Below are 206444 nucleotides of genomic sequence, written 5' to 3'. Positions count from 1 at the left end.
AAAAAAAAAAAAAAAAAAAAAGATCCTACACGATCCCATCCCACAATCTTGTCTCTATCACGCTCCCCCTGCCCTTTCTGGTCCGGCCCCACTGGGCTCCTTGCTGTTCACTAAGCATCCCAAGCACATGCCTCTCCTCAGGGTCTTTGCACTTATCACTTATTCTGCCTGGAATGCTCTTCTTCCAGACATCTTACAGGCGGATCATCTTACAGGACCACTCAGGGGTCAACCAAAAAAAGATATCACCTTGGAGAGGAAGGGCCATCCAGCCTGAATGAGGAATCCTACTCTTGTGGATTGAAGCGTCCCTCTCCACCCTACCAAAAAAATATATTCAAGTCCTAACTCTAGATCCGGTGAATGGGACCTTATTTGGAAATAGTGTCTTTGCAGATGTTGAGATGAGGTCATACTAGACCTAAAGGGGTCCAGGCCAATGACAGCTGCCCCCATGAGAAGAGGAATCAACACACATGCACTCGGGAAGAAGGTCACATGAAGACAGAGGCAGAGATGTGAATGACACAGCCATAGGCCACAGAGGGCCAAGGGTCTCCAGGAGCCACTGGAAGCTGGGAGAGTCAAGGAAGGGTTTCCTCCTAGAGCCTTCAGAGAGAGCATGGCTCTGACATCTTGATTCAAACTCTTAGCCTCTAGAACCATGAGAGAATAAATGTGTATTGTTTAAAGCCATTCAATTTGTGGTAATTTGTTACAGCAGCCACTGGAAACTAATACACACCCGCAGACACACACACACCCACCCCAAGTCATGCGAAACTCCATTCTACTTTTAACAATGACAGTAGCCTTTTGACTTCCTTTGGTCCCTGGTCTTTAACGGCCTCTGAAGTCATCCTGGCTATTTCCTGGCAAGCCTCATGAGGGTATGCTCTGTATCTGCCTCATTCACCGCTGAATCCCCAGCATCTTGGAAAGTACCCGGCACACGGTAGATCCCTAAAAATATTGATGAAGATACATTAAATGATCGAGGGGGCATCTAAGAGGAGATGGAAATTGGGCTGGGCCTTCAAGAAAAATGTGAAGGAAAGGAGAGAAACCCAGATAGGAAGCCTCGCTCGAGCACAGCCAAAGAGAAGGACCAAGAGTGCCTGTGAGGAGGAGTGATAGCACAGGCAAAGGCTGGCATGGAAAGCAGCAATTTTACTGGAGGTCAGAGCCCTGGAGTGTCAGGGGAAAGAAACACCCAGCTGGGCTTCAGCCACCCAGAGAAGCTCTGAGAAAAGGAGCCCTGGATAGTCCATTGTGATAGAGAGCCAGAGGGAGGGGATGGGGGCTGCTAGGAGTCATTGCACGGTGCAGAAAGTCAAGCAGGAAGGGAAGAGACTCCTGTGACTCCAGACTTTGTGGCGGGCTGGCTCCTTTAGGGGGCTGGGGCCTTCCTCTCCAGCTCGTCTTGGCTGAATAGTCCTGCTGCAAGAAGCAGTAAAGACTGGACCTATGGAGCCCTTAAAAGCCAAGCTTTTGGCATCAGCCGGGCCTAGGGCTGCCCCACAAAATGCCTTGACCACTCCCCGTGTTCTCTAAAAGGAGGGTCCTATTCTATACCAACCTCTCAGGGTTTTTGGGGTGTGTGTGAAAATCCAATGAGATAATATCTGTAAAGTGGCTGGCCTTAGGGTACATGTCCAATAGGGAAAAGATGATCACCCTATTGTTATTATTATTCAGCATTACAGTCAGGGAGCAACCGGGGTGTAGGGTTGAATCCTAGCTCCACCACTCGCTAGGGCTGTGACCCTGGTGAGTGACTCTATCTCCCTGTGCAAAATGGGGAGGACTGGAGAGAGGATGCTTGAGGTGGCACATGAAAGCCCTTGGCATGGTGCCTGACACACGGCTGACACTCAGTGAGTGGTGGCTGCTGTCATTGTCATTGTCGTTTGTGGCTTGTTGCTGTTATTGGGGGCTTATTTATTCCAGACAACAAGAGGAATGTGAGTACCTGTTGGATGGCCCAGGAGAAATCCTACTGAGGTCACTGGCTCCAGCTGGGAAAATGTGGTAGACAAAAGGTCGCTATCATTGTTAAAAGGAAGCAGAAGACAGCGAGACACAATGAGAGTGCGGGCCTGCAGCTTGTCCGAATGCTGTGGTCTTAACAAGCCACAGAACTTCTCCTGTGCTGCACTCATTCATAACTTATTCATTCATCCATCCATTTAACCAAAAGAATTACTGAGCGCCTACTAAGTGCTAGGCATTCTCCTAGCACTGAGGGTACCGTGGTGACCAAGGCAGGTGTGGTTTCTGGTTGCTGGAGTTCAAATCTGTTGGAGGACACGGACAAATAGACAATTATCATCAGTGTGATTAGTACCAGGATGCAGGCAGCACAGGACAGAGGCCAGCAGAGCCCAGAGGAGGCCTCCCATCCAGGCTGGGCAGTCAGAGATTCTCAAATTCCTGTTTTAGCAAAGGAACAAAAACAGGAACCTGGCTGGCCACGGTGGCTCATGCCTGTAAACTCAGCACTTTGGGAGGCCAAGGTGGGAGTATTACTTGAGCCCAGGAATTCAAGACCAGCCTGGGAATCATAGCAAGATCCCATCTCTACAAACAATTTAAAAAGTTAGCCAAGTACTGCGGGGCACACCTCCAGTCCCAGCTACCCAGTAGGCTGAGGTGGGAAGATTGCTTGAGCCTGGGAGGTCAAGGATACAGTGAGCCATGATCGCACCACTGCACTCCATCCTGGGCAACAGAGTGAGACCCTATCTCAAAAATAAAAAAATAGAAACTTGACTGGCTTCTTCCAGTCAGCAAGTCTAAATAATCAGTCATTTACATATTAAGTGTGAGCTATCCAACGAGAAAACCGTGAGAAAGTATTTAGTAATTGGATTTAGACATTGGGTTTTTTTGGGGGGGGCTGAGGTAAATGTTGAAATAATAAATTATACAATAGTAATGACAGCAATTATTTTTTGAATGGGTACCTTAGGATTATAATGTTTATTAAAGGACTGAGAACTTCCATAGATTATTTGCTGTTTGCCCTGCTTCCTACCACCCTCCAAAGACTTCTACTGCCTGGGACCCTCCCCAAAATTCAGCAAATAAATAGTTAAAACCTGGCCCAGCAGAGAAGTGTCTAGGGACCCTGCTCCTATGGTTCTGATTGGTTTATACCCGGTTATTACATTTATTAAATATTATTCTGGGTAATATCAATATCACTCATAACATGGGGAAACTGAGGCACAACTGAAGTAACACACACAAGTGGCCAAGATTCAAACCTCTGATTCAGACCTCAAGCTGTTAACCTCTTGGATAGCAGCAATGTTACCTGGGTCCCAGTGGAGACTCACAGAAATAGGGGACCCGATCCCTGTCCTCAGGGGGCTTGTAATCAAGCCAAAGAAAGTTCTTAATAAAGCTAGTCAGGGGAGTGTCTGGTGAACTTGTGATTCTCTCTGGAGTCTGAGAAGAGAGGCTTGCAAGCTGGAGGGGCTTCCTGGATGAAGGGCCATATGGGTAGCAAGGGAAAGACTAGCCAGGAGGAGGGGTGCCTGGGAGGGGCTCTCAGTACAGAAAGCCGCGTGGGCTTTGGAGCTGCCACACTGGCTGGCTGGGGACTTTCTTCTACTAAGAGTGGGAGTCTCGTGCTTTTATTTCCCTGAGGGAAATCAACCAAGGAGCCCTCACTAACGCACAAATCAGCTGCTGCCTCAGTTTCCCCATCTCTAGCAATAAGACTTATACCCTCCACATCCCCCCATATGTCTCTTTCCCTTCCAGCATATGTCAGGGAACAACGTGGTATTGGGGAAAGATCCCAGAACCAGGATCTGGTCCCACCTCGGTCACCTCATCTGTCAAATGGTAAAAAAAAAGTATGATGTTAGTGAGTTTCAGAGACAGCAGAGCAAGTCAAGAGCCTGGGTTCAAATTAGGGCCCTACCACTTTCTTCTTGGGTAACACTTGGCCCATTGCCACACATCTCTGTGCCCCACCCCTCCTCCAGGAAGGATACCATGATTGCAGTACTTATCATCTACAGTGCTATAACAATTAAAAGGCTTAATGCTTGAAGAGCACTTAGCCCCTTGTCCTACTCCAGTCAATGCTCACTTTATGTTTGCTGTCACCATCTGGGGCAGGAACTGAGCACTCACTGTGTGCCAGGCACTGTGCTCCTTATCTGCTATGTGACCTTGGGCAAAGCTGGGTCTCGCCATCCTTAACTGTCAGACAACACCATTCGGTGTGTGTGCTGCATGCTAAGCACAGAGCTGAGTGTTTTACATGCATCATTTCATACAATGCTCTCGACAATCCGATGAAGTTGATACTATCATTATTCCTTTTTTGCAAATGAGAAAATTGAGGCTTCACAAGCCAAGATCTTAACCCTATCTGTGTCATTGTAAAGTTCCAGTAAGTTTAAAAGTACTTTGGAAAGTAGAAAGTACTGCATCTCTTCAAAGAATGTTTACTGTCAAATCCAGTGTCTCCACAGCATCAGTTATTGTTTTGCGTTTTTAATATGACAGGATTTGCAGCTAATGTTTATGGAGCATTGACTATGAGCAAGACACCATTTTCGTGCCTTATCTGTTTTACCTCATTGAGTCTCATAACAACCCTGGAAGAGAGGCATAATTATTGGCTCTATTTTACAGATGAGAAAAGTGTGGCACAGAGAAGTTAAGTCACTTGCCCAAGATCACACAGTTGTGATGTGGCCAAGCAGAAATTCTAATGCAAGCAGAAGGCAGGGAGTCTGGGTTTGGGAGAGAACAAAGCTCACCCTGGATTTGTTTATTCCTGAAATAGTTTCCATCATCTCACTTCAGATAAAACAGAGCACACCTCTTTCAGATCTTCAGTTTTTCGCAGGACCAATGCTGCTTTCTGTGCAGAAACTTTGGAATTTTTTTAAATGCAAATATTTCTCTTCTCCATTTAATGACCCCACCCATCTGCATGCCCACTGTTGTCTGTGTCTGAGTCTAAGGGGGGATTAGGCTCTCCCTCAAGAGACCACTGCGCAGGGCATAGTGGGAGCATTTGGATCAGCCTGTGTCAAGCCAACTGTCTCTGATGCCTGGAATTGCATTCTATGTGCCCATTGCCTTGGCAGACCAAGTGTGGTTTGCCTGGAACAATCTGGTGCCCTTGTCTCCCACATGTACACACACACATACACACACACACAGGCGTGCACACACTGGCGTGCACACACCCACAATCCGTGCACGCATGAACATGGGCTGGGGAGGATAGCTATTGAACATGCACACACAAAATACACACACTTTGAAACCTTCGCAGAACTAGTTCACACACCTGGGGCACAGAGTTAGCAGCCTCCATAAAATTCGAGGCTTGTGTTAGATCACACAGTAAAACAGAAGCCCAGTTTCTCATCCAAGTTCTTTCTCTCTCTCTGTTTCCAAATAGAGCTAAATTTGGCATTAGGCTGACCTCCACCCCCATCATCAGAACATCAAACACCCGGTTTCAGTATTTGTGACAGTAAAAACCCTTTCCCGCCCTTAATATATCTGTCATCTGTCTGAGAGCATTGCTCTTCAGATGATGCGATATCAGTAAAAAATTTTTTGCCATTATGTCATAGGCTTGACCACTAGCAGAGGACAGGATAAACCGGTACCCGTTCAAACGTTCAAAGTCCTGGCCGGGTCTTGCTTTCAAAAGCGCAGCTCAGCTAAAAATATGTGTCATTGAGGTCTGCTGTGGCAAAGCACACCGTTTACCTAACCCAAGGCATTTGGCTTCAATCTAGTTTAAAAAGAAAGAAAGAAAGAAAGAAAAAGCCTCTCAGGTTTATTTACTGAAATTGTCATTTCTTCTCCCCCATCCCCCGAACTTTAATCAGCCACGCAAAGCACAAAACCTACATTCAACTCTGATTTTATGACACGAGGCTAACTCCTCCTCCGCGAATTTATTTCACTTAACTTTCAAAGCCCTTCCCACTTGGCAGCCAGGCCGCGCAGCCCCCAACGCAGTGCTCCCCTCTGAAAAACACAACGCTTTGCCCATTTCCACTTTTAAAGACCGATTCATTATTGTGGATCCAACGTCCCTCCGCAATCCCGACCAGATGGGACACTTTCATATCTTATGCTCCTTATAGTCAACCCCCTCCCACAAGATCCAAGTGGTGTGATACCAGGACTAAATCCAAGAGAAGGGGGAAAGAAGCAGAAACAGGGAAAGTACAGTGTAATCAGATCCCCAAACAAACTGATGGTACATTGCACTTTAAAGGAGTAGCTGGAGGACTCTATCCAGCAGGCACATCAAAAAAGGGGAAGAAAATGGTTTAAATGTCCCAGAGCATCCGCTGCTGCTGTCACTGTTAGAAAGCAAAGTCTTCCTTACTATACTTGCTGTATAGTAAAATGCCAAGCCTGTTCTCTTAAAAGAAAAAAAAAGTAATAATAATAATAATAATAATAATAATAATACTGCAGCGTTATGGCATTTGCTGTCAAAAGCCGAGTGCTGAAACGGTTAAACAGCCAGCGGTTAGTAGCGAGAATCCCTCCCGGTGTCCCGTGGAGGGGAAAATCCTCCCGACAGACTGGCCTAGGGAATCCCGGCCCGGGACACTTCCCTGCCCCCGCGCAAAGTTGTCCAAAGTCGCCTTCCCAAGTGTCCCTTCCCTGGCCGGGGCGCGGGCGCCCCTCCGCGGGCCACGCTACCTGTGCGCCCAGGGCGAGCGGGGTCCCCAGGCCTCCCGCGCCGACCTCTGCCCGGAGCTGAAAGTGCTGCCCGGGACGGGAGCAGCAGGAAAGGACCGGGAGGAGCGAGCGGAAAAGGCTGGAAGGGATCGAGAATCAGTTACCTTGGTCCACAGACCCCATGATGCGGAGGGGATGGCAGTGCCCCAGTCTGAACGCAGCCTCTCTCTGCATCTGGAGGGGACGGGGACTTGGCGCGTGTTTGGAAAGGGGGGTCTGTTTGTATCGACCAGCAGCCGAGGGGGCGCCGTCTTCTCTACCGCTTGCCCGCGGGGCAGCCCTTGTCGAGGAGCCTCGGAGCGACCCGGGAGCTGCGCGCCTCCCGGCTCCCGGCTCAGCGGAGTCGGCGCGGCTCCGCGATCGGGCTTACTCCAGAGGCAACGCGACTTCCTTCCCCGCGCTCCGTGTTTATAGGCTTTCAATGCAGTAAAATAACGGGATTCCCTCACTGTTTCCTCCTGTTTATCCAGCGCCATGGAAACCACTGGATCCCGTCCATCTCCAAAACTAAGGGCTTTCCTGCAAACTTCACACTCAGGAATCCATGACGTCGCCTCCTCCGCGGCCAGCCAGCTCCGTGGCTCCTTCGGCCGCCAGCACAAGTCCCTGATTGTTCGGGAGAAAAGTCTGGGAGAGGGAGCGAAGCGGGCGACGGCGAGAAGAAGGGGGTGGGGGTGTGCGAGTGTCCAAGTCAGCCCTGCAGGAGCTCCAGGAGGCTGTTTGCAAGGAGTGCCCCAGCCACCGCCTTCCCTGGCCCATGGCAGCTTTTCATAAATCAAGCCCGAGACTCCCAAGCCCCCCATTTGCCAAGCGGGCGCCTCTTGGAGAAAGCTGCCCAGGGTTCAAACCAACACCCCAGGTTGTCCAAGCTCCTGGACGTTCGCCCAGGGGCCCTTCCCAGTCCCTCACGGCCTCTGGCTGCCCAGATTTTTGTGTGTTCAGGGATGGTGGGGAGGAGGAAGAGGAGAAGGAGGAGGAAGGAAAAGAAATAAATAACGGTGCCTCGTGTCAACTCTCCAACTTCGAGAATTTTTTTTCAAAGAGTTTATTTTTAGATTCATTTAGAAAATCCAAGGTTTCCAGTGATGCTCAGAGGCTCCAGAAATAATGAAATGGCCAAAGAGAAGCTGAAACCAAGCAACCCATGTGTTTACACATGCTCTGAATAAACAGGAAAATAAAGAGAAAGGATATCATGAACTTTGCACAGTGTCCAGAAGAAAGTCCCTGCGATGCCACGCATGGTTCACAGTAATAGGCCACGAGACCCCCAGAAGGTCCGTGGGGAGGGGGAGAGGGAGAGGCGCAGCGGTCAAGATGCCTTTTCTGGACTTGGACTAGGTCTGCGTCTTCACCTGCCTGCAGGGTGGGAAATTCTGAGCCCAAAGATAAAGCTGGCTTTGAAAATGGACTTCAGATACTGTTGTGAGCTCTGATAAAATTGTGGATAGCAACCAAGGCTGGTGACTCATCACATACACACCCCCCCCCCCCCTGCATGCTCTCACAGAGAGACTTGAACTTAAAGAGGCATTGAGAAGCAGCTGGCTCTATCCGTGGGACCACTCTGTTTTCCAACACTGGCCCACAATAGCCTCACTGGGCAGCTCGCAGACATAACCACTCCTGCTGGAGACAGATGCTGGCCCATAGAGACCAGCTGGAACTGGGCCTGAGAAAGCCCCACCCCCAGCCCCGCCCAGGGGACTCTCTTCAAGCCTGCCTCAACCAGGGTGGCCTCCCGCAGGACAGTCTAAGTAATGCTGTTTCCCCAGAGAGCAGCCATTATCTGTCCACCTACTGTGTGCCAAGGAATTCAAGGTAAGGAAGTCTCATTGACTCTCGAGTAACTCAAAAGTCATGGCGCCACCAAATTTCTTGCAACCACCCTGCAAGGAGGGGATCCTCTCCCCCACTTTCTGAAAGGGAAACTGAGGCACATAGAAGGCAGGTGGCTTGCCTGTTGATTTACTTGGCAAATTCTGGGGTGCAGCCTTTAAGGGCGTAGAGAGGATTCTTTTCAGTGGAGCCTATTGAGGAAGACTCATTCCCTGAGGCCTCTTTCTCCAACCATCTGAAGCAAGAACAGGGAGACCAAGCGTCCTGGTTTGCCTGGGATTGAGGGGGCTCCTAGAATGTAAGACTTTCAGTTTTAAAGCTGAGAAGGTTCCAAGCAACTTGGGACAGGTTGGTCATCCCAGGCATGAATGAAACTCAACTTCCTTTTGCCACTATCCAGACACCAAGGAAGCCTGCTAACCATTATCTTCTGCAGACAGTTACTACACTTAGTAACACTACGAACAGCAACCCCTCACTCAGTACCTACTAGATGCCGGGCCCTGAGCTAGAGTCATCTATAAATTCCCACTTAAAATCCCACTGCAAAGTAACAGACTAAAGATGAAAGGGGTTAGCCCTGTGCCATCCAATATGGCAGCCACTAGCCACATGTGGCTATTAAAATGTTAAATAATTAACAAATAAAATGTAGGTGTCAGTTCTTCAGTTGCACAAGCCATATGTCAAATGCTCAAAAGCCCACATGTGGCTGGTGGCTACCAAATTGGACAGCACAGAACAGAACATTTCCATCACCATAGAATGTCGTCTTGGGCAGTAGTGGGTTAGACAACCTGAGAGGCCATTTAAAACTCAAGCTCTATAGTCAGATGCTTGGCTTTGCCATGTGGCATCACTTACCCCAGTCTGTAAAATGGGGCACTAGGAGTACCCTCCTAAACACTTGCCGTAAGGATTCAATGACTTTCTTTCATTGAAGTGCTAAGAACACTAAAGTATATAACAAATCCTAAAAGTATTTTTTTAAAAAGAAAACCTTCCCACAGTCAAGGAATGAGTAGTGATTAAGCCAGGAATAGGATTATTGGACTCGGCATTCATACCCTTCCTCTCCAGGCCTCCCTACAACTGCCATGTCCAGAGCACCAGACAAGCTCGGCAAGGTCTGTTTCCTTTCACCCTTCCGTTGAGCTGGATGCTGTAAGCCCCATTTACAGATGAGCAAACTGAGGCTCTACGAGTTGATGTGCACACAGCCAGTAAATGGACGGCCCAGAGTTGAACCCAGCTCTGTTTGGCAACAAAGCCTGTGTTCTTGGCACCGTATCCCCTGCCTCCCAGAACCCTCCCTTGGTGCCGAGGTTTTAGAGGCCAGAAGCGAGAAAGGAAACAAGCTTGCTGGGCCCTCCTCTGGCGGACTCATTATCAGGGATAAATTTAGACTCAGTCCCACCCAACTCAGGCCTCTGAGGCGATTCCCCAACTCCACAGGTGCGCAGAGCTGCTGAGCGGGGGATGTCTTTTGGAACTCAACAGAGTCAGCATTAGCCACATTTTTATGGAGCCCACTCTTTGTCACGGTTAAGCGTTTTTCCCTTTTAAAGCACATTTATACTACAAGGGCTGGAGCCGGGGCAGTTGCAGCTGAGTCACCTAATTTGCCCTTCTGGGCTGCAGCTTTTCGGCTTCTTAGTTTAGCCGTTCTTTGGTTCCTCAGACAATTTCTTTCCTCTCCCAGTGCCAGGGCAAGAAATATTTTGTCCTTTTGAACTGAACCACCCACTGTTTTTCACTTCTCTCGAGCACTCTCCCTTTTTTAAGGGATCCTCCAAGGGGGGTGGGTGGGGAGCTTCCGCCCACTAAATTATCCACGAAAACTCCCCAAAATAGAGGCTCTCAGCTGGGGTGGGAATGCACCAGCAAGTAAGGAAAAAGCAAAAGAGAAACCAAATCAAAGCAAATAGAAGGCGTCCAGGTGGCCGTAGGGGGAATGGTCCAGGGAGGCTGCAGAGACATCTGGGTTGGGGGAGACCTTGAATCACCGGGGAAACCTTTTATTAGATTCTCTTCCCTCCGACAGCCTCATAAATCAGAAACACAGGTATTTCTGCTGAGACACCACTTAAGTGATGCTGTCCCAAACAACTGATTCAACACCAGGGTTATTTAAAAGGACTAGGGCAGCTTAGGTGAGGGCCCTTCTCTGCATCGCTCAAGTGTCATCTCCGTGCCAATCGGTCCCCTTGACTGTCAACCCCTTCCTGGCTGAAATGTAGATGGCAGTTGAGAATTGCTCTAGATTTCTACATGTCTCAAACATCGAAGGTAGGACCAACGCAGGTGTCTGAAAGGTTTATTGACCTACCTAGAATAACAATGAACATTTATAGAGCAATTGCTATGTGGTAGGCATTAACTTGTTTAATCCTGCCGACAACTTTATGATGATCATTTTCCAGAGGAGAAAACTGCAGCACAGAGAGGTTGTGCAGCTTTCCTAAGGTTGCACAGCCAGTAAGTGGCAGAGGTGGGATTGGAACCCCAGCCACCTGGCTCTCGGGTGTTTTCTCAATTGCTCTGAGAAGCTCCCTATCAAATATCTCGTTGCCAGGCTTATTCCATGGGCATGGCTCAGGCTAAGTGGTGGGGATGGGGTGAGGACACAATTAGAAGTCATAGTCCTTGCCTTCTACTTGGTTGACAAGGGCACCGCAAGGCCGAACGAGCAGGAGTGATCAACAGCAGCAACAGGAACATGGGCTGGAAATGCTGGAGGTATTCACGGAGGGTGCTCAGTGCAGCCTGGTGAGCTCTGACCAGGGGTCTCCACCTTCCCAGCTGCCTCAGCCGGGAACCTGGTGGTTGCCATTCCTGAACGTCCTCCCCTTTCATTGCCACATCTTACAGATAGATCTGCCAGTTCTGAACATCTTCCCTCAGAAAAATCTCTCAAATTCACTCGTGGCCATTAAAATTTTAAATAATTGCAGGATGTGATGACTCACACCTGTAATCCCAGCACTTTGGGAGGCTGAGCCAGGAGGATCAATTGAGTTCAGGAGTTCGAGACTAGACTGGCCAACAAGGTGAAACCCCGTCACTACCAAAAATACAACAATTAGCAGGGCATGGTGGTGGGCACCTGTAATCCCAGCTACTTGGATGACTGAGGCAGGAGAATCACTTGAACCTGGGAGGCGGAGGTTGCAGTGAGCTGAGATTGCGTCACTGCACTCCAACATGAGTGACAGAGTGAGACTCTGTCTCAAAATATTTAAAAATAAAAATAAAATGAAATGTTAAATAATTAACAATTAAATAAAATGTGTCAGTTCTTCAGTTGCACAAGCCGTATGTCAAGTGCTCAAAAGCACACGTGGCTGGTGGCTACCAAATTGGACAACACAGAACAGAACATTTCCATCACCGTGGAAAGTTCTCTTGGGCATCCCTGGGTTAGACAACTTGAGAGGCCAGTTTCTCAGAGCAATTAAGAAAACACTTGAGAGGCAAGTGGCTGAGGTTCCAATCTCTGCCACTTACCGGCTGTGCAACCTTGGGAAAGTTGCACAACGTCTCTGTGCTGCAGTTGCCTCCTCTATAAAATGATCATCCTAAGATTGTTGGGAGGGTTTAATGAGTTAATGCCTACCACATAGCAAGTGCTCTATAAATGTCCATTGTTATTCTAGGTAGGTCACTTCTCTTCCTCTCCACAATACCAGCATTGCCAGGACCCCCATCAACCTCTCTCCTGGTGACTCTTCGGCCTCTTCGCCTCTGCTTCTCTCCTGTTCCTTCCCTGAGATCTATTCGTTCCTGCACAACCAATGTGATATTTTCTCAGCTTGAGAATCTAAAGGGGACATGTGACCATGTCATCCTCCACTGAATCACAATTACCTTGCGGGTAAAGTTCAAAATCCCTTATGTGACCAATGACCTATAAAATCTAACCCACCTTCTCCAGTCTCACCACCGTTCACCTCCTACACCCTTCAACTCCACACCCCTGCCTACTGAAACACTCAGCACCCCACCTGCCACGAATTCTCCCTGTTCTTCCTCACTTCCAGGCTTTCTACCAGGCTGTTCTCTCCCTCCTCCCACCCTCAAGCTCCTCTCTGTGCTTGGGTAATTCTAGTGGCCTCCCAGTCTCGCCTTGGATAACATTTCTTAGGGAGAAGTCTCAGCTTCCTCATCTATGAAATGGAGCTACATCTACTTCTTACAGAGTGATATGGTTTGGCTGTGTCCCCACCCAAGTCTCATCTTGATTTCCTACGTGTTGTGGGAGAGACCTGGTGGGAGATAATTGAACCAAGGGGGCAGGTCTTTCCCGTGCTGTTCTCATGACAATGAATAAATGTCATGAGATCTGACAGTATTATAAGGAGGAGTTTTCCTGCCCAATCTCTCTCTCTGCCCACTGCCATCCATGTAAGACGTGACTTGCTCCTCCTTGCCTTCCACCATGATTATGAGGCTTCCCCAGCCACATGGAACTGTAAGTCCAATTAAACCTCTGTCTTTTGTACATTGCCCAGTCTTGGGTATGTCTTTATCAGCAGCAAGAAAATGGACTAATACAGGGAGACATGAGCATCTGAGAGGCCAACGTATCTAATGAAGCACTAAGCACAGTGCCCAGTACACAGTAGGTGCTCAATAACCGTAGCTACAGTTACTATCATCTTGCCACTACAAATACCTGTCATGCTTTATCACCCAGCTCAACCAAATATACCATTTCAGAAGTGCCCCATCCCTCTTAGAATAAAATTCAATTCCTCACCAAGGCTGATGTAGCCAGCCTCTAGAAGATCCTAGTGGCACCCACCTTGGTGTTCCTGCTCCTGGGCCACCCCCTCCTAAATGGGCAACACAAGGCTACTGCAGAAATGAGATGTGTGACTTCCAAGTCTAGGTCATAAAAAGTGTGTGACTTCTGCACTGCTGTCTTGGATCACCCACCTTGGGGGAAGCTGGCTGCCGTGTTGTGAGGACACATAGGCAACCCTTTGGAGAGGCCCATGTAGTAAGAAACTGAGGCCTCCTGCCCACAGCCAGCATCTCAGTCAACCCTTTAGATGACTGCAGCCACAGCCAATGGCTTGACTCAGGAAAAACCCTGAACCACCCAACTAATTTGTTCCTGAGCCACAGAAACTCTGAGATGATAAGTACTTGCTTGTTTAAGCCACCATGTTCATGGGGAAGCAACAGAAAATGAATGCAACGGCCTTTGAGGTCCGGCCCTACCCACCTGTCTGGTGTACTCTCCATGAGTAGACACCTGCTGGCTTTTGTGCTTCCTTCCCTTTGGCCTGGGACCCTTTGTCCCTAGATGTCTATGGCTGGCTTCTTCCATCTTCTCAGCCTCAGTTTAAATGCCATCCTGTCAATGCATTCTTCCATGACCCTCACCTCTGAAATAGGTTCCTCTGCCCTGAAGTTCAACCCCACCCCACAAATCTCAGTCCCAACGCCCTGTCATATTTTTATAGCATTTATCACTTACCACAAATAAATTACATATTCATTTGTGTATTCTATGTCTCCTTTGCCTCCCAACTAAAATATCAACTCTAAGAAGGCAGGAACTTTGTTTTAATCCCTGCTGTGTCCTCAGCACCTAGAATGATGCCTGGCATACGGTCGGACCTCAAAAATGTTTGTTGAGTGAATAACACAATATGAAATTGTCTCATCTGTTTGTTTACTTGGTTATGACTCATCTCCCCACTAGACTAGGAAAATAGGGGCATGTCTGTCTTACTCGGGACTTGGCATGGTGTCTGGAACGGGTGGTACTCAGTCAATTATCCTATCTAGCATCTGTGACAGACACAGGGACTAACTCTGTCTGTTGGGTCTCACAACAACTCTCTAAGATGAAGGCCACTATTATCCCCATTTTGCAGGAGGGGCAGGGGAAACTGAGGCACAGAGGCCCAAGGTCAGCAAATAGTAAGCAACCGAGTGTGAATGTGGAGAGTGGTAGCCTAGCTCCAGAGCCAGACTCCTAGGTCCTGTCTATGTTTGGTGAATGAATGAACGACAGGCACAACCATGATGGTCTGGCCACCTGCTCAGCCCGCTGGGGAGAACCCTCACTCCGTCACGTGGCCGAGGAGGTGGGTGAGGTGCTCAGCTGGGGTTGGCAGAGGAGAAGGAACGGGGCGGTGGCTGGCAGCTGGGGAGGCCTTCCCCATCTCCTAGCGATGGAAAGGTTCACCTCATCCGGAAAGAACTCCCAGTTCCATGGTTGTGGCAGGGAGTGAGGTGTCTCCCCGGCCTGGTTCGTTTCAAAATACATTGTCTTGCTTTTAATAGCCTCCCTGATCAGCTCTTGGAGGTTCTCATGACTGACTGTTCCCAAAATAATACCCGGCGCCGCTTTTTCCAACTCAGAAGTGCTGAATCTTGCTACCTCCCAATCAGTTGCTGGCTGCTGCAAAGAACTGTGGTAATCCCAGGGTCCCCCAAGACAGAATGTAACCCAACAGGGAGGTTTCTGAGGCATTTGGAGAGAACCCCGATGTTCCTCGGCAGCTCACAGGACTGCTGACAGCAAGTTTCCAGGGACGGCCTGCCCATCCACGGGGCTCCCTCGCTGCTCCCAGCTGCTGAACTGAGATGTGACAGTGGCCAGTGGCAGCCCTAGGAACGCCCCAGCCCTCAGAGATGGAGAAGATTTTCCTAGAAGCTGGAGAGCTGACGTGGAGTGAGAGGGAATTGGCTTCTGGCCCTAGAGGCTGCGATTAGCTTGGCTTGTGTTTCTCCCTCTGTGGGTAGAAGAAGGGGGGTGGTATCTCCTTTGCAGTTTTTTGAGAGTGAACCTTGAAATATCAAGCATCTCTCCTGTGAAAGGAAAGGACTGAAGTACCTATAGCTAGACTTTCTTTCTTATATTTAAAAAAAATCAGATGGGCTATCTTCTTCCTTTGTGTATTCATTCAATAGACATTGTCATGTACCTAAAATATTCTAAGCACTTGGGATGCAGCTGTGAGCAAAACAGATGCAGGTGCTGCCCTATAAGGCTTCCAGTCTAGCAGGGAGACTGAGAGGAAACACACAAATACAGACAACGCAGTTGAGTGGTGTCATGTGCCAAGAAAAACACATAAAGGAGAGCAGGAAGATATGGAGGGCTGGGGAAAGGAGCCCATTTTAGTCAGGGTGGTCTGGAAGGCTTCAGAGAAGAGGTGACACTGAGGAGAACTGAATGGCTTAAGGGAGCTGGCCATGCAGACAGCTGGGAAAATGCATTGCAAGCTGCGAGAATAGCACGTGCAAAGGCCCTGAGGCAGTATCCTGTAAAATAGGGAGCCTGCCGTCACCAGAAATATTCATTTTTTTCATGCATTTGACAAGTTTTCTGGGCACCTGCCATGTGGCCCTGAACTTGATGCTGAGGATACAGAGAGAAAACAAGACAGAAATTAATGTCTTCAGGGAGTTCATGCAGTCGGGCTGAGAGAGGTCGACAGTACAAAACAGTGGGCAAGTGCAAGGATGGAGGAGGCTTGGGAGCTGGGAAACATGTGGGAGGGCGCAAAACCTGGTCATGTTGGGGTGCTAGGGTAGGCCTTCAAGAGCAGTGACATCTAAACAGAATCAATCCATAATCATAGTCACTAAATTTATTGAGTATTCACATTGCACTTTGTCCTATTCCAAGTGCTTGACATGTGTATTAGTCTGTTTTTATGCTGCTAATAAAGACATACCCAAGCCTGGGTAATTTATAAAGGAAAGAGGTTTAATTGACCTCATACTTTCACGTGGCTGGGAGGCCTCAGGAAACTTACAATCATGGCAGAAGGGGAAGCAAACATGTCCTTCTTCATATGGCAGCAGCAAGGAGAAGTACCGAGGAAAAGGGGGAAAAGCCCCTTGTAAAACCATCAGATCTCGTGAGAACTCACTATCACGAGAACAGCATGAGGGTAACCACTTCCATGATTCAATTACCTCCCACTGGATCCCTCCCATGACACGTGGGGATTATGGAAACTACAATTCAAGGTGAGATTTGGGTGGGGACACAGCCAAACCATATCAACATGTATTAACTTGTCTAATCCTCCTAGCCTTTGAAAGTTCAAATATTTCCCCTTTTCACAGATGACAAAAGAGGCCAAATGACTTGCCCTAGGCCACACAGTGGAAGAGCTGAAAATCAAACCTTTAAAGAGGTGGGACATATTCTCCACTTTCCCTTCTCTCCTTCCTGCTAAAATAGGGATTTGATGGTAAGAACTTGAGCAGCCATCATGGGCCATGAGGTAGAAGCTGTGTTAAGGGAGACAGAACTGACAGATAGAAGGAGTTCAGGTCCCTAAAGACCAGGGAGCCTCCATAGCAACCCTAGATATCCAACCACATTCTTCTTGAAGGAGAAATAAATATCTAACTTATTTAAGCCATCGCTATCTAGGGATCTTTAGTACAACAGCTAAACCTGTGCCCTAACCAATATGGATTTTAAGAGTAATGAAGAACCACCGAATATGGAAACTCTGAGTGACACGATCAGATACGCACTTTAGAAAGATGGCCATAGCTGAAGTTAAGAGTCAGGCTCGGCCGGGCACAGTGGCTCACGCCTGTAATCCCAGCACTTTGGGAGGCCGAGGCGGGCAGATCTTGAGGTCAGGGGTTTGAGACCAGCCTGGCCAACATGGTGAAACCCCATCTCTACTAAAAATACAAAAATCAGCCAAGTGTGGTGGCCGGCGTCTGTAATTCCAGCTACTAGGGAGGCTGAGGCAGGAGAATCACTTGAACCCGGAAGGCAGAGGTTGTGGTGAGCCTAGACTGTGCCATTGCACTCCAGCCTGGGGGACAGAGCAAGACTCCATCTCAAAAAAAAAAAAAAAAAAATGTTGGGCTCCAGGGCCAGCTGGTCTCTGTTCAGATCCCAGTTCTGCTTCTCCCTAGCTGGGTGGCCTTTGGCAGGTTACTTAACTTCTCTGTTTCTGGGATTTCTCATGGACAAAATGAAAGTAATATTACCCATTGGAGAGCTATTGTGAGGATTAAATGAGTTAGCACATGGAATGGTGCTTAAAATAGCACCTGGCACATACTAAGAACCTTAGGCTCTGTGGATGCCTGGGACCACAGCAAGCCCAGAAATATGTCTAAGGGGCTCCAAGCCTTCATTTGTACTCAGAGGAAACAGGCCATGAGGGAGAACACGTGGATGGAGCAGTGACCCAGGAATAAAGCCAACGGGCCCTGGGGAGCTGTATCCAGAGTGGGACATAAGCTGGTATTAGGCCATGTTGCAGAAAGCCACCTCAGCACAGTCCAGCCCAGGAAGCCGTGCCTGGGAGCCCCACATGGAAACGGGGCGGTTGCTCTGCCAGGAGAAGCGTGCTGCACTTTCCCCCGCCGTGGGCTCCCTGGAAGATAAGAAACCCAAGCTTCCTGAGGATATGCTCTGAACCCTCCCGCTGGCTCCTCTGGGCTTGTCAAAATATTTCTTTGTGGAGCCATCCCTGTTTTTCCATTAATAAAAGTATTTTTGGGCTCCCAGCAACAATGAGTGAGTGTTACAAAAGAGGTTGGGCTTTCCAAGGTAAACAGAGCTCATCCCCAACCTCAGTCGGCGGCTCTGGGCCACGGAGCAGGGGAGTGGTTGTTCTTATTCTGGAGCTCTCTGTGTTCTGAGCCCTGATTGGGCACAGGGAGAGCAGGTTCTAGGATGGCCTGCCCTGTCCACAGCAGAGGGCCCTGCTAGTGCTCTTCAGGGTCCCCTGGGCTTGCATTGCCAGGGCATGCTGCATCCATCTTCCCTCCAGTTGCTCAGTCAGTCAACACACATCCGTTGAGGTCCTGCTCTAGGCCCAGCACCACACAGAAAAGATACAGTCTCAACCCTGGAGGAACCTTGCAGGGCAACAGATGTGGAAGCAGGGGAACCCACAGGTGCCATGGTAGATATCTGTCTGGAGACAAGCCAGGGCAGTGGGGAGAGAAGCACCTAGTGCAGCAGTGATCACTATGGGCTCTGAGTTGAAACTGGGATCTACCGCTTACAGGCCATGGGACTGTAGGCAAGTGACTCAACCTTTCAGGGAGCGAGTCTCATCTGCAAAGTGGCAATACTAAGTAAGTTAATACAAGAAACATGCTTAGAAGAAAACTGTACACGGTGCAGAAGTGTTAGCTATTAAATCATTGTCAAGAAATCAATATTTGTTGAATGAATGAATGAATGAATGAATGAATGAATCCATGAGGAAGTAGGTGGATGGATGGATGAATGGATGCAGTCAATGTGTCAGTAACTGTATTAGTAATCTCTTGCTGCATAATACATCAGTCTAAAACTTAGTGTCTTGATGCAATGATAAACATGTATTATCTCTCATTATTTCAATGAGTCAGAAATTCAAGAGCTGCTTAGTTGGGCTCTGGGTTCTTCATTGTATTGAAGTCAAGATGTCAGCCAGATGTCAGCCAGGGCTGCAGTCATCTGAAGGTTGAACTGGCGCTGAAGAATCCACTTCCAAAGTGGCTCCCTTTCATGGCTGTCAAGTTAGTGCCCGCTATAGGCAGGAGGCTTCAGTTCCTCCCCATGTGGGCCTCTCCTCAGGGCCGCTTGAGTGTGCTAACAACATGGCAGCTGGCTGCTCCCAGAGTGAGTGAGTGAAGAGAAAGGGAAGCAGCAGAACCAGAAGCTGTGACCAATCGTCAGTTTTACCACATCCTATTCCTTAGACGCAAGTCATTAAGTCCAGCCCACATTCAAAGGCAAAGGAATTGGCCTTTACCTTTGCCCTTTGAACAGTGGAATGTCAAAAAAAACTTATACAAGTGTAGTTTAATCATGACAGTGACCAAATAGATCGCAAAGGCCTCAAATACTAGCTTCCCCAGACCAAAGGAGTACGCACTATAGGAATTCATTTATTCAAAACTTTGGAACAGTCCAAATCAATTTGTAAGAGAGCAGTCAAGTCAATCGTTGGTTAGGTGGGGGAAGGAGATCAACTGCAAAAGGCAATGGAGATGTTCTGTATTCTGACTGGGACAATGGTCAAAACTGATTGAGCTGTACCTTTAAAATATACATTTCGTTGCATGTGAACTGTAATTTATTAAAGTTGAGTTTTAAAAATACCAGCTTCCTGGCCAGGCACGGTGGCTCACATCTGTAATCCCAGCACTTTGGGAGGCCGAGGTGGGTGGATCACGAGGTCAGGAGATCGAGACCATCCTGGCTAACACGGTGAAACCCTGTCTCTACTAAAAATACAAAAAAAAAAAAAAAAAACCCAGCTTCCTGACTTCGAGTCAACCATTCCTATAATTTCTTTAGTCTAGATCAGAGATTGACAAATTTTTACCAGACCTGGTCCATTGCCTGTTTCTGTAAATAAAGTTTTATTGAAACACAACCACCCACATTTATTTACAGATTGTCTATGGCTGTTTTCACACTATAATGACAGAGTGACACAATTGAGTAGAGCATATGGCCTGCAAAGCTGAAAATATTTACTATCTGGGTCTTTTACAAAAAAAAGTTTGCTGCCCGGGCGCAGTGGCTCATGCCTGTAATCCCAGCACTTTGGGAGGCCGAGGTGGGTGGATCGTGGATCACGAGGTCAGGAGATTAAGACCATCATGGCCAACATGGTGAAACCCCATCTCTACTAAAAATACAAAAATTAGCCGGGCGTGGTGGCATGCACCTGCAGTCCCAGCTACTCAGGAGGCTAAGGCAGGAGAATTGCTTGAACCCGGGAGGCGGAGGTTACAGTGAGCCAAGATCATGCCACTGCACTCCAGCCTGGGTGACAGAGTGAGACTCTGTTTAAAAAAAAAAAAAAGTTTGCTGACCCCAGCTCTAGAGGGAAAACTAGGAGTTTAATGCTACTTTAGATGCATCCATTTTCAGGGCCAAATGTATGCCAGTTTGTCAATCTTTTTACCCTAAAACTGTAACAGCCCTCAGCTCATGTGTGTGCATAGCAACTTCTCCCAATACCAGACAGATGTGAGAAGAGCCAAGTTCTCCCGGAAGATCCCATGACTTGTCTGCAATTGGGAACTGTTTGACATTTCCTTAGAAGTGCTTTCTACAGCCCACTCTTTAGTGTCTGGGACCCCTGCCTGAGCCAGTGAATCAAGAACTTGGCCCACAGAGCAGGAGACACGGGCAGCACTTTTGGGGGAGTGTCTACATTCCATTAATTATGTTTATCTACATTCAATTTCTTTTCCTTCTTCCCTTTCTTCTTTCCTTCTTTTTTTCTTTCCTTCTGCAAAGACACATGTCGGTCCACCAGGTTGGCTATGTGGGTCAGATTCTCTCAAAGTGATTCTGTTTCATGGTGTTGACTCAGTCTGTAGTCAGGCTGGCAGGGTAAAATTGCATCTCAATCAGCTTTAAGAACAAAACTTAAAAACCAAAATGGGAACTACAAATGAAAGGCTGCAGGGAGGGCAGCTGCCTGCCACTAGCGTCTCCCCTTAAAGCTAAAAAGAGCATGAAACAGCAGAAGACCGTCTCAGGGGTTCAGTCCCGCAAGACCCGAAACCCAGACTGGGGAGGAGGGGTCTGGGGATGAGCCTGCTAGGGGGATCCACCCTGCAGGAAGGCCCCTGTCAACAGCCACTGTCTTTGCCCCACCCCTTTCCCCTTCTTCTGGAAAGAGTGCCCCAAGTTTTACTTCGGGGCCAGATCTTCTGACTCTCAGCTTGTGCAGTTGGAGAGGGGCTGACTCTCTCAGCTCTTGGGATGGGCACGTGGCCCACGTCCTCCTAATCGGCTTCAGGGTGATGGGATCAGGTCAATGAGAACCGGCCCCAGGACTGTAGTTTGAACCGCTAGGAAACCAAATCTGTCTCACACAAACGTTCTCTCTCTTTCCTGCTGAGATGTAAGGATGTAGACCTGCAATTAATTACTCTCCACCTGCTTGGTGCACTGCACTCTACACCGCAAGATGTTAGAGAATGTAACCCACACAGGAGAAGATCGAGCCAGGAGATGGAAAGAGATTAGGTGCTGCTGACGACATTTGAGCCCCGAATCCAGCCATCCCTGAAGTTAGAGGAAATTCCATATAGCTTCTCACATATATAAAAACATTTCTTCCTCACTTAAGTCATTTTGAATTGGATATTCTGTCACTTGCAACATCTCCTATTTCATCCACAGGAGTTTGAGATCTAGAGACCTGGAAAACCGGAGCCGCAACTGCCAGTTGCTGGTAGTAACCACTTTACTGCCATGAAGAAAGCCAGGCTGAGGGCAAGGCCAACGCAGAAAGGAGCAAACCAAGGGAAATGCAGAGAAATAGAACCAGAGCCTTGATCATGCAATTCCTGAAACCCACTTTCCCCCTAAAGTTCCCGAGAGTCAGGAGATACAGTTCCCTAAGGTTAAAGCCAGTTCGAGTCAGGTTTTGCATTACTTGTGGCCAAAAGAGTCTCAAGTGACACATTCGGTCTTCTTCCATGTAACACAGAGATAATCACAGTTATCTCAAATAGTGGCTCTAAGGAATAGAGACCAGATGTGCAAGGCTCCTGCCCAGAGCCTATCAGACAGAGCAGAGGCTCCACAGATGCATTCCCTCTGCTTCTCTGACTTATTTTCTCCCCACTCCTCATTGCTGGTCCTGTGTAGGGCAGGCTGAGGGCCATGTCATTGCTGATTCAGGCCGGGTAGGACAAGACCTCAAGGTACAGTGGTCACTGGTCCCACAGATGGGATCAAGTGCGACACCTCCTTTCTGCAAAGACAGGGCAGTCCAGGGGCAACCACAGCTAGGGCTTCATCCAGTCCTCCCAGTACTGTATGTCAGTTGACTCCCCTTCCGGTAACACAGTGCCCCCATTTGTCTGTGGCAGTCCACTCCTTCCTACCTCTGTACACTTGGAGGGGGCTTCATCCCAGTTTAAAGTTGAGTCATGTGACCAAGGTGTAAGCCAATCAGCCTATCACATTTCCCCTGACCATGGTGATTGGTTCAAGGAGGAACACGTGACCCAGGCAGAGCCAGTGTTACCCAGGAGTCTCTACTGGGCTCTGGATAGAAGCTCTGTCTTTCCTGCTGGGAATGCAGGGGGAAAAAGAACGTGGCTGTCCGAAGCAGGAGAGGGCAGTTAGGGGAGAGTGAGTACAGCAGAGGTGAAACCAAACCCTATCCACATTGTTTGAACTCCTGAATCCAACCAAGCCTGGGGTCCACCCTGCAACTTTGCAATAAGAAATTCCTTTTCATTACTTAGACCAGTTGGTGAGGTTGCTAAGTTTAGCAAATAAAAATCCAGGCTTTGGGTTAAATTTGAATTTCAGATGAACAACAATATTTTAGTATATGTGTGCCCCATGCAACATTTGGGACCTACTTACGCTAAAAAAATTATTCATTGTTTAGCTGAAATTCAAATTTAACTGGGTATCCTGTGTTGTATGCAGCGACCCTACTAGTTCGGGCCAGCTTTCTGATTCTTTGAACGCAAGAGAGTCTGAACTGAGGCCCAGTCCCATCCCCTTCAACAAGGGCACAGAAGCGCTACTACACCTGCCGCGCTTCACAGAACAGGACCTCCCACTGCCCAACCACAGGAGTTAGTCTCGGCCACTCCAACAGCCTCCTTTGTACCTCATTTCTCCTGCTAGCAAGGGTGCTACTCATGGCAGTAAAGAACCGTGGCCACAACTCCTACTGGGGGTGCCTACTGTGTGTCAAGGGCTAACCTGTACCCCTTCACCTCCTCCCCACAGCGCGATTCTAAGAAGTCAAACCACAGTCCTCATCTCATAGATGAGTAAAGCAGCTCAGAGGCTCTGTGACCCACCCAGGGTCCCACAGCTAGGAAGAGGTAGAGCTGTGTTTGATACCAAGCCTGGGTTCTAGGAATGACACTTCCAAGCCGGAGGGGATAGGGAAGGAGCTGCCTCTCCAGGGAAGGAGGATCCTTCCAAGGAAGCCCTGTAGCCGCCCTCTGGATAGAGGCAGGAGGCCTGGGGAGGTCTGAGTCACTGTGTGGCTAGAGAGCAGGGGTGCTGGGATCAGCAGAAAACCGAGCAGACTCTCTCCCTTAGGGATTGAAAAGGAGTAGGCCCAGAGAAAGGGGAAGGACATTGACCAAGCCATCCTCAGATAGCCTGGGGAGCAGAGGAAGCCGGCAGCTGGCGGGTCACCTGGGGGCAGGTGCCCCACCTCCTGCTTCTCACCTCCTTGGCCTTTCTGAGGCCCCTCTCCTGAAGGCCTGCTCACTTTCAACTTCTGTTCTGCTATTTTGCTTTTTTTAAAAAAAGTTCCTTTGTTGTTACCACTTAAAACAATAAATAAATAAAGCAAACCAACAAAGCAGACATCTGGAAAGCTTTGTGGAAAATGGCATCTCGTTCAGAGGACCCGCCCTCCGTGGAGTCAGAACACAAGTGCCCATGGGACTCACGACTGGCCCCCCAATGCTCTCAGAGGAGAGGTGAGACCCCCTCACCGTTCTCCTACCAAATCCCTGTCTTCCCCTGAGGTCACGTCCTTCCCAAAACACCACCACCTCCATGGGCATGGCTCTCGGCTCCCATTCTACACCCCGACCAGGCTCGTGAGCCTCCCTGCCTTGTGCCCAGCACATCCCTGACTCTACTCCATCATTTTCTCTCCCGCTTAGGTCTCTCTGTTTCATTCTGGCAGTCATGCCCCATCTCAGACTTATATCTCATTTCCGACCCATCACCAAAGCCTCTGTTCCCCTCACTTCACCTCTTCTCCTTCCACTCCACCTGACCCTTCACCCCACCATTGCTAAAGTATCTTCTCAAAGTACAGCTCAGATCATAATGCCAATTTCCCCTGCTCAGCAACCTTCTAGGCCAACGAAGTGGCTCACGCCTATAATCCCAGCACTTTGGGAGGCTGAGGTGAGTGGGTCACTTGAGGTCAAGAGTTCAAAAGCAGCCAACATGGTGAAACCTCAGCTCTACTAAAAATATAAAAATTAGCTGAAGCGTGGTGGTGCACACCTGTGGTCCTGATTACTCGGGAGGCTGAGGCAGGAGAATCACTTGAACCTGGGAGGTGGAGGTTCCAGTGAGCCGAGATCGCGCCACTGTACTCCAGCCTGGGCAACAGAGTGATACTCTGTCTCAAAAAACAAAACAAAACACAAAACACCTATGGCTTCCTAGTGTCTCCTGAAATAAATACCAGCAGCTCCTCACTGTGATGTTAAACCTTCCTGCAATGGATGTCTTTTGTTTTTGTTTTTCCAGTGTTCCTGTTTTCTTCTTTTGGTAACTCCACCCTTAGTGGTTTTCTTGAGGGTCAGGGAATCACACGTCCCTAACTTTGAGTCCAAGTGTTTTAGGTTCTGCCCACAATCGCAGGTCCAGGAGGAGGTTGTGTGACCCAGGCTGGGCCAATGCGTGTGCAACATTTCCCTGAACAAGGAGTTGGTTCAGGGTTGGCCACATGACCCAGGTCAGGCCAACCACAGCCAACCCTAGGTCCTTGGCTGGAATGGAGAAAGAGGGGCTCTCTCTGTGTTGGTGTCACCAGGCTGAGAAGATACAGGTTAGGAGCTGATGAGGGCCATCAAGCCACCACAAGGGGAAGTCAAGGGGAAGCAAAACTGTAAGACCAAGAAAGAACTGGTATTTAAAACATCTTTAAGTTCCTGCATACAGCTGTGCCTGAAGCCAGTCGGCCCACCCTATGTTTTTTTAGGTTTAAACTAGTTTGAGATGAGTTTCTGTCACAGACAGCCAAAGGCTTTGTACTTAATATAGTCTCCAATCATGGGTTCCGACTTCCTCTTCTAGCTTTACTCTATTTTCCTACGTTCATCAGTGCTTCTGAGAAAATGATCTCTTGAACGGCCAGTGAAACATATCCCACATCTCAGCTTCTGTGCCTTTGGTCCTGCTGCTTCCTTGACCTGAAATACCCTCTTCATATCGCTGCTTTACAAAGCTCTAATCCTCCTTTAAGGCCTTTCTCAAGCTGGTCTCTGCCATGAGAATGTCATCGTTGTCATTTTCTTACTTTCTGTCCCCATAACGCTCTCCAAGAACTTACCGTCTTTCCTTGAATCCTGATCATTTGTGTATCTCCTTTTCCTTGTCAGAGTTAGGGACTCAGATGATAAGGAGACATTATTGTTCAGCTCTTCCTAAGCACCACGCATGCATGGAACAGACACTCAGCAAAAGCGTATTTGTGCTCGTGGCCAGCCTGGCGAAGCATCCCCGGACTCACTCACCTGAGACCTTAATTTTGGGACAGATGTTCTGCCTGCCTGCTTCACATTCATTATCCCATCTTTTCATACCAGTACCCCAATTTTCCTTTGAAGGACCACTCCATCTCCATCCTCATTTTTTTTCCATCTCCCTTTCCTGGTATCCATCCTCATTCTTAAGACTTAGGTAGAGCCCTTCCCTCCCTCTCTCTGGCTCCACAGACGCCGTGTGACCCAGACCTGGCCAACCAGGGCATTGCACACTCCTTGCAAACCCCAGTGATTGTCTCAGGTTTGGACATGTGATCAAGGCCAGAGATTCAAACAAAGAACTTTTGCTAGAACCACTGAGAAGGAAACACTCTGTTGAATGGGATCAGAAACCTAGGGGGATGTGAGCCTGGGTTGCTGGAGCCACGGGGAAGAGAGGTTCTGCCTGAGGAAGAAAGCAAACATAAAGCAAAACAGAGCCAGGACCTCCAGCCAGATGCTTCGTATCATTTGCATCCTAGATCCAGCCATGTCTGAAGCCAGTCGTACTCTGTACTTTTTAGATACATAAGCGAATAAATTCCTAATGGGTTGGGCTTCTGTCACCTGCAACCACGAGTCTCAACTGATACAAGTTCCAAGTCTTCTCCCCATCCTTATTCCTAATCCAGAGCACATCAGGTGGTCTTCAGTTAGTGATCAGCTGACTAAGGGCAGAGCTTATTCTCTGCCTTGTCACTGATCCTTTTCCCTCCACTACACACCCCAACTCTTACTCTAGCTAAGACCTACCCATCCTTCCAGTCTCCACTTAACTGTTACTCCCAGAAAGATCTTTCCTGACACTCCCAGAAAAAAAAAAAATTGGTCTCCCCCTAACACCTGAGCCTCAAAACACCCCAGGTTTTCTTTCTCACAGTTGATGATTCTATAATTGTTGGAGAGATTACGTTTTGTATATCTGCCTCCTCCCAAACCTACAAGCTTCACCAACCATGCATAGTCTCATTTGCTACTAAATTTTCAGGGCACAGCACAGAGCCTGACAGAGTAGGTGCTCAGTAAATGGCTACTGAATTAATAAATGTACTGACACAACTCAGGAATCAAAGAATATGTCTCCCAGGTTTCTCAACTTGAATAAAGAGGGTGGAACCATGTCTCTTACTAGTACCTGGTCCATTGATGGAGGGTTCCAGGAGAACCAGCTTTGGGAGGGCTTGAAGAGAAACTGCCTCTTTGTGCAACTCCACAGAGGTATTAGCTTATTGAACTTGATCAGAAAGCCCAACAAAACTTGCGATTCATTACGGGAGACCTTAGCCACGCCCTGAAGCAAATGTCAAATTTCACACATTTAATGAACTCCATACTTGAAATATGTGGCCTGTAAAATCTGATTTACACTGCTGTTAAAATCCTCGGTGCCTAAAAAGGAATGTGAAAAGTATGTATTTGTGCTAAGAGAAGGGGCTTTTTTTTTTTTCCAAGACATTAATTCACTCCAAGGCATATAAACGTTCCCTAAAGCATCATTTCAATTGCAATATTTCTTTCAGCACCTCAAATTTAGTTACCAACTTTTAAGAAGAGGGGCTGTGTTAGGTTACACACGAATGGAAAAGTGCCACCATGTAATTGTCAATTCTTTGGAAGGTAAGCTGAGTTGACAGCTGAGCTGGGGACAGCCCCGAAACAGGCAGAGCAGAGCTTACCTGGCACTATAATTAAGACCTGCCTTAAGTCAACACCAACGCGGCCACGGTGCCTGGCAAGATGAATTTCTTTTTTCAATTCAGCCACAACCTTATTTATTGGATGCTAACACCTGGTGTTTCTTTCGTCTGGAAGTTCGTGGCTTGCTTTGGCACATTTTAGGTTCGGTACTGCGGGGTGGCTGAGCTACCTGACGGGGTGACAGGGGGCCTCCCTCTGAGGTGATCCATGGAGCAGAGGCAACACAAACCAACTTCCAACGACACAGTCTAGACCGAAAAGGACACCCTGACCCTCGTTTTCAAGCTTTACTGGCTCGGAGAATTCTGTCCACAGAACCTGCTATCCTTGAGAGCGAAAAGCATAGCCGATCATGAGTGCTCTGCGCACGGTCATCCCATCCCTCTTGCTTCCAGAAAACTAGGGCTTGACTCTGATTGGTCTTTACCCATTCCCTTCTCGCCAGTGATTGATCTAAGCGTGGGCGTGTATCCAGTGTTGACCAATGAGATGTGAGAGAATTTCCAGGACACTCTTTCAAAGCTGATCAAAAGAGACAGCCTAGAAGAGAGCGTCCTCATTTTTCTAAAGTTCCACTGGAGATGCTGAGAGTTACCCTGGTGTGGAACTCAGTGCCTGCACTGGACAAAGTAGAAACTGAAGCTTATAGAGAAGTGATAGCCTTGACCAGAGCGAGTCCAGTGGCAACGCCAACATTATTACTGTAGTGGCCATGTGTTACTCTTTGACCACCAAGCATCTAAGTCACCCTTTCTCCTGGGGAAAACAAAAACAATATATCCGGGGAAATTACTTCTTCCTCATGGCAGGCAGTCTTGGAGGAACTGTCAATCAAAATACCCTGCCATGTAACCCAGACTTGGCCCATCAGATTCTCACATGAGGATGTTGACCTCATGTGACCTCATGTTGACCTTGAGTGATGCAAGATGGAACTGATATGGTGGGGGTGGCTGGATAAAAAACCTGCAGGTGATAAAACAGGCTGCAGGGACCTGGTTGTACGGCATATTAGCTCCTGCTACCTCTCCTCTCCGGCATGTCCTCACTCTTGTTGTTCAGAGCCAAAGCTCCAGTTTGTGAGCCACTCCACATCCTGGCAATACATTTCCCCTCCCCGTTTCTTGGCTGAACTTTGCCAGTTCTAATTTTTGTTGTGTGCAACCACAGATCTGTAACCAATATGGAACAATAAGTTTATTGTGACCATGCCAGGCACATCACATACATCACATTTATTTTTCTTTCACAATATCAATTATGGAGTGGGCACACAGGCATACAGACACATACCCATTTTACAGATGAAGAATCTCAGGGTCAGACTGCAACATTTGCCCAGCATTTCATAGTTAATAAATTGCCAACCCTGGAATTTAACAGTATCTTGTTTTGCTTATCTGTGAGATGAGTTTAATTCCACTTAGCCTGCAAGGTTATAGTGAGGATACAAGAAAATACAGGTCCAAGTGCCTGGTGCACACTCTCATTTGGAACTTCCATGGCTCTCAGAAGTGTCTTTTTTTGAGAGGCTTTTCCTAGGCCCATGGGAGATTCTCTCAGGAGTTCTAAGAGCTTCCTCATGGATTGACTCACCAAAAGCCCCATCCCTGAACTTGGAGAAAGAAACCAGTCATACTTGGGGTAACAATGTGGTCTGGAGTATGAACCATATCACTGATGTCTCTGGCTATGGGAATCCATGATCCCAGGATCTGGACTCTCTCAACATGACATACAGTAGGCCCGCTCTGCATACTTATCTCCGAAGGTCAGAGGGTAGCTGGCTGCCTGGCATGGTGGGGACAGACTCAGGGTACACAGAAGCCTTCCTACTAGGCAAGAATACCCATTTCCTGCCACTCTTCAGCACTGGTTGCCATTGCTCTTCTTCCTGTTCCCGAAAACTCTGAACCTTTCCTGCCACAGGGCATTTGCACATGCTGTTTTCTCTGCCTGGAACACTGCTCCGTGCATCAATGAATCCTGGATCCTCTCATCTTTCAGATTTCAGCTCAAAAGCCAACTCCTCAAGGACGCCCTCCCTGACCACCAAGTCTAAAAATAGCCTCACATACCCTCCCCACTCCCAACCCCCAACCTCTACCCGATTGGTCTCCCGGATGGCATCCTGACTTAACTTTACGATAATGCTCATCACTGTGCAATGAATTACCATATTTCTTTATTCATTTCACATCTGCTGAACACTCACCATAGGCCATCTTTTTCTAGGCATTCAGAATAGCAAATAAGTCAAAGTCCCTGTCCTCACAGAACTTACATTTTAGTGATCAAGACTGAGGCCAAGCGCCTGAGGACAAGTAGAGCAAGCAAGGGACTAGGAAGTGACAAGGCTACACGTCCAATGGGAGGAGGTCAAGGAAACCTCTTTAAGAAGGGACAACTAAACGACGACCTGCAGGAGGCCTGTTTATTTCTCCACTGCCTAATACAGACACTCCACTCCGTAAGAAAGCAGGAGCCATGAACATCCAGATCATCACATCCCCAGTGCCTGGAAGCTGCCTAGCGTCCAGTAGGTGCTCAATAAATACGCATGCAATGGCTGTCTACTGGTGCTTCCAGACAGCGTGGGGCTCCTCCTGTCCCCCAGGATGACAACATCTCCACAGTGACTCATGGTTCGAGGCCTCTGCCCCATTCTGAGGTTGGCTCTGCTCTTAATTAGAAGGTGGGAACAGCCACAATGACAGCAGTTAGGGAATGTGGCAATTCCCTGGGAAGTGCTATGTCAGGGATGGAGGTGAGGATGGCCCTTGGGAATGATGGGATTCAGATAAATGGAGCATTCATTTGTCATCTGCATTGGCATTTCTCAACCTCCTGTGACATGCCGTAAAAGAATGCAGCTTGCTGAAGAGAACAGAGGCTGTTGCTTTCACCAGGAGGCTTGAAGTTGAATTGGATTATAGCTTAAAAGAGGCAGCTGCCTCTAAGTCTGCAGACCTGAGCACCAATCCTGGCTCCACCTCTTACAAATTGTGTGACTTTGAACAAGTCACCACAGCTCTTAAATCCTCATCTATAGAAAAGACAATGAAGGCTGGGGTGAGGTGACTCATGCCTGTAATCCCAGCACTTTGGGAGGCCAAGGCGGACGGATCACCAGGTCAGGAGATCGAGACCGTCCTGGCCAACATAGTGAAACCCCATTTCTACTAAAAATACAAAAATTATCTGTGCGTGGTGGCACATGCCTGTAGTCCCAGCTACTTGGGAGGTTGAGGCAGGAGAATTGCTTGAACCCAGGAGGCGAAGGTAGCAGTGAGCCGAGATCATACTACTGCACTCCAGCCTGGGCGACAGAGCAAGACTCTGTTTCAAAAAAAAAAAAAAGGAAGAAAAGATAATGAAAATATCCCTCTTTGAAATGATTCTATAGGTAAAGCATTTTGCCTATAGCCATAGTTGCTGTTGAACCAAGACTCCACAAACCAGACTATGAAATGATTTGATGCAAATTAAAACCACAATGACGTAACACAAGACACCCACCAGAAAGGCTAAAATTAAAAATATTAACAATAATGACAATGAAAAGGCAAGCTATAAGTAAGGCAGGAGAATTTGCAAATCACTTATCCAACAACATATATAGTCAGAATATATTTTTAAAAATTCTCAAAACTCAAAAGTAAGAAAACAATCTAATTATTACAAATGAGCAAAAGACGTGAACATTTCACCAAAGAAGAAAAGTGGATGTGGATGACAAAGAAGCACATGAAAAGATGTTCAATATTATCAACTGTTAGGGAAATGATATTTAAAACCATGGTGAGATACCACTGCATATCTATTAGAATGGCTAGATCAAATACTGACAATGCTAAGCGCAGACAAGGATGTAGAACTGGAACTCTCATACGAATGCAAAAATGGTACAGCTACTCTGGAAAATGGTTTGGCAGGGTTTTAACACCTTTACTGAGATATAAGTTACATACCACAAAATTCACTCATCTAAACTGTATAATTCAATGGTTTTTAGTAAATTTACAGAATTGTGCACCCCCAAAAGAAACTGCCACTGTTTTCCAAAGCAAGCAAACCATTTTACATTCCCACCAGCAGTGCATGAAGGTTCTGATTTTTCCACATCCCCTCCAACACTGACTATATCCTTTTAATTATAACCATCCTATTAAGGATAAAGTAGTATCTCACTTTGAATCTGTTGGCAGTTTCTCATAAAGTGAATCAGACACTTTCTCCATGATCCCAGTAGGGGTCTCATGGGTGCAAACCTATGCAAAATTGTATCACTATGCATTTAATATTAGCCTACTAGATACACTTTGCTGTATGTATTCTAAACTTATATTTTTTTATACTTAAAAAGACAACAGGAGAAGAAAAACTAAGAGATTCAGGGAAAATTAAGATGGATGAAATAAGGAATGCAAAAAGAGAAAGGAAGAATGAAATAAAAAGAAATAATGTGTCTGGCCAGAGAGTGCCTAGTAAGACCACAACTACCACTCTCACAAGAGGGTGAGTTCACGCCTCGTACCTGTTCACGCACCTCCCGCACCCATTTAACCTTAAGTGTATGGGGGCCGGGTGCAGTGGCTCGTGCCCTAATTCCAGCACTTTGGGAGGCCAAGGTGGGTGGATCCCTTGAGGCCAGGAGTTCCAGAACAGCCTGGCCAACATGGCGAAACCCTATCTCTACTAAAAAATGCAAAAAGAAATTAGCAGTGTGTGGTGGCAAGCACCTGTAATCACAGCTACATGGGAGGCTGAGGCACAAGAATCACCTGAACCTGGGAAGGAGAGGTTGCAGTGAGCCGAGATAGCACCACTGCACTCCAGCCAGGGTGACAGAGTGAGACTCCGTATACAAAAATTTTTAAAAAGTGTGTGGTAAGTAAATGAAGTAATTTAAGGTGAAGGTTCTTTATAATCCCACGTCTCTCCGCTGTCTAGTGTAGAAACTGCTGTTTGCCCACCTCCTTTCCCCTCATGCCTCAGAAACAAAACCTCGCTTTTCATCAGCGTTCTCATTAAACAGCTACATTTCCCAGCCTCTTTGCAAGCCAGGTGTGGTCATGAGATCATTTGCCCAAGATGTCAGCACAAGTAATGTGTGGGAACTCTGGGAAGTTTCCCTCAAAGGACAGGGCCCCCTCTCTTTGCTCCTTCCTGCTGCCCGGACTTCAGGCATGAAGGCGGGACCTCCAGCAGCCACCCTGGATAAGGAGGATAAGGGCAGCAGCCTTAGGACGGGACAGTGCAGAGCTGAAGAAGCCTTGGTTTCCAGTGACAATCCAGGCCAGCATACCTCTCCTGGACCTCCTAACCCCAGCCTTCTTTGATGTGAGACAGAAAATATTTTATATCTTATTTAAACTATGTCATTTGAGAGTTTTCTGCTATAACAGATGTTTTTTCTCATAGGTACATCCTCTGTCAAAATTCAACCACAAAATTCGATCATTTTAGGTGCTATGTGGGCCCGGTTCAACCTCACCCTCTCTCGGTGTTGTTTTTCTCATCTACAAGATGGAGATAATGACACCTGCCCCACGGAATTGTGAGGTCGAAGTGGGAAAGTACTTTGCAGCTGTAAAAAGTCATGAAAAGGAAATAGTCATTTTGTTTAGTCAGGTTCCTGAATCTTCCAGAATGTACTTTTTTTTTTTTTGAGACGGAGTCTCGCTCTGTTGCCCAGGCTGGAGTGCAGTGGCCTGATCTTGACTCACTGCAACCTCCGCCTCCTGGGTTCAAGCGATTCCCCTGCCTCCACCTCCTGAGTAGCTGGGACTACAGGCATGCGCCACCACACTTGGCTAATTTTTTGTATTTTAGTAGAGACAGGGTTTCACCATGTTGGCCAGGATGGTCTCGTGAGCTCGTGATCCGCCTGCCTTGCGCTCCCGGCTCGGCCTCCCAAAGTGCTGGGATTACAGATGTGAGACACTGCGCTCGGCCCAGAATCCACTCTTAAAACTCAAGAACTTAGTGCCAATGAACTGTACACTTAAAAAATAGTTGAAATGCTGGGCACAGTGACTCACGTCTGTAATCCCAGCACTTTGGGAGACCGAAGCAAGCAGATCACCTGAGGTCAGGAGTTCGAGACCAGCCTGGCCGACATGGTAAAACCCCAACTCTACTAAAAGTACAAAAATTAGCCAGGTATGGTGGCGCATGCCTGTAGTCCCAGCTACTTGGGAGACTGAGGCAGGAGAATCACTTGAACCCAGGAGGTGGAGGTTGCAGTGAGCCAGGATCGCACCACTACACTCCAGCCTGAGTGACACAGCAAGACTCTGTCTCAAAAACCAAAACAAACAAAGAAACAAAAAATAGTTGAAACGGCCTGTAATCCTAGCACTTTAGGAGGCCAGGGCGAGAGGATCACTTGAGGTCAGGAGTTCAACACCAGCCTAGGCAACATAGCAAGACCCCATCTCTCCAAAAAAAAAATTTTTTTTTAATTAGCCAGGCACAGTGGCTTGGGCCTGTAGTCCCAGTTACTCGGGGTCCTAAGGCAGGAAGATTGCTTAAGTCCAGGAGTTCAAGGTTACAGTGAGCTATGATTGTGCCACTTTACTCCAGCCTGGGCAACAGAGTGAGATCCCATCACACACACACACAAAGGCTTAAAATAATAAATCGCATGCTATGTATATTTTACCAGAATTATTTTAAAAACCAACTCAAACGTCACAAAGGTTTACTGAGCCCTAACCGTGGACCAGACACCTGACTTGCTAAGGATAAGCCAGTTCCTCTCAAGCTGCTTCTCTGGATCCTATAAGAGCAGAGCCAGTAGTGAAGCACCCCCTCCCCCTCAATTCTCTCCTGCCTTGTGGTTTTTTTAAATTGAATTTTAAGTTCTGTGATACATGTGCAGGATGTGCAAGTTTGTTTCATAAGTAAACATGTGTCATGGTGGTTTGCTGCACCTATCAACCCATCACCTAGGTATTAAGCCCTACATACATTAGCTATCAATTTTTTTAACACAAGTAAATTCTGCTTTCTATTCCATTAGTGAATTTGTTTTACTGTAAAAAGAGAAGTTTTTAATGATTGGCCAATTCTACGACTTTCATTCTGCCTTCCAGATCCCTCAGTAAATGGATTCTTGAGGAGTCCCTTTGCCTTCTCCTTTGTCTGTATGTACCCTTCCCCATGAGGGGTACATTCTCCAGTCAGGGATGCCCAGGCCAGCCCAGCATACTGGAGGCAGATTCACCTCCAACTAAGAACTACAGCTGGGGCCACAGGACTCGGGGCACATTTGCAAATCCATGAAAGGTGCACAGTAAGATTCAAGGTCAAGGCCGGGCGTGGTGGCTCACACCTGTCATCCCAGCACTTTGGGAGGCCGAGGCAGGTGCATCACCTGAGGTCAGGAGTTTGAGACCAGCCTGGCCAACATGGTGAAACCTCATCTCTACTAAAAATACAAAAATTAGCCAGATATGGTGGTGCATACCTGTAGTTCCACCTACTCGGGAGGCTGAAGCACAAGAATTGCTTAAACCCAGGAGGCAGAGGTTGGAGTGGGCCAAGATCTCGCTACTGCACTCCAGCCTGGGCACCTGGACTACAGTGTGAGACTGTCTAAAAAAAAAAAAAGAGATTCAAGGTTGGATATTGCCTCAGCCACCAAACGTGGAAATCTTCTAAGAACTCTAGCCAACCTGGTGACTGCCGTGTTTGTAGGTAATAGTAGCATAAACCCATTCTGATGAAGGGCTTTTGAGCTTGGTGGAGACCAGGCCTCCCTCCATCAGCAGCAGCCTCGAGTGACAATGACGGCTACTGTTTCTGTATCTGCACTGCCTCCAGTGCCATCAGCCTCATGGCTGATCCTCACAAACGGGGTTCCTGCTCCCAAAAACAGGCAAGGAATGGAAGCTCGGAATTTAAGGAATTGGCCCCATCTCACTCACTAGTAAGTGGGGGAACTGGTGTTCAAACCAAGTCTGTGTCCGTCCCAGCTAGGTCCAGGCCACATTGTCCCCAACTTCAGCACAGCCCCCTGAAATGGCTCTGATTCATTTCCACTCCCAGCCCACTCAGGGCCCAAAAGAAAGGTGGTGCTTTCTCTTGGGGTCTTCCCCAAGAGTGAGCAGGCCATTTTAGAGCAAAAGCTTCCACGTCTGCATAAGCCTGGCTCTCAGATTTTTTTCTGGCCTGATTTTCACTAATTCTGGTGGTGATGAGCTGCCTAATAAAATTATGCTAAGTTATGTGCATAAAGAGTAGCATCTTAAACTCTTAATTATTGGCCGCATCTTTGAAGAATTCCTGTGCAATTTCCAAGGTAATCAACTCACCTCTTTCTTTGGGCCTGATTAGCTGTTCGGGCCAATTTAAACCCCCATCCCCAGCCCCTCTCGAATCAGCGGGGTTCTGGATGTTGTTAGCTACTCCAATTGCCTTTTTAAAAATCTGTTTCATATAAAAGGACAAATGAGAATGAATATTTGGCCATCTTTAAGACACTAACTACATTCTTTTCCACAGCCTGTTCTCGTTATTCTTTCTTTCTTCGGGAGGAATTTGAACACAGCCTGGGCTCCCGCAGTTCATGACTGCAAAAGGCTTCGTCTTCGAAATTTGACCCAAGTGGGCATATTTGGGAAATGTGGCAGCTTCGAAGAACATGAGCCAGTTAAGTTTTCTCTACCTGTTCTTTTCGCACTCACCTCCCAGTTCTAGGCAGTTGGTTTATGCAGCCTGCTTTCCAGGACTCTCGAAGGAACAGGCACCTCTGCCAAAAGCACCCCAGGCTACAGGGTTTAACAGAGACCCTTCGTATTATTCGCTGGAAAAGCAAGAGGAAACTTCATCCAAGGACTGGCTTCTTCTCTCCTTTATTTACTAGTGTGGTTATGTTGCAGAACCACTGGGCATGGGAGTGGGTTGGTTCCAATGGAAAGGGTTTCACCTGAGCCTCCTCGGACATTGACGCAGAAATAAGAACACGTGGGAAAGGGTCGGTGAGGCGGGGTAGAAGAGAGGGAGTGAAAGGAGCCCTCAGATGTGGTTCAGTGTAGAGGGCTAACTTCAATAACGCTTGCTCGTTCTGCATCGGACTCCTTAGTCTGAATGCCAAGGTCTACAGGCCCTATCTCCCTGACCTCATCTCCTCCATGCCCCGACCCCTCAGTCTCAGCACTCCAGCACTGTGCCCCTGCAACATGCCCAGCCTTTCCTACCCCAGGGCCTTTGCACCCACTGTGACCAGAATGTCACTTCCCCAGATCTCTCTGAATGACGCTCTGACTTCGCAAACTTGCCCAGGGTCCGGTGGCCCCAGCCATTGTTCAGAGTTGGAAATGAACCTCCCTCCAGTATGCTGGGCTGGCCTGGGCATCCCTGACTATAGAACATACCCCTCGTGGGGCAGGGTACATACAGCCCAAGGAGAAAGCAAAAGGACTCCTCAAGAATCCATTTACTGGCCGGGCACGGTGGCTCATGCCTGTAATTCCAGCATTTTCGGAAGCCAAGGCGGGCAGATCACTTGAGGTCAGGAGTTTGAGACCAGCCTGGCCAACATGGTGAAACCCCGCCTCTACTAAAAATACCCAAATTAGCCAAGCGTGGTGGCAGGTGCCTGTAATCCCAGCTACTCGGGAGGTTGAGGCAGAATTGCTTGAACCTGGGAGGCAGAGGTTACAGTAAGCCGAGATCGTGCCACTGCACTCCAGCCTGGGCAACAGAGCAAGACTCCATCTCAGAAAAAAAAAAAAAAGAAGAAGAAGAATCCATTTACTTGGGGATCTGGAAGAATATAAGTAATAGAATTGGCCAATCATTAAAACCTTTTTTTACATTAAAACAAATCCATTAATAGAATAGAAAGCAGAATGTCCTTGATATAAAAAATACGTAAATAAACCACAAGGCATGAGAGAATTGAGGGGGAGAGTGTGGCTGGTGCCCATGTGGATGGGTGGGGGGCTTCACTACCAGCTTCTGCTCTTACAGGGTCCAGAGGTACACAGCACCCTCCTTCTCATCCTGCAGCCCTCTGATCCAGTCAGCCCGTCTCTGAACTCCCAGCACTTTCCCCACTTTCTTACCTGGTTGTCATCCTCTACCTAACCCTCAGGCTGCTTTATCTTAGGAAACTTTCTCTCCACCTGATGTTAGTCTTTATCTGTTTATTATCTTTCACGCACACACACACAGAGTGTAATCACTATGAGGGCAGACACTATGCTTGTCTTGTTCTCTGCCACACCTCCAGCCCCTATATGCCTAACACATAGGAAGTGCTCAGTAAATATTTGATCAATGAAGGAATAAAAATGTCAGCATATTCCACACATCTCCTACCCACTCCCTGACACTTTTTCCCATTTCTTCTGGACTCTGCAATCTTTCTCAAACAAAATTAAAAAAAACGTCTTGGGCTTATCTGGACCTGACCTGATCAAAGAAAAAAAAAATGTATTTCTTTTAAATCTCTTGAAAACAAACAGCTCAGGCTTAGAACACCAAGTTCTTAATGTGAGCAAACAGAACCTGCTGGCTGAATTCTACGAAATGAGCCCTGGCTTGGTATCAAGCATAGGTTGTGGGGCTGATGACTTCACGTGTGACTCAGTTACCCCAAATTTTAGGGGGAATCCATTTCAAAATCAAAACCTCAACATGGAAAGTGGAGGGTGGCTTTGTTTGGGCACTCCTGCAAGAACGCAGGCTTTCTGAAAAGATGCTATGTTGTAGATAACTCATCCACAAAAGGGGGGCAGGAAGGATGGGGAGAAACCCCAGGATTGGGTGTATTTCTCGGCTAAGGCTTTGGATGCAAACTGATCTGGGAATGCGTGATCCTCCAAAAATCCACCAGCCCCCAAAGTGCTTGAGTTACCCCTCCGACCACAGCCACATGGAAAATGAAATTAAATCCCACGGAAAGATTTGACTTTTTTAACATTATGCAATGTTTGGGTGAAAAAAGGGGGGTGGGGGGAGGGATATCAGAAAAAAAACTCATCTTTTTCCCAGAGTTTAGCAGAGCTATTTCTAGCTTTTAATGATACATTTCACCATCACTTCATGGGTAGTTTTGAGAGGCGCGAAGGCGGGACCCGTTCTGTTATGTAACCCATTTAAAGTAGGAAATTAGCAAGTCCTGAATGAATTCTGTCACTGTGCTCCCACTTCTGGAAAATTTGGAGCGACTACAGTTCTATTTTGAGGTGAGCAAATCCATCATTTATAGACCTCCTCACAAATACCGCAGGGCTTCTTCATGTCACCCTGAAAAGTTTCATAACAAAAACACTAAAAGTACTTGGGGTGTTGGTACATTTCGTCTCAAAACCTTAGTAGCCTGAACAGTGAATTGGCAAAGATTCCTACTTGCCAGTTATTCAAAAATGCAAATATCCAAGAGCAAATAAATATTCATCTCTCACATCCTCCCCCCTCCTTTTTTTTTTTTTTTTTCTTTTTTTTTTTTTTAACTAAGTCCAGCAAAATATTCTGGTCAACAAGATGAAAAGAAATGTCTGTTTTTCACGGGGCCTCTGGCCATGAAATAAATTCTGAAGCTATGAAAGCACCGTCTTGAAACTCTGGGCAGTTGGGCACGTGGGGTCCGGCTGGTTGTGGAAAACAGGAAACAGCAATGTTTTTCAGTCCTCAAGTTCCCCCTAGCGGCTCGGCGGAGGAGTGTCCGTCCGCACATGGACGGAATTTCACCGCAGGCAAATGCAGAGGCCTAAGGTTGTGCAGGGCTAGCACACGTTCAAGGAAAAGCATGGTCGGTCCCTACCTTTCACAGCACATACCTTCCTTTTGCCGCTGTCATGAGAAAACACAACTAAGTTACAATTATCTTTCTAGTCCATTTACTGAGGATGGCCCTTTCCATTGAGAACCAAAAAGAGGGAACCAGCAGCTCACACTGCAGAGAGCTACTAATTATACCATTCGGTCTAGTATTTGGTATAGTAGTCGGAGGCATAACTTGCTTCCTGAGACATACCAGCTTATACCTCTGGGCCCTTTTACAAATACAAATGGTACAGCTGACATGTGCCGATTAAATTAGGGTTTCTCTGGCTGGGCACGGGGGCTCATGCCTGTAATCCCAGCACTTTGGGAGGCCACGGCGGGTGGATCACCTGAGACCGGGAGTTCCGGACTAGCCTGGCCAACATGGTGAAACCCCGTCTCTGCTAAAGATACAAAAATCAACCGGGCGTGGTGGCAGGAGCCTGTAGTCCCAGCTACTCAAAAGGCTGACGCAGGAGAATTGCCTGAACCTGGGAGGCGGAGGTTGCAGTGAGCCGAGATCGCACCACTGCACTCCAGCCTGGGTAACAAACAGAGTAAGACCCCATCTCAAAAACAAAAAACAAAAAACAAAAAACAGGGTTTCTCAATATTTGCACTTTTGACACTTTGGGCTCTGTTGTGGGGACCACCGGTGAATCATAGGGTGTGCAGCAGCATCCCTTGCCTGTAGCACTCCACGGGGCACAGGTGACAAAAATCACCCGATTGAAATCACTGGATTTCAACTACTTCCTACACAACAGCCTTTTTTTTTTTTTTTTTTTTTTTGAGCCAGAGTCTTGCTCTGTCGCCCAGGCAGGAGTGCAGTGGCACAGTCACGACTCACTGCAGCCTCAACCTCCGCGGCTCAGGTGATTGCTCCACCTCAGCTTCCCAAGTCGCTGGGACCAGAGGCTGAATGAAGTCAGTACACCCAATTCGTTTTCTTGTATTTTTTTGTACATGAGTTTCACCACGTTATCCAGGCTGGTATCAAATTCCAGGCTCAAGCAATCCTCCTGCCTTGGTCTCCCAAAGCTGGGATTACAGGTGTGAGCCACTGCGCCCAGCCTTAAATTTTTTTTTTGCCTAAAACTTAACTGTTACTAAATGTTCCATCCCTTGATTAAAAAAAAAAAAAAAGATTCCAGAGTCATTAAGGTCCGTGTATAGAAATACAATATGAAGCTTATGGTTTTCATCTTATTTTCCATTTATATCTATCACCTTTTGAAATTCTGACATGTCTGGGATGGACAATAGTACAGAATAATAAATAACATGCATTGATTTGTGTGTGGTTTTTTTTGCCAAAATCAAAATAATTTTTTGAACTGGAAAGAGTTTTCTTTACATTTCATGTACCATGAAATAAAGAGAAAATAGGAGCATTATAATAAAAAGTCCTCATTTTGACACCAGAATTCATGTTTCTGTACAAATTAGAATAATCCCCCAAGGCAGAACGCACACAAGCTTTATTGGGCAACAGCAACGAGCCGCGCTGGCAAACAATGAAAGTAGAGTCGCTCAGAAACACGAAAGATCGTATGTGTGTCATCACAGCATCGAGAATTTAAATCATCTGGAAGTTCCTGCTAAATTAAAGCATACTGTGCCAGAGCTCCCCTCTAATCAAAAAATGCTGTCCTGGTGAAAATTTGCAACGAGGATTACAGAGACAGAGATCAACTAATGAGGAAATCACGGACTCTTACATGAGTTTACAGTTAACCCCACTGCAACAAAATAATAAATTAGCCATAATTTGTTTTTTTGCAAATACCATGCCCCCCACCTGACCCCACAAACACAACAGTCACTGACAGGGCCCAGCTATGTTAACAGACTGTGCCTCAAACCATGCTGTGGCGGAGAAGACGGATTCACGGGTAATGCCGCTTTGGCCTGAGAAGATGCGTCAGAGCTCCAGGTGGAGGGGTGCTCACGCTGCAGGATGCTTTGCAGTTCCATTCAAAAACATAATCTATTTTTCTCCAAGAAGAACTGGACATAACTCATGGGAATATTTTAAGTATATATAAACAGCAAAAAAGCTGTACATTAAAAAAGGGGGGAGAAATAAAATCTGTTGTATTTACAAAGCTCTTTGTATATTTTTTTAAACGAAAACAAAGCTGGGAGTTATAGAATTTTAATGCAATGAAAACCAAACAATTCTTCAAAAAACTTTACATGATATTCTCTCGCTGTCTCTTTCACACACACACACGCACACACACCCCACACACTTCAAACATACAGAAAAGGTTAAAGATAAAAATAGGTGATAGGTGTTTAAGTAGGATGGAGAAGAATGTACACGTCCCATTTGCAATTTTGGCAAAGATTTAAAATGCTGCCCTAAAGGCACGCAAGCATGCCCAGCCCACTCCAGTAAAAACAAGACAAAGTATAAAAAGAAAATTCTGGCGGGGGCTGGGGGAGGCATTAGCATATCGATTTCCAATGAGCACAAAATTCAAAATACATTAAAAAGTAGCATGGCATACATTTTCAGCAGAGAAGAAACTGAGGAAATGTTCATAAAGAGACAATGGTTTTTAAGGTTTACTGTCACGAAAAAAAAAAAAGTTTCACTCCAGGGGAGCGGAACTGGGATGGAAATTTTACCAAGCTAGTTCCAGCACGTGGCCTTTTGGCCCCAGGGGCTGGAAACGGGAGGTCTGCTCCAACTTTAAGATGCTCCCTGGGATGCCTTCCAAGCAGCTGGAGTTAGTGCCACCTGTCTCACCTGGCACCACAGGCAACACACATGTGCACATGCATGCTTTCAAAATGAGGATCAAAACTGTCCCATATAAGAAATTACTCAAGATGGAAAAACTAGTCTGGTGATTTTCTTAGAGGAAAAAAAAAAAGGAGACAAAAAGGAAGGAGGTGGAAAAAAAAGAAACCAAATAGATCCTGCTGCCCCGTCACACAACCATCACCAAAAGACATATGAACAATAAAAAAAAAAAATAACAGAAGTTCTTACTCTGGCAGAAATAGCTAGTGCTGTCAGAGGGCGCAGGGAGCTGTGAGTTTTGCTTTCAGGAAAAGTGTTCAAACAGTGCTGACTGTGTACCTCGAGGCCCTCTGACCTCAAATTAAATTGGCTGTCAAAGACTTAAGGCCCATGGAGCTCCCAGGTGAGAGTGTCGATGGCGCTTTATGTAAGTTCTTTCCAGATTGATGAACCAAGAAAAAGGTCAACTGAATCCTTATGCTTAAGGTTTACAAACTCAGGAGAGTTTCTTGTACAGTAACTCTAGTTTCTTGTTTGCTTACTTCTTTGTCTTCCCCACCACAACTAAGATAACCTCCGAGAAGTGCCCAAGCACCCCTGGGGTTCTCTGCTGGGCTTACAGTCTGATTCGTGCAGGTAAAGATCATGTACTCTCACCGGACTGAATCCTCCTGTCTTTGTGTCTCCAGCGTTTGAGAAGCATGGTGTGGGCATTCCTAGATGCTCAGGGACCGTCCAGTGAATGGTGTCAGCCAGCTGCCCGCGGATGGGATGGGCCAACCACGTGGTAGTTTGCACTTGAGTTCTGGTCCTTCTCACCCTTGACTGCCTCCGCCCCAGTGCGGCTGAGACAACAGAGTAAAAAGGTTTGTGGAGAACACTGACGAGTACCTTTCACTTCCAGCTATGGCTTCTTCAGCCCCTCCTGGAAGCATTCTCCCTTGAAGATGTCAACCAGTATCTTAAGTGTTGGCTTTAACAGTCAACTTGTGCACCTCAATCAAGATTGAGAATAGAAGGAAAAGGCCAGGGAGACCATCTTTATTCTGCTTCTGCTGGAAACCTCTAAAACCTCCTGATGAGGCTCCCACATGCCCTGCCTGCAGGATCCAGCATCCCGAATCTCCGAGCAAAGCCAGGTACAGAGTTTCCAAAGTGTTGACAGAACTATCTTAAGACTTCCCAGCGTTACAGAGCCAGGTTCAGGGTCTGCAGACTCTAAACGGGACTATCTTAAGACTTCCCAGCGTTACAGACTGACTTCCAAGAAAACAGAGGCTTCAAAACTTCCAACACAACTTTCTCCTCCACCTTTGAAAACAGAAACTCTCTCAATGAAGATGTCAGATTTGCTCAATCTTTCTGAAATTTTTGGACAAAGATCCTATCCTTAACTATTCATTCAATACATCTTTTCTGCCGACCTTTTCCCTCTGGCAAAAATGGCTGAATCAGATAGGGGAAAATACTGCAAAACTGCAGAATCCTAAGACAAAATAGATGTGGTGTCAACAGCCAATTTATCAGTACCTGCAACGTAAAACATAAAGTCATTCTAGAACGTTTTAAAAGGACAACACAAAATACAAAAGCTTATCAAGAGTGCTCCAAAGGCAAGGGACTATCTGATCCTCATGTCTCCAGGTCTCCAAGAGCAGGAGTTAGTAGGCGTCAGACACCAGGCTGTAACGCACATCTCTGAAGCACACAGAAGTAGCGCCAGGCGGAGGGTTTGAAGGATATGTACTCATCAAGAAGTAAACGCAAATCCAAGATTTCAACCACACTTGGCTCTTGAAGATCCACCAACTTAACCCTTATGGCATGCATATGTGGCTTCTGCAAGAAGTGACTTGAAAACCCAAGAATGCCTTGCTCTACCACGGCCAGCGACTGCAAACCCCCCTCCTCCTCTGAAACAAACCACAGCTTTATAAGAAACATGCACGCATGTAGTCCATCCTGGTAGGGGAGAAATCTTTACCACTGGCTGCCTTTCAGCAAGTTCCCCTTGAAATCTGCCAGCAGTGGAACAGATCCCAGATCCCAAAGCTGCAGCCTGGGCGTCCTCCCACCGGGGGTTCCTTGTTCTGAAAGCTGCCACCAATGAATGGCAGGCCGGCAAGATGCCTCCGCCTTTGTGGGGTCATCCTCCATTGTGCCTCCTAACAGGAAACAGGCTTCTATGGAAGAGAAGAGTCCCAGCCCCCTGACCTTTCCGCTTTGGTCTTGGAGGATCTGAGTCACATCTGCCATGTTGTCTAAAGAATTAGTTGAGTCTCTTATCATACTGTCGACACATTTAGGGGCCATGCAGTGGCACGTTTCCGGCTAAAACAACTCTGCTGAAAACGTTTGAGGCCGTTCTCAGACAGCCACTGGCTTTGTAATTGTTACCAGGTCCCAATAAAGCGGGATCACACCTCTGAAAGTCTTTTACGAGGTGGCAGGTGAAGTCAACTCACACACTATGGTTGCTGAATCAGATCAAGGATAACAGACTGGATTTAGGACACTCTCTCTCCCTCTCCTCTCATTTACTGGTTACGATCCCAGGAATCCAGTGTAACTTGGGTAAGCAGGGCTGGCTGGAGATGATACTGAGCATTTCCGAATGGAGGTGATCGTGTGGATAAGTTTTTACCAAATGTCATTGTCTTTTCCTCCCAAACTCACACCAAGAGCTTTCTATTTTTCTGACACCTCTTTGTAAGAGCAAGAAAGACATAAAGAATACATACACATTAGGACTGTTAGAAAAAAAAACAAAAAACAAAAAACACAAGCCTTCTACAACCTTCAGCTACACAGAAACTTTTATCACGTGACGACAAAATTCAAGTCATAAGGAAGCTCGCACAGTGACCCACATAAACCTCCCAGCTGAGCCACCAGCTTTAACATATTCACATTCACTCAGACATGAAGAACGAGGGGTTCAGACAGGCCCAGATGGGTCTCTTTCAGGACCTTCCCTCCCGTTGATGCAGTGTTAGGGCTCCGTTTAGGCGCAGAGCCTCTTCCCATTAAAACTGCACGTGTTAGCAATTACTGCAAAATCCACAGGTGGCGGTTAATAGAAATGGAACTTGAGCTCTGTCCATCAGGGAAGCGCCGAGACCAGGGCCCCCTCCAGCGAGCACACGGCCTACGATGTGAGCTTTGAGTAGCTGGGGGGAGAGAACCGTCTTCGCAGGTACTTGAGGACATAGAGAGGGAGGCAGCTGACCAGAGTGATGACGGAGACTTTCCACAAGAACGACAAGGTGGCGATGAAGTACACATCTGCAAGCAAACGGGAAGACAGCAGTGAGCAGGCAGGAATGTTCCAGAAGGCACGTGCGGTCCAGAAACAGGTGTCACAGCTATCAAAGGGAAAGTCATCTCCTATTACAAACACACAGCCTCCTGACATTGGCCCTCTCCTTCCATGGACTGTAAGGGAAGGTACCGTGGCTGAGAGCACACAGCGCCGCCAGCTTGATATTCCTCGCTCTCTCTTCTGTAGCTTCCTGATAGTGAAATGCTACTTTCAACACCCAGGAGAAGAAAACTATGGGGGCCACTAGATGCAGTGGCTCATGCCTTAATCCCAGCACTTTGGGAGGCCAAGGTGGGCAGAAGACTTGAACCCAGGAGTTTGAGATCAGCCTGGGCAACATAGCAAAACCCTGTCTCTACAAAAAATACAAAAATTAGCCAGGCATGGTGGTGCACGCCTATGGTCCCAGCTACTCGGGAGGCTGAGGTAGGAGGATCATTTGAGCCCGGGGAGCTCGAGATGACAGCAAGCCAAGATTGCACCACTGCACTCCACCCTGGGCAACAGAGTAAGACACTGTCTCAAAAAAAAAAAAAAGAAAAAAAAGAAGGAAAGAAAATTACAGGGGAAGAAAACTCAGAGATGCTTTTGATTTGGTATTGTCTAACAGTTGGAGAGTCTTTCTTCCTAAGGCCCAGCCACTGGCGAGCGGAAAGTGACATTCAAATGCACCTTCTGCTTCTAGTGATGGTCGCAGAAAGCCATGGGATAAATCTGGGTCATGGTGCAAAGTGGGCTCAGACCCGCTTGTCAGACACAGGCTTAGGCTGAGCCTCAGGGACTCTGATGGAACGTGTGGGGTGGGCGCGCAGGGGTACTGCCTTTCCTGCTGCAGGATTATAAACCTGGTTATGAAGTTTTCTTAAGAGAGGAGTGACAGCTTGTGGCTTTCAATATAGCAGAAGCCAGAGTAAGCCCCTTCCCCACTTTTTGAGCACAGGATGCTGAAATGCAGCTGGTACTGAGGCAGCACCTACTAAGTGCCAGGCCCAAGGCTCAACCTACCCTGTGGTTTTCCTACACCTCTGACCCGGCTCTGTGGTGTGTCCCTATCAAAAACAAGTTGAGATTCCTGAGCAGGGGCCACATCTCTGTGACCACCTCAGGCCCAAGCCTTTGAGCACACAGTAGGTCTCACAAAACGCTGTCTAGAGACTAGTGACAAGGGTGAAACTGCTTTAAAACTCCACTTTTTACAGCGATGCTCCTTTAGTTCTTGGAGCGTGCAGTAAATGCTCACAAATCCTTTCTAGAAACTGGTGCCGCAACTGTGAAACCTTTGCTTGTCAGGGGATGGTTCTTTTACCTTTACTAAAACCTTCAGGACCTTTGGAAGCTGTCAGAAGAGCCATGATCAAAGATGCTTCCAGGGTAAGGTCGAGTTTCTCTGCCTTTTTCTCGTTATTGCCCCTTAAGGAAGCTTTTTAGACTTCTTTTCTTTCCTAATCAACCAGCTCCATGAAATGTTAATGTCACAGGTATACTGTGTATCTGTTTATAATATTACAGATACATCTCCTTTATATGTAAAGGATTAGGGTTTGTTCACACCCCACCAAAGACCAATGTTTGTTCCCCAGGTGGTGGGGACCACATCACCCCCACTGAGAAGGCCTGGGGCAAAGGAGCAAGGGATGGGCCATTGCTGGCCCCTGCAGGCTTCCCACGGAGGATGGGGCGTGAGAGGGTTGTTGTAACTGAAAGTTTCCCCCAGAGAGAGTCTATCTGCAATCTTGAACACACATGAGCTTCTTTAGCAGAGAAGCAGCCTCAGGGCCCTGCTCCCTCAGTTGATAAAGGAGAAACAGTATCACTCTGAGGGTTTTTTGTTTAAGTGACACAGACAGAAACTTAAATGCTTCTACTGAAGAGGAAAGAGGTGTAAAGAGGGCTGTCTGCTGCACCAGCTAGACTTTCAGGATGACCCCTGGCCCCGAGGTTCCAAAGCCATAGCGGCTTGAGTTTGCCCTGCGCAGGGGAAACCAAGATTAGAGTTCAGAATCTATCCACAGCACAATACAGAAAATGCTGGGTCATCTGAACTGTGCCTGTGTTCCAAGTTTATGACACTGAACTAGAAACAGGTTTCTAGACAGGAATTAAAGCCTGTGTCAGCACCCGATGGGGTCCGTAGCACAGCATGGGGTCATCTGGATGGTCCTGCAGGGACTTGTGGCTCAATCAATTGGGAAGAAATTAACTGATATGGCAAAGCAAATGAGGTCAGCATGGAAGGGTGATGAAACCAGGCTTGTCCATCCAGAGACAGTGGCTGACACTGGACAAGCCCAAGAGTACCTGGAATCATTACTGAGGTCAGAGAAATCTGCCGCCACCCCACCTTAGGATGGGCCGACACTCCCCCATCTCTACATTCCCATAACTTTATTTATTTAGAAATGGAGTCTTACTCTGTCACCCAGGCTGGAGGGCAGTGGTGCGATCTCAGCTCACTGCAACCTTCGCCTCCTGGGTTCAGGCAATTCTCCTGCCTCAGCCAACCAAGTAGCTGGGACTACAGGTGTGTGCCACCACGCCTGGCTGATTTTTGTATTTTTAGTAGAGATGGGGTTTCACCATTGTTGGCCAGACCAGTCTCGAACTCCTGACCTCGTGATCTGGCCCGCCTCAGCCTCCCAAAGTGCTGGGATTACAGGTGTGAGCCACTGTGCCCGGCCTCCAAAACATTTTTTATTTGGGGTCTGCCTGGGCATCTAGCACCTCACCTCATTTTTCTCTTGGTAAATTTGATCACATCTGATACTCCTGTGCTCACAGATTCATTAATGTGTGTTTATCATGTGTTCCCAACGAGAACAGCAGCTCCCTGGAGAGCCCGTCCACCTCATCTGCCACCATAATCCTGGCACACAGCAGGGACTCCCACGTCTACGGAACTGGCGAGTACCTTCAGCACTTGGTTTGCTGTGCGGAGCAGTAGATTTTATTCTGAGATCCATGGAGTCCCTAAGGAGCTCTATCAGGACACAGCAGCAAGGCAGGGCTGTACAGGCAAGGTTGTGGGGCTCGGCACCTCCCAGCACTGCCACTTTGCCATCACAAGTCCCCTTTTATCAGTTTCGTAGATTGGACTTCAGATTAAGATTTCAGGAGAACAAAAAGGTTTTGTGGTCCAAAAAAGGCGACAGAGCAAGACTCCGACTCAAAAAAAAGAAAAAGAAAAAGAAAAACACTGTCTACTGCAATCACACCCTGTCCTCAATTTCACACCCTGAAGCACAACTACACCTGTCCCCAGGGAACACCTGTAAGAAAACGCGGATGGCTGAGCAGAAGGACAGCTGGAGCAAGAGCCCAGGCCGAGCGCTGGGAGCCCCCTTCCCTCATACGGCAGTGAGACCTCTGGGCCAGATTCACTGGGGGTGACTGACGGGGCTTAAGCATTCAGGGGTCTTACCGATGAACTCGTGTAAGAACACCAGGGAGGCGATGTAGCAGGCCAGGCTGAGCAGCTCGGCCACTGTCATGAGCCAGTGCCAGGTCTGGATGGTCAGCGCCACCATGAGCAGCTCGGTGAGGATCAGCGAGGTGAAGGAGATGGCCACGATGTGCACGAACTCCGACTCAAACAGCAGCAGCGCGCCGTACATGATGGTGCTCCCTGCAAACGCCAGAGAAGGATGTTCCCCTCGCCCCTCCCCGCAAAAGCTGCGCCCTGCTCACTCACACCTGGTTCCTTTCCGCGTTTTTCATTTAGACATGAAAAGTATCACTTGTTACATGAGGTTAATGACTGGTGCATTATGCAGGTCTGATCCTATAGTTTTCTGATTTTTCCTCTTTGACTTTGTAGGATAAATAATCTATAACTACAAAGTGAGAACAAGGGAGAAAAAAGGAAGTAAGGCAGGGAGGGAGAGAATAACTGTCCAGAGTTGATGAAAGAAATAGAAAGTTAAATATAATATTTAAAATGAGTGAGCCACGGCCAGCTGCAGTAGCTCACGCCTGGAATCCCCACACTGGGAGGCCAAGGTGGGCAGATTGCTTGAGCTCAGGAGTTTGAGACCGGCTTGGGCAACATGGTGAAACCCCATCTTTACAGAGAATATAAAAATTAGCCAGGTGTGGTGGCATGCACCTGTAGTCCCAGCTACTTAGGAGGCTGAGGTGGGAAGATCACTTGAGCCTGGGAGGTGGAGGTTACAGTGAGCCGAGATTGTACCATTGCACTCCAGCCTGGGTGACAGAGTGAGACCCTGTCTCAAAACATTAAATAAATAAATAAATAAACAAACAAACAAATAAATAAAATGATGTGGTGACTCACACCTGTAATCAGAACTTTGGGAGGCTGAGGCGGGTGGATCACTTGAGGCCAGGAGTTCAAGACCAGACTGGCCATCATGGCAAAACCCTGTCTCTACTAAAAATACAAAAATTAGCTGGGTATGGAAGTGCATGCCCGTAGTCCCAGCTACTCAAGAGGCTAAGGCACGAGAACTGCTTGAACCTGGGAGGTGGAAGTTGCAGTGAGCCAAGATCGTGCCACTGCACTCCAGCCTGGGTGATAGAGCAAGACTCTGTTTCAAAAAAAAAAGAATAAACCCCAATAGGTGACATGAACAGTAAATTTATTTAAAAAAAAAAAACCCAGGGCCAGGCGCAGTGGCTCATGCCTGTAATCCCAACACTTTGGGAGGCCGAGACGGGTGGATCACGAGGTCAGGAGTTCGAGACCAGCCTGGCCAATATGGTGAAACCCCATCTCTACTAAAAATACAAAAATTAGGTGGGTGCGGTGGTGGGCACCTGTAATACCAGCTATTCGGGAGGCTGAGGCAGGAGAATTGCTTGAAACCATAAGGCGGAGGCTGCAATGAGCCGAAATCATGCCACTACACTCCAGCCTGGACAAAAGAGCAAAACTCTCTCTCTCAAAAAAAAAAAATAATAAACCCCAAATATACATGTTTACTTGTAAGTTATATATATGTACCTGTCCAGATATATAGAAATATTAGGACCATTTCACAAACATATGCACTACAAAACATACATAAAAATGGAAATACTAAAAAAGAATGAGGATTCCGGGCACAGTGGTTCATGCCTGTAATCCCAACACTTTGTGAGGTTGAGGCAAGAGAACTGCTTGATGCCAGGAGTTTTGAGTTCAGCCTGTGCAACACAGTGAGACCTCAAGTCTCTACAAAAAATACAAACATTAGCCAGGTGTGGTGGTGCACACCTGTAGTCTATGATGCTGAACTAGAAACAGGTTTCTAGATAGGAATTAAAGCCCGTGTCAGCACCCGATGGGGTCCACAGCACAGCATGAGGTCATCTTGCTGGACCTGCAGGGACTCTTGGCTCACAGTCAATTGGGAAGAAATGAACTGATTTGGCAACTGATTTGGTGGTGGTGCACACCTGTGATCCCAGACTCAGAAGGCTGAGGTGGGGGGATCACCTGAGTCTGGGGAGGTCGAGGCTACAGTGAGCCGTGATTGCTCCACTGCACTCCAGCCTGGGCAACAGAGTGAGACCCTCCGTCGCCCAGGGTCTCACTCTGTTTCTATATATTACATAAAATATATTTTGTAAGTATATAAAATCTATTATGTGCACTACAAAACATACATAAAAATAGAAATACCAAAGAAAGAGGATTCTGGGCACGGTGGCTTTGCCCTGTGTCTCAAAAATATATAAATAAATATATATATATTTTTATATATATGTAAATGTAAAAGAGTTAGAAAAAATAAACACAAACAGAAGTTTTGCTATTCTCTTCTTATATCCCAATAGGTCATCTTACAAAGCCTCTGTAGTCTGGGAGACTCCCTTTGGAGGCCACTGAAGTAAACACGTTTTTCCAAAACTATGACTTGATCTGACTCTCAGAAAAGGTTTCAGAACATCCCAGAAAGCAACCACCTTTTGCCTCGTGGGTAGAGCAGCCCCACAGGCTTTGACTACTGTCCGCTGCCTTCCTCTGGCTTCACTACCTCATTTCTCAGACAGCACCACTGCGCATGTTTGATGTTCAAGTCCTTATACAGGGTGATCAGTGTCTCCCCTGGGTCATGCTGCCACCCTCCTTCCTGCTTCTTCTACAGGCAAGAAGGGGACACCCTTGAGTCAGTGCCAGAGCACAAGACAAACAGGTGTCTCCACTCATCCTTACCTTGATAGATGCTAATCAAAACCCATATTAAGAATGTCTTGTAGGACAATGGTCGTCCCTAAATGAGAGACAGAGAAAGGTTAGAGCTGGTTTCGTAGGGGGCTCACGCAGCATCAGTATTCACGTTATTCTCCCGCTAACTAGACAAGGTAACCCATCTGTCTTCACCAAAAAAGTGGCTCACACACATTTGAACACATTGGAGGAATTAGTTCTTTAAAAAAAGAATTGGCCAGGCGCGGTGGCTCACATCTGTAATCCCAGCACTTTGGAAGGCTGACGCAAGTGGATCATTTGAGGTCAGGAGTTCGAGACCAGCCTGGCCAACATGGTGAAACGCCCTCTTTACTAAAAATACAAAAATTAGTCATGGTAGTGCACGCCCGTAATCCCAGCAACTCAGGAGGCTGAAGCAGGAGAATCGCTTGAACCCAGGAAGTGGAGGTTGCAGTGAGCTGAGACTGAGCCACTACACTCCAGTCTGTGTGACAGAGACTTAGTCTCAAAAAAAAAAAAAAAAAATTAACATTAAATGGGAATAAATCTTCCCTTGGGTAAAAAACCCTTGAAGACAAATAAAATTATGCACATGCCTACACACACACCATCACACACACACGTTTTGGAAGTGTACACAAGAACATCTCTGGGAGCAAACGTAAGTCGCAGCTGCAAAGCAGAACTGTCAGGGGCTTTTTCGAAGTTGTGAGTTGGCTTGTTTTCAGTTTATCTATTACTGTACTCTTTCACGTTCTTTATAATAGTGCATATATTACCGCTTTAAGAAAAAACGTAAACTCCCACACCTTCCCCCCAAAAGTAAGAAAGCTACCAGTTCAAGTGTGTTCAAATCAGAAATGGAGGGTCTGTGCGAAATAAATTAAAAGGAAAAAAGCAGGGAGGGAAGGAAGGAAGAGAAAAGGAAAGGAGGAAGGAGGAAGGGGGGACTGAGAAGCTAACAGAACCTTTAGAAGATCCTTGTAGAGCTCAGGATACAGCATGGCAACTTCCGACTTGACATCTTTGTCCAGGACCAGAGAAAACACAGGAAACATGGTGTAAATTGTGGAGTACCTGGGAGAGAAAACCGCCATAGGTAAGACCTGGCCGACACCATCAGAGCTATGTGCTATGCCAGCCTCCGGCGCCCAAGTCCCATCCATGCCTCTAACAACTGTTTACTGCTTGTCTATTATGCTCCAGAGCTGGCTGTAAGCACCAGAAACCTAAGAGGAAAAATGGACAAAAATGTCTGCCCTCAAGAGCTTTCATCCTGGTCAGTGAGTCAATAAACAAATAAATTAGGTAAACTCTATGTGTGTTAGAGATAAGTGCTACAGAGAAAAATATAATGGGGTAGAGGAAATAAGGTGTGTGTGTGTGTCTGTGTGTAGGGGGGTGATGGCACAATTTTAGAGGCTGAGGAACAGAACATTTGAGTGAACACCCACAAGAGGTGAGGGCCAGCCAAGCCAGTCCCAGGAGGATGAGCTTTCCAGGGAGAAGGAACCACCAGTGCAAAGGCACTGAGGTGGGAGTGGCTGTCATGTCTGAAGAACAGCCAGAAGGCCAGTGGGGCTGGGGCTGGGGCTGAGGGCGACAGAAGAGGAAATGAGGACCCATGGGGAAGATGGGACCAGGCCATGGAAGGTCGCACAGAGCACAGCTCAAGGAACCCCTGACTCTATTCTGTTATGTTCCTGTACTCTTCCAGAACCCGACAAAAGACAGGCCGCTTTTCCAGTTAGAAGCAGGCAGCATTCCAGTGCCTCCTCTCAGCTGAACTCATCGGCCAACACAGTAGGACGGAGAGCGGACTCTGTGAGACTCTCCAGAGCACGGCTGGGCTTCCGGCGCCCTCCGTCTCCTCCTAACCAGGAGTGGCCTCAGCTGCATGTATCTGTATCTAGGGCACTCGGTAACCAAACTCCACCTACCTGGGTGATTCAGAGACTGAGCACATTCTCTGAAAAGGTCAGAAGGATCCGCCTGAAGTTCCAGGTCAGTAATGGGAGTGGGTTTGCGGGCTGCAAAGGCTCAAGTGACACCATCTCTGTCACTGTGGCACAGCAGTCAAGCTCTGTTGCTTGCACGTCCCCGAGGCAATGGACTCGGGCCCTCCTTGGAGCTCCAAGGACGGGACTTCCACGGGGCTCGGTTCAGGCCAGGAGGGCATTTTTCAGATCCCCCTTCCCTTTTTATTAAGACCCCAGTGAAATCACCAAGTCTGCAAACCTTCTGCCTTGCTCTCCTCAATCAACTGATAACCCTGGAGTATTTTTTCAAGACCAGGTATAAATGGCAAAGTGCAACACACCACATACATCTCCAACTCCACTTCCTCCATCTGGTTAAGGGCTCAACAGCTCAAAACCTGGTTAATTCAAGGAGGTTCTAAAGCATGGTGCTGGGCCTGCATTCGCTGGGGCTGGGAACCAATGTGGCTTAGGAACCCAAGAATTTTCCCACCATGTTTCTTCTCTCTGCTGTGGCATTTGAAGAAGGTTTTGTAAACAATTAATTCCCTGGCAGGATTTCCTTACCCAATGATGAGGAATCCTTGATAGAGAGGGACGGAGGCAAAGTAAAACACGGAGGAAAAGACAGCCTGTGCCAAGGAGAAAGGAGGATGTCACCAAAAGTCATGACAAAATCCCTTACCTTTACAGAATAAAAATAACGCCTGATACTTACATAGCACTCACCCTCGCCGACGCTGCTATAAGGTACTTTACATGGATTTGCTCATTTCATTCTCACAACATCAACAACAACCCTATGAAGTAGGTACGATTCTCGTCATCCCCATTATGCAAAGCAGAAAGTGGGGCACAGAGAGGGTACGTGGCTTGCTCAAGCCCACACAGCTCCTAAGCAGCAAATCCAGGAATCACTCCCGGGTAGGGTGATGGATTACAGCTCCAGGGTCTACTCAGCCCACTGTGAACATTCACTGAGTTCCAGGACCCAGGAATGCTTTGCACGTGAGCACAGCTGATCTCCAGAGCGGCCACACGATCAAGTCCTACTATCACCCACGCTTTACAGAAGGGGAGGCTGAGCAGGTGAACTGTAGGACTCAAGCCCAGCTGTGGCCCCAGAGCGCACACTTCTAAACAGCTCGGAATCCCCACCTCTGCAGGCACGCATGCTGCTAACCACGCTGCCGGAGATACGGAAACGCATACGGAAAAAGAGCCTCTGAAGTGTCTACGGGGGCTGGGATGGCAGAGAAGGCTTCACTTCTTATATTACATGTTTCAGTATTTGGGGAAATTTTTGAAAAGAACACATGGTGACAGATTATTTTTGCAATTAGACAGAAGCAATGAAGATATTTACAAACCCTCATGGAAATGTCTGCTTCCTGCTTTGGAAAATATTAGCTGCTGGTAATGATGAATAGGCTGAGGAGGACCCATGGGGAAGATGGGACCAGGCCATGAAAGGTCGCACAGAGCACAGCTCAAGGAACCCCTGACTATATTCTGTCATGTTCTTGTACCCTTCCAGAATCAGGCTTGAAGCTCTGTTAGCTCCGTCTCTGGACCTCTATGGGCTAACAGAGGAAACATGGTCTCCAAGCTGCTACCTATTCATATAAAGCTGAAGGAAGGCCAGAGACAAATGCTGCCTGAAAGCTTTTAGAAAGCAGAAGAAAGCAAGGCAGAGATATCCTAGTAATTTGAAATAGCATCAGACCAGGGCTAGCTCCCCAGAGCACCTTCAATGGACACAGAGAGAAAGCATGTGAGAAACACGTGCTTTCTCGGCACAGAGCTCAGAGCGCAGGTGCTCCTGAGCGCCATGGTCACGGGAAGTCACGGTTTGCCCTGGCTGCGCCGGAAAAGCCACTTTTCTGGTGACTTTTCACCCAGGCTGGGCTGCTGCATAGGAAGGACGGTTGTAAAAATATCAAGAATCTGGTGTTTATTTTCCAAACCAGTATCAGGAGCCCCCTCCTCTAAAAGAGTCATCCTAACCACACAGTCTTCATCTCGATGATAGCACTTTGGGAAAAATAAAAACACGGTGGTCTCTGGCAGACCCACGTCCTGGTGCAATTCTAACTGGGACTTGCTCTTGGCCATTTTCAGCACAGTGGACAGGGGTTAAAGGCATTTTCTTTAGCACAAAGAACAATGCCTCATCCTGGAATTCTTTTTCTATATCAATGTTAACGGTAACATCCAGTTTTTGAAGAAGTCAGCTCATCCCGGCCAGCTTTTGTGTATGTGTCCAAGGAGGGGCTGATTAATCTCCCAATGATTAAAACCACAGCATTATCCTGTTCAATTGGCGAGTTAACATAAAAGTACAGATGTGGTCTGGTGAACTACAGCAGCTGTTTGGGTTTAGATCATTTTGATGAAAGTCACTTTAAGGCTCCCCTACTCACAAATGCAATAGATATTTAAAACATAAAATCACCCCCAAAAAACTGGGGTGTTGCCAGTGGATGGTGAATTCTCACATACCTAAAGCAGCACTACCTGGTGTTTGAAAGGCACACTGCCTTTCAAGTATGATTAAACAAATTAAAATATCACCTGATGTTTACATATTACCTTGTTTCACTTCTACTAGTCATGGTAAGGATGCCTTAGCACTGATGTCTTAAAAACCTCTCTGTTTTTCACAGTGGCCCTGCCCAAGGGCAAGGAGGGTCTCATCATCCCCATTTTCCAGGTGGGAAGACTGAGGCCTAGAGTGGTAAAGTTATTTGCTCAAGGTCTCACAGATCCCTAGTGGTATGACCAGAAGGAGACGTGAGTTCCAGGATCTACTGCGCCTATGTTCTCACCACTCAACTGGGAGCACTTTCACCTCAATGCCCAAAAAGGAAGATCAATCAACAGCTTTGCAACACCAAAAATATTTTCTTTCCCTCCTTTGGCCTCCTTTCTACTCCACACTTAATTGCTACAGACTGACGGCAAATTTTGTTGTTGGTGGTTTTGAGATGGAGTCTCACTCTGTTGCCCAGGCTGGAGTGCAGTGGCGCGACCTCAGCTCACTGCAACCTCCACTTCCCAGGTTCAAGTGATTCTCATGCCTTAGCCTCCCAAGTAGCTGGGATTATAGGAGCGTGCCACCACATACAGCTAATTTTTGTATTTTTAGTGGAGACAGGGTTTCACCATGTTGACCAGGCGGGTCTCAAACTCCTGGCCTGAAGTGATCCACCCACCTCGGCCTCCCAAAGTGCTGGGATTACAGGCGTGAGCCACTGTGCCTGTCCTATGATGACATATTTTGAAGGAGTTTGTGAGACAGAAGGTGGGAAAACATATACTCTAGCATCCTTTTATGAAAAAGCAAGAGGGGAGCAAGGTATTAACTTCCAAGGGTATTCGTGATCATAATAACCACACTCAGTTCCCCGACTGGGCTCTGCCGGGAGACAGAACCGTGATGCCAAGGCAACCTCAGTGCCAGGTGTCATGCTGACCCCTGCAAGTGGACACAGTCCCAGGCCCTCCATGACGAGTGTATCAAGAAGGATACTCAGATTGTGACTGCAGGCTTTGAGGTCCACCTGCCTGAGCTGACTGAATCCCTGCGGGACACTTCAAATTTATCATCCATACTCAGCCTCAGCCTCCCCATCCGTAAAATGGGCTCAGGCTATTGTGAGGCTTATGTGAGACACTGCATTGCGAACACTTAGCCTGATGCCTAGGGCACAGGAAGCACATAAGCAAAGTAAGTTCTTCTTCTTTAGTGGTTGTTCTCTGATGGCCCTTACCTCTGCAAAAGGTGAAAATCTGGGGGCTGAATAGTCATTCAGCATTTAACTCTGCATCTTTCACTCCAGGAAACAAATTATAACAACCTATCCACAATTAAAATAACTCATGTACATTCCACTTGCCCCATGCCAGGTACTGGACGTCACCACTGCTAACACATACACACCCACACCACATGGCAGGAATGACCAGCACCGCTTAACAGGGGAGGAATCTTGAGTACCAAGAAGTTCAGGGACTGGCTCAAGGCCTATCAGCTGGAATGTAGCCAGGTAGGGGATTTAAACTGGCGAGGTGGGGGTGACAGCTCCAAAGCATAGTCTAATTCCCAGGCTTTTTCCATGATAATCACATAGCCATATGCACCTGTGCAGAGGGACCAGCTGTCCACTTACCTACATGGTACAGCCACATGTACATGTGCACAGAAGCCAGCGGTCCACTCACCTGCATGGTGCTGATACACAGGCTCCTGTGAATCACGAACTGGCTGAGGGCAGCTGACCGCTTGTAGCTGTTCCGGCCGTGCACCATAAGCAACCGGCCAAGATGCTTAAATTGAGTGATGGAGAAGTCTGCAGCCAATGAAGCCTGTTTTCCTTCCTAAAATCCAATAAAATGAGGCACCGTCAGAAGCACAAGAGGTCAGGGCAAACACATTTTCTTTAATTGAAAAAGCAAGACATTGTAAGGAGATCTCTGAAGAACTTCAAGAAAGAAATTCTTTGGTTTCAAGCTAAACGCAGTTGGTGGTCAAAGTCTAAATTTAATTTTAAAAGGGGAATTTATTTAAATAAAAACCATTCTGAATCGATATAGTTATAATTTGGAGGTCAACTGGATCTAATATTAGGCCTTGGGAGTTCAGCCCACCCCATAAGTAACAAAGAATCATTTAAAGATAGATATTTTAAAACATTTAGTTCCCTTAAGAGCTAATTAAACATGAGGCGAAAACCCGGAGCTACTAAAAATGTTAGACAGGATATTCCTGAATATACAGCTCTGCACACTCACAGAAGTGGGAATAACTTGCAGTGCAACCACATAATGGAATTCTCCCATTTTGTATTTTTTGTTATTTTTTCTTGAGACTGGGTCCCACTCTGTCACCCAGGCTGGAGTGCAGTGGTGTGATCTCGGCTTACTGCAACTTCTGCCTCCCAGGTTCAAGCCATCCTCCCACCTCAGCCTCCCGAGCAGCTGGGAGCACAGACACGCACCACCACACCTGACTAATTTTGTTATTTTTCGTAGAGATGGGGTTTCTCCATGTTGCCGAGGTTGGTCTCAAACTCCTGAGCTCAAGCCATCTGCCCACCTCAGCCTCTCAAAGTGCTGGGATTCCAGGCATGGGCAGCTGCACCTGGCCAAATTCTCTCATTTTAAAAGGCGGTGACAGCCAACATTAAAGGGACAGAAGGAGATGACAGCCTCTGGATGTGACGTAACAGGAAGAACACGAATTCCCCTTGTGCAGCGCTCATGCCAAGGCAGAATCGGAACCGAATCAATCTGATGGGCTCAAGGACTGCGTGCCATGAGACACTCTACAACTGTCCTGGAAGCTTCAAAAATACCACTGACATGAAAAACAAAACACCCTCCAACGAAAAGAAAGAGAGAAAAGTGTTCTACAACAAAGAAGATCAGAAACACGAGGACATGCTAATAAATGCGATTTGCAATCCTTCCTGGAGCTTTTATTATTTAAGTTATGAAGACACTTAGAGGACAGATGGGGGAATTTGAGCATGAATATTATATAGTCCATTATATCAATGTTACATGGAGTTGAGCATGAATATTATATAGTACCATTATGTCAATGTTACACGGGGTTGAGCATGAATATTATATAGTACCATTGTATCAATGTTACACGGGGTTGAGCATGAATATTATATAGTACCATTGTATCAATGTTACACGGGGNTTACATGGGGTTGAGCATGAATATTATATAGTACCATTGTATCAATGTTACACGGGGCAAGGGGGGTTATGATGTTACTTTCTTTGTGTGGGAGAATGTCCTTGTTCTAAAGAGATCCAGCTGAAATATTTAGGGGTAACATTACATGCAATTTACTTTCTACTGATTCAAAGAAAGAGAATGTGGCAAATAGTAACAATTGGCCAAAGTGAAGGGTAGATGGATGCTCACTGTTCTATTTCAACTTTTCCATTGTTCTATTTCAACTTTTGACATTTTTCAAAATAAAAAGGTAGAGTCAGAGTAAGAAGTGATGGCTCTGTATGCTCTCACGTAGGAACAAATCCATGATGTAACAGATTTAAGCAAGCTGCATAACAAAATGTACTGTGTTTTCACTTAAAAAAAATACATGAAAATTATATATATATGTATACATGTATAAGATATGTGTATAGATAGCAAATATACACACACTCATAACCAGTAATATACACATAGAAAAAATGTTGGGAGAAAAACCAGTGTTACTCATTTGATGCAGTTACCTAAAAGACGCGTTTTACTTTCAGATTCTTTATGTTATGTATTTTTTTGAGACAGAGTCTCACTCTGTCACCCAGAGTGCAGTGGCACAATCTCCCTCACTGCAACCTCCGCCTTACAGGTTCAAGCAATTCTCCTGCCTCAGTCTCCTGAGTAGCTAGAATTACAAGAACCCACTACCATGTCTGGCTAATTTTTGTATTTTTAGTAGAGATGGGGTCTCACCATGTTGGCCAGGCTGCTCTTGAACTCCTGACCTCAAGTGATATGCCCACCTTGGCCTCCCAATGTGCTGGGATTACAGGTGTGAGCCACCAAGCCTGGCTTAGATTCTTTTCATTTTTTATAGTGAGCAGTATTACTTTTATATCCCAAGAAACAAAGGAATCAGAATATGATTTTTAATAGAAGGGAAAATGCTTTAAGTTTTATAAGAACTGGTAGAGAATTCCATTAAACTCAAACATGCTTCTTAAAAACTGTATTCAGGAAATCTACACAGACTTCTGATATATCTCATTCAAAAATCATTTCATTCCGCAACTTCAAATCATCGTCATCTTGCTGAGAACCAGAGAACCAGAGAACCAGAAAGGGTGGGAAAGTGGGGGGAAAAAAGCCGTAAGGGTCAGCCAAAGTCATGAAGTTATGCAACAGTCTGGACAGGGGAGCATCCCTCCTGCTCCTTCCGGGCCTTGGCACTCCGGTACTTCACACACACTTCTTTTCCTTTTTTTTGAGATGGAGTTTTGTTCTTTCACCCAGGCACGAGGGCAGTAGCTCAATCTCGGCTCACTGCAACCTCCACCTCCCGGGTTCAAGTGATTCTCTGGCCTCAGCCTCCTGAGTAGCTGGGATTAGAGGCACCTGCCACCAAGCCTGGCTAATTTTTGTATTTTTAGTAGAGACAGGGTTTCACCATGTTGGCCAGGCTGGTCTTGAACTCCTGAGCTCAAGTGATCCTCCTGCCCCAGCCTCCCCAACTGCTGGGATTACAGGCCTGAGCCACCACTTCCAGCCCTTCACACACAGTCCTAACAAACTCGGTGACCCATCTTCTTGCCTCTTGTCATTTAGAGGTCACAAATTGGGGCTGAGTAAACTATAAGAGGCAAGTGCACAATTGGCAAGGAGAAAAAGACAGAAATAATATTTTATAACACACCAGCTTTTAAAAATTGTAGCTGCCAAGGCCTTTCGGTGAGAAGTGAAGCAAGCGACATTCTTCCATTGCGCGCCCAAGAGACCAGCACAGAGCAGGATAACTAAGACTTTTACTGACAGTGCTGAGTGTCCCAGGGAAGTCTGAATTACACTTACCATACCCTAAAGATATGGAGAAATGCTTCTTTTTTTTTTGAGACGGAGTCTCGCTCTGTTGCCCAGGCTGGAGTGCAATGGCACGATCTCGGCTCACGGCAACCCCTGCCTCCTGGGTTCAAGCAATTCTCCTACCTCAGCCTCCCAAGTTGCTGTGATTACAGGCACCCACCACCATGTCCAGCTAATTTTTGTATTTTCAGTAGAGACAAAGTTTCTCCAGGTTGGCCAGGCTGGCCTCAAACTCCTGACCTCAAGGGATCCACTCGCCTTAGCCTCCCAAAGTGCTGGGATTACCGGCGTGAGCCACCACGCCTGGCCTAGAAACACTTTCTCTTTTTTTTTAAATTTAGGTCTGGGCAAACAAAAAGCCAACATTCGTCTGTCTGTACGATGTAGCAATACAGACCTCTATCTTCCCAGTGACATGAGGTAATTGTGACACATGGTTCCTTATGTTTTATCATTCTTTATCTGGAATTTCCAGAAGCCTTAAAGCTCTGTCTTTGAGGGAAAAAGAACCAAGAAACTATAGCAAGTGGAGCCCAGCAGAGGGAAACACTCTCACCTTTCCCTCCACTCCCACGCCGCAGTCAGATTCCTGAATCATGCTGACGTCATTGCCTCCGTCCCCTGCGAGCCACAGACCAGAGAGAAAAGAGGTTTCATTCTTCCCTTAAACAAGAACGCATGCTTGTCTTTACCGCAGTCTCGTCTGTCACAGAGCGCTCGCTGAGTGCCTGGCCTGCCCTGTCCATACCATCTCTCCAACCCCTTGCACTACCAAGATCCTGTTTCACAGGCAGAGTGGCTCAATGTCAGAGAGCCCAGCGACTTGCAGAGGGTCCCGGCACTGAGCAGCGGCAGTGGGACTGTGTCCACATAGGACAGGAATGACCACTTGTCCTCCTCGGAGGCCGGGATACCCCAGGATTACCATCGGCGGCAACTCGCAGTGCTCTTATTGGACACTTTCCACACGGCGTGGCAAGCACATTTTAAAGGTGATCCTTTTTAGGCTGGGCACAGTGGCCCATGACTGTAATCTCAGTATTTTGGGAGGCCAAGGTGGGGAGATCACCTGAGGTCAGGAGTTCGAGACCAGCCTGGCCAACATGGAGAAACCCCGTCTCTACTAAAAATACAAAAATTAGCCACATGTGGTGGCACGTGCCTGTAGTCCCAGCTACTTAGGAGGCTGGGGCAGGAGAATCACTTGAACCCAGGAGGTGGAGGTTGCAACCAGCTGAGATTGTGTCACTGCACTCCAGCTAGGCGACAGAGCATGACTCCGTCTCCAAAAAAAAAAAAGTGACCCCTTTGAGTCCTCGTGACACCATTTGAGGAAGCCACAATTATTATTCCCATTCTACCACGAGCAAATGGAGGCTCAGACGGGTGAAAGAAGCCATCTGGGGCACCCACTGGGAAAAGCCAGTGGAAAGATTTGAACCCAGATCCAACCCCACAGTGTGTGGTCTCCACCCACTGGAAGGCTGCACTCTTCAGCCACTGGCAAAGGAGTAGAGGCCTGGCACACGCTTATCTGCTCTCCAGGGGAAATATTAAAAATAATAACAAAAAGAGCCGAAGTCTGCGAGGCGGAGAAAAATCATGACCTGAACAAAGGGGCTGGGGAATGTGAAGAACGAGCAACAGTGTCCAAACATCCTTAGGGTAAGGGAGCCTGGTGCACAGGCAGGCCAGGGCCAGCGGCACAGCCTGAGCCGCGCCTACCTACGGCACAGGTGAGCTTGCCCGTGCGCTCCTGAAGCAGGCGCACAATCTGGGCCTTCTGGGTGGGGGCACAGCGGCAGCAGACTACGGCCGGGCACTGGCAGGCCAGCTCCATGAACTCGTACTCATAGTACTTGAGGCAAACCTGCAGGGTGGAGGGAGAGGTGGTGCATTGGTGGAGGTCACTGCCCAGCCTGCAGTGCCCCTGCCGAAGCCGGATAAGCCCCAGGCTGCCGGGAGGACTGGCTCTCAGGGGTCCCCAAGCTCACCTCCAGGGAGTCTCCCGAGATGACCAGGGCGCAATCGTGCTTCCTGCGGAAGGCGTTCAACTCGAGGTGAGCCTCCCCGCGGTTGGTCACCTGGAAGGGAACAGAGATGGAGAAGGAGGCATTGCTCTCCGGAGATGATAAAACAATAAACAGTGGCTTCCTGGAGCCAGCATGAAGACAACGGCCACCCCAGCCAAGGGTCCCTCCCCTCCCCTGCCACCAGAGGCAGCAACAAATGGAATCCTATTGGTTACGACTCTGCAGGAACCAAGAGAGCCCATGTGCCAACCTCCACCTACAAATTCCCCCAGGACTAAAAATGCCTGTACTGGTCGAGCGCAGTGGCTCATGCCTGTAATCCCAGCACTTTGGGAGGCTGAGGCAAGCGGATCACTTGAAGGCAGGAGTTTGAGACCAGCCTTGCCAACATGGTGAAACCCACTCTCCGCTAAAAATAGAAAATTAGCCAGGCGTGGTGGCGGGTGCCTGTAATTCCAGCTACTTGGGAGGCTGAGGCAGGAGAATCACTTGAACCCAGGAGGCGGAGGCTGCAGTGAGCCGAGATCGTGTCACTGCACTGGCAGCCTGGGCAACAGAGCAAGACTCATCTTTAAAAAAAATTTAAAAAGCCTGTACTTTCACTATAAGCCGGGTATTGGACAACACACCCTGTGGAGTGCGTAGTCCACAGCTCTATGAGGTGCCAAAAGAAGACAGCTCTATTTTGCACCTAAGGAAACTGAAGCACGGTGACATTTGCTAGCCTGACTAAAGGCACATGGCTAGTATGCTATAGTACAGGTATGCAGAGCCAGGCACCTAGCAGGGCCCGGGCCACTTTTCTGTAAAGGACCAGATGTTAACTATTGTAGGCTTTGAGGACCACACGGTCTCCATCACAACCACTCAGCTCTGCCGTTGTAATCCAAAAGCAGTCGTGCACCATACGCAAACGAGTGGATCTGTCTACACTCCAATAAAACAAAATACCTGCTGTTGAGAAAAACAGGTGGCTAGCACATAGGTCATTAGTTTGCAATCCCTCAATTCTAGAACAGACAGTCAATTCTCATTATTTATAGTAGCTACGTTTTCTAAAGTCACTGTGAACACTGAAATAGCAAATACTAAACCATCCCCTCTAGGGGAAATACAGGGTTAGGTTTTTGCCCCTGGTCACGATATCTTCATAAATTTATAACCTTATTTTATGTGTGTTTCTATTTAAAGACACCTTGATTCATTAACATTGAACTCACAGTCACCAGCGCTGTAACTCATGCCTGAAGGAAGCTCATCTAGCACATGCATTTTCTCCATAAGTCACATCAACAGCCTTCCTGCACTTAAGAACATGAGCCAGCAAAGAAGCGCTGTGCCGGGGCCATTTTAAATGACAAACTGCCAACGAAAAGCACAGAAATGCGAAAAACCCGATTCTTAAATGGACTGCAAAAAGGACACCTGTTCACCACGAGGCTGAAAAAAGGAGGCAGTGCATGGCCTTGTTCAACCTCAGGTGGGAATGTGCGTCTCAGGCAGCTAAAATTTTAAGCCACTCTAGGCCGAGTGTGGTGGCTCACACCTGTAATCCCAGCACTTTGGGAGGCCGAGGTGGGATGATCACCTGAGGTCAGGGGTTTGAGACCAGCCTAGCCAGCATGGTAAAACCCCGTCTCTACCAAAAAGACAAAAATGAGCCAGGTGTGGTGGCAGGCGCCTGTAATCCCAGCTACTTGGGAGGCTGAGGCAGGAGAATTGCTTGAACCCGGGAGGCGGAGGTTGCAGTGAGCCGAGATCGCACCACTGCACTCCAGCCTGGGCAATAAGAGCAAGGCCCCATCTCCAAAAAAAAAAAAAAAAAAAGATTTAAGCCACTCTACATATAACCGTGAAAGCATCAAGAGTACTGATTCGGAGGTCACAGACAGATTTTGGGAGGAGGAGAATTCACCAAGAATTTGTGAATGACGAGAACTGCCTACACCCGCCTCTACACAACACTATGGGATTCCAAAAATCCCTGGATTTTTTTAGGCTTCTGTGTGCTGTGGACCAAAGGCAGGGGTGAGGGGGAGACCCCCAAAGATCTAGAGACCCTCCAGTTGTTTGCCATCGTGGCTCTGATTTCAGTGGGATTACTATATCCTGCCCCAAAGAGGACCCAGTCCCCCCACCTCCCCAGTGCAATAAAGCCTAGAACAGTCCTCACTGGAAGCAGTTCCTGACGTGTGCATTGTCTTGGTCAATGCCTGCCACAAGGGCAGGCGATTTCTCATTTGCCCATGCAATGCACCTCCTTCAAAAGGCTCCTCAATGGTCTTAAATGCTTCCCCGCTCAGGAGGGCAGACAGACCAGTAACTGTGGCCTGGAATTTCTTTCTTATCCAAGGACTTGACTTTCAGGGGTTCAGTGAAATCCCAGGAATCCCATGCATAATTTCATGTGTATGAGTGGATCTGCATCTTTCAGGGGGAGTGCCTGACTTTCACCAGCTTCTCAAAGGGACCACGACCCCCTAAAAGGTTAACAGCACGGCATTAGCACAGGACTAGAAGGAGGTGCGCCTAAACCACTCCTGGAAGGAACTCTCCAGCCGGCACCTGGGTCATTAATCATCCCACCCAAGGCAACCGTGGTTGACGCTCCCCACCCTAGGTGACTCACGTGCTGCCCCTCCCTTCTCAAGGGGCCCACTCGAGGTTATAGGACAAATCGAACATCACCCCCCACGTGGCCCTAACACAGAGGACACTTTACCAGCCGAAAAACGTGGATGTCTTGGTTTCTGGTCACCAGATGCGCATTCTTCGCTGTGCATGTGGCCGTCTCCAGCTTGTCCCCTGTCAGCATCCAAACCTGAAATCATGGCATGACAGAGGTCCTGTCTGTTAGTTTTCGAGGCCGGCCTGTCATCTGCAACAGATGAGTTTCCAAGAACATGGAGCTGAACTTGGTATGTTCCGTTTACCTCCTGCCGACTCATGCTGTCCCCAACACAACACAGCAAGCGCCCTGGCTGAAGGGCTGTGGGACTCCGAGCAACCACTGCTGGTAGCGGCAAAAACTGGCAGATGCTTCTAGAAAGGGCCGTTTGGCCACACACTACAGGAGGTACTATGAAGCTCAGTCCTTGGACCACATAATTCCCCTTCTGAGGATTTTTCTTAAAGTGATAAATATCCTAAAAGAAGGGAAAGGCTGCATGGGTGAGGGGGCACTTCGGTGTCCTAAGGAAACACTCACTTTTGATGCTGTGGACTTTCTATGTAGCTGGATGAGCAAGACAGACCCTTCTGGGGTTTAACTCAGCTTATAAAATGCTGACCGTAAATGAGTCAGGTTCTCCCACATCATGTATTAGCTCACACTGCATTTCTCTGCTGTGGGTTCAGAGAGGGTAGATGACTTGCCCCAAACCACACAGCTACCTCTTGTCCTAACCAGGCCCAGAATCCGGGTCTTCAGAGTCCTCATGGAATGTGCTTCCTGCTCTGTGATTTTACCTCATTACCCCTTTTGTTCTCCTTGCTCCCAGCTGGGAGCAGTCTTGGGGCTACCGGTCAAAGAAAATCTGGATAGCAGGAAAAGTACAGGAAAGAAGATCACGACACATGTCTCCCGAGTGTCCACTACGCGCCCAGCACCCACGCTGAGCTCCCTGTCACCTTCATGACGGCTTCTGGAGGCTGGAAATGGAAGCGCTAAGAGGTTCAATCATTTGCCAAGGGTCACAGAAGTAAAGGGAGAGGTAGGATGGGAACCCAGGCAGTGAGACGGGCAGAGGGAAGGCACCGGGCACCTCTCAGGGCTGAGCCTCTTGGGCCCTCTCCCCTGGCTAGGTCTGTTTTCCCTCAATATCCCGCCTGTCCTAAAAACAATATTCTTTTTGGTGAGCCTCGTTTAGTCGTAGTTCTCAGGGTTTGATGTAAGAGAACAAACACCGGGGAAGGAATTAGGAAGCTCAAGTTCCAGAAAGGCATGAAAAGAATGACCAGGTGCATGACGTGACTAATGTCCCATGCTGGGATGATGGGAAGGTGGTACAGAAAGGGCCCGAGACCCCAGCTCCAGTCGCAGCTCTGCTGCTTCCCAATGTGAGAACCTGGGGGAACAGAGATGCCTCACTCAGCCTCGGTTTCTACATCCATACAAGGGGCTGAGGTAGAAAATATTCTGTGCAGCTGGCTGGGCACGGTGGCTCATGCCTGTAATCCTAGCACTTTGGGAGGCCGAGGCAGGTGAATCACCTAAGGTCAGGAGTTCGAGACCAGCCTGACCAACATGGTGAAACCCCACCTCTACTAAATATACAAAATTATCCAGGCTTGGTGGCACCTATCTATAATCCCAGCTACTTGAGAGGCTGAGGCAGGAGAATCTCTTGAACCTGGGAGGTGGAAGTTGCAGTGAGCCGAGATTACACCACCACACTCCAACCTGGGAGACAGAGCGAAACTCTATCTCAAAAAGAAAAAAAAAAAGAAAAAAGAAAATTTCCTGTGCAAGGTTGTATCTTAGACTTTAATTACCAACCAACCTGCCCCATCCCAGGCACTCCCCTCCCCTTCTCATCTAACAGGAAACTAGAAAGAGAAGTCACATGCATGCACACCCTGTGAATAAAATATCTCGTCCTGGGATAACAGTTTTGAGAAGGAGAAAAACTCCAAGACAAAGATGGAAGCAGAAAATGGAAACTCCAGAAGTCTTAGGAATGGCCAAGGCCCAACTGCAGACCCCACAATGGAGCAGAAATGGGCCAGACTTCTGGAAGCAAGGTCCCGTTGGTGATTTCCTTATGACGAACCAGGCCTGTGAGCCGAATGCACGCGACAGAATTGTGTTTACAAGGAAACAGGCCACGCAGGGGTGGGAGTCCCCAGTGGGCCCGAATGTTGCCTGGCGTCTAACCTGTCCTCCTCCCAAGGCCCTGCTGAAAGGATGGGCCCCAGGATGCAGCAGAGAGCCACATTTGAGTGGAGGCCGGTGGCAGGCACACATTTCCAGGAGCTCCAGGCCAAGAAGTTTGTTTGTTTACACCACCCTTGGTCCACTGAGGACCAGGTCCTCACGCGCCCTCTGCTGGCCTCTCCAGATTCAACTCCGAGTATTTTTTTTTTTGGCCCCAAACGGTAGAGTGCAAAATGCTAATATGACAGTGTGATGGCACTGGCGGTCACTCTGCTGGGTGGTCACTCACTCACTCGGCCACACAGCAGACAGACTGGCATGCTGCCACTCAACTGGAATTTAATCAGCAGCCGTGCACGCCGGATGCTGCATGGCCCTGAGCACCAGGGAGCCCAGTGGAGTCAGGGGAGTCATCGGTACAGTAAAGGCAAACGCTACAGAAGACGCCTTCCAAAATCAGGGCTGGAGGGCCAGGTACAGTGGCTCACACCTGTAATCCTAGCACTTCGGAGGCCGAGATGGACAGATCACCAGAGGTCAGGAGTTCAAGATCAGCCTGGCCAACATGGTGACACCCTCTATCTACAAAAATATAAAAATTATCCGGGCGTGGTGGTACGTGCCTGTAATCCCAGCTACTAGGGAAGCTGAGGCACAAGAATTGCTTGAATCCAGGAGGCAGAGGTTGCAGTTAACCAAGATCGTGCCACTGCACTCCAGCCTGGGCGACAGAGCAAGACTCCGTCTCAAAAAAAAAAAAAAAAAATCAGGGTTGGAGGGGCAGAAACAGCGGCTGTGGCCCATTGCAGATAAGGCACTCCTGGTCTCCTCTGCTGCTCCTCCCGCCCTTTCCCTCTCTGATCTCCCTGCACTGCTAAGGGATAACTGGCATCGCTCCGGAGTGCCCTTCCCTGCGGCCAGCCCACCCTACCTTGATGCCAGCATTCCTCAGGGTCTCCAGCGTGGGCCGCACGTCTGCCTGCAGCTGGTCCTCCACACCCGTCAGACACAGTAGTTCCATCTCCATCTCCAGGCTTTCGATCACCGTGGCCACTTTGAGGGAGCGGTCGTGCACACTCAGCTTGGCCTGGACGTAGCGGGCCTGGGACACATCGGCAGATGCAGTCACTGCTTAGGGCGAGGAGAGGCCAGGCTAATGGCCAGTGCCAAGAGTGCAAGGGCCGCGCCCGATCCCCGCCACACAAGGTGGGGACCCCAGCAGGTGAGCTGCACCCCACTGGGGTGACACAGGCTTCCGGCTTCCTCACAAGTCCTCCATGTAGACGCTGCACAGACCTGAGGCCCACCCTACACACTACACTTACCTGCTGGGAGACTTTCAGCAAGTCACTTAACCTCTCTGAGCCATGGCCACGAAATGGCAATAACAGCACCAACCTCACTGGATTGTCTCAGGGACGGGCACAGCCAAGATCTCAAAAAAACAGTAAGTTCTCCCATACACAACATGCACTTTGTAAACCAAACTGTGAGTCACCAGGTTTTCTAAAGACCAAGTCGAGTTTCTGAAGACCATCAACTCAAACTTCCGCTTCTTGTCTTTATCATGTTAGCAAAAACCTGGAGGAAAACCAGTCATCTCCTAACAGGCCTGCTCAAAGCACTTGCTTTTAAAATTAAAAGGCAGGTAGCATTTATCAGGGCTAGAACGCTTGTTAAATAATGGCTTACAAAGAACTCAAATACATTAGAGAGACCCAGGCAGTTTCTCCGTGTGGAGCAGGGCAGGGCCCCAGGAAGCATGTCCCACCTCCCTCCCTTGCATTCCTGCCCGCTGGCTTTAGGCCAGGCACCAGAGACACGCAGTGAACAAGACAAGGACCTTCCCCTCAGGAAACACACAATCTATGGGATGGGATGACAATAAATAAGTCAATAATCTGGTTCAACCCCAACATTTTTACAGCTTAAAGAAATTAGGGAGGTCAGGTGTGGTGGCTCACGCCTGTAATCCCAGCACTCTGGAAGGCCAAGGTGGGCAGATCACCTGGGGTCAGGAGTTTGAGACCAGCCTGGCCAACATGGCAAAACCCTGTTTCTACTAAAAATACAAAAATCAGCCAGGCGTGGTAGCACATGTCTGTAATCCCAACTACTTGGGGGGTTGAGGGAGGAGAATCACTTGAACCTGGGAGGCAGAGGTTGCAGTGAGCAGAGATCATGCCATTGGTACTACAGTTTGGGCAACAAGAGTAAAACTCTGTCTCAAAAACAAAAAACAAAAACAAAAAAAAAAGGAAAGAAAGAAAAAGAAATTAGGGAGCCGAACCAGGTGCGGTAGCTCACACTTGTAATCCCAGCTACAAGGAGGTTGAGGCAGGAGGATGGCTTGAGGCCAGGAGTTTGAGACCAGCCTGGGCGGCATAGCGAGACCCCCGTCTCAAAATAAATGTGCAAAAAAAGAGAGAAAAGAAATTAGGGCTCAAAGAGAATGATTTATGCCACATTTTCCTGAAGGCATACCATGTGCCAAGGATTATTTTTAACTATCAAGGATACAAGAATAAACCAGGTCAGGCACAGTGGCTCATGCCTATAATCCCTGCATTTTGGGAGGCCCAGGCGGGTGGATCACCTGAGGTCAGGAGTTCGAGAACAGCCTGGCCAACATGGTAAAACCCTGTCTCTACTAAAAATACAAAAATTAGCTGGGCATGCTGGTGGGCACCTGTAATCCCAGCTACTTGGGAGGCTGAGGCAGAAGGATCCCTTGAACCTGGGAGGTGGAAGTTGCAGTGAGCCAAGATTACACCACTGCACTCCAGCCTGGGCAACAAGAGTGAAACTCTGTCTCAAAAAAAAAAAAAAAAAAAAAGAAGAAGAAAAAAAACAAACCAAACTTGTAAAGTCCCTGCCCCCAAAAATATTTTATTCTGGAAAGAAGATGGATAAGATCAGTGTTAAATGTGTGTGTGTGTGTGTGTGTGTGTGTGTGTGTGTATGAACAGTGTCAAGATTATATTTTTCTGGCCTCTCCAGATTCAACTCCTAGACATATTTTTTGGCCCCAAATGGTAGCACACAATGATAGTGACAAGTGCAATGAAGAAAGTGAAATGGTGTGATGGATGGAAAGTGAGCGGCCGGGCGCGGTGGCTCAAGCCTGTAATCCCAGCACTTTGGGAGGCCGAGACGGGTGGATCACGAGGTCAGGAGATCGAGACCATCCTGGCTAACACGGTGAAACCCCGTCTCTACTAAAAAATCCAAAAATTAGCCGGGCGAGGTGGCGGGCGCCTGTAGTCCCAGCTACTTGGGAGGCTGAGGCAGGAGAATGGTGTGAACCCGGGAGGCGAAGCTTGCAGTGAGCCAAGATCGCGCCACTGCACTCCAGCCTGGGCGACAGAGTGAGACTCCGTCTCAAAAAAAAAAAAAAAAAAAAAAGACAGTGAGAAGGAGCCTCACCCAGGTGGTCCAGCAAGACTTCTTGGAGGACATGGCTTTTGAACTGAGACCCAAAAGAAGCAAGGGAATGGGCCATGGGGCTCTGTGGGTGAAGAGAGTTCCAGGCAGACAGAACAGCAAGTACAAAGGCCCTGCAACAACAGTGAACCCAGCGTGCCCAGCAACGACATCAGAATGGCGCGCACAGAATGAGGGAGGGTGGAAGGAGTGACTGGGAGGCAGGCATGGCTACAAAGGCAATGGAAAGGTTCCAAAACAACTTACTTCGAAGTCCTGATACTGCTCCTCCGCGAGAGACTTCTTTGCCACCACAAGCACCCGCAGCCCTTCTCGGGCCATGTTGCCACACTGAAAAATAGAGCACGGTCAGAGTGGGAGTGGTGCCGAGAGCTCCTGACTTCACTGGGAGGAGGAGGTTGCAGTGAGGAACCACTGCCCAAGTGGACGTGCCCCTCCCACAGGGACAGGGAAAATGGCAAATCAGAAAGTTGCTTTCCCCTACAGCAATCCTCCCTGGACCAAACCTTCTACAGGGGAGGTTGCAGAGAGGCAGCCGGTGGGCCAAACACAGCCCACACACAGATTGTCTTTGACTAGCACATGTATGTTTCCAGAGTCAACGTTCTATGGTCTCACACACTAATCTGGATTGCTGAATGGGTGGGAAAACTGAGCATCTGACAAAACCAGGTGCATTTTCCCAAATCACCACAATCAATGATGGCTGAGGAGCGGTGGCCTCCGCGTGTTCCCAGGACGCGGAGGTGTCAAGTGAAGAACACTTCACGTTTTACACGCAAAGTGCAACTCTGCTCAAAATCACAACCTGCTTGTTCATTTGCATTCACTGCCAGGCCCCTGTAGACGTTTGAGTTTGCAACCCTCAAGCTGAGAATCTAATGCAAAATGTAAATTCCCCACCTAGAGCTAAGAGATGGGACAAAAGTGGCCTGAAAAGCCTGAGCACTGCTTCCCTCCTGCTGCTGGCCAACTGTCCATGTCACAAACCGGGTTGGGCAGCCCCTGATGGGGCCCCCACAGACCCCATCTCCTGGAACTCACATTCTGTTATAATTGCCCACGCTTTGAGTGTGTGTTGGCCCTAGTGACTTGTCCCTAACAAACAGGATGGGCGAGAGTGAGGGGATGTCACATCTGAGATCAGGTTAATAAAGATAGTGACTTCCATCTTGTTTGCCCTCTCTTGTTCCTTAACCTGCTCTCTTTGATGACGCCAGTTGCCAGTCTATGAGTGGCCCTATGGGAGAGGCCCACCTGCAAGGATAGAGAGCAGCCTCTGGCCAACAGTCGGCAAGAACCTGAGACCCTCAGTTCAACAGTCCAAAAGGAGCTGAATGCAGCCCACAACCACTGAGCTTGCTCACAAGTGGATCCTGCCCCAGTCAAGTCTTGAGATGAGACCACAGCCCCAGCCAACATCTGAATTACAGCCAGTGGGAGGCCCTGAAGCAGAGGATGCAGTTCAGCCACACCAGGATCCCCGACCGACAGAAACCATTATATATCAATTGGGTGCTGCTTTAAACAGCTACATTTCAGGGTGGTTTGTTACACAGCCACCAATAACAAATACAGAGACCCACCTTACCACGCAAGGGGCTGCCTCTGCAGAACATGCTTCCAAGGCCTGGTCTAACTTCCTGCGTCACACTTACCTCTTCCTCCAACCAGTCGTTATACTGCACAATGCCAGCCATGACCACATCTGCTCCCTTCATGTAAAACGTAATTTCTCCAGTTGATTCATCCTAGAGAGGGAGGCCGGAAGGAATGAGAAACTGAAAGGAACACCCTCTTTCGGCTGCAAACCTGCTTCCCATGACAGACGGTATATAAAGTGCACTTAACAGACACCAATGCTTTTTCACTTGGCTGAAGATGAAAAGCAAGAAGGGGCTTCGTTTAGGGGCAAAGGCTACAGAAAGTAAAAGGAAAACTCGAAGCATTTGGAAGATTATTCAATGATGAAAGCAAGATCAAATGGATTTAAGACCTTTGTTTTGAAAGTTATTACTATTTCAACTGGAATAAACTCGCATGCTATGATTTTAGATTTACACTTGGAACTGCAGATATCATCAAACTGTGGTCCACCAAAAGAACAGGGAAGATAAGGACTAGAACAGGGAGTCTCCACCTCGTCACTGTACACATTTGGGGCGGGAGAAGTCTTTGCTCTGCGGGGCCCCTCCTGTGCACTGTACAATGTTGAGCAGCCCTGGCCCCTACGCACCAGATGCCAGTCATACTCTCCATGGTGACAACCAGAATGTCTCCAGACTTTAGCAAACGTCTCCTGGGGGCAAACTGGCTGTCTCAGCTGAGAATAATTCCAGATCCCTAAGTCTGAGGACCTGCCTAGAGATCCAGTTACCCAGAGTTTCAGTTCACCCTGACCAGATTTTCTGGGTAGTGGGTAGCACCATGGCACAGGCATCAAATGCTTGGGCCAAGTACCAGTTCCTAGTTGTGCGCAGCTGGACAAGCTACTCCTCTTCCCTAAACCTCAGTTTTCTCATCTGTAAAACAGAAATCAAGCATGTAGCACAGAGACTGATGCACAAAAAGGGCCCCTCAGTGGTATAACTGCTGCTGGGATGAGAGTGACTTCCCAAGTCCCCCAGCCATACTGTACATAGACAGCAAGGCTCAGCCCAGTACTCTCAACAGGGCAATGTGGCCCTCCAGAAGACATGTGGCAATGTCTGGAGACACTCTAGGTGTCAACGCAGGCGATGTCCTACTAGCATCTGACGGGTGGAGGTCGGGGTGCTGCTCACCCTCCTGCATCACACAGGACGCCCCCAACCACCACCAGGAATTCCTCCAACCCTAAAAGTCAACAGTGCTGAGACTGAGAAGTCCTGGCTTTGAGGAACGATGGCGCAGCCACAGATCCTTCCCCCATTTCCCCCCAATGATTTGCGTCGCTGGGAGGTGGGAGGCAGCAAAGACAGGCAGGAAAATTCAGCGTGGCCATCAATACCTTGTGCCTAAATTTTGCTACTCCAGGAAGCCCAGAATAAATGCCTGTAAAGTCTTCACTGAATATGGAACCACGGAGACAAAAGTGACTGCATCTCAAGCCTGGTGTGGTGGCTCACACCTGTAATCCCAGCACTTTGGGAGGCTTAGGTGGGTGGATCACCTGAGGTCAGGAGTTCGAGACCAGCCTGGCCAACATGGTGAGACCCTGTCTCTACTAAAAATACAAAATTAGCTGGGCGTGGTAGTGCATGCCTGTAATCCCAGCTACTCAGGAGGCAAGGCTGGAGAATCACTTAAACCTGGGAGGCGGAGGTTGCAGTGAGCTGAGATTGCACCATTGCACTCCAACCTGGGCAACAAGAGTGAAACTCCATCTCAAAAAAAAAAAGTGACTGCATCTCAGATGCAAATGCGCCATGCTGGTTTCTGATTAGCCCAGTCCCGTGAACACCCCCGATTCCTACTTAATTCACCGTCCTTCATGTAAGAACATGTCAACCTTGATGTTATCACACAAATTACAGGTGATGACACACACAGCCTTCTTGCCTCTCCTGGAAGGTGCCTGCAATTGTCCTGCTGGGGCACACGGACTCTTTCCCTGTGGTATAAGCCCTGGGTCTAGGGAGTAACAGTGTGGAGATGCACCCATTTTGCTGCCACCCAAAACTACACTTCTGTTCAGCTCCCCCAAAAACCACGCTTCTATCTGTAAGTTTCCCCAATAAAACACCCTTTAACAACAAACTGGATTTGTCTGCCTTGTTCTTTGGTTTCAGGCTCCTTCGGGGGCCACTTTGCCTATACAGCCCTTTCATGGAACAGAAATACCCAAAATCAGATTAGTGGTAGAGTTTCCTCTTTTATTATAACTTTCAAATGCCCCTTAATCACCGACAATCTTTTAGAACAACATGCTGACTCATAAAAGCACCCCCAGGCCAAGACAGGCACCCGCGTTGAAAAGCATTCAACTGCACACTTTATCTTTGATAGTCTGCAGCTATGCCTGCTCTTGACGCAGGCCAAAGAGAGCTGTGGGGTCTGCACATTAAAGCATCAGAGGTTTTATTTTTTCCTTCCCCCCCCACAACCAAAGGGTGCTCAACAACATGGCTGTAGGAAATGATGCTCCCAGCCCAGCTTCCTCACTATGAAAAGGGCTCGAGCGAGTTCAGAAGTTCTGTCCAATATAAATACCGCATCGACGATCTCCTCCCATGAGTCACTTCCTCCCACGGAGTTCATCACAAGTTTACTTCGTTCTCATATTATGGCAAGATTACGCCATAAATTTACAGAGATCGGCCGGCTGTGTGGCATTGTTTGGGGGCCTCATCTTTTCCCACTGTGGTCGGCATCTGGCACCTGCTCAAAGGCCTCTTTTAGTCCAGCAGTGACAGTGCTATGATGATCTACAGCCACGATCCAAACCCGTGGCTCCACATGGGAAGGGGGAGAAGGCATCGGAACATCTTGTACGCCACGAAAACAAAACAGGGACACAACCTTCCTGCAAAAAGACAGCACACGAGTCCTTCTCCAACCTTGCCTGATTTCTTAAGAGACAAAGATTCACACAAGGAAATGGCCTTGTTTTGTGGGTGCAAGAAGGTGCCATCTTGCACTGTGCGTGTGCTCACACGTATTTTAAAAAGAGACCGGGGAGACCCAAATTGGGGCTGTCCACAGTCACTAAACCAAGTTGAGAGAAGTTTTCTTTTTTTTTCTTATTCTTATTTTTTTCTTTTTATTTTTTTGAGACAAGGTCTTGCTGTGTTGCCCAGGCTAGAGTGCAACAGCACAATCATGGCTCACTACCACCTCAACCTCCTGGACTCAAGTGACCTCAACCTGGACCTCCTGACCTCAACTTTCCTAGCAGTTAGGACTACAGGCATGCACCACCATGCCCAGCTAATTGTTTTGCTTTTTGCAATGATGCCCAGGCTGGATGGAAACTCCTGGGCTCAAGTGATCCTCCTGCCTTGGCCTCCCAAAGTATTACAGGCAAGAGCCACCGTGCCAAGCCTAGGAGAAGTTTTATAACTGAACTAAAACTTCCTCACACCACGTACTTGGACAGTCATTTGCATACAGCATTTGCGTTATATGAACACATCACAATAGGGTTTCTCAGGCCCTTCCTCGTGGTGGGGGCTGTCCTGTGCATTGCAGGATGCTGGGCGGCATCCCTGCTCTCAACCTATGAGATGCCAGCAGCACTCCCAGCCTCTGGTTGTGACAACCACAAATGCTGCCAGACACTCTCGAATGCCCCCAGGATGAGAATCACCACGTTAGAGGAGTGTGGTGAGGTTTGTGCCAAGGGGAGAACTAGTCCAAAAGCCCCAGAGGCCCAGTTCCACCCACCCAACCAAAGATAAAGAGATAGGTCAGAAAATGAGAAAAAATCGCAAAATAATACTTATTTCATTAAAGACAACCTCACCAAGATGGACATTGACAGCACTATTTTTAGTAGTCAAAACTGAGAAACAGGCTAGGCGCAGTGGCTCACACCTGCAATTCCAGCACTTTGGAAGGCCGAGGCTGGTGGATCTACCTGAGGTCAGGAGTTCGAGAGCAGCCTGCCCAACATGGTGAAACCCCGTCTCTACTAAAAAATGCAAAAATCAGCCAGGGGTGGTGGCGCACAACTGTAATCCCAGCTACTCAGGAGGCTGAGGCAGGAGAATCACTTGAACACACAGGAGGCAGAGGTTGCAGTGAGCCAAGATTGCGCCACTGCACTCCAGGCTGGATGACAGAGTGAGACTCCGTCTCAAAAAAAAAAACAACTGAAATGAGACACAGCCTAAGCAGCCAAAAAATAAGTTAATGAATGAAATAGTGGCATATTCTTTCAACAGAACATTACATGTGCATTAAAAATCATTAAAATCAGATTTTAATAGTATGAGAAAATTCTCATTGTATACATAGTTCAATGAGGGAGGAAGTTTAGGAAGCCTTCTATGGAGTTCAGCGCCAATTGTATCAAAATGTGTGTGGATATTTACACTCGGATATGCTTAGAAAAGAGACTGAAAGGAAAAGGTAAAAGGTCTTTTGGGGGGTGAAAATGGAGATGAATTGGTCAGGCACGGTGGCTCATGCCTGTAATCCCAGTACTTAGGGAGGTTGAAGCCGAAGGACTGCTTGAGGCCAGAAGTTTGAGACCAGTCTGTGCAACACAGAGAGACTTTGGCTCTACAAAAAAATTTAAACATGAGCTGGGCATGGCAGTGCATACCTGCAGTCCCAGCTACTTAAGAGGCAGAGGCAGGAGGATCCCTTGAGTCTAGGAGGTCAAGGCTGCAATGAGTCATGTCCATACCACTGCACTCCAGCCTAGGTAACAGAGTGAGACTCTGTCTCGAGGAAGAGAGAAGAAAAAAAGGGAGGGAGAAAAAGAAAGAAAAGAAAAGAAAAGAAAAGAAAAGAAAAGAAAGAGGAAGGAAGGAAGGAAGGAAGGAAGGAAGGAAGGAAGGAAGGAAGGAAGGAAGGAAGGAAGGAAGGAAGGAAGGAAGGAAAGAAGGAAGGAAGGAAGTAAGGAAGGAGAAAGAAAGAAAGAAAGAAAAGAAAGAAAAAGAAAGAAAAGAAAGAAAGAAAAAGAAAGAAGGAAAGAAAGATGGAAAGAAAGAAGGAAGGAAAGAAAGGTGGAAAGAAAGAAAGAAGGAAGGAAGGAAAGAGAAGGAAAGAGAGAAAGAAAGAAAGAAAGAGAAAGAGAGAGAGAAGGAAGGAAGGAAGAAAGGAAGGAAAGAAAGAAAGAAAAGGGGAAGGGGAAGGGAAGGAAAGGAAAAAAGAAAAGAAAAGGGAAAGAGGGAGAGGGAGAGACAGAAAGAGGAAGGAAGGAAGGAAGGGAGGGAGGGAGGGCGGGCGGGCAGGCAGGCGGGCAGTTTTGATCCCCCTCTTTACCTGTAATTTTTTGTTCTAAATGCCTTAACTGTGAATGTTTTTCAATAACCTGGGAAGGGGGGCATGCCAGGTTAAATCGAAAATAGATTTGCCCATCTGACAGCATCACAGACTGTCAAGCACAGAGTCCCTGTTCTTCCTGCTGGAAGACACATGAGCCACATCTCAAAAAAATGTAACACGTCCTTCATAACTAGATGAAGAGTGGCATATGCCATTCAGTTATTCTAGAATGGCTGATATTAGGGACTGTTCAATGATGACTCAACCTTCAAATGACCTTAGCAGAGCCCACGGCCCTAGATCTTGACAAAATTCAGGCTGGAACAAAATTAAAGTAATTCCATAGGAGATAATGACACTCATTCCCCAGGAAACACCCCACCCACAGGATTTATGCTGCTGCTTCCAGACCACAGATGTTCTTGACATCAGATGCACACTCAAGATACAGTTTAGAAGCCAGGGATCCAGCCAGGTGTGGACCAGTGGGAAAAGCAGCAGCTGTGTGGGAGAGAAAGCTCCGTCTCCACCCAAGAGTTGCCAAGGACACAGGTCCTACAGAGTCTGAAAGAACCTATTGGCCTCTGGACATAAAAATCCCCTAACGTAGGGCCAAACATGATGGCTCACTCCTGTAATCCCAGCACTTTGGGAGGCCGAGGAGGGTGGATCACCTGAGGTCGAGAGTTTGAGACCAGCCTGGCTAACATGGAGAAACTCCACCTCTACTAAAAACACAAAATTAGCCAGGCATGGTGGCACAGGCCTGTAATCCCAGCTACTCGGGAGGCTGGGGCAGGAGAATCGCTTGAATCCAGGAAGCAGAGGTTGCAGAGAGCTGAGATCATGCCATTGCACTCCAGTCTGGGCAACAAAAACGAAACTCCGTCTCAAAAACAAACAAAAAAAAGCCGGGCGCAGTGGCTCACGCCTGTAATCCCAGCACTTTGGGAGGCTGAGGCGGGCGGATCACAAGGTCAGGAGATCGAGACCATCCTGGCTAACACGGTGAAACCCCGTCTCTACTAAAAATACAAAAAACTAGCCGGGCGCGGTAGCGGGCGCCTGTAGTCCCAGCTACTCGGGAGGCTGAGGCAGGAGAATGGCGTGAACCTGGGAGGCAGAGCTTGCAGTGAGCCGAGATCGCGCCATTGCACTCCAGCCAGGGGGACAGAGCGAGACTCCGTCTCAAAACAAACAAACAACAACAAAAAAAACACCCTAACGTGTGATGTTTCAAGCACATTCATGGTGTGTGTCTCTGGTTCCTCAACACAAGAGCTCACTGCCACCTCCTCCAAAAGCCTTGAAAGTGGCTTGCAACGACCCACACCTCCTGGTACTCATGCCGTGCATCAGCCACCCCCCTGGAATGGGGCTGGACCCAGTGACTTGCTTCTGATAACGGCATGAGGCTGACGGGAGGGGAGGTCACCTCTGAGAGTGGGTGACAGAACACTGTGGCTTCCATCTCATTCACTCTTACCTGCCCACTCTGATGAGGCAGCTGACGGGGAGCTGACTACAGGGAGGCCCACATGGGAAGGCACTGAGGGTGGCCTCTGGCCAACAGCCAGGAAAGAACTAAGGCCCTCAGTCCAACAACCCACCCAGAGCCGAACTCTGCCAACAACACTGACGTCTGTATGTGGATCCTACCACCATAGACTCTTAGATGCCTTAAGCCCAGGCTGTGAGAGACCCTGAGCCAGAGGACCTAGCCAAGCCTGCCACAGAAACTGTCCTGGCCACAGAAACTATCAGTTAGCAAATAGAAAATAGAGCCCCCAGTTAGGTGTGGTGGCTCATGCCCGTAATCCCAGCACTTTGGGAGGCCGAGACGGGAGGATCATTTGAGCCCAGGAGTTTGAGATCAGCCTGGGCAATATGGTGAGACCCCATCTTCACCAAAATCATAAGAATTAGCAGAGCATGGTGGTGTGCACCTGTAGTCCCAGCTACTTGGGAGGCTGAGGCAGGAAGGTTGCTTGAGCCTGGGAAGTTGAGGCTGCAGTGAGTCGTGATTATGCCACAGAAAGAAAGAAAAAGAGAAGAGAAGAGAGAAAAGAAGGAAAGAAATGGAGGGGAGGAGGAAGGAAGGAAGCAAGGAAGGAAGGAAGGGAGGGAAGGAGGGGGCGAGGGGAGAAGGAGAGAGAACAAGGGGAGGGGAGAGGAGGGGGGAAGAAGGGAGGAGAGGGGAGGGGAAAAGAGGGGAGGGGAGGGGAGAGGGGAAAGAGGAGGGGAGGAACTTCCTTATTCCAGGGAAATACATTTTCTGGAGTGAGGGAATGCATTTCCCTGTAAGAAAGACCCCAGCGGATGTCTAAGAACATAAATAATACTGACCCCATATACATTATGTTTTTTCCTACACATACATACTTATGATAAAGTTTAATTTATGAATTAGGCACAGTAAGAAATTGACAATAACTTATAACAAAATAGAACACTTATAATGTGCTGTAATAAAAGTAAATAAGGCTTGCTTGAACACAAGCACTGCAATACCATAACAGCCAATCTGAAGGTTCCTGAGTGTCTAGCAAGCAGGCAGGTAGATGGCGTGAGTACACTAGACAGAGATGATTCATGACCAGGAGGATGGAGTAGGATGGCATGAAATTCATCACACTACTCACAATGACACACAACTTAAAACTTATTATTTCTGGAACTTTCCATTTCATATTTTTAGACTATAGTTGACCATGGGTAACTGAACCTGCAGGCAAGTGGGGATTATCATATTGCTGTTTTAAGCCACTAAATATGGGGTAATCTGTTATGAAGCAACACGTAGTTAATATCCTACCCTAACATTACTGTGGGTCCTTTGTGAACTTTTCAATGTCCCTCTCGTCACACCCCAGCCCTAACCTCTAAGTCCTGGGGTAGAGAGCTGGGAGCTGGAAGCCAGGCAGCCTGGAGTGAGTTCCAGCCCCCCCAATTCCAGCTGTGTGAACTGGGATAGGTTTCCCAGCCCCCTCAATTCCAGCTGTGTAAACTGGGACAGGTTTCCCAGCCCCTCAATTCCAGCTGTGTAAACTGGGACAGGTTTCCCAGCCCCCCAATTCCAGCTGTGTGAACTGGGACAGGTTTCCCAGCCCCCTCAATTCCAGCTGTGTGAACTGGGACGGTTTCTGAGCCTCCTTCCACTTCAATTTTCTCCTCTGCCAAACATCAGTCCTAATGGCACCTACCTCACATGACGTATTAAATGAGTTACTTTATGCAAATCACTTAGAACAGCCTCTGGCACACAATAAGCCCCATTTAAATGTTACCTGAGCAGGGTAATCCCAACACTTTGGGAGGCCAAGGTGGACAGATCGCTTGAGGTCAGCAGTTCCAGACAAGCCTTGCCAACATGGCAAAACCCCGTGTCTACTAATAATACAAAAAATTAGCCAGGCCTGGTGGCGCATGCCTGTATCCCAGCTACTCGGGAGGCTGAGGCAAGAGAATTGCTTGAACCTGGGAGGCGGAGGTTGCAGTGAGCTGAGATGGTACCGCTGTACTCCAGCCTGGGTGACAGAGTGAAACTGTGTCTCAAAAAATAAATAGTTACCTGTCATTCCTGTCATTCTTCTTACTACTGCTGCTGTTAGTGGCTATTACCATTTCTACTACTACCCCAGAGGTGCCCATGGCACTAAAGCTACACAGTAAATGATCAAGGAGAAGAGTGGTGAAAAGCTAGGAAGGCGAGAAAAAGATTTGAGTTTTTTATTTTAAGTATCTTATTTGATAACTTCCCTAACATCAAAAAAAAAAAAAAAAAAAAAAAAGACAACTAGCAATCACTGCTGAATCCTGCTCACGTCGGCACTAACTGTGAGTCTACCGTGTGCCAGGCAGGAAAGCTAGGCACCGGAGACATGGGAGGACCAAAAGGATCCTGGTCCCTGTTCTCACCTGCAAGGAGAAAAGACAGGTAGTGACAAGCAAATCCGCAGGAAATCAAGAATTTCAGTGTGACGAATGCTATGGAAGAAGGAGGAGATGCTAGAAGAGGTGGTCAGAAGTCAAGGAACCTATAAGGCTGAAGGAGAAGTTGACAAGCCAAGCCTTAGCTGAAAATACTCCACCAGCAGGCAGGGGGCAGGGCCACGTGCCCAACAATCTACGTTACCAATTTCTACCTCTCCTAATGCACTCGATTTTTTTTTTATTTCCGTAGGTTTTTGGGGAACACATGGTGTTTGGTTATATAAGTTTTTAAATGGTGATATGTGAGATTTTCATGCACCCATCACCTGAGCAGTATATACTGAACCCAACTTGTAGTTTTTTATCACTCACCTTCCTCCCACCCTTTCAGCCCCCCTGACTCCCCAAGTCCATCGTATTATTCTTATGCCTCTGCATCCTCATAACTTAGCTCCCTCTTATAAGTGACAACATATGACATTTGGCTTTCCACTCCTGAGTTACTTCACTTAGATATTATCCAGTTTGCTGCGAATGCCACTAATTCATTCCTTTTTATGGCAGAGTAGCATTTCATCATATTCATATACATATATATGATATATATATATACACACACACATATATATATATCTCACAGTTTCTTTATTCACTTGTTGACTGATGAGTATTTGGGCTGGTTCCGTATTTTTGCAATTGCAAATTGTGCTGCTATGAAAATGCATGTGCAAGGATCTCTTTCCTCCATGAGGCATGAAACACTTAGGTAGATCAGGGTAGAGAGGATTCCCATTTGTCAAGAAAAAAAAAAAAGAAAAGAAAAAAGTCCAGAAAAGATGAAAGAGCCTTACTCCAAAGATTCTTAAGATTTGAAGCAGAGTTTTCTCCAACCAAGCTAAATAATGTGAAGAACCACCCCGTTCCAAAATAGGTGTGGGATTGAACCAAGTAATTGGTATTTTTAAAGTTCCCTTGGAAAAATCAGATGATCATGCAGGCTTCAGAACCACCAGACCAAGTGGCATATGAATACCAGATTTTCCATGCTCCCCAGGATGGAAAGTGTGGTCTCCATGGGTAAAGAGAGAAAATAGAGGGATGGGCACAGTGGCTCGCACCCGTAATTCCAGCACTTTGGGAGTCCCAGGCAGGAGAATCACTTGAGGCCAGGAGTTTGAGACCAGCCCGAGCAACACAGTGAAACCCTGTTATCTATTAAAAAATGAGTCAGCCATGGTTTTGCAAGCCTGTAGTCCTAGCTACTCGGGAGGCTAAGGTGGGAGGATTCTTATGAATAAATTCTTTTAGTAAGAATTTAAAAATTAAAACATTTTAAAAGAGCAAATAGAAAAACAACATATCAAATCAAATCAGACTCTTCAGATTGGCAAAATTTTTTAACGCGCCCGGCCACAAGGTATTCTTTTGGAGTGATGAAAATGTTTTGAAACATGAGGGCAGTGGTGGCTGAGCAACACTGTGAATGGACAAAATGCCACTGAATTTTTCACTTTAAAATGATGATATTATGTGAATTTGATTATGTGAATTTCACCTCAATAAAAAAATCCATATTTAATACTAAACAAAAGAGAATGAGCGATGTATTACCAAGAAATCCCCAATGGATGTTCTCTTTAACTTTCCTCCGGAACCAGGGACACCATAACCTGATCAGAGTTACAGGGTGTGTCCAATCAATGAACTAATTTCCTTTCTGCTTAGAGAATGATATTCCCTGGTTAGTCTGGGTGACAGATACCACAGTAAAGAGGGTTAGAAAGAATGTCAACCCACATGCAGCACACCTGGGGTTCTTAACCACTTTAAGCCATGAATAAAAACGACTCACCCGCACGATGATGCCCATACGTTTGCTTTCGTAGGTGAAAGGGAAGATCTGCAGGATGGTGAAGTTCAGGATCTGGTCGCCAGGGGTCCTCAGCTGCATGGAAGACTGGTCTCGGCCCACCAGGGTTAAGCCCACACTTTCAGTCCACTGTACCAGGGCCACCTAAACATAACACATGATCGCAGGTCAGATGCACAGCCGAGAATCCGGGTGCACAGGCTGTGCCGTGAACACAAAGGCGGAAGGGGGCTCAGAGACAGGGGAATGACAGCAGTCACTGCCCTTGGGGATGCCGAGTGCTAGCCCATGACAGTGTCTGTTCCTCTGGGTCTGTGAGGGCTCTCACACTGAAAGCTGCCCCTCTATAAGGCACAATTCATCTTTTCTAGGTTCAAAGCAGGCTGCACACCAGAGGCATGGCGGAAAGAGATGGCACAGGATTGACAGTGATTGCAACCGGGCGCAGTAGCTCAGGCCTGGAATCCCAGCACTTTGGGACGCTGAGACGGGCAGATCACCTGAGGTCAGGAGTTCCAGACCAGCCTGGCCAATATGGTGAAACCCTGTCTCTACTAAAAATACAAAAATTAGCCAAGCGTGGTGGCACGTGCCTGTAATCCCAGCTACTCAGGAGGCTGAGGCAGGAGAATCGCTTGAACCCAAGAGGCAGAGATGCAGTGAGCTGAGATCATGCCATCGCACTCCAGCCTGGTTGACACAGTGAGACTCTGTCCCCGTCCCCTCTCCCCCCGAAAAAAAGAGTGATTGGCACAATTATGGATCACTCCTGGAAGACTCTGCAACAAGTTAAACCACAAAAAAGGGAAGAGAATGCTGACTGACACAGCCCTTCACCTTCAGACTCTCCTTTCAGTCTCATGCACTGCACTGGGGGAGCGTCTTCAGTGGTTCTCAACTGGGCGACTCTGTCCCCCAGGGGACCTGCGGCGACATCTGGGGGAATTTGTACTTGTCACAACTGGAAGGAGGTAATGCTGGTATCCAGTGGTCAGAGGCCAGAGATGCTACAAAACATCCCGTAATGCACAGGACAGAACCCACCAGAGAATGATCTGGCCCCAAATGTCAACAGTGCTGAGGTGGAGAATACAGGTCACACAGAAGAGGAAACCGAGGCTCAGAGCAGTTAATGAAGTGCCCCAGGTGACAGCGCTGGCATGTGGTAAAGCTAGGCTAGGCTAGCACCTAGATCCTCCTGGTGCAAAGTTCCACAGCACACACTCTTCCCTTTCAGGAGGCACCATGCAGGTGTCGAGTCAGAACCTTCTCATGGCCTCAGTCAGATGTGCTCAGCTTAAGGTCAAAGGCATGACGGTTGCAAACTCCAAGACAGGGGCCAGAGTGGTGATGCAAATAGCGAAGAGGGCTGAGTGGGGGCTGTGGCAAGCAGGAGCCAGCCCCAACCAAAGGGGCTGCTGCCACTATACACACAGGTGACGGTTACTGCCCTGCAGGGACGAGGGCCAGGGTGGATGGAGCTTCCAGTTTCTCAAGAAAAAACAGAAATCTAGACTTCTCCTCAAGACGGCCTAACTGTACGCAACTGGCCAGGTGCTGTGACTCACACTTTTAATCCCAGCACTTGGGGAGGTTGACACAGGAGGATCACTTGAGCCCAGGAGGTTGAGACAAGCCCACGTAACACAGGCAGACCCCATGTCTAAAAACATTTTTTTTTAATTATTAGGGTGGTGGCTCATGCCTGTAATCCCAGAACTTTGGGAAGCTGAGGCAGGCAGATCACCTGAGGTCAGGAGTTCGAGACCAGCCTCGCCAACATGGTGAAATCTAGTCTCTACTAAAAATACAAAAATTGGCCGGGGGTGATGGCATGTGCCTATAATCCCAGCTACTCAGGAGGCTGAGGGAGGAGAATCTCTTGAACCTGGAAGGTAGACGTTGCAGTGAGTAAAGATCGCACTACCGCACTCCAGCCTGGGCAACACAGCGAGACTGTATCTCAAAAAAAAATTATTATTAGGGTGCGGCAGTGCATGCCTGTCGTTCCAGTTACTCAAGAGGTTGAGGTGGAAGGGTCATGATCCTGGGAGGTGGAGGCTACAGTGAGCCATAATGGTGCAAGAGTAAGACCCTGTCTCAAAGAAGTAATAATAAAATAAATGTAAGCAACGAATTCTCATGTTCTAAAAGCTCATGAAGAAAACATGTCTGCGGATGGATCTAGCCTAGGGTCTCCAGGAATTAAAATGAAATAGAGTGGGAAAGGGAAGAAAATATGGGGAAAGAGGAGAGGCAGGGAGGAGCCGGAGACCCCGCCCCTGCTTGCCCTTCACCCCTGCTGCCACAGGAGGGTGGCCCTGATGGGCATGGGGAAGCATGAACAGTATGAAGGGCCTGCACGTGCCTGCCGAGCTGGATGACAGGCTCATCATGCTTACTCCCGGGACAGTAGAGGCCTAGTGAGCTGCTCTTGGCTGGCAGCTGTGACAGGCTGGGAAAGGATCTGCTCCTAGGTCTAGCTGACCTCAGTAAGAGGCGCAAGGGACAGTAGTACCATCCCAGTTCATCAGATGCCCCTTCTTGAATCACAGGAGCCTAAGTCAGGGTGTGTGCACATCAGTACATCTTCAGTGGGGGGCCACCCCAACCTGCTATCACCCATTAGAAAGTTGACAGGAGGTGTGGCAGACAGAATAATGGCTCCCAAAGAAGCCCACGTCCTAATCCCCGGAACCTGAGAATGTGACCTGACATGGCAAAAGGAACTTTGCAGATGGGATTCAGCGTAAGGACCTTAATAGGCGGAGCTTATCCCAGACCATCCAGGTAGACCTGATAAGTCACAGGAGTAAAAGGGAACTGCTCCTGGTTACAACCAGAGAGAGACTCACGAACAGAAGAGTCAGAGAGACATGATCATGCAGACTTTGAGAATGAAGGAAGGGGCCATACACCAAAGAATGTGGGCAGCATCAAGGGGCTAGAAAAGGCAAAGCAACAGATTCTCCCCTAGAGCCTCAGCAGCAATGCAGCAATGGTCATCAAGCGACCTTGATCCTGTCTCGGTGAGACCCCCATCCCATGTCCACCCCTGATCTATAGAACTGTAAGAAAATCTATTTGTTTCATTTTAAAACAGATGCTGGCCAGTGCGGTGGCTCACGGCTGTAATCACAGCACTTTGGGAGGTTGAAGCAGGTGGATCATTTGAGGTCAGGAGTTCGAGACCAATCTGGCCAGCATGGTGAAATCCCATCTCTATTAAAATTACACAAATTAGGTGGACGTGGTGGCAGGCACCTGTAATCCCAGCTATCTCGGAAGCTGACACAGGAGAATTGCTTGAACCCCAGAGGTGGTGGTTGCAATGAGCCGAGATCGCACCACTGCACTCTAGCCTGGGCGACACAGTGAGACTCCATCACGAAAACAAAACAAAACAAACAAAACAAAAAACAGATGCACAATAATCTGGTACAGCAATAACAGGAAAGGAATACAGGAGGGCTTCCCATTTCAATGCCAAACAAGCTGTCACTTTATTCCCAACCAAGTCCAAAGGTACAGTGTCTACAAAAAACCAAGAAAGCAAAGGAAGGCCCTCCCACTTTCCTCTCATAAAGCTTAATCTTTAGAGGGAGAAGGGGAGGCAGCTTTGAGGAGGGAGTTGACAGGGGCTGTGGGTAGGTGATAGGGAGAGGGGTACTCGGGAGGCATCACCTCCACTGGAGGTGTCTGGTTATCTTTTTGTTTGTTTGTTTTTTTGAGATGGAGTTTCACTCTTGTCGCCTAGGCTGGAGTGCAATGGCGCGACCTCGGCTCACTACAACCTCTGCCTCCCGGGTTCAAGTGATTCTCCTGCCTCAGCCTCCCTAGTAGCTGGAATTATAGGCGCCTGCCACCACACCCAGCTAATTTTTTGTATTTTTTTTTAGTAGGACGGGTGTTTCACTATGTTGGCCAGGCTGGTCTCGAACTCCTGACCTCAGGTGATTCACCCACCTCAGCCTCCCAAAAGTGCTGAGATTACAGGCGTGAGCCACGGCGCCCGGCTCTATGTTTGGTTATCTTCAAGCCTAGTGGTAGGTAAGTCTAACTTTCTGCATGCCTTAAATAGTTCATGGTAATTGCTTTTTCACTGAGGATGGTGGAAGGTAAAGAGTCCATTTTCAGGGAATCCTGTAGCAGCCCAGCTGCCTCCTGTATGTCTGTTTAATCAGGATTCCTGCTGGGCGCAGTTGCTCACACCTATAATCCCAGCACTTTGGCAGGCTGAGGTGGGAAGATCGTTTGAGCCCAGGAGTTCAAGACCAGCCTGGGAAGAAGACCTCGTCTTTACAAAGATTAAAAAATTAGCCAAGGATGGTGGCACGCACCTGTAGTCCCAGCTACTGGAGAGGCTAAGATGGGAAGATTGATTGAGCCTGGGAGGCAGAGGCTACAGTAAGCTGAGACCATGCCACTGCACTCAAACCTGAGTGACAGAGTGAGACTCTGTCTCAAAAAAAAAAAAAAAAAAAAAACCCCTGGGGCTCCTCTCGAGTTCCCGTTCCTTTTACCAAGAGAGCTCTGCAGAAGCCACAAGGCAAAGGTATGCAGCTGTCCACCCCCAGTCCTTTCATTCTCTGGAACCCCTGGATGTCATCTTGGCTGACCTGCTATACCCTGAAGAAGAAATTAAGCTGGAGCTCAAAACTGGGGTTCCAGTCCCTGCTCTGCCCCCAGCACCCACAGGCCTCCACAAAATAAAGATCTTGAAGCAGATGACGATTTCTCATTTCTGCTCCAGCTCTGAAAATGTATCTTTATGCATCCTTAGTCTACTATGCTCAGATACCGAATTCAGTTTCTGTTGCTTCTATTAACTAAATTTACATTAGCAAGAAATTATTTTTCAACACTCTACCTTATTTAAGTTCAAGCCTAATGAGTCAGCCAGCACTAACTAGCTTTGAGCTTTGACCGGTGGAAGAAACTATCATACTGACCTCTAACTGTCAAAGAAAGGACCAATCAAGTAGCGGGTTTTTCTGTTTTTCTGTGTGTGTTTTTTTAGTTTTAGTCTTTGGCTACTGGTCTGCCTAAGTCTTTGAAAACTCATTCACTTAGTTATTTGTTTAATTCAATGGCTGTGCTATAGACAATGTTTATGTCCTGTAAAATTCATATGTTGAAACCTAATCCCCAATGTGATAGCAGTTGGAGATGGGGCCTTTGGGAGGTGATTAAGTCATGGGGGTGGGGTTCCTCATGAGTGGATGAGTACCTTTGTAAAAGAAACCCCAGAGAGCTCCCTCGCTCCTTCTGCCACGAGAAGTGAAAAGAGGGCCTTTTATCAGCCAGGAAACAGGCCCGCACTAGACACCAAATCTGCCAGTATGCTGACACAGGACTTCCCAGCCTCCAGGACCAGGAGAAATAACTTCTGTTGTTTACAAGATACCCAGTTGATGGTATTTTGTTGTAGCAGGCCAAACGGACTAAGATGCGCTAACTTTCAATACAGCCCTGTTTCGTCGGCTAATAATTGTCTTCCAAAGTTTAAAATTAACAAATCAGTAATGATTCGCATATATAAAATCATACCAGCCAGGCGCAGTAGCTCATGTCTGTAATCCCAGCACTATGGGAGGCCGAGGCAGGAGGATCACCTGAGGTCAGGAGTTCAAGACCAGCCTGGTCAACATAGTGAAACCCCATCTCTATAAAAATACAAAAATTAGCCAGGCATGATGGCGGGTGCCTTTAATCCCAGCTACTTGGGATGCTGAGGCAGGAGAATTGCTTGAACCCGGGAGGCAGAGGTTGCAGAGAGCAGAGACTGCACCACTGCATTCCATCCTGGGCGACAGAGAAAGACTGTCTCAAAAACAAAACAAAACAAAACAAGAACGTTCTCAGTCTCTTTGGGAGCTGATTCCAACAGGATCTGAGCCCTGCAGGAGTCCTTCCTTCTCCCCTTCCACTCTCCTCCATTTAGCTTAAATCAGTGTTAATGTAAAGCTACTTGCTAACAGAACACATAACATCCTCCAGAGTCCTACTCAGGCAAGACCAGTTTAGAAGTGAGGTACTCACCAACACCTCTCAATTGTGGGCCAGACAAACATCTGGGGAGTGAGCTGAGCTAACTGCATTCCCTCCCAAAATAAAGTGATATACAACAAGGTTACTTAACATTCTGGCAGTTCCGGGCTTCTGTTCAAAGAAATCACCCCTTATCACACAAGATAGAGGATTTCAGGGGCATGGGTCTCACTGCTGTTAAGAGCCTGAGTTAGGGTCTCAATAACTGCAGGTCAGGCCAGCAGCAGAAAACGCAGCCTCGTTAAGGTGGATGAATGAACAGATAAATTAGACGCGAACTAGATAAAATGCTGGAAAGGTAGAAAGGGCGGGAAGGGGATCTTGTCTCAGGAGTCTGTTGTGTTTTCTGCTTTGGGTGAAAAGAAATCAAAGGGGCAGGGCCCACACCTTTCCCTTCCTCAAATGCCCATCTGAGGAACTCATGCCAGAAACCATCCGTGAAAGGGCTTTTTCATCATTTCTTGGTCAGCAATAAACCACCTGTGACAAGTTTTTAAAGTTTTCTCTTTGTACCTGGGATGCTGTGCTTGGGAAATAAGCCAGATCACGCTCAGTAGCCTTGAATTCTTGTCACAAGCAGGATACACACCAATCATCAGAGCACGTACAATACGAGGCGGGAATGCGACATCTGATAAAAGGGGTTATTTGGTGGCATTCAGTAAGATAAATACTCAAGCTCACAAAGAGTCACCGGTCAGCCCTAATCCAGCCTTTCAAAATTATAAATCTATCCAAAGACACACGGTTTTCTTCACTCAATAAGAAAATACATTCAAATGCACCAGACAGTGGTTGCAGATTCAAATGACGACAGGGGTTGGGAGAGGAGCAGACAGGAGTAGGGCAGAGCCATGTGGGGGTCAGAAGAAAACTGAGGTAGCAGCTGCCCAGCCTGGCCAACCATTGCCAGGTAGAAGTTGGGCCCACTATTTCCAGACCTGATCTTTCTTGAGAAAAGCTAATTTTTATATAAAATCAAGTGATTTTTAAATACTGCTTCAATTTTTTTTTTTTTTTTAACACAGCATGAAACAAACAAAAGACAGCCCGCCAGGAATCTGCGGAAGAGACAGTTGCATGAAAGGTCACTTCTTGCTGGACGCAGTGGCTCATGCCTGGAATCCCAACACCTTGGGAGGCTGAGGTGGGTGGATCACCTGAGGTCTGGAGTTCAAGACGAGCCTGGCCAACATAGTGAAAATCCATCTCTACTAAAAAAAGTACAAAACATTAGCTGGGCGTGGTGGTGGGCGCCTGTAATCCCAGCTACTCAGGAGGCTGAGGCAGTGGAATTGCTTGAACCCGGGAGGCGGAGGTTGCAGTGAGCTGAGATCATACTACCGCACTCCAGCCTGGGCAACAGAGCAAGACTCTGTCTCAAATAAATAAATAAATAGTCACTTTTTGATCCAAATGTCTTATACTTGAAACTGAACTTCCTATCACTTGACTCTGATAAAAATAAATACTTAAGAAGAAAGAACAGCATCATCTTCCTAAAATGTGATCATTAAGAAATGACTATTTATGGGCCGGGCACGGTGGCTCACGCCTGTAATCCCAGCACTTTGTGGGGCCAAGGAGGGATCACTTGAGGTCAGGAGTTCAAGACCAGCCTGTGCAACATGGTGAAACTCCGTCTCTACTAAAAATACAAAAAAGTAGCCAGGCATGGTGGCACACGCCTGTAATGCCAGCTACTGGGGAGGCTGAGACAGAAGACTCACTTAAAGCCGGGAGGCGGAGGTTGCAATGAGCTGAGATTGTGGCACGGCACTCCAGCCTGGGCAACAGAGTGAGACTTCACCTCAAAACAAACAAATAAATAAACTAAAAATACAAAATTATCCGTGCATGGTGGCGTGTGCCTCTAGTCCCAGCTACCCTGGAGGTTGAGGCAGGAGAATCGCTGGAACCCAGGAGGTGGAGGTTGCAGCGAGCCAAGATTGCGCCACTGCACTCCAGCCTGGGTGACAGAGCAAGACTCTGCCTCAAAAAAGAAAAAGGAAAAGAAAAAAAAGTAATGACTATTTATTAACTCCATTCTGAGCCAACACTAATACCACACGGTACAGAGCTTTTGCCTCGATGGCCCAGGGATAAGCTAACACCAAGGGAGGCACATCTGACAGTTTCCTACAGTGTCTGTACAACACTGTCCAGCCCTGCTCAAACAGCCCCCACTGTCTTCCTCTGAACAACCACAGTCCTTCGGTGGTTAATCAATAACACGGATGGAGGAGGTCCTCTACAGTTCCTGACCTCTGTCCTTTGACCTTACCCCTTGGGTCCAAGGTCATGGCAACGTGGTGGTAAAACTCCAGCACCCTCCTAAATCTTTCTGCTTCACACTCCGAGCTCATTTGGGTACACATCTGAATGCTGTCATTGTCTGGACCTGAGGCTGAGGCTCAGACTATGCCCAGGCATTGAGGGGAACTGCATACATCTTATGGTTCACCAAGAATGTGCTCATAAAAAAACAAACCAACCGACCTCGTAGCTGCAGAAGGACCACAAGATTGCCTGCCCTCTCCGGCGCCATGTACTTGAGCTCCCTGGCAGTTTTTACACTCACATTCAGCAACAAGGTCAAGACGACGCAAAAGGAGACAACTAGGACCTTTCACACACATGGTCACAGATGTGCAGAGAGAATATGGAAGGCAACACATCATGGCATGATTTACGATAACCAAAAGTGGGAAACCTCCTAAATGGTAAGCTTGGGAGACAGAACAAACAATCTGTGGTGTACGTAGGCAGAAGAATATTGTATAGCCATTAAAAATCCTCTTATTGGCCCAGTGCAGTGCTTAAGCCTATAATCCCAGCACTCTGGGAGGCTGAGGCAGGACAACTGCTTGAGTTCTGGAGTTTAAGATTGGCCTGGGCAACATAGCAAGACCCCCATTGCTACAATAAAATACAAAAATTATCCAGGTCTGGTGGCATGCGCCTCTCATCCCAGCTACTTGGGAGGCTGAGGCGAGAGGACTGCTTGAGGCCAGGAGGTCGAGGCTTCAATGAGCCAAGATTGCACCACTATATTCCAGCCTGGGCAATACAGCAAGATCCTATCTCAGAAAAATAAGTAAAACACACTAAAAAAGAAACAAATTCTGTCACTTGCAGCAACATGGATGGAACTGGAAGTTGTTACGTGAAACATGCTCATTTTAATTTTCCTTTCTAAGGGATGAATCCGAATGAGGTTGGCAGTAAAGGCAAGATACTCAGAAGGTAGGCTGTCAGGGTCTGGTAGAAAAAGGCTTATTTTCACCAAACTCGGAAGCTTCCCCAGATGAGAAAAGAGGGAAGCATTTTGCAGATGTAGATGTAGGCTGAGGTGGGTGGGTCACAAGGTCAGGAGTTTGAGACCAGCCCGGCCAATATGGTGAAATCCCATCTATACTAAAAATACAAAAATTAGCTGGGTATGGTGGCATGCACCTGTAGTCCCAGCTGCTCGGGAGGCCAAGGCAGGAGAATCACTTGAACCCAGGAGGGGGAGGTTGCAGTGAGCCAAGATCACGCCACTGCACTCCAGCCTGGGTGACAGAGCGAGAATCCGTCCCAAAAAATATATATATACATATTTTTTTTTTTAATGAAGGGTGCGGGTCATTCTAATACACGCAAATAATTATCTCTGCAAGGATACTCAGATATTAATAACAGTGGGTGCCTCACAGGAAGAAGCCTGGGAGAATGGAAGTCAGGGAAGGAGAGAGACGGGCTTCTCACTCTGTGCCACGAGCATGTGCTAGCCACGCAGATACTCTGCATGTTACCTCACGCTGCTGATGCATTGCTCTGGAATTATTCAGCTATTCAACGCAGGGTGAAATACGGCAAGCAGCTTTCATTCGTACACACACATGTGCATCCATGTGCACACACATACTCATACGGTACATGGGCAAATACATCACACACACACACACACACACATATGCCTGCACACAAGCATAAGTCCAAAGAAATGTGAAAGTCATATGACTTTCTTTTAGTTTATTTTTTTGAGACAGTCTCGCCCTGTTGCCCAGGCTCAAGTGCAGTGGTGCAATCTCAGAAAGCCATGTGACTTTCTAAAGGACGTTACTTAATTCACCCTCCTTCCTGTTCAATTATGCATACTACAGCATGATTCTGTACTGGTCCTCTCTCTCTCTCTCTCTATATATATATATACACACACACACAAAGTAAATATTATTTTATATATTATGTCAATATTTATTTAAATTATATTTGTTTACATTATATATTTATATAATATAGTTTACATAATATATATTTGTTTACATAACATATATTTATATAATATGTAAACATTTACATATTATATAAATATAAATGTGCATGTCTTACATATTATATAAATACACATAAAATAAAATAAAAATATATATATATTTAAATATGCATGTATTTAGAAGGAGTCTGAGAAAATCTATACCAGAACATAAACAGTAGTAGTTAAAGCCAGGTGGTAAAAATCACAAGTTATTTTTTATCTTCTTTTTGATTCTATAATTCCTCCCTTTTCTGTAGTGAAGACATTAGTACTTGTGATTTTAAAAGCTTTTTTGGCCAGGCGTGGTGGCTGACACTTACAATCCTAGCACTTTGGGAGGCCAAGGTGGGTGGATCATTTGAGGTTAGGAGTTCGAGACCAGCCTGGCCAACATGGTGAAACCCTGTCTCTACTAAAAATACAAAAATTAGTCAGGCATGGTGGTGGGTGCCTGTAGTCCCAGCTACTCAGGAGGCTGAGGCAGGAGAATGGTTTGAACCCGGGAGGTGGAGATTGTGGTGAGCCAAGATCACACCACTGCACTCCAGCCTGGATGACAGAGTGAGACTGTCTCAAAAGCACCCGGCCAAAAAAAAAAAATTTTTTTTAATATGAAAGAGAATTCATGGAAAAGACAAGTGAATGAGCCATGGACAGAGCTGATCCTAGCTGCTTGCAGGACAGCACCTCCTGGCTCACACCAAGAAACAAAGGCTTGGAAAGTTGCATTATCACCATGGCCCCCACTCCCACTCTCCACCACCCCCCACCCCCGACACCCCACTCTCAACGCTGTGGAACATCCTGGAAATGGTGGGATGTTGTCAGGGCCGAGGCCGGCTGGCTCCAGCATCTGAGCAGTGCTCCTCCGGGTCCGACTGTATCCATTTCATTTCCCTGGTGAGTTACTGTACGGTGGCAGGGAGGGCCCAGCGCCCCCAGGCTGTAATCAATAGCTGAATAAAGACACTTCAAGGTTCCCAAACTGGAATGTACACAGGAAACCAATTTAGGAAATCCTGCTTTCTGTTACAGGAAATGAATCCTACGCCAACTGGTAGAAATTACTCCAGCAGCTCCCAAGTAAAATGCATACTGGTTTCTATACATCTTCCATAAACTGACCTTGCCTAGACTAGCAATGTTTTATTGATATTGAATTTCAAAGGCATGATTCTAGAGCCAGCCAAGTCTATGTGGAATCCTACAGGGACTTGGAAACAGTACGACTTTCTGAAAGATTTCACTTGAACTAGATTTAGCCTCCTTTGAGCCTCATGAGGCATTTAGATAAACCTATTTGTATTTGGCAGTAGTTTAGAAGGCTGATCAGGAAGACATTAACAACGACTATATCTTTAGTAAGATTATGGGTTACTTTTTACTTTTCTGATAATGCATTCAAGTGTTCTGCTATAGCCATAAAATAACTATGCAATGCAAAATCATAAAAGTTGTTAAAAAACAAACAAAAAACACACATACACGCAACGCCGGGCGCAAGGGCTCACGCCTGTAATCCCAGCACTTTATGAGGCCAAGGCGGGCGGATCATGAGGTCAGGAAATCGAGACCATCCTGGCTAAAACAGTTAAACCCCATCTCTACTAAAAATACAAAAAAATTAGCCGGGCGAGGTGGCGGGCGCCTGTAGTCCCAGCTACTGGGGAGACTGAGGCAGGAGAATGGCATGAACCTGGAAGGCGGAGCTTGCAGTGAGCTGAGATTGCACCACTGCAGTCCAGACTTGGCGACAGAGCAAGTCTCCGTATCAAAAAAAAAAAAAACCACACACACACAGCAAAAAGGTAACACTAGCCTCTGAAGACACCAAAGACCAAAGGAAAAGTAGTTCTTTTTTTAATCTCAATCATGATTCAGAATCTTAGAAAAACAAGACCAATCTGAATTCAAGTGCAATTCATCCACAGAAGAGATAAAGTACCATGAGAAAAAGGGGCCGAGAAGCACAAAGCATTCCATGACACATTTACCCTCACGGAAAAATCTTGGCACAGCCCTAAAACAAATACATCCAAGTCCAGTGGGAACAGAGGAGCGGGCGACAGGCGTTAAAGCCTCCAGAGATGCCGACATGAGCATCAGGGGTCTCGGGCAGGACTTGCTTCTCAGACCATCAGCATCTGGAGCTTGCTCAAATTTGAATTCTGCCAGGCACAGTGGTTACGCCTGTAATCCCAGTACTTTAGGAGGCCAAGGCAGGTAGATCGCTTAAGGTCAGGAGTTTGAGACCAGCCTGGCCAACATGGTGAAAACCCTGTCTCTACTAAAAATACAAAAATTAGCCAGGAATGGTGGCGCATGTCTGTAATCCCAGCTATTTTGGGAAGTTGAGGTACAAGAATCGTTTGAACCCAGAAGGTGGAGGCTGCAGTGAGCCGAGATCACACCACTGCACTCCAACCTGGGTGACAGAGCAAGAAAAAAAAAAAAAAGTCTTGGCACGGTGGCTCATGCCTGTATTCCTAGCACTTCGGGAGGCCGAAGGATCACTGAGGTCAGGAGCTCAAATAAAATAAAATAAATTTGAATTCCATCAAATACCCACAGGTTACTGGTTCCCAGTCCATAGCTACCAAAAATATGGCCCTCTCTGACATCGTTATCCCATAGTATCATTCCCAAAGGGAAAAACAGACTAAACCTGCCAAGCCACAGAAAGAAGAAATGATGACAAACCTGGTCACTTACTACGGCACATGTCCAAGTAGATTAGGACAATCACCCAAACCTACCCTCCCTCCCCCTCTGTCTTTCTGCACACAATTCCCACCTCAGAAGCTGGCCAGGGGGTGCAACATTTTTCACTCCTAAAAAGCCTGGTTCAAATGTCAACAGCCACAGATGAACTGGGTTTGATAGCTTGAGCTGTTCCACAAACACCCTGCAGACTGGAAGGAGGAGTCTCCCAGGTGACAAATCCCGCCACCTAAAAAAGGGAGAAAGCAGCACCGGGACAGGGAAGGTGACACTCAAGTGTTATTTCATTTGTGAACTTTGGAAAAGATTTTCACTGTGCCATCCCCCAACTGCCGGGAACCGCAGGCTCACCGATACTTGCAAATTAGTCCGGAACTTTAGGAGCCCCATTCTTCCTAAAATGAATTTAAAAAATAATTGGGATTCCTCCCGATGTTGGTAGAAGAGTTAAATGGTTAAAAAAAAAAAAATTCTGGGAAGCACTCTGGCCATAGTTACCATGAGCCTTACACTCATTTAAAGCCGGGCATGGTGGCGCATGCCTGTAGTCCTGACTACTCAGGAGGCTGAGGTGGGAGGATGGCTCGTACCCAGGAGTTCAAGGCTGCAGTGAGCCACGATTGCACCTGTCAAGAGCCGCTGTACTACTCCAGCCTCGGCAACATAGTGAGACCCCATCTCTAAAAAAAAAATACTCAGCCGGGCGCGGTGGCTCAAGCCTGTAATCTCAGCACTTTGGGAGGCCGAGACGGGCTGATCACGAGGTCAGGAGATCGAGACCATCCTGGCTAACACTATGAAATCCCATCTCTACTAAAAAAAAATACAAAAAAACTAGCTGGGCGAGGTGGCAGGCGCCTGTAGTCCCAGCTACTTGCGAGGCTGAGGCAGGAGAATGGCGTAAACCCGGGAGGCGGAGCTTGCAGTGAGCTGAGATCCGGCCACTGTACTCCAGCCTGGGTGACAGAGCGAGACTCCGCCTCAAAAAAAAAAAAAAAAATTCATTCATTTTGACCCACAAGATATATGACTGCCTACTCAGGGCCTCACAACTGTGGGGGTTCCATGGCACAGATCTGGAGGCACAGCAAGCCTAAGTAACTGCCCAAGTGTGGAGCTGGATCCCAGGAGTGAGTCACACGCTATATACTGTGTCACACAAGCCTCCTCCCCAGGGTCCTGGGGCTGCTGTCTTGTTCAGCACTGTCCTCGCAGTGCTAGTCTACTCAAAAGTATCTCTTGAATTCACAAACCCAATCACGCCACTTCTAGAATTAGAAGGTTTAAGGATGTTCGTTGCAAAATACTTATAAATATCGTTGCTAAAAATTAGGAATAACCTAAGTTCCTACAATATGAGAAGTTTCAATTATGAGAATAGTTAAGATATTATAATGGGCACATGCACAGGTAGCAATTCTTAAAGAATGTTTTTAATAATATTCAAGATGGTTGGAAACAGAAATGATAAAATAGTAAGTGAAAAAAGGAGGATACAAACTATACCTATAGGAAAATTCACATTTTAAAAAGTAAATTAAGATATTGAAAGGTGGCCAGGTGCTGCGGCTCACGCCTAAAATCCCAGCACTCTGAGAGACGGAGCCGGGAAGATCGTGCCACTGCACTCCAGCCTGGGCGACAGAGCAAAACAAAAACAAACAAACAAACAAACAACACCTCAACAAAAAGACAAATAGACCAAGTAAAAATGGGTAAAGGATATGGATAGACATTTTTCCAAAGAAGATATATAAATGGCCAATAAGTACATGAAAAGATGTTCAACATTAGGAGCCATCAGGAAAACACAAATCAAAACCACAATGAGATACCGCTCCACACTGACTAGGACGTCCAGAATCCAAAGAACTGACAGTAACAAGTATTGACCAAGATGTGGAGAAATGGAAACTGTCATACGTTGCTGGTAGATACATAAAACGGTGCAGCCACTTTTAGAAAACAGATCCTCAAAAGGTTAACTATAGAGTCACCATAGGACGCTGCCAACCCACTTCTAGGCATATACCCAAGAGAAACAGAAATCTACACCCACTCAAATACTTGTACACAATTGTTCATAGCAGTATTATCCACAATAGACAAAAAAAAAAACCCAAACATGCATTAATTGATGAACGGATAAATAAAATGTAATATAGCCATAAACAGATTATTATTCAGTTATAAAAAGGAATGAAGCATTGATGCATGAATATGCACGGATGAATCTTGAAAACATTACACTAAGTAAAAGAGGCCGATCACAAAAGGCCACCTATTGTATGGTTCCAGTTATTTGGAGTGTCTGTCACAGGCAAATCTATAGAGATAGAAAGTAGATTAGTGGGTGCTTTAGGGCTGGAGGAATGAGGAAGAGAAGGGGGTACAGCAGGAAAGTGGGTACAGAATTTCCTTTGTGGTGATAAAAATACCCTAATTTGATTGTGATGATGGTTGTAAAAAAAAAAAAAAAAAAAATCCCCAAATATACTAACTATACTAAGAAGACATACTGACCAACACAGTGGCTCACGCCTATAATCCCAACACTTTGGGAGGCCAAGGCAAGTGGATCAACTGAGGTCAGGAGTTCGAGACCAGCCTGGCCAACATGGTGAAACCCCACCTCTATTAAAAATACAAAAAATTAGCCAGGTGAGGTGGTGGGTGCCTGTAATCCCAGCTACTCAGGAGGCTGAGGCAGGAGAATCGCTCGAACCGCGGAGGCAGAGGTTGCAGTGGGCCGAGATCATGCCACTGCACTCCAGTCTGGGCAACAGAGTGAAACTGTATCCGGGGAAAAAAAAATAAAATAAAAAAGTCATACTTTAAATGGGTAGATTGTAAGGAATGTGTTTATCTTAATTAAGATCTTAATTATTTACATCTTTTTTAAAGAATGTGGTTTAAATGGGACCTTGTGCCCCTGTTATGCTGGCCTTCTGAGTTACAAAACAAAATCTCTAACTTTCCTAATTCAGGCTATACCTCAAGTCCAAGGCTATTCTTTTTAGAGGAAGAGCAATTCTTTCTTGTATTTGAAAATGTGTCTCCCAGCAGCCCCGCACCATCCTGGCTCCTGTCTGCCCTGACACATGGTTTCCTTAGAAAATGCCTAATTCCAGCACAGAGAAAACAAGCAGGGCCTCCCCAGGCCTTGCCACACCTGCCCAGATTTACCTCATCCGGGCTGGATGCCTGGTACACGCGGCAGGAGTCTTCGTACTGCTTCTCGGCCTCAGCCTGGTCGGTCACACCGTTGGACTCGTACACAGGAGTCACGTTGTGGCAGAGCGCGATGGCCTTCACGGCTTCGTGCACGCGGCTACTCATGGTCCGCCGGACTTTGGTGGTGAGCGTCGGGCCCTTCTGAGCAGGTGGGTCCTGGGATTGCTACAGGAAGGAGAAATGAATAAAGAAGATGACCAGAGGCAGGAATGATTTGGAGAGTGTGGAAGAACAGCCGTGCAGCTATTGCTTTTCTTCTACTGTTCCAACACACAGAACTCTTAGGTATATCTACGATGATATTGCAAATAAATGGCATGCAATTTTCAGGGTTTGTCATTTATGCTTGGCAAAAAAAATAAAAAATAAAAATAAAAAATAAACAGAGGAAAAAATTACAATTTAATGAACGAAAATGATTCTACCTGCAGACTGAGTGAATCTATCTTCCCTGGGGTGGTGTCAGGGGCTTTTTATTTAATTTATTTTTTTCTTTTTGAGACAGTCTCACTCTGTTGCCCAAGATGGAGTGCAGTGGCACGATCTTGGCTCACTGCAAGCTCCACCTCCCGGGTTCATGCCATTCTCCTGCCTCAGCCTCCCCAGTAGCTGGGAATACAGGCGCCCACCACCACGCCCGGCTAATTTTTTCTATTTTTAGTAGAGATGGGGTTTCACTGTGTTAGCCAGGATGGTCTCGATCTCTGGTGTCAGGGGCTTCTGACAGAATGAGGACCCCACTGCACTGAAAGGGATCCCGGTAGTTCAGAGCAGGGCTTCCCCACTTGGGTACACCTATGTTGGGGGACATTATAGGGTGTTCAGCAGCATCCCTGTCCTCCAGTCACCAGATGCGCTGGCTGCCAGCAGCACTCCCCTAGTTGTGACAAGAGATGTCACCAAATGTCCACTGGAGGCCAAAATCATCCTCGGCTTAGAACCACTGTTTAAGCTCACAATCTTCTTGGTTTACAACAGAAGGCAACAACCTCATCGGGTACCCTATGCAAGTAACAACCATCAACAACAAGCAACCCAGGGCAGTCCAGCGAGGCGTCAGCAATAGCCGGAGGAAACCTTGGCTGGATGGGACTCACTGCAAAATGGCACCTGGCCCTCCACTGAAGCCAGACTTTCAGGAGTAATGGTAACTGTGCTCAAGTTTTGCCTTGCAGGCTGACTTTAGACCCCGGCTCTTGCCTGAGAGGCAGCTCCATGGCACACACTGGCCTTCTCCATCCCTTCCTTTACAACTGGCAACACAGCTCAGCCTCTGAAGGGCCAGGAATGGGTTAAGTCCTGGAAAAATGGTTTTGAGCAACATGGTAAAAAGAGCACTGAAGGGTAACCAAACCTGAGCCTTATTCTTGGATGGGTGGTAAGCAGCTAGGAGACCTGCAGCAAGCGATGCCTGTTCTCTGAGCGTTTCCTGTCAATGAGAGGAGTGAGCTAGAGGTGGTTTTCAATCCATGCTCCACACTGAGCCCCAGGAATCCTGAGAAACCCACTCAGCACCACCAACTGCAGCAGGATGGGAAACGCCATCTGCAGCTCCGTTCCTGTGCCACACATCAGGTGCCACCTATGTTTTCTTTATTTTTGAGATATGAGTCTCACTCTGTCACCCAGGCTGGAGTGCAGTGGCGTGATCTCAGCTCACTGCAATCTCCCCCTACTGGGTTCAAGTGATTCTCCTGCCTCAGCCTCCCGAGTAGCTGACATTACAGGCACCCGCCACCAAGCCCTGCTAACTTTTGTATTTTCAGTAGAGACGGGGTTTCACCATGTTGGCCAGGCTGGTCTCAAACTCCTGACCTCAAGCGATCCGCCCACCTCAGCCTCCCGAAGTGCTGGGATTACAGGTGTGAGCTACCGTGCCTGGCCCCTACCTAGGCTTCCTTTGAAGAAAGGGTTCTACTGCTTTAGAATATAATGAAAATTAAGATTACTGCGGGGGGCGGGTAAGGAAAGGCACTTAACAATCTACGGCTCATTGTTCAACACAAGCCAAATGCCCTCGCATCTGATCAACACCTGCCTGCGTCTCCAGCTGTTCCTCATGTCATCTTCCTCCTGTTCCCTCCACTCCAGCCATGCTGGCCTTTCTGTTCTTTGGGCACTGCCAAGCTTCTTCCTGCCTGAAGGCCTCTGCCCTGGCCATGCCCTCTGCCTGGAACCCCATCCCCCAGCTCACTGCAGGGCTGGCTTGCTCAGTCTCATCATTCAGGCCTCAATTCAACTTTACCTCCTCAAAGAGGCTCTCCCTGGGCCCCCCAGTTCATGGCACTCCACTTGCCTTCCCATTGCAAGTCACGTTTCAGCAACACCGTGTGTTACTCTCTTCATTGTCTGAATTGGCCTATTTACCTGACGGTTCCCTCTCACTAGACCACAGAAACAGAAGGCTCACCTGAGTGAGTTACTCATCACTGTATTCTAGTACCCAGGGCTCTGTCTGGCATGCAACAGATATTTGCTGAACAATTAAATTAATAACTTAATATTCCCAAGGTGGTGGTGGGGAGTCCTCAATTGACATGAATTTTTTTTTCATTTTCAAGAAGAAACAACTATGAAATCAACATCAGTTTCAGATTTTACATCACAGATTTAGACAAACCTACAACAGTCTTATTGAATCCACAGCTAACTGAATCATGGAGGCTAGAAATGTGTATGGAGTTACCAGATTCTACATTCTATTAAAAACATACTCATCTAACGGGAGAGAAGTGATCGGATCCTTTAAAATGAGTCGCACTTTACACCCATGACACCCGATTGCCCAAAATAGAGAACAGATGGGTTACAAGAAACAAGAAAATGACTTTCATTTAATTTTTTAATACTATTTTTAGTAGTAGCATTAGACTCCTCAGGTAATTAGACAATTACTAAATTATTCTGGTCACTGTGGGGACACAGTGCTCTGGCTTCCTGCTCTGTTAACCTCTGGTGTCAGCAGCACACGAGTTTCACTTCCAGGCCAAAGGGCACTGCATGGTAACAATAATTAGAGTAATGAATCAGAACTCCGGTTTAAATGAATCATTATTTGCCGAGTGCTTTTAATTATAAAGAATTTAACTCTAAAATTATAAAGAAAAGATTTACAAAAAGGTTCTCTATTGGAGAGACTAAATCGATAACTTTTTTTTTTTCAATTCTGTAATTTACGTTCTAGCCACGAACATGTGTCTTCATTTCTGTCCGCATTCCTCAGCACCTGGACCAAATCGTTATTTAACATTAGGTGCAATAACAAGACCTTTGACAAAGTAATTACTGTGGTTGGCAAGTTTCAGTAACCACGGGTTTAAATGAAAAGCTGTACTGAGGGCATCCTTCATGAACTTCTGGATTTTGTAAAGCAATCTGATTTCATGTCTACAAAAGTCAAACGCTTCCACTAATATTTCAAACATGGGATAACACAGAGCCACGGGATTTTGTATTCCAGGTGAAACAACTCCCAAGCGAGGCAAAAAGAGACCCACAGACGGTCAGAGGTTCACAAAGGCCTCACTTGTGGCTCAGGGGACCATCTGACAATGAATGAACTGGAAGACAACTATGATAGCCTGACCAACATCACAGGCCACAGGTTCAATGCCTCCACCCACGTATCTTTATTTCTCGCTTAAATTAATACTTTCCCACCTTTCCTACTAAAATGTTCCAGGAAGGAGAGGAAATAGTCATTGGTGCTGAAACTGCTTCTTTTAATTGTCAAATAAAGTCTTATTTGCACACCAAACGGTCACGCACATACATCCTTAAGGCACTGAAACTGACCAGGGGCTGTGTTTGGGTGATGCCTGTCTTAGGTCCGGTCTTCAAACATCCTCACATTCCCCATATGGAAGAGTTTCACATTGTACAGTGTTTATCTCTAACCTCCTCCCCATAGGCCCTTTAACCTACACACATTTCTTCTTACTTAAAAAATACCAGGGGAAAACAAAAACAGATGTGGCATCCACAGAGGCAGGTTATGACTCTTTCTGCCCTGGGGAAAAACCACTGGTCCCCTTATGGAGGGAGGGAGGGCAGAACAGCTCCACACAAGGTCAGAAGTGACTTCAGAACAAGCACAGGTCACTACTGGGAGAGGAATTAAGATCTCCAAATACAAAGGGCCCTGACTTGGGCCGCTGGGTGGGTGTCTCAGATCCTATAAAGCCCCCAAGTCATTTATAGCATCCCAGCCAATAAATGAGACACCAAGGCAGGGAAAATAGGCTTCCCTTTCCCATGAGTAATCCACAGCTAGGGCCATTTCCCGACAAGAACTCCAGCCTGTATTACAGAAAAGATTAATACAAAAATTAAACGTTGAGTCACCAGGAACGCCAATTTTCTTTCCAAATGCAGTTAAAACCTCACCACATATGGGCATGCATACTATTAATGGATATTAGGAATGGGCTGCAGTTGATTGAAATACACTTTTTTTTTTTTTTTTTTTTTTTTGAGACAGGGTCTCACTCTGTTGCCCAGGCTGGAGTGAAATGGCATGATCACAGCTCACTGCAGCCTCAACCCTCTGGGCTCAAGTAATCCTCCCACCTCAGCCTCCTGAATACCAGGACCACAGGCATGCACCACCATGCCCAGCCTTTTTTTTTTTTTTTTTTTTTTTTTGGTAGAGAGGTAGAGATAAGGTCTCCCTTTATTGCCCAGGCTGTTTTCTAACTCCCAGGCTCAAGCCAACCTCCTGTCTCGGCCTCCCAAAGTGCTGGGATTACAGGTGTGAGCCACTGTGCCCAGCCAGAAATACACTATTAAAGATAAGGAATTTCTGTCATAACCCTAACCTGCCACCTCAAAAAAGCTCAGAGCTGATGACTCATTCACCTCAAAGGGCCACCATCACAAAGACAGGCTCAGAGCTACTACCTCCAAATGAATCAGCTGAGCTACAGGCTGATTAAGTGACTGAGTAAATCCAGTGTTTACTGTTTTAGAGCAGACATCATCATGCAAGACAAAGTCAATAAATTTCAATGTACCCATATACCACCATCATTCTCAACTTGGATGATTTTGCCCCTCGTTTGGTCATGTCTGGACACACAGTTGGTTGTCACAACGGTGAGGGGACGGGGTGCTACAGGAATCTGTAGCGTGCTGCCAAACCTCCTACAAGGCACAGGACAGCCTTCCATGACAAAGAATAATCGAGCCCCAATACATCAATAATGAGAAGCCTGATAGCCACTGAAACTGTAAATCCAGGGCTAGGACCAGGGCGAGTTAGTGCAGCTGAACTGCGCTAGCACCAGGTTGGATCTTGCCTTCATTTAAAATTTCAGTATTTTGTTCTTCATGAATTTTTTGCACTTGAGTTTTTAAAATACTGCACTGCGCCAGGTGCGGTGGCTCACGCCTGTAATCCCAGCACTTTGGGGAAAGACAAGTGGATCACCTGAGATCAGGAGCTCGAGACCAGCTGGCCAACAGAGTGAAACCCCGTCTCTACTAAAAACACAAAAATCAGCCAGGCATGGTGGCAGACGCCTGTAATCCCAGCTACTGGGGAGGCTGAGGCAGGATAATTACTTGAACCTGGGAGGCGGAGGTTGCAGTGAGCTGAGATCGCGCCACTGTACTCTAGCCTGGTTAACAGAGCAAGACTCTGTCTCAAAAAAAAAAAAAAAAAATTCACCAAAATGTGATTTGTTTTATTTTATTTTTGGCACCCGGTTGAATTTGCTATGTGAGTTCCTCACTTATCTTACTCTCTGGACTGTGTTATGAAACCATTAAAAACCTTGACAAGAGTGAAAAGAAGGAAATTAAACAGTGTTATTCTGGCAGTGGTTCTTAACCAGGAATAACCAGTAAAGATTTTTCAAAATATACACGCCAGGTGCAGTGGCTCACGCCTGTAATCCCAGCACTTTGGGAGGCTGAGGTGGGCGGATCACCTGAGGTCAGGAGTTCGAGATCAGCCTGGCCAACATGGTGAAACCCTGTCTCTACTAAAAATATAAAACTTAGCTGGCGTGGTGGCAGGCATCTGTAATCCCAGCTACTCAGGAAGCTGAGGCAGGAGAATTTCTTGAACCCACGAGGCAGAGGTTGCAGCGAGCCAAGATCACACCACTACACTCCAGCCTGGGCAATAAGATCGAAAACTCTGTCTCAAAAAAAAAAGATTATTAAGAATATGCAAGGCCGGGCGCGGTGGCTCAAGCCTGTAATCCCAGCACTTTGGGAGGCCGAGACGGGCGGATCACGAGGTCAGGAGATCGAGACCATCCTGGCTAACACGGTGAAACCCCGTCTCTATTAAGAAATACAAAAAACTAGCCGGGCGAGGTGGCGGGCGCCTGTGGTCCCAGCTACTCGGGAGGCTGAGGCCGGAGAATGGCGTAAAAACCCGGGAGGCGGAGCTTGCAGTGAGCTGAGATCCGGCCACTGCACTCCAGCCTGGGTGACAGAGCAAGACTCCGTCTCAAAAAAAAAAAAAAAAAAAGAATATGCATACTTAAGATCCAGACCCAAAGAATGCAGTAGAGCCCAGGCATATATTTATATTTATATTTTTTAAACTTTACAGGCAATTCTGGTGGTCAACTCCAGTTAAAAAAGAAAGGAAATATGATGGGTTCTCATTGAAAAGAAAACACACACAGGGAGAACCAAAGAACACATCTATCCAGACACACAAAGGCAGAACATTTGGCGTTTTGTCCACCCAGGTGTTAATACTGGTTACTGCTGAATGATGTGAATACAGGTGAATTCAATGTTTTGTCTTTGTGCTTGGCTGTATGATTTTTTCTGCAAAAAAACTTTCATACTTTTTTTATGAAAAGTTTTTTGAATGAGTAAAAAATGAAATAGGCTCCATGTCCCAGAGAAAACTACACTGACAAAAAAAAAAAAATTCTTCCTCAAGAGAACATAAACTCGGTGGCTCACGCCTGTAATCCCAGCACTTTGGGAGGCCATGGCAGGCAGATCACAAGGTCAGGAGATCGAGAACATCCTGGCTAACATGGTGAAACCTCGTCTCTACTAAAAATACAAAAAATTAGCTAGGCGTGGTGGCGGGCGCCTGTAGTCCCAGCTGCTCGGGAGGCTGAGGCAGGAGAACGGTGTGAACCCGGGAGGCGGAGCTTGCAGTGAGCCAAGATCGCGCCACTGCACTCCAGCCTGGGCGACAGAGTGAGACTCCATCTCAAAAAAAATAAATTAATTAAAAATAAAAATAAAAACTACAGAATCATATGCTTAAAAGAGCAAATTTTATGGTTTTTAAATTGTATCTCCATTTTCATTAAAAGTACTAGTAAATGGTCAGGCATGGTGGTTCAAGCCTGTAATCCCAGCACTTTGGAAGGCAGAGGCAGGCAGATCATCTGAGATCAGGAGTTCGAGGCCAGCCTGGCCAATATAGTGAAACCCCGTGTCTACCAAAAATCCAAAAAAAAAAAAATTAGCCGGGTGTGTTGGCACATGCCTGTAATCCCAGCTACTTGGGAGGCTGAGGCAGGAGAGTCTCTTGAACCCGGGAGGCGGAGTTTGCAGTGAGCCAAGACAGCACCACTATACTCCAGCCTGGGGCGACAGAGTGAGACTCCGTCTGAAAAAAAAAAAGTACCAGTAAATGAATAATCCAGGGGAAAAATTATCACAAGTCCTTAGCTGGTTATGGTTTTCTCTCCTAATGTGTTGGCCATTTTCTTACTGTTTACTTGGCCTTGTATTAATAATCTGAAGCTTTCCTGCAGGAATATTTTAAAACCACTTGCTCTCTTTATGAGGCCAGTTTAGTTCAATCACATCCTTAGAACAAGTCACCTGGACACTCATAAACTGTGGCCTACATTTCAACACTGGAAAAATAAACAACTGTAGAATTCCAGCCCCTTCCGCAGGACACCTCAAGGACCAGACCTGACAAGTACCTGTGTGATATATGGAGTGAGGGCCCCTGGGTCAACCTCAATACTATTAGCAAGATTTTAATTCTGCATTAATTTTAGAGATGAAATTGAAATGTAAAGAGGCGCTTCCTGTACCCCGGTGGGTCATCTTGCAAGCTCTGCCTTGGAGTCCACAGGTTTAGATACCCATGCTCTGAACAGAGGTGAACCTCAGTTTCAAAGCAGCTGTTCTCCAACACTACCGTCCTCTAGAAACACCTGGTTCACCTGTTAAAACTGCAGGTCTGGGCACAACTTGTGCTCCTGACTCTGGCGCAAATGATCTGGCCCAGGGGTTCCAAAGGCCATACTTTAAGAAACACTGGCTCGGGCATGGTGACTCACGTCTGTAATCCCAGCACTTTGGGAAACCAAGGCAGATGGATCACCAAGGTCAGGAGTTTGAGACCAGCCAGGCCAGCATGGTGAAACCCCGTCTCTACTAAAAATACAAAAATTAGCCGGGTATGGTGGCAGATGCCTGTAATCCCAGCTACTAGGAAGGCTGAGGCAGAGAACTGCTTGAACCCGGGAGGTAGAGGTTTCAGTGAGCCGCGATTGCACCACTGCACCTCAGCCTGGGCGACAGAGTGAGACTGTACTTCAAAAAAGAAAAAAAAGAAGAAAGAAAAGGAAGAAAGAACCACTGGTATAAGAACTCCTTACGAAGCTCTAAAGGTGGGAGGAGTGATGGCAATGGGTGCGGGGTGGTGGGCATATCCTAAGGTTAGATAGTTGGGATGGTTCCACAGCTGTAAATTTACTAAAAGTCACCACACTGTGTATTCAACATGGCTGAACTTTCAGGTATGTAAATCATCCCTCAATAAAACTGGTTTTAAAAAAGCATGCAAAAGCTTCCATATGTCCCATCACACACGTGTTCCTCTGCTTATGACAGGACTTTTAGACATCATGAGAGAAGGATGCACACAGCCTCACTTGGGTAGCTCTGTACTGGAATTCTGAGCTCACCCCAGCCTCGCAAAGACCTAACCCCACAACACACAGCTATCTGAGACTCAAGGCCGGGATGGGCAAACTGATTTACGAGCTTCCCCTAAGGAAAGAGTATGAGGCGGGGTTCACGGTAAGAAGTGTGGTTTTCTGAGTTTCAACACTTTACAGAGTGTTATCTGTGCCAAGCCAAAAATGAACCATAAAAGCTAAAATACACAAATATCCTGAGATGGGACGGCTTCCATAAACACCAGGAGCTCTTAAAAATACCAGCAACATGGCATGGGTGTAACTCCCACCGGATGTACACACCGCCACCTATGAAGCTGTCTAATATAATCATCAAGAGTCAGCAGAGCTGAGAGGGGCTGGGAGCAATACAGACATCCAGCTGGGTGCTGACATGCATGTGAGTTAGGTAGTGACAATCCAATCAATGAGCCCCCCAAGAAGGAGCCTGGTGCGCATTTGGGGTTGGTGATTCCGAGGGAAGGGTCTAACTTAAGACACAGAAACGAGGCAGCTCACCCTACCTGGAAGGCTGAACTGCAGGAAAGGGGAGGGGATGAAGGCTAAGGCTGGATCCCACTGGAAGTCTCAGGCCCCGCCACGGAGCTGATGGTACCAAGAGGCTCCCACGCTCCTGAGAGGAGAGCAAGAAGGAAAGCCGGGCAGCTACTGTGCAGGGGGTCATGGCAGACAGGCGAGGGAGGGGGTCACCTTGCTGAGTGAGTGAGAAGGGATGAAGACAAAACGCCAAAGGTGGCTGGGCACAGTGGCTCATGCCTGTAATCCCAACACTTTGGGAACTTTTGGGAGGTGAGAGGATCACCTGAGCCCAGGAGTTCAAGTCCAGCCTGGGCAATACAGTGAGAAACCTCGTCTCTATAAAAAAGAAACCAAATTAGCCAGGAGTGGTGGTGCATACCCAGTGCACACTTGCAGTCCCAGCTACCTGGGAGGCTAAGGTGGGAGGATCGCTTGAGCCCAGAAGTTTGAGGCTGCAGTGAGCTGTGACTGCACCACTGCACTCCAGCCTAGGTGACAAGGTGAGACCCTGTTACAAAAGAAGGAAGGGAGGGGAAGGGGAGGGGAGAGGAGGGGATGTGGGAGGGGAGGGAGGGGAAGGGAAGAAAGGGAGAAGGAAAAAAAACGAAAGGCCGAAGGGGTGATCTAGTGATCGGGTGGGAGCAGGTACTGGAGAAGGGGCAGTGGCTGTCAGCTGGGGTGACGGGGGTACTGGGAAGGAGGGCGTGGCATGCACTGAGACAAGGAGCCCTGGGAGAGAACAGGTTTAAGGGAAGAGGGAAGAAAGTCAGGAGGGGTCCCAGGTATAGCATCCTTAGGAGCCACGTGCAGCGATGTCAAACATTCAGCTATGTTATAATCCAAAGCTCCAGGTCAGGCCTAGAGATGGAGATAGAGACAGAGCCATCAGCATCCAGGGAGCGATGGAAGCAGGGTGAGGGGCCATCCGGGGAGCAACATAGCAGGGTCCAGCACTGAGCCCCAGAGACACCAACCCCGAATCACCACGCAGAGGAAAACGGTCAGAGAGACAGAAAGGAAACGGGGGCTGTGCGGCTCATCCTCCCTGTCCAGGGAAGCTCCTCGTCATTTCTTAACAGTGCTAAAGTACATCTTTGAAAAAGGTCCATGGATCCATTTGGAGACCAGCCATGACGCCTCCCCATGGAGCCTGGAACAGCAACAAGGTCTTTGTTGCTGGTTGTAGATGATGGCACGAACTGTGTCAAGTCAGCTCTTCTAACTTAACATCTACTCCTACTGTCACACTGTCCCCTGCTCTGCCGTTTTCAGGAGACAGCCTGGCAATCCAGCCCACTGACAAATGTTCCAGAAAATTAAATGCCAATTATGACCGTATCAAGAAGTATTCAGGGATTCTGCCTTTAACCTGTATACAGGGATAATTCATTCATATTTCTTACTGGTCTTCTGACTATGGAAAAGGTCTCTATTTCGATGAATTTAAGCAAAATATGACCTCCTTATTCCCTTGTTATCTCCAAACAAGTGCTGCAACATGGAGCTGGTCTAATGTGGTCTGGCTCAGCACTGGATGTGCCTCAGAATTAGCAAGGAGTGTGTCTGTCTTGCTTTTAAAACCCAAAGCCACGCCCTGCCCTAAGTCTTAATGAATAAGAATCTCCAGTGTATCAAGCCCAAATAAATTCTCTTGTTTTTGTTCTGTTTTGTTTTGAACCACCACCAGCAATTCTGACACACCGCCAAGATGGGGACCCACCGGTCTAACATTTTAGGAATAGGAGGATATGTGCCAGTAGTACTTTCTCTGAAAAATGACTGGTTCTGGAAAACTTGGTAGGAAAAATAAAGGCAGGAACAGATAAGCTGCAAGTCATCTCTGATAAACTAATTTCTTCAACATGATTGTTGAGTTGAATGTAGATGAGAAACCAAAGGTAATCAATAACGTCATGATTATTTCACAAGCAGACCATTTGTTACTGGTGTTCTGGCTCATAGCCAGGGAAAGGGAAAACATTAACATGGTCGTAAACTTGAAGTATAATCAGCCAGCAGGTTCCTTCTGGTTCTATCTGTTGGGCATACAATTTTCTCCCAGGTTTTTCCTAATGTCCATTAGCACTTCAGTGGAGCAGATTAGCCCAGAAGATGAGGAAGGACCCCAAATGCAATTTTATTCAAAGTGTAAAGGAAGTGTGGGTGTCATGGGTATAGAAGGGAGGTATTGGCGAGTGACTGCTGATGGGTAGAGGGTTTCTTTTTGGGGTGAACATAAAATCGATTGCAGTGACAGTTGCTCAACTCTGAATATGCTTTAAAGAAAAACAATGAATTGTACTCTTGAAATGGGTGAATTGTACAGTATTGTGAATTATATCTCAATAGAGCTGTTAAAAAAATGTCAAGGAATTGCTTTGGGTGTTGAAACGGAAGGCTTTACCTGGGTGTAAATGCTGAAGATGTGGCTTTGCACTTCGTCCATTGAGTCGAGGCCGTAGGCTACTGTTCCGAGATGAAGCCGTTTGAAAACCATCTCGTTCTGGGTAAGAGTGCCTAAAACACGAGACAAATGAGTGGCCGGCCTGTCTCTCCGGATGTTTGTTATTATTAATAGTAATGACAGCTGCCGTCTTTGGAGAGTTTCCTGTATGTCACACACTGCGGTCAGCACTGTCCCTGCTGGGGTAGACACCTGTAGCATTTTGCCTGCGTAGAATCCCATTCCCCTTTTGAAAACAGCTTCCTAGGTTTCCCAGGGGAAATTAACCACACCATGCCCATTCCCTAAGGTGGTCCAAGAGGACTGTCCATCAGGGGCCTGGCCCACTCTGTTGGCCAAGAGGGTGACAAATGACACACTAGAGCAATCAGATTCTATCTTGAAGGATTCTGACCCTTGAGTAGAAAGATACATCCCTAATAGCAGAGCCCTACAGAGACCACCTGGAGGGTCCTAATGCTGACTTGTCCCGAACTTTCCTGGTTGCTCTCCTTCCAGAAACCTCACTTTTCTCTGATTTGGTGAGCTGCCCAGGATCTTCGCATTAGCTTCCCTTCTACCCCATGGACATTAAGTGGTAGAGATGAGGCTTAAACCAGATCTTCCCACTCCCAATCCTTGCGCTTTACCATTATGATAGCCTAATGCCTTGACAGGCATTACGCTGTGTAGCAGTATCAGGGGGTGGTCAGAGATCAGGCCTGACTGCCTGAGTTAAAGCTTACTTCGGCTACTATGCGCCGGTGACAAGTCACTCACCCTCTCTGGGCCACATTTCCTCATCTGCAGAAGGGGGACAGAAACACTACCTAACTCACAAGTTCAGGTGAGGACTGAAGGAGTGACCACACTGAAACTCCCCAGAACTGTCCTCTGCACATAATTCGCCCTCAGTAAGGGTTTGCTGCTGTTATCATCATCTTTATCACCAAAGAATCTTCATCAAAAGATGAGGAGAATAAAATAGCAGCAACACGCATCTCTCCTAAGTCCAGAGAGAGCCCAAGAGTCTCAGCCAAAGCCCTCAGGCACCTTCTCTCACCGGGAATCCTGTGCAGGTCCCAGAAAGCGGCTCACCTGTCTTGTCGGTGAGTAAGTACGAAATCCTGCCCAGCTGCTCGGGAATCGTGCTGGAGCGAACCACAGTCCCGGGGATTTTCGAGTCCCTTCGAATCACCCAGCTGTACACGATCTTGCCCATGTCCAGGTTCACGCGCAAACTAGTCACAAAACCAGGACAAACAGGTTAACAGGACAGATGTAAGGCTCCTTGTATCTTTATAAAAACATGGACTCTAAACACATTAGTGCCATCGCATCCGGACTCACTCCCTGCAGACACATACTGCCGGAGCTGAACGCAGACTCAGCGAGAGCCAGAACCACCGTCAAGTCACACACAGAACAAATCCATTATTGTTCCAAAGCTCATGTTATGGACTGAAGTCACTTAAAATACAGAAAGGGTAGTGGTTTCTGTCTTCACCTTTTAGAAAAATTGCTGATCCCTTAAGCTAATGTGTTTTTGATGCTATATTCATTTTTTAAATTATGGTAAAATATACACAACAGAAAATTTACCATTCTACAGTACTGAGCTGAATTCACATTGTTATCAGCCATCAGCAGCATCCACGTCCACAACTCCCATCTTCCCAAACTGAAATTCCACACCCAGTCAACAATAACGTCCCATTCCCCACCAACCCTAGCCCCAGCAGCCCCTGGCAACCAGCACTCTACTTACGTTTCTATGAATTTGACTACTTTTTTTTTTTTTTTGAGATGAAGTCTCAGTCTGTTGTTCAGGCTGGAGTGCCGTGGTGCTATTTCAGCTCACCACAACCTTTGCCTCCCAGGTTCAAGCGATTCTCGTGCCTCAGCCTTCAGAGTAGATGGGATTACAGGCATGTGCCACCATGCCTGGCTAATTTTTTGGTTTTTTTGTTTTTTTTTTTGAGACGGAGTCTCGCTCTGTCGCCCGGGCTGGAGTGCAGTGGCCGGATCTCAGCTCGCTGCAAGCTCCGCCTCCCGGGTTTACGCCATTCTCCTGCCTCAGCCTCCCGAGTAGCTGGGACTACAGGTGCCCGCCACCTCGCCCGGCTAGTTTTTTGTATTTTTTAGAGATGGGGTTTCACCGTGTTAGCCAGGATGATCTCGATCTCCTGACCTCGTGATCCGCCCGTCTCGGCCTCCCAAAGTGCTGAGATTACAGGCTTGAGCCACCGCGCCCGGCCTAATTTTTTGTATTTTTAGTAGAGATGTGGTTACACCATGTTGCCCAGGCTGTTCTCAAACTCCTGGGCTCAAGCGATCCACCTGTCTTGGCCTCCCAAGGTGCTGGGATTACAGACATGAGCCACCACACCTGGCCGGAACTTAACTAACTTAGATACTGCATGTAAGTTGAATCATACACTTTTTCTGGCTTTTTGGGGGGGTTTATTTGTCTGGCTTACTTTGCTTAGCATAACATTCTCAAGGTTCACCCACACTGCAAGGTGCATTAGAATTTCCTCCCTTTTGAAGGCTGAAAACTATTCCATTGTATGTATTATATTCATTTTGAAATTTAATTTTATTGCACCAAGTAAACAGAAGTCTTCAAATTAATTGATCATCCTATAAACTAATCAAATTGCTTGCCATTTTACTGGCTAGCCTTGGGCCATATGAAGAGTCGATTCACCAATTTTTACTCACGTTACAGACAGAACTTTGAAGGCTACTGTGTCACTTAGATCACACCATGAATACTTGTTTGGCTCACAGTCAAGTCACTAACATGGATGTATTTATCCTCTGAATCCACCATCCAGAGCACACTGACTTGGGCACAATCCCCCTCTCTTTGTCACACTGTTTTACACAAAACCACAATCTCTGTCCCCAGAAAAAGACAAATTCTCACCAAGATGATCTAAATATGCAAAACAGCAAGACAAAATATAAGATAATATATCAAGTATAAAAGAGAGTATAAGCACTGAAAGTTTCAGGGAAAAAGATACGTAGTTTAATATTTACTGATTATTATGGGGGGAAAGTACAAATAGAACAATATGGGGAAAAGCAGATTGCTAACCCACATCACAGAGAAGCTCTAAAAAATGATGGGCCACCCATACAAGTGATGAGAAATGTTATTCAAAACACACTCTGCTCCAATTTTTTTGTAAAAGCAGATTTTGGTAGACCAAAATCCACTTTTTCTAAAATCAAAAGCACTCTAGAAGAAAGTATATCCCAAAGTATTAACAATGATTATCACTTGGTAGTGAGAGCAGAGGTGATTTATGCTTTATTCTTTTGCTAATACAGGTCTTCATTTTTTTCTACTATGAAAATCTATTATTTATATCACTTTAAAAAACCAGGTCAGGCACAGTAGTTCATGCTTGTAACCCCAGCACTTTGGAAAGCTGAGGCGGGTGGATTACTTGAGGTCAGGAGTTCTAGACCAGCCTGGCCCACATGGTGAAACACCATCTCTACTAAAAATATAAAAAATAGCCAGGCATGGTGGCAGGAGCCTGTAATTCCAGCTACTCGGGAGGCTAAGGGAGGAGAATCGCTTGAACCCAGGAGGTGGAGGCTGCAGTGAGCTGAGATCGCACCACTGCACTCCGGCCTGGGCAACAGAGCAAGACTTCATCTCAAAAATAAAATAAATAAATAACCATTTATTCAACCTCCAAATCAGGTAGGCAAATGATTGGCATGTGCCACCAAGCTTTCATTGCACATCTACAGCAGACACTGCTGTCAATCACACCACCATTTCCCTTTGAGCCCATATTCAGGCTCAGAATCCTTCTTAACACAGCAGTCCCAACAGCCACTATCAACCTTGCAGAGCTGGATGATGACAGGAGTTCTAAATGGCATCCCTAGAATAGACTGCTCAAGGCAAGGAAAGATCCCTGATTCAAGAAAGGATGGCTTATGGAGGAATGTGATCTTCCGGTGCTAAGCCTCAGTGTGGTCCACACTCCTGACTCTGATTGCTTTTGTTTCTCACTCTACAAAGAGATCTGCTCCTTTTAAAAGCCGACGGGCGTGGTGGCTCACACCTATAATCCCAGCACTTTGGGAGGCTGAGTCAGGCAGATCACCTGAGGTCAGGAGTTCAAGACCAGCTGGCCAACATGGTGAAAACCCATCTCTACTAAAAATACGAAAATTAGCCAGGTGTGGTGGTGCATGCCTGTAATCCCAGCTACTTGGGATGCTGAGACAGGAGAATCACTTGAACCCAGGAGGTGGAGGTTGTGGTGAGCCGAGATAGTGCCACTGCCCTCCAGCCTGGGCGATAAGAGCAAAACTTCATCTCAAATAATAATAATAATAATAACAAAAGCCACAGAATTATCACCTTTGAAAGAGTAAAGAGAAGAAGACGTCACGGCAGCCAAGCTCAAGCTTGTCGCCTGCTTACCTAATGGGGATGATGTTGGAAAACAAGAGGAGGAAGCGGATGATCTGCAGGTACCAACGACCTGCAAAGTGCTGAAGGGCAACCATGACCAGCGAGACCACCACTAGGGCACCAAAGAGGATCTTGGTGAGGCAGTTCACTTCCAAGTCGAACAGGCCGATCTGTGGGACGAAGCACAAACCGGGGCTTGAGATTAGCTGGAGCAACTCACAGCCTGCCAGAGAGCCAGTCCTTCCCCCACAAACACCTCTACCCCGGGTAGGACAGTGGGACCCATCGATCCTCGTATCTTTGGTCTATGAACACTGTGCTTCCATGGGCTGGAGTTCATAACAGGCATCCAAAGGAACTCAGAGAATTCTGAAAATTCAAACAAATGTTTACGACTAACGAAGATTTACACTTGGAAATATCTCAGAGAGTTACTGCTGCGCTGGTTGGTTGTGCACTGCATAGCCTCTACCACCCTGCATAGTGCCGTGGCCTTGTAAAATGACTCAGATCCTAAACTCGGAGCACCCTACCCAACACCAACTCGGTAGTGCCTGAAAGTCTGGGGCACACGCCAGCGGTGGAAACCTAATTTTTAGGTGGTGCATTAATGGACGTTATTATTTTATTATTTATTTGTTTATTTATTTAGAGATGGAGTCTCGCTTTGTCACCCAGGCTGAAGTGCAAGGGTGCAATCTCGGCTCACACCTCCTGGGTTCAGGCGATTCTCCTGCCTCAGCCTCCCGATTAGCTGGGATTATGGCGCCTGCCACCCCACCTGGCTAATTTTTGTATTTTCAGTAGAGACAGGGTTTCACCATGTTGGCCAGGCTGGTCTCAACTCCTGGCCTCAGGTGATCCACCTGCCTCGGCCTCCCAAAGTGCTGGGATTACAGGTGTGAGCCACCGCGCCTGGCCCTGGACATTATTATTTTAATAATAACACACTTATTTTCACGTACAGTCTTTTAAAAAGTAGCAAATCATATCCACAACTTCACAGAAATATGTCCCAGGATAAGGCTAAAACATTAAACAAACGATTTTATCATTGTAATGATGGCTGTAACGTCTAATGGTAGAGTGACCATGATGGAAATTTAGGAGACACAGGATTCCTTCCTGCTATTGACAAAAGACATTATTCTGTAATGTTCTGACTCTTAAAAATTGGAGGAGGGGTAAGCTGGGACGGCGGGTCACGGTTTGAATCACATAGGCCTGCCCGGTCCTCACTGTGTAGCCTGGACAGGGCATGGTGCTTCCTGAAGCCGTTTCTCACAGATAAAGGAAGCACGGCACTCGCAGGGCTGTTATGAGGATGAAATAAGATGCATGTGAAGGCTGAAACACAAGACGTGCAAACAGCACGTGCTCTGTAGTTTAACCTAAAAGCACAAAAAATGCTGGGTGCCATGGCTCACGCCTGTAATCCCAGCACTTTGGGAGGCCGAAGCGGGAGGATCACTTGAGGTCCGGTGCTTGAGACCAGCCTGCCCAACACAGTGAAATCCCATCTCTACTATAAACACAAAAATTAGTCAGGCATGGTTGTACATGCCTGTAGTCCCAGCTACTCAGGAGGCGGAGGTGGCAGGATCGCTTGAGCCCAGGAGGCAGAGGTTACAGTGAGCCAAAATCGAGCCACTGCATTCCTGCATGGGCAGCAAAGCGAGACCCTGACTCAAAAAAAAAAAAAAAAAGGCACAAAAAATGTCATATATCCACAGATATGTGACTACATGTTTATGTATTGTATTATATATGTGTATGTATATGTATTTATGTGTATACACACACACACGCATATGCATAAAAAGATAATGTCTGTATAAATATCACTCTTAGGTGTCCCTATTTTAATATCTCGTCACTCACCCACCAGAACCAACCAGCCCACGGCTGGTCAATGCACCCCATGACCTCGTACACACCTTACTTCGGGGATTTGAGGTATTCATGACACTCCGGAGTTCTCTGCCAGTGTAAAGAACAACACCCACAACAGTACCTAAAATGGAAAAAAAAAAAGAAAAGTAATATTAACAGAGACAGGCAGGCTTGCAGACAGAAGAGTCTGATCCTTTTGAGAGACTGGTTTCTTTTTTTTCTTTTTCTTTTTTTTTTTTTTTTTTTTGAGACAGAGTCTTGCTCTGTTGCCCAGGCTGGAGTCTGGAGTGCAGTGGCGCTACATGGGCTCACTGAAAGCCTCCCGGGTTCAAGCGATTCTCCTGCCTTAGTCTCCTGAATAACTGGGATTACAGGCATGCACCACCATGCCTGGCTAATTTTTGGTTTTATTATTATTTTTTTTTGAGATGGAGTTTTACTCTTGTTGCCCAGGCTACAGTGCAATGGTGAGATCTCGGCTTACCGCAACCTCTACCTCCTGGGTTCAAACAATTCTCCTGCCTCAGCCTCCTGAGTAGCTGGGATTACAGGCACCTGCCACCACACCCGGCTAATTTTTGTATTTTTAGTAGAGACAGGGTTTCACCATGTTGGCCAGGATGGTCTTGAACTCCTGACTTCAACTGATCCATCTGCTTTGGCCTCCCAAAGTGCTGGGATTACAGGCATGAGCCACCACGCCCAGTTTTTTGGTTTTTTTTTTTTTTTTGAGAGAGAGGGTCTTACTCTGTTGCCCAGGCTAGAATGCAGTGGCACAATTATATTAATGGCTCACTGCAGCTTCAACATCCTGGGCTCAAGCGATCCTCCCACCTCAGCCTCCCAAGCAGCTGGGACCACAGGCGCATGCCACCATGCCCAGCTAATTTTTGTGTTTTTTGTAGAAATGAGGTCTCACTATATTGCCCAGGCTGGTCTTGAATTCCTGGGTTCAAGTGATCCTCCCACCTTGGCCTCCCAAAGTGCTTGGATTACAGGCATGAGCCACGTCGCCTGACCTAGAGACCATGTTCAAAACCCAACAGCCACACTATGAGAACATCACAGGTTTTACATTAGAGCCAAACCAAGGGCCAAACCAATGATCTGTGGCTACACTGACCAACAGAACAGCCACTAACCACTGAAAACCCTTTAAGTTTAAATTCAGTTAAATTAAATACAGCGCCCACCCTCCCTAGCCCATTTCATGGCCACACGAGCTAGGAGCTACCTCATGGAAGAGTGAAGACCCAGAGCCTTCTCATTACCGCAAAACCTGTACTGGTGAATGCTGGTCTACAGGACCCAGTGGCTTCTAATGGAAGGAGACTAGGGAAAGGGGTGGCTTGCCCTTTGTGCCCCCGGTCATAGAGGCTTCCAGAGGTGCCTAGAACATTCCTACCTTCATCAGCTATTATGGAAACTTGGAAAGAGATGCTTCTTTTTAGAGCACATTCTTCCTGCTCAGCCTGATCCCTTTCAGCCTAACTTACCCATTTGGGGGACGCCTGTCCCAAGGACAACTCTTTCCTAAGAACTCCCACCCCTTCTAGCCCCCAGGCACAACAAGAAAAGGCATCAATCCTTCGAAAGTCAACAATTTACTGAAGAAATAAACATGGCCAGTGAACAAGAGGAAAATGCTCACTCTAGGAAATAATCAAAAAATGCAAAATAAACCATTTTTATCCCAATTAGACTGGCAAAAATTCAAAAAACTGAGAACCACCAAGGTTAGCCAACAGCGGGGAAAGTAAATCCTGTCATACACACTGCTGGCCGACATGCACACTGGTGTGATCTATTTTGGAGAGAAATTTGGCAGTATCTGTCAAAATTTTACTTCTCTCCCCTTCTCAGTGTGTGCCAAGAAAATCAACACAGCGGGAAAGATAGAGAATAAAGAAGGAAACCAAGAAATACTGCATCACAGGGAGTGAGCGGTGCTAGGCTGAAAGTCAAGTCAAGTGGAGAAACAGGCAGGACCGGGTGGCGGGGCGGGGGGCAGGAGGTGGAGGGGGTAGGCAGTTTGTACTGTCTCCGTTCACGTCATCTGAGCCGAAACTTGGAACACGAAGGAGCCAGCCCTGCCAAGCTCTCAGGGAAGATCCCAGGAATACAAGCAATTTGGTCTCTGCTGGAAAGAGAAAACACCTCCTTCTCTGTGCTCTCTCCCCCTCACCCTCAGGAATGCCACTGTCAGGAGACACAAAAATCCAAAAAGGCTGAAGCACATCTGCGGTAAAGAGCCCACCCCCAAATGCAGCGCTGGGACCATATCTTGGACAAAGAGCCCTAGGAGGAGGCGCTGAAGTCCTTCCAGGGTCTAACACACTCAGCCAGGCAAACAATGTTCTCCAGGACAATGCAGTTCCCTTCCAGGGAGGCTCCCAGCAGATGGCAGGCCAGGGAGAGCTTGTGGTGGCTTCTCGGCAGATGGCAGGCTCCTGTGAACACAGGCAGCCCCTCCCTTCAGGCCCCTGTCACCACAGCAGATGGCTGGACAGTGGGAGTCGAGCCCGGGCTGAGCTTGGGATGACCACACAACCGCTGCATTCACTCCTAAGCAGATGCAGCTCAGCCTCAATCCCCAGAGGTCAGAGTTAGAGAGGGCCCCAGTAACAAGGAGGACCCCAAAGGGATGTCTCCCACACCTGGCCTGGCCAACCTTGATGCCATCAGATGCTGCTGAAAATGGCCTTTCCCATCCCATGCCTTCTTGTGCTCAGGACACAGGCTCTGCCTCCACAAGATCCCAACCCCAGCCTTGTCCTCAGTGAGGCCACCACCTGGAGAGGATGCACACAACGGATGCGCATTGGCTTGGTCTGCACGTTGCTTTCAAGGTTCTGAATAACTGGCCCCTTTTAAATTCAGGAGCTTGCCTATTAAAAAAAAAAAAAAAAGAGGCCAGGCACAGTGGCTCCCACCTGTAATCCCAGCACTTTGGAGGCCAAGGCAGGTGGATCACCTGAGGTCAGGAGATCTCAGGTTGAGACCAGCCTGGCCAACATGGCAAAACCCCATCTCTACTAAAAATATAAAAATCAGCCCAGAGTGGTGGCACATGCCTGTAATCCCAGCTACTTGGGAGGCTGAGGCAGGAGAACTGCTTGAACCCGGGAGGCGGAGGTTGCAGTGAGCCAAGATCACACCACTGCACTCTAGCCTGGGTGACGGACTGAGACTCTGTCTAGGAAAAAAAAAAGAAAAAACAACCTTAAAAAAGAGATCTCTGGCTTTTCCTGGAAGAGTGGAAGATCTGATGACATTGAGTCCACATTCCTCATGCTACACCCAGTGAGTGCTGAAGAACAACCACTTCTTAGGCACGTGCTCTGAGCTCACCATGGTCCCCATCCGCCACTATCCACTCCTTTAAATCCCCTGCCCAATTTGTAACTGTTGACCCGAAAGTATCCACCCCTAGGCCTCTGGTCCCCTCCTTCCCCTGCTGTCACCTCTGCAGTCCCTCCTTGCTCTCAAGGTTCTCTTCACTCCCACCCTCTGCAGCCTGCAGGCCACGCAGCCCTTTCCATTCTCCCAGCCAGTGTCCATCTGCTTTCTCCAAAAGGCCAAGAGGTCACGGTCAGGCATTTCACGGAGTTCTACTGACTCTCTGGAACAGTGTGGTGCTGCCTTGGGGTCAGGGCTATACTGTGACCCCTTTGTTCCTCATCTACAACAAAATAAATGCTGAACCCGAGAATCAGCAATTGGAAATGCTTTTTTTTTTTTTTTTTTGAGACGGAGTCTCGCTCTGTCACCCAGGCTGGAGTGCAGTGGCATGATCTTGGCTCACTGCAAGCTCCGCCTCCCAGGTTCATGTCATTCTCCTGCCTCAGCCTCCCGAGTAGCTGGGACTACAGGTACCCGCCACCACGCCCAGCTAATTTTTTGTATTTTTATTAGAGACAGGGTTTCACCGTGTTGGCCAGGATGGTCTCCATCTCCTGACCTTGTGATCCGCCCACCTCAGCCTCCCAAAGTGCTGGGATTACAGGTGTGAGCCACCACGCCCGGCTGGAAATTTTTATAGCAATTAAATACTGCTGCAATATTCGGGCATGTGATCAGAGGAGTCGTCTCATCAAATGGGGTAGAGACCATGAAGGCACTATCAAACTGTTGTGGGCCGGGCATGGTGGCTCATGCTTATATTCCCAGCACTTTGGGAGGCTGAAGCAGGTGCATCACTTGAGGTCAGGAGTTCGAGACCAGCCTGGCCAACATGGTGAAATCCCGTCTCCACTAAAAATATAAAAATTATGCAGGTGTGGTGATGGGCGCCTGTAATCCCAGCTACTGGGGAGGCCAACGCAGAAGAATAGCTTGAACCCGGGAGGTGGAAGTTGCAGTGAGCCGATATCGCACCACTGCACTCCAGCCTGAGTGACAGAGTGAGACTCTGTCTCAAAAAAAAACTGTTGTGGCAAGGTGCACATAGTGTGGCTGCATATTACTCACGCACAGAGGCAGGACCACAAATCAATCTTCTACACAATAGGGGGAAAACCCAACAAACCTGTCCCCCTCCACTAAAAGCCTGAGAAGAACTGGTGCTCTAGCCCTTCTTCTAGAAGAACAGGGCTAGAGCACCAGTTCTTCTCACCTTCTAAGAGGTGGCTGTTCCTCAACCTAGGCTCTGTAACATTCAGGCCACCTTCTCTGCCAAGCCCCTGGTCCTCCTCCATCCCTTCCCTTATCCATCACTCTTGTGCTGCCTCAGCCTTGCAGCCCTGCATTGGCTACCATGGCAACCACATCTTCTACAAACTGATGCCAGCTGATGCAGCTGGATCTCATTACTGCTTGGCAAGCTTTTTTGTTTTTTTTAAAAACTTCCAACAGGTAACAGCAGACCTGTTATCTGTTATCTGTAACCGAGAGGCAGGAGTTACATCCTATAGGGAACACAGAAGTGAAATCTCACATAATTAAGATGACTCCTGCTGGCTGTTCCTTGTGTTGAGAACTAGAAGGCAATGGCTTATGTTTACATTAGAATCAGAGGGCAATTAGATGTCTATTCAGTGAGATGCAGGGGAAACTGAGGCCAATTAAGGAAGCAGTCAATGCCCAGATGCTCATACTGACTCTAAATCATACACCGACTAAGGGGCACGGCAGGCAATGCCATCAGATCACTGCTGTGCTCTCTCTCTCCTACTCACCCCCCAAAATAACCGAGCACACAGAGAGGAATTCAGACAAGGGATCTTTAACTCCACAAGGCATCTCCCATGAACTGTCTGAAATAGCTTTCCTCTTCAAGATGCCACTTTGCCTTCCACTCTCCTCCTCCCAGGAGATGACCTCTCCAAGGCGTGTGACCTTGAGCAAGTTGCTTAGCCTGAGGCTCAGTGCCTCATCCCATTAAATGTCCTCGTGTAATGTTATGAGACCAAATCAAGAGAATGGCAGCAAAACAGTTCATCGATTAAAAGTAACTGATAATGAAGACGTAATTAGTACTGCTCATCTCTGAGATTAAGACTGACAAGCGGCCTTTCCAACATTGCTCCTTCCACCTCAGGTTTCTCTGCATTTTCAGCTCAACTATTTTCCTTTTTACTGGTTTCAAAGGAAATACAAAAAACTCTCTCCCATTTCTTCTACAGCCCATCCTAAATTTCTTTTTTTTTTTTTGAGGAGTCTCACTCTGTCGCCTAGGCTGGAGTGCAGTGGTGCAATTTCGGCTCACTGCAAGCTCCACTTCCCAGGTTCAAGCAATTCTCCTGCCTCAGCCTCCCAAGTAGCTGGGACTACAGGTGCGTGCTACCACGCCTGGCTAATTTTTGTATTTTTAGTAAAGATGAGGTTTCACCATGTTGGTCAGGCTGGTCTCGAACTCCTGACCTCAAGTGATCCACCCGCCTCAGTCTCCCAAAGTGCTGAGAGTACAGGTGTGAGCCACCACGCCTGGCCTCCATCCTAAACCTCCAATATACCATAAATCCCATGTTGTGGGCACAGGCATCTGTCTCTTAAGGCACTACCACAGCACTGGGAGTGGCAATGGATCTCAGCACAGAACAGGTGCGCTCTTGCTGCATGAAAAGGAGGAAGGAAGAAAATCACCAAAAGGAAAAACAAACTGGCATATGAAAATGCATTTATTACTGAAATGTTAACATTTTCAGTAGCCAAGGTGGTGGTTACCCTTGGGCGGGTGTTGGGGAGCTAGAAGGGAGTGGAGGGGAGCTTCTTCGGGGCTGGGAAGTGATCTCACCCTGTTCCTTGATCTGGGTGCTAGCCACACAAATGTTAACTGTGTTAAAATCCATCAAGCACAGGGTGGAAGGAGGGTGAGGATCAGAGAACACTACCTACTGGGTACTATGCTTACTGCCTGGGTGACAATATCATCTGTACACCAAACTCCCGCAACATGCAATTTGCCCGTGTGACAAACCTGCACGTGTACCCCCAAACCTAAAACAAAAGTTGGAAGGAAAAAAAAATCCACCAAGCACTATGTTTAGGATTTTCTGTGTGTGTACTATCCTTCCACAAAAGGTTTAGAAAAGAAGAAGAAATGGTGAACTGACCACAAAAAATGAAGTACATCCTATTTATGTGGCTGTCTAGTAAGGAGACAGGCACATGACAGGCAGTCATGAATTTCCAGCCCCGCCTACGCCAGATGAAACAGGACAAGACAACTTTACCCTCATCTTGTTCTCATCACCTTTAACACCTCTCTGTTCCACCCAAAGACACAAGCATTTGACACAGACATCCTCTACTCTAAAGTGTGTTGCTTTTCATTGTATCTTTTTTTTTTTTTTTTTTTGAGACAGAGTTTCCCCCCTGTGGCCCAGGCTTGGGGTGCAATGATGCGCCTGTAGTCCCAGCTACTCGGGAGGCTGAGGCCAGAGAATGGCGTGAACCTGGGAGGTGGAGCTTGCAGTGAGCCAAAATCACACCACTGCACTCCAGCCTAGGCGACTGAGCAAGACTCCCTCTCAGAAAAAAATGGTGCAACTTCTGCTTCCCGGGTTTAAGTGATTCTCCCACCTCAGCCTCCTGAGTAGCTGAGATTACAGGCACGTGCCACCACACTCAGCTAATTTTTTGTATTTTTAGTAGAGACGGGGTTTTACTATGTTGGCCAGGCTGGTCTTGAACTCCTGACCTCAGGTGATCCACCCACATTGGCCTCCCAAAGTGCTGGGATTACAGGCCTGAGTCACTGCATTCAAGACCAGCCTGACCAACATAGTAAAACCTCATCTTTACTAAAAATACAAAAAATTAGCCAGGCGTGCTGGCTCACACCTGTAATCCTAGAACTTTGGGAGGCTGAGGCGGGTGGATCACGAGGTCAGGAGATCGAGACCACCCTGGCTAATGCAGTGAACCCCGTCCCTACTAAAAATACAAAAAAATTAGCCGGCCTGGTGGCAGGCGCCTGTAGTCCCAGCTACTAAGGAGGCTGAAGCAGAAGAATGGCATGAACCTGGGAGGCGGAGCTTGCAGTGAGCCAAAATCACGCCACTGCACTCCAGCCTGGGCGACTGAGCAAGACTCCGTCTCAGAAAAAAATAATAATAATAATAAATAGGGTCTTGCTCTGTCACCTAAACTGGAGTACACTGGTGATCACAGCTCACTGCAGCCTTGACCTCCAAGCTCAAGCAATCCTCCCACCTCAGCCTCCTATATAGCTAGGACCAAAGTCACACAACACAATACCTGGATAATGTTTTGTTTTGTTTTTTTAATTTATTTTTTTTTTGAGACAAGAGTCTCACTTTGTCACCCAGGCTGGAGTGCAGTAGCATGATCTCGGCTCACTGCAAGCTCCGTCTCCCAGGTTCACACCATTCTCCTGCCTCAGCCTCCCAAGTAGCTGGGACTACAGGCGCCCGCTACCAGGTCGGCTAATTTTTTGTATTTTTAGTAGGGACGGGGTTCACTGTATTAGCCAGGATGGTCTCGATCTCCTGACATTGTGATCCGCCCGCCTCAGCCTCCTAAAGTGCTGGGATTATAGGCATGAGCCACCGCACCCGGCCATGTTTTATTTTTTGTAGAGATGGGTTTTCATCATATTGCCTAGTCTGGTCTCAAACTCCTGAACTCAAGCAATCCTCCTGCCTTGGTCTCCCAAAGTGCTAGGATTACAGGTGTGAGCTACTGTGCCCAGCCTCATTTTACACTTTCATGCCCCGTAAGGCTGCTTGTTCACACAGGGCCAGACACGCAGACTGGGCCTAAAGGTCTGGAGCCTGGAGTCTGACCCGAGGTAGTATTCCCTTGCCAGTTAGCTCTCCTAACTCTATTCCTTAAACCAAGTATTTTAATATAAGACTATATAAACACTCCAAAAAAAGTCAGTGGATATTTTTACAATTTTAGAGCAGAGAAAATTTTCTTAGCATGGCACAAAAAACAGAAACCATAAACAAAAGACTCCAGCCTGGGCAACATGGCAAAACTCCATCTCTACAAAACATACAAAAAGTTAGCCAGGTGTGGTGAGGTGTGCCTACAGTCCCAGCTATTCAGGAGGCTGAGGTGGGAGAATCATTTGAACCTGGGAGGTCGAGGCTACAGCGAGCCCTGATCATGTCACTGCACTACAACCTGGGTGACAGATCAAGACCCTGTCTTGAAAAGAAAAAAAGATCAATAGGTCTGACTAGATAAAAACTGCAAACTTTAGTTCCAAAATACTAATGAGATCAAGTGAAACAGTCATTACAATTAAGTCAACGAATAAAAGATTAATATTCTTTTTTTTTTTTTTTTTTTTTGAGACAGAGTCTCGCCCTGTCGCCCAGGCTGGAGTGCAGTGGCCGGATCTCAGCTCACTGCAAGCTCCGCCTCCCGGGTTTACGCCATTTTCCTGCCTCAGCCTCCCGAGTAGCTGGGACTACAGGCGCCCGCCACCTCGCCCAGCTAGTTTTTTTTTGTACTATTTAGTAGAGATGGGGTTTCACCGTGTTCGCCAGGATGGTCTCGATCTCCTGACCTCATGATCCGCCCGTCTTGGCCTCCCAAAGTGCTGGGATTACAGGCTTGAGCCACCGCGCCTGGCCAAAGATTAATATTCTTATGACATAAACAATTCTTACAAATTATTTTTTAAAAGCCCATAAGCAGAAAAAATGGACACAGTACACAAACTGGCCATTCACACTATATATTTAAGAAAATACAAATAAATAAAATGAAGATGTTTGTACAAATAATTTTTCTAAAGGCAAATCAATATGTTAACATTTGTCCAATATCTATCACATGGGCAAAAATTAAAAAGTCAGAAAACACACTGCTGGCTAGGTACACATATAAGTTAAGACTATCAGGTGCCAGGAGGCGGAGTCTGGAGAATGGCATGTAACCGGGAGGCGGAGGCTGCAGTGAGCTGAGATCACGCCATTGCACTCTAGCCTGGGCAACAGTGCGAGACTCCGTCACCAAAAAAAAAAAAAAAAAAGATTATCAGGAGAAGAGGCAAGTTTGCTGGGTAAATCAAAACATAAAATGCATATGCCCTTCCAACAGCAATCCTGTCTGTAATCTCAGCACTTTAAGAGGCCGAGGCAAGTGGATCATGAGGTCAGGAGTTTGAGACCAGCCTGAGAAACATGGTGAAATCTCATCTCTACTAAAAATACAAAAACAATTAGCTGGGTGTGGTGGCAGGCCCCGTAATCCCAGCTACTTGGGAGGCTGAGGCAGGAGAATCACTTGAACCCGGGAAGGTGGAGGTTGCAGTGAGCCGAGATCACGACACTACACTCCAGCCTGGGAAAGGAGGAGGAGGAAAGGACAGGACAGAACAGGAAAGGACAGAACAGGACAGGACAGGACAGGACAGGAAATGAAATGAAAAAATGTAGGCAATATAAAAATTTAAAATTTCCGGGCCGGGCGCGGTGGCTCACGCCTGTAATCCCAGCACTTTGGGAGGCCGAGGCGGGCGGATCACAAGGTCAGGAGATCGAGACCACGGTGAAACCCCGTCTCTACTAAAAATACAAAAAATTAGCCGGGCGCGGTTGTGGGCGCCTGTAGTCCCAGCTACTCGGGAGGCTGAGGCAGGAGAATGGCGTGAACCCGGGAGGCGGAGCTTGCAGTGAGCCGAGATCGCGCCACTGCACTCCAGCCTGGGCGACAGAGCGAGACTCTGTCTCAAAAAAAAAAAAAAAAAATTTAAAATTTCCATATGGTAAAAGAAAATAAAGCCCATCACAAACAAAAACAAAAGACAAACAAAAAACTGAAAAAATATTTATAATCCACAACAAGTGTAAGTTTGAGATTCTTTCCTCTATAAGACATTCTAACAAAGTAATGAGAAAAAGAACTACAAAGGAAAGCAGATAGACCAAAATATTAAGAATTAGCTGACAGGTAGAAAGACGTTCAACTATATTTGCAATTAAATCAAAATTAAAACAGTAGGCTGGGCGCGGTGGCTCATGCCTGTAACCCCAGCACTTTGGGAGGCCGAGGCGGGCAGATCACCTGAGGTCAGGAGTTCGAGACCAGCCTGGCCAACATGGTGAAATCCCACCTTTACTAAAAATACAAAAATTAGCTGGGGGTGGTTGCACACACCTGTAATCCCAGCTACTGGAGAGGCTGAGGCAGAAGAATCATTTGAACCGGGAGGCAGAGGTTGCAGTGAACCAAGATGGGCACCACTGCACTCCAGCCTAGGTGACAGAGACAGAGAGACTCCGTCTTTTTTTTTTTTTTTTTTTAAAAGCCAACTAGTAACTTACAAAGAAACAAAACAGACAGATGCAAAGATGAACACCTGCCAGGTAATCTAGGAAATTCAAACTGAATGAGATACTTATTTTTCAGTCAAATTATCAAAGAATAAAATGTAATTAATTATTTGTTAATAAACGACTTGAAAGTGGGAAAAAATTGGTTCAAGTGACGTGGGTGGAAAGTGGCGAGAAGGGGCGGGATGTAAACGTCTGCATGCTGCGTGCCCTGGGTGGCTGCGCCCAGGCGTGGCCCAGGCATGACCGTGCAGAATGTCTCACTCTTTAGTCATCAGGGGGCCTGAGAGACGTTCCAAAGTATGATGAAAACAAAGGCAGGCAGTGGAAATGAAATGTGGTAAAAAAAAACCTCAAGGGAGAGTGCATCTCTGCCTATTTGTATTAAGTAGTGCACGTGTGGATGGTGACACATGGTACTCTGGGGATAGTTTGTGCTGCTTCATTCCCTCTCCTTGCCACACAGGATCCTAATCAAGTGTCTACTGGACTAAAGAGCGACAAAGAAGGAACAGGCAAGGTGGTTTACACCTATGATCCCAGCATTTTGGCTGAAGCAGAAGAATCACGTGAGTCCGAGAGTTTGAGACCAGCCTGGGGAACAGTGAGACCCCCATCTCTAAAAAAGTACTTAAAAATTAGCTGGGCATGGTGGCATGCACTTGTAGTCCCAGCTGTTTGGGAGGCTGAGGCAGGAGGACAGCTTGAGCCCAGGAGTTAGAGGCTGCAGCGAGCCATGATTGCACCCCTGCACTCCAGCCTGGGTGACAGAATAAGACCCTGTCTCAAAAGAAAAAAAAAAAAAATGAATGAATGAATGAATGAAAGAGAGAAGCAACCAGCAGAGGAAAATGGCTTGATGGTAGGGAGTGGAGAACACTATGTTTGAAGAATGGAAAAAATTGATTCCTCTAATAGTAAAGACAGAAAGTCACCAGCAGTAGAATTATAATACTAATTATACTATTAAGTTAATGATATCACCAAATGTAAGAAAATGATGGCTACACAGTAAGTTCTATTTCTGGAGCAAAGTGCCTAGGTTCAAGTTCCAACTCTGCCTTTTACCTGCTGTGTGACCTCGGAGCAAGTTACCTAACCTCACTCAGCCTCAGTTCCGTCATCTGCAGAATGGGCATAATATGAATAATAGTACTACCCTCACGGTGCCTTTAGGAGGGTTAAGTGCAGTGTGTAACACACATAAGCACCCAGCACAGGGCCTGACACATGGGCTGCATGCCGCTGATGTTAACCACTGCTATCAGGGGTCATATTCAGCCCATGCAGTCAGGTTCAGTGTCATCCCGGCACTGAAAGACACCAATGGGCCGGGTGCAGTGGCTCACGTCTGTAATCCCAGCACTTAGGGAGGCTGAGGTGGGTGGATCACTTGAGGTCAGAAGTTTGAGACCAGCCTGGCCAACATGGTGAAATCCCATCTCTACTAAAAATACAAAAACTAGCCAGCGTGGTGGTATGGGCCTATAATTCCAGCTACTTGGGAGACTGAGACACAAGAATTGCTTGTACCCGGGGGGCAGAGGTTACAGTGAGCCAAGATTGTGCCACTGTGCTCCAGCCTAGGTGACAGAGTAAGACCTTGTCTCAAAAAAAGAGAAAAAGAAAAAGAAAAGCACCAATATCCACTTCCTCTTGGTGTTTAAACACAGAAGCTCCAGCTCAATCAGGCCCACGCCCTTTCCGAGGGCCCCAGTGCCGGCAGTCCCAGCGCAACATACCCTACAAACACAACCTCCAGCCAGAACATCCAGGCTGCCTCCAGCTCTGGGACAGATTAGAATGTCAATCTGAAGAGGCAATTACAGCTATTCCCAGCGTGGACGCTGCAAAAAGGTCCACAAGCCATGCCAGCTTCTCCCCCAGGCGTCTCTAAGTGTCCGAGCTGTAATTAGATGTCAGTTTAATTCCCTGGAGGTGTCGGAACAAGTGGAAAATGCCATTTGAACGAGCACTCCTTTTACCAACTGACAGATGATTATTCTAATTACGAAAGGATTTTCTTTCCTTTTCAAATTGCTACCACATTCCTCGAAATGGCGCCTTACCTGATGCGACCACGGTGCCAGCCCACAGCGTGTTCTCTATGCTCAGGCTCTCGCTGATCGGGGGGTCGCTGTCTTCCTGGAAAAGACCAAACGGACACACGTTCACCCCGCACGGCTTCCCTGGAATCCACAGGCAGCTTCTAGCCTGGTCCGCTCGCGATATCCCCCTGAGGAAACTGGGGGCCCGGTTTGGAAGCCGACGGCTCCACCATGGGGGGAGGGCCGAGCTCTTCCACCATTGCCCTTGGGGTTTTCATCTCCCACAGAAATACGTGAAAAAGTTGGCCTGTGATTTAAGAAGCGCGGGCCTCTCAGCACTGAAAAATGTTTTACGAGGTAAGAATCAAAACGTAAAAGCAAACCAATCAGGCTGTTTGCAGGGCAACTTTGTGGCTTATAGAAAGAGAACGTGGACAATGTAATGTGGGTTCTAGAAATCTGTTGACCCATATTCCTAAAATAATTTTTTTTTTTTTTTTTGAGATGGAGTCTCACTCTACCGCCCAGGCTGGAGTGCAGTGGCGCGATCTTGGCCCACTGCAACCTCCACCTCCCAGGTTCAAGCAATTCTCCTGACCTCAGGAGATCCGCCTACCTCAGCCTCCCGAAGTGCTGGGATTACAGGTGTGAGCCACCACACCAGGCCTCCTAAAACAAATTAAATCCAAATTTAATTTCTCTTCTGAAAGGTCTGGAAGTGGCTTAAAAATTATGAAAACGGCAGATAGGATTTGTATGAATAAAAGATAACCAAAGTTGGGTACGGTGGCTCACGCCTGTAATCCCAACACTTTGGGAGGCCAAGGTGGGTGGATCACCTGAGGTCAGGAGTTCGAGACCAGCCTGGCCAACATGGTGAAACCCCGTCTCTACTAAAAATACAAAACATTAGCCAGGTGTGGTGATGCACGCCTGTAATCCCAGCTACTCAGGAGGCTGAGGCAGGAGAATCACTTGAACCGGGGAGGCAGAGGTTCCAATGAGCTGAGATCATGCCACTGCACTCTAGCCTGGCGACAGAAGGAGACTGCCTCAAAAAAAAAAAAAAAAGGCCAGGCGCAGTGGCTCATGCCTGTAATCCCAGCACTTTGGAAGGCCAAGGCGGGCAGATCATGAGGTCAGGAGATCGAGACCATCCTGGCTAACAGTGAAAACCTGTCTCTACTAAAAATACAAAAAACTAGCCGGGCATGGTGGCAGGTGCCTGTAGTCCTAGCTACTCAGGAGGCTGAGGCAGGAGAATGGCGTGAACCTGGGACACGCAGCTTGCAGTGAGCCAAGATTGCACCACTGCACTCCAGCCTGGGCGACAGAGCGAGACTCCGTCTCAAAAAAAAAAAAAAAAAAAAAAAAAGAGGACATAGATCCATCTGAAGGACAGAGAAAGAAAAACTGCTTTCAGACGTCAGCATTCATGTGAATTATAGCAAAGCTTGGCTCTAAGTTGTTGGGTCATTCAAGCCGTTCCAAGGTCGGAAGAAAATTCTAGTTGTGTCGACCTTACTGAGAAACAATACGTTGGCTTTCAAGGTGGTGCCTTCTTTACGTCCCCACCCGGCATAAAACTACTTCCTGACAAAGAACTATCAGTACTTCTCAGTCTTCATCCCTTACACACTCCCAGTGACAGGATCCTGTGTGAAGTAAGCTCACTTACTCGGGTAAAAGTTCCCACGAAGTTGTGAATGTCAATATTTGGCTCTTCCGCGTACACATACGATCGAATCTGAAGAAGGTCCTGTTCAACAGAAGTCACATTCGGGAGTCAAAACAAAATCACTTCACAATTCAAGACTTCAGGAGGCATCCACTATTTTTCAAAAGCAACTGTATTTCCCACACACAGCAAACAGGCCCTTAAAATTACAGGGAAGGTGGAAACAAGAGGAAAGTCCTCTGTTAAGTAAGTTTAGGAGTCACCGCATACAGTATCTCGAGACACCCTGAGAGACTGTACAGTGAAGACCCTTGTTTCTCTATGTTTACCCAGCACTTTCCAGACTTGATGGGGTGATACTACACACCTATGAATACCCTGGAAAGTGGCAGATCCTCCTCTGCTAAATTCTGGCTTGCAAGACTTGTCTGTACCATTGAAAATACTCATTCAAGCTAGGCGTGGTGGTTAATGCCTGTAATACCAGCACTTTGGGAGGATGAAGTGGGCGGATCAGTTGAGGCCAGGAGTTCGAGACCAGCATGGCCAACATGTTGAAATCCTGTCTCTACTAAAAATACAAAAAAATTAGCCAGGCGTGGTGGCGCGTGCCTGTAATTGCAGCTACTCGGGAGGCTGAGGCAGGAGAATCGCTTGAACCCGGGAGGCGGAAGTTGCAGTGAGCTGAAATCGCGCCACTGCACTCCAGCCTGGATGACAGAGTGAGACACCATCTCAAAAAAAAAAAAAAAAGAAAGAAAGAAAATACTCATTCAACAAATGATTACTGGGCATCTACTCGGTATAAACCTCTGGGAAGAGCTGAAAAAGCAAGTAAGAATGCCTCTCACCCATAAGGATGGCTATCAAAACAAAAACAAAAACAAGTATGATGAAGAGGTGGAGAATCTGGAGGCCCTGTGCACTGTTGCTGGGAACATCAGATGGTGTAAGAGCTATGGAAACAGCACAGCACTTCCTCAAAAAATTAATCAGAAAACTACCAAATAATCCAGCAATTCCACCTCCAGGTATACACCCAAAAGAACTGAAAGCAGGGACATGACATGATCATCTGTCCACCCATGTATGAAGCAGCATTATTCACAACAGCCAAGAAGTGGAAGCAAGTCAAACAAGCATCAGTGGATGAATGGATAAACAAAGTGTGGTCTGTCCATGCAATGGAATATTACTCAGCCTTAAAAAGGAAGAAGTTCTGACACAGGCTACGATGCGGATGAAACTGGAAGACGACATTATGCTCAGTGAAATAAACCAGTCACAAAAAGACAAAAACTAAGTGATTCCACTTATAGGAGGAACTTACAGTAGTTTAATTCATAGAGACAGAAAAACAGAAAGATGCTCGCCAGGGGTTGGGCCAAGGCGGGAATGAAGTTACTGCTTAATGAGTCCAGAGTTCTAGTTTTGAAAGATGAAAAAAGTTCCAAAGATGAACATGGCTGATGCCTGCATGACAAGGTCAGTGTACTTCAGGCCACTGAACTGTGCACTTAAAAATGATTACGATGGTACATTTTATGTTATGTGTCTTTTAGCGCAATTTTTTTAAAAGCAAATGAGAAGTCAACCTTAGGTGATAAGAAAGCCCAAAAGTGAAAGATCTGGGCAAAAACTACATTTCAAAGCAGCATATGTGAAGTGGCATAAGACAGGTACAGTCAGGGGGAGCAGCAGTCACTTCCAGAACAAAGAAGAAAGGAAGTAGATGGGGACTGGGCACCAGGAAAGGCGACGGAGGGGGCAGTAGTGAAGCCCAGGAGGAGGAAGGGACAGGCCAAAGCGCAGTGTGGAATGGAAATAAGTTCAGAAGCAGAAAGCCCCATAGAGCCAGGACAGGATGGAATGATTCCCTGCACTGGCACAGGCGGGTCCCGAGAGGAAATGGCAGGGCGTGGCCCAGATCATGCAACAAGTTAAAGGCCAAGCTAACAATGGATGATTATGTCATATACATACCCACTCACACATATATATGGCATGAGGACAGGAGGTTATATTATAGTGTTGTTTTTTTCTCAGTTGCTTTTCTTCTTTTTTTTTTTCTTTTTGAGATGGAGTCTTGCTCTGTTGCCAGGCTGGAGTGCAATGGTGCAGTCTCGTCTCACTGCAACCTCCACCTCCCAGGTTCAAGCCATTCTCCTGCCTCAGCCTCCCAAGTAGCTGTGACTACAGGCGCATGCCACCACACCCAACTAATTTTTTTTTTTTTTTTTAATAGAGACAGTCTCGATCTCTTGACTCGTGATCCACCCGCCTCAGCCTCCCAAAGTGCTGGGATTACAGGCATGAGCCACCGCGTCCGGCCTACTTTTCTTCTTAATAGGAAGGTCATCTGCTACGGGGGGCTCTTGAGTTCCCATACTCGGCCAACTGCCTGCTGGTCAAAGATGAGGCTTTGCACAAAGAGAGCCAGGAGCAAACCCCAGCCCCCACATACCAGTCGTATGAATTTGGAGAAATCAGTGACCCCTCTGCTCTGTCTCTGACCTGTGAAACAGCCACGCCACCACTACATTTTAGGGGAGCAGTACACAGACACCATGGGGCCCCGCTTCCATGCCTGCTGCGCAGAGGGACACAGCTGCCCTTGGATGGGCAAGTGACCACAGGACCTGTGCTTCATCAGGGCACCCTGAGGCCACGGCTGCGGTCACCGCAGCCAGCTCTGTACCAGCACCTGGCTATTGGATCTGTTTCTTCTCCTCTCTTCCTTTTCCAGATTCTTCTTACTTCCTCTTCATTTTAACACAATTATTTCAACCTGTACTGCCAATCCTGACGACGCGGCCCAGGGAGGCCCGTTACTCCTGCAGGAGAAGGCAGTCCAGCCATGAAGGAGCCAGCTGAGCTAGAAGCAGGTGTCTTGTCTAAACTTCGCAGCTCCTGCCAGCAGCCTGTTGTAGCATGTCCCCATCCCAGTCATTTACAAGTTTCTTTGTACCCTGTCTTTACCTGACCTTTCAAAGGGTAGTAGGAATCACTGCCAGAAAAAAAGGAAGCAGGGATTGCCTTACTAGATAAATCTTACTTGATAACCAAGACACCCAATTATAAAGTGATAGATATACCAAAAAATGTCCAGAAATATTAAAAAATGGGAAATGGATATATTGTGATAGCCACGTCTTGGAATATTATGCAGATGCAAAAAAAGAATGAAACTACACTCCAAGGTGGGACATAGTAGCTCACACCTGTAATCCCAGCACTATGGGAGGCCGAGACTGGTGGATCACTTGAGGTCAGGAGTTCGAGACCAGCCTGGCCAACATGGTGACACCCCATCTCTACTAAAAATACAAAAATTAGCCAGGCGTGGTGGCAGGTGCCTTTAATCCCAGCTACTCGGGAGGCTGAGGCAGGAGAATTGCTTGAACCTGGGAGGTGGAAGTTGCAGTGAGCTGAGATCACACCACTGTACTCTACCCTGGGCAAGAGAGGGAAACTCCATCTCAAAAAAAAAAAAAAAAAAAAGAGGGAGGCCAGGCATGGTGGCTCACACGTGTAATCCCAGCACTTTGGGAGGCCGAGGCAGGTGGATCACTTGAGGTCAGGAGTTCAAGACAAGGCTGACCAACCTGGTAAAACCCCATTTCTACTAAAAATACACACACACAAAAAATAGCTGGGCATGGTGGCACACGCCTGTAATTTCAGCAACTCAGGAAGCTGAGGCCGGAGAATTGCTTGAACCCAGGAGGTGGAGGCTGCAATGAGCTGATCACACCATTGCACTCCAGCCTGGGCAACAAGATTGAAATTCCATCACAAAAAAAAAAAAAAAAGTATACTCTAAATTTTGTTTGTTTTTGAGATGGAGTCTCGCTCTGCTGCCAGGCTGGAGTGCAGTGGTGTGATCTCAGCTCACTGCAACCTCCACCTCCCAGATTCAAACTATTTCCCTGCCTCGGCCTTCCAAATAGCTAGGACTACAGGCACACACCACCAAGCCTGGATAACTTTTTGTATTTTAGTAGAGACAGGGTTTCACCGTGTTGGCCAGGATGATCTCAATCTCCTGACCTCGTGATCCACCCGCCTTGGCCTCCCAAAGTGCTGGGATTACAGGTGTGAGCCACCACGCCCAGCCTTCTCTAAATTTTTAATGAAATGAACTGTCAACATTTAAAATTTGAGTGATTTCACATGAAAATCTGGATTTCTGGGTGCTCTTTCAAAAACAATCAGATAGGCAAACTTGGCCAACAACGCCACTTGGCAAAAAGGGCCAAGAGATGGTAGAGGCTACCAGCCACCCCTTCAGGCAGAGCCTGCACTCTTGCTAACTAACTAGGAGGCACCATATGCATACTGCCTCTGTGTATTCATAAGGCTCAGAGACACATTAAACATGGAGTAGGGCCGAGTGTGGTGGCTCACACCTGTAATCTCAGTACTGTGGGAGGCTAAGGCAGGTGGATCACCTGAGGTCAGGAGTTTGAGACCAGCCTGGCCAACATGGTGAAACCCCATCAATACAGAAATTAGCTGGGCGTGGTGGCTCACGACTGTAGTCCCAGCTACTCGGAGGCTGAGGCAGGATAATCACTTGAACCCGGGAGGCAGAGGTTGCAGTGAGCTGAGATGGTGCCACTGCACTCCAGCCTGGGCAACAGAATAAGATTCTGTCTCCAAAAAAAAAAAAAAAAAAAAAAAGGCCAGGTGCAGTGGCTCACACCTGTAATCCAAGCACTTTGGGAATCCAAGGTGGGTGGATCACAAGGTCAGGAGATTGACGCCAACTTCGCTAACACAGTGAAACCCTGTCTCTACCAAAAATACAAAAAATTAACTAGGTGGGGTGGCAGGCACCTGTAGTCCCAGTTACTCAGGAGGCTGAGGCAGGAGAATGGCGTGAACCCGGGATGCAGAGCTTGCAGTGAACCGAGATCGCGCCACTGCACTCCAGCCTGGGTGACAGAGTGAGACTCCATCAAAAAAAAAAAAGTGGAGGGTGAAAAAAACTGCAGAACAACGAATACAGTCTTATGCCATTTATGTGAAACCACATACCACAAACAACTCTGCATTTGTATATTTATAAGTAAGTGCATTGAGAAACATCTGGAAAGACCACTATTGACTTCACATGACCCTTGATTCCCTCTGGGAAGAAGGTAAGATCTGAGGTAAAGGCTGTGAGCAGGACTTCTCACTTTTTCTTCCACAGCTTTCCATACAGTTGAACTATTTTTAACAAGAATATACTCATGTATTAATCAGGTCATCGTTTCATATAAATCTTTTTTTGTTTTTTTGAGACAGGGTCTCCCTCTGTTGCCCAGCCTGGAGTACAGTGGCACAATCTCAGCTCACTGCAACCTCCGCCTCCCAGGTTCAAGCCATCCTCCCACCTCAGCATCCCGAGTAGCTGGGACGATAGGTGTGTGCTACCAGGCCTGGCTACTTCTTGTATTTTTTGTGGAGACAGGGTTCACCACATTGCCCAGGATGTTCTCAAGCGATCTGCTTGCCTCGGTCTTCCAAAATGCGGGATTACAGGCGTGAGCCACTGCGCCCAGCTCATATACATCTCATTATCTAAAATTGTGTTAAAATGCTGCTCCTCACAGAGACCACCCCCCAATAATCACACTAAGGCCGAGAGTTCCTTGACAACAAAGAAGACAGGATCTCATCTTTCTCTGAAACCTAGTCCGAGCCTGGACCCAACGAGAGGCAAAGCGAGCGTTTATTAAACTGCGTCATGCTTCTAAAGCATGCACCAAGTAATGCGATCCCATGCTGCGGAATCTGCAGCACCCTCCCTTCCATGCCCCCCTAACCTGTCTCTAGAACAGATCTTTTAAATTGTTTTGAGGATCAGAATTCTGTCGTCAGGTTAGCTACACCTCACAGGCATGATGGTGGCTGCTACAAGTCCCCAGGGGCTCCTAGCCAGTAGTTAGAAACTCACTGTTCTAACATTCCCGGTTTAGGCCAGGCGCCGTGGCTCATGCCAGTAACCACAGCACTTTGGGAGGCTGAGGCAGGTGGATCAACGGAGGCCAGGAGTTTGAGACCATCCTGGCCAACACCACGAAACCCTGCCTCTACTAAAAATACAAATATTAGCCAGGGGCGGTGGCGGGTGCCTGTAATCCCAGCTACTCAGGAGGCTGAGGCAGGAAAATTGCTTGAACCCAGGAGGTGGAAGTTGCAGTGAGCCAAGATCACGCCACTGTACTCCACCCTGGGCGACAGAGTAAGAGTCCGTCTCATAAATAAATAATAAAATAAAATTCCTGGTTTAAAATTAACAGTAATAATGGTGCTATTTCACTTTGTATTAGCCATGAAAAATCATTCATAGGGTGGCTACATTTCTTGTTATGTCAGTCCCACCAAGACGTGGACCTATCCTCCTCCCTCAGGGGACACAGTAAGGAGTGGCTTCGATCCATGTGACGTGAGTACAGGGGAAGCTTCTGTGTTCCACTTCATCCTTCCAGACCACGGTGGGGCACGCCAGTCACCGGGCACTTAAGTTACACTTGACCAACTACTGCGGCCATCGTCTCAGCCAGGGCCGGCACCCCGTCATGCACACTGGGGATACGGCAGAGAATACAACAGGCAGAGCCCACCTGCAGGGACGCTGCCTGGGAGTGAGCAAAGTGGGGATGCAGGGAGAGGAGGGCAGAAAGAGCCTCTCTGATAAGGAGACTCGTGAGCAAAAGCTCAGTGGAGCGTGGAGATGACCTGCCAGGCAGACTCGCCAGAGATCAGAGGGCTCCCGGTGGAGGAAACGGCAACAGTAAACATCCAGGGACAGAATGACAGACCCGACAGGCTGGCAGGCAGAGGAGAGAAGGCCAGGCACTGAGGTCGCAGCCTCAGCAGAGAGACAAATGGGAAGGACCTGAAGATGACAGCAAGCACCGCAGAACTGATTCTCAGTAAGAGGAGAAATCTTTGGAGGGTTTTTTTTTTATTTTTTTTTTTATTTTTTTATTTATTTTTTTTTTTTGAGACGGAGTCTGGCTCTGTCGCCCGGGCTGGAGTGCAGTGGCCGGATCTCAGCTCACTGCAAGCTCCGCCCCCCGGGTTTACGCCATTCTCCTGCCTCAGCCTCCCGAGTAGCTGGGACTACAGGCGCCCGCCGCCTCGCCCGGCTAGTTTTTTGTATATTTTTTAGTAGAGACGGGGTTTCACCGTGTTCGCCAGGATGGTCTCGATCTCCTGACCTCGTGATCCGCCCGTCTCGGCCTCCCAAAGTGCTGGGATTACAGGCTTGAGCCACCGCGCCCGGCCGGTTTTTTTTTTATTTTATGATTATTACTTTTATTAGACACAGGTCTCACTATGCTGCCCAGGCTGGAGTGCAGTTGCTATTCCCAGGGACAATGACAGCTCACTAAAGCATCGAACCCATGGGCTTAAGCAATCCTCCTGACTCAGCCTCTCGAGGAGCTGGGACTACAGGTGCATGCCACCGAGCCTGGCCTACCTTCGTAGGTTTTGAGCAGAGCAGTGACATGCTCTGGCTTACCCTTTAAATTCTGGTGAGGCACGTGGGCAAGGCTCCTTACGGTTTTCAGCTTCCCACGGGAGAGCGCACTGCCTACCCTCAGGGTCTGCTTTTGGCCTGGCCACATCAGGGAAGCCAACTAATCCCAGGGGCTCTCCAGGACCCCACGCTCCCCCACCAGCCCCACTTCACAGCTGCCGTCCCATTCCTGGCCCCCAAGGTATTGAGTTCGAGAACCCTGCTAAGACAGGTTGCCAGCATGGGCTTCTGCAGGGAAAGCTACTCACGGCGGCCGTGGGGAGCCTCTGCGTGCAGGCCACGGGAAGCCGCAGCTTCCAGTCCGTCTCCCCATCCAGCTGATCCGTCCGCAAGAAGCATGACCCTGTGGGAAGGAAGTCGGGTGCTGTCACCTGCACCTCAAGCACCCTTCCCTCGGCAGCTCTGGGCAGCGTCTGCTCTGGTCCTTGTAAAAACAGCCAACCAACGGCCAGCAACCACAAGGGAAAATACATATCCTAACTCCCACTTCTTCCAAAATAAGCTCTGGGATCAGAAAGCTCAGAGTTCAAACCCTCACTCCACCACTCTCTCTCAGTGAGATCCTAGGCTAGTTTCTTGGCCTTGTTAAGCTCCAGTGTCTGTAAAATGTGGAGAAACGTAGACCTCACAATTTTGCTGTAGAGATTCAGTGGAGAGATAGAACAGGGACCAGCACAGAGTGACCAGCATTCCTAGCTGTCTGGCCAGGCATCGCCAGCACCTTCTCAGGACCCAAACCACCTGAGTGCAGGTCCAGGCTCTGCCACATACTAGCTTTGTGCCCTGATAGTTGCCTATCCTCTCTGAGCCTCAGTTTCCTCGTCTGTAAAAGTGGAGATAGGGACAGCCCTGACCCTGCAGAGATGTTGTGACAAAGAGGTGATTCGTGCATAGAGCTCAGAACAGCACCGATCGATCCAGGCAAGCACGAGGTCATTACGGGATGGCACACTTCAGAGGTGTATCTTTCAGTCTGACATACAGATCCATGCAAGTAGTCAGCCGTACACTCCATCAGATACAGAACACACCCCATTCACGACACTGCAGTTCAGTCTTTGAGAACTATTAACGTAGAACACACATAATTTTGGTTTTTTTGTTTTGTTTTTTTTTTAAGAAAAAAAGAGCATGTCAGGGGCCCTGATAACTCCATAATGCTCTGTTTTCACTAAATAGGACACAAGAACAAATTTGAAGACAAAGCCGTAGTTTTTCAAAGACTGTTTTAATCTAGTGCCTTTTACCTCCTGTCCTGATTACATATCAGTATATAATTTTACTTGTACTTTAATTCCATTAATAATGAAATACATTGCAGCATCCTCAAAGGAATACAAATGTAAATTTTTCACGTGTTCAGAAACCTCCAATCATGCCAGATAAGAGAAAAACAGCCTATTTCCTCAGAACAGCTTAAATAACAAAAATTAAAATCAAGGCCATTTTGGCTGGTCGTGGTGGCTCACACCTGTAATTCCAGCACTTTGGGAGGCTGATGGATCACTTGAGGTCAGGAGTTCAAGACCAGCCTGGCCAACATGGTGAAACCCCATCCCTACCAAAAATATAAAAATTAGCCAGGCATATTGGTGCATGGGAGGCTGAGGCAGGAGAATGGCTTGAACCCAGGAGGCAGAGGTTGCAGTAAGCTGAGATCATACCACAGCATTCCAGCCTGGGCAACAGAGCAAGACCCGGTCTCAAGAAAAAAAAAAAAAATTAAGGCAATCTTAGGAGACTGATAGGGTGGGCAGGCAATGGCAGCTGCCACCCTAGGGAACAACTGCAAGGAGTTAAAGGCCTTGTAGGAGACTTCAGAGATTCCCAGCCCGCAAACTCAGGCTACCATAAATAAATCAATAAGTGCTATGGGCAAGGTTCCCGACTCATGAACAAAGGCCAGAAAAGACAGTCCCCTCTCCCCAGTTTCTATACTGCCCCCACTCATGACACATCTGCTGGTATCAGCTTAGAAGAGAGAGGATTTCTGTTTACTTCTACATGTTAGAGACACTTCCTCGTCCCAACTCCTGAGGCTGAGCTTAACACAGCCTGGAGAGGAAACCCAAGGCCACTGTATGCGTGACTTGACCAGCTGTGAGTCAGCCGGTGTTCCACAAACTGTATTTTTTAATGACCAAAATCTATGGACTTTTAAACACCAACAACACTGTTTAAAAAGAACGGTCTATTGAAAAAGATGCTTTTGATTTGCCTCCATGGCTCCAAAATGATAATCTACTTTGTGACATTTTCAAATGATTATTTTACCAAATTACCACTGAAAGGTTAATGGTTATTTTCCAAATTGATCTCAGATGTTTACCGTTTTTTTCTGATGTCCTCAGGAAGATCATGTCGGCAGGGACCCGCTGGTTCTGTGTTATGAAAAGAAAGACTGTTACTGTGAATGAATGACCATGTGCCGGGTGGGGGGAGGGAGGGTTTCCGCCCCCACCCCCAACCCCTCCTTGGGTTGTTGGGGGGGTGGGGACTGAAACTCACAGCCTCTTTTAAGTTTCTGCCTTTGTCAAAGACAGATTCGGGGATTTATTTTGAATCTGAAAAATCTTGCACACTGCTGCTACTTTACTAATCCCCTATCAAAATCTTATCTTGGAAAGAGAGCTTCTAGTTTTCTGGCGAATTCAACCATTACCTCCCAAAATCCCGAAAGTCTACCTCCCCAGCTGGCTCTCTTCCAGGCTGTCTGCTGAGACTCAAGGCAGACCCTGCGCTCACGCTTTCTGCTTCTACCAACTTCCCAGCTTGATGTTTGGCTTTTAGTGGATTTTAATAAGGAAGGAAAGTAGTAAGAAGCAACAAAAGCCATTCTCAAAAACACTGGGGGAAGCGGGGGGAGCCAGCAGCCCCCATTTAATTATGAACAGAAAAGTATGTGATAACATAGAGGGGGTTTGTGTGGTTCTTCTGAGCTACCACCCAAAAGAGTTTCACTTTACCTCAAAGCAGCTTTGAGTTCTTGGATTTAATCCTTTTAAAAGAGCATAGCTCAATTTCTACAGAAACAAGTTAAGACACAACCCTTTTCTAATCAAATATTATTCCAAGGCTCTCCAGAGCCACCCCCCAAAATCCAATACCTTCCAAATATACACACTAGAAAAAGATATGAGTGTTTGCTAAAGTAACAAACACACTGACACAGCTATTTTTTAAAATGTATTTTTGGTCTTTTTACTGTTCTCAGGTTACACTTAACCCCTGCTCCCCATAAAATAAAAAACAAGCACAATGGTTAAGTTGGGAAATACAAGCTAAAATAGCTCAAAAGGTAAATTTTATAAATATTTTAAGTGTCTATATAGTAAGTAGACTTCTAGGAAAGATTTTATTATTTTTTTTATCCCAAAATAATAAGCACATCGAACAGGAAATCAAAACTTGTACTTGTGTTTGTAAGCAGGATTTCTGGCTAACCAACACATATAAACCTTGAAAAAATATTTGTGTGTGTGTGTGTGTGTGTGTGTGTGTGTGTGTGTGTGTGTGTGTGTCTCACAGGAGATTTTTCTCCCGAAGCAAAGTTTTTGGATAGAATCCCAAAATGCATCATTCACTTCGTCTACCAGATACACAAATGACACGTTAGGACCCATGAAGTGGTATTCACACACAAGCTTCCAGATCCTGCTCACCTTTTCAACGATGATAAGGTCTCCAACTTGGATGTTAGAACTCTTCACCTTCACTGTGCCTGCAATGCAACAGGTTGAAGATACATCACCATCTTAATTCATTTCAATTCAACATGTCTTTACAGAGTGCCCAGCCTGCAAACACACAGCACACCCAGAAGTACATGCTCCCACCCGCGGCTGCCACCGACTCCAGCACCATTATCTCCTGCCTCTCCAGGAAAGGGCTCAACCGCTGCAGAGGCCGCTGCAGACATAAATGCCCACTTCACAGAGCACTGGAATAGCTCGAGCCCTTCATGAAAGACCATTTATTTGCCTTAAAAGTGACTTAAATGGAAAGTACTTGGGGAAAAAAGTCTTAATTTCCAACACCACTTAACAGTGACTTCGATGCAAAGTACTGGGGGAAAAAAAGTCTTAATTTTCAACGCCACCAAAAAGAAAGAAGCTAACTAATTCCAAAGGACTGATTTACTTTTTAATTGATAATTGCTACATGCTTTGATTGATAGGATTATGATCAGACTGTATAATTTTGCTGGATGTTTAAGCAGTAAAAGCTAACATTAAATGCTAATTCTGTGCTCAGCCCTGTACAGACTTTGACGTTTCACTTAATCTTCACAATAGCCCTCAGAAGAAGGTAGTTCCATCCCCAGCTTTCAGATGAGGAAAGGAGACTCAGGATGTTCCCCCTTCCCCCAAAGTCTCAGAGTTAGAACAGGCCAGTGCTGGGATTCACACCTGCATCTGACTTCAGAGTACACAAGAAAAGCAGTGAGTTCCATTCAACCCAAAAAACATGGCTGGGCCAGGCACAGCGGCTCACATCGGTAATCCCAGGACTTTGGAAGGCCGAAGCAGGCAGATGGCGTGAGCCCAGGAGTTCAAAACCAGCCTGGCCACATGTCAAAACCCTGTCTCTACCAAAAATATAAAAATTAGCTGGGTGTGGTGGTACATGCCTGTAGTCCCAGCTAGTCGGGAGGCTGAGGTGTGGGAGGATCGCTTGTGCCCAGGAAATAGAGGCTGCAGTGAGCTGTGATCATGTCACTCCAGCCTGGGCAACAGTGAGACCCCGTCTCAAAAAAATAAATAAATAAATAAATAAATAAACACGACTGAGGTCTGTGTCCTGGGGAACCAAGGATGAAGACAGTCCCCATATTCTCAGAGAGCTCCTAGCCTAGGAGAGGAGCGGACACAATGATTCTGCAAAGAACCAGAGAGTCAATAGTTTACGTCCTGTGGCCAAGAGCCATGTCTTCCACCCTCCCAACTACTGATCCACCTAAAAAGGCTCATAGTCTTTTGTACATGTATATTTTACGTTTTAAAACATAAGAAACATCCTCAGCTCTCGGGCCATACAAAACCAAACGCAGAGCTGAACTGGGCCCACAGCCTTTGGTTGTCAACCAAAAATCTGGCAAGCAAGACAGCCAGACAGATGCTCTTAGTGCAAAACAGCCTGCGAAACGCTGGCAGTGCACCCCATGTACTGAGAGAGTGGGAAGGAGGGAAATTTCACCTCCTAAGAAGTACCTAGAGCAGCGCCCAGTACACAGAAGGTACTTGATTATTCACTCAACACCCAGGCAGCATTTACTGAACATCTGCTGTATGCCAGCGGTTCTAAGGGCTGGGGATACATGAGACCCAATTCCAGTGGAGGGGAGGAGGCAACAAACAAATAATGGATGAAGGGGGTTGGAGGATCAGAGGGATGGCTGTCAGCAAACTCTCTGTGGGAGAGTTGAGGCCAGAATTAGACGAAGGACACTGTGCTTCCAGTAACAGACGAAAGGCACCCTGAGATGTGAGAAAGTGGGACAGGTGAATAGCTAACAGCATACACACAGCCAAAGGCTAGAACTCTTTCAGCAAGACGCAAAGCATCAGGAAAGCAGGCAACAGCAAGAGATGAAAGTGGAAGGGGCCAGTTGGGGCCAGGTGGCCCCACATGCTGTGAGTGAGTCCAGAGAGGAAAAGAGAATTTATTCTGGTGATAGGTTAAATTCACATACAGGGAGCAACACCCCAAAATCTTTGTGATACTGGTATTTTGTAACAAGCCCATGTAACTTACAAATGTTCAGCTAAGAGAGAGGTAAAAAGTAATTATAGCCTGGGCACCACGGTGGCTCATAATCCCAGCACTTTGGGAGGCCAAGGCGGGTGGATCGCCTGAGGTCAGGAGTTCAAGACCAGCCTGGCCAATATAGTGAAATCCAGTCTCTACTAAAAATACAAAAATTAGCCAGGCATGGTGGCAGGCACATGTAATCTCAGATACTGAGGCAGGAGAATCGCTTGAACCCAGAGGTGGAGGTTGCAGTGAGCCGAGATCTCACCCTTGCATTCCAGACAAAACTCCATCTCAAAATAAAAAAAAAAAAAAAGAGCTTAAAGACATGAAATAATCCAAGTGCACAACTCTAGATTTTTAGTGTCTCACATATTTTACATTTTAACATAATTTAATATCATTTGTTTTTTAAGGATTTCACTACCATGGAGATTTTTCAGAGGATTCCAATGTTTTCCTGTTGAAACAACTCTCTTTAATCGGTTCCATAAGATTTGATTTTAACTAATTTTTATATGTCATTAAATCTTGTCATTAAACAGTTAGTAGAATTGGCATCAAAAGGTCTGATACAAACACTACTGACCTTTTTTTTTTTTTTTTTTTCCTTAGATGGAGTCTCGCTCTGTCACCCAGGCTGGAGTGCAGTGGCGTGATCTCGGCTCACTGCAACCTCCACCTCCCACGTTCAAGCGATTATTCTGCCTTCAGCCTCCCGAGTAGCTGGGACTACAGATGCCCACCACCACGTCTAGCTAATTTTTGTAAGTTTTAGTAGAGGCGGGGCTTCACCATATTGGCCAGGCTGTTCTCGAAGTCCTGACCTTGTGATCCACCCACCTCAGCCTCCCAAAGTACTGGGATTACAGGCATGAGCCACTGTGCCCAGTCAACATTATTGACTTCTAGAAAGTACTCAACTAACGATGGCGAGCTGGACCAACCCTCAATTGCTGGTAAGACTTCTGGACTCTCCTAGTGTGAGCATCTCACCCTAAGTGAGAATCTAGCATCTAATGGTACCTCATTTTCATAAAATGTGATGCTAAACTCAATCCAATGACCGGAGCTGGCCTGCTAGAGAGAGACCCACTGTCCTCGTTTCATTATGTCTTAGACTTTGGTCAATACATTTACAGAGAGACTGGAAAACATCCAATTAGATGACTAGAAATGGGCCAGACGCAGTGACTCACACCTATAATCTCAGCACTTTGGGAGGCTGAGACAGGTGGATCGCTTGAGCCTATTAGTTCAAGACCAGCCTGGGCAACATGGCAAGACCCTATCTCTACAACAAACACAAAAAATTAGCCAGGTGTGGTGATGTGCGCCTGTAGTCCCAGCTACTCGGGAGACTGAGGTAGGAGGAATGCTTGATCCCAGGCAACCAAGGCTGCTGTGAGCTGAGATTGTGCCACTGCACTGCAGCCTGGGAAAAAGAACAAGACGCTGCCTCAAAAAAAAAAAAAGAGAGAGAGAGAGAGAGAGAGGGCCGGGCACAGTGGCTCACGCCTGTAATCCCAATACTTTGGGAGGCCGAGGCGGGCAGATCACCAGAGGTCAGGAGTTTGAGACCAGCCTGACCAACATGGAGAAACCCCGTCTCTACTAAATACAAAATTAGCCGGATGTGGTAGCGCACACCTATAATCCCAGCTACTCGGGAGGGCTGAGGCAGGAGTATTGCTTGAACCCCGGAGGTGGAGGTTGCAGTGAGCCCAGTTTGCACCACTGCACTTCAACCTGGGCAACAAGAGCGAAACTCCATCTCAAAAAAAAAAGAAAAAAGAGAGAGAAGAGAGAAATGGGTATAGAGAGGGTCTCACTGGCCGTACAATTTCATGGCCTGAACCAATCTTCTTGCTCCACTAGGGGGCAAAAGGAAAAATCGACACAGACGCATCATTTTTCTGGGAGCTCAGGAAGGTATTACTTGAAGGAAGACCGTAAATTCAACATGGCCCTCAGCGCCAATGAACTTTTCCTTCACTTGGGCTTGTCCCAACTTTCCCAAACATAAATTTACACATTGTCTTTGGTTTTATTACTAAAACTGATGTTGCTGGCCTGGCCCAAATGATCACGCCTGGGTTCACATCTTCAAGCTCTAGTCACAGGTTCCCTCTTAAAATCTAACTCAAAGAAGAGCATACGTGTTTATTCTTATTAAATAATAATCACCTATGTACATGTGTGTATGTTAGCAGGACAGAGGACAAAATCAGGGAGATTCTCCTGAAAGAATCAGCAGGGCTTTCTCTGGCACATTTATTTTCCAAATTTTTCACATGAATTATTTTTCCATTAAGCATAAGGTTGCTTTCCTAATAAGAAAAAATAATAATAATTAAAATTAGCTCAAATTTTTTAGTGACCAGACCCAGATTTTTCCCTTCTGCAAGTGAGTCCTGATTTATGATCCATTCATTTGAACTCTGCCTCTCTCTGTCCATCTGTTCTGCCTCAACAAAAACCCCTTTAATCCTCTGTGTTTGCAGAGCAGTTTCTGAGTAACCCCAGCAGGCCAATCCTTCACGCAAACACACCTACTGTACCCGACTGTCCGTCAGCCAACAGGGCTCTTGCTCCTCTTCTAAGGGAGGAAGCAGGAGCCGCACCATCGTGAGGTCACTTGGGTTTTTTACCCACGGTCATTCATTAGCATTTCAGTGTTTTGGGGGGATGAGCCTCGGATCTCCAGCTTGAACAAACACAGATTCCCAGACTCTCCCCTTCTGTTGAGCCACTGCAGAGTGCTGTCAATTTGGACTTCTTGCCCTATGTTGCCTTTTCTTTTGGTGATCAAAAATATGTAGTTTGGCTGGGCACAGTAGCTCCCAATCCTAGCACTTTGGGAGGCCTTAGTGGGTGGATTGCTTGAGCCCAGGAGTTTGAGACCAGCCTGCGCAGCATGGCAAAACTCTGTCTCTATTTTTCAAAAAAGTTAATTAGGCTGGGCGCGGTGGCTCACGCCTGTAATCCTAGCACTTTGGGAGGCTGAGGCGGGTGGATCATGAGGTCAGGCATTCGAGACCAGCTGGCTAACTTAGTGAAACCAGGTCTCTACTAAAAATACAAAAAATTAGCTGGGCATGGTGACAGACGCCTGTAATCCCAGCTACTTGTGAGGCTGAGGCAGGAGAATCCCTTGAACCTGGAAGGTGGAGGAGGTTGCAGTGAGCCAAGATCGTGCCACTGTACTCCAGCGCCACTGTACTCCAGGCGACAGTACGAGACTCCATCTCAAAAAAAAAAAAAAAGTTAAATTAAATATCTATATGGTTTGGGCCTTCATGTTGGGCATGGTATGTGTGCGCGCGTGTGTGTGTGCGCATGTAATGAGAGAAAATACAAAACCAGAATGAAAAGGAGAAAAAGCACCAAGAAGAAAAGAGATTTAAAAAAAGCAGATACTGTTATTTACATTCCCATATTTACTGGGAGTTTTCCACCAGCCAGGCCCTAGGCTTGGCTGTCAGTATTTGACTAAAACGTCCCTCTCTAACGAGCTCTCAAGTTGGTAGAGAGAAAGAGGAAGAGAAAAGAGAGACCAAAGTTAGAAGTGAGGAATCACTGGGCATTCAGTGGTTAGAACTGACTCCCAGAATGAAAAAATTGGTAAGGGTGTAGAAAGGGCTCAAACACATGATTTCTAACCTCACATCAACCACTGTTCTGAGTCTTCTACATTGTTGCAAAAAAGGGGAAGAACAAGATACACAGAAGCAAACTGACAGAAAGGCTCCTATGTCCTAACAAAGTAACAGGAGAAAGAAAAAACAGCACATTGATAGCAATTATTACCAATCTCAAAAAAGGGCAGGAACTCTCCCTACAGTTGATCTGGCAGGGAAGAAAATGCCCTCCCAACGCGCCTCCGCCAGGCACACTTCCCAAGCGCTCCTTGGTTTTTTGTCATTGTTCTGTTTTGGTCTCATCTTCCCCAGAGACTCCTAAGATAGAAAAAGGACCAATACACAGGGCTCCCAGCTTGGACGATGCTTTACCATTAATGTCTTAAAATTCTTTGTCAGTTTTTTTTTTTTTTTTAACTCAAGATCTAACCATCTGATCTTAATAATTTTTGAACAAGCCCCCCCTCCTTTTTACTTTTCACTGGGTCCCACAAATTATGTAACTGGTCCAGAAGGCTAGTAAAAACTCCCAATAATATCTTCTTTATAAAGCGTGCAGGAAAACCTGGCCCTGTCCTAAGAACCGAGGCCACAGAACTCTGAACTTTTCCTGTAACACCCCATCTCCAAAATCGAGGCTCTGAGATTTTTTAATGCATTCGCAGAAATTCTACAAAAGGTAAGAGATTTTTGCAAAAGTTAAGCGGAAAATTCGCTGCCTGCCACATCCTAAATCATTAAAAGTCTTCTAATAAATCTATCCCTTTCAGCTTTCGCCACTTCACCCAAGTCGTCTCTCAATCAGAGTTTATAACGGGGAACAAACTTCCAATTATTAGAGCTGTTTATTTCTGTAGCGATGGACCCCAAGCCTTTCATAAGCAAACCTATTGAGCCCAAACCATGCCTTTCATGGATGACAGCTTCAGAATAAGAGCAGTTTGTCTACATTGCAGGGAGAAACCAGATGTTTCCCTTGAGTCGAAACAAGCAAATGACAATTCAGTCAAACTGCAGAACAGCCTACCAAAAAAATTTTTTTAAATAAATTCCAGGGCACTAGTATGTGTGGGCCTATTTTTTGACCCTGAACACCTCCAACTATACTTGTATTTTTCATTGTTCATGCAGGACATTGATTGCTTTTGTAGATCTCTAACAACAATCTCCATGCACTAACCCTGGTTAATGTATTACTCTTTAACTCACACTCTAATCTAACTGTGACAGTGATGAGTTGTAAATTCTGCTTCATGTGTACATTTCCTGGGGTTGACATTAAAACGCCTCTGCAGACCCAGCAGAGTTCAGAGGTTTAAAGTTGAAATTTTCATATTCAAATAGAGTTGTCTGCCTTCCCCAAAGCCAAAGAAAAGACTGTTATTTGAAAACAGGCAAAGAGTTGAAAGGATTATTATAAATAATCACCAGCACTTCCTGGGGCTTTTGTTTAAATAGTGGGAACTTAAAAAAAGAAAAAAAAGGCTGCAGTTTAAATGTAACAAGTTTATACCCAACAGTGGCTTTTAAAATATATAAATGGTCTTGCCGGTTTATGGTGCCCAGAAATGATGAAGCAGACGAACACCCTTATGGGGGGGGAGGGGGGGAAGTTCCTTTTGGGAATAATAGTGCAATTTGCAAGTTTGAGTTTTTGGTGTTTTTTTTTTTTTTTAATTAAACAATAGATCAGTTCACCAATTACTTGTAATAAAATGAAATTGAGTTCTTTGAAAGGAAAATTTGAACTTTGTGGATCTTAAATAACTTTATATATGAGCTGGGTACAGTGGCTCAGGCCTGTAATCCCAGCACTTTGGGAGGCTGAGGCAGGTGGGTCACCTGTGGTCGGGAGTTCAAGACCAGCCTGACTGACATGGAGAAATACCATCTCTACTAAAAATACAAAATTAGCCGGGCACGGTGGCGCACGCCTGTAATCCCAGCTACTCGGGAGGCTGAGGCAGGAGAATCGCTTGAACCTGGGAGGCGGAGGTTGCAGTCAGCTGAGGTCGCACCATTACACTCTAGCCTGGGCAACAAGAGCGAAACTCCATCTCAAAAAAAAAAAAAAAAAAACACTCTATATCTGCATCAGGCAGTATGAAAAAGTATTCGCCAAAATCTGTTATAAATAAGACTCATTCATAGCTGCTGATGCTCTGAATCTTAGACAAGGGAAATTTGGGAAGGGAGTTCTTTGTTCACTGAATTGTCTTTGAGGTCCTTAGTGAAGGATCTTTGCAGCAGTTTTGCTGCAGTAACATTGAAAAGTCTATCAATACAATTCTCTTCTTTAAAAAAATCATAATGCATATTTTTTTTTTTTTTTTTTTTTTTTTGAGACGGAGTCTCGCTCTGTAGCCCAGGCTGGAGTGCAGTGGCCGGATCTCAGCTCACTGCAAGCTCCGCCTCCCGGGTTTACGCCATTCTCCTGCCTCAGCCTTCCCGAGTAGCTGGGACTACAAGCGCCCGCCACCGCGCCCGGCTAGTTTTTTGTATTTTTTAGTAGAGACGGGGTTTCACCATGTTAGCCAGGATGGTCTCGATCTCCTGACCTCGTGATCCGCCCGTCTCGGCCTCCCAAAGTGCTGGGATTACAGGCTTGAGCCACCGCGCCCGGCCCATAATGCATATCTTAATGTTCTCCCATGTCTGGACAGAGTTTATACTTTGAAACGTAAGTAGTACTTGTGTTTAGGAACGTAGAGTTTCAATTTAGTTAATTATTAGCTAAACAACTCCCGTTAATTAATGCACCTTTCCTACATTATTATACCTTCTGATTAACCCCAATGACATACAACTCCAAGAAAGAAAAACATGCATTCTTAGGTCTTGAAATTTAAGTCACATTAATTGCAATCCTAGATAATGGTACATGGGTTTTGTGCTACACTGAAAAAATATATCCTCAAATGGAGGTGAGATCCTTGAGGTTACAAGTGATTCTGTAAATGAGAAAGAGTGAGCAGAGGGCATCGCTTAACTATCTGGAAAGAACTGGAAAAGGAAAGATATCAGGTCGATTTTTTATACCACATATGTAGGAGAAAGCTGAAGATACGCAAAAGAGCGTAGACCTTTGGCTTATGACTTATGGTCAGCCTGCCCAGATGTCCCCAGCAGGAAAGAAGCATCAGCAATTGTGTTAATTATGCCTCTGTTTGCACTTCTTTCAAGGCTAATTGTCTGCCTGCTTCATTTAGCCCTTGATCACAAGTTAGTCTGGGAAGGCATTCCTGGTATGAACACCCATGGAATTCATCTTGTGAAAATGCAAATCCCATTTCCCTCACCACCTGTGATAATCGAGGCAACTCCCCACCCCCATTAAACTTTTGGTTTGGGGAAGTACAAAGAGAAATAATTCCTTCACTAATTATTTTTTTCCAGTCCAACCCAATCCTCCTGAGTAACAAAACTAAGTTTTGCTGGATCTGCTACATCTCCAAGATCTTCTCCTTTCTGGCTTTATTTCCAGTGCTACGGAATGCTATTAATTTAGGAAGACAGCTCTATAATTAAAACCATAAAAATTCATAAAGGTCTAAGAAATGCTCTTAAGTCTCTGACGTTTAAATGTGAATTTTAAGTAGGAGGAAAAGGATGCTTGTTTATCCAAAAGCACTACCCCATGTGGTTTTCACCAGTTTGTCCATCTGACAATGAAGAGGCTAGATTGATAGGTTTCTTTGGACTCAGAGATGTGTTTTAAAATGACTCAGATCTTAAAAGCACCTCTGTAGCACATGTATTAAGGCTGAACACTATAGCAACTGTTGAGATATTATATGCCAAAGTGCTGAGCTCAGCTTCTGGCACATGGTAGGTACCTTGATTTAAAGGCTAAGTTTTACATGCAAACAAGCCTGGGTTCACATCCCAGCTCTGCCCTTTGCTAGCTCATCATCCCAGAGAGGATGCTTTCCCTCTCTTTTGTTATAGGGGCCTCAGCCATGAACCTAGCAATGAGTGAGAGAAAGAAATTTTTTCCTTCCCTACATCTACACTCATAAAAGCTACCTTCACAGGGCTATCTAGAAGACTACAGACTAGGCTGGGCACGGTGGCTCATGCCTGTAATCCCTACACTTTGGGAAGCCAAGGCAGGAGGATCATTTGAGACCAGCCTGGGCAACTTCATCTCTACAAAAAATTAAAAAGTTAGCTAGGTATAGTGACCTGCAACTATGGTCCCAGTTACTTGGGAGGCTGAGGTGGGAGAATCACTGAAGCCTGGGCATTACAGACTGCAGTGAACTGTGACTGTGCCAGTGCACTCCAGCCTGGGTAACAGAGTGAGACCCCATCTCAAAAATAAAGAACAAGAAACTACAGATTAAACCTTATCTAGCACCTGGCTAGCTGATGGCAGGTAGCCTTTCTTCATTTTCTCTCCTGCTTCCTAATCTGAACAGCAGTTTTTCAAACAGCTCAGTGCCACCTTTTTCCTACAGCATGTCTGTACTGTATATGAATTCCTGAAACACAGGATCAACCCTTCCAGAGCCTCAGGTTATTACTGGCCTGGGTGGTCTTTTCTTCTGTTCTCCCAGGAGGGAGAGGCTCAGGAAACGTAGCCTAATTGGGAACAGCAAGCTGGTGTTGGAACCTGGGTTCTGTAGCCTGCCACCCCAGCCATCACAGGCTGCAGCCTTGCATTCGACTCGATGCCCTTTTTGGAGAACTCTTTACCATGGCATGCCATCTGGGTCCTGGCCTGAGTTCCATGTTCAGGAGGGTCCCGTACTTGCTTCAATGCCCTGCTGTTGCCATCTTGAGATTCTTAATAAAATAAAGGTCCTACATGTTCATGTGCATTGGGTCCCACAAATCATGTAGCCAGTCCCTCTCTCTTCCCTCCTCTAAGACTCAAGATGAAGGTCACCTCTTCTGGAAAGACATCACCAGATTCTCTGATGGACTCCATCACCCCTGGCTCATACCTCCATTAATCCACCCACTGACACTGAAGAAACGCCTGCTGCAATACCATCCACACTGGCCTTTCTCCACCATGCCAAGTCCCAAGGCACAATGCTGAGCTCTTCCCATGCAGGAGCTTCACTTACAGCAACCCTCTAAGGTAGGTGCCATTATGTTCCCTGATTTAGATTCATTTACTGAGAACTTAAAGGATCTACCCAGGTGGAAGCAGGACTCCTGAACCCTGGCAGAGCAAGCCTGGAACCACTACTTTCAACTCCTGGGAACGATGCTCAGAACCGAGAATGCAGTGGCCAGAAAGGGGACATTCCTTATGAGGACCACCACACTCATGCCACTTTTTGTAATTATCTGTTTACAGGCCTGAATACCTCACTGGATATGACTTCCTGGGACCCCAGGCTCTCATGTTCATCTCTGTGATGCAGAAACCTAGCATAGACTTGGTACATGATGAAGTCTCGTGTGTGTGTGTGTGTGTGTGTGTGTGTGTATGTGTAGTGTGTATTTTAGAGATGGAGTCTGGCTCTGTCCCCCAGTCTAGAGTACAGCAATGTGATCATGGCTCACTGCAGTGTTCAACTCCTGGCCTCAAGCAATCCTCCTACCCCAGCCTCCTAAAGTGCTGGGATTACAGGCATGAGCCACTGTGCCCAACCAAATATTTCCTAAAATAATGACTAAAAAAGGTCACTTCCATGTGGATAGCTAATTTGATTATCAAAGTACTTCAAATACATCTTATTAAGCCATGGCAGTTGTATCGAAAATTAATCCAATTGATGTTGTTCGAGATACACCTTGACTGGGCACAGTGGCTCATACCTGTAATCCCAGCACTTTGGGAGGGTGAGGCGGGTGGATCACTTGAGCTCAGGAGTTCGAAACCAGCCTGAGCAACATGGCGAAACCCCATCTCTACAATTAAAAAAAAAAAAAAAATGATAAACCTTGATTGAAATAAGATGATCTAAAATGTTGAAAACAACTAAAACAAAGTAACAGCAATAAAAAAAAAAACCTGTCATCCATTTTTTCCTCCCAACAATGAGTTCCTATTAATGGGGATTTTAATTCAGCTGTTTAAAATAAAATTACTGGCCAGGCATGGTGGCTCACACCTGTAATCCCAGACTTTTGGGAGGCCAAGGTAGGCGGGTCACTTGACCAGCCTGGCCAATATGGCGAAACCGCGTCTCTATTAAAAATACAAAAATTAGCCAGGCATGGTGGCACACACCCGTAATCCCAGCTACTTGGGTGGCTGAGGCAAGGAGAACTGCTTGAATCCAGGAGGTGGAGGTTGCAGTGAGTTGAGATCACGCTATTGCACTCTAGCCTGGGCGGCAGAGCAAGACTCCATCTCAATAAATAAACAAACAAATAAATAAAAAATAAATCTAGTTTTGAGGCCACATCCAACAAATGCAAATGGAGGGACAGGATACAAAGTAACTGGCTCGAAACCAGCCTGTCATCTTCAAAATGTCAAGATCATGAAAGACAAAGAAAACCAAGGAACTCTGCCAGGTTAGAGGAGACCAAGGAGAGAGGACAACTAAATATAACTGATGAACCCAGTCTATTCCTGAACTAAGAAAAAAATGCTATCAAAAAACATTTTAGGAACAAATGGCAAAATTTTAAAAAGGATTGTAAATTAATAGCAATATACTGATGTTCAATTTTTTTGATTTTGGTAATTATACATAACTATGTTATATAACAGAAATGTCCTTTAAGGAATTAAGCACTTAAGTATTTAGGCACAAAAGGGAATGATGTCTGCAACTTGTCTCCAAAGACCCCAGATATACCTATATGTATATGGACATGAGGGGAAAGAAAGTATTAAAAAGCGACTGTGGCCGGGTGCAGTGGCTCACACCTGTAATCCCTACACTTTGGGAGGCTGAAGTGGGCAGACTGCCCGAGGTTAGGAGTTCAAGACCAGCGTGGCTAACATGGTGAAATCCCGTCTCTACTGAAAATACAAAAATTAGCAGGGCATGGTGGTGCACATCTGTAATCCCAGCTACTCGGGAGGCTGAGGCAGGAGAATCACTTCAACCCGGGAAGCAGAGGTTGCAGTGAGCCGAGATGGCGCCACTGCACTCCAGCCTGCATGAGGAGGTTTGGGGGAAGAAAAAACGCAACTGTACATCCTGGGCAACATGGAAAGCCCATCCCTACAAGTAAAAAATAGAAATTTAGCAGGGCGTGGGGGTGTGCACCTGTAGTCCCAACTACTCTGAGGCTGAAGTGAGAAGACTGCTTGAACCTGGAAGGCGGAGGTTGCAGTGAGTCCAGATGCCACCACTGCACTCCAGCCCGGGTGATACAGTGAGACCCTGTCTCTAAATAAATAAATAAACAATGTGGTGAAATGTCACATTTCATGAATCTGGGTTAAGGGCATACTGGAATTCTCCATGCAATTCTTGCAAATTTTTTGCTAGTTAGGAATTATTGCGAAAACAAATTTTAAAATTTAACTATAATGGTACAAGTACTGCTATTACTATTCATGACAAACGGATGTAGCAAGTAGGTAAATACCATGGCCTATAGTCTAGTGATCAAGGCATTCTGACTCCTGGACATTTTCATCCCACAAAATACTGTTGAAAAGTACATTTTAAGGTTTCATGTGAGGCCGGGCGTGGTGGCTCATGCCTGTAATCCCAGTACTTTGGGAGGCTGAGGCAGGTGGATCACCTGAGGTCAGGAGTTCAAGACCAGCCTGGCCAATATGGTGAAACCCCGTCTCTACTAAAAATCCAAAAAAAATTAGCCGGGTGCGGTGGCAGGCGCCTGTAATCCCAGCTACTGAGGAGGCTGAGGCAGGAGAATCGCTTAAAGCCGGGAGGTGGAGGTTGCAGTGAGCCAATATCGTGCCACTGCACTCTAGCTTGGGCAACAAGAGCCAAACTCTGTCTTAAAAAAAAAAAAAAAAAAAGAAGACTTCATGTGATAGAAAGAAACAGTCCATCATGAATATACATACACATACTTATTTCACTTTGCTTTGGAACTTACTAAGTGAAGACGGTTAAGTTTTGCTCAAGGAAATATTATGAAGGAATTTAACAGGAAAGTTAAAAAAGGCTTCTTTTTCTCCCTCTTCCCTGCAATCTCCCAGCTTAGGTTTGCTACCCTGGCCCTCCCCCCAAAGCGTATCAAATAACTAAACTCGCCTCGATCACTTTCCAAGCTGACAGTTTCTTCAGTGTTTTGTTGGGCTTTCACAACAAATTGCAGCGCCAGGGTCTGGGTTAATATTCAGAACTGTGCTCTGTTTTCCCTACAGTGGCATTGGCATGACAATGGACACCACGGGCCACAAAGGGAGACCCACAAAGGAAGACAAGGTTTTAATGCTAGAGCCATCTGCCAATTCTCCTTAGGACCTTTTCAAGAGCTGAGTGAAGTTAAAGCAAGAGCTGGGAAGGCGTGTGCAGCAGAGGGCAGAAAAATCATTCACGGGAAAAGCAATTGCAATATGAAAAGAACCAAAGGAGGGTCGAATCCTGGATGGATGAATGAATGGAATCCGAAGGCCCCTTCTCTTGAGCTCTAAAGAGATCCACCGCACTCTCTCGGATGGGGCTTTTGTTGGTTGCCAAGCGTTTTAAATGTTATAGTAAGAATATGTTATTAACGGAGGATTTAATATACACGAACCACACACAAAAAAAGCCCTCCAGAAGGGTCTTCTGACCACTCACGCGGAAAGCCCAAGCCACCTGCCTCTGCAAAGATTACACTGATTCTTTTTCTTTCGGTAGCAACATGTTCTAAATACAGTAGTTTAGCATGAATAAAGCATTTCTTTACCAACTCTAAATTCCCCCTTCTCCCAGAGACTTGCACATTTTTAAGACCACCAACCATGACAGTGTATTCAAATACACTAGAACAAAATATTTTCATACCCTTGGGAAATATAATTAAAATCTGCATTTCTTTTAGCCCCAAACATACACCTCTGACATTTTTCCCAAAAGGAAAACTCTACTGAAAACCCCGAAGAAACCGTGGATGGACTGCCTCCTTGGAAACATAGAGCAGTCAACAGCAGTTCAGACCCTGGCTCAGGTGCTAAGTCCCTTGGCATCTAACCACCTTCTCTCTTTCCAAATTCTCAATTTCCTGAAGGCAACGCGTAGCCTTTATTCCCCTCCACCTCTTTAAACAGCATTCATCCCCGAATGGGATCAGTAATCTTAGGGGACAATCGAATAGACGTTCCATAGCCAGATTAGTAAACTTTAGGTAACATTCTCTCATTTCTGAATGCAACCTTACAGTAAATCTATTGTAATTAGAAACAGAAGTCAACACTGGCTGGGTTGTTTTGTGGCTCTTCCACCGTGTGAGTGGGTTTTTAAGTTCCAGCATTTAAAATGCACATATCTTGCAAGAGGGGGTCAGTGATGAAAGGATTTTCATATCCCTGGGAAATGTTATTAAAATTTCAATTTCAATTTTTTTTTTTTTTTTTTTTTTTTTTTGAGATGGAGTTTCCCTCTTGTCACCCAGCCTGGAGGGCAATGGTGTGATCTTGGCTCACTGCAACCTCCGCCTCCCAGGTTCAAGTGATTCTCCTTCCTCAGCCTCTGGAGTAGCTGGGATTACAGATGAATGCCACCATGTCCAGCTAATTTTTGCATGTGTAGTACAGACAGGGTTTCCACCATGTTGGCCAAGTTAGTCTTGAACTCCTGACCTCAGGTGATCCACCCACCTCAGCCTCCCAAAGTGCGGGATTACAGGCGTGAGCCACTGTACTGGGCCAAAATTTCAATTTTTTGTTTTTGAGCCCAAAACATATAACTCTGACATACAAAACTGGTCATTTATTTTTGGATCAGACTCCATGCTCTCCAGGCCTCAATTTCCAGGATTTATAAAATGCCTTCAAAGAAATCTTCATGGATGCAGTATTTACCTAAGTCTGTTGCCTTTCTAAAGACTAAAGTAGCAACAGTTTGATGTTAAAGTAATCACTGCCGAAAGAGTATCTTTGAAAACGGTTTGCAGACTCCCATGTGAACACCAGGGGCGCCCTCCTTCAGCCAGGAAGCAGAAAGGGAAAGGGATTAGCCAGCCGGGACGACCCCGCACAGAATGTAATTCCAGGTTGATGACACACAAGTTATTTGACAAGACCAACACCAAGAGGCCTGTGGACGCCGCCGAGGCCTGGTGGGATCCCGTCAACCTGTCATCCAGGGCAGATGGAGGCCTCCCTGGTGCTGGAGTAACCAAGTGACTGTTCTGCCACGTGGCATGCCCACACCCGCAGCCCAGGCCTTGAACTCTTCTCCCCTGACTGTCAGCGGCCTGTGATTGAGCTGCAACCCCGTGGCCCAGGAGCCAGAAGGCTGACCTCGTGCTGTGAGCCGGCTGTAGACCTGGGAGTTGACTTCCTTGTCCCGCACGTAGCATCGGATCTCCTCCACCGCCTCACGGATGACAGTGACGGCCAGGACGAAGCCCTGCAGAGAGAGACGACAGTGAGCCTTGCTACAAGCGGTGAGCCCTGCTGCAACCAACCGTCCCCTCCTGGTGCCAGGGGCAGAAAAGGTGAGAGGCCACTTGGGGGGGCAGGGGGGCAGGACCTGTGAGTTATTCCAAACGTACACGCCGCTGCAAGCCCCCCTCTCTGAATCTGTCTTAGGGAACACGCACTCCCACACACACCCTGGAGAAACACTACCTTAGAGAAACCCTCGCTGCCACACACGCACAAGGACGTCCATATTCACCACCTCAGGGTGAGGGTGACACACACAGGAACACTCAAACTGTCCCTCCACAAGCAAGCGATGGTGACCATTAACACGGTCTCTCACCCACCATGTGCTGGGCACGATTGTAAGTGCACTTCAGCCTCACAACAACCCTGAGACCTATAACTGAGCTCCCCATGCAGATGAGGAAACTGAGGCACAGAGAGGCTGAGTAATCTTGCCCAAAGACATAAAGCTGCTAAGTGATAAATGGGAACTGAAATGTAGGAAATCTTAATCTTTACTGCCACTGTATCTAGAGAAACTTAGGTGGATGGAGCCCTTAGGAGGGACCACCAGGCAACAGTTAAAAAGAGTAAGATACATCCATTGCATTCACAGAGCCCAGCAGAAAAGACCAATCTTTCAGGAGATACACTGCAACCCCATTCATATAAACAGCAACAAAATTTTACACACTTAAATGTTTTCCAATTTCCTTAACGACAGGTTAGATTTCTCTGCCGGGAAGGAGACTAGGATCAGGATAGAGAGGGACTGAAAGGAGCTTCAGTCTATCTCTAATGTTTTAAGTTTTTTGTTTTGTTTGTTGGAGTCTCGCTCTCTCGCTAGATAATGTCTCGCTCACTGCATCATCCGCCTCCCGGGTTCAAGCAATTCTCTTGCCTCAGCCTCTCGAGTAGCTGGGACTACAGGCACGCACCACCACACCCACCTAATTTTTGTATTTTTAGTAGACACAGAGCTTCACCATGTTGGCCAGGATGGTCTCAATCTCTTGACCTTGTGATCCGCCCACCTTGGCCTCCCAAAGTGCTGGGATTACAGAGTTTTTTTGTTTGTTTATTTTGAGATAGGGTCTCGCTCTGTCACCCAGGCTGGAGTGCAGTAGTATGACCCTGGCTCACTGCAATCTCCACCTCCCAGGCTCAAGAGATCCTCCTGCCTCAGCCTCCGGAGTAGCTGGGACCACAGGCGTGTGCCACCATGCCTGGCTAATTTTTGTATTTTTGGTAGAGATGGTTTGTTGTTTGCTGAGTCTCACTCTGTTGCTCAGGATGGCGTGCAGTGGTGCCATCTCGGCTCACTGCAACCTCCGCCTCCCGGGCTCAAGCGATTCTCTTGCCTCAGTCTCCTCAGTAGCTGGTATTACAGGTACCCACCACCATGCCCGGCTAATTTTTGTATTTTTACTAGAGACAGGGTTTCACCATGTTGCCAGGCTGGTCTCCCGACCTCAGGTGATCCACCTGCCTCGGTCTCCCAAAGTGCTGGGATTACAGGTGTGAGCCACCATGCCCACAGAGATGGGTTTTTGCCATGTTGCCCACGTGGATCTTGAACTCCTGAGCTCACACAATTCACCCACCTCAGTCCCCCAAAATGCTGGGATTACAGGCATGGGCCACCGTACCCAGCTGTTTTAAGTTTTTATAAGGAAACTATATTAAAGTATTAATTGCATAAGTAGAAACTAATAAAAACTTAAAACTTCCCCAACCTTCCCCTGAGTTGGGAACCCCAACTCATAAAATCTGGTTGGATGGAGGGAGTCACCCATAGCAGAATCCACTTCCAATCTAGATTTATTTCCTCTTGTAATCGATAAAGCCTAAATCAGTCATTCATTTTACTTACGTGCTTACAGCCATTCATTTTCCTTGTCACTCCTCCCCCATCCCCTTTTAAAGCTTGCCCTGACGGTTATTTTTTAAATACAGTCAGCATAACCACCCAAGGGTTAGCAGTTGTGGTTCTTGGAGAATTTCACTTTCATACTGTTTACGCTGTGAAATATATTAACTTCGATTCAAAGGACTTTAAATCTCTTATGTAAATCTATCCAGAGATGTGCTGCTTTGTGAAACTCCTCCCCACGCCCATACATCTTTACAATCAAAGGATTACTCCTGTTTCCAATCAGATGTAAAGTACACACTGCAGCCAAAAGAAACTGGTACATTTCAGAATCAAAGCATAACCAGACCACATAGGGAGTGAGAGAAAACCTGTCTGCGAGGAGCACAGACTCGGCGTGCAGAGCGGCCCCCTCCACCACGCTGCTATTTTCTTGCTCTGTGCCAAAACCCGAGTTTTTGTTGTTGTTTGTTTTTTCGAATGTTCTAGTTTCTATTTCTCTCTGCGTGGGCCTGGCTAAATCCCATTGATGTTCATGGAAAGTGTGTGCTCATACAAACACAGGAGCCACTCACTAACCTCCCTGCTGCAAATAAACACCACCTCCTAAATTATCATGTCTCCCCCCACACATACACACACAGTTCTCATTAATCCTAGGGGCCACGCCATGCCTTAGATTAGAAATTGCTTTACAAAGAGATGCAAATTTAGTCCAGGAATAAATTCCAACCATCCAATTTAGGAGGTCCTTAATATCCATTCACAGATATTTAGAAAGAAGCTTTAGTGGGCGGGGGAAGGGGGACGGTTGAAGGAGACAGCTGTCTGAGCTGGTGAAGAATCACAGGCAGTGACAACTCATAGACAAGCAACTCTGAAAGTGCAAGCCTCTTTTGTAAAGTTGTACATCAAAAATAAATTTACTAAAGCAAAGCTAATCTATGGGAGATAGAAATCAGAAAAGCAGTTGCCTGGGGTGGTGGGGGCGGGTGGGGTGATAGGAACAGGCACTGGGGAACTTCCTGGGGTGATGGAAATGTTCCATATCTTGATTGAGGTGGTATTTATGTGGGGGCTGACAAATGTCAAAACTCAATGAATTGAAAACTGAAGATCTGTGTATTTTATGGCATATAGATTATATCTCAATAACAAAAATACCCTACATTTATTTGGTCATCATATTAATGTTATAGATTATTTCTGCTCTCTTGAGTTACTTCTCTCCTAACATATTAGTACCAAGAAAAAAATTATTGACCGGGCACGGTGGCTGACGCCTGTAATCCCAGCACTTTGGGAGGCCGAGGTGGGTAGCTCACAAGGTCAGGAGATCAAGACCATCCTGGCTAACGTGGTGAAACCCTGTCTCTACTAAAAATACGAAAAATTAGCCGGACGTAGTGGCGGGCGCCTGTCAGAAGGCTGAGGCAGGAGAATGCCGTGAACCCAAGAGGCGGAGCTTGCAATGAGCCTAGATCGCACCACTGCACTCCAGCCTGGGCAACAGAGCAGACTCCGTCTCAAAAAAAAAAAAGAAAAAAATTATTAAAAGCTAAAAAATGGCTGGGTGTGGTGGCTCACACCTATAATCCCAGCATTTGGGGAGGCTGAGGCAGCAAGATTGCTTGAGCCCAGGAGTTCGAGACCAGCCTGGGCAACATAGGGAGACTCCATCTTTACAGAAACTACAAAAAGAATTAGCCAGGTTCTACAAACGAAAATAGAAACCTGAAACTGAAAAAAAAAATTAGCCAGGCATGGTGGCTCATGCTGTGGTCCCAGCTACTCAGGAGGTTGAGGCAGGAGGATTGTCTGAGCCCAGGAGGTGGAGGTTGCAGTGAGCCGAGCTCGAGCCACAGAACTCCAGCATGGGCGACAGAACGAGACCCTGTCTCAGGGGAAAAAAAATTAAAAAGCTAAAACTTAATCGAACAATGAAAAACACATCATTAGTGGCAGAATTTAAAAATTAAAATGAGAATGTTTCCTGAGAATTGTATACAGCCACATGAACCATTTTACTTGCAGTAATTCATTTAAACAAACCTCCCAACAAACCAAAGCAGTAGAAAGGATGGTTCCTTTTTACAGATGACAAAACTAAGGCTCAGAAAAGTAGGCTTGGTTCAAATTACACGACTTCACAGAGTGCAATTAAGAGGTAAACACGGTCAGTCATGGTGGCTCACATCTGTAATCCCAGCACTTTGGGAGGCCGAGGTGGGTGGATCATCTGAGGTCAGGAGTTCAAGATCAGCCTGGCCAACGTGGTGAAACCCCCGTCTCTATTAAAAATACAAAAATTAGCCAGGTGTGGTGGGCACCTGTAATCCCAGCTCCTCGCGAGGCTGAGGCAGGAGAATCGCTTGAACCTAAAAGGCGGAAGTTACAGTGAGCTGAGATTGCACCACTGCACTCCAGCCTGGGTGACAGAGAGACTCCGTTTCAAAAAAAAAAGAGAGAGAGAGATGTGGCTTGAGAGATCGGGTCTGGAGCATTCCTTGCTGGGGGCCAGGGAGGGGCCTCCTGAGCCCAAAAGCACAGGGGTGAAGTAATAGGAAAGTCCCTCACCTTCAAAAAGAGCAGAGAGGCCAAGGGACAGCCTGAACAGACAGACACCAGGAAAAGGAATGAGTCCAATTCACATACTGCTTCAAATTGTTTTTTTTTTTTTTTTTTTTGAGACGGAGTCTTGCTCTGTCGCCCAGGCTGGAGTGCAGTGGCACGATCTCCGCTCACTGCAAGCTCCGCCTCCCGGGTTCACGCCATTCTCCTGCCTCAGCCTCCCAAGTAGCTGGGAGTACAGGCACCCGCTGCCACGCCTGGCTAATTTTTTCTATTTTTAGTAGAGATGGGGTTTCACCAGGATTGTCTCGATCTTCTGAGCTCGTGATCCACCCGCCTTGGCCTCCCAAAGTGCTGGGATTACAGGCAGGAGCCACCGCGCCCGGCCTAAATCGTTTTTAATGAGTTGTTGATGTTTAAAAATCAAGAGAAAAATTACACTAAAAATGATTCAAAACTATGGGTATCTTGTTTTGTTCCTAAAAAGAAGAAACATGGGCTGGGCATGGTGGCTCACACCTATAATCCCAGCACTTTGGGAGGCCAAGGTGGGCGGATCAAGAGGTCAAGAGATTGGCCGGGGGCAGTGGCTCAAGCCTGTAATCCCAGCACTTTGGGAGGCCGAGACGGGCGGATCACGAGTTCAGGAGATCGAGACCATCCTGGCTAACACGGTGAAACCCCGTCTCTACTAAAATACAAAAAAAACTAGCCGGGCGAGGTGGCGGGCGCCTGTAGTCCCAGCTACTCGGGAGGCTGAGGCAGGAGAATGGCGTGAACCCGGGAGGCGGAGCTTGCAGTGAGCTGAGATCTGGCCACTGCACTCCAGCCTGGGCAACAGAGCCAGACTCCGTCTCAAAAAAAAAAAAAAGAGGTCAAGAGATTGAGACCATCCTGGCCAACATGGTAAAACCCCGTCTCTACTAAAAATACAAAAATTAGCTGGGCGTGGTGACACGCACTTGTAGTCCCAGCTGCTTGGGAGGCTGAGGCAGAAGAATCGCTTGAACCCAGGAGGCAGAAGTTGTAGTGACCCAAGATCGCACCACTGCATTCCAGCCTGGCAACAGATCGAGACTCCGTCTCAAAAAAAAAAAAAAAAAAAAACAAGTAGTAGTAACGGGCTGGGCACAGTGGCTCATGCCTATAATCCTAATACTCTGGGAGGCCAAGGCGAGAGGATCACTTAAGGTCAGGAGTTCAAGACCACCCTGGCCAAAAATGGTGAAATCCCCGTCTCTACTAAAAATACAAAAATTAACTGGGCGTGATGGCACATGCCTGTAATCGCAGCTACTCAGGAGACTGAGGCAGGAGAATCACTTGAACCCGAGAGGCAGAGATTGCGGTAAGCCCAGATCATGCCACTGCACTCCAGCCTGGGTGACAGTGAGTGAGACTCTCAATGAATCAATCAATAAAAAGAAAGTGGTAAGAATTTTTATTCATCGTACTCGTTTGTTCATAAAGCAACTCTGGAGGGAAGGACAAGAAATGAAAGTATTTGGGAGGCAAAACTGGATGGAAGTAGATTCTTCAAAAGGGACGTCGGTGTATTTCTTGAGCCATGTGAATGTACGACCTTTCAAATAACTACACTTTAAAAAGATAACCAATAAATGGCAATACAATAAATGATATTTTATATACATTGTAGACTAACTTTGTTAAAGTAACTTATGGTTTGATTTTTATGTAAGTATATAGTAAACAGTTATGGAACTTAAAAACTAAAATGAAGTTAGAGTATTTCACATAAAACTATAGAGTTTGTAACTCTTGGGTCTGGCAACTCCTGGTCCCTGTTTGTACCTGACTGGACAGAGTAGCCGACAGGAGCTTCTCATTCTCCCAGGGCTTTACTGCGTCAGCCCAGCTCTAGGGCATCTCAGTTTATAACGTAAAGTCAACAGTTTCCTAGGCCTAGTGCAGTGGCTCACACCTGTCATCCCAGCACTTTGGGAGGTCAACATGGGCGGATCACTTGAGGTCAGGAGTTCCAGAGCAGCATGGCCACCATGGTGAAACCTCGTCTCTACTAAAAATACAAAAATTAGCCAGGCGTGGTAGTGGGTGCCTGTAATCCCAGTTACTCAGAAGGCTGAGGCATGAGAGTCGCTTGAACCCGGGAGGTGACGGCTACAGTGAGCCGATATTGTGCCACTGTGCTCCAGTCTAGGCAACAGAGCGAGACTCTGCCTCACAAAAAACCAAAAACCGTTTCCTGATTATCACAATATCAGTGCTTAAAGGCACAGGCACCACCTGGCACTTGGTTAAGCATGCCACCTGACACAGGCAAGAATGTCTGTTATCAGAAGGGAAAGGATGCTTGGATGAAGGGCCTCTCTAGCTCTCAGGATGCTACTTCACTCCAAAATGCCTCAGAGCAGAAAAGAACTATTCTTGTCATTCCAGAAGCACCTGCATTGTTTGTGTGGAAAAAATGACCTCCCTTCCTCTTCTCAGGGCAAGAGCTGCTGGCATCACTTGTCTGATAACATGGCACATACGGCATATGCACACCCGCTCCCTGGTCCCTGAGCATCTGGCTTCCTCCGCTCCACAAGCACCTCTACACCAAATCTGTATCATCCCATACCTGCTGCCAACAGCAAAAAGGTTTATTGTTTTTGTTTCTTTAAGGGGAACCTAAATCTTTTTTATGTTTACAACTTTCTCTTAATCAAAAAAATTTACTAAGTTGGGTGTGTCAACTCACATCTGTAATCCTAGCACCTTGGAAGGCCAAGGTAGGTGGATTCCTGAGCCCAGGAGTTGGAGATGAGTCTGTGCAACATAATGAGATCCCATCTCTACATAAAACTTAAAAATTAGCCAAGAGCATCATTCTTCACAGAATTAGAAAAAACAATTCTTGGGCCGGGCACAGTGGCTTACGCCTGTAATCCCAGCACTTTGGGAGGCCAAGGTGGGCGGATCACGAGGTCAGGAGATCAAGACCATCCTGGCTAACACAGGTGAAACCCCGTCTCTACTAAAAATACAAAAAAATTAGCCGGGCATGGTGGCGGCACTTGTAGTCCCAGCTACTCGGGAGGCTGAGGCAGGAGAATGGCGTGAACCCAGGAGGCGGAGCTTGCAGTGAGCCAAGATCACGCCACTGCACTCCAGCCTGGGTGACAGAGCGAGACTTGGTCTCAAAAAAAAGAAGAAAGAAAAAACAATTCTAAAATTCACATGGAACCAAAAAAGAGCCTGCATAGTGAAAGCAAGACTAAGCAAAAAGAACAAATCTGGAGGCATCACACTACCTGATTTCAAACTACACAATAAGGCCACAGTCACCAAAACAGCATGGTACTGGTATAAAAATAGGCACACAGACCAATGGAACAGAATAGAGAACCCAGAAATAAACCCAAATACTTACAGCTGACTGCTCTTCAACAAAACAAACAAAAACATAAAGTGGAGGAAAGGACACCCTTTTCTACATGGTGCTGGGACAACCGGCTAGCCACATGTAAGAGAATGAAACTGGATCCTCATCTCTCATCTTACACAAAAAATCAACTCAAGATGGATTAAGGACTTAAAATCTAAGTCCTGAAACTATAAAAATTCTAGAAGATAACATTGGAAAAACCCCTGTAGACACTGGCTTAGGCAAGGATTTCATGACCAAGAACCCAAAAGCAAATGTAATAAAAACGAAGATAAATAGTTGGAACTTAACTAAAGAGCTTTTACATGGCAAGAGGAACAGTCAGCAGGGTAAACAGACAACCCACAGAGTGGGAGAAAATCTTCACATCTGACAAAGGACTAATATCCAGAATCTACAATTAACTCAAACAAATCAGTAAGAAAAAAACAATCCCATCAAAAAGTGAACTAAGGACATGCATAGACAATTTTCAAAAGAAGACATACAAATGGCCAACAAACATATGAAAAATGTTCAACATCATTAATGATCAGGGAAATGCAAATCAAAACCACAATGCAATGCCACCTCCCTCCTGCAAGAATGGCCATGATCTAAAAATCAAAAAACAATAGATGTTGGCGTGGATGCAGTGAACAGGGAACACTTCTACACTGCTGGTGGGAATGTAAATACAACCACTATGGAAAACAGTGTGGAGATTCCTTAAAGAACTAAAAGTAGAACTACCATTTGATTACCAGCAATCCCACTACCGGGTTCTACCCAGAGGAAAAGAAGTCATTATACGAAAAAGATACTTGTACACGCATGTTTATAGCAGCACAATTCACAATTGCAAAATCGTGGAACCAACCCAAATGCCCATCAATCGACGAATGGATAAAGAAACTGTGGTATATATATTCAATGGACTACTACTCAGCCATAAAAAGGAATGAATTAACGGCCTTTGTAGTGACCTGGATGAGACTGGAGACTATTATTCCAAGTGAAGTAACTCAGGAATGGAAAACCAAACATCATATGTTCTCACTAATATGTGGGAGCTAATATGTGGGAGCTAAGCTATGAGGACACAAAGGCATAAGAATGATGCAATGGATTTTGGGGATTTGGGGGAAAGAGTGGGAGGGGAGCAAGGGATAAAACACCACAAACAGGATGCAGTGTATACTGCTCGGGTAATGAGTGCACCAAAATCCCACAAATCACCACTAAAGAACTTATTCATGTAACAACATACCACCTGTACCCCAATAACCTATGGGGAAAAAATGAATTAAAAAAAGTATCCATGCATGGTGGCATGCACCTGTAGTCCCAGCCACACAGGGGGCTGAGGCAGGAGGATTCCTTTAGCACAGGAATTCAAGGCTGCAGTGAGCTATGATTGTACTCTGCACTACAGCCTGGGCAAGACAAAGTGAGACCCTGTCTCTAAAAGCAAATTCTTTTTTTTTTTCTTCTTTTTTTCTTTTTTGAGATGGAGTCTCGTTCTGTTGACTAGGCTGGAGTGCAGTGGCACTCACTGCCACCTCCACCTCCCAGATTCAAGCGATTCTCCTGCCTCAGCCTCCTGAGTAGCTGGGACTACAGATGCATGCCACCATGCCCAGCTAATTTTTGTATTTTTAGTAGAGACGGGGTTTCGCCATGTTGGCCAGGATGGTCTCGATCTCTTGACCTTGTGATCCGCCCATCTCGGCCTCCCAAAATGCTGGAATTACAGGTGTGAGCCACCGCACCCGGCCTAAAAGCAAATTCTTTAATTAAAAATAAAAATAGAGCCAAGCACAGTGTCTCACACCTGTAATCCCAGCACTTTGGGTGGCCAAGGTGGGTAGATAGCCTGAGGTCAGTAGTTCAAGACCAGCCTGGCCAACAGAGTGAAACCCTGTCTCTACAAAAATTAACTGGGCACGGTGGCGGGCGCCTGTAATCCCAGCTACTCAGGAGGCTAAGGCAGGAAAATTGCTTGAACCCTGGAGGCGGAGGTTGTGGTGAGCCGAGATTGCCCCATTGCACTCCAGCCTAGGCAACAAGAGCGAAACTCAGTCACAAAAATAAATAAATAAATAAAAATAAAAATGTTAATGAGATTTATGAACAGAGAATCCAAGTGTTCCCCCAGGTCCCACTTGTTGAGAATATAAACAGCAACTGCATTTCATAATATCTCAGTTTGGAGAAAAAAGGGTATCCATTCTGCCCTCTCCACAGCTCAGTTACATTGGACCTCTTTCTATTTCTCAAATGCTCTAAGCACAAGCCTGCTGCAGGGCCTTTGCACTGCTGCCCTCTGGAATGTGCTCCTTCTTCCCATCACTTTTCAGGAGGCCTTTCACAGCCACACAGGCTAACGCTGCCCCTTCACATCTCCTACCCTTCACCTTCATTCATGCAAAAAATACTAAATGTACCTGGGATACCCCATCTGTCCTATGACCTTATTCTGTTACCTTCAGAGCACTTTTCACAATTTGTAACAATTCCGTCTATTGGTTTATTGTCTACGCCCTCTGAACATCAGCCCGTAACAATTCCGTCTATTGGTTTATTGTCTACGCCCTCTGAACATCAGCCCGTAACAATTCCGTCTATTGGTTTATTGTCTGCGCCCTCTGAACATCAGCCCTACAGGGCAGAAGTATTCGTCTACTCTGTTCATTGCTGCACCCCCAGAACCCAGCACAGGGCCTGGCACACAGCAGGTACTCTACCACCATCTGCCAAAGCAAGAGAGAAAGAAAAGGAGGCGAGGGAAGGAATAGAGGGGCCACTCGGTCCTGCCACACATCATATGCACAAAAGCAGATTCTGCTACTTTTCCAACCCCTCACACTCAAATACTCTACATTGGATAAAAAGAAAATGTGATCTCAGAAAACAATCCAAACACAAGGTGAGCATCCCTGATGCAGAATGTTTGGGAGCCGAAGTGTTTGAGACTGCAGATGTTTTCAGACTGGGGAGCATCCGTGCCATCCTTACCAGCTGAGCATCTCAAATCCGAAAATCTAAAATCCACAACGCTCCAGTGAGCATTTCCTTTGAGTCCCATGTTAGTGCTCAACAAGTTTTAGATTTTGGAGCACTATTTTTATTTATCTGGAATTTTTTGTTTGTTTTTGTTTTTGTTTTGAGACAGGTCTCTCCTCCATCACTCAGGCTGGAGTGCAGTGGCGTGATGTCAACTTACTGCAACCTCTGCCTCCCGGATTCAAGCGATTCTCCTGCCTCAGCCTCCCAAGTAGCTGGGACTACAGGCGCGTGCCACCACACCCCGCTAATTTTTTATATTTTTTAGTAGAGATGGGTTTCACCATGTTGCCCAGGCTGGTCTCGAACTCCTGGCCTCAGGCAATCCGCCCGCCTCGGCCTCCCAAAGTGCTGGGACTACAGGCATGAGCCACTGCGCCTGGCCAGATTTTAGAGCATTTGGGATTTTGGATTTGGGATGCTCAACCTGTGATACAATCCGTAAGGACAGGGGATTTGTCTTTCTCATTTGCCACTGTGTTCCCAGAGTCTAGACTTGTGCCATATACAATAAGCATGCAATAAATCCTTGTTGAGATAATGCAAGACCAAATAGCTAAACGAATGAATGAATGGCACAGGCTTTGCTGTAGTTTGATCCAGGTGGTATATGAAACGGAGCTTCAACATTAAAGTCTCAGAGACTCCCAATGTGTTGATCTGAGGGCATCCTCTCCCTACAAGGCCACCATCCCATTCCAGATACCTCAGCGAGAGGAACAAAGAACTTTCTGTTTCCCAACCTCTAAGGTTACTGAACAAACAATGCCGATTAACTTACCAGGGGAACCCAGTAGGTATAGAGTGCGCCAAGTCTCATTTCGGGAACAAACTGAGAGCAGGCAAGAAGTAAGAAATAGAGGTTGAAAAAGTATTTGAACTGGTTGAACAGCACCTGGAATGGAGGGAGACAACAGAGAAAGACACTCAGGGCTTGTCTGATGAAATCTGGAACATTGTGGGAAATTAATATTTAAAAATATTCCTGGCCGGGCGCGGTGGCTCAAGCCTGTAATCCCAGCACTTTGGGAGGCCAAGACGGGCGGATCACGAGGTCAGGAGATCGAGACCATCCTGGCTAACACGGTGAAACCCCGTCTCTATTAAGACATACAAAAAACTAGCCGGGCGAGGTGGCGGGCGCCTGTAGTCCCAGCTACTCGGGAGGCTGAGGCCGGAGAATGGCGTGAACCCGGGAGGCGGAGCTTGCAGTGAGCTGAGATCCGGCCACTGCACTCCAGCCTGGGCGACAGAGCGAGACTCCGTCTCAAAAAAAAAAAAAAAAAAAAAAAATTCCTGCAGCTAGACGTGGTGGCTCACACCTATAATCCCAGAACTTTGGGAGGCCGAGGCGGGCGGATCACCTGATGTCAGGAGTTTGAGACCAGCCTGACCAACACGGCAAAACTCTGGCCCTACTAAAAATACAAAAATTAGCCAGGCGTGGGGGTGGGCACCTATAATCCCAGTTACTCAGGAGGCTGAAGCAGGAGAATTGCTTGAACCCAGGAGGCGGAGGTTGCGGTGAGCCAAGATCACGCGACTGCACTCCAACCTGGGCAACAAGAGCGAAACTCTGTCTCAAAAAAAAAAAAAAAAAAATCCTGCATAAGAATACAATTTACATGATACTTTTCACATAGAGCTTAAACACTTCCATATGTTGTTTAGAGAAACACACATGGGTAATAAAAGTATCCTTTGTAAAACAAAGAGTAAATAATGATATACATGGAAATTGTAAACACCAAATTCAGAAGAGCAGTTACTTCCTGGGGAAGGGGTAAAATCTAACACGGAGGGGCACACAGGGGCATCAACTATGTTACGTGTGTTTTAGGGTTTGGTTTTGTTTTTTGAGACCAGGTCTCGCTCTGTCACCCAGGCTGGCATCCAGTGGAGTGATCGTAGCTCACTGAAGCCTCGAACTCCTGGGCTCAGGCAATCCTCCTGTCACAGCCTCCCAAGCAGCTGAAACCACAAGCATGCACCACCATGCCCAGCTAAATTTTTTGTTTATTTGTAGAGACAGGGTGTCCCTATGTTGCCCAGGCTGGTCTGAACTCCTGGGCTCAATCGATCCTCCCACTTCAGCCTCCCAAAGTGTTGGGATTACAGACCTGAGTCACTGCATCCAGATTGTGTTTTTGTTTTGTTTTGTTTTGTTTGGGTTTTTTTTGAGACAGAGTCTTGCTCTGTCGCCCAGGCTGGAGTGCGGTGGTGCGATCTCAGCTCACCGCAAGCTCCGCCTCCCGGGTTCATGCCATTCTCCTGCCTCAGACAACCGAGTAGCTGGGACTACGGGCGCCAGCCACCATGCCTGGCTAATTTTTTTATTTTTAGTAGAGACAGGGTTTCACCATGTTAGCCAGGATGGTCTCAATCTCCTGACCTCATGATCTGCCCGCCTCAGCCTCCCAAAGTGCTGGGATTACAGGCGTGAGCCACCGCGCCCGGCCGGACTGTGTTATTTCTTAGACTATATATTTTGTATGTACAATAGGCCACTCAAGATGTTGTTTAGGAGGAGGTTTTTGTGTAAAATGCTTATGCTATAAGGTTGAGTGCAAAAAGAAAGATAAAAAGTTATGTCTGGCCAGGCACGGAGGCTCACACCTGTAATCCCGGCACTTTGGGAGGCTGAGGTAGACTGCTTGAGCCCAGGAGTTCAAGAGCAGCCATGGCAACATGGTGAAACCCCATCGCTACAAAAAATACAAATATTGGCCAAGAGTGGTGGCATGCACCTGTAGTCTCAGCCACTGAGGAGGCTGAAGCGGGAAGATCAATTGAGCCCAGGAGGCAGAGAGAGAGCCAAGATCATGTCACTGCACTACTACCTGGGTGACAGTGAGTCCCCCATCTCAAAAAATAAAAAGTGAAACTCCATCTCAAAAAATAAAATAAAAAATTATTTTTAAAAAGTTACATGGCTATGCACAGTGGCTCACGCCTGTAATCCCGGCACTTTGGGAAGTCGAGGCGGGTGAATCACGAGGTCAGGAGTTCAAGACCGGCCCAGTCAACACCGTGAAACCCCGTCTCTACTAAAAAATACAAAAATTAGCCGGGCATGGTGGCACACGCCTGTAATCCCAGCTACTCAGGAGGCTGAGGCAGGAGAATCACTTGAACCCAGGAGGTGGAGGTTACAGTGAGCTGAGATCGTGCCATTGTACTCCAGGCTCGGCGACAGAGGGAGACTCTGTCTCAAAAAAAAAAAAAAAAAAAGTTATGTCCACAATATGACCTCTATTTCATAAAATAACACAGTTGAATCCTCCCCTGGGGAGCAGTGTGGTTCTGACCATTGGCAAGGACCCGAAAGTCAGACTGAGACCACACGACTAGTTCGGCCAACAGATAATGAAGTACTGTGTCTCTCTGAGGCTAAGGCAGCTAAGAGCCATTGGTGCCTCTTGTGCCAACCTGGTGACTTTGGTGGTCACATATTCCAGGTGGCAAAGCCAGGAGATGGAGGAGTATGGCCCAGTCTGCATCAGACTTTCCATGAATGAGAATAAACCTATTCCTCAGTTAAGGTACTGAGAGTTGGGGGGAGTTGAGGAAACTGGCAATAAATACAGTCAAAATCACCCTTAAAAAAACACTCATGGCTGGGCACGTTGGCTCGTACCTATAATCTCAGCACTTTGGGAGGCCGAGATGGGTGGATCACCTGAGGTCAGAAGTTCGAGACCAGCCTGGCCAACATGGTGAAACCCCATCTCTATTAAAAATACAAAAAATCAGCCGGGTGTGATGGTGGGTGTCTGTGATCCCAGCTACTTGGGAGGCTGAGGCAGGAGAATCGCTTGAATCCGGGAGGTGGAGGCTGCAGTGAGCCAAGATGGCGTCACTGCGCTCCAGCCTGGGTGACAGAGTGAGACTCCATCTCAAAAAAAAAAAAAAAAAAAAATTGAAACTGCTGTTCGGGAGGCTGAGAGAGGAGCATGGCTTGAGCCCAGGAGTGTGAGGCTGACATAGCTCTGATCATGCCACTGCACTCCAGCCCAGAAAAGACAGTGAGATCAGGTCTCTAAAAAAAAAATTCCAACTGAATAGATTTGTGCCTCTGTACTATCACTCAATATCTCACACTGCCATTATGTTCCTTTCTGCATTGGAGCTGAGTGCTACTGCTGCTTCTCAAAGTCAACTGGTGTGTGTTTGGAGGCTGTGCTGGATAAAAATAGATATTCAATGTGTGTGCATGTTAGGGGGAAGGTTTGCTGAGCACATATCCATGGATTTGTGTAAGCTAATGTGGAAGTGTTATGCCACCAGAAACATTTATCATTAGCAAAAACATTAATGAAAATTCTCTCTATAGATGGTAAGATTTTTTATTTATTTATTGTTATTATTTATTATTATTATTATTATTTTTGAGATGGAGTCTCGCTCTGTCACCCAGGCTGGAGTACAGTGACACAATCTCGGCTCACTGCAACCTCCACCTCCCAGTTCTCCTGCCTCAGGTTCCTGAGTAGCTGGGACTACAGGCGCGTGCCACCACACCCGGCTGATTTTTTATTTTTAGTAGAGACGGGGTTTCACCATCTTGGCCAGGCTGGTCTCAAACTCCTGACCTTGTGATCCACCCGCCTCAGCCTCCCAAAGTGCTGGGATTACAGGCTGAGCCACTGCCCCCGGCCTATAGATGGTAAGATTAAAATGCATCTTTATTTTTGTCTCCTCTAAGCTATTATCTCCCAACTTGCCAATACTGACTACATGTGTCATGATGGGGGGAAATTTAAGCACTGCTGACATTCTTTTCCGCTGTTTTGGTCATAATGCGAGGTCCCCAGAATGACTTTTTCACTCTTAGGCTCAGCACACCAAATACATGTCAAGTTACTCTAACCGAGCAGGTGGAGTCACACAGCCTTGAAGACAGAGGCAGGTGCCCCCTCCACCCACCCCACCTCCAACCCTGCCACTACCCAGTGCTGAGCCCAGGGAAGATGAACAACCAGGGGCTAAGGTGGCACAGAAAAGTCACCGACATCTGCCACAGGGAACTCAGTCTTTCAAGACTGTACCGGCAGGCAGGGTGGCTCACACCTGTAATCCCAGCACTTTGGGAGGCTGAAGTGGGTGGATCACCTGATGTCAGGAGTTCAAGACCAGCCTGGCCAACATGGTGAAACCCCATCTCTACTAAAAATACAAAAATTAGCTGGGCATGGTGGCACACACCTGTAATCCCAGCTACTCAGGAGGCTGAGGCAGGAGAATCGCTTGAACTCAGGAGGCAGAGGTTGCAGTAAGCCAAGATTATGCCACTGCACTCCAGCCTGGGCGACAGAGTGAGACTCTAAAAAATATAACATAATATAACATAACATAATATCACATCACATCACATCACATCTGTACCAACGCATGTAATTGTGATGGAAATAAGAAAAGAACACAGTCCCTGTCTGCACATACCCCAGGAAGAAAGGTGAAGAAATTGTACTTCTGATTGTTGATGACATTTCGAGGATACCTCTGGTCCCTCTTCTCGGGGTGCCCCAGCCAGACAGTGCGGGGCCTGGCCTCCCCTCCACCGCAGCATCTCAGCCACTCGCAGCACCTGTGGGAAAGACAGACCCACGCATCAAGGCCACGCCCACACATCGAGGCTGTGCTCGTGCCTGCCCACTCTTCTCAGAATGCTTTTCTCTATAGCATCTTCTCTGGCTCAGGACCACAGTCATATTTAAGGCTTCATCTTTCAGTGAAAAAAGAAAAGAGAACAGAAGCTCCCATGAAGCTGTGGTCCAAATAAAAGATGCTTTGTCCTGGCCGGAAGCGGTGGCTCACGCCTGTAATCCCAGCACTTTGGGAGGCCAAGGCGGGCAAATCATGAGGTCAAGAGATCGAGACCATCCTGGCCAACGTGGTGAAATCCCATCTCTACCAAAAATGCAAAAATTATTTGGGCGTGGTGGCGCATGCCTGTAATCCCAGCTACTCAGGAGGCTGAGGGAGGATAATCACTTGAGACCTAGAGGCAGAGGTCGCAGTGAGCTGAGATCACACCACTGCACTCTAGCCTGGCGACAGAGTGAGACCTTGTCTCAAAAAATAAATAAATAAATAAAAAGATACTTTGTCCCCAATCCCAAATTATTTACAGTCATGCAGTTTTAAGCAACAGGGATATGTTCTAAGAAATGCATTAGGCCGTTTCGGCACTGTGGGAACATTCTAGAGTGACTTACACAACCTGGATGCTATCACCTGCTACGCACTAGGCTGCGTACAGCCTATTACTCCTCAGCTACTAACCTGTACGGCATGAGACTGTACTGAATAAGGCAGGCAGTCGCAGCACAATGGTAAGTACTTGTGTCTGAACATATCTAAACACAGTAAAAATACAGTATTCCAATCTAATGGTGACACAGTTATATATGTGTTCTGTGGGCCGGGCACGGTGGCTCATGCCTGTAATCCAGCACTTTGGGAGGCTGAGGCGGGCGGATCACAAGGTCAGGAGATCAAGACCATCCTGGCTAACATGGTGAAACCCTGTCTCTACTAAAAATACAAAAAATTAGCCAGGCATGGTGGTGGGCGCCTGTAGTCCCAGCTACTCGGGAATCTGAGGTAGGAGAATGGCGTGAACCCAGGAGGCGGAGCTTGCAGTGAGCCGAGATCACGCTACCACACTCCAGCCTGGGCGACAGAGTGAGACTGTCTCAAAAAAAAAAAAAAAAAAATGTAGTCTGTGGTAGGCTGATATGTCAGTATGTGGCACAAGACTGTGTTCCAAAAAGTAGGATTCGTCCAGCCATGGTGGTTCATGCCTGTAATCCCAACACTTTGGAAGGCCAAGGCGGGAGGATCATTTGGGTCCAGGAGACTGACACCAGCCTGGGCAACAAAGTAAGACTCTCATCTCTGTTAAAAATTAAATTTTTTAGCCAGGTACGGTGGCTCACACCTGTAATCCCAGCACTTTGGGAGGCTGAGGCAGGCGGATCACAAGGTCAGGAGTTCGAGATCAGCCTGACCAAGATGGTGAAACCTCATCTCTACCAAAAATACAAAAATTAGCCGGGCATGGTGGTGGGAGCCTGTAATCCCAGCTACTCAGGAGGCTGAGGCAGGAGAATCACTTGAACCCAGTAGGTGGAGGTTACAGTGAGCCAAGATATCGCCACTACACTCCAGTCTGGGTGACAGAGCAAGACTCCACCTCAAAAAAAAAAAAAAATTTTTTTTTTTTAAAGATAGGCTTTATTTTAGAATAAAAGGATTTAAGAAAATAAATATATCGGGCCAGGTGCAGTGGCTCACACCTGTAATCCTAGCACTTCGGGAGGCTGAGGCAGGCTGATCACGAGGTCAGGAGATCGAGACCATCCTGGCTAACACAGTGAAACCCCGTCTCTACCAAAAATACAAAAAAAAAAAAATTAGCCACCCGTGGTGGCAGGCGCCTGTAGTCCCAGCTACTCAGGAGGCTGAGGCAGGAGAATGGCGTGAACCCGGGAGGCAGAGCTTGCAGTGAGCAGAGATCGCGCCACTGCCCTCCAGCCTGGGAGACAGCGAGATTCAGTCTCATAAATAAATAAATAAATAAATAAATAAATAAATAAATAACAATAAGCGGTAGTATTACATCTATGCTTCATAGATAAGTGAGAAGCTTGGGCCGAGCGAGGTGGCTCACGCCTGTAATCCCAGCACTTTGGGAGGCTGAGGCAGGCAGATTACCTGAGGTCAGGAGTTTGAGACCAGCCTGGCCAACATGGTGAAACCCCGTGTCTACTAGAAATATAAAAATTAGCCAGGTGTGGTGGTACACACCTTAATTCCAGCTACCCAGGAGGCTGAGGCAGGAGAATCGCTTGAACCCAGGAGGCAGAGGTTGCAGTGAGCCGAGATCATGCCACTGCACTCCAGCCTGGGTGACAGAGGGAGACTCCGTCTCCAAAAAAAAAAAAACAAAAAAAGGGCAGGGCGCGGTGGCTCACGCCTGTAATCCCAGCACTTTGGGAGGCTGAGGCGGGTGGATCACGAGGTCAGGAGATCGAGACTATCCTGGCTAACATGGTGAAACCCCGTCTCTACTAAAAATACAAAAAACTAGACGGGCGTGGTGGCGGGCGCCTGTAGTCTCAGCTACTTGGGAGGCTGAGGCAGGAGAATGGCATGAACCCGGGAGGCGGAGCTTGCAGTGAGCCGAGATCACGCCACTGCACTCCAGCCTGGGAGCACAGCGAGACTCCGTCTCAAAAAAAAAAACAAAAAAAAAAACAAAAAAAAAAAAGGGGCAGCTTGCAACAGTTAAAGCACCCAAGTCTGCAGAGACATAAGAAACAGCTAGGTCTGGCCGGGCGCGGTGGCTCAAACCTGTAATCCCAGCACTTTGGGAGGCCGAGACGGGCGGATCACGAGGTCAGGAAATTGAGACCATCCTGGCTAACACGGTGAAACCCCGTCTCTACTAAAAAATACAAAAAACTAGCCGGGCGAGGTGGTGGGCGCCTGTAGTCCCAGTTACTCGGGAGGCTGAGGCAGGAGAATGGCGTAAACCCGGAAGGTGGAGCTTGCAGTGAGCTGAGATCCGGCCACCGCGCTCCAGCCTGGACGACAGAGCGAGACTCCGTCTCAAAAAAAAAAAAAAAAAAAAAAAAAGAAACAGCTAGGTCTGGCCTTGAACTGTGTCAGCCTTATTTTAAAGCCTAGTCTTTTCCCCAACCCATGCTGTCACAGCTGCTGGTTCCACCAAGATTGCTATATAAAGGAAAAAGGGGAAGCGGGGGAATCTCCTCTCCACCCCTAGCTTTCCTTTTCAGCAACACATTAGAGGAGCAAGGCACAAAGATGATGTCTCAGAGCTCGATATAACCTGGAGAGAAGCCAGCACACCAGCTGTTGGCAGAATGACCCCAAGGGCGCCCCCAACATGGTTTTCCCAAGAGGGCAGCACATTGGTGCCAACCTCGGCACCCCACTCCCAGGTCACCCTCCCACAAGGCAAAGGAACACTGAGGAATCTGGGCTGCTCTTGCAAAACAAAGCTACTCTGAGGACCCCAAAAAGGGCAGCTTGTCCTTCAGAACAGCTTTATTAAATAAGGCATTCTGAGAAGTGCCAGCTCCCGAAAAACTGCAACAAAAACGTCCCTCGTTGGACTGCTCACCTCACTGCCCCAGCACTCAAAGGCTGAGACAAGGTCCCAGCCCTGCCAGCCCCGCCAGCCCCCTGGGATGTTGCCAGCTGAGGTGAAACCAACAACTCACATATTACTCGTCTACCCAGACCTTCCTTCTTCCCTTCTTCCCACAGGGCAGGTCTTGGTGGGTGCTAGGGTACAGAGCTGAGCAAACACAGTCTCTGTGCATCAGGACCTTAAAGATGAGTGAGCCAGCAGGCTGCCTGCTCAGATGCTCAAAATTTCCATGATGAAACACAATGCTCTTTCTTAAAAATAGCATCCTCATTCCAGTAAACCGGCATTCATGGTGGAGTGTGGCTCTGCTAAGAGATTTCACTTCTAGTAACTCATTCTTGTTAGCCCCTTTCTAAGTTGTCCAAAAGCCAGAGACACACACAGAAGCCTCAAGGAGTCCACTCACTCTCCCCACTCCTGTTCCCAAGTGCAAATCGCCCATGCTGGCCATCAGTGGACACTCACTGAATACATTTTGAATGAATGAAGGAAGCAAAGAGGGAGGGGGAGAGGAAAGGGAGGAGAGAAAAAGGGAAGGAAAGGAGGGAGGGAAGATTCATTTGTCAGAAAATACACATCATTGTATTTGCAGAAACCTTACTGGATGTTTAAGATTGACTCCTCTATGAGCCAGGATTTCTCTCCCTCTCTTATAATAATCCAGTAATGACTGTTTTCATAGTTGCATGGTTCCAATGAAAGATGAAAAATGAATTTAAGAGAATCATAAACTGTCAGGTTGACTGTTTATACAACATTTTTGTTCTGTTTTGTTTTAGCAGAAGTTTCCACACATCGAGCTATCCAGATATGCTATTTATTAATTGCTTAGCCTATCATCTTTGTGCATATGCACAAAGTACAGGTCACTCACTCCACTGTGGGAGCAAGAGACTGGAAACAAATCTAACCATTTGTTTCAGTCCCTTCCTGCTACTATAACAAAATACCTTAGACTATGTAATTTACAAACAACGGAAATGTATTGCTCCTAGTTCTAGAGGCTGCAAAGTCCCAGATGGAGACACCAGTAGATTCAGTACCTGGTGAGGCCCATTCCTCATGCCTTTTTTTTTTTTTTTTTCCCCAGATGGAGTCTAACTCTGTCGCCCAGGCTGGAGTGCGCGATCTCTGCTCACTGCAACCTCTGGGTTCAAACGATTCTCCTGCCTCACCCTCCTGAGCTGGGATTATAGGCATGCGCCACCATGTTCGGCTAATTTTTGTATTTTTAAGTAGAGACAGGTTTTCACCATGTTGGTCAGGCTGGTCTTGAACTCCTGACCTCATGATCCGCCCGCCTCGGCCTCCCAACTCCCAAAGTGCTGGGATTACAGGCGTGAGCCACCGCACCCGGCCTTTTTGTTGTTGCTGTTGTTATTTATTTATTTAATTTTTAATTAAAAAGTCACTCTTACCCAGGCTGGAGTACAGTGGTACAATCACAGCTCACTGCAGCCTCAAACTCCTGGGCTCAAGCAATCCTCTTACATTAGCCTCCCAAGTATATGGGACTAAAGGCATGTGCCACCATGCCTGGCTAATTTTTTAATATTTTGTAGAGTCAGGGTCTTGCTATGGTGTCCAGGGTGGTCTCAAACACCTGGCCTCAAGCTCTCCTCCCACCTTTGCCTCCCAAAGTGCTGGGATTACAAGTTGTACCACTGTGCCCGGCCCCTCATGCCCTTTTTTTCTTTTTTTCTTCTTGAGATAGGGTCTCTCTGTTGCCCAGGATGGAGTGTAGTGGCATGATCTCAGCTTGTTGCAGCCTCAACCTTCCAAGCTCAACCAATCCTCCCACCTCTCAGCCTCCCAAGTAGCTGGGACTATGGGCAAGCACAATCACACCTGGCTAATTTTTGTATTTTTTTGGAGAGATGGGGTTTCACCATGTAGCCCGGGCTAGTCTCAAATTCCTGGGCTCAAGTGATCTGCCCACCTCATCTTCCGAAGTGTTGAGATTACAGGTGTGAGCCACCACACTCAGACCCTCCTGCCTCTTTTATAATAGAATTCATGAGGATTCTGCCCTCATGACCCAATCACCTCCTGAATGCCCCACTTTATACAACTATCACATTTACAGGGAAGGGATACATTCAGACCGTAACACTGGTTCATCAAAGGAAGACTGGTTAAATAAACAGGGATAAGCCATAAATGAAATTCCCAACCCCCTCTAAAGAATAAAGTCCTCTTCCAGTTCCAGGCACTTCGGGAGCTGTGGGTTCCGGTGCAGACATGTCCAAGTCCACATACAACTACACACAACCAGTCCAGAAAATGGAACAGAAATGGCATCAAGAAATCTCAGTCCACATGCATCCCGTCTCTTTTTTTTTTTTTAGAAGAAATTTAAAAAAACAAACAAAAAGAAATCCCAGTCACAAAGATATGACTTTCTTTTTTTTTTTTTTTTTTTGCTGTTTCTTTGTTTTTTGTTTTTTGTTTTTTTGAGACGGAGTCTTGCTCTGTTGCCCAGGGTGGAGTGCAGTGGCACGATCTCGGCTCACTGGAAGTTCTGCCTCCCAGGTTCACGCCATTCTCCTGCCTCAGCCTCCCAAGTAGCTGGGACTACAGGTACCCACCACCGTGCCTGGCTAATTTTTTTGTATTTTTAGTAGAGACGGGGTTTCACCATGTTAGCCAGGATGGTCTTGGTATCGTGACCTCGTGATCCACCCACCTTGGCCTCCCAAAGTGCTGGGATTACAGGCGTGAGCCACCACGCCCAGCTGATACGACTTTCTTAAGTGGGTGAACCCCAAGTTGAGGAACATGCACTTTGCCAAGAAGTACAACAAGAAGGGCATGAAGAAGATGCAGGCCAACACCACCAAGGCCATGAGTGCACACGTTGAGGCTATCAAGACCCTTGCAAAGTCCAAAGAGGTTGAGCCCAAGATCTCAAAGGGTGTCGGCAGCAAAATTCATCGACTTGCCTACACTGCCCACTCCAAACTTGGGAAGCGTGCTCGTGCCCACACTACTAAGGGTCTTAGGCTGTGCTGGCCAAAGGCCAAGGATCAAACCAAGGCCCAGACTGCAGCTCCAGCTTCAGTTCCAGCTCTCTCTCTCCTACTTGTAGGACAGCACAAGCCCCATTGAAAGTGTATGCCTCTCGGCCGGATGTAGTGACTCACGTCTGTAATCCCAGTACTTTGGGAGGCCGAGGTGAGCAGATCACCTGAGGTCAGGAGTTCACGACCAGCCTTGCCAACGTGGGGAAACCCTGTCTCTACTAAAAATACAAAAGTTAGCCGGACATGGTGGTGCATGACACACCTGCAATCCCAGCTACCAGGGAGGCTGAGGCCGAAGACTCTCTTGAACCCGGGAGGCGGAGGTTGCAGTGAGCAGAGATCACACCACTGCACTACAGTTTGGGAAACAGAGCAAGACTCTGTCTCAAAAAAATAAAATAAAATAAAAATAAATAAAAAACAGGCCGGGCGCAGTGGCTCATGCCTGTAATCCCAGCACTTTGAGAGACCGAGGCGGGTAGATCACAAGGTCAGGAGATCGAGACCATCCGGGCTAACATGGTGAAACCCCGTCTCTACTAAAAATACGGGCGTGGAGGTAGGCACCTGTAGACCCAGCTACTCGGGAGGCTGAGGCAGGAGAATGGCATGAACCCGGGAGGCGGAGCTTGCAGTGAGTGGAGATCGGGCCACTGCACACCAGCCTGGGCGACAGAGCGAGACTCCGTCTCAAATAATAATAATAATAATAATAATAATAATAATATAATAACTAAATAAGTAAATAAATAAAGTGTTTGCCTCTCTCCTTTTCAGAGCTCCAGTGTTAAGCTTTCTCAGTAGAGAACGCTGGAGGGAGGCTGGATGCGGTGGCTCACGCCTGTAATCCCAGCACTTTGGGAGGCCAAGGTGGGTGGATCACTTGAGGTCAGGAGGTCGAGACCAGCCTGGCCAACATGGAGAAACTCCGCCTCCACTAAAACTACAAAAATTAACCAGGCGTGGTGGCAGGTGCCTGTAGGCCTGAGTCCCAGCTAGTCGGGAGGCTGAGACAAGAGAATCACTTGAACCTGGGAGGCAGAGGTTGCAGTGAGCTGAGATCGCATCACTGTACTCCACCCTGGGTGACAGAGCAACACTCTGGAGGGACACGTGTGAACCACCAGCTATGACTCACCAGCCCCATCTGCACTTGGAAGGTTGCTTCCCCCTTCCCCATGGGTGCAGACCAGCTCTGGCCCTGCAAGCCCCCCAACTTTCTTGCCATCCAACAGCCTGGACCCCAATGTCCCCAACCAGGTCTGAACCCTGGCCCCACAGAGGGGCCCCTTCCAAGTATGTCCTTTCTTAGGTCTATTCCCTCAGTCCTAGGCTGCCATACAGAGTTTTCTTCTATCCTACACTTGCTCTTTTTTCTTTTTGAGATGGAGTTTTGCTCTGTCTCCCAGACTGGAGAGCAGGCAGCATGATCTTGGCTCACTGCAAGCTCCGCCTCCTCCTCCCTCAGCCTCCCTAGTAGCTGGGACAACAGGCACCCACCACCACGTCCGGCTGATTTTTTCTACTTTTTAGTAGAGATGGGGTTTTACCTTGTTAGCCAGGATGGTCTCGATCTCCTGACCTCACCTACACTTACTCTTTAATCATGGTTTTAAAAGTCAATTTCCTCCATCTTCTTTCCACGGGGTTTAGCTGAGCCCAACCCCATCTCTGAATTTCAGGCATGATGAGTGCAGACTCCAGGCTTAGCCAGGGAGAGCCCTGGATGTTCTGGACATGATGGCTTGAGAAGGGACAGTGAGACCCCTGGCTGGGATTTTGCTAGAAATACTTGGAAAGACGTGCTCTTCTCCCTGGGGTTGCTATGGTAGCAGAAAACACGCCTGGGGAGGACATAGACGCCCTGTTCCCATTTAGGGACTAGTCGGCCTGAAAATGAAGCCCCCAAGGAGGACAGCAGAGACGAGAAGTTCCTGATAACCTCGAGAGAGTGCAAAGATTCACCCATCCCCAGACTTTCAGTCTCAGAGTCAATAAAATGGCTTTTGTTGTATTTTACTTTGCTCAAGCCAGTTTACTTTGTTTCATTATTATTTATTTATTTAGAGACAGGGTCTCACTCTGTCACCCAGGCTGCAGTGCAGTGGCGAGATCATAGCTCTCTGGAGCCTCTACCTCCTGGACTCAAGCAATCCTCCCACCTCCGCCTCCCGATGGGACTACAGGCATGCACCACCACACCTGGCTAATTTTATAATTTTTTGCAGAGTCAGGGGTCTCCCTATATAGCCCAGGCTGGTCTCAAACTCCTTGGACTTAAGGGATCTGCCCGCCTCAGCCTCCCAAAGTGCTGGGGTTGCAGGTGTGAGTCACCATGCCCCAGCCAACTCAAACCAATTTTAGTTGGGAGTCTGTCAGCCGCTACCTAAAATCTTTTAAGATTCCTGTCTGGCAGGCCAGGCGCGGTGGTTCATGCTTGTATTCCCAGCACTTTGGGAGGCCAAGGCGGGTGGATCACCTGAGGTCAGGAGTTCAAGATCAGCCTGACCAACATAGTGAAACCCCGTCTCTACAAAAAATACAAAAAATTAGGCTGGGCATGGTGGCTCACGCCTGTAATCCCAGCACTTTGGGAAGCCAAAGCAGGTGGATCACCTGAGGTCAGGAGTTCAAGACCAGCCTAACCAACATGAAGAAATCCTGTCTCTACTAAAAATACAAAATTAGATGGGTGGTGGCGCATGCCTGTAATTCAAGCTACTTGTAAGGCTGAGGCAGGAGAACTGCTTAAACCCAGGAGACAGAGGTTGTGGTGAGCTGAGATCGTGCCATTGTACCCCAGCATGGGCAACAAGAGTGAGACTCCATCTCAAAAAAAAAAAATTAGCCGGGCGTGGTGGTGGGCACCTGTAATCCCAGCTACCCTGGAGACTGAGGCAGAAGAATCGCTTAAACCCAGAAAGTGGAGGTTGCAGTGAGCCAAGATTACACCATTGCACTCCAGCCTGGGCAACAAGAGCAAAACTCTATCTCAAAAAAATAAAAAAAAAGATTTCTCTCTGCCACGCGGTTGGGCCATGTGTAAAGACACATTCCTGTTGGTTTTATATGTCTTCAATTCTAATGGGTTTTGTGGTGTTGTTTTTGTTTTTTGAGACAAGGTCTCACTCTGTCGCCCAGGCAGGAGTGCGGTGGCACCATCATGGCTCAGTGCAGCCTCCTTCTCCCCAGGCGCAAGTGATCCTCTTGCCTCAGCCTCCCACGTGGCTGGGACTACAGGTGTGTGCCACCACGCCTGGATAATTTTTTTTTATTTTTTTATTTTTAGTAGAAACAGTCTCACTGTGTTACCCAGACTAGTCTCCAACTCCTGGGCTCGAGCAATCCTCCCACCTCAGCTTCTCAAAGTGCTGGGATTACAGACGTGAGCCACGATACCCGGCCCCAATTATAATGTTTAAAGAGTACAGTCTACACCTTAAAGCCTGCATTTCATCATCCTGTCCTTACTACTCTGACTTCTTTACAGTTGTGCTGTCCACCTTGGCGGCTTCTACCACATGTGGCTATTTTAAGTTTCAATTAATTAAAATAATTCAAGTCCTCCTTTTCCCTGGCCACACTGAGTGCTCCATAGCTACATGTGACCACTAACTACGGACTAGACTGTGCAGACACAGAACATTCCATCATGGCTGAGAGTTCTACTGGGCAACGCTGCTGGAGAGCATCCCTTTCAAGACACCTCCTTCCACCTTACTCTTGAACTGATGTCAGTGGCAAAGGACGCACACATGAACATTAGTAAGTGGATCTCACAGGCCAGGCATGGTGGCTCACGCCACTTTGGGAGGCCAAGGTAGGTGGATCATGAGGTCAGGAGATCGAGACGAGCCTGACCAACATGGTGAAACCCCACCTCTACTAAAAATACAAAATTAGCCGGGCGTGGTGGCGCATGCCTGTAATCCCAGCTACTTGAGAGGCTGAGGCAGGAGAAGAGCTTGAACCTGGGAGGCTGAGGTTGCAGTGAGCCAAGATCACACCACTGCACTCTAGCCTGGACCACAAGAGCAAGACTCTGTCTAAAAAAAGAAAAAAAGAAAAAGTAAGTGGACCTCACAATGGAGGGAAGCTTGCCTGAACAGAGTTTCCCAAACTTCAGCCATTTTCATATACACATGGGATTTCTATGATCTCCAAATACCTCTAGCTTCTAACTACACGATTTTGTCTAAATTTGATCACCTTACATGAGTGGTTCTCAACTAGAGGCAATTTTGCACCCCCAGGGTGGGTATCCTGCAATATCTGGAGACACTGTTGGTTGTCACAACTCCAAGATGGTAGCATGGAGTGAATGGAGGTGGCCAGAGATGCCGCGAGACACCTTACAATGCACAGGCAACAGCCACAACAGAGAAGTATCTAGCCCAAAACGCCACTTGTGCCCAGTTGAGAACTCCTGCTCTAGGTTTTATATATAAACTATTTGTTTAAAATGGATTCACTCCATTTACATAAATGTATTTTAAATGATAACCTCTGGCCAGGGATAGCTCACACCTGTCATCCCAACACTTTGAGAGGCCGAGGCGGGAAGATCGCTTGAGTTCAGGAGTTGGAGACCAGCCCGAGCAACATGGTGAGACCTCATCTCTACTAAAATTCAAAACTAATTAGCCAGGTGTGGTGGCACATGCCTATAGTCTCAGCTAGGTGGGGGTTTAAGGACAGAGGATTACTTGAGTCCAGAAAGTCGAGGCTGCAGTGAGCCCTGATCATGCTGCTGGGACTGCTGTCCCAGTCTAGGGAATAGAGCAAGACATTGTCTCAAAAAAAAAAAAAAAAAAAAAAGATAACCTCATGCCATTACCATAACTAGAAACCAGTATCACTTGCCATAAATAGAAGATAAATAACAAAACCAGCACAATGAAAAGCAAAGTGTGTTACTCCACTCCGGCTGGCTGCTGCAGCTGGCAGTGCCTCTGAGCCCGAAGCCTACCCTGCTGCTGCTGCTCCTCCTCTTTTTCTTTTTCTGTTTTTCTTTTTTTTTTTTTTTTTTTTTTTTTGAGACAGAGTCTCGCTCTGTCGCGCAGGCTGGAGTACAGTGGCGCAATCTCAGCTCACTGCAACCTCCGCCTCCTGGGTTCAAGCAATTCTTGTGCCTTAGCCACCCAAGCAGCTGGGATTACAGGTGTGCACCACCACGCCCGGCTAAGTTTTGTATTTTTAGTAGTGACGGGGTTTCACCATGTTGGCCAGGCTGGTCTCAAACACCTGACCTAAGGTGATCCACCCGCCTCAGCCTCCCAAAGTGCTGGGATTACAGGCATGAGTCACCGCGCCTGGTCCCTCCTTTCTTTATTGCTGAGAAGTTAGCAAGTGTTTGGTGTTAAAAAGTGGGCCCTGACAGGACTGTAAATACTAAAGGGAAATTGAAAAATAAATAAGCATCTTGCCAAATGTCTCAATGCGATTCAGTTCCTGCCCATGAATTCTTTAAATTTATCACTGTAGCATCCAGAACCATTGCCTGCCCAACATTTTGGAACTGTTGTCCCGCAGCAGAAACCTTGAGCTTGGTGGCAAATTTACTACAAGTGACCAAATTCCCCCACATCTGTCCAAACAAGAGAGGTGACAGCCAGCCTCCCTACTGAGAAGTGGATTTATACACGCAGCTCTCTCTTCCCGGGGAAGCTGCAGCCACACCCCGAGTGTCGCATGGATGGACTTCAGCTCCCTGGCGCCTCAGGGTTCCAGAGGAGCAGTGGCCCGAAGCTGTGTTGTGGCAGCTGTCACCTTGGTGGTGTGGGTGCTGCTGTTGTTCCTTAACACCAAACTGAAACTGGACCGTCTGACACTGCCATGACAAATAAACTTCCATCCCACATTCCAGACAGGCTGGGGAGATGGGCTGCAAGACCGAATTCTTTAAGAGTAAGGAATTAGGCCAGGCGCGGTGGCTCACGTCTGTAATCCCAGCACTTTGGGAGGCTGAGGCAGGTGGATCATGAGGTCAAGAGATTGAGACCATCCTGGCCAACATGGTGAAACCCTGTCTCTACTAAAAATACAAAAATTAGCCGGGTGCGGTGGCAAATACCTGTAGTCTCAGCTACTCAGAAAGCTGAAACAGGAGAATCTCTTGAACCCAGGAGGTGGAGGTTGCAGTGAGCTGAGATTCTGGCACTGTACTCCAGTCTGGGTGAAAGAGTAAGATTCTATCTCAAAAAAAAAAAAAAAAAGTTCTTTCTCTTAAGCTATTTTTCCAGATAAAAAAGGAAAATATGAAATAACTTTCTCACCCATTGATAACAACAGTCATTCAACTAGGTTAAAATGTAAGTTTAGAAATAACTTAGTTTACATTGTTTCCTGCTCAGACCATTTATTTATTTATTTATTTATTCTTTTTTTTTTTTTTTTTTTTTTTTGAGACAAGGTCTCACTCTGTCACCCAGGCTGGAATGCAGTGGCCCAATCTCGGTTCAATATAACCTCCGCCTCCCAGGCTCAAGCGATCCTCCCACCTCAGCTTCCTGAGTAGTGGGACTACAGGCCTGCACCACCACGGCCAGCTAATGTTTGTATTTTCAGTAGAGATGGGGTTTCACCATGTTGACGAGGCTAGTTTCAAACTCCTGACCTCAGGTGATCCACCCACCTGGGCCTTCCAAGGTGGATTACAGGCATGAGCTACCACGCCCAGCCTAGACCATTTATATAAAGGAAAACCGAAATGAATTTTCTTAGGATTGGACTCTAAGACAAATAAAGGTTTTAACAGCAGATAGTCTGCTAACCAGATACGCAATGGTTTCATACAATCTGGCTGAAATGCAAGGGAAAAGCAAATATTAGAGGAGCAGAGCCAAGGGAACAATGTTTCTGAAAAAGGTAACTAATATAACAAGGAGTTGGGAAGGAGTTGGCCTCCGCAGAAACCATCATCTCTGCTGCGAGTTCCCCTATAATCAGTAAGCACTGCGCAAATATTTGCTGAATTCTCTGCATGACACACGAACCTTCCAGGAAGTTACAAGGTCCAGGAAAGAACAGTCTCAGCATTGATGTTGGGCAGATCCAAAAAGAACACCAAGAAAAATTAAAAGTAGCCAGATATGGTGGCTCATGCCTGTAATCCCAGTACTTTGGGAGGCCGAGGCGGGAGAATCACTTAAAGTCAGGAGTTGGAGACCAGCCTAGCCAACATGACGAAACCTTGTCTCTACTAAAAATACAAAAATTAGCTGGGCATGGGCCAGGTGCGGTGGCTCACTCCTGTAATCCCAGCACTTTGGGAGGCTGAGGCAGGTGGATCAAGAGGTCAGGAGATCAAGACCATTCTGGCCAACATGGTGAAACCCCACCGTCTCTACTAAAAATACAAAAATTAGCTGGGTGTGGATGCAGTCCCAGCTACTCAGAGGCTGAGGCAGGAGAACTGCTTGAACCCAAGAGGCAGAGGCTGCAGTGAGCTGAGATCGCGCCACTGCACTCCAGCCTGGGTGACAGAGCGAGACTCTGCCTAAATATATATATATATATAAGCTGGGCATGGTGGCAGGTGCCTTTAGTCCCAGCTACTGGGGAGACTGAGGCAGAAGAATCGCTTGAACCCCGGAGAAGGAAGTTGTAGTGAGCCAATATTCTGCCACTGCATTCCAGCCTGGGCGACAGATTGAGGCTCTGTCTCAAAAAAAAAAAAAAAAAAGAAAGAAAAGCAGTCTGAATTAGTCAACAGCAATTGTTCTCAATAACAGGGCAGGGTTATTTTGCTCCTGCAGACACTTGACAACGTCTAGGGATGTGTTTGATTGTCAGAACTGCAGGGGAGTGGGGTATTACTGACACGTAGTGGGTAGAGGCCAGGGATGCTGCTAAACATCCTAAAATGTCCAGGAGATCCCCACCAGAGAGGGTAATCTGGCCCCAAATGTCAATAGTCTTGAGGTGGAGAGCCCTGCTCTGGCGCAGCACTGCCCGCTAGGTTTCTGTGATGATGGAACCATTCTATACTGCACCATCCGACACGGTAGCCACCAGTCATATGTGGCTGCTGAGTACCCAAAATGTGACATTTAAAGTTTATTTCAATATCCGAAGGAATATAAATCATTCTACCATAAAGACACCTGCACACAAATGTTCCCTGCAGCACTTTTCACAAAGCAAAGATGTGGAATCAACCTCAATGCCCATCAATGACAGACCGGATAAAGAAAACGTGGTACATATGCATATGGAATACTACACAGTCATAAAAAAAGAACAAGATTGTGTCTTTTGCAGGACATGGATGGAGCTGGAGGCTATTATCCTTAGCACATTAACACAGGAAAAGAAAGTGTGGGAGTGGGACGACATGCGAGTCATACTTCTATAAGAGGAGTCAGGCCTGCTGAGCAGCAGAATATTCACAGGGAAAGACTGAGGGCTGGAGAAACAGGGAAAGGCGATAGTTCCACAATGATCCTACAGCTATCAGACTCAAGTCCAAGGCTCTCGTCTTCTCACCTTTTCATCTCTGCTGTCACATTACCAAGCCACTCTCCTGCAACCAAGGCAGGCATGCCCCAGAACCCTATGCTCTCATCTTCCCCCACCGTTCCATTTCTATCAAACTACCCAACATGTCTGTAAGACCCACTCACACCAGACATCCTCCTGCAAGCCTGTCCCTTTATCTTCTATCTATCCTTTCAAACCCAACTCTGTGCTCTTCGCAAAGAGAGGAGGAAGCAGTTCGGGCTCTCTTAGACTTTACTGGTCTGTTTCTCTTTAGACCAGGACTGGCAAACTCAAACCTACAGAGGCCCAGCAAGCCACATAAAAAATACATAGGCTAGGTGCAGTGGCTCATGCCTGTAATCCCAGCACTTTGAAAGGCTGAGGCAGGAAGATCACTTAGGGCTAGAAGTGCGAAACCAGCTTGAGCTACATAGTGAGAGCCCATCTCTATTTGTTTTTTAAAAATAGAAGAGAAGAAAAGAAGAAAGAAGGAGGTGGAGGAGGGGAGGGAGGAAGGAGGAGGGAGGAGGAGAAGGAGAAAAAATAATTAATGAAAATAAACACAAGGTCCAGTGGGATGGGGCACACCTCCAGTCCAGTTCCTACACAAGCCTAGACCATCTGATTCTTCAAGACAAAGACATTCTGAAGAGTAAATATTCAGTTACAAAATGTTGGCAACTGACTCAATTTTTAAATATTATACAAAACTAAAACCACACCAAGATATCATTTTTTTGTGACCAAAGTCAAAAATCTTAATAAAGGCAAGGATGGACAAACAGGCGCTGTCACTGCTGGCAAGGATCTAAGTCAGCATAACCTCACAGAGGACATTTTGACGATGCTATCAAAATTACAAATGTACATTCACTTCAGCCATTCCCCTTCCAGATATTCCATACAGTCTAACATGGGCACAAAGACTTGTGTGACATTCCTAGTAATAATAAACCATTAGAAAAAATAAATATAACTGACCAAGCTCAGTGGCAAACGCCTATCATCCCAGCACTTTGCAGGCCCGGGTTCACTTGAGGCCAGGAGTTCAAGACCAGCCTGGGTGACAGCGCCTCTAGAGACAACTAAATAGATAAGTAGGTAGGTAGGCAGGTAGACAGACAGACAGACAAACAAATAAAATGGAGAAATAATCTAAATGACCATCAGTGGTAGACTGGCTAAACACACTACGGTACTATTCAATGTAATACTATGAAGGCATTAAAATAATGATCAAAGGCCAGGTGCAATGGTGTGTGCCTGTAGTCCCAGCTATGTGGGACGCTGAGGCAGGAGAATCACTTGAACCCAGGAGTTTGAGACAGTCTGGGCAACATAGTCCCCACATCTCAAACAAGTAAATAAATAAATAATTTCAAAAAGGTAGTGAAGAAGGTTGTTATATACTGACACGGAATGAACTCAGAATTTTTTTTTTTGAGACGGAGTCTCACTCAGTCGCCCAGGCTACAGTGCAGTGGTGCGATCTTGGCTCACTGCAACCTGCACCTCCCAGGTCCAAGTGATTCTTCTGCCTCCTCAGCCTCCCGAGTAGCTGGGATTACAGGCACCCACCACCATGCCTGGCTAAGTTTGGTATTTGTAGTAGAGACAGTTTCACCATGTTGACCAGGCTGGTCTCAAACTCCTGACCCCAGGTGATCCGCCCACCTTGGTCTCCCAAAGTGCTGGGATTACAGGCGTGAGCCACCGCCGGCCAGAATGTACGGTTAAGTGAAAAATACATGTACTGTGTAGGGCATATTAATAACAGAATAAAAAAGAAAAATCTATGTCTATTTATCTACATAAAGATGCATGGTGTTTTTTTTTATAAATGCTTAAAAATGTCTAGAACAATACAGAAGAATATGGTAAGACTGACTGCCTGGGGAAGGCACAGGGTAGCTGACTAGAGAGAGTGGGAGGGAAACTGACTTTGCAATGGCTACACCTCTATACCTGTTAAGTATTAAACCATGTGACTCTGACTCAGTACATTTTTTTTTTTTTTTAATTTTTTTTTTTTTTTTTTGAGATGGAGTCTCGCTCTGTCGCCCAGGTTGGAGTGCAGTGGCCAGATCTCAGCTCACTGCAAGCTCTGCCTCCCAGGTTTATGCCATCCTCCTGCCTCAGCCTCCCAAGTAGGTGGGACTACAGGCGCCCGCCACCTCGCCCGGCTAGTTTTTTGTATTTTTTAGTAGAGACGGGGTTTCACCATGTTAGCCAGGATGGTCTCGATCTCCTGACCTCGTGATCCGCCCGTCTCGGCCTCCCAAAGTGCTGGGATTACAGGCTTGAGCCACCGCGCCCGGCCTTTTTTCTAATTTAAAAACAAAATAGGCCGGGCGCGGTGGCTCACCCTGAAATCCCAGTACTTTGGGAGATAGGCAGATGGCCTGAGCTCAGGAGTTTGAGACCAGCCTGGGTAACATGGTGAAACCCTGTCTCTACTTTAAAAAAAAAAAAAAAAAAAAATCCAATCAAATTAGCTGGGCAGAGTGGTGGGCACCTGTAATCCCAGCTACTTGGAAGGCTGAGGCAGGAGAATCGCTTGAATCCGGGAGGCTGAGGTTGCAGTGAGCCGAGATTGCGTCACTTGCACTCCAGCCTGGGTGACAGAGCAAGACTCTGTCTCAAAAATAAATAAAAATAATAATAAAATAATAAAGCTCACCCTGCTGCCCAAACAGCACACAGCTCTGTCTGCAGCCTCGGATCTTGCCATGAGTTTGTAGGTCAGAGACCAGATCCCATTCACCTCCCCCAGGCCTGGCACAAAAAGATGCTCTGTCACTAAGCGCAGGCTGATGACTCATTCCCCTTTCACATACCCCAGTGCCCACCACTCCTCCCTCACCTCACGCATTTGTGTTTACCCAAGACACTTGGTCATAGGTTCTAACGCAGGCCTAGGCCACAAAGCCTGGCTGGCAACCCCACACAGCATGGCCCACAAGATTCCAGAAAACAGAACAAAATCCAGTGGAAAGCAATTTCCTAGACACCAAAACAATAAGCGAAAACATGAGTAAGTGCAGAGTGTGTGCCAAGTGCTGTGGCAAAGCCCTCAAGGCGAATGACTTGCCTTGCTCCTCCCAACCATCCTACGGTCAGGGGCTTCTATCCTCGCCCTCTTGTAGATGAGGACACTGCACCTTACAGGGTCTTACAGCCCATAACGGGCAGAGCCAGGATGTGAGTCCAGCAGGCTGACCCCGGAGCCAGCCCTCTTAGCCAGAGTCTGGCAATCTCACCAAGCTGTAGAATCTGAGAGCCACCTCTGAATTGTCTAGATGGCAACCTAGGGAGGAATCCAAATGGCAGGAACCCAGCAGGGACACACCAAGGGTCCCCACTGGCACTGCCAAGCCTGCCTGCCTCCTCCCTCCAACCCTGCTATGGTGGCTGGCACTGCTATGGGAGCTTCCATGAGACACACAAGGGGGTCTAAGAGCTCCACATCCAACAAGAGGCAGGAGGCTGGACGTGGCTCCTTCCTTGCAGCCATGGGTCATGCGGATAAAGAAGGGAAGGAAGGAGGGAGACGTAACAGGAAGGAAGGATACCCTTTTTCTGTGCAGATGAGGATTCCATTGTTTATCCTCCTTCTGGCTCCAGTGCCCAACATGTACCCTCACTGAAGCCCACTGTGGGTCCTACCACCACTTATACCCCCCAATGAACTAGGAATGTAAAGCTCTTGAGATTTTTTAATGTTTCTGTTTTTTGGGTTTTTTTGGGGGTTTTTTTTTTTTTGGAGACAGGGTCACACTCCATCCCAGGCTGGAGTGCAGTGGCACAATCATGGCTCACTGCAATCTCAAACCCCTGGGCTCAAAGGATCCTCCGACTTCAGCCTCCCAAGTAGCTGAGACCACGGGCATGCACTACCATGCCCAGCTAATTTTTTATTTTCTTGGTAAAGATGGAGTCTCCCTATGTTGCCCAGGCTGGTCTCCAACTCCTGGGCTCAAGAGATCCTCCCACCTCTGCCTTTCAAAGTGCTGGGATACAGGCGTGAGCCACCATGCCTGTTGCTCCTATTCTTTATTCACTCGCTCATTTAATCAAGCAGCCAGTATTTACTGAGCACCTACTATGTGCCAGTCTTTGTGCTAAGCACTGGGACTCTCACTAGTCAAACAAGGGCACTGCTCTCGCAGAGCCTACATTTTGTAGTGGGCAAGGTAGGAACAAAAAAATAAAAACAAGCAAAACAAACAAACAAACAAACAAAAATATGCCACTCAGTGGTAGGTGACTCCTACAGAGTGAATGGTCTGGAAAGATGTCCCAAAGAGACAGCTGAGCTGAGACCTGGGAGACAAGAGACAGCAGTTTACGAGCTGTGGGACCCTGGGCTAGTTAATTAACCCTGCTAAGCCTCTGTTTCCTAGAAAATAGAACAATGACAGTACCTAGTATTGGACAATGCCATTAAGACAATCCACTTAAAATACCTAAGACAGTGATCGTGGCACCCAATAAACCAATGGAGTTTAACAAAATTCTTACAAGAAAATCTACTGTGTGTCACTAGAATGGAAGGCCCATGCTATCAGGGATTTCTGTTGTATGTGTTGACCGCTATATCCCTAATATTAAAACTGCCAGAGACAGAGTAAGTGCTCAGGAAATGTTTATGGAGTGAATGAACGGAGTGAATGAACGGATGGAATCAACAGTAGCTATTTTTAGTCTTCATACTATAAACCTCTGTTAACTTTTCTATGACTGTGTAGAGATCTGCATGCCCTTTCAAACAGCTGGCAATTCTCTGAAACATGCAAAAACAAGGCCAAGATTCTTAAGCACTGGTTTTCTGTGGTATCACACACAAAACTGAATTTTTGAGTGCTTCTTTGCTGGTCAGGCTTATCCAATCCCAGACAGGTGACTTCTCAGGCCCAGGGCAGGAGTCAGTGCCTCTCTCTACTTTCTCTTCGTTTGCTTTTGGAGGGCCAGGATTCGGAATGAAAACATTACTTGTGGCAGGGTATAGTGGCTCATGCCTTTAATCCCAGCAGTTTGGGAGGCCGAGGTGAGTGGATCACCTGAGGTTGGCGGTTCGAGGCCAGCCTGGCCAACATGGTCAAATCCTATCTCTACTAAAAATACAAAAATACTGGGTGTGGTGGCACCCACCTGTAATCCCAGCTACTTGGGAGGCTGAGGCAGGACAATCACTCGAACCTGGGAAGCAGAAGTTGCAATGAGCCAAGATGGCGCCATTGCACTCCAGCCTGGGCAACAAGAGCCAGACTCTGTCTCAAAAAAAAAAGAAAGAAAGAAAAGAAAAAGAAAACATTTCTTGTAAAGTGAAAATAAAATACAAAGCAACTTGTGAGAATATAAAGCACTTGGTTAAGTAAATTAGAGATGTCTATTCAAAGAAATATTATGCTGTCATTCAAAATGTCATTTGCATATGGCAAAACCCCATCTCTATTAAAAATACAAAAATCAGCTGGGCGTGGTGGTGTGCGCCTGTAGTCCTAGCTACTTGGGAGGCGGAGGCAGGAGAATCACCTGAACTTGAAAGGCAGAGGTTGCAGTGAGCCGAAATCATGCCATTGCAATCCAGCCTGGGCAACAGAGTGAGACTCCATCTCAAAAACATAAATAAAATAAAATAAAATGTCATTTGTTAAGTACACTATAATGTAAAAAATGCTTTATAGTAAAACGCTAAGTGGAAAAAGTAAAACATAAAAACCTATGTGCCACACTCGGCAATATAATGAGACCTCGTCTCTCTAAAATATCTAAAAGTTAGCCAACTGTGGTGGTGCACACGCCTATAGTCCCAGCTGTTTGGGAAACGAAGGTGAAAGAATCACTTAAGCCCAGGAGGCAGACATTACAGTGAGCAGAGATTGTGCACCTCCACTCCGGCCTGAGAAATGGCGTGAGGCCCTGACTCAAAAAAAAAAAGCCAGGCGCGGGGGCTCACGCCTGTAATCCCAGCACTTTGGGAGGCCAAGGTGGGCGGATCACAAGGTTAGGAGATCGAGACCATCCTGGCTAACACGGTGAAACCCCGTTCCTACTAAAAATACAAAACATTAGCTGGGTGTGGTGGCGGGCGCCTGTAGTCCCAGCTACTCAGGAGACCGAGGCAAGAGAATGGCGTGAACCCAGGAGGCGGAGCTTGCAGTGAACTCAGATAGCGCCACTGCACCCCAGCCTGGGCAATGACAGAGCGAGACTCCGTCTCAAAACAAAACAAAACAAAAACCCATGTGCTACATGTTCCCTACTCATAAAACAAGGTACACGCACAAACAGGAAGAAAACATCATCTGCTAAAAGGTTTGTGTTCATTGTGATTGTCTTTGAAGGAAAAATAACATACCAGCATTATTTCCTTTATCAGTTTTCTCTGTTCTCTCATTTTTCTTTTTTTTCTTTTTTTTTTTTTTTTAATGAGACTGAGTCTTACTCTGTCACCCAGGCTAGAGTGCAGTGGCACAATCTCAACTCACTGCAAACTCTGTCTCCCGGGTTCAAGGAATTCTCCTGACTCAACCTCCCAAGTAGCTGGGATTACAGGCACGTGCCACCATGCCCAGCCAATTTTTGTATTTTTTTTATGGTAGAGACGAGTTTTCACCATGTTGGAACAGGCTAGAACCAAACTCCTGACCTCAGGTGATCCGCCCACCTCAGCCTCCCAAAGCGCTGGGTTACAGGCACAAGCCACCATGCCTGGCCTGTTCTCTCATTTTTCTTACGTGGATATGTCCTCATTTTTCAATTAGAGGAAAACAAAGATTAGACTTTTTCACCGTTCCTCTTATAACATAAACTACTCAAGAAGAGTGTGCCTGGCCAGGCCCTGGAGCCTGGAGACCCACAGGAGGACAGGCCACCCTGACGTGACAATTTAAGCTCAGTGTTCCCGTGACTAACCTGTATGTCTAAAACACAATCTCAGATAAAGAAAAGGAAGCCAACGCTGGGCATGGTGGCTCATGCCTGTAATCCCAGCACTTTCGGAGGCCAAGGCAGGTGGATCACCTGAGGTCGGGAGTTCAAGACCAGCCTGACCAACATGGAGAAACCCTGTCTCTACTAAAAATATAAAAAATTAGCCGGGCCTGGTGGTGCATGCCTGTAATCCTAGCTACGTGGAGGCTGAGCCACGAGAATCACTTGACCCCAGGAGGCGGAGGTTACAGTGAGCTGAGATTGCACCAATGCACTCCAGCCCAAGCAACAAGTACAAAACTCCATCTAAAAAAAAAAAACAAGAATAAATTTCTTAGGTTGGGCATGGTGGCACACACCTGTAGTCCCAGCACTTTGGGAGGCCAAAAGCAGGCGAATCACCTGAGGTCAGGGGTTTGAGACCAGCCTGGCCAACATGACTAAACCCCATATCTACTAAAAATACAAAAAAAAAAATAACTGGGCACGGTGGTGCATGCCCATAATCCCAGCTAGTTGGAAGGCTGAGGCATGAGAACTGCTTGAACCCAGAAGGCAGAGGTTGCAGTGAGCTGAGATCACACCACTGCATTCCATCCTGGGCAACAGAGTGAGACACTATCTCAATAAATAAATAAATAGGCCGGGCATGGTGGCCCATGCCTGTAATCCCAGCACTTTGGGAGGCCAAGGTGGATCATGTGAGATCAGGATTTTGAGACCAGCCTGTCCAACATGGTGAAATCCCGTCTCTACTAAAAAAAAAAATACAAAAATTAGCCGGATATGGTGGCACACACCTGTAACCCCAACTATTCAGGAGGCTGAGGCAGGACAATCCCTTGAACCCAGGAGCCGGAGGCTGCAGTGAGCTGAGATTGCACCACTACACTCCAGCCTGGGCAAAAGAGTGAGACTTCGTCTCAAAAAATAAAAAATAAAAAATAAATAAATAAATTTATTGGCTGGGCATGGTGGCTCACACCTGTAATCCCAGCACTTTGGAAGGCCAAGGTGGGTGGATCACAAGGTCAGGAGTTCAAGACCAGCCTGACAAACATGGTAAAACCCCGTCTCCACTAAAAATACAAAAATCAGCCAGCGTGGTGCCGCAGACCTGTAATCCCAGCTACTCAGGAGGCTGAGGCAGGAGAATTGCTTGAACCCAGGAGGCGGAGGTTGCAGTGACCCGAGATCGTGCCTCTGCATTCCAGCCTGTGGGTGAAAGAACAAGACTCCACCTCAATTTAAAAAAAAAAAAATTCTTGTAATATCATTATGCTCACATCAGAATGGCTGAAACGAAAGGTGACAGACAATATAGTGTTGGTGAGGACATGGAACAACTGACCAGCTTGGTAGAAGTATAAATTAGTACAATTGCTTTGGAAAATTATCATTTTCTTCTAAAGCTAAACACAAATGTATACCCTAGGGCACAGCAAAGCCACATAAGACATACTGAATGACGTGTTCAAGAATGTTCATAGCTGTACTATTCATGACATTAATTTCAAATGAAAGCTTAGTAACACTAAGAGATACCACACACGCCAAGACGGCAATAAATGAGATGCTTCCTACATTAGTTTCCTTGGGCTGCCATAATAAAATATCATAGACTGAATGGCTTAAACAACAGAAACTTATTTTTTCACAGTCCTGGAGGCCAGAAGTCCAAGAACAAGGTGTCAGCAGGGTTGGTTTCTCCTGAAGCCTCTCTCCTTGGCTTGTAGACAGCCACCATCCCCCTGTGTCCTCACACAATCTTTTCTCTGGTGTCTCTGTCTTTTTTTCTTTCTTTCTTTCTTTCTTTCTTTTTTGAGATGCAGTCTCGCTCTGTCACCCAGGCTGGTTCACTGCAACCTCCGCATCCTGAGTTAAAGCAATTTTCCTGCCTCGGCCTTCCTAGCAGCTGGGATTACAGGTACACGTCACGACACCCAGCTAATTTTTGTAATTTTAGTAGAGATGGGGTTTCACCATGTTTGGCCAGGCTGGTCTCAAACTCCTGACCTCAAGTGATCCGCCTGCCTCAGCCTCCCAAAGTGCTGGGATTACAGGTGTGAGTCACCATGCTCAGCCTCTCTGTCTGTCTTAATCTCCTCCTATAAGGTCACCGGGCAGAATGGAAAAGGGTCCATCCTAACAGCTTCATTTAATTTTTAATTTATTTATTTATTTATTTATTTTTGAGATGGAGTCTCGCTCTGTCACCCAGTCTGGAGTGCAGTGGTGCGATCTCAGCTCACTGCAAGCTCCACCTCCCGGGTTCACGCCATTCTCCTGCCTCAGTCTCCTGAGTAGCTGGGACTACAGGCGCCCGCCACCACGCCCGGCTAATTTTTTGTATTTTTAGTAGAGATGGGGTTTCACCATGTTAGCCAAGATGGTCTCGATCTCCTGACCTCATGATCCGCCCACCTCGGCCTCCCAAAGTACTGGGATTACAGGCGTGAGCCACCGCGCCTGGCCTAACAGCTTCATTTTAAATTGATCACCTCTTTAAAGGCCCTGTCTCCAAATTCAGTCACATTCTGAGGTGCTGGGGGTTCCAGCTTCAAACACGTGAATTTGGGGAGGGATGGGGGATCCACATCTGCAACATTTCCCAAATGTTCTAACAGCACAAAGCTTCCTTAATTACTAAATCAGAAAGCTGACCTCACAGCAAGAACAATAGTCCAGACTGTATGATTTCTCATCCAACTGATGTCTTGAGTTTTGTTTTCGTTTGTTTTTTTAAAGACAGGATGAGACACCTTAAAAGGACAATAAAGAATATGGCCACTCAGTGAATATCAGTTTCCTTAGTCCAGTGGCTCCGAGGGCCATTCACCCCGCAGAGGACACTTGGCAATGTCTGGAGACATTCTTGATTGTCACAAGGCCGGGAGGGGATAGTACTGGCATCTAGTGGGTAGAGGCCAGAGATGCTGCTAAACATCCTACAATGCCCAGGACAGCCCCCATAACAGGGAATCATCAAACCCAAAATATCAGCCAGGCGCGGTGTATTTTTAGTAGAGACAGGGTTTCACCATGTTGGCCAGGTTGGTCTTGAACTCCTGACCTTAAGTGAGCCACCCACCTTGGCCTCCCAAAGTGCTGGGATTGTAAGCATGAGCCACCAAGTCCGGCCCCAAGCCTGACTTCATCTCGTCACTGCAAACTGTCCGCGGCATGTGGGAGATCCTGCCAGGCTCATGTTAGGGCAGGGCACTGCTGACACTACAAACTGATTCTTCCTTGGGGACCGCTGCCAACAGGCTCTTCCCTGGCATTTGCTAAATGCCACAGAGATTTAATTGGGACGAAGGAAGAGCATCTGGCCCAGTCCACCTTTCCAACTCTCACCAGAAGCCTTTCCCTGCTCCCACGGGGCCTCTTCCAACTGCCTTCCCCCAGAGTTTCTGCAAATTCTGTTTAGACAAAAATAAAAGCAGGGCCAGGCACAGTGGCTGGCGCCTGTAGTCCCAGCACTTCGATAGGCCGAGGTTGGCGGATTGCTTTAGCCCAAGAGTTTGAAAACAGCCTGAGTAGGCCGGGCGCGGTGGCTCAAGCCTGTAATCCCAGCACTTTGGGAGGCCGAGACGGGTGGATCACGAGGTCAGAAGATCGAGACCATCCTGGCGAACACGGTGAAACCCCGTCTCTACTAAAAAATACAAAAAACTAGCCGGGCGAGATGGCGGGCGCCTGTAGTCCCAGTTACTTGGGAGGCTGAGGCAGGANAAAAAAAAAAAAAAAAAAAAAAAAAAAAGAAAACAGCCTGAGCAACATGGAGAAACCCCATCTCTATAAAAAATACAAAAATTAGACAGGCATGGTGGTGCATGTTTGTAATCCCAGCTACTGGGGAGGCTGCAGCGGTAGGATTGCTTGAACCCGGGAGGCTGAGGTTGCAGTGAGATCACACCACTGGACTCCAGCCTGAGCAACAGAGTGAGACCACGTCTCAAAAAAAAAAAAAAAAAGGTTTTAAATGTATAAGCACAACCAACCCTCCTATTTCTTTCCCCTTGTAGCAGTAACATTATGTGTTTAGACTGTGCCATTTCAGCATGGGCCACTAATTCCTAAATGTCAGGCATGACTTGGGGTATCTACAAATCTCAGGAACTTTTACAGACTTCATGGTTTTCTTTAACTGACTGCCTTTTCTTTAAATTCTAAAAGGAAACTTCCTGCCATGACTACAACAAGAAAGCAAGTATCATTTGGTACAAACAGAAGGGCTCATAAAAATAATTGCTAATCTTTCATACATATATTAATCTTTCAAACTCACACAAATTAGAAAAAACAGATACTAGTTATTAAAATCAGAATCATTCTAAATGTCATCAATAAAAATGTTACAACTAGTCTTTTTCTTTTCAAATTAAACCAAAGTCACCACCTTCATGAGTGACCCTGAAGACACATCCCATCCCCCTTCAAAGGCAGTCATAAAATATGGCCAGCCCTTATCACCAACTTTCAACATTTCCATCTGAGTAGACACTAAAAGAACATTCTGTTCCGAGAAGTAAGGGCCAAAAGTCCAAAGATGGCTGGTTCAAAGCCTTGCCTCCTTTTTCCAACTTGTTGCATGCAAGGCAGAGGTCAAGGTCAAAGAGTGCCCCCAACTCCTTGAAGACTGGAATACAGGGACCTCCTCTCACCAGCCAGCTGGACAGTAGGTAGAAAGACCCTTTTGGGCAGGGTGCAGTGGCTTATGCTTGTAATCCCAGCACTTTGGATGGCCAAGGCAGGTGGATCACGAGGTCAAGTGTTGAGACCAGCCTGACCAACATAGTGAAACCCCGTCTCTACTAAAAATGCAAAAATTAGCCGAGCGTGCCGGCATACACCTGTAATCCCAGCTACTCAGGAGGCTGAGGCAGGAGAATCGCTTAAACTTGGGAGGCAGAGGTTGTAGAGAGCTGAGATCATACCACTGCACTCCAGCCTGGGCAACAGAAGAGACTCTGTCTCAAAAAAGAAAGAGCCCTTCCGCAGGGAAGCCGGACAGGCACAGCGCCCATGTCCACCCTCCATCCTTCAGAGTCCCTCTGTGGGTCTGCAATGACGCATCTTCTGGTCTCCACAAGGGCAAGGAGCAGCTAGTCTAGTTTTGGTCAGCACAAGGCAGAGCGAGGGAGGACCTCTGTAACTGAAGGGGATGGCACAAGTGCAGCTGGGCGCTGGCAAAGGACAGACAGCACAGCCCCATGGGCCGCTGCCAAGGCCTGCTGCACTGTTCTCATCCCAGGGGGGCAAAGAGTTGTTGGTGCAACTCTCTACTCCAGCCCAGAGAGGGGAAGGTCGGTGGCCGAGGAGGGGGGTGTCTCTGGGTTTCACCCACCAGCACAATTCCCTCCCTCAAAACATACCCCTATATGTTTCATACCTAATACTCCCTCCACCACATCAAAGAAAGGATATTAAAATGTACACACACGGCCGGGTGCAGTGACTCACGCCTGTAATCCCAGCACTTTGGGAGACCAAGACAGGCGGATCACGAAGTCAGGAGATCGAGATCATCCTGGCTAACATAGTAAAACCCCGTTTCTACTAAAAATACAAAAAAATTAGCCGGGCAAGGTGGCGGGCACCTGTAGTCCCAGCTACTCGGGAGGCTGAGGCAGGAGAATGGTGTGAACCCGGGAGGCGGAGCTTGCAGTGAGCTGAGATGGCACCACTGCACTCTAGCTTGCGCGACAGAGCAGAGACTCTGTCTCAAAAACAAACAAACAAACAAACAAAAAAACAAGAATGTAAGTAAGTCCTGAGAATAATGAAAATCCTACCTAACACCACACCTCCATCACATCAAAGAGAAAGGGCATTTTTGTTTCCTTATCAGTAAAGCAAGAAAAAAAAAAAATACCAACATCAAAGGGCCATTGTGCAGCATGAAAGAGGAAACGTCAGTTCAGAGCCAAAACACTGCGGGTCCTAAATAAATATTCATCTTTTTCCTCCACCATCAGATAATGAGTCACATAAACATGCTGATGTAAGATCTATGCTCTCGGGCAAAATGTAGGACCTCTGAAATGCCTCTGATGCCTCCACCTAGGCAGGAGGATTCCCGTCTAGACTCCAGTCCCCTTCACAGGATGGAAAGAGGAGCACAGGGTCTGCAGCACACATCCGTGTGTGACAGCTTCTCCTCACTGCTGTAACACATTACCACAACTTGAGTGGTAATGCAAGTCTATTACCCTATAGTTAGGTCTGAAGTCCAAAATGGGCCTCATGGGACTAAAATCAAGGAAGGTGTCAGCAGGGCTGTGTTCCTTCTGGAGGCTCCAATGGAGAGTCCGTTTCCTTACCTTTTCCAACTTCTAGAGTCCCCTGCATTCCTTGGCTAGTGGCCCTTTCTTCCCTCTTCAAGCTAGCAGTGCAGCCTCTCCCAATCTTTCTCTTATGCTGATACTCACTCTCCCGCCTGTCTTTCGCTTTTAAGGACCCTGTGTTAACACTGGGCCGGGTCAGGGTCAGTGGCTCACGCCTGTAATCTCAGCATTTTGGGAGGCCAAGGCGGGTGGATAACTTGAGATCAGGAGTTCGAGGCCAGCTTGGCCAATATGGTGAAGCCCCATCTCTACCAAAAATACAAAAATTAGCTGGGTGTGGCGGTGGGCACCTGTAATCCCAGCTACTCGGGAGGTTGATGCATGAGAATCGCTTGAACCCGGGAGGTGGAGGTTGCAGTGAACTGAGATCATGCCACTGCACTCCAGCCTAGGTGACAAGAGTGAGACCCTATCTTTAAAAAAAAACAAAAAAAATTTAAGGTGATATATCCACACATGGGTTTTTTTTTGTTTTTTGGTTTTTGGTTTTTTTTTTGAGACAGGGTCTCACTGTGTTGCCCAGGCTGGAGTGCAGTGGTATGATCAGGGCTTACTGTCACCTAGATCTCCTGGGCTGAAGCACTCCCCCAACTCAGCCTCCCAAGTAGCTGGGACCACAGGCTCAAGCCACCATGCCTGGCTTTTTTTTATTATTATTGTCTAATTTTTGTAGAGACAGGGTCTCACTATGTTGCCCAGGCTGCTCTTGAACTCCAGGGCTCAAGCAATCCTCCTGCCTCATCTTCCCGAAGCGCTGGGATTACAGGTGTGAGCCACCGAGCCCAACTGGAATTCTATTACACAATAAAAAGAAATTTCAAAAACTTCATGGTAAATAAAGCAGCCAGACACAAAAGGCAACACGTGGTATGATTCCATTGATAGACAATTTCCAGACAGGGCAAATCTATGGAATCCGAAAGTGGATCACGGGTTGCCTGGGACTGGGGCAAGGGCAGGGATGAACTGTGGATGGGCTGAAGGAGACGTTCGGAGG

At 47.1% G+C, this 206444-nt stretch overlaps 2 protein-coding genes across 5 annotated transcripts in view; both read right to left on the bottom strand.

Annotated features, from left to right (window-relative positions):
* The window catches only part of NFATC2 (nuclear factor of activated T cells 2), a 180710-nt gene extending 173587 nt beyond the window's left edge, over positions 1-7123 (bottom strand). For all 4 annotated transcript variants that reach the window (XM_025399025.1, XM_025399024.1, XM_025399029.1 and 1 more), the window contains exon 1: positions 6852-7123. In XM_025399025.1, the coding sequence (XP_025254810.1) occupies positions 6852-6921 (70 nt within the window). In that variant the 5' untranslated portion in view covers positions 6922-7123. The remainder of the gene's footprint in view (positions 1-6851) is intronic.
* Positions 7124-44841: 37718 nt separating this feature from the next.
* Positions 44842-177058, bottom strand: ATP9A (ATPase phospholipid transporting 9A (putative)). Its single transcript, XM_025399176.1, has 27 exons — positions 176919-177058; positions 172258-172371; positions 160450-160558; positions 144378-144436; positions 143045-143096; positions 140964-141058; positions 133179-133259; positions 131522-131597; positions 118743-118819; positions 116815-116975; positions 113454-113596; positions 112317-112429; positions 100419-100631; positions 84140-84301; positions 73098-73190; positions 71686-71769; positions 68927-69097; positions 65842-65940; positions 63081-63170; positions 62812-62956; positions 61643-61707; positions 57720-57875; positions 54063-54127; positions 52485-52593; positions 51520-51577; positions 48784-48987; positions 44842-45328 (listed from the first exon to the last, which is right to left on the bottom strand). The coding sequence occupies exons 2-27, from the start codon at positions 172294-172296 to the stop codon at positions 45192-45194; spliced, it is 2856 nt and encodes a 951-aa protein (XP_025254961.1). The 5' UTR covers positions 172297-172371; positions 176919-177058; the 3' UTR covers positions 44842-45191.
* Between the last annotated feature and the right edge of the window lie 29386 nt (positions 177059-206444).

Source organism: Theropithecus gelada, chromosome 10 (assembly GCF_003255815.1).
Source record: "Theropithecus gelada isolate Dixy chromosome 10, Tgel_1.0, whole genome shotgun sequence".
Taxonomy (NCBI): Eukaryota; Metazoa; Chordata; class Mammalia; order Primates; family Cercopithecidae; genus Theropithecus; species Theropithecus gelada.
This window is presented reverse-complemented; position numbering and strand designations above follow the sequence as displayed.

What these genes read in the sequence shown, in the direction of transcription:
- ATP9A (XM_025399176.1), bottom strand. Translation starts at nt 172,296, where the DNA reads ATGAGACTTGGCGCACTCTATACCTACTGGGTTCCCCTG. An exon ending in ATACCTACTGGGTTCCCCTG is followed by an intron (nt 160,559 to 172,257) that starts GTAAGTTAATCG and finishes CTCTCTCTGCAG; the next exon opens with GGCTTCGTCCTGGCCGTCAC. An exon ending in TCCAACATCATCCCCATTAG is followed by an intron (nt 113,597 to 116,814) that starts GTAAGCAGGCGA and finishes TTTTGTGACTAG; the next exon opens with TTTGCGCGTGAACCTGGACA.